This window comes from Strix aluco, chromosome 17 (genome assembly GCF_031877795.1).
Source record: "Strix aluco isolate bStrAlu1 chromosome 17, bStrAlu1.hap1, whole genome shotgun sequence".
NCBI classification, from domain to species: domain Eukaryota; kingdom Metazoa; phylum Chordata; class Aves; order Strigiformes; family Strigidae; genus Strix; species Strix aluco.
In genome coordinates, this window is record NC_133947.1 from 10,569,183 (window position 1) to 10,848,973 (window position 279,791).

At 41.0% G+C, this 279,791-nt stretch overlaps 3 protein-coding genes across 13 annotated transcripts; 1 reads left to right on the plus strand and 2 right to left on the minus strand.

Moving 5' to 3' along the window:
* The first annotated feature begins 7,427 nt into the window (after positions 1-7,427).
* ZMYND8 (zinc finger MYND-type containing 8) lies at positions 7,428-67,302 on the plus strand. 10 transcript variants are annotated; one of them, XR_012625581.1, is made up of 23 exons: positions 7,428-7,513; positions 17,364-17,434; positions 23,094-23,171; positions 30,923-31,071; positions 35,575-35,793; positions 36,675-36,788; positions 38,504-38,596; positions 39,791-39,878; positions 40,520-40,575; positions 42,292-42,369; positions 43,263-43,378; positions 44,441-44,922; positions 46,860-47,000; positions 50,583-50,735; positions 51,564-52,067; positions 53,810-54,184; positions 56,289-56,479; positions 57,569-57,649; positions 58,716-58,794; positions 60,590-60,829; positions 60,997-61,154; positions 61,453-62,658; positions 65,865-65,920. XR_012625581.1 is itself a non-coding variant. In XM_074843564.1 (23 exons), the coding sequence occupies exons 1-23, from the start codon at positions 7,500-7,502 to the stop codon at positions 65,964-65,966; spliced, it is 3,672 nt and encodes a 1,223-aa protein (XP_074699665.1). In that variant the 5' UTR covers positions 7,428-7,499; the 3' UTR covers positions 65,967-67,302. The 10 variants fall into 10 exon arrangements, 6 of the variants coding, with proteins under 6 accessions (XP_074699665.1, XP_074699669.1, XP_074699664.1 ...); XR_012625582.1 differs by lacking the exon at positions 65,865-65,920 and having other exon boundaries at positions 61,453-61,812; positions 62,569-62,658; XR_012625583.1 differs by lacking the exon at positions 65,865-65,920 and having other exon boundaries at positions 61,453-61,685; positions 62,569-62,658.
* Positions 67,303-73,883: 6,581 nt separating this feature from the next.
* Positions 73,884-176,299, minus strand: EYA2 (EYA transcriptional coactivator and phosphatase 2). Of its 2 annotated transcripts, none has more exons than XM_074842892.1 (16): positions 176,280-176,299; positions 133,223-133,341; positions 128,178-128,226; positions 127,430-127,572; positions 124,439-124,555; positions 108,770-108,837; positions 106,664-106,841; positions 104,912-105,039; positions 104,334-104,417; positions 90,402-90,491; positions 83,746-83,804; positions 81,376-81,536; positions 80,232-80,346; positions 79,519-79,640; positions 78,595-78,695; positions 73,884-74,743 (listed from the first exon to the last, which is right to left on the minus strand). In XM_074842892.1, exons 2-16 carry the CDS (start codon positions 133,329-133,331, stop codon positions 74,663-74,665), a joined length of 1,605 nt encoding a protein of 534 aa, XP_074698993.1. In that variant the 5' UTR covers positions 133,332-133,341; positions 176,280-176,299; the 3' UTR covers positions 73,884-74,662. The 2 variants fall into 2 exon arrangements, with proteins under 2 accessions (XP_074698993.1, XP_074698992.1); XM_074842891.1 differs by lacking the exon at positions 176,280-176,299 and adding an exon at positions 175,794-175,905.
* A 92,354-nt stretch (positions 176,300-268,653) lies between these two features.
* SLC2A10 (solute carrier family 2 member 10) lies at positions 268,654-275,207 on the minus strand. Its single transcript, XM_074843054.1, has 5 exons — positions 275,116-275,207; positions 271,505-272,881; positions 270,371-270,493; positions 269,695-269,830; positions 268,654-269,036 (listed from the first exon to the last, which is right to left on the minus strand). The coding sequence occupies exons 1-5, from the start codon at positions 275,117-275,119 to the stop codon at positions 268,940-268,942; spliced, it is 1,737 nt and encodes a 578-aa protein (XP_074699155.1). The 5' UTR covers positions 275,120-275,207; the 3' UTR covers positions 268,654-268,939.
* Positions 275,208-279,791: the final 4,584 nt, after the last annotated feature.

Here is a 279,791-nt window from a genome sequence, read left to right on the forward strand (position 1 = left end):
CAACCCCACCATTGCACCCAGTTTTCTGCTGGTTGAGCAAACTGAACTGGCTCACTGCAGGGTTCTACAAATAATAAATCCAGTGCAATGGAAGTAGTGGGAGTATGCGGCTGGGATTGGTAATAATAGAACCCCTTTCAATGGCAATAAAGTTTTATATAAAACTTTACCATCTTGTTTAATTAAATTCTAAGGCCTTATTCAGGAGCTGGACCGAAAATATATGTACAGATAGTGTCTCTGGTTTGATAAATTTGCACTTTAGAAAGCAAATTCTTTATCTTTCTGAATTACTGTTTATTTCAGGTTTACAAGCATGGTACTACAATAGCGGTCAAGGAGTTGATAATCTTTATCCACTTCAGATTATTTTGTTGGGGTGAGTTGCAAGCATGTTTTTTGTCAGGCTTTATTTAGGTCATGAAAATTATTCTGATTTGCATCCTACAGTTAGAATTGTTGGTATAGTTTTAGCTTTTGTATTTTAAGTATTTTTCTGCCATTATATAAAGATGCAGAAAAGTGCACTGTAAATCAGAATTATAACACCTCACAAATTTTTTTCTTTTTCCTGAATCATGTTTTTCTGCTATGTTTAAAACGTTTGCACAGTCCAGGACTGGTTGTTTTCCAAAAACATTCTCACATCCCTTGAAAGAACAAGCAGTTATCTGAATGCACAGAACAGATTAAAAATGTGCAAATTGCAGGACTGGAATCTGAGTGATTTTAGGAGAAATACATCTGAGAGATTGAAAGACAGTAACACAAGGGTCACAGTACTAATTTTAGCCTCTGCCTATGAATGGATGTTGCATAGAGCTGTTTAAGAAATATTTGCAGAATTCTTCTTCCTCCTCTGTGAAATAGCTTGGTATTTCCTGAATTACTAATGACACTCTGAAATGCAGAGTACCATCACAACTTGGTTTCAGTACGCATTGTAATGTCTGGAATATAATATTCCAATGTACCTTTAGAAGCCAGGATTAAGCAAGGCTATTACATGAGAAGTCAGAATAATGCTCTATAGCAGGGTAAATTGACATTTGTGCTTGAGTCCTTTTTGGGCCTGTAGTAGCCTCAACAGAGAAATATTATTTCCCCTATACTTTTGTTCTGTTGCTCCATATGTGGTTGAAATGTTGCATACAACTTCACTTTTGAATCCCCAAACTTTGACATCTGTCCAGTCTAATGTTATATGAGGATATTGTGCCTTTTAAAATAAGTATTGAAGTTCATTTAATAAAAAAGCTTGCAGACTACTCACATAGTTAAGATTCATTTGTGTACCTAATTAACACACACTTGGATTTCATTATGTTATCGGCAAGTAGAATAAATACAGAATGATTTGTTCTGCCCTTTCAAAATTACATTTTTTGATGTGGGTACTGATTTCTTTACAGCAAGCCTCCCTTTTGGAAACAATTTTACAGTGGCATTAGCTCAGGAGTGTCCTCATGTCTGTCACCTGATAATGAGGGCTTAGTAAACATTGTCTGTAAATCCAACAGTGCATGAAAAATAATAATCTGTAAAAGTGCTAAAATGAATTCAACAGTTTATGCAGATGTTAATGTGAGTGAAATGTGTGCTCATTATGGGCAAGTCTTTCACCTGGCTTCAGAAGACAAAGTCACAGCTGGAAAACGTGTTGCTGCTTTTCAGAGACATGATCATATTTCAAAGGCTTTCTTTCTTTCTGTGCTTTCATAAGGTTGAAGAGACAAGGACAGATCTACAGTGTCATTTAGGCATGAAGAAAACATAGTAACACAAATCTGGTGAAAATACAGATGCAGTGCTTGATCATGTAGTTTCACAAAAATTTCCTTTAGTGGTAGTGATTGTTTAAATTACCTCAGGCTGCTTAGCCCTGCTGTCTCAGTCATGCCGCTACAATTGTTATTGCAGCAGTGTTGTGGACTATGGTGAATTGGTGCCTTTCCTGGGTTAAAGTTAACAGTAAATATTTAATTCACCGATCCTGTTCTCAGTGTAGCCGTGCAGACAGTTCTGCTAGAAGTGTGAGTGAGCTGAGTGCTGCGGCTGGAAGGAATGGGGAGATGCTTAAGCTAGTACAGCTGATTTTTAAAAAAAGTTTAAACAATGGTGAAACTATGGGTTAAGTCTTTGTGAAAGTGATGGTGCTGCACATTTGTGGTGGAAAAAGAAAGGACTTTTTCCTGGTGAGAGGCAAACCACAAAAATGAGATGAATATAGCAATTGGAAGAGCAGATAGGGATGAGAAAGGTGTGAATATGCAGACCCTTAAAGCTGAAGCCAAACTGCAAATTTAGTGTGTGGAGGGACAGGGAAGAGGTTAAAAGTCAGAGTGATATAGTCTAAATCTGCACTGAGCTGTGATAAGATATAAGCCTAGGAGAGAGATCACTGTAATAACAGTATATTCATAATTCCATCACTTTACATATTTGGTATGAGCTTTAGCTGGTGGAGGCTTCTGTGAGATAATGAGCTTTTACTAAAAAAAAAAACCCACAACAAAGAAGTCTTTTATCTCATTACTGCTAACCAAGTGATTCCTGAATGCAAAAAAAATCAGAAGAGAAAAAGAAACCACAGTAACAGGACTAGAATTTAGCATTATCCAGACCTAGTTCTAAATAATTCTTCCCTAATACTAGTGAATTTCTTCTATTTTCTTGGGAAGGACCTTTATGTCAGAATAAGTGCTATATACAGGATGTCTCACACTTGGGCATTAGAATCCCTTGGTGAAACACAGACTTCTTCCAGGATTTGTCCATAGTTCTTATGCAGGGTATCTACATTCCCATAGCCACAGACCTTGCATATGCAGCGAGTTGGACTAATTACCGTGTTATCACAGAGTAGGCATGATAAATCCACTTGCTACACAGGTGCAGTTCAACTGCATGGTGGATATGTTTTAGGTCTGTCATGCAGTATATCTGCATATGTCTCACAGCTGCTTTTTATTAAAAAAAATTCCACTGCATATGAAATATGAAATAAATTATATCTGTTAGGCTTTTTATACAGGGCATATAATTTAAATATATAATAATGAAAATCCTGTTTTATACAGGAAAGCTAACAGCCCAGCTCCCAGCTGTTAAATCCTGGAGAGACTGGTTCAAACTGGGGGTGAAAGGGATGAAATATATGGACTTATGCCTTAAGATAACATAGGCTGTAGCACCTCTTTTAAAAAGCTACAGCTGCTAAAGGGAAGGGCTCAAGGGTGCTGCTTTTTTCTTTTCCCCAGGTATTTTTGGCTGATGATTGAACATTAATGGAGATTTCCTTTAGAAGGAAATGTACATGAAGCAGTTGCACAGCATACTAAAAACAGCTGTCAAAAGAAAGTTTCCTAATGCACTAGATATTCAGTGTATATTACAAACAAAATCAACTTTTTCATCTGCAGACAATGAGTGACTGTTATGATCCAGACCAAGTAATGGAAACCAAAAGTATTCAAAGATACTGCTCAGAAGGACAAATGCATGCATGCATCTGGCCACAAAGCCTTTTAGGCTTATGGGCAAATCAGCTACCTACTTGGCATAAACATATTATCCAGTAGTTTCTGATAATTTACAAAATTATCAACCTTCTTAGGCAGATCACTAATTTTAGCATCCAGCCTACTTTTAAAAATTCAGGAACTGCCTTTATACACATTTATTGTTGGGTTCTGTATCAGAAGGCAGTCTTATCTTCTGGTCTTTAAGCAGTTACTGATACTTTGGCAGATTCGGGATAAAGAGCTAAAGGTGGAAAAACTCTTAAAAGGAAAAACACTGAATTACAATGTTTCATGTTCTTATTCTAGAAATGACAGTTGTCAGTCAATGACTTAGAAATCCAGGACCAAGCTACAGGCCCTTAATGCAACTTGTTTCCCCCGTTTTTTGGGTTTTTTTAAATTATTATTATCCTTGGAAAATATGACATTCTCCCTTTCCTTTTGTGTATGTGTTCAAAATGTTATTTTTAAAGCTCCATCTTCCATCCATCACCTACTGTTCCCTCTGTCAGTGATGATTCACCCCCTACAGGGGTACATACCAAAACCCCTGTTTCTGTCATACAAGCAAATGTCTTCCTTGCTGGTATTTGTTTAATTTTGAGGCTTTCAGTATATATTAAGTAGTATAGTCCCTTACAAAACTGTGGTGCTTGATGTACACCCTTTCTGGAGATTTTTCACAGCAGAGTTCTTCACAAAGAGATCTGAATATAGTAGGTTGCACTTCTAACACTGTTGTCTTTTAATTTCCTTTTGACTGAATTTGTGCTTTCCATCTTTACTTTGGTTTCTCTCTAGCCTTTTTTTTTTTTCCCTGCCTTCCCTGCCCTGTTTTCCCTTAACATCTCCAAAGCATTGAAAAGGACAAATACTATCTAATCTAATCTCTCCGCCCTATCTTCTGCTTTAACAAAGCTTTTAGCTTCCCCTGTCTCTCTTCTTTGTTTTCTTTACCTTTCTTTCCCTTCCCCCTCCAAAAAATTCACCACTCCTATGTAAAAGAATTGGTCAAGCTGCAGTAGGATATACAATCCTTGTGACTTAACAGACAAAATCTTCTGAATTTTCCAGATGCACCTGTGTGCTGTTATACCACATTGTACCTCCTGTTGCAAAACATGTGTATGGACAAGAAAAGAAAGATATTTCGAGCTTTTTCTTTCTGATTTCTGACAGAATTCTTTTGTCTATTTTAGCAGAGTAGCCTAGTGGCTGAATACAAATGCTATATTCTGTCTGATATTCTTTCTAGGTTTTTGTTCTTGCTAACGACTGAAGGTTTGTAAATTTTTCTTTTGCATTTGGGCCACCATTTCCTTGAATCAAAAGGATAGGACCTTAGGCCTTTTCTAAGGCTGCTTCTGCTTCTATCTATCTACTGCATGCTGATTCTCTCTGATCCGTCCAAGTGTGTCAGTTTGGCAGCGTTCCCAGTCACCATCAGCATTATTGCATTCCCAGAGTTGGGTCTCGGTTAGGACAAAGCATTAACAAATTCAGTGTATTTAGTTTTGGTCCCTTGTTGTACTTCATAGGATTTTTTTTAAAAAATAGGATAATATTAGAACAGAGCAGTCAAGCAATAAGCATAAATATTAATAGCTGACAATCCTCACATTTACTGCATGGAGGAATCAAAATTTGGATGTTTGTGTGTTGGGGGGTGATATCTCTGAGTGGCATAGGCCTTTAGGTATGCAATTAAAAAGAAACCTATCTTGAGTGGTTTGAACTGTTAAAACTGATGCAAGTATGCATTTGAATGTCATGCATTTCCAGTGTGTTCTTGCTGCTGTAGTGGGCTGTACGATTCCCTTTATAGCAGCACTCTCTCTAGTTTCTGCTACATTCCTAAAACAGAACAAACTGCCAGTGTAATCCATGAGCCTTCCTGCTCCCTGCCCTGAAAAACACTGCCAAAGCTAAAAAGGGAAAATGCTTCCAGCAGGGACTCCAGAATTACTTATGAGATGAGAATTTATACTCTGGGCTGTTAATCCACTGTTGCAGCCTAAAACGAAAGAATACAAAAAATGTAAGCACAGTGATAGGATGGTTTGGCAGTTTTCCTGTGACAATGGTATCTCAAGAAATAATCTGAATGCAGTATGGAACAATGCAGAGTAGGATTATTAATTTTACTGAGTTGCATAGTTATGAGTCATGTCGGCTCTCAAGCAAAGAGGTTTGTGTGGTGAGGTAGTTATATCATGAAAGGTGCTGGTTGGAGCTAAGAAAGGGCATTAGTTTTATTTGTGGTGATTGCTTCTGAGATCATTAGCACTTGAGTAGATGTAGAGCAAAGTGCATATTCTGTTTGCAACAGGCCTTGATTTATGGGAGAGGGTTTTCTATAATCGGTTTTGCACAATCCTAGATCTTGCATGCTCTATTGGAAGAATGTTTAATTTGCTTTGGTTATTTTAGCTTATTATTTAACAATTATTGTTTTAATATTAAACCTCTCCCTCTAGAACTCCATTTGTGGGTTTTTTGGGTTTAATAAAAAAATCCTTTGATAATATGCAATATGCTTCAGAATCACCTTTTCATCTATGGTTTACATTGTAATTTGCTGATGGCTCTAGAATGATAATGCCATGCTACCTAATGCAGATGCAAAATTTTGAACAAAAATGTAAAGGCTTCTTGGAGCCTTTCTGAAGATTTGACCTTTAAAATTTTCATCTGGAGTTAAGACTTTCTTCCTTCCTGGCATAGCGATAAATCCTCCCACTTTCACTGCATTAGGGAAGAGAACTGAATCACATTTTTGAATCAAATGCTTGGGAATTGGCTCAAGATCAAACTGGTTGCTTACATGCCATTTTCTCATTTTGTTTCATTTGCAGAATTTAGTAGAAGATAAAAGGTAAAGCAAAAAAATCTGAAAAGCTATAGTAATGTTTTAGTGAAAGCAGACAGATATCTTGCGACATAGAGAAATCTACCTTTTTTTAGGGCCTGTATTGTATCTTAAAGAGTACCAAGTCCTACAGGGTTAATAGACAGGAAACTGCAGCTGCAGCCGACTAATACGGAAGTCAGATTTTTGTGTAACAGACAGCCTGAGCAGGCCGAAAGGTGGGGGCCGGAGGGGGGGGGGGGGGGGGGGAATGGAGATTACAGTGTCTGGTGGGATACTGGTATTTTTGGTTATGCTCTGCATCGTTTTTATAAACAGGGAGGGCATGCACTGCATGGCAGCAACTCTCTGTGATAGTGCAATTTCAATTGTATAATAGCTTTTGTGGAAATGAGATGTTTTTCCTATTTAAAGCTCAGCTTATCATAGTATCTAAAGAAATCACACTGTCGGTATATGGTTGCTACGGTAGGTGTTAATATATTTAAATTCTGGAATAGGAGAATTCTGAATTTTCACTCTGAATTTTCAGTTAGTAATTTCAGTCCCTCTTGTGCATGTTCACTTTCAGTATGTTTTGCTCTCTTTCTGTGGCCTTGCTTTCTCCGTGCAACACATTGCAGAGCACCAGCAAAGTGAATTTAGCTTTTTGTTTATAAGGAACAGCTTTTGTGACCTGAGTGAACTCCTCCTCCTCCAGGTTTAAAATACCCAAATGCCTTCAGTACTGGCATGTTGAGACACATTTGCTCAGGCAGGCAGTTTGCAATCACTTCCCCCTGCTCGAAAATCTGTGTATTTTACACGGGGAGTGCACATTTAGGGTTTCTTTTCAAGTTTCTTTTGCAGAAACGGGCCTAGCTTAGCCTGTCTTCTCTATGCACAGGATGGCTCCTGCTTGCCAGAGCTGCACAAAGATAATCGCTCAGGAAGTGTTTCAGCCAATCCCCTGAAGCTTTACATTCAGATTTACCAAAGTAGCCAATCCGGGATTAGCTTTTATTAGGAAGACAGATCATCAAGCTGAAGTGCCAAGCCCTTTCTGCCTGAGTACTGAGAGCCTGTCCTCCATGTTTTATAAGTATTGACATAACACTGTGTTAACAATGCATCCACAGAGGTAAGCCTTACTTTTTACATTTTTTTTTCTCTAAGACCTATGAGTTGTGGGTTGAGAGTGTGATTCTCTGTGATTTGTTGTGCAAAACTCACACCACAGCACTTTATTAAGTTGGAACTGTTTAAATTTGCTTTCTTGGGTCACATGGTTAGTAGCCATTAGCCACAGCTTTATTTTGCAGACTGGCAAAACCTTGGCATACCTACTTCTTCACAGGAGGATGGTGTTTTTAGAGTTTATCAAGATCCTGGTATTCCAAAGAAGCTTTCTCTCTCTGAGCAGTTTGCCAGCACTATTGTCTGTTGTGTCACATGCCTGCTGAAGAGAAAATGGAAGCTAGGGAGCAGATGCATTTAACTGCCCTACAGGGAGTCAAGCAGGGATAATGGCAGACAGAAGAACAGGCAAGTTTACCTTTCTAAACAGTGAATGGAATAGCTAAGATAAGTTATCTCTCAGAAAATATAGGATTTTTAAAAACCTAGACATCAGCAAAAAGTGCTAATGGCAGATTGTAGATATTGGGCCTAGGTGGTGGTGTGCTGTTGCATCATGTTTTTTATGCAGCTTATCGTAACTTAAAATGATTATTGAACCTTTTTTCTTGCAGGAGTAATTAATACAACGTGTTTCTCTTTCTGAGGGACAATGTATGGTTAATATTTTGTTCCTTTAAAAGGCAGTTTTTATGCTGCAGATTTTGGAAATGAGTTGCTGCTCAATAAAATGCAGCAGTACATCTGTTTACAAATCTGATTCTTTATGGAAAATGTTTTTGAACTGTTAGCTTTCTTGTTTTACATAGTTCAAATAAACTAATGTATCTTTTATCTGTGCCTTTTTGTTTTACACTGTATCAGCCACAGTTCTGTGTTGTGGAGTCCAGAGGATATAAAATCATGTGTGGTTCATGACAGTAGTACATGTTGTTCGTTCTTGTTATTTTTCCTTTTTTTTTTTTTTTAAACTTTTGGTTTAATGCTACGTAATTATTTCAAGAAATTCCTTTTTGATCAATTCCCAAATCTGCCAGCCTGTTGTATCTTCTTAACTGGAAAAATGAGATGGGTGCTTGAACAGTTGGTAAGTAAGCAGCATGCTACTCCGAACATTTTTAATAGTTTTCCAAACATTTTGTTTTTACTGGGTCAGTTAGTCCAGTAGATGAAGAAATGTTAGTGGTTATATAAAAAATCAGATTTGCTTAGCGTCCATTTTAAGGGACTTGTACATGTAAACTGTTCCAATTTGAATGCACTATTTTTTTGATAATTTGCCTCTAAAGTTTGAAGCTTATACTTCCTGTTTACCTCAGGTCAGTGAAAAATATTCTACTTGTTGTTTGTTCATAGATCATTAATTACCATGTTTGTCGGGTAAAGCGCATTTTCGTTGTTCCTTAGGCTTTTGAGGTGTGATGAAAGTGCTAGTACTCAGCAATGAAGTGACCCTATGAAGTAAAGTAAATAATGTTTAATGAATATGTGTTTCTGATACTATACAAAGTATAATCTCAGACAAACCTCCTTGATTTGTAACTAATTTAGAAGATTTTAGGCCCTTTATTAAGATTTTAATTGTAGCGCTTCCATGCTTGTTTTAACAAGCTGTTTTTCAGTGATCACCAGTGTTGTTACAAAAGCAGAGGAAGGATGCTCTTCAGTGCTTTTAATATAATTTGTTTTAACAGTCCACCCATATTCATGATTTTAGGAAAGAATTTAGAGCTAAGCTAGCTTTGCAAATGACTGCACTGAGGCACGGTTACATGCTAACTTTTATAAAAGGTTGCCATATATTTGATAACATGCTGTAACATAACAATTTACCTGTGGTTACTTGTTTGCCAGTATGAGTATCTTTCTTTGAATATCACTTTGCTTAACAGCCCTCCCCCCCCCCCCCCCCCCCTGATTTGATTATAAGACTGTCTAGTTCAGTTTGCAACCTGAAACACTGCTGGGGTGTTTCACTGAGTTTCATGTGATAGCATTTTTGTATGCAATTTTAATGCATTTTTCAGCATACGTAAAAGTGCTAACACAGCTAAGAAGTTATTCTGGTTTCTGTTCTTCAGCTGCTAAAATAGAAATTACATTTGGACATAATTTTCCTAGCAGTAGTTTATACACATTAGCAGTTTACTTTCAGTCTTAAATAGTGCACAACATAATATTTGTTTAATATGAGGAAGCAGGAGTAAGTGATCTGCAATGAGAAAGCTTGTATTAAAATGGCTCCCACAGGTTTTGTTAAACTAGGATCTGTTTCAAATCTGCACCTCCAGACACACTGCTGACAGTGAAGCATATTTGTATAAGCTGCCCTTGTGTATGTAATGAAACATAGCATTGTGAGTCTGTTAAAGTTCACTATTTTTAATCACTCAAATATAATTCTTTTATAGTTCACAAAAAATAAATGTCTGCATTGCAGCAAGATGTCTGAGGCAAGGTAGAGACAGCAGTGTTGTTTTACAGATCAGCCCAATCGCGCTGCTCCATGGAGTACTTGAGCCAATAGAAGCAGAGGGTAGGTTAAAGATTGACAATTGCAGTGGCAAGACTGAGAAAGGCCTTCTGGAAATTTCTACCATCTTTGTTCCATCTAAGTAAAGCAAATTCAGCCAAGCTGAAGAATTTCATATATTTTTGGTGCTTTGTCAAGGTATGATGTTATCACTCACTTTCATAGATTGCATAATAAGAAGCACTCTGTGCTGTTTTTTCTACTGTTCAGGACAGATGGAATGTGGGGTTTTGTTTAAGAGATAGACGCGGGGAAAAAGCACGTATTCTTTCTACACAATATTTTACAGGACTGGATCTTGTTAATATCACAATTAGACAGGACATGTATGAAGCAATGTAGATGAGGTTTAAGCAATGTAGCTGAGGTTTATTCAGCTTGTAGTAAATGGCCATTATTCTAATGTAACTAGCAGTTAATCGTATAATTGCACTTTTAAGTTTTCTGGCTACTAAAGAGTAATTTAAATTGCCCAGGATGAATATGATTAGCCATTATTATTTAGTGCCAACATCCAGTTACTTTTGTAATTAACTGGACTAAGAATGCAGAGGGGGAAAAACAAAGGAGTGATCTGGATTATAAATTATGATGAAAACAGTAGCTTTTTAAAAGCTACGTGCCTCTTTCATTCTTTGCAGGCAAACTGTTTTAGTTGGAAGCTAAATAGTGCTAGGAAAAAACCGAGTGATTTCTTTAAACAAATGACACTACTTAACATACTGAGAATGAAAAAAATGCAGAGTATCAACCACTCCAAATGTGACATTTCCCCCCCTCACATCAGGCAGGAGTATTGAAGTCTAGGGGAAAACCAACATTGCTACTAAGGAAGCATGTAATAAAAGGAACTTCATGCTCAAAAAAATCATAAATAGGTAGATTACATTACACATTTAGCCCTTTATATCAGTGTCCACAAACTTCATTTGGTTTGTCTTCCTGAGCTGTCTTCCATTTTGTGATATCACTTTTGCTTGGTGGGGGTTTTTTTGTTTGTTTTGTTTTCCTTTTTGCTTTGTTTTGAAGTGTTGGCCATATGGATCCAGTAGCTGAAAAGTGACAGGTCATGGTCAGTTTTCCATACTGATGGTGCCACTCCAGCATAATTGGTTAAAGGGCAATAAATCTCAGTAAAAGCTCTCCTCTGTCTGGAATTCAGGGTATTAGTTTGAATCTCCTAAATATCTTGGAAGTTCAACATAATCTTTGCCCATGTAGAATATAGTAGACAGCAATTTTCAAATTTTGTTATTTGTGGATCCCTAATATTTTTCCCATGGGCACATGAATCCCATTATAGTGAATTTAAGCCTGTTAGACTAGGTTTCATTTACTTAGTTATTGTCTGCAAACCCCTTAGTAGTAGTAGTACACTGGCTTTGAGGGGTCTGCAAACCAGAGACTGAAAACCATCATAGTAGGCCATCAAGCTTGGCCCTTTAAATTGTATTTAGAAAGTATTTAAAATATATTTATTAATAAACGTGTCTTGTATTCATGGGTTAAAGTCTAATTTAGAAATAGCTACATAGAAACTGAGTTTTATTTATTTGATAGAAGCTGTCTGTCATTCTTATGTTAACCCTTTATTGCCAATTGTCATAGCATCTGTGTTTCATACTGTGAGATTAAAACCATGGTGTAGCAGGATGTTAACATCCTTAATCTAGCCAGCATAAACCTTTACTTTCAAACATGATTACTCTCAAATTATGTTTTTAGCATCTGAAATCCGTAGCTATTCTGGTTGCCTTGCTTGGGCCTCAGCTCTGTAGTTTATAGTCTTAAAGAAGACAGTATGACACCAAGGATCTCCCTCCCTCCCCTGATTTTCTGTTTCGTGGAGCTGTTTTGAATGCACACATAATAAGAATAAGGTTTTGAAAAGAACCTGAATGTTCTTTAAATTAAAATATATATATATTTACTTTGCTTGTTATCAGAGGTAACTAGCTTAAACATTGCTGTATGTAGATATCTGAACAATCTTTTTTTTTTATGTTAATTGCTTAATACAAATTGAGCATTTTGCAGGGAATTCTGCGAAAGGAAACATAAAATATGATGCGCTCAAACTGGAGAGTGAATCTAAAACTGAGTGATTTCCTTAGTAACCTGTAACTTCACAAAACTCCCCGTCCTGTACCTTTTTAGTTAAACATTTGGATGTCAGGTGTCCTTTTGTCATACTTTACCATTTCTGATATTTAGATGCTTGCTTTGAATATAGCACTGCTGTTTAAACAAGAGATACTGTTATTGAATAAACTGCTACCATTTTAGCTACAGTACAGGAATGAGGCAGTGCAGTGCTGTCAGACGCCATTTTAAGAATCCTGCATAAATAGCATAGCTACCGATGAGTAAGAGACTGTTATAGGTGAGTGCTTATACAAAGCTGCTATTTATTCAGCAATGGCATGCAAATATTTTTTTCAATTTTTTATTGAATGCAGTTTTTTGAAATCATTATTTAGAATTGCTACTCACAAATGTGATATAGGAGAGGCAGGAATTATCTAAGGATGAAATTCAGTTTTAGTGCTTATAGTCTTAAATCAGTGGGTTTTTGTTTTGTTTTCTATTAACTAAAAGGAAAAATGAATTCCATAACTATATAGTTCTTGATTTTAAATTAATGTGTTTATTCCCTAATGCAGATCTAGATTGTGTATGTGGACATTAGCTGTTTCGAGTGGTTTTCCATATCTGTCAGCTTTTCTTGGTTAAATGTCAAGGTGCAGTGGTTCATCTGCAACTTTTAATTGCTCTTTGTAGTTAATATATGTTAGAGCAGCTTTAAATATTTTTGTATATGTACATTTTTCAGGTAAGTACTACTAATAGTACAGGAATGATCCTCCTAAACAGAAAAGTCAGTATTTTATTTACTGGTCTGAAATTTGAAAACCTGAATTTCAAAATAAAAAACCCACCCTCTCTTCAGTTTAATAGAGAACATATTTAAAAATTGGGCAGCTAAATTCTTTTTGCATTTTTACCTAAGTATCAATAAATCTTGTATGTTTGCAATCCTTATTATTTATTATTTTTTTTCTTTCTGTCCCCAACTATCCCCAAGGGAATAACCTCCACCCCTTCTCCCCTCATTCAGACATGTTAAAATAATTTATATGAAACAAATTAATTTAACATTTGAGAAAACATCTTTTTTTTGTAAGTTTTGTGAATACAAGTAGGGAAGTTTTAAATGATTAATTGGTGTTCTTGTCAATTGACAGTGAAACTGGCAAAGCTTAAATTTCAGTTGTGTTCTTAAAATATGTTCCTCTGTGTTCATTCATCTTAATGAGGAAACAAGAGTAGCTTTCAGAATGGCATAAGGTATTTATCGTATTCATCTAGGTACTTAATTGTGTATATACCAGTATCATTTCTGATCTGCAACCTCAGAACATCACATTCATAGTACACATGCATGATAGTAATGCATGCTATCTGAAATAACAGGTCTAAGCCCTTCAAAAACGAGTTCTCACAATAAAACTCTCTAGAATAGTCCACTTGATCATACAGTTCTTGTTTCCATAGAACTTGTTTATTATTATTTTGCTGCTGGTTTTAAATTTCTTTTTATTTTGTGTGGGTAATAGTAAGGTACCTGTCATTAAGGACCTGTTTTTTCTTGAATTATTTCATTGGAAATCTTTTGCTAATGAAATTTCTATGTTTGGAAGTTTGTTCTTTATGAAGCATTTTCAGAATATTGCTTATATTGATGCAAGGTGCAAAGGTGAAAAGATCTGTCAGCTTTAGAAAAGTTACTATAAACTTGCTGTGAGTTGCTACCATGCATTTACAAATTTGAGTCTTAAAGATTACCACTACAATCATCACTGCCACCATTCAAACAGCGTCATGTTGTGCAAGTCATAATACATTACGGCAAATAAAACAATAGGACATGCTTCTGAAGAGCTGTGAATTTTAAGTATCTCTTATAGCGATGTCTACTATGCTTATTTAACTGTTCCCCCCCCCAACATTTTCATTTTTTTCAGAACAATCTCAGTGATTTTCTTACATATTTAAATGTTTGTGCCCTTGAAAGATTGCATGAGATTAATTATAGTAGAGAATGTGGAGATGCAATCTGTTCCTCTAAGATTCAGTTTTCCTAGTGCAGCAGATAGTTGCTGAATTTTGTTTTAGTCGTGGGTGACGTACAGTGTGCATATGTGTGTGATATATGCACCTCCATCACTAAGAAAAATTAAGAACCTTTGTGTCAAGTAGTGAATGCATTTTCTGACTGTTCATTTATACTTCAAATCTTTGGGAAAGCTGTCTTCAGGCATCTTTTATGTAATGTATCAGAGATGTGTCAAGGCAAGATACTTTGTTCATCTTGGAACTGCTTATGAAGAATGATTTTCTTGTCTCTATAGATCTATTGAAAGAATATTCAAAAAGGTGATGGAAGAAACTGGCTGAATTTCCTAAATTAAGCTCATTAGATGGGATGAGACAGGTTTAGAGCTGAAGAAATCTCATATGCTGTAACTAAACGTAGGAGTCCTGGCCTGTTACACCCCCGCAGTGCTAGGTTTGGGCCCATAGGTGCAGAACGTCTTCAGTCAGCTCTGTAACTTCCTCTGCTGCTTTGGCTCAGGGATGTAGGAACAGTTCCTGCTACTGTATTGCTGCACTGATCTGTCACCCCCATTTCTCAGCCAGGACTCGGGCACAACTCCGTGTCTTTTAATACTGACTTGTAGCAACTACTCTATCTTTTTTGTATCATGTTCCCCTGAGGCTGTGATTTGAGCAAAATACACCCCATAGATTTGGATGAGTCAGGAGTGTTAAGACTGCTTTAATGTAACTTAAATGTGGGCTGCTGCTAAAAGGATATTCCCCTTTTCCCCCCTTCCCTACACGTGGTACACTCCCATTTCCTCTTTTCTGCACATCCAGCTACAGTGAGCTAGATCACAGAACTGATTCAGTTAAAATGAACGTGATTTCTGGAACATGAAGTTAGGGATTGGGGAAACCACTCCTTTTAGTAGCAATCTGTGTAAAATGATCTTAAGACTTCAACCAGAGTCTCATGAGGACTTGTATGTCCTAGTCTGTGGCTGAAACTGCATCTGTATTTTAAAACCAGGTAATGTGTATTGCCAGATTACTTCACTCTTGACAGAATTAGTGTGTTTTATTACGTATTTACCTATGTGCATTATTAATCATATATACATGATGTTTTAAAAATGTGGGTTTTGTTACAATTTGGTGATATTGAAGTAGGATTTTGTAAGGGGGAGGGGAAGAAAAAAACAATAAAACATTGGAAGAGAACAATGAACCCATCCCGTGAGCCCATCCCTTCATATTGCTTAGGAAAGAGAATGGGCAGAGGCAAGTGGTGCATGAAATGTTTTGGTGTCTGCAACACACTGCCAGCTCCTCGTTGCTGAAGGCCCTCTGGGAAAGGGTGTAACGAATGTGCAGTATAATTGATCTGCCCATGCATAGTAAATTGGTGAGCATTGTAGTATGGTCAGCTATGTTATGCATTTAATCTGCCAATGCAAAATAAATCTGAGAAGCATTGTGCTAAGGTCAACTGTGCTGCACATATACCATAATTCTGGTCGTATGGGTGCCTTTTCCTTGCTACTGAAATTAACAGCATAGTCCACGAACTGGGAGATTGGATGCTGGTAGAATATAACTTCTCTTAAGTGTTTTATGACTTTAAAGAACTTAATTTGTAAATTATTGCTATATAAAATGACAAGTAGAGCAGATGATTTTTGGAGCTCATGGATCTTCTGAGCTTTGGGTCTTCCATACATTGAGCTTGGTTAATTTGTATTTAAAATTTTTGCTGACGTAACTGTCCTGTTTAGAAGTGTGAAAGAAATTGCAACCCAACCCCTGGTAGCTGATAGTTGATTAAAAGTAGTTTTGGCAAATAACAGACTAAAAAGTCCTTGTGCTTGTAAGTTTTACTTCATTTAGGAAGCTGTTTTAACTTATACTAGTAACAAAACTCCTGCTAATATAAACTGTTTGTCAGGTTGAAGAGTTTCTCTGATATAAATGTAACCAAGTCCTCAGTGCTGTTTCTGAGCTCTGTTTAGCTGTCTCAGGCAGATTCAGCCACAGTGGCTAAAGCAAAGATCTCTAGCTGTCCTCTTGGCCTCTCTGGGAGCAATAACTTCCTGGAGCTGGGGTGGCTGAATGGAATCTCAGTCCATTCCATAGCAGCAGTAGTTCACAGTCTGCCATATCAATGTAAACTGGTATCAGCAGCAACTTACATTAACAGACTGGACAGTAAATTGTCACTACAGAGGAAAAGATCTACATCCTGCTTGGCTGTTTTGCTCTGGTGGTGTTAATGGACAACTGTGATACCTGCTTCAAGCACCATAACCTCATTTGTTTATAATTTTGAGTTTGGGCTTGCTTCAACATCATATGTTTTCTTTTATCTTTCATCTACGAAAGTCAGATCTCCAAAACTGGTGTGTAACTCACTATTTGTTCTAGTTCTTTTTCCCTCTTCCATCTACCTTCCCTCCCCAAACTGACTTAACTAGCTGAATTCATTGAGTTATTTTCTTGAATAGCATCTCTATAAGAATGTAGAATTATCAGCAAGTCAGATATAGTTTGTCATTACTTAATCATTTAATTCTGCCTGGAATAAGTTAAAACTCTGTATGTAAGATTGAATGGCTGAATAATAGTAACAACTCTGTTCTGTTTACTCTTTATTATAGTTAATAATCAGTGGAATTGTATTGCCAATAAATTATAAATACTCAGGGTTTTGTTATATAGTCTAGTTTCAAAATCCTTGAAATTATTTGTTTAATAGTTTTTAAAATTGCATTTTACCTTTGAATTTAGAAAGCTGTTCCGTGTTGCTAAATCTGTTACTTCAGCTAATCTGTTCACTGATGCTGGTGAGTGTTTAAATGTTAGCAGGCATCTGTCCACACAGTTCATAGAGGCCTTGGATTAGGAGCGACGAGGAACAGAATTCCTGTTTGTCTGTCACATAAAATTTATACATACAGTGACATAATCTTTGGTACATGTTACAAGACTGCCATTAGTATAAAAATGTTACCTTTGTAATAGGTAACATTCAGCATACATGTGTACCTGAAATATTTCTCTACATGTTTTAGTGTATATGCTGGCAAACATCATATGTCATTTCATCAGAAATTTTAATATGGTTGTGTTTGACAGTGTTATGTTGAACTTCTATACATGAAGTTAGACATGAGAATAATACAAACTATAACTGTTCTATTCTCCTTTTTGAATCCTGCAGCTTGGCTGAAGAGGAAATAAAGGCAGAGCAGGAGGTGGTGGAGGGGATGGATATCTCCACTCGATCCAAAGGTGGGTAAGAAGAAGTATTTCATCTATGTTGTACAACATATGAGTATTTGTAAACCAGAATAGTGAAACTGCATAATCTGCCATGAAGCTGCTCTTGAGTCAAGACTCAAGACTCATATTTTTTACAATGACTATTTTATGTTAGTGTTTTAATTTTTGCTTGGTTTTCATTATATGTCAGACATCCCCCCCCCCGCTCCCCTGCTGCCATTGTTATTTCTGGTTTATGAATAACTAAGGTTAAATTACAGAAAACATAAGTCTTTTGTACCATCTCACTTATCATGACTTCCTTTAAAGTACTTTTAGTTTTTCAATATAGGAGAAAATAGTAGTAATAATAATAAGGTAGTATTTCTACAGTAATGAATCCTAATTTTCCTAAGAATAAAGAACAGTAACATTTCTGTTTCCACAAAAATTGATCCCCTGAGCAGTATGTATTTCATGGACATTTAGGTATTCATTCCTGGCATTAATTAAACTTGGTGGAGGAATTGCAGGTGACTGAGCATTTCCATCCATCCGGTTTCTGGAGTTTTCCCTATGAATGAGTTAATACAGGCAAATAATGTTATCTCTTAGTGTAAAGAAAGCCAAATATGTAACCACCTATATCAGTGTAAATATTCCCACTGTCATTTGGAGTGGGGGGACAGAAATGCCCTTCAATCAGAATACTTGCAGGTAATTGTTTACTCCAGTTATTTGTAATTGACTGCCAGCTGCCTGTCCATCTCCTTTTGTACTTGCAGCTGACTTTGCAGCTCAGTTTACTTGAAAGCCATTTCTGTAAAATGGCAGCAGTGGTTACTACAGTCCTTAAATTCTGGCACATACCCACTTACTCTCTACATTTCTACTACAGGGGTCATAAGTCTAGTTTGAATGTGAAGATGTGATTGTCTTGAAAGTATGACACAGATCACTGGCATTCCTTCATTCTTTAATGAGGGAGCTTGGGTAGATAACATAGTTATAAAACTGCATTTAGGTCTTATTTGTACTAACAGACAGTAAATTTCTTGTTTCACTTCTCATGGTATGGTTAGATGAGGTATTACATATGGTCTGACAGCTCAGAAGAGATTCTCTTGCTCTTTTTGCTCCTTCTACCTGTCCTTTTCTTCCTTCTCTGCTTCTGGTCTTGCATGTCAGTCTCCATCACTGGACTGCTTTTGATGTTTGCTTATCTCTGTATTTCAGTCTTCTAAGCCAGGAGAAAGTAAAATATTTTTTGTTGCTTTAATTATTGCTGCTGAATGGGGGTAAGCTCCCAGCTCTGTAGTCCCACTGCTTGCTTACTTTGTGGTGCTTGTCAGATCCCAGCCACTTGAACTTTCTAACCCACTTAAAAACTGAAACGTTTTTCTGCTGTGGTGGTGACCAGTTTGTTCGTGAAACAGTTTGGTATGAGAACTCAATGTAAGAGACAGTTGGCATTAGTAGATGCGTTTAGCTGCCCATGAAATCTCACCTTCATTTCTCCCTAGAAAGGCTTAGGCTCACGTATTAGTACTAGTAAGAATTTCACATGCATCAAGTGAGGTAAACTATTACTTATGTTACTCTGACATAATCAATGTCTCAGTCATTTATGAGTCTGATACCTATTCATGTAGAGTCTGCATTTTAGTTCTGTTGCTTTACTTGGCCCAGAAACAGGTGTATGGTCCATATAAAAAGTTGCAATTCCCTTACATTAGTTATAGTGTTGGTCTGACCTTGAGGTGTATTGTTTCAATGAATTAAGCCCCCAGAAAACTTTTTACTATTTTTTTGTAGGGTTGAGATGAAGTTTCCCAGGGCAGTGAGCTTATTTAATACCTTGTGATTATTGAAAGGGTCAGTCTTTCATCTCCCAACCTTCTCAGCCACATGATCTTGCAGCTCCCCTTGCTTTGTGGGCTCTGATCAATTCAAATTGATCGTTTCTGAGGGAGTTAACCTGTCAGAAAAATACTCATGTTTTTATACTGAGTGAGTTTACTATTGATACAACTCCCTGAAACGCTCTGATAGTGATTGAAAGGAGAGTGGTTTGGAAGACAAAGACAGGATCACCACAGTGCTAGTTTATATTGGCCCAAGCTGTCATTGTGTGCGAGTCACTGGTTTGTACACAGTAGGACTCTCAGTGTTTTAAACACCAGTGAGAGTGATCCCAACAGCCTTTGTACATCACCGTAGTGAAGATAAAACTTAACAGTGGTTGAATTAATTGAATAATAATAATGGGATTGATATTTATTTAAATAGATACTGATTTGCTTTAATTGGTTTGTTAAATTTGACATGTATGTTGATGAAACCCATGCCAGCACCATTCTAAGGGCAAGAATAACAACTACCACCCCCCAAGCCCTTAAAGTATGTATTTTTTTCCATGAAGAAGTAATGTGGGTTCTAAAGAAATCTTGAAACTTGCCTGTAAGCCATCTTGCTCTGTCGTATTCCCAACCTAATCCATGAATTAGTGGTACAGCTTTATAATAGTTGAATATGTAGTTTTGCATAGAAAACAAAAGGATCATAAATTTCATCTGCCAAGAGCTGGCCTACTAAAATTAATGTTTCTGGACTTCTGTTATTTGGATTGAGACAAGTTTCTCTGTTAGTTCAGTGCAGTGTTTCTGCAGCAGAAATGTCTAGAGTTTTAGAACTGTTGTTAAACTTTGTATAAGGCAGAAAAATTACATCAAGGTTCTAGAATGGTGGGCTAGTGGTAACATTTCTTCTTGTAACATTAATCTTGTTCAGAATTTTGCTTTGTGTATTTGGAAAGGATGTGGATGAGGAAATTGACCCCATATAGGCAAACCCTTAAGGGAAGCATACAGCTCTTCTTGGTTTGTTTGGGTTTTTTGATGGTCTGAGAAGTCTGCAGGAGATCAATCAGTGGTATTGTGTAACTTTACACTTATCCTGGAGAAGCTGATATGCTCCAAATTTGTAAGCTAACTTGCTCTGCTACAGTTTGTACAGCTCATGTGAGGCCATGTCTACAGAAAGTTGTAGGAAAATAAAATTGCTGTAAACCCAATTAGCCTGATGCAGATCTCTTCATGAGCATTTTTGTTTTGGCATAAGCAGTTTAATTTTAATTGCTATAAATCAATGCTAGTTCAGTTTAAGCTAAGATGAAACATGCGTTGTTTAATTTGTAACAACGGTGCTAATGTAGCCCTTGAATTTGGTTTAAGGTGGTGGTTTCAAAGCAGCTTAAGCTGGTCAGACTGCTCAACGCAGCAGTTTTATCCACTTCCTTCCATACCTAAGCTGGCAAAAAACTAACTGAACCATAAAACATGAATAGTTTTCTACTAGTTTAGTATGCTGAAATGGCTTGGTAGACTGCCAGAACTGGTGTAGGAGAGAGGGCAGGAATATACCAGTTGAGTGCAGGAAGTATAGAGCTTTGTTAGCAAGCATTTATAGATAGGGTAAGGCTGTAATGAAACTAGAGCTTAAAACCATAGCTGACACTTCTTACTTAGGCTTTATACTGTGATATGTAAGAGTGAGTCTGTAGCTGTGGTCAGAGCCATGTATGCAGCCCTAAGTGCTCATCTTCAGCTGCATTTTTCTACCTTTCTCCTTAAGCTGGCACTGATGCTTATGCTGTTGCATAGTAAGCTGTATCAAGCAACTGACCTAGCAGAAAATTCATCATTTTTTGTAGTATTGTTTTTTGCCTGAATCATGAAATGATTAACCCTGCTATTACACGCAAGTGCCTGTCTGCAAGAAGTTGTGGGGACAGACATCTGGTGAGGTGGGGAAGGGAAGAGGAGTGGAGTTACTGTACCAGTTATAATTTAGATCTGCTTGTAAGCTGTGCATGTGCAGCTTTATTAAAGACAACGCTTTAAAATACACTACTCTTTATCAGAACAAGAAGGCACAAGGCATCTGAGAACTGGAAATGGGAAGTGACAGCTTAAAGAGACTACAAAGAGTCCAAAACCATAAGATGGAGTCAACAGAGGATGCTATTTAGCAAAGGAGAGGGGCCACAAGTTAAATTATTATAATATTTTGTCCTCTGCATATGATACAGTAACATGTCTGACAGAAACATCTTGTTATATTTCTGTTCCAGCCTTATGGCCTGCTTTTTAACCTTGTTTATTAAATATTTCAAGATGGGACTTGCAAGCCTTTCTGAAGAATTTTCAGAGTATTTCCAGGTTTTGTGGTTCCAGAGCAGCATAACAAACTTAATTGTTTGGTGCCATTCTGTCTTCGCTTGCAGTTGTTCTCTTTGGACAGCAGTGAACTCTCCATGGGGCTTTTTCATCCTATTAACCTGGAAGAATTTTTTTTTTTTATTTTATTGTTGGGTTAGTTTTCTGATAGTTTATCTTACTAACTTGCCAACAGTGGTTAGCTCTGGTGGCAGATGAACTTCCACGTAGGTTTCATATGTTTCAGCTAGTACTGTAACCGTTGCCTATTTAGTGACTAGTCTAAAGGAGTTCTTTAACTCTCTTCTTCCCATCATCAAATATACATCCCTTATATTGTCTTTACATCTGTGCTGGCTCTTTGCCAGTCCTGTACTGAGTCACTTAAGGACTTGGGCATACAAGTAGTTTTCTACCTGCTTACCTCCCTGCACCAGATTAGTAGGGAGTTGGGCAGATGTCATTGCCAGCAGCAGACTTGCCCCATCAGTGACAGCTAGTCATTAGATGGTCTTGGCTTGTCATAAAATCACATACCGAGACACTACTGCTTAATGGTGAGAATTCTCACTTTTACAGTTTTTGCATTGCTGCAGGTTTTTGTTGAAGGCTTTGGTCTTAGGGGCTTCTCTCAGTGGTAAAAGATTGGGATATTATGAACATAAATGCAAAAGGACTAGTACAATGGAATTTCTAGAATACATTATATATTTTGTAACAGTTTCATAATAGTATATCGTGTATCAACTTTCTTTGCAGTGATACCAAGTATTTAATCACATGAAGATGAGATTCTCACTCCAGTGTCAAATGTAATTTAAGAGTCCTCCAGTGAATGGTAGTGCAGCCCTTGGTACCTAGTGATCAACAGGGGGTCTTCAGGAGTGTCTTGGGGCACCAAGTCCTACAGCCAGGCTCTAGCTTATAAACAGCTTACATCTCTTATATTGCAGGTTGTTGCAAGTGTTTCTTTTTCTTTATCTTCCAGAGTCCTACAATAAAGAAACAACAGTGTCTTTTTCTACTTGTGTAAAATTGTAATATAGTAGGAGTTTATCTGGATTTACACAACCATGGCTAACCTCTGTTATTTATTACATTAAGCAACTGGATTGGGTTAATTGCATCAGTTGAAGTTTCTGGAATGTAAACAGGGCTTTAGTGGTTGCTTGCAACTGCATCATGTTTCAAAATTCTGGCATAAGATTAAAATGCCTCAGAGTTGAGCATAAGTTCTAACAGATTTATCCATGATTTTGTGAAGTGTTTTGACGATAATTGAGCTTTCTATGGTATTACAGGTAATGGATTTGAAAAGTCATGAATCTATTAGCAACCATTCAGGATAATAAATATAACTGGGAGACTTCACAGTTCTGGAATCCATATAAATTATTAATTGAAGCCTGTTCTATCAAATTGGACTGTAATGATGCTGACAATGGAGTTAATGTTGCTCCTTTTTCTCTCAGAATTCTTCATTGATTTCCCTGAACACCATTTAAAGTGCATGTATTCAGAGCTTTTGAGGAGGAGAAAAGAAGAGACAAGTGAGTGTCTAGGTGGAAATCAGTTTTCTGTTTTCGTTCTTGTTCCTTCTAAAGGTATAGGTACGCATTTCTGTGGGGTAATGACAGCTTAAGCAGTCTTCAATCACCTTTGTATTCTGGTACCCTCTCTTATGCTGCCCTCTTTTTTTAAGCTAGCCTAGCTGTTTCTTACAGCCACGAGATGAATTCTTCATGAAACTGCTTTCATGAGATTTTTGTTCTTTTGTCCTGTTACATTCCATCTAATTTAATTCCTTGATTTGGTTCACCAAATGTTGGCAGAACTATTTGTGTCATAATAAATGGAATAGCATGAGATTGAGAATTAATGTTAACAGAAGTAGCCTTGGGCTGGCTCTGTTTAAGTAACAGTTCTGCTCAGTGTCTAACTTACATAGAACAATTGAGTAGGTTTCTAATTGGAAACATTATTCAGAATTTTGCATGTCTGGTCCACTTGCATTAAGATATCAAAAAACCGCTTACGTCACAGAAGACTTTTATTTGGGTAACTAACTCTCAGTTTACTGATATCTAATACCGTTCCTAGAAGACTAAAATAATGCTTTCACTGAAAAAATACATTGCTGTTTCTGGTTCCTGGAAAACCAGAATGACTGCTAATTTTACCATCTTTATTACAACTCATGTTGAAAAGCTTTTTTGATTAATTTTTTTGTTACTGTTTAATCAAACATGTTGCTGAGTTTCCCTCTTCTCACTTTCTGAAAATTTCCAGAACAGAAAAGTTTTGTTCTACAAGCAGTAGATATTACCACTTTATAACAGCTCATTTTTCATAGAACATGTATTTAAAATATAAGAAAACTAGGTACAGAATTTGTTAACTAATACTCTTCCTGAAAGTATAGTAAACTTGATGTAGTTAAGATAAAGATACATTTTTTGATTGTCTGAGCTTTATTTTGAAGTGCAAAACTTTTCTTCCCTTCCACACCAGCTCATAAAAAGGGTAGTTCTTTGCTACAGTAAAAAGTTTTTATCCTGCAATTTCCACTTTTTGGGAAGGCTTTTGTTTTGTTTGCCAAACCTTTTTGTGAGACTGAATTTGACACTAAGTCTGGTTTACTCAGGTTTTTCTTAATTGGCTTGCTATCCATTGCACTGAGGGTGCAACACTGAGGCAGTATGTGCTGATCTAAGTCAGACCTGCCACGCTGGCATGCTCCTTCATGTCAGCCACATTTCCATCCTTTATACTGGCACTGGCAACTTTAGGACTTGTTTGTATGCCAGCTCAGCTGAAATAAATTTTTGAGGTTTTTGTTGGTTTTGGCCATATCTGTTATCTAAAGCACCTTGCTTCCTGGGTGAGCAAATAACAGTGCTGGAGAAAGGAAAAGTGAAGAAAGTGTATCTGTGGAGGAGTACTAAGAAGCTTTAATTTAGGTCTGTGTAACTTCTGTGGATTTCAGCTCTCATTAAGGCCTTATTGGTAGAAAAACTAATGCAAGTGTAATAAATGTTTAGAAATGCATACGTAGACACCATTTCATTTTGGCTACTTTGATTGCATTTAGCTTAAGCAAGTTTTTAAATTAACAAAAAAAAAGGTATATGGAAAGGAGCACATAAGGGGTTGTCACTATCGATAAATCTTTGGTATGGAGCAGTTTATGCTGTGTTCTTATAGTAAGGCAAGTTGATGTTACTTGTTTTCAGGAAGAATTACATTTTGGTATCATGGTAAAAGCAAGGAAAACAACCTTTTGCTTTTACACCTTTTCTAAGTCAGTGCTTGCTTCCATTGAGAAAAACGAGACTTCTCAATTAGTTGTCAGGGATCGTTGCTATTGAATGCTTACAGTACAGCACTTGGCAATGTACAGAACATAGAAGATATGGTTGTGGTCTATGCTCCATATACTGCAGAAAAATAAGATCCTGATATACAATAAAAACATGTTTCTGTTTTTATAGTTTTTTCTACGCTAGACTGTATTAAGTCACTATCACAGTTTATCTGCTTAAATACTGCATTATCATCACATAAAATTGGACTTCTAAAATAGTCATAAAGTGTGAAATTAAGTTGCTTTAGCGTTTAAGTATGCTCTAGTCTGTCTCCTAGGAGCAGTAGTTACTAATCCTTTAGTCACATGATGGCATACTGAAACAAAGATTTTAAACTTTAGGTGCAGATGAGGTTAGCTTGTTCCCCAATGGATGGTTTGCAAGAGCATTCATAGGTGCGTATGTCAACTTTGGCAACATTACAGAGCAATTCATAATAACCTAGTGATGTAAAAACAGGTGATGTTTGATGAGAATTAAAAAAGTTATTTCAGGTGTCTTTTTTCACTTGTGCTGGAAACACAATTTTGAAATATTGCTAAGAAAGCAAAACCACACATTCAAAAATCAAGAAATAAGTGAAGTAAGGTTGCTTGACAAATTAATTAGTACAATTGGTTTATCAATTAAATGTTCATTATTTTACTGTAATGCCCTTCATTTAGTACACAGCACATCTAATTTCTTATTAACCTTCTGAGTGTTGAGTAACTGTGAGTGATCTTAGCCTTTTCAGTTAGAAAAGGTGTGTGCACAAATTGATGTCTATCTGAAAAGTTTGGTTTGATTTGATTTGCTCAATGTATGATAGGAGTTTTGTAGAAGAAGCAGGGAGATTGCAGGAATATGTGCTAACTGGTGACAAACTGGTGATGAACTGGCATGGTGAGATACTCTCCAAAGTGAGACCATTCTTGCTCATTAAACACCTTTTTAAAAATACTTGCTTGACATAGAAGCGATCATGCAAATTCTTGTTCCTTTTTGGAGCAGAAACTTGACTCCAACTCTTAAGTAACTGTTCTAGTCACCAAGTTATTGCATCGTTTAAATTTAGTCTTTTTTGTTCTTTCCTCTTGGATTTGTTTCACTTTGTTCAAGTAATAAATATTGTTAAACTACATTGGGGAAGTGATCTGGGTTAAAAATTAACTTTCCTCCTGACAGGTTATTTTAACAAGGATCAATTTCTTGATCTGGTTCACAGCTCAGCTACACAAACTGCTAACACAGCTGGAAGAGCCCAGGAGAAAGAGGCAGTGTGTGCTAAACGGGGCACTGCTGTTGAAAGAAATTCACACAAAATGCAACTTGACCATTTTTTATCTTAATTAGAATTGGAAACTATAACTAAATTTAAGTAGGTGCTACGATTCATGTTTTACTTGAACTGAATTAAAAGATTGTTCATATTATTAGATCCCTCACAGATTGGTAAATTGGCAACGTACAGTGATACTTAAATTCATTAGCATATTCCAGTAGCACGACTAAATCTGATAGAAAATGCCTTTGCGTTGCTGTTTTCATATCTATTCCTTACTTTTTCCAGTTACATCTTACATTGCCTCAAGAAAATCTCTGTGCATTTCAATAACTTGACAGTTGGGGGTAAAAAAAAAAAGGTGTATTTCAGGTCAGTTTTTGTATGTTGCCTATGAGTCACCGCTAGTTTATTTGAAAATCCCTGGTATGCTCAGGCTTGAACCATAGAAGAAAATTACACTAGTTGAAGTAGTTTTTGAAATCACTTAACCAAGCATATATGTCTGGGTGATCGTTTGGTTTATTCAGTATGGAATCGGTACCTTTTCTGTTGAAGTGTAGTTTGGATTTGGCTGTGATTGAATTGTATTTCAGTTCTGGTTTAGGTAGTTACAGTTTAACTCTTTCCCTGACCCTGGATCAGTTAGTTTAGGAAAAGACAACACTGATACTACAGTGTTTCTTCCAGGATAGCTGTGTTAGCTCAGCTCTCTTGGGATCCATGAAGCATATGCCAGCCAAAGGAGTTCTTCTGCCACCTTCTGTGCATAATTAGCTAAACTCAAAAAATAGCCCCTAGTCTTCTGTCAGCATCGTTGTACCTGTGTTAGGACTTTTAGTGTCATAATTGCTTAACGAGGGTAGGAGGCAGACTTTCTCTTTTTTCACACATTTAGGTGACACACCTTACCTGGCAATTCTTTATATTGTCAAATCAATCTAAATTTTGGCCTAAATGAAGTGGGAGGCATATTCGCTTGAATTGAAACAAGTCAAGTAACAATAATGGTCTCAGACACATTGTATTGGTTTAATTCAGCCTAGGCATGTCAGAATATAACTAAATGCTGCCTACAAGTATGAAAGAGAACGGGGTGGAAAGGAAAGAAAAAAATCACATTTCTTAGTGTCAAAGAAAACTCAAAACATGAAAAGTTTTTGTTTGTTTATTTAAACCACCTTAACTACATTTTGCCAAAATTTTATAACTTATGTCAACAGAAAAATTTCTCTGAGAGCCAACACTACATTTCTGCTAGGCGGCACTGTTGAAATAGCTGTGCCTACATATCTCTAGTGGCAGACACTTTTCCTAGGATTGGTGAAAAGCCTGGTGCAGCTATTCTAGATGAATAAAACTCAGGATGGGCAAATGCTCCTACATTTCTCTTTCCCCCTTTAGTTATATTTTCTTCCATCTATCTTTTCATATGTTTTTCATATTTATTTATAGTTTTCTTAATCATTATCTTGACATGTTACCAAGCTTTTGGTCAATCAGAAGGCACCGTATAGCATCACATTTGCCATAGATTTGTGTAGAAAGACTTTAAAACCACTGGTTTTTTTTCTGTGCAATGATATATTTGGGGAAATTTTTTTTAAAAGCTTCAGGAACTGAAAAAATTATAATGTTCACAGCTGGTAGCAATTACGTCTTTCATGTGTCTGGACCAACCTGAAAAAGTGTGATGATAATTATCATAGGTAAGATTGGTATTTTCACAAATTAATGTAGACCAGTACAACTTTTCTTGCACAGGAGAACTTCTTCCACTACACCTTTTCCATCTTCATTTATATTTTCTTCCATACATCTAAATAGCGTAAGTTCTTGAATTGAGTCTAGAAATTCGTCTTAAATTTAGTCTAGAAATATCTTTTCAGATCACTTCTTGAGCTTGCATCATGAGTAAGTTTTAGTGGCATCACTTTTTTTTGAGGATTTTTTTTCAAAATGTTTTTGCTATGTTAATAATTGTGTGGGTTCTTGCCATCTTTCCACTCTTTTCACTAAATACTGTATTATTTTCAATAAATTTAAGCATATATGCAAGCATTCTAATGTTAACATCAAGATTACATTGTATGTATCACTTCTATTTTTACATCAGTATTGTTTGCTCTTTTTCACAGTGGAAAAAAAGTAATTTGATCATAGTCAATTCATGCTCAACTATTGTTCCAAATAACTTTTTTTCTATTTAGAGAAAAGTGCATAGGTTGTTAATCTTATGTCCATTTGTGCAAATTATTATTGCAACCAATTTTTATTTCTCCTTATTAACTCTTTCCTCTCTACATTTGCACAAAATACCGAAATCATGTAGTAATCTAATACAGTCTTTGTTGTGCCATAGACCCTCTAAAATTTGTGATAAAATATCTTACTTTTGAATGCAATACAGTGTAACTTTTCAATTTGACGGACATTATTCTGAATACAGTTTAAGCTAAACTGTGTTTTACTAGCTCACTTGGAAGACTGTCTAATAAGAAAGTGTCAGTGGCCATATTGTGTGCAAGACTCCTTAAATGTGTTAAAATCATCCCTCGAGAGGAATGTTGTAGCTCAACAAAATCGTCTCATTCAATAAATAGTTAAAAGTCAGATTGGGAGGCATTTGTGGAGAAAGGTGTTTGTCGACTGCCTATGTGAAAGTCTAGTGCTGTGGTTTTCGGTATTTTTCTATTTGGGGAACTTTCTGTATTTTAGGTGGACCTTTTTATAGTTAATTTAAACCTGTTGACAATAGATGTGCTCTGATAAGTTCATCCAGTTACTGGTTGTTGTTCTGGTACCTCTGATGTTCATTGGAGACTTTAGGTGAAGTGTTTCAGTGAGGTTTTGGCTCAGCCCCATCACCCAGTGAGGCCTGGAAGGCAAGAACACAAATCCAGGAGGGAAGGGATGTAGGATCATGACATCCAGGAGTTTGCCTCTGGCAAAGAGCTGCCAAAAACTGTTGTTTGACAGAAGAAAACTTTAAGGTGGCATTAATACCAAAAGCAGCATTTCTCTTTCTCACTATGTGTTCCCATCCAGTATAACTGCTTTGCTGGATGATTACAAGTGTTTGTGTGGCTGTGCAGTGAATGGGGTCATAGCAAAAATTACTCAGAAGAAAATTATTTTTAGACAGGTTTTATTCCTCAATTGTTTAGTGTGTGGCCACAAAACATTTGTACTAGCGCATGTGAGTAGGGGACTGAAAATAAGGGAATGGCTTAGTTCAGTTGTTTCTCTGTGATATTGATGACTTCTCATCTCCATGGTTTTATCTATCATTTTGTTTTGTTGCATGCATTGAAAGCTTAAGGAAAAATTAAACATGTTAAACCAACTCTGTTGAACTGTCACTTGTATTTCACTGTTCTATGAATGTCTATTACAGCTGATTGCATGCTTGTTTCTTTTGAAAAAAGTAAGTTCTTTGTAATTGAGCTGGCATTCCATATTCATTAGGAATTATTTAAATTTTGTTCTAAGAAAATGAAGGTGCAGATGCTCTTATTTTTACCAAGGATATTTCTGATGAGCTTGTCAGTAATTTTTTTTTTTTAGTGTATTAGCTCTTTTAAGGCTGTAAATAATTCCTTCTAAATATTCTAATGAACACAAAACAGTGACCAAGTAAAAAAAAAAAAAAGTGAATTAAAAATCTTTGAAGAATTCAAATAATTTGGCATAATTGGAGGAGTGAAGCAGACATGAAGATCGTCATAATAGATATTCATTTGATAGAGTTATGTCTCAATTTGCTTCTAATTTTTTAAAGAATTTTGCACATGTTTCATAAAATGCGGTTCAGAGACACCAGGGCTACTTAAGTTGCTGGTGTGATGAGTTTACACTAAGATGACAGTCCATAACTTAGAGCAACTGAGATACAGGCACATGCTCCCTTCTGCCAGCTTTGCTGCTTGGGATAGTAAATTCAGGCATAGATGGAAGCTGTGACTTACTAAACTGCTCTAGTAATTTGCTTGGTTGAATGTGGGAACCACTGAAAAGTTGTGTCACTTCCTGTTTGTTGCTCTGTCTTGTTGCCAGTGGTTACTACCTGACTGGGAGTCCTGTCTTAATTTTATCTTTTTACAATCCAGTTTAGCAGGTATTACAAATGACTAAGTATTTGAGGTAGCATATTTCTTTTCAGGCTATACAACAATTTAATTTTTTCTTTTGATACATTTCAATAAGTTTATTTAAATATGAGAAACAAATGATGAAGACTGACTTTTCCTCTTGCCATGTTTTAACTTTTGTTGTTTGTGTTCCTAAATTACATCAGTGAAGCTGTCAGGAACTGTTAATGTTGTTTCTCTGCTTTTAAAGTGTATGACATAAATTAGCATAGCACTCTGCTAAACTACAGAAATAATTGTTCTTATACTTTAAAAGATACTAAAATTTGAGAAAAGATGAATGGCCAGAATGCTGTGGGAAAAGAAAAAAATATTTAATGTTAATCTGAGTTACTACACTGAGAATTCACTTAACGGTGGCATTACTTAGCAAGTCTGTCCTTCTAGTTTAGTCAGTGACTGGGTGAAAGATGATTGAGAATTCTTACTCTGTTTGATGAAGGAGTGTGAATGACAACCCATAACCTCATTTGAATTTTTTCATCGATACATGCTCTTCATATTGTTTGTATCTGTTACAGATCCTGGCTCTGCTGAACGCACAGCACAAAAAAGGAAATTTCCCAGCCCTCCACATTCCTCTAATGGCCACTCACCACAAGATGCATCGACAAGTCCTATAAAAAAGAAAAAGAAACCTGGTCTGTTGAACAGTAATAATAAAGAGCAGGTAAGAGAAGTCATGGTCTTGTTATGCTAGAATATGAAACAATCAAGGATGTAGAGACAGCTGATCAGGAGCTCTTTCCTCTTTAGGAAGCTCCATTTTTGTACTTGAAGAAGTGGATATTAATTTTTGGATGCAGTGGGTGTAGGAGCTGGCACTATAAGTTGGATTTGGATGTTCTTTATTTTTGTTTTACATCTGTATGAGAGAGACCACCTGTGTCCTGGCTTTTGATTTCATAAAGCTTTTAAGATGTATAACCAATGAATGCAATTTTGAACAAAAGGATTATGAAGAAATATAACAACAACAATAGCTGTTATTAATTAAAACCATTAAAAGGAAATGTTCAGTGGCATGATATCCTAAATTAAGAAAGATCTCATAATATCAGTGGAAGTCCCTCATCTGCTTTCAGTCCAACTGCCAATTATTAACAAAAGTCCAGTTCGTTCCTTGGTACTCTGCAGATTCCCTCCCACTCCTTTAAATTGCTGGGCAGTGTACACTCCTACCAAACGAGTTACATCAAAGGGTCACACTGACAGTACTTTTCAGTCTTCATGCTTGAAACCTTATTTTCAGTGTCTTCTGAATATTCCATTTTATATCATTTCTTGTAGTTCTTAGAAGAACTTGACTCCAGAAGACTTTGACAATTTCTGATTCATTGTATGATGCAAATGAAAGAATTATATTAAGTGTATTGAATAGCAAATGCTGTAAAGCACCTGCATCATCTTGGAGGAGATTACGTGAAAGCAGTCTTTAGCCTTACTGAAACCATTTCTCATCTAATTTAATAATGACATGCCTGTGTATTTTTCAAAGTGCTTTTGTTTGTCAGTGGTTTTTGTCAGGATCATATAAACACAGGATTAAGTTCTGAGGGTTTAAAGCACTGGTGTAACAGCATCCACATTAAATATTATCCTGGTGCAATTTCACTGGTTAAGACAGACAATGAAATTCCTAATCACTGCAGTTGTCCTGGAACAAAGACTGTGAATAAATCAGGCCTGCTGGAGAACAGTCTCACACTGTCAAGCGTATTTTATTTAAGGGTAATTGGGAAGTCTAATAATAGCATCTGTAGGTGTGCTTGCACTAGTTTAATGTGGTCAGTTTTGACTTCTACTGAGCTTCACTGCAGGCTGTATAAAGTCGTCCACATCTGAGGACATGTTACCTCACTAAAATCTGAGCTTCTAACTGTACAGTGTAGAGATAATTTTACAAACAGTGGAATTGAATCTTAGGGTATTGATTTCTACTTTTTAGTCATGCATTTAAAAATATATGTGAAAACACAATTGCAGTTGTTGAACTTGATACGTTCCCCTCAGTAAATCCTTTTCTGTTTTCCAGGTATCTCAGACCTGAAATATTACAGGATAGAATAAAGTTGTATATCTAATGAAGAAAAGCAATCAGACTTGCTCATTTTGCTGTATTTCTAACAAGTTAGCAAGAAAATACCATGTTTCATTTTGTTTAGCTTTTACAAGTTGTTTTTAATTTCATATTGTCTTGCATGTCAAATTTGAAATGGGCATGCCTGAAAATTATTGTTTCTCAAGTAGGTGCAAAACTCTGCTCTAAATGATAGCAGGGGTTGTTAAAGATTCTTTTACTGCTGAAGAGATGTGAGCTAAGCATACAGCTACTTGGTTTGCTCTCAGGTTAAGTTTCAGGTATAATGTAGCTGATAGCTGTGGTTCTGATTGGCTGATAAATCCATTTTGAGGTATGACATCATCACTAGAAACCTCTAACTTAATATTCTACATTACAAAGTGTTTTGTAATACTTGAGTATTTCAAGATACCGTTACTGAAGTTATAGTTGCGTGAAACTTCGTATTACATGTTGTGGATGCAGTAACAGATCTTCAGAATGGTGTCAACAGGTATTTAAAGCATTGAAATACAAGCAAAGAATTATGGAATTGTAGAACGTAGCTAAAACAGGTTAAAAATCAGGAACTTCTGACATTTACTTGGTCAGTTATAATGTAATTGAAGTTGTCAGCTTGTTTTACTACTAGCTTCAGCATTAATTTAAACTGAATATAAGTAGCAATCTTTTTCTCCCCAAAACACCACTACAATACTGTTGGTTTTTCTTCAGTTTTCTATGTCATTCTACAGGTCTTAATAACATTAATAAAGACTTTATAACAAGCTGCCCCTATTTGAGCTTGAATGGGCTAGTTGTGAAACAGTTGAGAAAACAAAGCTTTTCTTTCATAACTGTTAAAATTTAAATTCTTAAAACATTTTGCAAGTGAAAAGTTCCTTGAATCATTAATTTTCAGTCCTTTAGTTTTGTTGTTTGGGTCTTTTTGAGCCTTGGAACTTTTTTTTCCTAAAACTTGGCTTAGTGAAATAAGATAAGATGTCCAAAAGATCTAAGCATCCTTGAACAGAAAATTAATTCCTCTCATGCTCTAGCAAAAATGGATCCTCTTCAGTTTGGATGTTGTGAGCTGATTTCTGTGGAATAGTTCCACAGGTTTTATATTTGTCTTAAAGCAGTATCTCTGATTCTTAGGAAGTTAGTATGGATATACTGCTTATACCCACTTCAAAGTCAGAATATGTATTGAAGTCTTTTGTTAATGTCCTTTATCTGCAGTTGAGGAAATGCCCCATAGCTGCATCTCCACATATACACTATTAAGATTTTGGTCTCACAGCTGTGGTGCATATAGCTGCAAACAAAACATGGTCTGCACTGTAAACTGCAACTTTCCTTTCTTCACTCTGAGTTTCCATATGCCTTTGTATCTGTTTGATTGTAGTAGAAATACATTCGAAATGTAGTTAAAGCTGTATGCTGTCCATTTTATTCCACAGGATCTCACAGAACCTTCCTTCTCAAAGTCTTGTCATGTTATATGATTAAATATATACACAGACAAAGTACAGAAAATAACACTTTGCCCATTTCTGTAGTGGGAACGAAGTGTCTTTTTAGTAGCTGAATCATCTGTAGAATAGAAAATGAAAAATGCCAAAACTGATAGAAATTGGAGTGAAATTTTAGGTAGCAGAATGCTTTAGGAATGTTTGTGGGTAACATCCTTTCTTTGCCTAAAATATTATACAGTGTTAGGTAATTGTAGATAATATCTCTTCTGCTGTATCTTTTGAGATATAACGTCTTCAGCTGGGTTGTCACTTCTGTGTCATCTAATTTGACCTTGAAGCTCCCTTATTCATGCAAATAATTAGGCCTTGTCCTTTGTAACTTTAGAAATCTAGAAATATCACAGTCCACGCTGGCATGCTGGTGGTTTCTGATGACATTAATTTGTGCCCTGTGTGACTTAATTTTATAGAGGATGCTGCAGAGGTTCGGAACAATGCATATGGTTGCACTGTTCTATGAGTCACTGGGACATGTGGCAACTCAAGGGTCTAAGAACTTGCAGATGTGTAAATGGTGTAGGACGATGTGAAATTACTTGAGAACCAAACAAAATGGTTCTGCAAACTACAAGTGTTTGGATAGTTACAAGTAATGTCATGACCAAATGACTTTACATCACAAAAAAAATCACAGTAAATAACTGCCTAAAACTCAATATTGTTTTCCTCCATGCCCTCCTCCACAAACTACCCCTATAATCAATACCAAGCAGAAAACTTAAGTTCCCTTGTCATTAATAAATAGAATGTAGTATTCCAATAAATGTTAGCAGCTCTGGGTATCTGGGGACCCATTTTACCCATCCCAGGCTCTTCGCTTCTTGTGTTTTGACATCAGCTGTGTCATCTTTGAGCAGTCTGGGGCTCAAGTGGATGACTTGTTCATGCAGTTTACAAAGTTAACACTGTTTTCCAGTGCAGGCAAACCAGTGGAGATTGTGAGTCTTAAATTCTGATGCGATTTAAATGGTGGATTAAATCTCTCCTAGTGTTCCTGCTCCTGTAGCAGAGGTGGCTGTTCAGGATGTGAATTTGCTCCTTTGTCATCCTAATCTACAGTTTGCCTTATTAATCAAAATCAGCACTGGCTTGCTTCCTTGGACAGGGTTGTGAACTGCTGCAATTTAGGACAGATTTGCATGGTGTTCAACTTCTTGTTTCAGGACTAACTTCTTCAGCTGTCCCAGGTTTAGCCACCACTAAATATCTCAGTGTTTAGCTTGCACAGCCCCATGGAATTCTGAGTTTAGAGGACCTAATAGCTTCTGTGGCAATACATTGTTCTTGAAGATAAAAGTGTTTACTGTCTTTTGTTGGACTGCATGTCTTGCACTCGATGCCCTCATTGCCACAAAAAATTATTTTCAGTCTTGAGTGCAAACTGGCATCTGATATCTGAATAAGAAGTAAACTTCTTTATGAATGAATTTGTGCAATGAATAAGATACTGTGCTTGCATAACTGTTAATCAAATTCTGTAAACTGCTGTTTGCTTATATATTATGAATACTATTATTTGAAAAAATGCAAATTTGTTTTGAAACCAAACCTGTTTTTCTTGCCTACATTTCAGTCAGAACTAAGACATGGTCCGTTTTACTATATGAAGCAGCCACTCACCACAGACCCTGTTGATGTTGTACCACAGGATGGACGGAATGATTTCTATTGCTGGGTTTGTCATCGGGAAGGCCAAGTCCTCTGCTGTGAACTCTGTCCTCGGGTTTATCATGCTAAGTGTCTGAAACTGACAGCGGAACCAGAGGGGGATTGGTTTTGCCCAGAATGTGAGGTTAGTTTGATATAAGGAGTGGATTTCTTTCTTGTTTGTGAGATATAAGCAGCTTTTTTGAGTTCTGAATTGTTTCTGGTTTATTCCTGTATTACCTCTTGGTAAAGGTACCAGAAAAATTTGTACAGAAGAGGGGGCATCTGTTGCTGCTTCACCACTTCTTCTGTGTGTGTACCTGGATTGTGTTTGCCTTCTTACCATGGGTCTTCAACTTCCTTTGTTTCCATCTCTAGAGAAGTAACCATTTCAAAGAGTGATCTCTTCATCAGGCACCTCTAATTCTGAAAACTTTCTGCACTTTTGACTAGTTTAACTTGTTCTTCTTCTAGTGGGCTGATCAGCTCTACAGCAGTGTAGAAAAAAATTGCACTGTAGGGTCTACATAAATAAGTGGGTATTTTATTACTATTTTTTTCTGCAGGACTGAGGAAGAATTTAATGATTCCTCTCCAGTGATATCTGGGGAGAGGATACTTAACATTAAAGTATCTTTAGTGAAAGCAAATTGGTTTATTGCATGTTTTTCTTTGATCACTTACTGTACTAGAGCCCAGGTGACCTTCTCACTCGTTCACGCTGCTGTGAACCCGCACTGTATTTGGGAATTTTATGTATTCACACATTTACTTTGCATGACCTTGAAGGTGATGGATAATTGTCTGGTTTTTCCTTTTATTTTTTTTGTCTGTTTTGTTTTGTTTTGTTAGTAACATACCCGGAACAAAAACAGAGTAAAGCAAGCATCTGTACTGCATCATCAGAAATGTTTTGTTTCTTACAAGATACTTATTATCTTCCATGTGAATGCTAGAATGTTTCAGTGGAGAAGAATTTACCTAGAAATACTTGCTGACAAAATATGTTTTAATCTTAACTTTTAGAAAATCACAGTCGCAGAATGCATAGAAACACAGAGTAAAGCTATGACAATGCTCACCATTGAACAGCTATCATATTTACTGAAGTTTGCACTACAGAAAATGAAACAGCCAGGGGTAAGGAAGATTTTTATTTTTTGTTAATGCTTGGATCGTATGTTTGTCATAACCCTGGGTTTTGCTTCCTTTTATGGGTTATGAACTGAGTTTATTTTATCAGATAGTATGTGACAGCTTCGTGCTGTCTATCACCTGTCTAGTACAGACAGATTCGTTTAGGCTGTATAGACTGTTTTGGAGTGCATTTAAAATGTAGTTTCTTGATGTAACTTCTGGATGTAATTCCAGTAGGTGTAGTGAAAAAAGAATGTGGCTTTCCAGTGGGACATGATGGTTTCTCACTCTCGGAAAGTGGACAGTGCTGTCTCTGAGATACAAGAGGAATGAGGAGACATGATCTCTTACCAATAGTTACATGGGCAGGAATCCTAGGCACAGACACTGTTATATTATTGATTATTCCTGTTGAAAACCTAGCTTCTATCTGTTAGTAGAAATTGTTCTTAGCACAAAAGTTAGTTATATCATATACTTCTAAAACGCTGAAGAAATTTTCTTCATTGTGGTGAAAACCTGTGCCATTAACTGTCACGCAATATAAGGCTGCTGTCCTATGAATTACTATCATGAAGTAAAATTGGTTTCCCTCCAACTTGTACCTATCTCCATGTATTTCTCTTAGACTCACTTCTCAAAATCACCATGCCTCAAAATTTTGGCTATTCCAGTCACTTATTCTTGCTTCTAAGTTTCAACAATTGTGGTCTCTTGTTCTTAACTATGCAGGCTTTGTGTAGTTTTCACATGTGTGAAGATAACAGTAAATCAAAATATGTGATGAATTACCAAGAGTTGTCTTAACTCCTGTTGCCTTCTTGATCCTGTACATAAGTTAGAGGAGCAGGGAGGGTGTTTCTGTGCCTGCAGTGTTCTAGTAAAATATGTGGGAAAACCAGATATGCAGAATCATGGGCTCTCTGCAACTCTGATCTCTGTGATATTTTAGCAGAACAGTAGTGACAATTTCAGGCAGGTTACTCTTAAGTACTGACAGATTTTGGCTCTTGGAATCCTTTTCCTCTGCAGTGCTAAACAATATCCTATTAGATGGAGCCATTAGAAGCTTTGAGTGCTGCTTTCCAGTAGCAAAGTGTCAGTGTTTGTTTATATTGAATTCACAAAATGTTTTGAAAATGTGGTTAGAAAGCTAATGTTTAATGAATGCTATGGAGATATTTTGCCCTTTAGGCATTTTACTAATAACCTGTTGTTTTGGTACCCGAGTATTTTGGTTGTGTTCCAAGAACTGCAGTTAGCGGATACAGCGTGTAGAGCCCCACTGATAAAAGTTTGAATGCGTTTGCATTACCAAGCCACCATTGTTCTGAAAGTTAAGATTCTAATCGAAGTCTGAAAAAGAAGTATTTGTGAGTCTAGTGAATCAGAAATTTAGTAAGTGTCTTTATTCTGCTAGATGTTGAGCCTCATCTGATACTCCTCACAAAAAAAGCCTACTGTAAATAATAGTAGTATATTTTACAAAACCCCTAACTTTTGCAATTAATTTCTTCCAGCATATGAAAAATCAGTTAAATGAGACCTTTTAGTTCCTCTTCTGTCAGTACTTTATTCACAAAATTTTATGTTTACCTTTAAGGAATTTTCACTGACATCATAGTTGGAAGTGGTATTAGAAAGTGAATGAGTATTGTGTCATTGATGAAACTGGTATTAATAAGCAATGTGATTTTTATCTTCTTTTTTCCTAACAGACAGAGCCATTTCAAAAGCCAGTTTCACTGGATCAACACCCAGATTATGCAGAATATATCTTTCATCCAATGGACCTTTGTACATTAGAGAAGGTTTGTATGAAGCGAAGTGAGGAAGGTTCCTTGAGTTTGATTGCTATCAATAAGATTTTTGGAGTGTTTGATGGGAGCAGGAGAGAGGTTGCTTGAAATTATTTTGATGCTTTTTTTTGGTGATTATAAATGCCGGTTCAGTTACAGTTTGAAAACAATCACATGCCAGCTGAGCAAGTCCACTATTTTGTCTGAACCAGTAACAGATGCTCAGGAAAAACACGCTTACACTGATGGCTTCCTCTTGTATAAATTCATCTAATTCCAGGAATGATCCTGTGGGGAGACTTCCTTAACCAGAGTTTGTGTTTGGTCATGTTTGTAAACTATTAATGGATCAGTGGTCCATTAATTTGGAACCATTTGAGTGTATATCCAGGGATCATTCCAGACTAATTTTACTGATCCATTCAACAAATATTATAATCTCCACTGCACCTGAGGTGTAGAAGAAAAAAAAAAAAAAAAACCCACCAGTCAAGAGGTGGATAATGGGACTTTCATTCTCAGTTCAGTAATAACCTAGAAAGTTTCAAGTCATGAAAAAAGTTCTCCATTCTCCACTGCTTAATGAAGAGTGAAGCACTGCAGAGCTTTGTTCTGCTAGGGCCTGGTGAAGAGACAGCAAGTTTTCATTCTCCATGACCTTACAGTGGAGGTTGATGTCTTCATGGTATAAAGGTGTAAATAAAACCATGCAACTCATTTTATCTAACTAGATTACTTTACCCAGTGGGTAGACTGGAATATCAAACATACTGTCTTACGTACTATGACCAATATTTTTTTCTGGGTCTTGTAAAAATTAAAAAATAAAAATGCTGTGGAGCGATAATACATCAGTAGAAGAAATCAAGGACTCAGTTTTCTGCAGAGACATTGAATGGAACACTGTTTCATGAATTCAACACTTTTTTTTTTAAATGTTGAAGATGCTGATCAAGGTAATTCATTATTTAGAGTTAATTTAGACAGTTCATACATTTTCAGGGCAGTTTAAAGAGATCCTGAATTTGACAGATTCTTAAGTATTTAGAATCATAAATCTTACAGTAAATAAGTTTTATTTACAGTTTTAAGTTTTATTTGATAGTTTTATTAATTTTATGACTGATAGGAAACAATGTTCAGGAAGAAGCTGTCTCTTTTTACTAATTTCTGTTTCCTGATACACTCTTAATTTTTTCTTTACAGAATGTTAAAAAGAAAATGTACGGTTGCACTGAAGCATTTTTGGCTGATGCCAAATGGATTTTGCACAACTGCATTATTTACAATGGGGGTAAGTATTAATATGTATTTATGTCCTCAGATATAAAACTTTGAAATAGGTAAAGTCCTAGAGCAATTTGCAGGCTTCTGGTTGGCAAATGCTGAAAGTATCTTCCTGTTAATGACCATAGTGTGTAACACAACAGATTTTTTTTTTTAACAACTGGCATGCATAAAACTGTAGGACTAAACACAGCCCATGCTGTCACTTGCTCATTCCAACTTGAAAAAATTTCAAATAAGTTAGAATGGTTCAGGTTGGAAGGGAGTTTAAAAATCATCCGGTTCCAACCCCATCATCTGGTTCCAAGCCCCAGGTTGCTTTAGCATTTTGCATTACACACCACTTTATAGGAGACCTAATTGAGGAGATCATACAGCATGTCCCTCACTGAAAGATGTATCAGCGGTGGGCAGACGGGCAGACTGCAGTAGGCTCCAGAAAGGAACATTTAAAGATTGTTACGATATTAAGAACAGTGCCTACCTTCAGCTTTTGCAAGCATGTAGTTTATACATACATGTTTTACATGGTCTCTTTAGATGTTCTCTTTTGTCTTTAATGTTAACTTCTAAATCTAAAACCTGTTGATTTTATCATAATTCTAGCATAACAATTTTCTTGGTTAAAGCATTTTATTGTTTCTTCAGGAAATCACAAATTGACACAAACAGCAAAAGTCATCATCAAAATCTGTGAGCATGAGGTATGAGTGCCCCAATTAATTGTTCTGTATTTTTAAAGTGTTCTGTTTCATGTATTTGTGAGTGAAATAATGTGTTTTCTAATGTGTGTATCGCATAACTAGTTTTTGTAGGCTTTCTTATGTTTAGATATGTATAACCATGGCCTACAGAACGATTTTTGGCAAAGGCATTGCTAATGTGTCTTCCATTAGGTTATTCACTATCTATAATTAAGCCTTGCGGTGCAGGGGAGGGTGAGGAAAGAGAAGAAACTGGACATACAGATTCTGCACAGACACCTGTCTTCTAATTGAATATTTGGAGTTGGAAAGAGAGACCCACATCTTCTGATTCATAGATGCATTTTTTGGTGGTCCTTTTGCTGTGACAATATAAAATTCCTCTGAATAAGTGCAAAAATGACTGCATGCATTCTTAACTGATCATTTGCACTGATTTTATTTCAGTGGCAATTCATAATGTTTAGTATTACAAAAATTTGCTATTCTAAATGTAATATCAATGAAATACTGTTCAAATATATACATTTTCTGATGATCTGACCTGTTATATTTATGGAAGTGCTTTCTCCATCCCTGGGTTGACACAGCGATATCCATGATTTACATAAATTCTGAGAATTTATCAGTTCTTAAAAGAACAAAATACATGTATAATCTAAGCCTGATAGCTTAACTAGTTTGTATAATACAAGCATAAGGAGTAAAATACTTTATTTTTGGTTCTGCATAAATTACAAAATTAAATGCCAAACTGAGGTTATATTTTTGCCACTAGAAGAAATTATGATAAATAATTCTTGATCACTGGAATGAATACAACGTCAAATAAAGGATGTATTTTTTTGACTGGAGTAAATGACAGTAGCATACAATTTGAAGAGGGATATAAAAATGTGACTTATTTATTAACTGGAATGCATACGTTACAGGGGTAGAAAAAGGTGGAGGTCCAAACAGTGTTGATTTCACAGCAAGTAAATCATAGAATCATTCCTTAAGATCATTGAGTCCAACTGTTAACCCAGCACTGCCAAGTCCACCACTAAACCATGTCCTTGAGCACCACATCTACACGGCTTTTAAATACCTCCAGGGATGGTGACTCAACTGCTTCCCTGGGCAGCCTGTTCCTGTGCTTGACAACCCTTTCTGTGAAGAAATTTTTCCTAATATCCAATCTAAACCTCCCTGGACACAACTTGAGGCCATTTCCTCTTGTCCTATGACTTATTACTTGGGAGAAGAGACTGACCCGCATGTTGCTACAACCTCCTTTCAGGTAGTTGTAGACTGCAGTAAGGTCTCCCCTGAGCCTCCTTTTCTCCAGGCTAAACACCCCCAGTTCCCTCAGACACTCTTCATAAGACTTCTGCTCTAGACCCCTTACCTGCTTCGTACCCTTCTCTGGACAAGCTCCATCACCTCAATGTCTTTCTTGTAGTGAGGGACCCAAAACTGAACACAGCATTCGAGGTGCAGCCCCACCAGTGCCCAGTACAGGGGGACAGTCACTGCCCTAGTCCTGCTGGCCACGCTATTTCTGATACAAGCCAGGATGCTGTTGGCCTTCTTGGCCACCTGGGAAATGTTGATTTATGACCTCAAATTTGAGGAAAAGTTGTGCTAGCAAACTAGACAGGCTAACATAATAATACTGATCACACTTTGGACTCTGTTTAAGCTGTCCAATAACTGTTTACTTTTTCTTTTCAGATGAATGAAATTGAAGTATGTCCGGAATGTTATTTAGCTGCTTGCCAAAAACGAGAAAATTGGTTTTGTGAGCCTTGTGTAAGTTAAGGATTATGGTAGTCTAGCTAATACATTAAACTAGCAGTTCTCATTCGACTGTTGCTTGTTATCCCCCCATTGTTTTAAAGCTGTGGTGGTTACCGAGTCAAGGAAAGCTGCTGTAGTTTACCAAGTAGCTTGTGCTTGTGCATTGTGCTCTTTGTGGAGTCAGACTATCTCAAGATGTTTAGTTCTAAGATGGCATGTTTTCACAAAAGGATTGGATCAGTCAGAAATAAGTGTAAAGGGTATCAGCAACCAGTTTGCAAGTTCTCTATCCTCAAATATAAGATACCTGCTCCTGGGTCGTCTGTGCTTGCATGTGGTACTTGCACTCAGGGTTAAGATTTCTGAAATGTGAATATCTCTTTCTGCAGGTGTGCATCTGAGAATTTAGACTTGTTTTTTCTATCATGACCTATTAATAGGTTGTCTGTTTTCTGTTTTTGTTTAATACTGCACCAAACTTGAGAAGACTCCTTAAGATTCTTAAGTAGAAGTGCATAATCCATTAAGTTCTCTCTTTGTCTTAAGTGAAAATCAGAGAATTTGAAAGATTGGCCACAGCCTAACTTATATTATGCTACATGTTTGGAGGGGACTAATAATAATTTTTTTAAAAGAATAAAAAAGTACAATTATGTGTTTATTTGATATACTTAAGGTTTTATGGTTTGGGTTTTTTTAATAATTTGATTATTTTGTCCTCTCAGGATTTATTATGTATATATCAAGTATATAGTAAAATGGAATCTTGTATTTGGCAAGTGCCTTGTGGATGTTGGATCTTTATTGAATCTAAGTAATAGACACAAAAAAAGTCTTGTTGTTTATCAGATTTGAAGGTAATACTGCTTGTATTTTCTTATTGTGTATTTTGCCTCTTCCTCTAGAGCAATCCCCACCCTTTGGTCTGGGCTAAACTCAAAGGCTTTCCATTCTGGCCTGCTAAAGCACTGAGGGATAAAGACGGGCAAGTTGATGCCCGTTTCTTTGGCCAACACGACAGGTGGGAATTTAACCAAAGGATGTCTTTGGCTGTACTTACAAATTCTTGTAATTTTGTGCTCTTAGAGTTTTTGGATCCTGTCTTTTAAACCTTGACCCTAATAAACTATATAATACTGTAGCATGTACAGTTTTAGTTTCTTACATGATGTCTGTAGAATTTAAGTCTTGTGTTTGTGAGATTAATACATATATAATATCAGTGACTATGCAAGTTAATTCCTGTGTCTGGTTAGTTCTGTAGAACACTGTAGTTCTTAAAGGTGGAAGAGGCCAATGAAGTTCTTTACGTTGTCTAAACGCTATGGGAATAAACATGATTGTAGATTTTAAAAATATAGAAAATACGAGTTGAAAATGCCAGTTTTGTTCTGAAAGGACTTAAGTTTTCTGTACTTGTGAACCCTCTGCTTAGATGGAGAAAGCCATGATGAATATGAGTTGGTTTGTCATTAATTAAAAAAATAAATCTATACAGTTATAAAAACGTGTACTGTAAAAAACCAAAAACTGTATAGGGTCATGAAATAATTAAGTCACGGTTCCTGGTAGTTTAGAATCTTGGAAGGCACAGTTTTAGTCTGCTTCATTTCATGATAAATAAAACCTGTCCAGTACTTGTTGATAGAACTTTTCCTGGCATTGAGGAGTTTGATCTCCCTGACATGGGGTGTAAAATCTTTTTAAGACTCTGCTTGTGAAGTCTTTTTTCCTGACTGGCTGCTTATGTTTTTCTGCTAACTATGACAGCAGTGGTTGTCTTACAGTTACATAGACTATTCTAATTAGGAACATTTCATCATATTTGACCAGTGTTTATTCATGGTTTATGTGTTACTGGGTAGAGTAAAATAAGCTAGTGATAATCTAAGATATGCAATTTACTTACCAAAACTAAGCACTCAACTATTAAAAGAAGGTGGTAGACATGGTCATTTGAAATGATCTGAGGTGTACATATCTTTATGATTAGGCTAAAATAAATTAATATGTGCACAAAAGTTGCCAATGTCAATCCACAGTGTGAAATGTAGTTATATTGTCTTTTCTGTTTTATATGTAGGGCCTGGGTTCCAATAAATAATTGCTACCTCATGTCTAAAGAAATTCCTTTTTCTGTGAAAAAGACTAAGAGCATCTTCAATAGTGCAATGCAAGAAATGGAGGTTTATGTTGATAACATTCGTAGAAAATTTGGAGTATTTAATTACGCACCTTTCCGGACACCATATACTCCCAACAATCAATACCAAATGTTACTAGACCCTGCAAACCCAACTGCTGGAACTGCAAAGACAGACAAACAAGAGAAAATCAAACTGAACTTTGATATGACAGCATCGCCCAAGATTCTAATGAGCAAGTCTATGCTGAGTAGTAGTACTGGTCGTAGGATTTCATTGACAGATATGCCACGGTCACCAATGAGTACAAACTCATCAGTTCACACTGGATCTGATGTTGAACAGGACGCAGAGAAAAAAGCAACTTCCAGTCATTTTAGTGCCAGTGAAGAATCCATGGACTTTATTGAGAAAAATACAGGTAAAAAAAAAAAAATGAGGGGGGGAGGGTACAGGACTTTGCATTTGCTTAATGCACTAGTTTTATTCCATGTATTTTTTTAAAGACAGACTGTATTAATACTCATTTTATGATGAAATTTTAGAAAAAAATGGGTTTAACTTTCAGTATCACAGATAATAAATAACAGTCCTTTCTGTCACATTGGGAAGGAAAAAATAATCTTGAAGAATGACCAAAACCCTTCAATTAAAATAGCAAGAAATAGCTTTAACCATCAAAGTGAATGGAGAGTGGAAGTAAATACAAAGAGTTAGAATTGTCATGATTAGGATGTATTCTGTTTAAAATTTGATAGCTCTTTTCCAAGGCAGTGAGCTTCATTTATAGTGTTTCCAACTGAATAGCTAAAATATGATAAAACTACAGTTCCATAGGCAGAGTGGATAAAGAGAAAAAGGAGTGTAGAATACAGAATTTGGACTTCTCAGACTTATAATGTAGTCAAATGCTAGCTAACTTTGTGGCAGTCAGGCAAACTATCATCCACAAAAGATGCTATCTGAAAAAAATGATGCATATTAATTAATGTGTTTTAAAACTTTGGGTTTGGTGAAAGGATTTCTTTGTGTAGAAAACTAAATCAGTATGTTCTGTTGCAGTTTTTAGATAAAATGCCATTTATTTATTTATTATATTCTTATTCTTTCTAGCCAATAAAGGCTAGGTTGTGACATGTCAAAAGGAATGATTAAGTTTATACATTAATTATCATGTTTATATGTGTATACAGCTTCTATACATAAGGTGTAGCTAACAGGTGCTGGTTTGTGTCTTAAAATATAGAGCTTTTGTTATACCACATTATTGTTTCTTTATAGTAGTGGAGATAGCAATGGAAAGTGACATTGAAGTTATTTTGTCAGATAAAGATAAAAGATGATGACAGATGTTATTCTATTACTTTGGTTTCTTGATTTTTATAGCAATTCTGGGGAATTTTTCTAACTTCAAGCCGTTTACTGTCCTCTATCCTAGTGCATAGAAGTGCTAGATTGGACTTAACAGCATTTAAACTAGAATATTCAGTTTCCCATCTCGCATTTCTACCTGTATGTTGTTATAAATGCTAACTTTTGTAATATTTACTTTATGCATAAATGTAGCTGTTATATTACTGGAATCTGTGTGTTTCAATTCAAATGTAAGTGAAATTACTTGTTTGCTGTAAAAAATAATTCAGGTAGTATGGCTGCACTATCCTTGGACAAGAATGTTTTTATTTGGATGCCTCTGTTGTGCATTTTGAGTGATGTGTAGAAAATAACTTGGAAACAGTTACTGAAACAGCAGATACTGCTACCATTTAGGAATCTGAAAATATATAGAGAATCTTTGATGTACTGGGGAAGAAAAAGTGTCCAGTAGTGAGTTTAGGATGACATTTTCAGAGCATTAAGCAGAGATTTAACAGACAGAAATTAGTCCCTTGATGACAAAAAATGAGTCCTTTTCTTTTTTCATGTAGTGACCTGCAGATGCTTCCCTTTCTGGACTGGCTGTTTCCAGAAGTTTCTTTTTGAAACATTATGTCACAGAGATTTTAAAGGCTCAGAGCACAGGATTTTGCTTAAACTCTGTACAAATTGGAATATTTTGTTACCTTATCAGAGACATTTGGTCACTGATCTCCAGCTGTACTGATTAAACTTACTGTGATTTGTACTTCTAATTCTCTGTTAATGCAGCTAGAAAATGGGGTAGGTGGGGCTTTCTGTGTTTCTGTTAAACTAAAATTAAAGGGATAGTCATAACTTAAAATGACGGTGTAGCAGAGAAATTATTAAACAAAAATCCTTTCCCTGCTTGTATATGTTTAGAAGCTGTTTTGTCCCAGTGGATATGGCTTCATTGTGATGATTTTTAAATCTGTCTTTATTAATTTTGTACTTTTTCAGCTTCTCCAGCACCAACAAGAACGGGTCAAGCAGGGAGCTTGTCAGGCAGCCCCAAACCTTTCTCTCCTCAAGCATCAACACCAATTTCTGCTAAGCAAGAAAGAACTTCCACTCCAGGAAGCATTCTGAATCTTAATCTTGGTTAGTCCTGACCTTTGAAAACCTAATAGTGTTACAGCTGAATAAATAACAGTGGTGTCAGTGCAACATAATATGAACAAACTTGCTTGTCTGTGGCTTTAAATGAACAAAAGGCTTTAAATGAGGCACATTTGTAATTATTGTTTCATCAAATATGCTTTGTTTTATAAATGAAGGTTCCTGTTATTGTTTCTTCTTGTTGATAAAAGGAAGTAGTTAAAGGATAAATTTTTTTAGCTGAACTGTACAAACTGATGTTTCTAAACAGTAGGTAAGTTTCTAAAGGTTGTAATTACATGAACATTGCTGGTTTTCACCCCTCAAACTCTCAAGCGAATTGCTGGCAAGGTTTTCTTGTGGTATTTAGGATGTATTAGGGCTTCTTCTCTCTTGCTGCCTTCACATCAACTCCTCACTGACCATCCCTCTGTAGGGAGATAGATGGAAGGAATTAGCAGATGTCTTGAAACTCTCTAGAAGTAAATTTTGGGATTGTGGAATTTAAAGATGGAGTAGGTGAGTACTAAGTTCGTAAAACAATTCTGAAAGTCAAATGGATGTGAATCCGTTTCCTCAGTCGTGCTTTGTTCCTGTGAGTATTCTTGATTCAATTCTGGCTACTTTGTACCTCGACATGACATTACATGGAGAAGCAGGATTCTGCCCCTTGGTGGTGTTAGCCAAATACTTCAGGAAGGCTTGAGCTCAGATGCTGAATTCATGCTTTCAGTGAGTTACAGATATTCCAATTCTGGATACAAGCTCACACGTATATTTTTCAGAGTGTTAATCTATCTGTGTGGACGTAACCATAGAATTAGTTTCTTCTGCTGCACTGCAGCTGTTTGTTGTCTTATCTGAGGTGACAATGCATTTGGAAAAACATTAAGTTTCTAGTGCTGCAGTTGTTTGAGCCACAGATGGGAGACATCAGCTGGAGCATAGAATATTTTGAATGAATACTGTGGATCAGAAAATACGATGTTATGGTCCATGAGCAATACCATAAAAGAACAGCTAGTATGCTTTCAAGTAGAATATCCATTATTTTGTCAGTTTTAGGGGAGTTTCCTTTGCAAATGTACTCTTTGGTGATAGGAATGAAAATGGCCACCCTTCTTCATTTAATAGTGTCAGCTGTGCCATAGATTCATCTGTGAATCTGATGGTTTTCAGATATGACTTACTGTGTCTCATTGTCATACATAATGTGAACAGGGTTTCTCTCTGAAAAAACAAACATGAAAGTCCAGAAAACAAAGACACTTACGTACCTTGAGCAGAGTACTAGGAGGACTCTATGATCATACTCCAATTCAGCAATAATGAGCCATCTGTTGTTATTGGCAGACTGGCTAAATTGAAAAATGGAGATGTGAATGACCAAGCTATACACAAATTGCTTGGAAGAAATACATATTCCTGATAGTCTAGGACCTGTCCTTGAATAACAGAGGCAGAAAGATAGACCAACAAGTTTGATCAAGTAAGGAGTGAAAATTTGCAGATCAGTAACGAGAAAAAGTAAGACTTTGGAGATGAGAACTCAAAGATTTCTTCACCATGGGCTTGTCTGGCCTTTGGCTCTGTTTTTATTTTACTAATACTTTGACATTAATGAGACAGATTGGAAATCAGTGAGACCTCCTTGTAGGTCAGATAGAGAAATCTGGATTGCAAGACTTCTTTCATATATTAGGATGTAGGGTTCCCTAGGGAGGTATTATAGTTATTACATATTATCTGTTAGTTAGTACACATTATATATATTCCTCCATTCTCTATTTTTTCTTCTGTTTATATCCTGCTGTGTAATTAACTAAATCTATGAAGGCCTTGAATCAAATTCTGTACTAAGGGTGATATAACCATTACTGCTGTGGAATTAGTGTGGATTGGGTGACATAGCATAGGAAGAAGAAACCTAATTTAGCAGACATTTCCAATGCAAGGAACAAATTTTTCAAAAGTACTTAAGTGACTTAGAACCTTCATTTCTGTTTTTGAAACTTACACTGCACTGAAAGTGATAGAGTTTGTATTATGTTTTGTCTCTTCCAGTGTGAATATGTGACATGAGGAGTGTGAAATTCAGTATTACTTTTATGACCATTTCTCTGGGACTAGAAAGGATGATTGAATGTTATTTAGACTGAATTTGTGTATGCTATAATGCATATATATTACAAACCTGTAATATATAGCCTGTGTATTTGGCTTGTGGGATTGTACCACACAAGTTACTGCCTTGCTCTAGGAAAAGATGAGGAACTGCCGTTAGCAGTAAACAAAAACTGCATGGAATACTTGAATGGTTACTTCCATACCTGCTCTATCTGTAATACAGATTCTGTTTGTAACCTGATAGGAGATAGAATGGCCAGACAACTGTAGTGCTGAAGTTGAGTCATTATGTACTATTGCTCTTAAACTTTAAATGTGGAATGTACCTTGATACTAAGTTCAAACTTGTAAAGAATGTCTGGTCAGAGGAATCATTGGCTCAGCCCTTTGTATTTATTTCGCTTTTCTGAGTTGTACATCAACAAAAAACATCTTGTAAATATGTGTTTGGGTTGTTTTGGTTGGTTTTTTTAAAGTAAAATAAGGCAATACTGTGACATCCTTTATCTGCTGTTGAATGAAACTTTAAATGAAGCACTAATGCACATTGTGCCAGTGTTGCCTTTTGTCTTCTCCATGGCCTCTGTCCTTTTCCAGCAATATGGCACTGGCTCTTTTGATCCTACCATTAACCAGTTCAGGGAGTGAAACTGGCCAAACCTAATTCTTCTCTCCATTCTTTCCCCTTTCTTCATGTCCCCTTCCTCCTCCCCCAAACAAGCAACTAACTCTGGACTGGTTTAGTGCCCTGACCACTAATGGAGTGTCAGCACTGTTGGCAAAGAGTAAAGGATAGGACTGTGCTACAGAAATAGAACTCTGAAATTGAGCAATTTGAAGTAAAAATGTGAAACTTAGTTGCTAAGACAGTTTTAGCTTTAGCACTATAGTCTGTACTCTCTGTAGCCAGATCTGTATGTTTCAGAGTGAAAATTCTCTACATGTATAGGAGAACTCGAGAAGATTTTGCTGACATACATTGAAAAATTTATTATTTTATCTTAAATTTATTTATCTAGTGTAGAAATCCACATTTTTATTTCTATTCTCATGACTTAACCTTTTGAATTTTAGATGGTGACTATAGGGATTTTTACTCCTATTTCATTTTCTCTGTGAAAGTATTACTACTAGTAATAAATAACAGCAGTAGCTTACTAGAAGTGCTGTCCGAAAGTTTACAGACCTTAATGATTTCCTGATAATTTCACATCGATAGAGAAAACGTCCACATAACTGATGCATGCATTTTGCATGTGAAAAATGTAGTATCAGAGAGGAAGAATCCCTTGTTTGTAGTAAAGTCATTTTAGAACTATTATTTAGTCCATAATTATAAAAGAAGTGAAATATGTTTCAGATTGTCTGCATTGTTACTCAGTAAAATTTGTCTTAGCTGGATAGTGATCTCTCTTATTTTTGTAAAATGTTTTTCTTGGTTCTTTTTTCTTTTTCTAGATCGTAGCAAAGCTGAGATGGATCTGAAAGAGTTGAGTGAGTCAGTCCAACAGCAGACCACTCCTGTGCAACTCATTTCACCAAAGCGACAGATACGTAGTAGGTTCCAGCTTAATCTTGACAAGACAATAGAGAGTTGTAAAGCACAACTTGGTAAGTATAACTCAAGAATACAATGGACATCTGAAGGATACACTTGAAGAAATTTTGAATTGGAATTTAAAAGAAATTTTTGAATAGTAAAACCTTAAATGTTTTATGCCTTAAAACAAGAGTAAGAGGATATCTGAACTCTTTGAGGCAAGTAGAAGGCACTGAACTGGTTTAATTTAAAATACGGTGAGACTTTATGTTTCAAATTTTTGTCGAAAAACTTTCATCTTTTAATCTGGTTTTGTACTATTCTGATCTAGATAGTATAACAAAATTACAGTCTTACTATTTGCTTTGTAAATTGAAAAATTCAAGAATTGTACCTAACTTATGTCAGTTGCACAAATTAGTATATCCAGTCACCCAGGAGCTGCATGCTGTTAAAAACATCAGTGTTGTTTAGCACTTTAATTAAAGATATTCTAGACACTAAAAAAATTAGATTCTCCTCACAAAACTTAGGCAGTTTAAAATTGATTCTTCAAACATGCATATAAGTAATCAGGTGACTAGTGTTACTGATTTTAAGGTGGTTTCTTGTGGATAAAAATAATTCCTCTTTGCATTTGCCAGCATTGGATCCAGAGTTGAACAAAACGGCTTGCAGGTAGTGGAAAAAAGCATTGAAGGGAGGGCCATTGAATGAAATAAAATATTAATTGTAATTTTTTATACAATCTGGCACTAAGGGAAGTGTTTATAGCTTAAGGACTGACCGTTAAGATTATGGTATGTATACACTTTGTTCCAGTATATAAAGTATTTTTTTTTTTGTAATGTCAGTCAGTCTGATGTCAGCATGGAATGTACTTTCCTCCCCACAATTAGGAATAAATGAAATATCTGAAGCTGTTTATACTGCAGTAGAACACAGTGACTCTGAAGATTCTGAAAAATCCGACACCAGTGACAGTGAATATAGTGATGAGGATCAGAAATCAAAGAACGATCAAGAAGATGGAGAAGACAAGGAAGGTACAAGAAGTGACAAAGAATCATTGAGCTTGAAAAAAAAACCTAAGCCCCCAGCACAGAATGAAGACAAGGAGGAACTTAAAAGCACAAGTCCAGAAGTGGAGAAGACAGATGACCCAGTCAAAGAAAAGGCAATTATAGACACTGAAAAAGAATTTTCTGAAAAGGGAAAAAGTTTACAGCATCCTGCAAAAGAAAAACTGAAAGGTAAAGATGAAACAGACTCGCCAACTGTGCATCTAGGACTGGACTCTGATTCTGAGAGTGAACTTGTCATCGATCTAGGAGATGATCATTGTGGACGTGAAGGAAGGAAAACCAAGAAAGAATCTAAAGAACCTCCTCCTAAACAAGATGGTAGGATGAAATTCTTTCCTTCATTTTTTTCTTCTGTTCTGTAGGGCTGTTATCAAAGTCAGACTTGTTAACTTTGTTTTTACATTAAGATAAAAATATCTGTACTAAAACAATCTCTAGGAATGATTTTTCATTCTTTGTGACTATGGAAAAAGGTTTCCGTCCCCATTATAGTTTCTGGTTTAAATAAAATATGTTTCATTGAGTTTTCTGTCAGCAGCGTAGAACTATGAATATCCGTAGTGTTTGTTCTGTGACAAATGTAGAATTTATTTTGCAGTTGCTATGACTTTCAGTTGAATCTTTGTTTCTGTAGACCTCCCAAAATTGCACGTATAGAAGAAGTTGGAACTTGCAAAACATACAAATTGCATAAGGTCCCATTGAAATCAGTGTAAATGCCCTCAGTAATAATCAAAAGAACAGCTAAATCACATGTACTATCCCTGAGATATTGTCCCTTGTTTCTGCATGTTGCTAAAAGAGGAAAGCAATCTCAGTGACTAAAGTGCTTTTGCTAAGGTTGTTCTGTGTGCTAGTCTTCTGTCAAAATGAAACAGAAAACTAGATTTATATGGTTAGATTAAAAATTATTTTATTCTTCATACAACTTTCTTTTCTTGTCTATATTTCATAGCATGTTGGCTCAATCATTTAAAACAATGTTTTCAATCAGTTAACTAAGCATTCTTCAGAAGACAATGCTTCTGAATTTTGAACCTTAAAATAGAATTTAAGGGATAAATGTTATAAGCTAATCAAGAAAATAGGCTTATAAATTAAAACCAGAATTGTCATTTTGGGGAGTTTATATTGACTGATCCTTGTTTTATTTAAAAAATTTATTAAGCAAGGCAGCTTTATGAATTTCAGAACCACTTATTCATGCATTGCTAGTGGCCTAAACTAGTGATGGTTGAAATAATAATCCTAAAATTTTATTTTGATATAGAGGCAAAAGATTAATACATATTCTGAGTGAAATTTGAAAGTGAATTTAAATATTTTTATAATATGAATATATTCTAGACATAATTTGTGTCCTGTCCATGATTCCAAGGCCCCTACCTTTACTTGTGTCTATGAGATTAAAATGGTCCAGAAAAGAGATCTGATGCATGCAAATCTGGAGGTCTTTTCCCCCTTTCCAGAAACTTGCCAATGCAGCAGCCTTTTCTTTCAGACATGTTTTTCTGGCCACAGCTTTGGAAGAACCATCCAGTTCCTAAATTGATCTGATATGTGGAACAGTCAACTATAAACTCTGTAAGATTTTAGAGTAAACATAGGTATCTTAAATAGACTGTATATTTTATTTGGTTGTCAGTGCCAGTTCACCTTTATGTAGAAAGTTTTTTGTATGCTATCCTTTCAGTTACTGTTCAGTCATTGTTCCTTTTGAATGTATTTTTTTCCTGAAAGAATTTGGGATGACAGGTATAAGTGGTAACTCAGAAACATCCTAACAAATGCTAACCTATCACCTGTCTTCCGAAGGAGGTCAGGCTGTTTTTTCTGGGTTTTGTACTTTTTATTTTGTTTTGCTTAATGACTGGAGCTTCTGAGTTGCCACCAACTTCAACGAGACTGAAATGAGTTTACTTGTAGAGTATCAACTACTTTTTGAGGAAAATAATTCAAAGTAGACTGGAAGGTGCATATGGCTCTTCCAAAAATTAGATGGAAAATTATGAAACAGATGTGTTGGTAAAAAGCTGGCATGACGTTTTGTGTTTATTTAGTTGTAGGTAAAACTCCACCTTCCTCCAGTGCAAGCACCCAGCCTCTGCCAGAAACTCCAGTACTTACCCGCTCTGCAGCCCAGACTCCTCCAGCTGGTGTGACAGCAACTACTAGTGCTTCTTCTACTGTTAGTGCTCCATCTGCAGCCACTGGAAGCCCTGTGAAAAAGCAGAGGCCTCTGCTGCCTAAGGAAACTGCCCCTGCTGTGCAGCGTGTAGTGTGGAATTCTTCCAATAAATTTCAGACATCTTCTCAGAAATGGCACATGCAGAAGGTGCAGAGACAGCAGCAACAGCAGCAGAGCCAGCAGTCTCAGTCACAGCAACCTCAGTCCTCTCAAGGGACAAGATATCAGACAAGACAAGCAGTTAAAGGTATACACTTTCTAACTCAATGTGCCTGTGATGCCATAATTCCCCAGTAGTGATCTCAGTGCTCCAAGGCTGCCCAACCAGGAGTTCTTCCATATAAACAAAATCTCAAAGTGTGGTTCTACTCTGATAAGTGACTTTAAAATACAACAACTTACTCACCATACCTGCTCTTTCTGGTGTGTATTTAGAGTCATGTCTCCTTATTTTAATGACAAAAAGTTTGTGTGTGTATCTGTATAAATATTTTTGCCATTCTTAGCCGTCACAGATTTGGGAGAGTGAACTGGATTATTTTCTGTATTATTTGATAAAACCATTAACTATTCCACTTGCATGATTACTACTATCACCTCAATATCTACAAACTGGATCAAGTTTTATCTGACAAGAAGCTGATCTATACAGGTTTTCATAGAGTATAATTTGACAGCAATGAAATTACCCAGGCTGCATTTGTCTTTGAAATCCCTGTTGCTTAACTCTTAACAAGACTTGGATGCTAGTTTACTGAGCAAACAGCCACAGCATTTTAGAATGTTTTCACAACTGTTGTCTTACCAGCTCTTTGCCAGAGGTTTTGCTAGTAGTAGGCACATGGTAATATAACCCCATGCTTCTGTTGCTTCACGTCACAGAACAGTAACTTTCTGTAAATCTAGCTTCATTTGTAATTTCAAGTTAATAAACTGAACTGGTTACTGATACACTTCATGAATAGGTATTCTCCATTCTGCTAACACTGCTGGCAAGCCAAGGAATTGCATACAGAAGAGAGGTTTAAGTAATGGGTCACATACAAATGTTTACCAGAGGCAGTTTTTTCTGGTCCAAAACTGCTTTTGTGACTGTCATTTAAGAAGTGTTGAAGAAGCGGTATCTTTCTACTTGTAGACTTGCACACATTTGATACAGAAATATTCAGTAAGAAAAATAAACATGAAACTTGGTGAAGTCTTACTTTTAATAGAATCATACTTTATAAGAGTTAATAATATGGGCTGAACTTTAAATGTTCAGCCTATGTTTTATCAGTATGTTTACTTTTGAGCACATTATAGCAATATTCCATCTTAAATATTATATGCTAGAAATATTTCAAATGCAAACTATAAAGTCTGTAGATTTCTTATGCTGAATTGGCATAAACAAAAATATAGTACATATATGTATAACCTTTATTTCAGTAATTCCCGTTTTGAGGATATTGTCAATGAAGACATCTTTTATAATATGAATCATTAAAAATAGATTTAAAAGTATTGTCCTAAAACAAAAATACATTTTTTAAATATTTAAGGCAGATAAGTCATTAGGGATGAAAAAAGTGAGGGTCTTTGCATTTTGATTTGTACTCTCATTTTTTAATTACCCACTTTAAGATTATTTGAAATATTAACTGAAGATGAGAAAACTTTTCTTGCCCTGTTTGAGTTAATACTATGAATAACTTCTTTGCTTTAGTGAGTTGATGTAATGTTGCATTCCTTGCTTTGCAGCCAACCGGAGGCTAATGTTGATCTGGGGATATATATATATATATATATATATTAAATGTGGCCACACTACTAAGAATTAGTAGTATTAATGACAAAGGAATGAGAGTAACACCAGGAAGTATTACTAAAGTAGGCTTTCTTCAACAGTGGCTCACTAAACCTTGTTTCAAAGCAAAAAGAAAAGAAATTCAGTAATATGTTCCAAAATTATGGCAAAAGAAATTGTCAAAGTCTAACTTAGGCTCATACCTATGACATTAGTTTGGAGTTCTCCAAATTGAGAGGTTAGGAAGTGAATTCCTAGGAAGTGGATGGAAAAGTCCCCAAATGAGAGGAATACACATTTGAGGGAGACTTTTGCATTGGCCAGTCTAAAATAATAAGTTTTAAAGATGTATTTGCTTCACTACCTTTAAACCTTACAATTATGTACAAGTTCAGTGGCTGGGCACTGTATAATTTATTGATTAAATGGCACCATCGTATAAATAATGTAAGTCTTTGAAATGGTTAGGTGCACCCATTTAAGTTAGACAGAGTTAGAAGTTTGCTTCTTTATTTTCATAATTGTTTATGTGATTGATTTGCTGTATGTTCTCTTTTCTTAGCTGTGCAGCAAAAAGAGATCACCCAGAGCACTTCCACATCCACTATAACCTTGGTTACAAGTACTCAACCTATTTCTATGGTTACCAGTTCTGGATCTGCAAGTACACTTTCTTCCTCAGTTAATACAGACTTGCCAATTGCAACAGCTTCCGCTGATGTGGCTGCAGATATTGCTAAATACACTAGCAAAGTAAGTTCTTGAGCAAGGTTTTCTTGAAATTTTATTTTGAAGTGAACTTTCACATTTTTGACATTGCTGATTCTGAAATAACTTTATTTTCAGGTTGTCATATGTTGCAAATTCATTCCACTAGGTAGGAACAGGTAGATTTTGACGAGAGTGCTGAACCATCTTTTTAGAGCTGGCTGAATGCTGCCATTCCAAACCAGAGCATCTGTATGAAAAGCTTCAGCTGCTCAGACACTTGAGACCCTTTCCTTCTCATGTTCCCCCATTGCTGCTTCTTATTTACGTTGCGCTGTGGTTTGGACCATTTTCTGTGTTTTCTCCTAAAGGTGTAGATATCCCCTCAGCATCATATTTACAGTAAACATTAATATTTCTTCTTCTGTGTCCAGTAATACATATACCAAAATGTACTTTTGTTGTAAAACACTGTATAGCTTCATCAGATGGTAACTTGTCATAGGTGTGTATTCATGTATTAAAACAGAACCTAAGTTGTTAAAGAGAAGATGTGGTGTAATACTGGTATCGTAATAGTGACAGTGAGGGATGGGACATTAGCTTTTCATATACTTTCTTAGATCTTCAAATCAAAAAATCAACATGAGTACCCTATAAGGAAATAGAGTGCCCAGGCATTAAAAGCATCAGAATTAATCTTGCCTGTCAACTTGCAGTGTTCTCACTCAACCCTATGGTCTTGGTGGGATTGTCAGTGGTCAGCAATGTCAGTAAATGTCTTCTTTTTTTTTTTTTTTTTTTTTTTTTTTTTGTGTATGTGTGTGTGCTTCTTCCTCAAACTCATGGTGTCGGGGTTTGGGTTTTTTTTTTTGTAATTTATATCAGTGGCAGTTTCTTGGAAAAATAGAAGGCCAAGCAGTTCACCAGTTTAGGACGCTTAAAAATCAGAGTCCTGATCAAAAGTGTTGTGTTCTGCCTTCTAAATAGTCCTCTAAAAGTAAACCCAGATAAACAGAGAGATATGGGGCATTGTTGATAGTAATATATGTTCACATTAGAGTGACTGAAAGGAAGTGAAAGTGTCGGTATCTATTAAAAAAATACAATTTTTTAATTTATTTTGTCTTTCAGATGATGGATGCCATCAAAGGAACAATGACCGAAATATATAATGATCTTTCAAAAAATACTACTGGAAGTACAATAGCTGAGGTTAGTGTAAGATTAAAATAAATAATACTGCTTGTATTTTAACTTTGAAAGTTGCAAAAAAGTATTTTTATATATAAAAGTACCATATAACTATACTTACAAAGTAGTATATATTGAGACTGTCTAGAGATCCTAATTTCTATGCTGTTTTAGAAGTAATGATTAGAGTGGTGGAGAAAAACACTGAAAAAATATCAGATGGGCTCTAGCCCAGATCCTTAAAGCTTATCTTGAGGATTTAGTTTTATGTCACCTTGTTTAAAATCAGAAATGGAGTAGTTTTTTTGAAAATGTGATTTTTTTTAAACCATGTATTTGTCCACCAGAGGAAGATGATTTAATTTACTTCCAGTGCAGTAGCTTATTCCAGTTATGTGATTATGACCAATTTTTTAATACTTTAAAAAAAAACAGTTTAACAGGCTTTGCATTTTTTATGAAATGTTATACATTGCTTTTAATTGTCTTCAAAGTTATCTTTTAAGTATCTTTTAGTATATTTTAAGTGTTTTCTTTAAGCTTGGAAAAAGCAGATTAAACAGTGTAAGCTAAGTATAAATGTGAACAAATAAAGCTCAGAGTTAAAAGTGTGATGGTTTGCTTCTTTTAACCAAAATAAGGAAGTCACAATTTTGAGTAAGGGTATTTGCAGTCCCAATCCACAGTGAACGAATAACTTGCTTTCCTAAGCCTCATCTAGTTAAAAAGAAAAGAAAATAAATGAAATGTCATACTAATAACTGAGGAATAGGTTTTTGATTCCAGTCAGAGGAATTTGAGACTCAGCTAATTTCAGAGGAAGCAAGAGCAAATTTAATAGAAGTGCTTTTTGTTTTCAAACAATCCTGTATATTTTATGGTAAGCAAATCTAGCAAACAAATATTTAGAATAATTCAGACTTTGGTTTGGGGTTTACTCTGGTCTTGTCCTCATGTTAATATGAAGGAACCTTGATGTCAGTGATGATCAGGCTCTTTGCTTTGGGCATGTTTTTCTGTATTGTAATTATGTATTCTACACTGCACCCTGTTTATTATTACTGACTATTAAATTTTTAAAATTTAGATTCGGCGTTTGAGGATTGAGATAGAAAAACTTCAATGGTTACATCAACAGGAACTCTCAGAAATGAAGCATAATCTAGGTATGAATATGGCAGTCCAAAATAATGTGTCAGGTTTCGTCCTAAATAGAAAATCCGAGTGCTTGTAGTATGTATTACCTTCATCGTATGATACTACAAATTGTCCAAGTGAGGGATGGAAAACCTTCTGTAATGTGCTGTGCTGATGTTAGCAGACACCTTTTGAGTATGCACAAAGTCACTTCATCTGTGCATATTAAACAACAGCTGTTCAGCCCTCTGAGACAAATTTAGGCTAAAGAGGACTTTTGATAGGACAGAATAACTATTCTATGCATCATTAGATAATTCCTCTTCATGAGATATTTTATGCTGATTATTTCATACTAGTTCTCACATGAACCAGATTCTGTTACTATAGCCACTGGGAGAACCTGCTTCCTCTGGTATCTTTGTAGATTGTAGCTGACATTTCGGTTCAGATCAGCTGTTGGTGTATATACTTGTTTGTTTATTTAAAGTGAACAGACAACCTTGACAATCTTGGTGCCAGACTGGCAGTGAAATAAAGTCAAAATACTACCTTAAACAGATAAAAAAATACTCCTCCTAGGAGGGGGATTTTCATCTCTACATTCACTCAACCCTATGGGCAGGAAATGAAACCATGATTAAAATGAAATCCCTCTTAAATTATCTTCTTTTAATGCACTGACTGTGGGAAGAAGGTTGCAATTGCGTGATGAAGTCTCCTTTAAGCTGTATGCAGTCCAAACAACCTTAGGACTGTGTAATAGAGTGTCCTTGTCCACTTTTTGACTCTCTTTGCAGACCTCATCTGGAACCGAAGTGAATTAAGGGCTGAATAACCTCATATTAAGACTCATGTCTTTGGTTTATTAGTAACATCTTGCTCTTTCAAATCAGGGTAGACCAGTTTTTCGACTGCTGCAGTCTAGTTATAGCATTCTTCAAAATTACTTGGGTATGGCAACAACTCGTCTGCAACTCACAGAACTGAATGTCTAGGTGTGCTCAGAAATAAAAGAAAAATCCTTCAAACCCTTTGTCACCAGTCTTAAGCTACTGATTTAAATAAACACCTTTAATGGTGTTTTGAAAGTATGTCCACTTCAGTGTTTTTCACAAGACTCAAAGATTCATCCTGAGTCAGGTGGCTAGAATTGGAATGCTTTATTTGTGTTTGCCCACTTCCCTGAAGATTCTGTCAAGCTCTCTTTCACTTGTAGTCACTCATAGTGACTGAGGTATCAGTTTGTAACTGCATTAATAGTGGGTGGCTCTCAGAGCAATCCTGAAGTAAAGCTCAAATTCACAGCTTTATTCACGTAGTGATGAGTTTTTACAACTTTGTCAGTGTCCCTCTTGGAACTTGCACATTTTTCTTTGTAAAGAAACCAAGACACAATGAACAATTGATTTGCTGTTACTTATTTATTAGACAAGAAGAAATACAGTTCTGTGTATTTTCTGAATATTGGAGCAGAACAAAAATTTGGGCTTGTAAAGACAAAGTATGTTAGCAGCAGCTGCATACCGTCTTTTTGTGTTTATGCTGCACCTAGTACACGTGGATTCTGATCCTCTGTGGGACACCTAGAACTAAAGTGTTAAACAAATTGTAATGGTTAAGGGTAAAAATCATGGTGCCAGAATAAGAAAAGAAGATGGAAGACTTTCATTTGTTGAGTAGGTATGAAACAGAGATGCCCAAACTCAGGCAATAGTTGATTGTTAATTTCATGTTGTCCTTAAACTCATGAAATTACTCTTCTGCACCTTGCTCTTGGGGGACGGAAAATGCAAAACTCATCTTTCTTTGCATTTTGAGTAGAACTGACAATGGCTGAAATGCGTCAGAGTCTAGAACAGGAACGAGATCGTTTGATTGCTGAGGTGAAGAAGCAGCTGGAATTGGAAAAACAGCAAGCAGTGGATGAAACTAAAAAGAAGCAGTGGTGTGCTAACTGCAAGAAAGAGGCCATTTTTTATTGTTGTTGGAATACTAGCTACTGTGACTATCCCTGCCAACAAGCTCACTGGCCTGAGCATATGAAATCTTGCACACAGTCAGGTAATCTTGCTCTGGGTTGTCTGTTTCACGCTGAGGGGTTCAGGTGGGTGGAATACGCAATGACTGAACATTTCTTTATTTGCATGGGTGCAGATGTGCCTCTGAAGAGTGACCGTGGACTGATACGCATGAGTAGTGGCTACTTTCTCTTTTTTCCTTTATTTTAGCTACTGCAACACAGCAAGAAACAGATACAGAAATCAGCACAGAAACATTAAATAAATCATCCCAGCCCAGTTCAAGTGTGCAGCCTACACCCACAGAAACAGCCAGCACCCCTAAGGAAAAGGAAGGTTCAACTGATAAAAACAAAGAGAGTGTTACAGTGAGTATCATTGTGGTCACTCCAAACAAGAATCATATGTAAGATGTCTCTGAAACATACCCCTAAAGGCCTCCCTGGATTAGCCAGGAATTTATGACCATTTGCATATTTCAAAGAGTGTGATTTGGGGAGTGAGATAGGGAGTTGTGGTTTTTTTTCTTCATCTTGGCAAAAAAATCTCCTTCTGTCCTCTGGGATAAACCCTTTCCCCTTCACTCATTCCCAGTAAAACCTTGTGTTGGCTTGACTCATCCTTCCAGCCAAAGGGGACTGGACCTCTTTCTCTCTCTCTCTCCAGGACCCATCAGTGTAGCTTCTGGTCTGGATCTTTCGATACAAGTTGCCTTCTGATAAGCAATACTGACTGCAGCACTTCCAAGCCCTTCTTGCCTGGGGGTTCAGAGGCCAAGCTCAAGACCTGCATTCAGATCAACTTACTTTATCACAACAGACTGCCACTAGGGTACCACAATGTTCCATAACACTGATACAACAATTCACCTGGATCTACAGTTAACGGAGCAGTGTGCAGTTACGAAATCCTCCATAGCATCTACTCTGATAGTATTCAGTAGGCAAGGATGAGCAAATGCTCTAATAAAAGGGACTTAACATTGCATATATAGAAAATGTTTATAGAGAAGATTCTGCTTTATAGGTAGGGCTTGACTATTAGCAATTTCAGCATCGTTTTTCTTCTGCCCTTGCAAGATTTATTAAATGAAAAATTTTATGGGGGGGCTGATCCTTCAAACCCTTAACACATGATCCCCCACATCAGTAGGAGCCTTGTTGTATTTTAAGATATTAAAAGCAAACTAATTTTGTAGTATTGTGATTCCAGCATGATGTCTCATTGAGATAGTCCTATAGAATTGGGAAGCATAGTAAACTAGAGAGCTGTGTTCATTTCTTGACACTTTTGCTACTGTCTGGTGTTAGACCTCTGGGCTTGACATGTCATCTAAGGGAGTAACTTGGGAAACAGATCTGAAGAGGGAAAAAGGATGTGCTGTTCCACCTGAATGCTTTGGTGAAGTTAGTTAAACTCTGGCTCAGTCAATGTTCATGTGCATTGTTTGTGGCAGCACAACCATTGTATTACTGGGGAAAGAGGGATGGGAGAAAATCAGTTACCTAAAACTTTTGCCAGGGAATATTCCAGTTATACAAACCTGGAATTGCTTTCACATAGATGTTCTACCTGAAACATCATGCTGTATACATTGATCATGTTCATAATTTGAATTTTGTTTTATTAACAAAAAAGTAACCTGTGAATTCATTAAGATGCAAATTTTTAACACAAACAAAACATCCAACATAAATTTCATATTATAATAATAATAACAACTAGGTGGAATTTATGTAAAAGCTGAGACTTCTACTGAGGTTGCCTGTGCTGTCTCTGCAGATAGCAACAGGTGTGACAAGCAACCAGCCTATAAAACTGGTCCAGGTACCGCAGACCACCACCTATATTCCAACTACTCAACCCACAATTGTAAGTACAATATCATCATTTAAAGTCTGCAGTAGTACTGTTCCTGGCATTAAAATTGCTCAGTTATTTCTGGGGGGTTGTCTCCGTCTGCTGTTCTATCAAGATATGAATTCACTGGTATAGTCTCAACTTGCAGCGCAAAATGACCTATTTTGCTGTGCAACATTCCACCCTTTCATTTCGACATCCATTATTACAGGGATTCAGAAATTGTCATTAAGTATAACAAAGACACTGAGGACAGTCAGACTTCCATTTTACATTATTGTTAGTTATTTGTCTGTTTCATGTATATACTTGACCACAAGATCAATGTAAATATATAGAATTAATTTTAAATATCTTTTAAATATCTTTTGTCTATGGTATCCTAAAGAGTTTTAATTAATTCTGAGCTATGCTTGATATTCCTGTGACATCTCAGTAACTATGAAAGAAAATATGCATTCATCAGTGGTGTATATCCCATGCAGTCTTGCACATTAGTGTTATGAAATTATGAGAAATAGCATTGGAATCAGACCTGGGTTTTTCCATCAAAGACTTAACCAAGGACACTTGAATTCCCTAGTGTCAGTCACAGGAGATGGGACAGAAGCGAGTTAGATTTTTTTTTTTTCTTTTTGTATTTTATGCATCACAATATCCCACTATTTCCACTGGTCATGTTCTGCAGTGCTTACTTCAGAGTCAGCATGGCGTCTGCGCTGAGCTGCTTCTTACCAAAAGGAAATTCGCTGATACTGCGCTGGCAGCGGAACGGCACGCTCTGTCTCAGTGCGGGGTTCGACAGAGAAGCCCGTGTCTGGATAACTTCAGTTAATTTTCTGGCTGAAGTTAGATAATTTATAATAGTAACTATGTACTAATGTAACAGTGTACCTTCATCTCACTGTGCTCGTGAGGCCTAATTTGCTATAGAAGTTGCTCTGTCTTTCTCTCTCCCTGTGTACGCACACCCACGTGTGTGCGTGCACACGCCCTGCCCCAGCTGCGGGATACACACCTGTGTGTATGTCTGTGACCACACGCACACATACAGACAGTATTTCATAGCCATTATATTCCACACAAATGTTACTGCTCTTCGTGGGGATCATGACTTTTCACATTCCTAGGCAGCGTTTTAACTCATTTTGTCTCAACTGAGAGCACTGTGCACCTTTGCAGCATTGGCCCTAAGTTGCTTGGACTGAATTACCATAACAATAAGGTTTTATATGTGTTTTAAAATCAAATAGCAACCATCAAAGACGTTAGGCTCTTTTGTGAATAGCTGAGAGGTTGTAAGATCACAAGGTGGTTTTGTGTAATACTCAGAAAAATGGCAGTTACCTTCATTGGTTTTCTGTAATACGAAGTGTACTGAGTTATGTAAAGCATAATTGGAACGTCTGAAAGGTTTCAACCTTTATTTGTGCATGTTTAAAACTTTGTACACATTTGCATTAGTCTTGCACAGCTACAGACACCTCTGTATTCTAATGACTGCACGTGCAATTTAAATAATTTTAAACCTTAGTGCATGTTTAATGTGTATGCAAAATGTACATATGTGTAAAACTGGCAGAGGTGGAAAATTTACCTCTCAGGGAATGATCTTAACACATTTAAGGAGTCTCGCACATTCCATATCCCGATCGCTGTAAGAACTGAAACTTTTTTTTTTCATTTGTGTAAGTGTGTATATTTGAAAGGCGACTGTGGCAACCTTAATTTCCCCACCTGTAGTACTAACAGTGACTTACATAATGGCTTCTTTAGGGTTCAGTTTGCACTTTGTGTCCGACTAGGAATTTCTTCCTCTGAACAACTTCCAGTGTATCTTCTGGGTACCATTTCCAATGAACCCTCTACACATCTGAAATCATTACAAAATGGCAGTAATCTTGCATTTATTTAGCAGATTGGTTCCATGTTTGTTTTTTATTCTTTCTGCAGTTAAAATAATGTACAAATACGAATTCATCGTCTTTGCATTCCAGGGAATGGAAAGAGTAGGCTTCTGGAAGGCACAGACTTTGTCACAAAGGAGCCGATAAACGCTCTAGGCTGTAATCCATCTCAGTAGGGATACTCACAATCTTTGTTGAATACCATTAAGACACTAATGTGGTTTCTTAAAACAGTGTGGGGAAACATTGGGCTGCAGTGAACTTGTATTTCTTCTTCCGTGTTCTCTCTGGAATGTCACACTGCCATCAGGGGGAAGATCTCTGCATCCCTTTCAGAGTCCTCAGAATCTCACTTCCTGTTTCTTCCACAAAATATTGTGAACTGAAATGGATGCATTTGTTTGATCAGCAGTTGTGCATCACTGGAATTGTATCAAAACATACTTGCAGTTTGTATGGTACAGACATTTCTAGACTTTCTCACATTTTTGGAGGAAGGTTAAGATACAGACTTAAGATTCAATAAATCCTTTTCCAGATCTTCCAGAGTGATGTGACCTTGACCAGATTGTTTAACATTCTTGTGCCTTTGTCTCTGCATCTGTAGAATCAATTCCCACCTATAGAGATGTCCTGAAACTTCATTTGTCGAGATTTATAAATCACAATCTGTATGATGGAAGTGAAAAGTTTATTCTATATTAATATTTTTACAGGGTGTATAAGACAGTTCCCAGTAATGCTGATGTTTTTGTTATTGATTTGTGCAAAAGTTAACTTAAGTACTTTTTTGTTCAAATGGATGTTCTTTGTTCTCTTCTGTGTAGACTGAATGCATGGGGGAGTTCCTTTTGGGGAAAAAGATTTAAGTAATGTGTAACAAGAATATACTTATAAGCAAGGGTATTTTTGTACTCCAGTTTGTTTTGTCAAAACTTTTTCAAATTACAAAGGATTTTCTTAGCCCTATTTCCTCTTCTCATGTGTTAGTTTGGGGAAAATACATAACTGGATGTAACTATGAAAACCTAACTCTCCAAGCACAGACAGAGTGTGTACAGTACCTATAGGACCACCTGTCCCTGTAATTATATAGTAGTAATAATAATACAGAAAAACTCTTGGCTATAGAAAAGTAATACACTACCTTCTACCCTGGAATGAGGTAATATTGCGGTAATAAAGGTATTAATTCTTGCACAAAATTGGAACTTGTTCTGGATTTTCCCTGGAAAATAAATCTCTATTTCTGTGGTCATGTTTATGTGACCTTTAACATAACAATATGTTTCTCTTGGTTTTAATCCACAGACCATTCCTGTAGTGGTAAGTCCTTCTGCTGGGACAGTGGCAATGAGAACTGGAGTTCAGTATGTTCAGACCACAATGCCAGTCCAAGTACGAAGAGTCTAACTGCTAACAAGAAGTCCATACAATTGTTGGAATAAATAAATCTAATAGAAATGTGAAAAATAAACACAGTTCTTTGGATTAACCTCAAAGGTTCAGACTTTAGCTTTGTATATGTGTACAAAGCATTAACTACACTACATTAATGTAAAGCATTAGCGCTGGCTTAGAAAAGCTGAGGACAGGTAAGATCCATATTAAATCTATGCTTCTTTTGTAAATAATGTACAATTTGTGGATGTCATTAAAGTTAGAGTACCATCTCCTTTTTATATTTGTATTGACTTTAACTTATAAAGAGTGTTTGAAGTTGGAAAAGGAAGGTTTAAAACAGCCTTATCACAAGCTAACACTGAAAACTGGTCTTGGGAAACTGCAGTTACGCATCAAACAATGTAATCATGAGAATCTGAACAACTTCACTTGCATTTGGATTGAAAAAAATTTCTGCACTTTGAAACTCTTGTAGAATTTCCTTGAGCAACCAAGTGATGAAGGGTATCTTTTTTCAGTTAATTGTATTAGGCAAATTAGAACATTTCCAATCTCTGAACCTGAAGTACATAAAGATTTACATTGTTTTTACAATGACCAGACTGTTAAAATTTATGTTGTTTACAGATTAAAATTAAGTTAAAATTTCATACAGTCTAATATCGGAAAAGTTGGAAAGTGTAATACCAGCTGGTTGTAGCATGATTTCTGATCACTGATATCAAAGTTTGAGAAAAGCAAAGTTTGTTCTGGTGCTTCACAGTTCAGTTTTCTTTTTTAAAAAAATCCTCCAAAAGGACTTTGAACAAGAACTAGGTGTGGAGAAAAACGTGGATTGGGAAACATGGGCAAAGGACTTTTGATGCTGGGCCAGAGCATGTATTATTTATATGATGGAATTTATGTTTTTATGTAAGCATGAAACAGTACAGTATGAGAGAAAGTAACCCATGAAAATGCTGTCTGTTACACTTATACTGTAGTACCATTTTGTATGTTGTGTAAAACGAAAGCATTGAACAAAGCAAAGGTGATGTATGTATATGAGAAAATTAATTGTATGATATCATTCCAGTACATTCTGTTGTACATTTTAGTCATGTTGATTTCTCCCATTGTTTATAAAATAATGCGGTTTGTACAGTCTCCAGCTAGTACCCATATTAGAGGGAAAAAAGTATTAGAAGAAAAAAAGCGAGAACAGAATATTCGTGAATTGCAGTTGTGTCAAAAATAGCCTAGCTGGCCTTATTTGTGAAGCATAATTGCTTTTAGCATATGGAAGTATTTTTTCACATTTTCTTTGTATAAAATTTGTATTAAACTTAAATATCTTTTTTGACAATTGTGTTTCTTTGTGACTAAGACAGGTGACACACACGATATGCTTTGGGTTTCTCCAATTTTTCAAGAAACTTCACAATTTTTTTATTAAACTGTTTTAGAAGAATGTTCTGTGTTCCTGGATTTCCAGTTTCATTTCAATCTGGATGAATGTTCATTTCTGCACAGTCTCCAGATCATAGATAATTTCACTTATGTTGGGATCTTCTGTCTCAGATCTTTGGTGGGACTTTTGAATCCAAGCCTGTCAAATTTGAGAAAAAGCAGCGTTGGCAGTCTGGCAATAAGCCATTTATGTATAAAACTCAACAGCATCCATTTTCTCTCAGTTTTCACAGCAGCAAAGGTCCATTGCTTGTTGGGTAACATTTATGCATTGGTTGGATTGGGGTTGACCAATATGCAGTCTTGTTAGGTGTATTTGTGGGTTAGAAATGGGAACGTCCATCATGAGTACGGTTGTAGCCCTCAGAGAGGGCATGAATTGGGCAAGACTGCTGTGTGTGTCTTAATTATCTGTTAGAAGAAACAGGGAGTTAATGAAATAGCTCTCGGTAAAGTCTTACTATGAATATTGTCTTAAAGTTCCTACTCCTGCATTTGTAAAACAACTGAAGTTAATGTTCCCAGTGCTGCTGTTTAAAGAAAAGCACAAATCTTGAAAGCTTGAAATGATGTTGTGGCCTTCCCCATGTAATTTGAATGCTGGTATCGCTGGAACAAGCTCTTGTGTTAGGAGAGAAAAGGAAAGAGATGAACAAGTAAAAAATCGTTCTAGGAAACGACATGGCTTTCTAAAGCCTGTTTCAACCTGTGTTTTTTTTCTTTTAATGGGCATTTTTTTTTTCTATAAGAGTTGTTTTCTTTCCTCATGTGAAATAATAGGTGACCAAATGCTAGTAAAGGTTTATATAAATATAAAATAGTAACTCAATGAGAGTTATCAGGTCAAGATCCAAGATACCATCTTGGATGTTCTGGTGACTATTTTTTCCACATTTTAGTTAGTTGTGGTATGAAGTTCATTGTTTTTCTGAAGATTGTTTTGTGGTAACTAAAGTGAAGGAAGAACACATCTCTGGCTTGGACGTTATGAGAGGATATGACACTGATGTGATATGAATTTAAAAGACAGGCTGCAACTTTATTTAATATATGATCGAATACCACGACTAGGCATGACGCCTGTGTCAAGAGTATCCCTCCACGCTGTGTAGTGTGTCCCTTGTTTATCTCAGAACCAAATTTGGGAAAAATTACTGTGCTGGGTCTGGAATTTTTAGCTCTTTCCAATGGTGAAGGTTCATCGGTTGCGGTACCTGACTCAGTCCTGGCTTGAAGTCAGAGTCTGAATGGCTGTCCTTTCGTCGTCCAGCTGCAATGGGTGATGCCAGTGATCAGCTGTTGTGTTGATGGGGGCTGGGGGTAGTACCCTGTAAATAATGAAAAGCCTCTTTGGCCGTATACCATCCTGTGAAAACTTGTTTTCACCTTTCAGCTACAGGCACTGCGTGTCCCTCGGATTTGCCATCCTCTCTTATAACCTACTGAAAGATATGTGGGCATATTACTGCTGATTCCTCCGCTTTGGGGACAAAATTAACTTGTCTTGGAGTTTGAACTTTGAAATCTCTGCATTATTGTTATCTCCCATTATCACCTGGGCCTTCAGTTAGGAGATTGATGCTGGTGTTCCTTATCAGGGTGAGTTGACTCCAGAGCTTTACCAAGCTGTGGCAGTGTTTTCCGAGTTGTAGTGTCACTTCAGGTGGGTAGGTTTTGTTTTAGCCCCCCAGATGGTATCATCTGGATGGAGTTGCCATAGCAGGTTTCATCACAGGAGCCTGATGTTGGCGCAGGGGTGTGAGGACCAGACATAGGCGTTGCACTTAAGTGCTCCAGTAGCCACAGCCTGGCTGCTGGTTCTGGCTGCAGAGAGGCCGTTACGGTCAAACTGGAGCTTTGTGGGCTGGCTACGAATGCAGGGTTAAAGGTTTGTCATCAGCTGTGCTGTCACCTTCTCGTGCTGGTGCTTGCCAAATTAGCTTTTCAGGGCTTAAGTCACAGATGTGGTTAAATTGCAGAGGAACACACCATGAGGAGTGCCGTCCATGCGGAGCCGTTGGGCTCCTACGTTTTTCATCCTCCTCAGTGCAGATGTGTCAGCTCGGGGGGGTGCTGCAGGTTCTGCTATCCATGCGCTGTCGAGGCTCGTCTGCAGCCCGCTGAATGCTGGCATTCCATCCCTTAGAGGTAGAACCATGGGACTGAAATCCCCTCTGAAAAGTTAGCCTTCCTTTGTGAATCAGAGAGGCTAGTTTTTAAAACGATTGTATAGCTACACCTTAATTGAAGGCATTCTAGAAACAATGAGATTTCTATTTTTCTTCTCTTTTAAAAAAACATTTTTATACAACATACCACTCAAGTACTTGCCCAGTGTTAGCCCTGCTATGCTTTATCTCTCCAGTTGTGTACCTCGTAGGAAAATGGCTAAATGCTGAGAATTTGGGTTTCTTTACCTAACGCTTATCAGGTAAGACGGCTGTGACTCCAGAATTCTGAAATGGACCTCACAAACCAAGATTTTGTCAGGCCACTGTCTGGGGGAGGAATGAGGTGTCCGGCATATTCCTGCTTTGTGGGGTTTACTGTGAAGCCCAGCTGCCCTCGGGTGGTCACACGGGAGAACTGCATGAAAAAAATCAGTACAGGAAATGGGTAAACGCAATTGCAGTGTGCCCTTCCATCCCCAATGATAACATGTATTTTTGCAATTATATTCTTTGCAGTTTTCTGGTTATTTGACAAAATTCTGTATTCTGTTGTTGCATCTGAACTCTTCAAAGCTGGGCAAGGGCAAAATGTAATTTCTGTCAGAGCAGTTTTCAGAAATGGTTCAGATCCAGGTTCTGGTTTACCAGAATGACTAGAAGTTTGAAGACAAAAGACCCAAGAAGATACTATCTTCTGGTGCGTGTCATCTCAATGGCTTTTTTGGTTGTGAAGAGCTACATTTACTTTGTGTTGCACTCCTTGACTTACCAGAAGTGGCAGCTGATGGCAGACAGGTGGAAAGACCCCAAGGATAAGGCTAATGGGGCAGGCAGGGGCGGTGGGGGGGGGTGCTGGTGGGGAAGAAGTATTTTGTTCAGCCTTTCACCTGAAAAGGATGTAGGGAAAAGCAGGTGGGTGGTGTGGATCAGTCCCTGCAAAACTCAGAGTCAGGCTTTTGCAAAAGGAGCATGTTATGTGGGTGCAGTGTGGCAGCTCACTCTGTATAGGCTCCAAGGATGTCTATATACATGCATACTGCGCATCAAGGCACGCTGAGCTAGGAAATGTACCTGAGCTGTTATTTGACAATATGAAAACTGCAGTGTTTCAAGTAACGTCAGGGGACTGTCGGTACTCGTGGTGCTCTTACAGCAATAAATCCCTCTGCATACTTGCAGTAAATCAGCATTTGATACTCCGTCCTTTCTAAAAAGCATGTAACAAGTGAATTACTGCCCTTAATTTCATAATAATAATGCAAGGATAAACTAGGTCAGATTTTTCTCCTGTCTCAGAAATTTCTGGCCCAAATAGGAAACCTGCCTTGTTCAAATTTTTCATTCATTTTTCTGGGAAATTACTGAAAATGCAAACACTGAACATGCTGTGAGTCTGCAGTAGGCTGGAAAGTACCTTTAAAGTGCTGTAAAATATTTTATAAACAGTTTGCAGTGTGTGCCTTTGCCATTAATTTCTGTTATAGAAGACAAAATACTCGGTCTGCCTTGCACTGTTGGGAGGAAAAAACCCAAACAACCCCAAATCAGCAGCTGCTCCTGAGGAAAAAACAGAATCTGGTTTCTTTCCTTGATTGCAGCCTTGCCAGATTGATGGGGGAGGGTTTTTGCTGTTTCTGATGGGCTTTTCAGCAAGTGTACGTTGTGCTTATCTGGACAGACTAAAACGGAGGCAGCGCAGAGGCACAAGCAGAGGTAGCTTGGCACAAGGCTGCTGCTCTGATCGTCAGGTGTTACCTCAGTCCTAACTGCTTTGGTCACTCTGTCCCAAGCTGGTGGGAGGTCATACACCCCCCGCCAACCCTTTGCTTTGCTCTGGTTTATAATACCTGCTGTCTGCCTGAAAATGATTTGATTTTTCATCCTTCAGGAACAGGGTCCCATGTGGCTCTTCTGCTCTGCTACAGCTGAACACAAATTAACATTTTTAAGGGGTTTGCATGACATGATTTGAGGTACAGATTGCTACCACTTTCAGTATTAGCATTTGAAGTCCCAGATTTTTCAGAAATGCCCTGCTGCACCCAGCCTACCAGGTGAGACTCTGCTTCCTTTACAAAAGACTATGAAACCTCTTAAGATTATGGCATAGAAAGGATCTGAACATGAAATTATGGGAACATCAGCAAGCAGTAACAGGTAGTTTTAAAAACCTGTTTTCTTTTGCTCTGCAGCATTGTATTCATATTTGCTATCTATAAGGAAATGATAGAGCAAAGGATATCTTGGAAATGTGATGAAAGTCATGTCAGTGTACATGTGGTGTCAGGTTTTTTTTTCTTGTTTGGGAAAGTATTTTGGTCCTTGAAGTGTAAGATAGGAGCTGTGACAGCAGCTACTGTGCCCTCAAGCTTACAGTCCCCTTCAAGACTTCAACCCATATTATCTCGCCAGTCTTTCATGTCCCCCTTTCCATTTAAGATACAAAAGGTCTGTATTACAGAGGTCCAGACATGTACTAATGTACTAAACATTTTTTGACAGAATAGATTTTGCTATGGGCTACACATTTCAGTAATGGTACTAACATGACTTACTTGGTTTGTTCACCTTGGATTCAGCTTTACTTGTTTGGGAACCTTGTCACATCACAGCCGTACTCTAGTCTGGTTAGTGATGTGACTAAGAAAGGATTTTATCCTGTAACAATGTAGAAATGCATAAGAACACAGGTGAAAGAGCTGAGCAAGACTGGTATGTATGTCTGCGTCTGTTCCCAGTCCTTTTGTATGTTTATGAATAAAAAGTTGTTACGGATCCCTCTTCTAGCCATCACAGACTGCCTGGAACAGTAAATCCTGAGTGAGAGATGAACATGTGCCACAACAACTGTAAGGAAGTGAAGTGGTACGCAAACAAGTGTTCCTAATGCTGGTGTACACCACCCTCATCAGCTGTGTTACCTGTGGGTAAGTAAGGAGGAACATGGAGAAATCATTTATAGCAGTGGTATGTGGAGCACAAGCAGGCACTAGCAGAGAACAGGCCCAAAGCTCTGCTAAGAGCTTTGGAGACAGAAACAGAGCTTGAGAGTCTTTAAATACATTCAGAAAGCAAAATCTTCTAAGAAGCTTTAGGAAAAAAAAAAAAAATCAGTACTTGGATAATTGACTCAATTAAGGCAGGTGTTAAATTTGGAATTTCAAGGAAGAGCAATTAGCTGATTGACAGGGTGTTAAAAGCTAAAGTTGTGCTTTCTTAGGAGTCTGCCATCCCTGGCATTTGTTCCTCTTTCAAAGGTTTTATTTACCGGTGTGCTTATCTTGCGAGAAGCAGTCAATTCTCCATTGAGTTTGATGTCCTTGACTTGTGATAAAACTTCCTATTTGGGACAGTCTCCCAGCTGGAAAACCCTGAGGGCAAAATTCTGCTAGACTTGCTTCTCAGCAGGCCCGGAGACAAGCAACACCTCTGCTAGAAAAAACACATTTTGTTTTGTGTTGTACTCAGCCCAGAGAGCAGCTCTTTGCAAATGCCTCCAAAGCATGTACTTCAAGGACGTTTTTGGTCGTGCCTGCTGTTGACAAGTGTAACTAACATGTTTTACAGCTGCTGCATGGCTGCTACCTTTTGAGCCAAAGACTGAGATCAGATTATTTTGAGATCATATTTGCTGTTTTAGTTTGGCAGAAAATCCCGTCGGATCTAGCAGTGAGTCTGTTTCCCGAGGTAAATGTTTTTAGACATTATGAGTTTCACTCAGGCTTGTGTAGCACTTGTGTCACACTTGTAACTTGTGTAACTCTTACTTGTTTGATCTTGATTCACACATGATAGGTAAGGGGATTGTATTACTTGCTGCATCTCTCTCTCTAACACCTTGTTCCAGGGAGGCTCTGATCCTTCTGGGTTATTTGGTGCCACATCAAGCAAGAATGAGCAGTTTTGAAATTGAATCAGAGATTCATCCAGGCCCAGAGAACTGAAATATTTTGACAACAAGAATTAACAGGCCAGCTCAGCAGAAATCCTAAAGCTGAAGCTTACTTGTAGATGCATTTATTTACATAAAAATAAATATGCACAGCTGCAATATTTGCTTGCCCTTCATCTTCCTTTGCAGGACAAGTTAGATGTGCTGAGTGCCCACGTTCTCTCCCAGTGGACAGAGTCTCTGCCCCACTGACAGACAGAATGGCTGGCTACAGACTCCATTTTGCAGGCGAGGGGCTCTGTTCAGAGTCCTTCTAACCTAACCCCAGCTTGAAACAGGGAGTATGTATTCTACATATACCTCTAGATCCAACAGTGGCTGGAGAGAAGAGAAGGCAGGTAATCTAGTCCCCCAAAATGTAAACATGTTTTTATTTAATGCCTTTCACTCATCACAAGGTACTTTTTCCCCACCCCCAACCCCCAAAACCAAGATGGCAGCATAAGGCACCGTGTAGACACATGCACAGTCCACATACCATCTATGTAAGATTTAAAAACACAGCTATAGTTCTTATCAACAGTACCATGTGTCCTTATTATTAATGTACACAATATGATTTTTCCCCAGAGTTTGTTCTGGAGAAATGAACTATTAATTTAGAATGGTAAGACTCTCCCCACCCACCCACCCCAAAAAGCCAGATTAAAAACACAGGTACAGAGCTTAATACCAGAGTAATGAGATTAGTTCATAAATTAAAAAAATACAAAAAAAAAAAAAAATCAACAGTTTCACTCTTATTTTCAGAAGGTCCCATGTGATGTGATGTACTGTGCAGAGACTCCTTAATATGTCCTCTTCCCCTTTCAAAAGCAAGAAAACTGACAAGTAGACCCAAGACATCTAGTCTTTGTCGTTGATGGCAAAAAGGCAGTTACAGCTTAACCATATAACTGCAGGATCCCCAGCGAGTTATCTGAAGGCTTTTCCTCTGTCCAAAGGAAGAAGGACTTGATACAATGTTCTTTGGCTGCAAGTTCTTAAAGGCTTCCACTGAAAGGGTTCTCCTTCAAAAAAAAGAAAAACTGCAGTTGCTGTGGGATTTTTTTACTAAGAAAATGTTGAGGAATAGGTGGAACCGATGTAATAGTTTGAGTGAAGCCCTCACAGTGCTAAGATGTTGGGGTCTGCTACAAATATTCAAGTTCCAAGGCGTGCCGAAGAGCTTCCAGGTCAGCGTGACAAGAGATTCTCCAGAATGGCATGTTGTGCTAGAGTGAAACCAAAAGAGGGTATTTTTTGGTTTTTGTTTAATACTGAGATCAAAACAACTTTCTTAGTTTGCACCCTCAGGAACAGAGCTTTGTACTTGGACCACCAGGTTGTCACGGTGTCACAGGCAAGGAGGTTCATCTTAGAGAGGAAGGAAGGAAGGAAGGGAGTGGGAAGTGTCTATTTACTGATATGTTTCTTCTATGCAGAGAGGAAAACAGATCCTCCACAATTTAGGAGTGTTCTGCTTCAGAGATGACGGAGGATGCAGGCTGACTTCCTGAATGTACTAGCTACTAAACTTTCCTATTTTTTGTTCATGGATTAATTAGAAATGTTTCTAGCACTGCGGTATTTCTAGAAACAATTTCAGGTGAACAACACTAGTGAAAGCTGTTGTCAGTGCTGCAGAGACAAGTAAATGGTATGTATCATAAAAGGAAGTTATTTATAAAAATATAAACAAAAGAATAAAATACCACACAGAGTCAAAATGCTTTCTAACAATTTCCTTCCCTAGTTAACTGAAACAGTAGGTCACACTGCATTTTCTGGAAATGTAGGAACTGGTATCATTGCTCAGATCAATTACTCATTTAGTGTAACACTGCTGCCTCAGAGAAAGGTGTGATAGGCTTATTAGACAGCCTGTCCCAAAAAAACTTTCCTAATTCCTGTTTTTGAGAAACTTATCTTACATTCTTCTGCTGCCTCCCTGTTTTTCAATTTATATTTACTGTGATAAATCTGAAGTAACGTATACAAATGTCCAAGTTCTAACCAGCCAGTTCCACTTGAAATCTTCACATCCAGACAAAATCTGGAAAGGCCAACTACCTGCGACCTACTATATCTTCTTTGTAATATCCTGATTACTTTCTTGAAAATTGTGACTATACTCTAGGAAAACAAGACTTGCACCTGAAGGAGGAGAAAGTACCAACTTTTGAACAAGTTGCAGGGGACTTGACATGGAAATTGTCATCTGGTAAGGTACAAACAGTACCCTGAAAGCATCACTGTAACAAAACAGTTCTGCAATCATTAGCAGTAGCTATGATCCTGGTGGTTGTGTGCAACCTCAGAACAATCAGAACTTGCTTTTAGATGTAAAATACAACTTTTCTTGGTATTTTCCGGTTCCAGAACAGTTAAAGCAGTACTTTTGATCAAAGACACAGCTCATTTCTGCACTTAGATTCTGCAACAACATTTGGGATTTGAATTTTCTTAGCTTCCTCACAAAATACCAGTCTCTGTACAGTCAGTGGTATGTATGCAGTAGCAAAAGTATAGAAGGCCTTAACTGATAGAGCTAACTCCCCTTCCAGCACAGGAATAAAATTTCTGACTATTTTATCACTGTAAATAATTCAGCTGTAAACATACTGCTTCTGGCTAAATAGCTTCGACAAAGCTTTAGACAACATTCACTTCCTAGATAGATGGTTCTGATGAAGGGAGATGTTCCTTTTCCAAGTGTACCTGCCTGTGTAAGAAAAAAAACTCCAGTGGTTCCAGATGTTTATTTTACAGAGTGTCTATTTACACTCCTCTAATGTTTAAACACAACTCAAGCTCCCCTCTGCTATGTTGCCTATCAGTAAACAAATGTTTCCTTCAAGCTATTTATCAGTGTGTGTAGAGACAGCGAGCAAACACAGACAGCTGAAGTGACTGGAATCTACCGCTCTGCAATTTCACTTCAAGGGGAAAAGTTCTTTTCTTCCCCCTCCCCTGGTTGTTATTAAATCCCTTCCATTAAATTATCTATTTCTCTTTCTTAAAGCAGAAGAAGACTTGGCCTCCCAGACACTCCTGTTGTTCAGCATCTACAGATTTATCACTCATGAGACAGGTGAAGAAAAATGACCCACTAAAATGGAGATATTATCAGTGCTGCCGGCAAAACAGTGAAAGGCTCTCTGCCTGCCCCCCCCTCCCCCGCCCCTGTTTTTTTTGTATGAAGCTCAGGTGTGTAGAAGCCTTGACTAATGATTGTCATCAATCAAAGGAGGTGACAGCCCAGCAAAGAATGTGCTCTATTAATGGGAGAGCTGCTTAGGCCAGGAGACACAAGCATGAGGGCTCTTGAAATCCTGGCATAGAAGATCGTTGAACCTTTCCACTTCTTCCTAGAGCCAGAGAGCCCTTGCAGCCTTTGATGCAGTCACGTTCACTGACCCACTACCTTTGAAGTATGGCACTGGGCTGTCAAAAGCAGCAGGCTATTATCACTTCATTCCCAGTCATGCATTTGGGACTCTTCTCTGACAACTCCTTAACCCTTTGTGAGCTAGAGAACCACCTGCAGATTCAGCTAATTTTCCAAGGTGGGTATGGGTATTGTTGCTTCCATCAGCCAGGGGAAACACACTACAAAAGAGGGTTTCTGCTGCTTTGAAGATGACTTGAGATACAATTCTGGGGATAGAACATGTGCCCATCACCTTATCTGCTGGGATCTCTTTATTCCTGGGCTTGTGCACCCAATGAGTTCAAATTTGGTTGGAAAGTTGTTGCAGGATGACCTGAGCTACTACAGTCATCTGTGTGCCTATTAAAAATTAACTAGTTCGCTGAAGATGGGGTTCATGCCATCAGTTCCTGCATCTCATGTGCAATGCTCCTGAAGCAAATGCATCTCAATCATGTTTCTGCAGTCACATCAGGAGTACAGGACCCAGGGTACACAAATACATCTTGAAAATAACGCTTGCCATTAACAAATTGTATTCCTCTGCCTGTAAAGCCAAATAAATAGAGATTCCAGGCAGGTTTCTGTTCTGAAGTTTAGGAGATGAAAAATTTGGCTGTTCAACTCTCATGCTGTACGATACAGTTGGTGTACCTCACTGCTTTCCCTCAGGTCTCTTGTCATTGCTCTCCATGTTTCTAGCACTCCTCCACTGGAGTATGTGTATGGCAGGAGGTATTCCTTGCAGTATCTCTAACCGCCCCACTACTCCCCCCATCACTGCAAGCAGAATGTAGGCTTTGATCTTCTCAAATTCTTTCATCTCTTCCAAGCTCTGGGGTTCCAGTTTCTCTCCTCTTACAGTCTACCCAAAGCAAAGAGGCTTCAACTGGTCCCTAAAACTCCAGTTCTCATTTCCCAATGCATGGACTGTGGATACTAATGACTGGAGGACTCAATTGGATGCACACGTTAGTCCGTTTAATTCCTCCTAAGGCTACCTCTGCTGGTGGGCCACATCTCTGCAGTGAGCATGAAACACTACTGAGGGTTTGTTATTCCTGACCATACGGCTTTCGCAGTTCCTGTTCTACTTTGTATTCAGTACATCTTCCCAATTTCATTTTACTTGTGAAATTAATCACATCATTGATCCATAAGCAATTGATAAAGGCAGCAACTCAGTACTAGTCCCTTTGGTATTCACTCCAATGATGTTACACCCCATGATCTCAATGAGTCATAAATACATGTATGCATATATGCATATTCTAGTAAGTAATTCAAAACTAACTCCAGTGAATTTTGAATTTACAAAAGCAACATGTGTAGAGCAGAAATTCATCCTGCTTGCTCATCTGAGATCACACACTGGAGTTTTCCTTTTTACGTGTTTAAAGCCATCTTTATTAAGCAAGAATGATTTGTGGAACATGTGACACAGCGACTACCTGAAGAATTGCACTAGTTGCCAAGGTGGGGGGATTTACAGCATGGAATTTCTCACAAGGTTGTTGGGTATTTTGCATGTTAAGAAATGAGACCAATTGTAAACTGTTTCAAATGGAGGGAGCTTCATTAAATGCTTAAGTAAAGAAAGGGTCACTGAAATGAAAACTTAGAAGAATCCAGCGTGGCATCCACAAACTGTACCTTTTTTGCTCCCTGTTCCTCTTCAACACCATCTCCTATTACAATGTACACGGCTTTCCTTCCAAACCTTTGCATTATTCTTTCAAAACAGCTCTCTTTCCCTAAGCAACAGAAGAGAAGACACATTTTTTTTAATCTGGACACATACAGCAGGTAGGGCTAACATTCAGGTACTGGAGCCAGAGTTGGGACCTAACTGAACATGCTGCTACATTCCTTGTTTTCTTTTGAAATTAGAATCTAATTGAATCTTAATCTGAGATGGATTCTCTCCATCTCATGACAGTTACTAGCATTTTCTTTATCAGCCAAGGACTTCCAAGTGTTGCCGGTTTTCCGTAAGCTTTGTGACTTTGATGCACTGCTTAGACCAGCAGCTGGTAGACTGATGTGACACTTGTGGTATTCAGTTTCAAGAGCCCTCTTCTATTCATTTTGGTTGCAGTAAAAACATGAAAATACAAATCTCAGATGTTCAAACACTTATACCAGAAAGAACAGAACATTAAAAAAGCTCCAAGCCAACCCAACCAGTATTTATTACTCACACAGCTTCATAAAGCTCATCCAGCACACTTGACCCCTCTGCAAGAATAAGAGGATTCAGTGTTTCTGTATGGAACAGGTCCAACCAGACTGTCTTCTTCCTCACTGGGTGCAGCTTAACATCCCACACGCTCCATAGGGTGGATATTTTTCAGGCTCACTCCCCCATGGAGACACTTGGGAAGACTTAGATTTTTTTTTTTTTTTGCCATCTGTACTAGCTTAAGTGTGGGCAGTCAGGATGTGAATTAGAGATGTGTAAACATGGACCTAAAAATGAAGCTTATACATTGCTTGTTGTGATCAGGTTTGATGGATATTCCTGACTTAGGGACGAAACTTCAGTCTTTGGTGAGGCCTACGTTAGTTTGCTCTTACCTGTTTTTGTTGCACTGTAAATATTTTCAATAGGAAAGACAGTGCCCAGTCCATAGAGAAGCACTTTAGCGAGAGCTGGTATGAGCTGAGTTGTGGTGACCAACACATTCACACAGTTAGGCCTAGAAAACAAAAGTTAGTAAAATGGCAATCCGTGTTTCTTTCTTTTACTCTAGACCGAAAGTAGGAAGCAAACATTTCTTGCAACTGGAAGTTCCCAAGCCACTGGGAGATTATGCAGCTAGAGGCAGATAACGTGAGTACTGGTAATGTCTTTTTATCAGCTTAGTAGAATGAAAGAAAACATAAACTAGCAGCAGTGATGCAGCCTTACTGCATGCGTGCCAGGATCTATTTTGTGGGAATTTAAACACCACATAGTAATGTCCATGCTGGGTTCTTGGAGTGAGCAGGTTCAGGGATGGGCCCTTTTCCTACTCTTGTAAATCTGCTCATATGAAAAGTGTGCCACCGATGAGGTAGCCACAGAAAGGCAAGGAAAAGGACTGGTTTTTGTTTTGCTCGGTTCATCATCTCAATCTCACCCCAACCCTTGATAATTCAAGTCTGGCAAACATGTGCAGACTGGCCTCCCACAGGTTTGGCCAGCAAAGTCCTATAAATGTGTCTCGATTTGTTTAGAGGGGAGAAAAAAAGGGAAGCAAAGAAGATCCTGGATCAAGTCTGTAGGCAATTCTTTAAGCTGTTCTTACCGGGAATGTATCAAATTCAGCGCCTTCAGAGCATGTGTGAGCCAAAGATCAGTCAGCGCTTCAAGTTCTGCTCTTAACTGCAGCCAGGTTTCCCTCTTAGGAGCTCCTATTAAACCTGTAAGCAGGGAAAGCATCTTTGCAGAAGCACAGGAAAGGCAGTTGCATGGTTTTGGCTGTAGAATGCCAAAGGGCGCCTGCCTGTGTTCTGAACCCTCTCTCTCCCACCGCCCTTCTCTTAGCCCTGGTGCAGGCTGCTTCCCTTTGCCACGTCACTCCAAGGCTCTGCCCTGAGGTACGTGAGGCCCGACCGCAACACTCCTGTGCTGCTGCAGCTCAGCCCCCTTCCTACTGCAACACTCCTGTGCTGCTGCAGCTCAGCTCCCTTCCTCTCCGGCAGAATGGTATCAGTCACCCGCACGCTGTGGGACCTCGTTAAAACACCCTGAAGGATGAAAGAGCTGTGTATAGTGGGTAGTGGCCTGAGCTGAGAGACATCTGAAGCCAGGATGGTTTGTTTCTCATGAAAAGTTACGCACCATTTCCAGTACATGCGGGCAGGCTATTTCTCCAACCAACACAAAGGTTGTGGTGATACTCTTGAGTTTTGCTTCTTTCTCTTTCTAGTCAGAGACCTGGCACTGATGTTCTAACAGAGAAGCAGAGCAGTGTACTGGAAGAACTGTCTGGAACTAGCTGACATGAAGAAACCCAGGGCATCCTGATAACTGGTGGTATTCTTTTGGGGGAGTTAAAACCAAGTCGTTATGATACAAGAATGCCTTCAGACAGAGATCAGCCATGTGTTCTGTGGGAAAAAAAAGCGTATTTCATTTTCAACTGCTTGCTTGCTTACTAAACATTTCGGAAAACTGGAGAAGGTTGCTTTCCTGCCAAAGAAATTGCAGGATAAAGCCCCACACTCATATTTCAGTCCTTCTCAAACCACTAAACCAGGTATTTTAGCATATCTCTGCAAATCCTGTACAGAACCTTATTTAAGGATGACTGTTGAAATACTTGCTCAGCTCACTGTGAAGTATTCTTATCACAATGCTCTCTACACCTCCTCTGCAGATGTCCCTAGCAGGGTCAGAGTATCTGGGAAGATGAAAGGCACGCTTGTTGCCTGGCCATAGACACTTACCCCCTACGTTGTTTTTGTAGGTGTTGTACATCTCTTTCACCCGACGGTAGCGGAATGCTAATTTCCTCATCCAGTCAACTCCCCCATGAACACCCGAGCCCAGACACAGATTTGCACTGGCAGTTGAACTGTGAAAACCATCCGCAGAGAAGTTGTATGTACTGGGAAAGGGAGGAGGGAAGGGGAGAGGTCAGTATAATTACAGTCTATACAGTGCCAGCAGGGAGTGGAAACAATTGAAAAGAAATGTGGAGATAAGTGGCAGCAGAGGTATATGCAGGACATGCTGTACAGAACTGGAGTTCATCTCTAGCATGGTTACTAGCACAGATTTAAAAAATGTTCTACTGTAAACACAATGCAGGTTACTTAGCACTCCCTGCCAATTCTGAGGTTCTCTGGACTACAAAATATCTGACTGTCCTCAGGACACTGAAATTCATCACCTGCCTCTCATCCAGGCTGCTATGGTAACTGCAGAAGTATTCAAATTCTAAAGGAGAAAATTCTGGTGTTAGCTTTCTGACTGCTCGGCTATATTGCTAAACAGGCTCCGAACACACTTCTGATCAAGACAAAAAATGAAGAAATTAACTAAAGGAGCCTTAACTGCCTGCAACATGCAAGTTTTGTGGGTTTTTTTGAACTGAGTTAATACTTCAAAGCAACTCTGGGGTAATTACCACAATGAACTGGGGGCAAGTGACAGTTCCACAAACACCTGAACAGGCAGTTTCTGTGAAGGAGGCAATCCTGCCTTCTACCAGGCATTTGTTCCTGTCTTCAGCCCTTCTTGATGTCCCTTTCTTTGTACCAGCACAAACATTTCTTCATCACTGAGGTGAGTCACATCAGGGAACTATTCCAGTTAGAAGATAACACAGCTTTAAAAAACAGAAGTTGCTTTTCAGCTGGATCAGTTCCCTGGTTTGGGGGATGGGGGGTACACAAAGAGACAATACCAGCTCATGTCATCTTAAAATGTTTGCCGGATGACGGCAGCAGGATGGGTTTCACGGTTTGAGCAGATCTCAGCCCAAGCCGCGATGGAAGAGGTCAGCCACAGCTCAGGGGGCACAGTTGGCTGGATCAGGTCACAGGCCCAGTGGATTCGGACAAACTCACCTTGAACCAGAGCAAGGGAAGGGACAGGAAAGCTCAGTGACACAGACCTACCCTTCTCAGCTGCACCCTGAAGCTAGCTCAGCTTATACTGCTGCTGACACCTCACTGGGGGAGTAGCCAGTGCTTGTATATTCACATCCGGGTTCACTGCACAGTAATTTCCCCTTCTAGAAAGTCCTGATGCCACTTTACTTCTGTATTAGAGCGTCCAGATAGGAGTTTAACATGCTCAACATACTTCAGTCCGCTCAGCTTCATCTCCCACACAGACAAGTCATGAGCAGCTGAGAAGTATTTTTGAAACAAACGAAACCACTCCGGCAGGGGCTTTTCACAGGATTCAAGATATGCTGCTAGCATACAGATTTTTTCGTTCACTCAAAGTAAGTGCACTGATTGAGATAAAACCTGAATTAATGTTTTAATCAATGCCTGAACAAGTATTCAGACTCACCTGCTTACAGGCCACTAGAGCCAAAGGACCTAAATAGACATTTGCCATTTCAGTGCGTCGCAAAGCACAAACTAGAGTTGCAGTTACAGCGAAAAATCATTCAATTGCTCTCTGCAGAAGGAAAAGTCTCTTCCTTAAAACACTTCATTGTTTTCTGTGCTGTTTCTGCACCCATTTCTCATAATAACCAGCCATAAAAACACAAATTATAAAGCTCCGTATGAGCTCTGCACATTTAATTCTTGTGCCAATTACCATAACTCTGCAGGCAACACTTTGGGAAAGGTAGATGCAATTGTACAGAAGTTGTTTTTATGTACGTGATAATCTAACATACAGATAAGAATTTTTGGTGCAGTTTTGATACAAGTGACAAGGCTCTGGCATGGCAAGGTCCACAATCCTCACTACTAAGCCCATTCATTACAGATTGGGCAGTGGGAAACCTTCCAATCTAGTTTTGAAGGATTTTGGCCACACCTGTGCCAACTGGCTGGCCAAATCATATCAGAAACCAGTGTAGTCTGACTGCAGTTCAACCTAATTTTAGATGTATTTCCCAGAATGGTTCAAAGCTCAGTACAGTCAGGGCTTGACAGTAGGCACAGGCATATTAATGTGAGAAAGGGGACTCTGCTTCTGTGTGCTTAATAAATGCAGACAGCATGGAGCCAGGGAGGTGAGAGGGCACATGGCTGAGAATGTTATTTTACATCACTGACCAGCCCCCTGCTATTTTCAAACAGCTGGGGACTACCTGACCTACAGCTTCCAGCCTGGAGATCCCGTACCTTAGATCTTGACCATTATCATCTGATGATACATCATCTATGTGGATCTGGTCACAGTCCTAAAAGTGTATGAAAAAGAATACAGCAGTAAGTAAATGCTTTGAAAAAAATTTGAAAGAATGTATTAAGGGTAGTATTAAGGAGATAAGATCTTACATATTGCTAGTATTGTCTGGCATAGTCTAGCCAGTTAATTGTTAGGAACAAGTATCACATAGCACTTGCACAAAATATGAATAGACAGTGCGTGTGTGAGAGATCTGCTGTTATTTAAGGGCACAACAGCTCTTGAATAATACAGTAAGTGAAAATCCTTCCTATGCAGACAGGAGGGAGAGAGATGCTTGTGTTTTAGCCAGGAAAACTGTGGGTTTTAAACTCTGTATGCATGATAAGACAGAGATTTGGCAGTCTTGCCCCCTGTGAGAATACTGCTTTGGACAGGAGGTGTATGCCCACATAATTACAAGGGGAGAACATCTGTCCCAAAGAAATTTCCAGAGATGTCTGTCCTGCCGGTGTTTTTCCAGTTTGTTCTGAAGGGGCTGAGCTTCCTTTGATGTGCAGGGAAGCTGGGCGGAAGCACTGAAGGCGGCACCCTTTCATACCCCAGCCACAGACAGAGTTAAGGAATTATGTGTGTCAGTAATGAGGAAATCTGTGCACAGGAAATTTAACCAGAATCTATACTTGGAACTCAGCCTGCATGAAGTATGCACTCTAGATCTTATCTTTCAAAATTCTTCATTGTTTGAATGGTGGAGGCCCTGCCTCAAAAATGTGAGAAATGTTATTTCTTTGGTTTCTTTCCTAGTCTTAGCATTAAGATTAGAAAGAGAAAAATCAGGAAGCTTCTCCCACCACCTTAAAACTCTTTTCTCCATGACCCTTGCAGGTAAGAACAAAACAGAAAGCCTTCAAGCTGATGAACTATTTCTTTTGTTCAGGTCAATTTTTCAACAGTGGTAAAAGCACTTGGTACAACAAGACTCCAAAGTCAGAACAACTGCAGCTAACCAAGGTACAGTTATTCTTCACCACTTCAGTATTCTGTAAACCATGGAGTTCGTCTTACCTTCCTTACACAATTAAGAGTTTCATCAATTACTTTAAACTAGCCTCTTTCAAAAAAAGAAAAAAAATCCCCAAACAAATAATCAAACTTGCTATCAATGGCAAAATGTCACAGATAGTTCTTGTCTATAATCATGAGATTTTCTTCAGCATTTATTTAGATAATTCTCAAGAAGACACAATTTTATCTTGTTCTCATCTCATCAGTCCTCTTATCAACCTATTGCTGGTGTGTATATTTCTGTATATAACTGGAGCCAAGTGGCTAAATAGCAGATCTCTGCTGGCACCTCTCTCTCTCTCTCCTCCACCCCCATCATTTTTTAAGCCCCGCTCCCAGTAGCTGTTGTGAGCCATGCTGGGAGAATATTGATGCAGCCCACTCCAGTTGTATGATGCAGGGCATTAAGTCAGGGGAAAGGTATTTGTGGAGGGATCTGTTTTTCTCATTTGTGAATGAATTGTTCTGTACACTGAAGTGTGACAACAGTAGCTATCGCATTTCTAACTTAATAAAATACCATGACACTTGGTGAGACGCTACCTCATAGTCCGCCGGCTGAGCCTATCGTGTTACTGGGTGAAACACAAGGAAGCTGGTTAAAGCAAGAATGTGGACGATGTTTTACTACTTGGTTATGAGACTAATTTTTCATTCTTACAGAATTTCCTTGAGATCTCAGTGAGTAGGGAATCAAGGCAGGATATCTGGGCTGCTGAAAAGAAGGTCCAGATTGTTCAAATGGGAGTCTGCAATGTGGACATATCCCAGTTTTCACATCTGCTGACTTTTCAAAATGATACTCTAGAATCTCAGAGGTATATGATGTGTGGCACGTACAGCCTGTGAGTCAAACGTGTAAGACCTCAGTCAACCCTCGCAACTCTGGGAACTGAACTGTTTCTACTGTTGTGGTATCTCTAGGTCAGTCTGTGCTACGCAACCTGCCTCCAGGTGGGACCAGACCCTTGTACCCACATGTAAAGAAGCCTGAGCTAATGCAGCTTTGGAACAGTACTGCAGGCTTGGAGAAAGCCTCTGCTGCCTCCTTGTGAAAATACAAGCTGTTCCTGAGGATGCATGGAGAAGCTCCTTCTGTTATCACTTAAGCTCCCTCTGAATACTCTCAAGGTATGAAAACAACTTAGGAACATGCAGGTTGTCTGTTTTCAGGATTGTGTTAAGAGATTTTTAAACATCTCATGGATTCATTGATCAGTCAAGCTTGTGTCCCTCATTAGGCAGGGGGTTAACAGTTCCCAGAACACAAAACCTCCAGGGATGGCTCTGAAAGGCAGTAACTTGTAAACACACTAATCCCCTTGTTTGTTAATTCCTCATGCCCTAGTCAGTCCTCCTGTCCTTAATACCTGTTTTCCAGAGTGCTAGACAATAATATCTCCAGAGGGACTGGGGGTGGAAGGTACTATTCTTTAGCCAGCACTGCACTGTGAACAAAAGGCATCTGGGAGAAAAAGCACAACCCTGGAAAGACCAGAGTTCGTATTTTAACTTCACTGTGACCAGTAGCCTTGCACAACTCCTTTTCTCCCCCATTTCCCAAAAGGGGAACAGAAAGTGATAATACCTCCTTCCAAGCAAATATTTGCTGATACATTCTGCAGTGTGATCAGAGCCCTTTGTACACAACACCTTGTATGGCCTATATTCGCAGACTGTAGGGATTAAATCTGTCTGTACTGTTCCAACTGCAAGCAGAGATGATGTGGTCGACAGGCATGTGCTACACGAGTGGATGAATCAGTGTAGCAAAACCACACTTGTGTGATTTCAACGTGGGGCTCAGCAAATGCAGTCCTTGCTTACCTGTGTTCTGTTGCTAACAACCTCCAGAACTGGGCAATGCTTGTGTCCCTGCATGCCCTGGAAGTGCAACACACTGGCTGCCCTTGTCAAGGTTTGGCACCTTGCTTCTTTGCTACAGGGCAGGCACACCACTAAGCTGTGCTTCAACAAGCATCGACCTCCCCCTGGCCCTGAATCAGCTGGAATAAAAGTCCAGCTTCTAAGTTTTCCAACTTAAGAGTTACCTTGCTGACAGAGAATCCCCTTCTGTAAAAAAATGGAAAGAGTTTGGTAGGAGTCTGCATCTAAGGCTTCTCCAGTCACCCACCTGCCCTGGGGACCAGTGATCAGTCTCCTTCCATTCAACTAGCTGGGGGTTTGGGGTGAATTGAATGGGAAATTGGCCTAAGAGGATAGTTGAAGCAGGTTATCTGAATGGATCTGCTGGTTCGCCTTTTCACACATCCAAGATTCCCACTCCCGGGCACAGCAGGAAGAATGCATCCAGACAATGCATCCAGGAAACAGTGGCCTGAATCCCTTCTGGGCAAACCCTGAAAACAGATAAAGCCCTGGCTAACAACAGAGCCTCAGAATCATTTTTTGATAGAAAAAAGGGCGTATTCCAGTTCAGGCTCCTCACTCAGACTTTGAAACCAGTTTTTTGCTAGGATGTGAAATCACATCCTCACCAGACTAAGGAAGATCCCACAAATGCTACCAAGAGCTGTGCAAACCTTGCTGTATCTATGGACAAATGTTTCATTCTCATCAGGCACTTTCTGGGAATGCTTCAAAAGGAATTTACACCCTGGCAGCACCTTCTGCTTTGCACAGCACTGAAAACTGAAGCCAGCAAAATAAACCATTCCCCTGTGCTAAAGCAAGGAAATAACTGATCTCCTTGTCCAACCTGCCTCTCCAGTGAGGATGGGCAACATTTCCTCCACTTTCCCCCTGCCTCTGCTCTCAGGACCGAGGCCAGCCATGCTCTGGTTGGTTCAGTCTGCTGGGCCCCCCAGAATGCCTGAACTTGGCTATGGATTTGTGCCAGAGAAAAGTTTTGCTATGTTTAGCATTATCTAGTAAGAGTACTCTTGCTTTGGTCTCGAATGGGGCAACTATCCTACTGCTTTCTCACAGCTTCTTTCATGATGCCCCAACACAGAAGAGGGTCAGAAATGGTTTCAGCCCAGTGCAGTTTTAGCTTACTTTTGTCTTGTACAGGCCAGTGTTATACCACATGATGGTGCTAACGTATACGGTAACGTCTGTAGGTCTAGAACTGAATCAGCTTCTGTGCTTGCTTTTTACCAATTTATTTGTTTTTTTTTAAGAATGTAATTCACTGCATTTTTTAAAGTATAGCACTCGGTGATGTATGATCCTAAAACATCACTTTGTGAATACTCAAACCTGACTTTTATTTATCATCCTAAATGAAGGAGTAGGGTGGTTAACAGAGATGGATGACTTGTTGCAAATTGTTCAAACTGAAATGGCTTTTTTTGGAAAGTGAAATTTTGTAAAGAACATTTACTTCTCTTGAACTCTCCCTCATTCTTTTTTTTTTTTTCATTGAAAAGGCTCAGTTAAAAAACCTTTGGTTTGTTTCACTTATCAAGCATGTATGAAAAGGGAAAACTGAAATTTTTTCAGTAGAAAATGCTCTTCTCTTTCCAGCTACCTGGGCCATTACAACGCTTAGCATTTTTATCTTAGTGCTGGACCTAAGATAAAATTGTCTCACAATGCTAACACTTATTTCTGCTCTGGCTAGGTGGAACACTACTTGTTTTCAAAAGTTTTTAATGTTTTTCATAGCTTTGAGTTATTCAGGTCCAGCAGCAAGCTGTTCTCACCTTTAGGTGCCTATGTCCCTTTACACCCTCTGGCTGTCCATTAAAGCTATGTTGACTCATTCAGCTGCCAACTTCATGTTTCTCAATTTTTTAGTAAAAGCAGGTAAGCTAATAAGGTAGCCTAGGAAACCAGAAAAAATTGCTTCTCTTCTCTTACACAGCAACAAAATAGCACTAGTAACATAGATGTTTTTCTCATCTTTGTAGCCCAAACTATTTAGAGAGAACCTCCCTTAATATTTTGCTGAATGGACGAGTCCTGTAGCACCTGGCTCTCTTCCTGTGTTGGAGATGAAGCCCAGGTATTTGGTAGAAGGTTTTGATTTCTATTTGGAGACACAGTGTTAAACTTTAGAGCTCTTCACTGGACTAGTTCTTACTCAGTTACATAGTCCTCCTGGAATGAGGAGTCCCCAGATCTGAGGGATTTTTGTTTAGTTTTTGCTTTAGTTTTTGCTCATCTAGAAACCACAAAAGAAAAGAAACACAACATAATAACTTTTTATAATTAAAAACTTTGCTCTACCATAGCGGCTGAAGAAGAATTTGAGAGGTCATACGAGACAAAACTGACCTCAGAACTCTGTTTCTAGCAGACAAAGCTCTTACTGACAGAGAAATGTGCAGAATTTGACTGAGGCCAGACAATTCAGTACTTCATTTAATGTTTCAGAGCAGCAAGTGAAGCAAGGAGAAAACTTGTTTTAAAATGATTTGTCAATTTGTATTCTCGCAAAAGACTAGAGAAGTAGAGGGTTTCTGGAGGGCGGCTTCGTGCAGGACATGAAGCTTTGTTGCATCACATGTTTAGATGATGGGTGGGAAATGCTGGTTGTGTGTTAAGTATTATCACTACTTATATAGTGCCCTGGACCCTCAAACAGCAGCGCTTTTTTTTTTCCTAAGAGAAGGATTTTTTCACTTTGCACTTTCTGTACCCTCATCACCAACTCCTTCTTTGAAAAAAGCTGAAAGAGGAAAAATCTGTCAGTTCAGGTGCTTCTCACTACTTGTCTTCAAAAGGAAATGAAAATTCTCAGCAAGTGAAACCTCAGATTGTAAGGAGACAGGTGGCAGGAAAGGTTGTGCCTTCTGTAATGCAGAGGACCACAGTGCAATTAAGCAGTGAAGGAAACAGGAGTCCACGTTGAACTCATCAGGCACAGAAAAAGTTCTCTCATTTCATCTGGCACAGAAACAAATTCTTCCTTTTTCAAGTGAAGAAAGACCACGGAGGTTTGCCCAGAGATGCCAGATATTTTTCCTCCAAACACCTCCAAGCAGTGTTCTGATTCCAAGGTGCGCACAGTGCAAACCCCACCTTACCCACTATTTCTACTGATTGCAAATGCAAACAAATTTTCATCATCACTGTACAGCTGTTTCTCAGCTGGTGACAGAATTCTGCTAGCACCACTTTGCTTGAACGTTAGTGTATATTCAGAAGGATTTTTGCTTTGTGTAAGGCAGTGTCAGATCTAACCATGCCACAAACAGGAAAGATACTTCCTCTTGGTTTTTGATGTTGAACTCCCATAGTTTGATCCTGCAGTGTGCCTGAGCTTGAGCAGACCTCTGCTCTGTCTGCGTGAGCTTCCTCCCCATAGGATCTATGCTAATTTACCTTAATAAAATTATTAAATAGCAAATTTCAGGAGAAGCAGCAGCAATGTCCTCATTAATAGGTTTAGCAAAACTGGCAAAAGCCATCCTTGTTACTGTGTATTTAGAAAAAAATTCCTTAAGAGAATGAAGATGTCAAAGGGACACAGTAAAGTATGCTTCCAATAAGCCATCTAAGGCCCATTTCTTTGGGGTCAAAAATGAAAGTTTCTTGGCCAGAAAAACAAGTTTGTAGACCAGATGCAAATGATTAGAGAAAGAGATGTTAAATAAAATAAGCAGCTACATACCTCCAGGTCATTAAAGAACAGATGTGTATCTGCAAGGTTGAAGATCATTTCTTCCATCATAAGACCTATTCGCACAGACGTTGTAGTGTCCTGTTAGGGGAAAATCATTTTTTTTCCATTCACTTTGATTTCTTTTTCTTTTTTGGGGGGTCGGGGGGTGGGAGATCTTAGAACAAACATAGGATCTACACATTGCTGTTTCTGAAGATACGTTCATTAAAGTAATTTTACTTCCCAAGTGTATCTTAACATGATTTTCTCATCCTTTCTTTTGCTCTGCTAGATAATCAAATTCTGTTCTCTGAATGATGTCTATGGCTTGCCTTGACCAGTAATAGCCCACACACTTCAGATGATATTACAAGAACCTTTAAACACCTGAGACTATGTAAGAATTGCTTCAGTAGGTTAGACCAAGAACTGATATCCAACAGCATCATTAGTGAATGGTTAGGGGATAGTTATGAGCAACATCCTTTCCTGACTTCATCACTCAAACCAGCCACAGAAGGTCAGTATTACTCTCTCTTAATGTCAAACAGCAACTTCATGAGCAAAATCTGAAAACAGAACCCAGGAGCTCAAACATAAATTGAGTTTCTTTCTCTTAAAGGGTGCAATCCATGCCTCTCACCGCACTTGTCTTAGGTCTTTACAGCCACGGTACCTCAGGTGATCAGCACAGAACAGCACAGAAAGGCAGATGTGTTGTTGTGCTGAGCAGATGTGCTCAGCACATGATACAGTATCTGCTGTCCTCGGCAGCACACATGCACCCAGGCAGGAGATGCAAGAGCTATTGCAAAGCTCTTCCGTCCCCACTGAAGCTGCCTACTTATTTAAAGCAACAGCAGAGTTAAAACAATCCCATCCTACCATGCAAACCCAATTATAGCACAATAAAATGCTTGTCCAAGTATGACCATTCCTGATCAGGACAGAGTGTGCTCTGCAGTGGTACAAAGCATGCTTGCAGGGCCAGAACTGTAGCCATAATGGCAGTTACACCCAAATAACTGTATCGATTTAAAAAAAAAAAAAAAAAAAGAAAAAAAGGAAAAAAAGAAAAAGACAAAACAAGAGAAAACACAGCACATCAAAATGCTGGATGGGTTCATATGTCATTCTAGCTGGTGTCAGAAATGGCAACATGCACCCAACACTCCTGTCTCTGTGGGCTGGCTGACTGTGGCTCATCCTGCCATTTTCTTGCATGGGCAGTCCCCTGCCTAGCTGGGTGTGGGTCTAACCTGGCCCTTCCCCAGAAGGGTCCCAAACTGCTTCCTAAAAGGGAAGGACATGATGCAAAAGGTCTGGCTGCCTACAGCATTTTTAAAATGCACTTTTTTAATGATTAAGAGAATGTGAAAATGCACATGCCAGCAGCTCTAAAACAGCTTCTACACATTCTTAAGCATATGTGAACTTTCTCAGATCTAGATCCTGCTCCTACCAACATCAGTGGCAAAACCTTAAGTAAATTCCCCTGGAGGACCACACTACCTGCAGCTCTACTTTAGAGCATGCAGTTGATTTGTTTCAGATAATTAATGTTTTTCCCTGCCCCTTGCTACCCAGCTGAGACACCACAACTGCTTGTGAGAGGGCTGTCACTTCATTTCCTCACCAAGTCAGCAAGCACAAGCTTGAATCAGCCTGATGGAGTCAACTCTTCCTGGCCAGAGAAGCCACCCACAGACAATCCTGCGTGGCAGAAGTGACTGATGCTTTTGGCTGGGCCATTCCCCTTTCTTTTGGCTTGGAGGGCTACATTAACAGCTGACTGCATGTGCACAGCAGATCTACTTGGTCCTCCAAGATGCCCCTTGGATGCAGGATGGCAGCCGCAGGGCTCCTACAGCTCTTGGCTTACTGCTTCAAAGCTGCCCCATGGGCACTGGATACAGCCTCTGCAGATCTGTTCCTCTGAAACACAATCAAGTGATCTGCAGTACCCATCCTGGTGCACTCCAGGATTCCATGTGTCTCAGTCACTCTTCCATGTCTCTCATGCATAAAGGGTCAACCACCCCTCCCACCCCAAACACCTGACCTTGCTCCTAAACCCACAGCAAAAGCACAGGAACACACTGATGCAAACAAGGTTGCCAGCAGAACATTTTCTTATTCATTAAATACCTCAAAAACAGAAGCAAAAATAATCTGTTGTTAATTTGATAAACTCAATTTGATAGCTCAAAAGCATTGTGCCTGTTCAAACTAAACAACAGATAACTTGTAAAAAAAAAAAAAGAGCATTCCCACAACAGGCTTTTTTTGATAATTCATCTTCATCAGGACAAGGATCTCTCATCTTTATGTTTATGTGAGTGGTTTTCCTCCACTAAAGATACAAGCCATGCTAAACCAGGGCAGATTTATATGTAGTCTTTGCTCTAATTTTCTGCAGATTTCTGTGGAGTCATGTTATTGTATGACAGGCCAGTAATGAATTAGTTGAGGAGCTCTAACGGGGAGCACAGTGTTTGGAGGATGAGTACATTTCAATCAACCTTTGCGGCAGATGCTGTTGACATGGATGGTGTATTACACACTAACCTAATTATTACGCATTCTTGGTGTAGTTCTCTTTAATTAGAGCAGAATGGCTGTGGTTTCAGCCATGTGTCTGACTCACAAGCATTGTGCCCATCTAAAGAAAATCTCTGTCACTCATGTTTAAACATGTTTGTTGCTGTCCCAGAAAAAAAGGGCGCTTTCTCCTCTGGGCAAAAAGTAAACGTCAACAGACTTGCCTTGAACATGTCTCTACTGTTAAACCCCAAACCTGCTCCCCTGACAAGGCACTGGGACACAGGAGTAATCAGGGCATCTGACTGTGGCCCCATGCAAGCAGCACTGAATCAAATTTTACTACCCAGGTGTAGTTACACTGGGGAACTGTTTTGAAGAAAATATGCTGCTAGGAAGAAAATATTTTGTAAAATAGTTTTTAATGAAGCAATTTATTTTTATACATTTCAAGGATCATTAGCCTTTAAAACTCTTTCAGGAAATCTCATTGGTTGGTATCTGTCATTTATCCTCTAAGTTTTGTCTTTAGCTTTATTGGTATTAATCACTAATGGGGAGTAGGAAACATTTCCACAGTGTATGAAGTTACCTTCTCTTAAACTAAACAATATGGAAATTAAACTGTAGATGAGAGGAAAAAAATCCTTCTCTTGAGATAGAGAATATGATGAAATGAAAATAAAACAGAAAAATGCACTTTACCACCCAGAGGGGAAGTCGTTTGGGGAAATGATTTGGCATCACTGCTTTCACAGTATGGACATTTCCTCTATAGCAAGGCATGCTTCCAAGTCTTAAAGAGGCTGATAAAGTTAAAAGGCAAATCAGCACTCCCAGTATGATATAGGTGTCTAGAGGCACTAGGCCAAGGTTCCACTGGCAGTTATTTATTTCCATTACTGTAGCATCTAGAAGCACTAGTTTCAGACTTGAACCCCACTGTGCAGAGGTTGTGCCCACACAGAGGAAAGACACAGTTGCTACACCTTTCAAGTATGAATAAACAGGAAAATCAGACTGATGGGAAAGCACCAAAATGAGATAGGTATATCAATTAATGTGTTGTCCAAATTCTCTGTACAGTGTGTAAATAATCTGATAATTATTAACTATCTGAAGATGTCAATGGAGAGTTCTTCCTAGGCACAGAAATCCTGTACCACTAAAGGATATCTCTGTGCTGCAGCGGATGCCCAGGTGGACTGCTAATGCTTATGTTAGAGTAGTCTGAGTTTAGCAGAGTGACATAAAGTTGCCACATTCATACTGATGATCCCTGCTAACATGTCCTTCCATAGGAAAAGTGCACCCTGGAGCGCTGGGAACAAGCTTCCTGGGTCACAGATCTAGACAATGTTTTCTGATGCATATGAAGCCCAAGGAAGAATGGATCACAGACAGCTTGAAAACAAATCTTCTCCAGGAACCACTTTTTACAGTCAAAACAGATTAATTTAAAAACTCAAACCTGAGTGCTTGTTTAGTAACTAGAAGAGCAAGGTCCTACCCCTCTGCTACGAATCATGCTTTCACAAACAAGGACAATGAGAGGCAGGGATAGAAAACAGGTGATACAACTCCTTTCTTAAATAAAACCTCCAGCACTACAGTGTATCCCTATACGCCTCACCTCTGCCACACACCATTGTTGGAGCTTCCTTCAGGGTCAAAATTAAACAGCCCCACAAACTACTTTTGGTGCTAAGTGGTGCCCAGACACGACAGACCAGGCACTCCTGACCCTCCAACACACAGCTTTAAGAAGCTTCTTCCCACTGGCTGGGGGAAACAAGCACCAGGGGAGCAGTAGGCATTTTGAAGTATTCATTCTTGAAGAGATTAATATTTCCCCTCTTCAATACACCCTTCACTTCCATTTTTAACAATCAGGAGGAGTAGTTTCACAGCTGCCCATTTCTGCTTAAAGCACATCTTGAGGGAATTGAGAGGTAAAAAGCCCCCATTCCCTAGTACTCCTTCATAAACAATAAAGGATCAAACCATACAAAGAGTAAGCCCTTTTTTAACATTCTGGATCAAAATATTTGCCCTAAAGAGCATCCTTGGACATGTGTCTCTGCTGTTTCTGTCACAGCTGTGACTTTCAGCTAAGGGCTGATGGACTATTGCCTACTGCTGACAGTGGCCAGACCAAGCAAGATAACTTCCACTGTAAGTGAGGCACTGCCAACTCCCAGCTCTGTATCTGCTTGTTTTGGGGTAATTTTGCTGCCTGTTCAGCAGGTAGACCTACTAGAGGAAAACATGGGCAACAGAAGCCTATGGAACATGCTGCAGATGAAGACAAAAGTGTCCACTCACCAACAGGAACGTTTTCTTTTATATCCCAATGGCATCAGCTGACACATTTGCTTCGAATGTTGCTTTTATGTTGGTTAGTTGCACGTGCCGTTCCTAATCCTTGAACTAGTTCTGTGCATCTGAAGTGAACTGCACTTTAAAAATCACAATTTGAGTTCAATTTTGTCCTCCAAGCTAATAATGCCTTGCCTAAAATTAATTTCTGTTTCTGCCTTCATTTTGTCCCCTCACTTTGAGTAACAGGACAACAGAAGATGGCTAAAACGAGCTTGTTGAACGGCCTTCAGTCTGTCTTTGCTTAAAGATGATTCCCACAAAAACTGGAGATGAGGGAAGAACAAATATTTCCCTATTACAAGCAGTGGGTTAAAGTGGGAAGTTGGTCTGCTCTCTCCATGTGGAACTCCAGCTAGCCTGTATTTTAGCAAAGCAAAGGGAATGCAGAATGTGTAGGCATACCCAAATTAGCTTTAAGCTACCAAACGCGGGTACAAATGCTGCCAGTATGTTGCAGCACACACTATCTAGGTCCCTAGACTCTTTTTCAGGAGCTAACCTACACAGAAGCCTGCACTGCTCTACCTTCACTACTAAAGATACTGGCATTACCTACACAAAAACCCATGTGCATAGCAGCCACACTTCAAACTGCACCGTCAGCATCCTCACAAATGGCTCTGTATTAAAACCTTCTTACCACTGCTCTCCTGAAACACTGAGATTGATTTTTCATAAACTGCTTATACTTGCCCTAGAGTATGCATTAAAAAGACATGTATTTGTTAACACCTGCAGCTACTACTAATCCAGTTGGCTGGATGTCCACAGCCAGCTCTCCCCTCTTGTACACTGTAATTTTGAAAGGAAGCGAGAAGCAGACTTATCTCTGGCAATCTCTCAAGTGCAAGTCACTCTTGCCTCCGATCCTGGCTCCAAAGCCCATTCCAAGCCTCTGCCTTACAGGTACCCTGTTCAGACTTGCAGGCCATTAGCAAAGGGGCAAAGCTGGCTCCTTTCAGACGGGTAACAAATCAGCTTGTTGTCTGACTCTGCTTCTATTTAGCAATGTGCCAATTAACCCGACATTCAAAATGTTAGGACAAAGTCATTCTGAGCGTGGATCTTGGATTCAGACCTCTCCCCCTGCTTTAAAAAAAACAAAATAAAGCCCTAGTATTTAAAACTAATCAGTCTCTTTAAATCCCTGCCAAATACCTGTTTATGCCATGAGCAAATAATTACTTTTCTACAAGGAAGAAAGTATTAATTAAGAGTATTCATCAGACTCCTATTCTATAGGGTTTATCTGCCACAGGTGTCAGCCAGAGGTGAGACACGGATTAGTATACAATCAAGGGCTTTCTAAGTTAAATCTCCTCCTTGTGGTTAGCTGTTAATAATGAAGTTGTCACCAAAAGAAAGAATTTAATAGTTTTAATTGGATTTAATTACTTGGAAACTCCTGGAAAATGGACCAGCTTGATTGTAGTATAAAAATAATAATAATAGTAATAAAAAAACCAAAGATACAAATGCCTGGGCCACATGTTTGAACAAAAAGAGTCTGTGAGAATAATAATTCTTTGGTTGTAATGTTTTATACCTTGATCAGAATTTAAGACATGAACAAGGCTTTCCTGTAATAATGGGAAATAAACCATGTGCATCAGTTCTAGTTCAAGTAGGTCCACGTCTTTTTGAGGAGGAGAACACATTTAGCTCTTACTACACTTAAGCAGCTTAGCTTGCAATTTAATCTTAACAGACACAGGCTACAGGTAGACCCAGCTTCTCAGAGCTTTTCAAGTGAGAGAGTGGGTATTTGTGAGAAAAGTTGTTTTAAGTAATCACTGTAGCTCCGGAGCTGAAACCCATTTTCAGAAGTGACTTACTTAAGTGTCTTACACTTCATACTTTTTAAAAAAGGATTATCCTTTTCCAAATGGAATCATTCAGCTTTTCAGACTCTAAACTTCTTTTCCCCAAAAATGAAGACATATTGTTTTACTTAAACATTGATATATCCAGCTTTAGTGGACAATCTACCGAATTTAAATGAATAATGTCTACAGTCATCACAGTGTGACCTTGTGAAAAGTCCATGCTAGATGGAGAGCAAATATAATTTAATCCCTTTTCTTCAGGTACCTTTTCATATTAACCCTTACTGTGACTTGAGAGGTACTTTCAAAGTATTGCTTTTTACTAGCTATTTACTATTATTAGCTATTTACTGAAGGACTCTCTTTTTACTGGTATGTATCTGTTCAGAAATGGTTGGGGACTACACATTGGAAATTATTCCAATAAGCAACGGGCATGTCAGTCACTAAATCCTCACATTCAAGAGCACACAGAGGTTGAAAATGTTCTCCTCCATCTCTAAATGCATTATGATTAGGGACAAGCAGTAATGACGACACTAATTTATCCAGTGTCTGAACCCGTGAGTTCTGAAATGGATTCCAGTCCTGTGGGAATACTGTACTTAAATACAGGTTAAAAACTGGGCCATGATGCTTGAGAACAAATGGAAGTTACTTTTATTAATACAAAAGGCTCATGACCAAAAATCTACAAATAATTTCTTTTTACTATACAGGGCATAAATGTCAAAAGAGGGAGTGGAATTTAAACCAAATATGTCTTTATTCCCTTCCCCTCAACACAGGAAAATTATTGGTTTTCTATATGTAAGCCCTTGATAGCTCTGTGAAAAATACAAAACTCCTGGAAAGCTTGGTGGAAAACACATCACCGTGTGTAATCCTCAGCACAACTGCATAGTTTGCACTTGCAACTTCCTAACACAAGCTGTGTCACTTAATTTTTTTTAAACTATTCTTTCATTAAAATCAAGTCACGATTCAGTGATATTGAAAAGCAGGTTCCCTTTACTCATACTGGTTTGACAATCCAGCATTGTTTCTGATATATATTTTATGTCAAAAATAATCCTTTAATACTTCCAAATGCCACATGTGCACTTTGCTTAGAAAACCCTCTGCTCACCTAAGCTCTAGTACAAGAGGTTACATCTACACAAGCTCAGAGCATCTCCCATACCCAACATCTAAGCTGCTGTGGATCTGGTTTTGCTGTTTCTCCTGCTGCTTCTCATCAACCAGTACAGATGATAAACACAGATGTTTGCTCCCGAAATACACATTTGAAATAATCAAATGGCTGGAATTATTTACTCCCTTCTCTCCAATAATGAACTAATAATTGATATAGCAGCATGTCTAAAGTAACAGACTTCTTTATTACCTGCAGTGATTGAACGCTTTTTTAATTTAACTTAAAAAGGCATTAAATACAAGGTTTAGCCTCCAGTGGGTAAAAAAATCTCCAACTTCCTCAGAAAATCCTTTCCAAATTGTATTCATCTTGACTTAATCCATGATCTACTGAGTGAATTAGGCTCTATTTGTTTTGAAAATCTATTTTATGGAGTTCCAAGGACTGTGTTTTCCTTAGGAAGGGCTTATTCTGCCTTTCTGACCAGGATGCCTGCTAGCAGCCCTCAGCATAGGCCTCTGCAGGTTTTTAACGTCCCAAGGTGCCCCACACATATGACTAACAAAATGTAAATAAACACAGCTGAGCCAGTAAGAAATTGGAAGGTTTTCTCATTAAAGAAATAAAATAAACAGATGTCCTTAAGCACTTTGGCTCATGTTTGTCAAAGGAATGGAAAACTCTCAGATGTTTGAACAGCAGTAGTGATATAAGGCCACATCTCAAGTGAGAGAAGAAGAAAAAAAGCAACGCCATGGCACTTAGAATTAACTAATAGTTCTCAAGGGAGGGCGCTTTTGATTTGAACCTTAGCAACTTCTACAAATAGTTTTTAACAACCAAGCAATAAAATGGGGTTTTATCCCTTCTCAGTTTGTAAAGTAGTAAAGGACAGATTCGGCCATTAGAAGCATGAATCACCATCAGATTTGATTAAATCCCTATGGTGTTTCAATCAGGTCCTGGCTTTAGGTTCCTGTGAGAGAACAAAGCAGGGAAAGCACAAGCTACTTGAAGCATTCAATGAAAGCAGGAAAAAAAAGAAAAAAAAAAATCAACCCTGGGGTTTTACAAGGATCTCAAGTACAGCCAAGCAGGAACTTTTCAATGACTTTTTTTTTTAATTGGAAATTATCATTCACTTAAAGGAAAATTTTTTGTAAGAACATATAACTGCCAGTGAAACTTTTGAGGAATCAGGTTTCTTAGATCCACAACATCAATTCTGGTGAGATCAAGACAGTCCAGTTCACAGATAGCCAACATATGGCAGCTATGACATTTGCTTGAAATGCTGGAAAAATCACGTGTACGTACCATCCTCAACTGGGCCAAACAGCAACTTTAGCTATTCTGTCCAAAAGGTCTTGAGGTCCCACTATCATTGGAGGACCCTCTCCTAGTCCTTCACATACCTGGCCACTGCAAGTCCCTCATCAGAGAGGCAAAGCCCAAGTTCGTACAGGCTGGAAACTTGAGTGCATGCCTGTGTCTCTCTCACTGATACCTGTCTGCTTACAACTTGGATAAATCTCATGTTGCCACCTCTGAAATGCAAAAGCAATAAAAAAAATATATGGTAGAAAAACAGCCTCTACATGAATCAAGCAACTACAAGGCAAACTGCAAGTCCCCACTGAAAGTAGCCAGAGGGGCCGCTCCAGGAAAGCGACCACACAGTCCAGGCTCACACGGATACAGTCTAACACAGGCAATCTAAACACCTTTCCGTTAAGGTTAACTAAAATCTAGAACGTGACTTTGCATGACTCTGATTTAAAAGTGGGCCATCATGTGCTTTATTATTTTTTGCACTATGTTTTTCTTAATTCAAGCCAATTCAAGATGCTGAACAATCTCAGAAATTGCTATTTTTACAGAGAATTTTATAGATTGTAACTCCCAGGTATCAGCAGACATTGTCGAAGTACTGATGAAGTTCCAACACAGTTCAAGAATTGAGACTGTCCTATGTATTCAGTTCTTTAAGTCAGTGCTAAAATAAAATCCTTTCCATTCGGTTCCAGGATTTCAGACTAACTTGTACATAAAGATGAATTTTAACTCCAGATTTTACTTTACTCACAATTCTTTCTGACACTAAAATCCCAAGGAGTGTACAAACACAGAACAAGAATTGTTCCCACATTCTGGGAACACTACAAAATACTGAGAACAGGTATTAGCTTCACATATACCCCTCAGGTAGGGAAAACAATGCACCCAGTGCCCCCTTTTCCCCTTTTTTCTTGATACTAATCCTTCAAAAAGCATGAGAATGAATCTGCAATATAATACTTAAAATTTCTCAGGCTGAAAGAGATGCAGAATTTTTTTTTTTCAATGCTTTGACAACACCAATTATGGAACAAGCTTGCAAATATCTCAGTCAGGGAAAGGGGAATGATTTGTTTTGGCATGGGAGTGCATGCAATCTTTTTTTATTGTGTCTGAATTAATACCACCAAAAGAGTCTTTCTGTGTTGCACCTAGCTGCTTCAAACAAATGGCCAAAGCCCCTTGACTTTTACCCAACTCATGTGAAACCCCAGCAGCACTGTTACGGATTTTGACCCATTTTTCCCATTATGTTTAGTCAGTGATTTGGCAGGCAGATCTTTGCAGACATAGTAAAGAGTGCAGCCATCTTCCTGTTGAATGGGAGCTCTATTATACATGCCTGAAGGGATTAAAAGGGCTGGGTGGACAGTATATTAAGCTATAATAATGGTCTACATCTGTTGGGGTCTCTAGGCACATGGTAAGTATTCTGCACCCATACAGTGATCAGAAGCCTGCAGAACAGGTTTCTAAACCCCCCTGAATATAATATCCAGGGTTAACTGCCTATGGAACTTTTTTTCTTTTTCTTGTCAGAGGGCCTCCTGCTGAGAAACGAAAGGGTGGAGAGATTTCCTTGGGTTTGACAGCTTTGCTGCCCCCATCACTTAGACCGTGACTCAGTATGTTTGTGCAGGTATGCATCCATTCAACCGTGGGCAAGAAAGCAAAAGGAGATGTGAATTTGCAGGCCACTCTGACTGCCACTATAAAGGTTACAATTGCAGTGACCGTATGGGAAAGACATTAAGACCAAATGTCTGATGACTCTGTAATCCATGGGATAGAGCAAAGACTTTGGGCAGAGAGGACAAAAAAGGAACAACCTAGGCTGGGCTATTCATTCATGCTTCAATCTTGAGTAAATTTTGTGCTTTAATTTCTATTAATGCTGTGAGCAAATTATTTTTTAAACACCTCAGATGAACTCTCCATTTTCTGAGGAGCCTATATCTACAGCAAGGACCACAGAGGTTTCCCTCAGAAACCGAAGAGAATTTTTACATGAAATCAGGTCAGAAAACATACACTGAAACCTTAATGATTAATAATACGTACTACAACTACAACTGATAATCCTCTTTGCGAATTCTTCCCCCTCTTTTTTTCTTGTGGTTTTTATTTCCCCCAATATCAGATTTTTTTGGACAGCTCCCTATTGCTGCCATCACCAAGCACAAGCTAAAGGACACAAGAGTTTAGACCCCAATATCTGAAGCTATGGTTGATGTTCCTTCTCCCCTTGCCCCAGAAAGGGATGTTATTCTTCAGCTTGATCAACTTTATGGACTAATTCTTGAAGTGGCTGCACAGCAGCTCTACCAGTGCAACAGACAGGATGATACTGGAACGTTAATGTTGGTCAGGGGAATGGTGAAGATCATATAAACTGACACTTTTTCTGGAGGAAGACATACAGAACCAAGACCTCCATGTGTGAGATTTAACACAAAGCATGTGCATGTCTAATTACAGGCACATGAATCTTTTATGATCAATTATGGACAAAAATAAGAATTTTAAGCCTTGATACTTAATTTACTTTGAGATTAACACTTCCTACATTATTCAAGTAAGAGATTCTGAAACTCTATTAACCTCTGGCTCACTGCTTCACTTGTACTTGATAGTTCAGCTCACTTAAACATTTCTGAATTGTGTTACTATTTAATGGTTCCCAGGACAGCCTGTCTGAGTGTGCTATATTTCCCTCTTGGTTTAAGGTTTGTTCCAAAGCCCACCAAAGCCTCTGGTTGTCTTTGGATCAAGCCGTTAGCCTATAATACTTTTATAACACAACCATTTCCCTTATAGGAAAGCCCTGAGGAATTTAATACTGATGAAACAAACGAAGAACTACGAAAAAAATCCTTGTACAGAAGTTTCTCAAGCAGCCTGTTGTAACTTAATAGAAAAGGCAATTCATTCATTAAAAAAAAATATTCCTGTTTGTATCATTCTTTACATTTGTATGAAAGAAACAGCCAACAGAATTTTGTCATATTACACCTTTAAAGGCCCTCCAAAGCAGACAATCCCCCGAGTTTCCGTTTTCCTGTTTTCCTCTCTCCCTAGTCCCTTTTGCAGGTTGCTGCTCAAAAGTGCCCTGTCTTGGCCTAACTGCTCTCATAGCCAACAGGAACAGCTCAGCCAGTGATGAGTGCTTTTGACGAACCCTTTCTCGCTCCACTCCCTGACCCCACTTCATCCCCACACCAGCTGCTCTAGAGATGGCAGCTTCTGCCTTTGTGGTAGTCCATCAGCAAGAGCTCACAGGTACTGTGGTCACAGGGCTTCTCACCTCCACAGGTCCATCACAACTCTTGCTCCATCACCATCTGCCCCCACGCAGCAGATCCCAACCCCACACCCTCTGAACTTGTGCAGGAGGCAGCAGATGAAGGCATCTGCTTCAGAGGTTTTGTGCTAGGATAAAGTCAGCCCATTAGGGGAATTCTCCATGCGCATACTGCAGCCCCTACCCAGCACGAAGCATGACCACATAGCAGATCTACACAGCCTAAGTTTATGTTTCCTGATCCTGCCTAATTCTAATTTTTGCAGGTAGTAGGTTTGAGCCTACACACATATACCTCAGACTGCCTCATTCGTTACGTTCCCTGGGAAAAGTAACCACTTCAATTACCTTGTACAACATGGGTCTGAATAAATCCCTGCTTGGAAACACGTGCTTGGTTTTCAGAGGGTGCTGTTAGAAGTGTTAGCAGCATTCCAAGTGCTGCAGTAGACTTCCACACCACAAACACCATTTTATATCCTTTACAACTGCGCACATCTAACAGCGAACAATAAATCTATCTTACTAATTACACATTCAGCTTGTTATAACCATCGTAAAACAAGTACAGCTGGTAAAGCCATGAAATGATGTCAAATCATATTTCTGCTTTCTAGAGAGAAGCAGGGTTATTTTCCAGTCTCCTGATGAAGCTGACTGTTCAAAGCCATGTGTGGAAACAGCTGCCAACTAGGTCATCCACCTTTAATTAGGTAATGATATTGTCTTTTTTCCTACCCATTTAAAAGTGTTTGACATTCTGTAATTCAAAGTGACTTAAGTGTTTATCATAAAAAGCTGCCTTAGGAAGAAATTGAAGCATATGGTACTAAATCCAAAAGCCAGCGTTTTCTCCTTAGTAACCAAGTTCAGTCTGTTCAGCCACAGAATTACCTAAAAAAATGGAATTGCCTGCATTTCAAAGGGGGTATCTGAAGTATGGATAGCTAAAGATACAGTTCCTAAAACCCCTTAAAAATGTGAGCTTCAGCAGCCATGTGGAAAGCAGAGCCAGTATTCTTCATGGCAACCCAGACTGATCAACACAAAATCTCTCTTAAAAAGTTGTCTGAGATTCATAAGAAAACAGTGGTCTAACAAAAAATGTGTCTCATTCAGGCTGCCTGATAGGGTCTTTCTTGCAGAAGACAGACACTGAAAGAACATCCTGATGTCCTATCTAACATGCGGCTGAACAATACAAGCTTTTGAAAAACAAGGGGCTACTTGCAACATGAAAGGGAGGTAAATTAAATTTTCACATGTTAGAAGGAAATACCACAGGACATATTTATACAAATATGTCTGAATATAATCGGCAGCATCTGTTTGAAAAGCTGTCTCATTAGCTGCCCCCACAGTTCCCGATGCAATTTGGCTGGACAAGCAGTAATGCTAAAAAAATTAAATTTTACCTTCCCATATCTGGATGCAAAGGTTCCCGTGAGTAAGGAGTGAAAAATAATTATCGTCTCATCCAAATCCCACACAAACACACGCTGTGATGACAGATGGGGTGGAAAAAAGAAATATAGTTACATATTAAGCAATTGAAAGAATTCGTTCAGTCAGGAAATATGTCCTGTTGGACTAGAGCTTTTTAAGATCTCAGAGCCGTTTGGAGCACTGACTGTAGATGCTTTGTGAAAGAAGGCAAAATGAAACATCAGAAATTTTGGAACTATGCGTGTGCTGGTTGTCCTGAGAGTCTGCTTTCCTAAAAACCACAGAAATCCCCTGGTGCATGTCAAGTCAAGAACAAAACAGAAGACTTATAAAAACACAAAAGGAAAAAAAAATGTACATATGAAGAATGGTTTGAGATGCTGATAATATAGAAATTGAACAATTATTTCATGTTTGTAGGCTCCAGTTATATTACTAATTTTATTCTGGCTCTTACAACTCATTAATCTGATGGTGGAATTTGCTAATAGATGCAACTGTTCATCTTTGCTGGATTTACTAAGGGGATATAAATTAAAGTTATTACCTCAATCTCACTGTCAGCAGTCGGGGAAGGATCGTTGCTTCTTTTTGACCGGGCTCGTACCTTGCCATCTGACCCTCTGTGATGTCTGTCTGTTTCTATATCTTTTGCTGGTGTTGTTGAATATTCCCCTATTATGAAAAAAGAAATTCCATCGTACAATTAAGTTTTGCACCGTACCATTGTAATTAAGGCACGAAACCTTTTAATGGAGAGCATCAGAAACATTGTGAAAACACCATCAGAAAATCTTACTCTTTTCATGTCAATAGCTGACATTGTTAGAGAAATAACTTTTAACTCCTAAGAGCTGTTAAAACAATTTCAACAATCACCAAGACTGTATATATAACATTTTAAAATGGGTGTGTCACTAAAACCTTACCACATTTTTAATTGAAAAGAATAGCTTTTTGAATTTTACTCCCTCCGTGCTTTTCAAGAGAGAAATTAGAAAGGCAATGGAAAAGGAAACCAAGACCAACTCAACTTCTGAATTTTTTTTTAAAATTTGATGAATGCTCACGATCAAAAATATACTTTCAACATCAACTTTTATTTAAAAATACAGAACTAGCCTGTTTAGCCATATTCCATTTCACAGAGGACAGTATTTTAGAAATAACTGAGAAAAGACAGTCAAAGGTGAACTTCTCTTGTATAAAGTATCTGTTTTGATTGGCTTGAGTTTCATAAACCTGTCTGGATTTCACTTACCTTACATTACAAATCCTTTCCAAACATATTTTTCTTTTCACCTTGCTAAGTTGTGGCCTCTCCAGCTTCCTAGAATAACCATATTCTTCTTCAGAGAAGCTTGGATTGTGCCTAACAAGCCTTTTTGAAATCACTCTTTCACAAAAAAGGCTGAGATAAGATCTAAGGAACAGAAAATCCTCCAACTGCTTTTAGAGCAATCTGTGATCACTTTTTAAAAACCAATATTAGTTTATTTTTCTTTTAGAGCAACCACAGATGTTCAGATTTGTTTCATAAGTCAGCAGACCTATAATGGGCGTATACTGTGATCATCCACAAATTATGTGGCATTTTATATAAATGTTATTGCATGCCAATGAAAACTTTAGTAGGCAAATGATACCTGAAGATTGTTCTTGAACAGTACATTGGAGGATCATAACCTGTCAGTAATTCCATAAACCATTTAAGATTTGAGACTTTAAAAATTAACCACTCAAAGAGAGACCACAAATTTTGAAGCCTTTTTGCATGGAAATCGTCTTGAACTTTCAACTTACACAAACAGTTTGTGTTGATTTTTTAAAGAGGGACTTTCTCTTGATGTACTTATTCATGAATGCATGTATTACATGTTGTTGTAAGAGGTGAATATAAACTTTGGTAGAGACGTGGGCTAGAAAGCCATCAGACAATCAGGAAACTCTGGAGCTTTTTCAGAGCATGGCTGTTTGTTTTGAACTCACTGCTACTCATGTTAGCCCTCAGTACTGATCTGGGTTTTGTGTGTAATTGTTTTATCTTTTTGTACTACCTTTAGAGGAGATCAAACCTTGCATACTCATGAAAACGACACAGAATGGTTTTAGAGAGCTTGGATGTTCTTATCTCTTCCCAAAACCCTGTGTTGCACCGTGTTAGCAGAACTGTTAAGTGCTAAGAAGTCTGATTTATCCATGTAAATATATGTATTTATAAAAATTCCCACAAGGTCATAGTGTTTATGTCTACAGGTGGCTGAGACTGCCAAACTGAAAACGGAAGAGATGCACCTACCAGACAGTGATTCTGTGCTCTGACTGGTGATATTGTGAGAAGACTCCTGCAGAGAGTAAGTGGAGGTTGGGATGGCTGAGGGGCTGATGCTGTTTGCAGACACGTACGGAGAGTTGTAGGACGAGCTGTAATACTGTGAGTACTGGCTTTGAGGAAAGCTTGGATATGACGAATATTCCTTTGAGGAAAAACAGAAACATCTAACTTCTGTGTATCTGGTTTTATCTTATAAATGAATAAGGCACCACAAGGGCAGTGCTATCTACACATGCAGTAAGTCATGGTTCAGGAATATTTCACTAAAGAACCATGTTTCATTCACTTACAAAATGACATTTCTGCTTCTCCCAAATATACTCCTGTATTATTTTGATCAACTAATCAACAAGAGGTCAGAAATCAGGCAAGTTCTGCTTTTTCTATAGGATTTTAGTTATCAGTGCTAACACATTTTGTATTACAAAGTTCAACAATTTTATGTAACAGTGAAGTAGGGTGGCTTTTTGAAGAGGGCTGTGATGAAACACATAAGTCTCTGTAAACAACAAAATACCTAAGAAATTAGAACAGAATGAATAACTGGGTGAAGGAAGGAGCTGCATTTTTCCATGATCAGCAACATTTTCTGATCAGCTGTTAGAATAGGTTACAAAAATTAAGAAAAAAAGTAGCAATTGTTTTGCAGAAATGTTCACAGTTGAGATTGTCCATTTCAGCAATAACTAAATGCCTGAGTGATCTTCCCTACATACAGAAAAATGAACTAAAAATACGAGGTGCAAGTGATCTTGGGGAGCTGAGTATCACAAACCCCTTTGTTTTGATTTTAAGGCTCCCAAACAAACTTCATACCATTATCCTCATGTTCCCAGAAGCAGGACACCTGAATAGATTAGAAAACTTCTCTCTGGACAATTAAAACATAAAAGGTTTAATTTGTTTCTTTTTGTTTTAAGTGCAACTCCTGCTCTTGTCCACCTATTTGCTTTTTCACATAGAGAACTGTATTCATGCTCTGGGGATTGTCTTTCAGCAAAAGGTTTTTATTTCCTCAGAAATGCTAATTAGTCTCTGGTATTAAATAAAATTAAATAATAAATAGTCTTTAGAAAGACTAAAAGCTCTTTCCTCCTTAACAGCTTACATCTCTGTGACACAGCCTATTTCATTAACTTTCAGTCACCAGGGAACTCTCAAGAACAGACTCAAGTTGTCATAATAACAATTAAACTGAAAAATAAATGAATTTCATTGTTTTCTCTTAAAGAATATCACAAAATAATGAAAACAGCCCAATTATTTTTCCCCTTTTAATGTAATCTCCATAGTTCAACCAAATGCACTTTTATCAGCAAATACTGATGTTTTCAGCCAAAACTGAAGTGATAAAGAAATTAACCACTGCTGTCAAAATATATAAGTCAACAATCACCTTACAAACAAGGAATTGAAATTACTGGCCAACCAAAACACATTTTTTGGGACACTATACTCATTTGTTTGGTCCAATCAAGAAGAGCCATTTGCTACCGAAAACATCTGTCTTGTGTACATATGCATGCTGTTTATTTATACACACACATTTATCAAGGTATCTGAAGCATGAAGCCCACAGACAGGTGTATTCTCAAAGAAGGAAGCACACAGACAGCTCAGATGGCTCAATATTCATCAGGGCCTGCCAACGCCTCTTTCAAATTGTTCATATTTATTACACAGTGCCAAGACAGCAGATGACAGGATCACAGAAGTGGAGCTCTCTGTAGAGGATGGAAAACATATCTGAAAGTTGTAAGATAGCAGAGGAATGATGAAACTCTTGGCACTGCTACAGCAACATGGCACAGACTGCCAGGGCATGCTCCTCCTGCAAGGACTGCACTCTGCGCAAAGTGTATGTATTGATACACACATCTTAAAATTAATCAAGACACCTAGAAGTCCAGCAGATGGATAGGCCACAGGAGTAGAGCAGAACGGTGTTCAGCAAAACACATAGCAGTACCTTCCTTAAATACATGTAAACAGCAGAATAATCTCTCTGATCTACCAATCTTCCAAATGTTTAAAGTGACAAGACTGCCAATCATAAATGCTGAACCATACCTGATGCACAGCACTGAATCCTGCAGAATTTGTCAGGCCATTGGCTCCCTGGTAAATCCCTGTTGTGCCTAAGGGAAAGAATATCACGGTCATAAAACACACCAGCAATCAAAGCAACAGGATATAATTTCCAACAGGAATTAAAGTACCAGCTCACTAGAGGTATATCACAAATCTTGACAAATATAGGCTGTAAAGACTTAGGGCTATTACTGAGGTCTGCTTACTGAAAGGCATTCAAAGACAACCATTGCATACCCTAAAACAAACGCTTATGGAGAATGGATTCAACCTAAATTTAAAATTCAGTTACTTCTTTTTCCAATAAACAATGGAAGAGTATTTTTTATCATCTTCTCCTGTAGGAAAACTCCTCAGATTACATATACCACACACACACTCTTTCATGCATAGGTATGTCCTGGAATCTGTCCTTGCGGACCACCTGGGAATTTTTGGAAGACTCTGAAAATTTATTCCCTGGTATTGATATCCCAAACATAAGAACAATATTGCAAAAACACTGCTTCATCCTGGGATATTAGGAAGACAAAGGATGGATAGGTGAGTTTTACATGGCTCTGTCCCAAATGAAGCAGCTGATGTCCAGCCAGGTCTCCATAGCTGGAGGAAGCATTACCGCAAAGATTTTATGAGTGAAGAAGTAAAGGTTCTGAAAAGATCTACCAGAACACTCCTCCTTTGCCTCCCATCAAGGAAGTGGTAGGAGAGCTGCAAGCTTCTCACTCCCTGGATCCTGCACCCCTTGCAATTTCTAGCCTTAACTCTAATCTATGCTGTTTTCTATTTCAAAATCTTCCATTTCACATGAGTGGAGAATTTCCTCTTGAGTTTGTGTGGTTTGATGAGAATCTATATCAAAAGTCTGCTTCCAGTGTCTTGCAACAGTGCTTGCTCCAAGGGCTGGCTGCTGATATACACGAGGCAAAAGTTGGACTATGCCATATTCCATCCTAATAGAAGGCGAGGGGCTCCTAAGAGCACTCAGACCCACTGCTTCCACAGTGAAAGATGTATGATTTTGGTGCTGTGTGGCCACACTGAGCTCTTGTCTGGGCTTCACTTTGTCACCTTGATGTACCATCAGATCGAGCCCTAATGAGGCACTCAGCCTTTTTTTCTTATCTGGTTTCTTACCACTTTGAGCAGTGCTGTTTTAACCATATGACTCTCTGCACGTCTTCATGAGGCAACCTTTCTCCAAAGATCCACTTGCTTATTTTCATTTTAAGGCGCCAGATTAGCTAGGGAATGGACAGCTGAACAAACTCCACTCTGCCAAGTGCAGCTACAAAGTACATGCACTGAGAAATAAATCTCAAGCCAAAAAGAAACAAGAGGGAGGACTCTGCCCTCCAGAACTAATTTGCTGCCACATGTAGTCTTTAAAAAGAAAAGGGCAGAGAGGTACCTTGAGGCCTGGGTCTCCCCAAGCCCCCTGCATACGCTGGCTGGGGAGCTGAGCCAGCGCAGGTGGGTTCAGGTGATGCCTCCTCCTGGCATTCACCCCTCAGAGGCAACGAGTGGATCAGTATCCAACGCCTCCTCCTCACAACCCATATGGGGAGACTGCCCAGAGCAGCATCCCGAAGATGGCAGCTCATTCAGCTATTGGCATTTCCCCACCTCCCGCCCACACTAGGCTTTGCTTTTCTGCAGTTTTTCAAAAAGTCACGAGTATGCAGCAGGATGAATATATTCCTGTGGTAACTAAGCATTTCTCACCACTGTGAAGGGGAGTAATAGAGCCCCAGCGCTTACAGGCAAAAACAACTTTCACAGAACACAAAACAGCTCTTGTACACCAGAGCTCAAAACAATACAGGGGGGAATTTTTGATCTTCCTAAACTGTCATTTAGAAACAATCCATCATCCTTTATTAAAGCTGTCAAGAGGGGGATGAGTTACCTCGAGGGACTCACACTTTATGTGTAAATCTTGATGAGAACATGTTTATTGCTGTGCTATCTGCACATGATACCATAGCTTCCTGGTTTCCAAACAGTCAGAGAGAATTATAAAAAGAAGGAGAGATCTGCACAACTGGAATGAAGTTACTCTGAACTTTGTACCCAGCTGTGCAAAGCAAGCGTGTCCATGCACACACAGGGCAGGTATGTCAGCAGGGAGAAGAGGGTAGAAACGTAGGGGTGAGAGGATGAGGAATGCTGCGTGCTTCATAGCTTCCCACAGTATGTTGTGATTCGACTCTATGTGGTGGATTTTACACTGTGGTTTGGTAGAATGTATTTTTGCCATTTTAACTGAGCTACCCCAAGTCCAAGTTTAGGTGTCCCTATAGGCTGCTGCAGTCTGTCTTCCCTCTGCCCAGGGGATTTTCAAAAGGAAGGACTTTGGTGCAGAGACAGAAACTAAATTTCCTTATTTTTTACCTGCATATACAAGTACTTGTGAAAGTGCTTAAGACTGGTATTTCCTACAATCTGAAGTTCAACAGCCCGGGAACAGATTTTGGCAACTCAGGTCTTTCACTTATTCTGGACGCTGTCATTGTATCCTGACCAAGCAGGAGTATCACTTGAGCACAGTTTGTCTAAACCGAGATCAAACACAACTCTTTATTTCTGTGCCTACAGCATCGCATTCAGAGAATGCAACCCCACCCCAGGGTTTACCTCGAGAGCTGCTAAACTCAGTATATCTTGGCAGCTCAGTATTGTTATAGCAGAATAGTTACAGATAAGGACACTTGAGACAACCAAACAAGCAAAACTAGTAAAAACTTGGAATTTCTTCCCAGCTGAACAAGGATGAAAAGCTGGGAGGAAAAAAAAATCAGTCATCTGCATGGAAAAGAACGTTCTTGAAGATTCGGGCTCAGAAAAATATTTCAACATCAACTTTTGTCCTGGGAACTAGAGCTGTCTCATCGGGACTACAGCTCAGTCCCTGTTCCACTTTACAGGTTAGACTGGATAGACCATGTTTTCAATGATGCACAATTAGTTCAAATGGAAAGAAAACAAACAAGCACCACAGGCAATGAAGAGGATAAACCCTCTCTCTTCATGAGCAGAGAATGAGGCCTGCTAGTTACAGTTTCTGAGCAGCCTTGTAGAATTCAGCAGTTCAAAACATGTATCAGAACCAGCCCCAAATGCTTTCTTTTCTTCCCTAAATTGTTGATAAGAAATAAACATTTCCGTAATAAAATAAATTCTGCTACATACAATTTCAGTTTTGCATCCGTGAATTTTACACTCAAGAAATGCTGGAAAATTATCAACAGACCTTGCATACTGGCATTATCAATTTGGCCCTATTCCTCACGTAACCAATTTTTTCAAATGCTTTCCCAGGTAACAGCACTTCTGTAATATTCAGAGATAAACTGGAATGACATTAGTAAGCAGTGCCTATGTGGACCAAGGCACACCTAGGAAGGCTCTTGGTAAGCAATGTACACTAATGCCTGGCCCCCTCCCATTTCTGACTGGATATTACCCATTTCCACATGACTTTTGCTTTCACACAGATTGGCTTTTTTTCCCTGACCTCTGAAGACAGTGCATGATCTCAAACTGCAACTGATTTTACATTTGCAGTACTGTAGATGTGCAAGCAAGCGATTTGTTTCTATCTTGGTAGCTCAGTGTCAAGTAATTGCATTCAAACTCCTACTTGCAAATCAGAAACAAGCTTAGGATCTCTCCCTTTGGATCTTCTCCATATGGAATATGGTTCACATCTGCGTTCAATCAAACCACTTGCTAAATGTCACAATGCCCTCATTCACAGGTAGCTTAAAGAACATTTAGCTGGTAATAAAACAATCTGGACTCTAGAGTAGAATAGCTCTTCAGATGTATGGTACTGTAAATGTTCCTGTAAAATATGTATATCACAAACACACTTCCATGAAAATACACCGCATAAAAGACGTGCATATGCTGTATATATTCAGTGCCACGACTTCTCCTTGATAAGTAGACGTGGCCCTTCTCTATATGAGTGTCCAAGGGCAACATGTATAGAGAAACTCTTTGGGAGCTGATTGATAGTATATTCCTGTTCCCATACAGATGGATTTCATTTGCTGTTTTCCCCTCCTTCCTTTTTTAATTCAAGTATTTTAAAATCTATGCCACGGTCAATGATAATTTCAGTGGTGTGTGATCTGGACCGTGTTCCTGCAAAAACTTTCATGCCAGCTCCTCCTTCCTCTCAGTTTCTCTATTTCTGTCTTTCACTCACTGCAATAACAGGCTGTATTTCTTCCCCTCCTTTCCAGGCAAGAGAATGTAAAGAAAATTCATGGTTATTTTCAGTATATTCAGAACTAAGCTGTGGCATCGCTAAAAAAAGTTTTCTTTCAGCTTATGAATACACAGTACAACGTGAATACTGGTGTCTTGGGGACTTGTGATTACAGAGACAGGATGGGCCTGGGGTATAGTTCAGATCAACACCACAGCAAGCTCTGAAAATCAGGTTTGTGTCCTTGCATTTCACAGATCAGAGAGGCCCTGACATCAGGGATGTGTTCCCCAAGTCTCCTGTACCACTCAAAAGAGAACGAGCTGCTACATTTAGAACAACAGATGGGTTGCACTTCCAGTATTCAATGAAATACTCAACAATCAGAGGAGGAGATAGTCAGGTTCAAGACAGGTGGACAGCAGGGCATTTATCACAGTTCTCTGGGTAGCCAGCAGCAATTGTGAATCCATGAACACTCAAAAGATGGAACGCTGGCCTGACATGAGGATGTTCAGAAGGTGGCTACCATGGGCACTTCTGAATATGCTTGAAACAGCACAACAAAGCTTAGATCCAAGCGCTTCCTCTTAACCTGTAGATGAATCGCACAGTGGTTCCAGGGAGAGTTCTCTCAAAGGATTATTTGATCACTTAGCACTAATAAAATAAATGCCTACAGGGTTCAGCTGAATTGCATGGTATTTTACAAGCTTGCATATAATGGCTTGTGTATTCTTACATCAGCAAGCTGTTTTCCTACAGGAAACAATGCTGACTGTGAGTGATGCAAGGAAAGGCCTTGGTCTAACTCCCAGCAGAGTGTGCATTACTCTATGCTATGAAGAACATCTGGCTGAAGACTTGCATGGTCATTCAGAACAGTTCTTTGCAGTGCTTTAGCTCTCTGACAAGCTAATGTTTCCTGCAGTAAATACTGCCTTCTACAAGCTGCTACTTTTTTAGTGAGAGGTTAAGCACTCATCAAAATTTACCTCCCACCAGCTATACTCCAGTGCCTTGTAAGGTTCCAAATCCTACAACATCTGCCTGCATTTACTGGGCAAGAAAACTCATAAAATGTTGCATGGCTGTCAGCTGTGGAGGTATTTCAAGACTATCTAACCTGTTAAAGGAGAAGAAAAACTCAACCCATATGTACTTTGCAGCATATTGCTCAACTGTTTGCCATTAGGCATAATGAACCCTTCTCCAAAACCAGTCTTGTATTTCTGTCTGGAAGGGCTCAGACAGTATAGGGAAGAGCACACTGTATTAACCTAGATGAAAAACATGATTCTACAATGTTATAGCACTTGACATCAGCAGTGTCTATTAAAGGACATTGCTCCCAGAAGCATATGAACACCTCCTGCAGATAATACTCTCAGATATGCAACCCATTTAAAATATGTCCATTTGTCTCCCACTACAATCCCATTCAGTCCTGCTAGCCTGACCAGGTGTTTGAGGGCACTCTGAATGGTGATATAAAACACATTTCAGAGTACAGTTTTTCTGAGTCAAAGCTCTTCCCCTGCTGCCTGCTTCTGGGAGTACTCAACCCACAGAGCCTCAAAGAGCTTTAATAAGTGATGACCGGAGCAGTTTTAAGGGCCTGGCTTTTACCATCCTTTTGAGCCTGGTCACCTGTATAGCTCAATCCAGCTAAACAACAGTGTTGAAAGTGCTGGGATGGTTTATATTTACTCTCAGGATTTGAACCATGGGAAAGCAATTTTATTACATTTTGAGAAAGTGTTCCTTTTAACCATTTCTATCAAATGATGCTGCAGCTACAGAAGGAAATCACACTGGACTGTCTTCAAAAACACATCACAAGGAAACGTTTTGGGCCAGAAAGTGAACATCCTTACGACAACGATGTAGACTGTTCCTGTGCAATCCTCCTTTGAAAAAACAACCAGCAAAACTGACTTTATTTGGGTGTCTCCATGGACACCAAAGCTTAGAGATTCCTCCAGCTGCAGTTTCATCCTGGACACAATCCTCCACTGACAGATAACAAGACATGATAAAGGAAAGCTGGATTTGCCTCCTCCTGGGCTGTTTAGTGGCTATGAGATTCCAGTTCCCAGGTCAGCATTAAAATCTAACTAGCCCTGTAACATCTGTTGCCATGCAAGCAGGGATAAAACTCTGGCCTGTGAGCACAGTGACATATTTAGCAATTCCCTTTCCCTGGAGCAAGGTGAATCTCTAAATACCAATGGAAAAGAAAAGAGCAAGCTGGGCAGCTGTCTCCACTCTTTGACCTGTTACTTAGGATCATGGTAACTCTCAACTGAACACTCTAGAGCCAGTCATTTGCCCCAGGGCTTTTCCAGCCCCTCTATGCACTGCTTTAGTACTGCAGTGCCTCCAGGAAAAAAACCACAACAGTGGCCAACAGTGGCTGCTTACAGAAAAGTGGAAAAACAGGACAAAAGCAGAGTGATCTTTGCCCTGGTATTGCCTTGTCAGCTTCAATTAATCTGCCAGTTACAGACTTTCTAAGAGAAGCTTATATCCTCCTCTTTTTATCTTTAATAACTGTCAATTGAATCTTCTTCAGATAGTGCAGGTATTCTCACAGAGGTCTCTAGAGGTCACAGTATTGTAGTGCAGAAGTTTCAGTGTTTAAACTCTGCCAATATAAATAGAAAGTGCATCCAAATTACATATTAAAAAGCCCATGCAAGAGCGTTATCCAATGCCAGCACAGCAGTTAAGAAACTCCTGAGTTGCACAGCCTGTGCTAAATGAAGCCGGGTCAGACCTTATTTGTCCACAAACGTCATCAGAGTCTTTGACTGTATGACTGAATTCTATTTTTTCCACCAGAGCATTACCTCACACAGTGCCTGGAAATAAGATACAACAGAAAGCAGTACCAATACTGTACCGGCATCATGAATCTGATGCTGCCTAACCTTCAAGTGCTTGCCTATGTAGGTATGATGTTTCCTGATATAGACTTTTGTACGTAATTTTACACCAGCTCTTCTATTGCTTCTAGACATTTTCAAAAAAACATTATTAGCTATAGTGAATCAATTATTCAGCAAAGCTTCTGTAACATTTTAGCATATTCTATGCCGACTGCACTATAAGCTGAATAATTAAGGCCAACTTCGTAATTTCCCAGCTGTTAACATCTTTTTTTTTTTCATCCTACAAAAAGTTATGAAAATAAAATCCACAAACAGAAGTCTCTGTGACATCCAAACATCTCTGTGACTGTTTTCTATGTTGATTTTGCTCATGAACCCATGTTTCAAGTATTCTATCTGACTTCCACAAATGCTCCCAAGATAGCCAAGCAGCAGGTTAGGGAAATGTTACTCCTTTCTTCCCTGTTGGCTCCCACTTCCTCATCATACCACACACACAAACTGTATTTTCTATATCCAGTCCCTTTACTGTTGTCCCTCTACCTTATTGCTTCTCTCTCATCCATGACTCTCATGCCTGCTTCCATCCCTCTGATGCCGACCTCCGCAATACTGATGACAGACAAACGAAACTCTCAAGCTTCCTCCTACACTGAGGAAAGAGTTCCCTCCTAAGTGTTTGCAAAACTAATGTTTCAAAATACTAATTTTCTGCAATTCCTCCAAAACTTCTGACACTGGGTAGGAGGCCAACATGTGCAAGTTACTGCTTCTAATGCAGATTAGTATTATTATTCTTCCTTTAGACTTTCCTAACTCTTTTATCTACCCTAATCCATGAGCAAGGCTCATAGTTGCAGTGATGATGTACAAACGGCATCACCACCACCACATTTTGTTTCAGTGTGAACACCCAGCCAGCCAGCTAGACTTCATGGATATCAAGTGTGATCTTTTGTACAGGACAACCACAGAATTGTATTCAACACTTCCTGCAGAGAACCAGTGACTTGCCTTACACTCAAACATATCCTTCTGAAACTACCTGTAGTAGTTCCTAAGCACAGAGATTTGGACAGACACTCTGAAATGTAGGAAACAAGCTAGAAGAATGAAGCCTCATGGACTGCGAGCCAGCTCTTCACAGCAGGCAGCTGGGTGTGGGCAGAGCTCTCCTCCAGACATCCTTCTGGTGAAACCTCCTCTTGAGCACCTCAGCAGACAGTAGATGCAAGATACCTCCAAGGTAAATCTGTCAGAGAAGATTCCTGGTTTTGGATGTGCCACCATCATCTCTACAGTTAGTATCATTTTGCCGTTACTTCCCCACATGAGCTTTAAGCCTTACCACAAACCCTGGTGTTCCTCAGGGAGAAAGACACTGACCATAAACCCCTAATGAGCCCAGACAGAGCAGAAGTTACAGATGATATGTCAGCCCATTTCTCTCTTACAAACACACATTTGTTCCCCCAGCTTCAGGAACATCCACCCTGGTGTCTACTGCTTCCAGTAGCATATCCTCTTCTCAAGTTGCTCCCTGTTTAATAATGACTAAGGAGTGAGTTCCGAATGGAACATCAAAAAAGTAGTAAATGGGAAAAGTTAGAGCAGGGCTTTCTCCTTGGGTAGCAGTAGCACAGATCCTTGCAGCTTACAGTGCATCACTGTCAACACCTTTGCCTCTCTCCCCTTGACTTCCCTCTCCTGTAAGATAGCTCGTTTTAGAACAAAGTAAATGTAGCATGGTCAGCCCCTGGTGTTTAAAAATCTTTGAAAGGGAGACGCTGCTGTTATTCTGAGGAACCTTGTATTTACACTGTAAAAAGTGAGGTCTGACCCCTCCTGAAGAGAGGCCTCTCCCTGCTGAACTCACCACGGAGTGGAGCACAGCTTTACTGTCACACTTTTAGACTGCAACTAATGCAAACCAGCTGTGAAGCAGGAGCTTTTGAAAGAGACTACTCATTTTCTACCGAGGTTTTAATTTTATGAATCTGAGGCATCTGAGTGACAGTTTGCTGAGAACATGCTCTCGCTCTCCTTTATGTTCTGGGACTTCAGATGGATTCACTATCCGTATGCCGAAGTGTGATCCACATTTCTCAAGTGTAGATTGAAATTTCCCCTTCTCACACATTTCATCACTAAGTACTTAAAGAATCAAGCTTAAAATTAAACATGCCACTTCCTATGCAAAATTCACGCATGCAAAGCTAACTATTCATGCCATATAGATATTTATGGCCTCATATTAAATATGTAACACACAAACTGGCACACAATCACAAGAAATTCAGGCAGTTCTTGGAAAAAAAATTGTCTAGATTATCCAGATATTAACAAGATTCAATGTTTCCAGCAAAAGAAAACATTTCAATTGATTAAATATTCAGATTTTACTTGGTGTTAGGCCAGGAGAACAATTCATAAGCAATTCATTCCACAAACATAAGCAACATATATAATTAGTATATTTCAAATCAACATTGCACAAAAGAAATACTGCTTTCTATTCATTCATTATTTGACAGCTGATCAGAATGGACTCTACAAAGAAAACAAATGCTCAGCAGTAGCAAAGAATTTCACTGCGTAGGTCTTTGGCCCCAAATTTATGTCTGTACTGAACTCAATACTGCTTTGCAATTCCCTGGCAAAGGAAAGTTATCCCAGTTACATAACTCAATTTTCCTTTGTAATGTAAAAAGTATTTTGTGGGTAGATAGATATGGATATTAAAAAAACAAAAAAAAAAAAAGTAGTCAAATCTTTTCCTGCCCAACGACAGTATCCACAGTGGTCTTTGGCCACAGTTTTAACTGTTGTGCAACTTCAGAGTTTCATACCAGCTGTCATTTTAGCAGTAATAACTGAAGAGCAAAGCATTGTCTAGGAATTAATGACAAGCTGAGAAGAGATGGCCTGATGTGCAATAAAGGAGTAACACATGCTCATGCAACCACAGGAAATGCTCTATAAGCTGGCTGCTATTGCACTTTCTGCATAGCTGATGGTTTTCGATGTTAGCTAATGTGCTGGCACAGTTTTCTCTTTGTATTTTACATAGCTCATTAAAGGGTAAGTTTCTTATATTCCAAAGATTTCTCCCCCACCCTCAGCAACAACAAGCACTTTCCTCAATTGCCAGTTAAGACAGTAAGCTCTTTGGGTCAGAAATTGAATAACCTTTGTGTCTTATGATCAATTTCTATCATTAAATAATAGTTTTACCAAAAGTCTGAGCAAGTCGCTGAACTGCTAAATTGTCAGAAAATGTCAACTTAGAAAACTGTGTGCTAAAAATCACAATAGATTTCCAATATCTAGCCTAGGGTGTTGTTTGGGGATTTGGTGCTCTAATTGTACGTGAGCTGTACATGAGGACTGATTAAGAAATGGCATAGACCTTGAGGGAGCATTACAAATTTATCATTTTAAAGACAAAAATCTCATGTAAGCTGTTACCTGCTCTTCCGATTCATGACTCTAAAAATGAGTGGCATCCCCAGATTTGCTATATGCATACTTCACACATCTTCATTATGAAATAAAACTAACTTTGTAAATATAATAATGACATGAAACAACACTGTATACAGCACTTGTTAAAAAAAAAAAAAAGTAATTCCTTCAGAATAAATAAGATACCAGATTTCAATCTATTTGAATGTCACTCAAAGTCTGCCGATATACTATCATATCCACTGTTACATGGCAATTAAAATCATTATTTCAATCTATAGTACCTTTGTGATATAGTTTCATGTCACTTATGAGCTGCAGAACTTGCCAATCTCATCTGTAATATTTATATATGTGTGTGACATATTGCATTAGTTATTTGGCTTATAAACCCTTCCACTTTTAATTTATTTTCATGCTAGGGAAGCATGAAAATAGATTTCCCCTTCTGGCTGGCTGTAAAATAGCTTTTTTTCTTTACTATTTAATGACCAGAAGAATGTTATATCCTCATTCTTGCTTTTTAGTGGATTCTGTTCTTGCTCAAGAACCAGGATACAGTTGATAATTGACGTTAAAGATGAAAAGCTGAATGCTACCCCATTACACCTGCATCATCTGTGTTTGTAATGGAAACGAACTGACTTAAAGAGAGCAGAATTTGGCTTCTGAAGTACCATGTTACTGACAACAGCCATCAGGGAGGTGAGGCTGCAATCTGACACATGTATCCCAGCCAGAGTTAGTGCTGGTACCAAAGAAACACGAGAGGAAACAAACCAGCACCAACTATGTTGGCACTTACTGAAGGAGAACATTTGTCCTAGAGCCCTGTGAGACAAAGTATTTGTCACCCAAGAGGTCATTTATTCCTTGGTGATTGGCATAACACACCTACGATAGGTGCCTATGTAACTGAGAAATGAGGGGACAGTGAGGAGGAGTCACGTAGGCTGCACAGTCTGCTCAAGATTCACAGTCTGACCACCCACGCCCACCTGCAGATGACTTCACTAGGTTGCTCTGGGAGCTGCTTCTCAATAAAGGCAAACAATACCAAAGTTATTACACTTATGTACTTGAGCTATTACCACCTTACAATACTTGCAGAGATTAGCTTAAGAAAATAATTTTTTCCTCACACTTTAAAATACAAAACTGAGCAGCAGACACTCATGGAGATATCTTTCCTTGCTGATCCCCTGCACATCACCCTCTTCATTATCGCTTTTTCAGCACGATGCAATAAACATTTTGTTCTTGAAGTCGGGGTTAAGGGCTTGATTCTTAAAGTCCCCCTGAAATTTGATTTTCTAAAAATAGGTAAATTAAAATTTGTCCTTTTCAGCTGGTTTAGCCCATCACCCAGAGTCCCTGCCTGGGTCAGCAACAGAGAGACCAAAAGGACTGATGTGAACTTGGCAAAAGGCTCAACAGTCCTGGAATTGGGTGACAGGGAGAGTGGCTTGCTTGCTTGCATTAGGGAGACAGAGCAATCACCTCCCCACCCCCAAGTGCTGGGGCGTGGGAAAGCACTGAGCACACATTCCTTGGTAGCACTCAGCACAGGAAGGCTCCTGGCTTCTTACTCAAACCTTTCACTAGCACTCAGCAAGGTAAATAAACCATACAGTCAGGGAGCTTCAGACTGTTCCTCTCATGAGCAAGGAGAAGGGTGGAAATAATTGTTTACAACAGGAAGACACATTTACTCCTGCTCCCTTTGCCTTGGAGTAAGCACCTGCCATTTGCAGAAACTGTTTTTCTCTGTTTTCTTTTGCATTAAAGGCTTAGCGAGCTGGCTGAAATGATCTTTCTGGCATAAAATCCCGAAAAGAAGTGATTTCACCTAATACCACAGCATTGCCCTAGGGAACATTATCTGAAAGCACTCTGGGCACATTCATGCTCATACACATACACATGAAGTTCCTCCCAGCCTGTTTTCAGTACAGCACATGGTTGTGTCACTATTGTTTGCAAGTGTAGCATTTTCAAGTGCTGATGCAAAAAGTTTGCTTGTCTACACCTCTTGATTGAACAAAGGGGCCATCTTAAAAACTTCAGTCCCAAGTAAGTCAAGAGTTTGCCTTCTCAAATAGGTCAGATTCTTCTAAGCTAACACAAAGCACATGTGGAAGCTGTGTTCTGGGGAAACAAAAAACAACAGGAACCTAGACAGGAATACACCCATCTTCCAAGGCAGCAAAAGAAAACACCAGTACTTTGTCAGTAGTGGTGTTAATCATATTGCAGTTAGTCAGGAGGCAGCACGGCTGCTATTGCTCCGGGAGAGCACTTCAGCCTATCAATGAAGCTGTGACGCTCCAGTACCTACAACTGCTGGTAACTGCAAGCCACAGTTTTGCTAAAAAGAGAGGACTTACACTGCTGACAGGGTAACACAATTTCAAGACAAGATCGTCATACTGAAGGAGCAAAATGGAAGCCAAAAACTGAACTCCTGTTAGGAGTAGGAGAAGTGAAGCTTGTAGGAATCAAGGTGACAAAAAAAAAAAAAAACCCACCCCATAGGCTACTTTTCTTCTTTTGTACCACATTCCAGCTGGGTGTCTCCAGCATGTCCCATGAGGCTTTCAAGCCACAAAATCCACCTTAGTGTTAGACATATGTGCTCTGACAAAACTAGCACATGAAGTCTCAGCAGAGTGTCACCTCTCAGTCTTCAGCTTTCTTAAATAATTTCTAGAATAAAATGGAATTTACCTTGTTTCCCAGTTTCCATAACTGTTTAGGATTTTATTTGCTCTCAGACTTAAAATTGAAGTGGGTATGTCTGTCCACCTTTCACATTCAGGGTTGAGATGAACCGAGAGAACTGACAGACAGTTTTGCAAGGGGGGGACAGCTAAGTGTAGTGACACAAAAGGACTTTTTGCTTACAGGTTTTAAAAAAGACCCCCAACAATATCAAAAAGTGAGGGGCTTGATATCTCTCCCCTTCCACGGCTTCTACAAGAGCTTGGGAAAGCCAAGCAATTCCTCTTTGGTTTTTCAACCCTTGGAAAATCTCTGAGGGAAGGACAAAGCCAAGGCAGAGCTTTATCCTCGTGTGCATTTACCTTCTCTCCAAAGTCACTTCCCTCAAACAGCCTCTCAAAGACCTCATGCACATGTGGTACAGACAGACGAGCACTGCTGCCAGGGAGCTGCTGCAGTTGTACCTGAGCTGCCTTTAAACTAGCAAGTCCGGATATGTATGGCCACAGCAGAAAAGGGTGCAGCATCTTTAGCCTGAGTGGCTGATACGCTTCCTGACTCTTCCCATTCACCAGTTACCTAAACTGGGCAATTTTAAACTACTTGAGGTATGTTCATTTGTGCTACTGTCACATCTTTGACAGTAATGATATTTGTTAAGAAACAGCAAGAATATTTGCATTCTGATCTCTTGGAAATGTTTTTTTAATGCTTGGCTCAGCTCATGCACTCATGGCAATTCATGCTTAAGGCAAGGCACTTCCAAATGCAGGTGTGCTGAGGTTTAGCAGAAGACAAAGTCCAATCTTTACTTTTTACTAGCTAAGTTCTATACGAACACCAAAGCAGACTCAGAATATGAGGCCTACAGGTGAGGAATGAAACTGCACTCCCAGGAGACTCAAGGTAGAGGCACAGAGATGGAGACATTTTAAGGACAATCTATTTTTCAGAATATACTCCTTATTCTTCATGTATGTAAAACAACTGATAAAGCTGAAATGGTTATGCCATGGTTTCTCTCATCTGCTATTGCTTCATTAGAATTTATCATCATTCTTTGCAGGATTGCCTGGACAGGTGTTTTTAAGTTCAGATTACACAGAGTACATCCAAATTTTAGTATTCCTCCTCTAATTCATGCTTAATGACTCAGAAAGTCCCAGGGAAAAAAAAAATTTTTTTAAATCAACATAATTCACAAAGATAAGGAACAGTACACACTGGGGGAAAAAGCACACGGAATACAAGCCAAATAATGAAAACCTGCCATATCCGGTTCAGGTTTCTGATCAACAGCACCAAAATGCTCAAAGAAATCAAATACCATGCTAGAAATTGGCTAAAGGGAATCACAAATGAATTTCCACTATTTTCATTTACTTTACACTTCTTGGCAATTCAGATTTTAATCCTTTCATGGACTTTCTGGAGTTGGCAAGTCAACATTCAATCTCCTGAGAGTTGGTGTTTCATACAGCTTTCAAATGGAATGACCAGAAAAGAACTTTAAGTTTTATTTTTAGAAATAAATGTGTATTTTGGCCTTCCTGGTTGTACAACCAAAGTGTTATGAAGCTACAAGCACAAGGCACTGTCTTTGAAACCTTGAGGGAACCCAACTGATTATTTTATGATCAATTATTATTCTGACACAATAAAACAGTTACTCTAAACTTACTAAATCCTAGCTCAGTAACCTTGAGGAAAAAAACAGCTGCCTTCAGCTCTGATCTTCTGAACCCTACCTCAGTAGTCTGTAGGCAATTAATGATGTTGGCACTTTAGGAGTCAAAACAGGCAGATGTATCTTAGCAGGTATCAGTTATGTCTTAACAGTAAAAAAATTTTTTTAGTATCAAGATATCAGCTTTTAAAAAAAAAATATTAGTCGAGAAAATATACAGCAGCTTAACCACAGAGCAGTTTGCTCAGGACAGCATAAGGCAGAAGCATAATACTAACAGTACTGTTTGCATGAAGCATAGAACTGCCTTTGTTTTGTTTCCACTCAGAATCTAGGAATTCACACTAGCACAATAATCCCAGACACGCAGTCACAAAATTAATTTAAAAAAAATAATAAAACATAGTTTCTGTAGAAAGGCAAAGCTTATATTGATCATACGGGAAGTTTTGCTGGGGTATATGCTAAATCCAGTACCTCAGCCAGAAATTCACGCCTTGACGAGCAAACCAGATCTATGAAGACTTACCTCCTTCCCTACCCTGACTGCCTATACCTAAGCTTTTCATTGTAATTACAAAAGAAGAAGAATTGGTCCAACATGGGGGTATCGGCTTCTGACTTCTCATAACACATCCTGCAAGGCACCAAGCTGTACTCACCATGCATCTGGTACGTGTACGGTGCTTGTCCGGCGGTCGGGGTACTGAAGCTGGATCCATAGCTAAGAAACCCACTCTGTCCTGGGGAATGGCTCAGGCTGTCCTCTGTTTTAATGCCTTTGGGGCATATAGTAAGGAACCAAGAGCAGAACATGAGTGTTTGTCTCAAAGGTGTAAAACAGCAAGTTTAGAAATTAACAATTTTTCAGCTAGATTTTAACCTAATAAACTCTTTTTTTCCCTGTATCTTTTTTTTTTTTTAATTACCTGCATTACCCAACCAGGTCTCTTAAATAATAGAGTCAAGTAAATTAATCACAAATAATATTTGAGTCAGCTACATCCTGTATCCATACCCAAATGAACTTTTGCTGAGATGGGTAAACAACCATGAATAATGTTTTCAAAAACAATTTCTGAACAAATAGTTTTGCTTTAGAATTAAACAAACTCATTGACTCATGAACTTTCTGAACGGTTATCAGATGCAAGCAATGATTAACAAAACAACAGAACCTTCAGCAAAATATCCTCAAGATTTCTGTTCTCAACAGAGTTATCTTTTACTTGCATTATATTTTCAGCTTTGGCAGCAAAATATTTATTGGCAAGTCATATAGGAGAGTTATCATCTATTCAGTTAGATATAACATACAGTTCAGGAACAATAGGTAAGCCCTGAAACCACAAAAATCTTTTCATTACGAAAATCAGGCAATTAAACTGACAATTTACAGGGGGAACAACAATAGCTGAATTAAACATTGCAAAATGAAACCTTTGCTTGTAGTGAAAGGGGCTGATATTTTATTCCGAGATGCTGCCGAGATTGTACAGCTGTATTATTAAAATAAACAGCCGAAAGGTGCGTCTTATTATGAACCCTTTGGGCGTGATCCTTCCCTCTTTGCATGCCTATTTGCACAAAACAAAAAATGGTCATTGGACACACCCTGAGTGCTGGGACTAAACAAAGACCCTGTTGATGTTCTGGCCTTAGATTTACACACTTCCCAGGCTGTTGTCATCTTTTAGCACTTGTAGCAAACTTGCCAAAAGACAACTTGAATTCACATGCCTTTCACCAAACAAGCTGTTTTCTAGCTTAATGACTCTTAAAAGCAACAACTCTGCATTTGCTCAGGTTGGGAATAAGTTCCCCCAGATAATGTTTTCTCTAATAAAAATCACTTCTTTTGGCTTTAGGTGAGAATAGCTGCAATGCAATTTGAATTCAAGTTAGCAACAAGATAACAATGCCGCATTGTGAAACGCAGGAAGTTTATTTGGACAGTGAATGAACATGTGTTGGTGCAAGTGTCCGGCTCCATTACTGTTGGGGAAGCGAAGATATTTGCAAGTGTGCACAGAGAAGACGCTTTTCATAACATCCCATGCTTTTCAATTACATCAGCACTCCACATGTGAGCATTCGGCCTACCCCAGTTACAATTAATCTTCAGCAAATAGGCCTTTTTGGAAGTCTAAAAATTGTTGTCAGACAGTGAAATAACTTAGCACCAAATTAATTTCCACACAATGTTCTGTTTTGTCTAGAAACTGGCCGAGTTTTATTTTTGTGCCTAAAAACAATACTGCTTCATTGTTCTTGGTTGTCAGCCAGGTGGAGTTTTTCATATGCTGTGTGAGTTATCTCAGAGAGGGTATATGGGCTGGGGGAGGGAAATCACTGCTCAAGGATGGTAAGAGGTCATCTGCAGGATTTATAAGCAGCATATGGGCTTGACACATGTATGCCCTAAAGACTCTAGGCAGTAGCAAATGGCTCTACTTTCACCTGCTCTAACAGGACAACTGTTCAGAGTTCTGCCTTGGAAATCAGCCAGCTGATGCAAACACACAAGTAGCTCCAGGAAAGGGTCTCAAAACATTTCTCTCATCATCCTGGTAGAGTGCTGGCTCTGCCAAGCCCATTTCCCTGGTCTTCCAGACCATTGCATTGAATTTCCCTTCAGTAAAGGCCCTGTCAATGGCTGTATAAAAGCTTCTTGTTGGAAAGAGATACTGTATTTGCCAAGCAAACAAAGGTGTTTAAGAGCACAAGAGAAAACCAGATCAGAAACAGACCTATGAAGCCATTTTAATGCAGCAAAACTCAGCACTCATAAGATCAGCTGGGAATAAGGAGCCCAAAGCTTTCTGTTAAAGAGCTGTACCTAAGCAAGAGCAGTATCTCTTTGGTCTTCAGGAGTGGAAAGAACTTCCCAGCTCCCTCAAGAGCTTGGTATTTCCATGCAGAGCTTGAGGACACTTTTAACACTTGGTTTACCAGGCATTCCTCCATCAGGAGTGCTTGTTTAATTAGTCCCCTGCCTGAATCCCCCAGCTGCTCCTGTCCAGCACCCTCTCCCCACAGCTGCTGGCAAGGCTGTGCAGGAAAGCAGGGAACAAAGCTGACTGGGGTTAGACATGTCTACTGCACCTACAGCTAACAACCATTCATTTACAAATGAACCCTCTTCCAAAACCAAAGTACTATGTATCTTTTCAGCCATGCCTTATTCTGCTCTGTGTCTTGGTTCTTCCATAATAATATACAAAAGTTTTCTTAAAGTATCTTGTATCATTGAAACTCCAGGAAGAATCAAGGAAGGCAAAGCGTAGCTTACCTAAATATCATATTTACTGCAAGAACCTTTATCTTGGCAGTGAGTCATGGGAGCACTCACCAGCTACTACTCCTAAGTAGCACATCCTACTGAACCTGAGTTTTTCATCCTGTCTCATATCCTACTACTGAATGTCTCCAAACTTACCTAGTTTGTAAGATCATAACCCAGGATATCAAAAGCTGATAGATAGTTCAAAGTAACCCTAACATTTTTAACTGAGTGAGATTTTCCTCCAAGCCTAAGAGAACATTGCCAAGACAGAAATGACCTTTCGTTCTAAAGGTTAAGACTTCAAATATATTTTTCTAGGAGCAAGAGAACAATGTCTTTAAATGTAACATGACATCAGAGTACTCACTGTAGGAGGGTATGCCATAGGGCTGCCCCGGAGGAGGATAGGCAGTGTATGCAGCAGCCTGCTGGATTCCTGTGCTGTATTGAGTCTGTCCATATGTTGCCATTGTTGGGAAAGATGGGACTGTCACTATATGGGGATAATGTCTATTCAGAACAAGAAAACAGAAAGTCTAAGGCAATAGTTACTGTACATGATCTAGAGCACATGTAGAACACCTCTACACTTTTTGATGAAATAACACCCAAAGTATGATGGTGAATATTTTGGGAACTCAGAATTGACTAGACCAGGCAAAAGTTTGTTTCAGTATATGGCTCCTTGTATGAGCTATGAGATTAATGCATGGGGACTTTAAGAGTGCAAAATATGTGCAAGTTAAAAAAAATAAAGTAAAATCAACACTCTAGTTTTTCATGTTTCATTTTCAGTTTGCCAAACACATGAGTGTCATGGGAAACCCCTGACATTTCAACATATTCCTCTGTGGTCACTCATACACAACAATATGCAAACTGATAAGGTTTGGATTCCCAGGGGTACGAAAGTACAGTGCACAATACCTCAAACCTTCTTTCACTCCATATCTAACAAGATTAAAAACCAGTTACTTCACTGGGCCAGAGACATGAGGGGAACAGGTGGATGGGCTTAAGACAAATGCTTTTATTTAAGGTGACAGAAGTCTGCACAAAATGGCTGTTCAGCAAAACTCGGTTTTTAAATTACAGCACTTGGCACAAGCACTCACTTTGTGGAATACAGATGGAGAGGACACTGCGGTGCTGCTTTGCTGCTGCCTGGAAAACAAAATTAAAGGGTCTTAGATTTTCATCATGTTCTGTTCTATGGCCAAGCTGATGCCACTGGTTTTACCACCGTTGTTTTGAGAAAAATAGACAGGAATTAGAAGACTTTGTTTTTTGTGAATCTCCACAAACTGAAGTAGGTAAGAAAGTTATTCTCCACTTAACAGCAAACATAGATTTAGTTTTTAACTGAGGGTGATACTGATTGAGCTACCAGTTTCTTCTTCTCATGGGACTGATATCAATCATGAAGCTGGGCTTTGGTAGGATGATTCATATGCTAAAGGCTCTAAAAGCAACTACTATGATCACGGAAATGATTTAAGCTCACTGCACTTTTTGCCCTTTTGTTTTTCTGGTACTCTCCTAGACCATGACTCACTTTCTTTAATGTTTATTAAAATATATCAAATCAAAATAAATATTCAAAATACAACATTGTAAATCTCCTTACTCTTGAATTTTTTGACCTGCCAGCAATCAAAATAATAAACCATTAGAAAATGTATCACACAGGTTATATGGGCAGTATGACTTCCAACGTACCAAACAGTTGTGTCCTGCAACTCTACCACAGAAAAATGTGCCACCATCTTTATTTAGAGATAACTTTAGGTTTAACTAATTAGAATTTTTAAAAAATCTAAATTAAAACCTGCAAGTTGCCTGCAAGTTGTGCTGAAAGCATCATACCTACATGCCACCATGAGCACGTTGCCTCCATAATGCCATTCAAATTTTGCATCTCAGTTCCTGTCTGGAGCTGTTAGATGTTATTACAGCACTATAAATGCCAAAACACCCTCACAATCACCAGTAAGGACTTTAAACACAACAGATTCAGCCTCTATACCTGCTGGCTGCATCAACGAACCACCAGACTAATTGCACACAGCTTCTCCATGCAGGGAGAACATCAAGCATCGTGTTGTCTGCTGATGGCAGCACCATCACCCTCAACGTTGGCTGCTGGCATCTATAGTATAATTTGGTACACGGGATTGGAAACATCACCCAGTCTCATGCAGAAGATGATCTCTCAACTGCAGGTGCACATGCTGGGTGGAAAGGGAGATTCCTGCAGTGCCCCGATGCCTGCACATTGCTACCACCAGGCAGGAAAACATCTGCAGTGCTGTCCCGTGTGTCAACAGGGACATACCCACAATGCTGTAGATGGATTATCTTCAGTACAAAGTTGTCCAAAACAGCACCACTTCATTTGTTCAGCCATTTGTAAGTTGGTGAATTAAATATTTAAACCACGTTTTATTTAATGAAATATGCAAGTACACATAAAGTCCAAATACATGCAGATAGTCCCATGGGTTTGGGTAACTTGTTATGCCATAAGCATGGAGAGAATGTCCAAAAAGATCTGACATGTTCACATATGAAATGTGCGTTCTTCCTGATTTAACTCTCTTTTGAAATTGTTCTTTCCTATACAACCTTGTCTTTATCATTTTACATTATAACATGGAGATTACACCAAACTATTTTTAAAAAACACAGCCATTTAATCTGATACCTTTTAAAATTAAACTTCATTTAAAAACGCATTTTTATCTTTGTTCATTTGTTTATGGGAGAACCCCAATGGAGGAGCATGAGTTCTAACTAAAAATATTGACTACTAGATACTATTCCTTTTTTAGAATGTTAATTTACTGTGTATAAATAACAATAATACTGAAATTCTGAATTTCCTAGGAAACAATAACATTTGATTAAAAGATGGAAACATCTAAACCGCACACTTTCTTCAAAAAGGGTCCCTTTTTTCATAAACTTGGAAATCTTCAGAGCTAACTTTATTTAAAAAAAGAAAAAGAAATCCATGTACTCCTTTCTGTCTCCTCCAGGATAATCGCAGTCATTTAATAAGAACTACACATTAGGTTAGAATAGATAAAAAATATGGAAATAAAGGTGTCTGTGCTTAGGTGCCTACTGAACTCTTTTCTGAATCTGAGAGCAAAGAGCATTTTTTTGGTAATGTACCCGATCCTTTCAGCTCTTTCCCCAGCAACCTGTGACCCAGCCAAGGACCTGCAAGCTGACTGTGACCACCTTCTTGCCCCATACTTACCTTTAAGAGTCTCCCAAATGTTTCATGTGCAGTATCAGAGCAGAGTCACTGCAGCATCGCTGCTTTAGGGAAGGTGGCTCTGGGAACAGAGGCACTGATGACTGGGAGGAACAGGTTTCAGAGTGAGCTGGCCACAACTGCTTTGACAATGCTGCTTATTATTATTATTAAGAGAAAAACCCAGCTTGAGTACATCTATCTGTGAACCAACAGACCCCAGGAGTCATCTGTCCACAAGTCTATGTGCTTTCTGAACACCAGCTGGACGCCTGTTCCACCCCCTTCCTCTCCTCCCTGCGTATGACGAGGAAACAGAACAAACACCCAAATACAGCCACTGTGATCAAATATATTTTTATCACCTGCTCTTCCTCCTCCAACGTGTTTTTCTGTGCCATGTCCCTCTCACTGAAAACTCTTCCACAACAAACGCAAGATTCGTGCCCTTCCTGATCTCTCCTCTCCTAAGCTGTCCCCCAATTCTGCCAGAGTTCTCCCTCTGGCTGAGTACACCCCAAGAACACTGTAGAAGGGCAAATACCACAGCTATGATATTTGTGTCCTCTTCCAGGGTCTGCTGCAGACACTACCTGCTCTGTGCACTGATCCGTTTGCAAAGGACAGCTCAGGCAGGAGGAGGGTGTGCAGGGGAGGAAGGTGAAACCTATACAGCCCTAATAGCTAACAAAATCACTCTAATCACTGACAGAAACAAAACCATAAGGACTCCTCCTTCACACACTTACAACTCTGAAACACCCAACACACCAGCAACCCTGCCTTAGTTCCTCTACCTATAAAATGTGGTTAACAGTAACCTATTTCCCAAGCAACAGGCAGAGAGGTTTAGTTTGGAAAAAAAAAAAAAAAAATGATGAAGGATAGTGTTATACAAACGTACCTATTCATTTACACATATAGATATAGAAAAAAAGGTTGTTTTAAAATCCAAAGCTGGGCTTACCTGACTCACCTTCAAACTCACTCTGAAAAATTTGCTTTGACTTACCTGAAATAAAAGTTTAGAAAATTAGATTAGATTTTTAGATTGCAAAAACAAAAACTATACCATTTCTGTCACACTGTTCCTCATTACTGAAAAGAATTGCATTGAAGAAATATACTTTTTAGTTTTCATTCATTTAATTCATAATGCCTTTTACATTTGAAAAACAGCAGAACAGATAGTTTGACCATAAGCTTAATTTCTTTTCTATTTGAAAAATGCTACATCTTCAAATTTTTTATTTTTGAAAGAGGTAAGTACAGAGTAAATGCGTTTGCCAAGAATGCCAAGTGGGAATTTACTGCATGTGAATATGCAATATGTTACTGTCATTGCCAAAAAAAGGCAAGATAAACCTACATGTGTTTCTACCCAGAAGTGCAGGACTAGAAGCAAAATGTGCACTTGAAAATTATATTTATATAATTGCACATCTCACGATAAGCACCCGTGAAAACAGCAGACCACACATCTACGTGGACATCTACATAAGTAAGTGATGCAACTAGACTTGCTAAAATTAAAACTGTATGTGTAATACAGAGCGTACATTTGTGTGCATTTATTGCATTAAAAGCTCTGGCAGTCTGAGACTTGACAAACACACAAGTATGCTCCTGTTCTTCAAATTAACAAGAAGTATTTTCAAGGGAAAGAGCATAATCTTGGTAGCACAGGGGATCATTCTGTAGAAAAATAACCATAATATTTCTATAACAAATGCATCAACGTGAGCCGTCACTAGCAAACTGGTGTCCAACAGTACAACTGCTATGTCGGTTCTTATTTATATCGCATAATAACAAATAGTTCCTGCACCAAGAAGTTTACAAAATGATGTATTTAAAAATCATTTCTAGCTCTAATCTTTTCTGCAAACATGTACATTTAAAAGGATGTTTCCTTTAGATTGTTATCCCTTCAACTGCTTTTGTAAATAGGCAGTCACGATGTACGTGATTTAATCACGCAATTTCTGATGCCTTAGCAAACATGCAAGCAAAACATCTACTTGGCTTCTAAAAGCCTATAAATGAAGGGTTAAACATACTACTAAAACATAATAGCCAGTGCCTTTTCCTAACTCCCCTCTAACAGGAAGGCTGACAGATCCTGACCGCAGCAAACAATAGCTGGGATTGTACTAGCAAGAACTAGTTCAGCTGCATCACTTGCCAATAATTTTTTTAGCAGATTTGACATTCTTCTGTTTCCTTCACTCGAACAGTATGATGGGGGGGAGGAATGAGGAGGAGAAGAGCAGATAAATTTCCATCAGAGCCTCAACCACTGAAAGAATTTGTCCTTGGTACCTGCCAAATGTGAAACTTCAGACCAGAGGCCAGCAGGGCTAACCGTTTGGAGATGATAGCAAGGATCTCAGGGCAATGCCAACTGGGGCTACGAGCTGCTTTGGCAAAATATTTTTTGGCTGTATGATTCATTGTTGGGCCTGGGAGCCCCCAGGCTCCCCACCACAACAACAGCAGCAGAGCCTCCAAAACCCAGGGCTCACATTCACACCTCTACTGGGGCTCTAGTACGATCCAAACAAAAACTACCAACTCTACGCAAAATACGGTTTATACCTGCAATTATTCCAGTGGAGCAAACATGCATGCATGTGTGCATATGTATGCACCTACTATACAGAGATATATATCTACATATAAAACACTTCAATTCCATTTGCATTCAAAACATTGCTGAACTAAAGGATTCAGCCACAACTGGAGCATCTACAGAAAAATACTCAAAAATTGCTCACTATACTGTAGAACTGTCAGAAGAGGCCTTGCATGTGGCCAGTTCCCTTTGGTTAAGTGTATATATATATGCACACACATTATGTTAAAGCCAGTAAATAGTAAGCAAAAGAGACAGCCTACCTTCTATGTCATCTGGAGCCGTGGCATAAATGTTAGAAAGGTTAAGCTTCAGTCTGTCAGGGCACTCTCTATTTACAGTCAGGCTGGGTGATATCACTAGATCTAGCATTTCCTTATACCTGAAGGAAAACAAAGGAAAAATATAATTTATTCATTAATTATGCATGCTTACTAATGATTCATTTTTTTTTCCCTAAGAGTATAAATATTAAAGCTGATTACCTAAACCCAGGCTTCATATAAATTCCACATAATAACATTCACTAAAGTTTTCATCAAAGGGAAATGCTGAATTAAAATGCAGCATTTGCTTCCTTGGAGATTACACCCATCTGATTAATGCTTTCCCTTTCTTCCTGGATTTTGCCATACGAAAACTATATTTCCCGATCTCTCGTATGCTGTCAGAGCGAGAATGCACCCACCAGTGTCCAGTGAGGCTCCAGAACAGACTATTAAGAGCTGAAAATGAAGTTGAGGGCAGTTAACAGCATTATCTAGTCTTACAAGGTAACACGCACCTAACTACAATGTCCTGACCATTAGGTGGCAGTGATACAAGGACAGTTCCTCTCACATAAATAACCCCATCTGATTTAACCAAAAATTTCAAATAAACAATATATAGGACTTGAGTCTCCAAAGAAAAATGTAATTGTATGTGTGTGCACATGACCTACACTATGACAACAGCTTACAAACTCTGCGTTACACAGTTCAGGAAAGAGAATGACTAAATCATTATTTCAGACCCTATGAGGAGGCAGACAACATGAATAAGTCTATTCATCTAAATACCACCATTTTCAATGCATCTAACACCAGCTATACACCTTCTCAGAAGTGGGCTCCAAAGACGCTTGAAATAGAGCTGCTTGCTTCTCTTGGAAGTGTTGGATGTTTTGAATGGGTACAAAACATGGCATTAAGTGCAGAGATCTGTATACCTATATTTGCAAGTTTGGGTAAAGACAATGGGGCAAGTACAGTACGGAAACTGTGTGTTACATTAGATATCTGCACAATGGCTTTTATGCAAGGCAGGTTTCTTGGACACCTTTACCCCCATAATGTTCTGCCCGTTTCCTGCGCAACCAATGCCCGCAGCTGGAACTGTGAAGAACCCACTGGCCAAAGAAAACCTGAAGCTAAATTTGTAAATTAATTGTACTTTTTTTTTTTTTTTTTAATACACACAATGCCACAGAAACCTATTTGAATTTTCTAAGACCACATCAATGTATTTTGTAGCTTTTGGTTCAAGTCCATAACAAATGACAAAAAGAGGAGGACTCCAAGATGCTATGCCCTTCTTCGCTTTCTGCAGCCACACAGAGTACATCCCTACTTCAGTCCCCTGGAGACTAATGGGGAATCGGGGCTACTAGGGAAAAGCGTAACTGTGCTCTTGGACAAAGCAGAGCCCAGGCAAGAGCAGATGGGAGAGAGGGTATATGGGGGTGAGCAGATCTGGGGCACCTGGCTGCAGCCTGCATGGGCTCCCCTTTCCGCTCAGCACTGAACACACTGCCTGCAAAGGCAGCTGGCACAGCCCTGCTCTCAGTCTTTGTACTCCAGAGAGGTGCCAGCCTGATGGCATGGCAGCAACAGGCCAGTAGCACACCTAAAACATCATGAGGTTAAAGACAACAGCACATAAACTTGAAATCTTGACACTGGGCTTCTGCAATACTAATCTACGCACTTCTGGGAGAAACGAAGAGGTTCGTTTTGATTTTCTGTTTAAATACCACTGTATGACTTTACCAGCTTTGAGAAACAGAGAACAATAAACCACATACTTTTTATCTGAACCACTCCAATCACTTTTACAAAGCCTGCAAATCCCTGTGGAGGGTATTGTTATGAAGAGGCACAAACCAGATGAAGTATTTTACCTGTAATTGAACAGCAAAGACCAAAGCGCAGTTCATTTTCACTTTCTCCACCTAACAGCTGGGAAGGCACTCTGCCCAGGCAGAAAAGCCATCCATCCTCCGTGAATTTGCAGAACAGCCAAAAATGGGTATGAAGAGGCATAACCATATACAAACAGTGTCCACAGCCCCAGTCCTCCTTTCTCCAATTGGGCTTCTCTTGTCTGCCCCCCTTGGAAATCCACGTAGGCATATGCACTTTCACCACCAACACAGACTCAAGTCCAGAGGTTGGTAAAGGCTTCCTGATTATGTGCCATGAAAGAGACCTTAAGTCAGCAGTGAATGACCAATGGCGTAGAAATACAATACTCTAAGAATCCAACACTTGTGAGATCCATGCTCCCTAACTGCTCTGTATTATAGATTTACTAAGAAAACAAGACTAGCATAAAAATCAGTGTTGCTTTGCAGCTGGAAGATCTTTGTTGCTAGTGGGCCTCAAAGGGCTCCACCTTCAGGTGTGTCCCCATAAGACAACCACAACTGCCTCCCCCTCCCTGCCTTACACACAGACACTGAAGCACAGCAAGACATAAGTAAAAATGCTGGTGCACAGGGGCCACCAACTGTGTCCGTAACCAGTGTTCATGCTACCAACTGCATGGAAATGCGACAAGGAGTCAGATTTGTACAAAGATACAAAAAATAGTCCCTAGCTGTAAAAATTCCACCCTAAGTGACTGAGTCTAATGGCAGAGACAAACTGGCAATCCAGGACTCCTGACCTAGCCCTAAACAAAACACAGTCCATGAGAAACTACTCAGTCCTAACAGCACTGGAGGAAGCTATGCTCCAACCCGGTACCTGCAGAGGCTGTACTGAAGCACACGTGTCCCCGCTTCACAGGCAGTCTCAGGCACCGGGAGGCAGGCAGATGTCTCGGAGCCACTAGACTGTCAGGCAGTAAGGGATGGTCATGGCCCTTCTGCACACTTTGCTTATGCCAGAGGAAAAAGAGGTTTTTCTCCTGAAATAGCTAATCTCTTTCTTTAGCTGGCACAGCTAGGCTGCCACAGAAAAAGGGGTCAGGAAGATTTTTGTGGTGCTTACTTCTCAGTGGGGAGGAACAAGATCTCTGCTACAAGCAACCATGGCTCCTAAGGCTCTCTTAGAAGCAGCAGGCTGGGCAGAGGCTCTTTTCCCAGTGGAATTACTTTATTCGAATCCATCGGCACCCAATTAAATTTTGTTTGCATGGCTGAGAAGGTAGGGTTCAGTTTTATACCAGGTTTTCCCTTCCACTGTAAGCAGCGCCCGATTTTTTTCCCCCCTTATTTCCTTAATGCTATACCTGAAGTGAGGAAAAATGCTGCTGTCCCAGACCCTGTCAAGCTGGGGATGTTCTACATTGTTTCTCAGATAACACATGCCCTTCAGCATAATCCAAAAGCCCATCATTCATGACACTGCCCAGACTGCTGCCAAGTGAACAGGAGCAGATGTTTAAAGGGAAATGATCTTTTATAATGATTAATGCACTTTAATTACATCATTGTTCAGAGATTTCATTAGCTACTCTCTGACTGATGATTTTTCTGCTGGTTTTGTTCTGTTCACTTTTGTATCCACAAAGTCAGATCACACTTCCCTGTATTTCTTCTATAACATTTTCCTGGGTTTTTTTTCAGCTTCCATTTTTCTTTAGAGTATGTATTAGTTGCATGTACAAACAGGTAACTTTTCACAGAAATGCCTGTCCGGTTGTGCATGTCACGTATGTGTTTGCATTGTTAGTGGCTTTACCTGTTTTGCACGCACCATTTACCAATTTGTTCATGTGCATTTCTCATGTATTTCTTCACAAGAGTTTCTGAAATTCCAGTTTTAACGATGGCAATCTACAGAAAATCTTCAGTAAAATAATGGAACCAGTATGGTATTTAACACAGTAAATTACATGCTGGAGTGCAACTGATGAAAATATCAGGTCTTTGTTTGCTTGCTTTTTAGAGCAAAAACATTTTCTGGCTTAAGTACTGTACAGTAAATCAGTAATAAAGTTTGTTGAATATGAGCTTTTATTAAAACCAGTGATGGCAGCATCTAGCATGTTGGGCTGACAGACATCTGGAAGAGCTTTTGGCTTCTATAATTAAGAAGAACCTTGTGTGAATTTGGTGCTCAGCTTTTCCATTAGAATCCCCTACTCAAAAACCAATATTTTGCCCTGAAAGTTGGCCCACAAAATCTCTGCCAAGAACAGAAACTTTTCTCTTTACTAATGTTTAAGAAGGAAAAAAGAAAAATAAAAGTCTTTTTCAGTCATTCTGAAGCTAAGAATGCCAAATTAAACATTTTAACGTTTCAAATTTTTGATCGAGGTATTGGGGTAACCTACAAATCACATTTTCTTTTACAATGATGTTTTGAAGGCAGTGATTCCAGACCCCATCTCAAAATACTCAAACATGTGCTGAAGATGAAACTACTGAGTGATCCCCTATCTCTCCCCAGCAAAATACTCAAAGACGGGGGTAAGTCAATGCCGAAGCAAGACCCAGCGCTGACTGAGTCAGCGAGGTGCTCTGGATACTGATGATGATGAGAACTCGATGGATAATATTTTGAAAGGATCAAACAGGAAACCACCATGGCATTGTGGGCAGATGCAACCACACCACAGCTCTGCTCAGCACAGCTGAAAGGCTGGAAGGCACCAGCAAGAGATGAAGGAGACTCCTTCCAAAGCTGGGACCTCTGCTGCTCAGACATAATTTAAAGCATCTCTCAGCCTGCTCTAACTTGCTTTTAGCATCCTCCCCACAAGACACTAAAGGCATCATCTCAGAACCATGGGTATTTCCGTCCTCACTGTGGAGGCAGAGGACTTGTTCCTGGGAAGTCTGCATATTTCACTCATCTCTACTCCATTTCTGGGGTGAAGAGATAGTATTTTGGCAGCAACACGTATATGAAATTGAACAGATATTCAAAAGGGCACTTCCAGGGCATTTTCAGTAAATACGACACCTGGGTAGTAAGTAGTACCAGGATAAACTCAATGGCCAAGCGATGAAGAGAGTTTGGAGGGAATGTGTGAAAGGAAGAGCACAGCATTTGCCCCATAATGACAGCAGTCTGTAGGACGGTATTTGAGCAAAAGGAGGTTGATGGTACAGTTCAGAAAGGACATACATACCAGGAGTAAAAGACAGTATGGGGGGAAAAAAGCTGGCACGGCTTTGGAAAATACAAATAGAATGAGCTCTGCATTTGCCATCAGTGGAAGAACTGATGAGTTACGAGCCCTGCAGAATGAAGTAGGTCAGAAATGAAAGACAGGACTCCTGCCCTTGGGAAAAACCTGCCAGATCCTACAGTGGGAAAGACAAAATACTTCAAAGGGAGTAAGAAATTGCAAAGAAAGTTTGACCATGAGGGGTGAGGCAGATCTAGAAATTACTCTCCCTGCAACAAACAACCCCATGCGATGATCTTCTCAAGAATTTTTACTGATACCTGGCTAGAGGCCAAATACAAGCTTAAACCACTAGATCTTCCTAAACATATGCATATGCCAACAGAGCCCTAGGCAGGAGTGGTACAAGCCAAGTCCTCTGCTTTCAGCTTTGTGGGAAGGGGAGGAGTAGAGACAGAGATTGAAGCCTAATTGCAAGAGTAACATTTCTGTCTTGCTTCCATTATTTTATCTGGCTTTAATTACTTGATCAACTGCTTTCACCTTAATTCTCCCCCAAAAATGGTGCAGATTACTAAGTAGAAATCTGCAACTTTATGACTCCAGTGCTACAGTCATGGAAGACAGTCTGATTCCCCACTTTGTTTCAGAAGTGAATTACTAAAAGGTAACTGCAAAAAAAAGTGAAGATAGTCTCTGATTCAAAGAAAACAAACAAACAAAACCTCCAGTCCTAAAAAGTTTGTCTTTCCTTCATTCCTGGGAGATACAAGATTTGTAATCTTTTTTTCCACATGGGTAGAATTTTCAAAAGCACCTACTATGTCTCATTAATTTTCACTGGGAATTAAGACCTCTACTGTTTTAACTCCTTGGGAAGCATGGCAGCTTAGCCATGCATTTTGCAACCAAGACTAACTGGTTGCAAAATTATGCTCCCCATTTTACTCTGCTCCTGCACAAATAAAGCAATCATTCATAAGCAGGAAAAATGCTATTATCTTGCAGCCACCTTCCAGGTGGTATAATAATAGGGAATCTCCCATACTGAAGATTTTGGCTACTTCTATCCACACATTTCAAAAGCACAGGAAAGTAATTTCATTTCCTCTGTCAGTACATTCCTCCTCGCACTGTAAGGACATTTTCTCTCCATCTATAATAGATCCTTTGTTCCTTCCATTTCAAAACTCAAAAATGCTTCAGCAGGTGAAAACCACAACACTATTTTCTCTTTTATAATGAATCTTAGCTCATCCACAAGTACATCTGATAGATGTATGCAGGAAAGGCCTGAACAGGCATAAAGTTAAACCTGAGCTGGCATAAATGCTCATGTACAAGACTGACAGTACAGCCCTGACTACAAGATATCCTTTCAAGGTGACCTGCAGGGCAGCGTGCCTCAGGCTGTTTATATTCCTGAGAGCTGCCTTTCCCTGACATAATCGGACAATAAAAGCAGCAGTACTTGTCTGGATTTATCATTGCCCAGCCTATTCCAGACACAAAAGTAAGAGGACTCATAGTAGTACAGCTTGTAGCACAGCATCTGGGGGTGGGGGTACATAGTTGCATTGTTCTCCAGCACACATCATCTCAGGCAAGTATTAAACCAAGAGGAACAGAGAAAAGTTATGTGATAGGCAAGGGACAAAGCACATTAGACTGAAATCAGAAATTGAGGTGGTAGGGAGGCTGCTCCATATGACAGGCACACAGATAAGCTTTCTTGCAACTGCTGATCAGATTGAGTCAAGTATGAGAGATGAGAAAAAATAAATAGGTGAGACAAAGAAGGAGCTGGGGGGTGTAGTGGCTGTACCGGAGCCTACAGCAAGAAAAATCTTCATTTCAATGGAAGCAGGATGCCACTCACTTTCTGAAAGAGCTGTGGAAAAAGCCCCATCTGAGCAGCACCTTTGTGGGGCTCAGAGAAAGCCGGGCAGAGGCTGCACGCAGAGTGTGCAGGGACCCCCAAGCCCACCCTGACCAGAGGACAGCGGTCGTGAGCTGTGCTTCACATCCCCTCATCACTCCCATCGTGTACATATTGTCACCCATCTGTCGGTCTTCCGAAACGTTCATCTTTTGTTTAGTCCAGCACTGGAATAGCTGGCCATAAGGTTATGTTAAAAAACCCTTCAATTCTAACAAAGTGAAACAGATACACACATAGTGCTTCAGTTTAAACAAAAAAACCCAACACAAAACCAACAACCCCAAAACTTGACACAAGCACAAGCATCCAAATAAGACCTGGATCACATTTAGGTTTGTTAATTCAGTAGTCAAATGGAAAACTTTTCACAAAGGAAAAAAAGTCCTTCCTTTTCCATATTAATTCTGTGTACATCTAAAATGATTCACTTCACACAAGAAAAAAAAATGGTTTGAGTTTACATTAGGATTTTCAAATTCCTTTCTTTTTTAAATGTGTTAATTCTAAACAATTTTAAGAAAAATAACTGAGAAAATAACAAAATAGACCATTTCTGTCACACTTCTGAAACCCCTATTGTTTAAAAATACCCAAAGTATTCCAACAGCTTTAAAATCCTTCCCCACATGGTTTTTTTTTGTTTTGTTTTTAAATGAGACAGTCTTTTTGATCAAAATTTTACTTTCACTGGAAGTTTTCTGTCTTGCTCTAACCCATAGACCAGATGGTACAAAACAGATGAAAAATCCTGTCTCATGAATTTTCTGAGCCAACTTCACCTTTTTTTTTTCTGAGGAAAGCCTGTCTTAAGACTTTTGAGTGCTTGGGACTGGCAAAAATAACTGCATGCCTTGTTTCCCTGGAAGTCCTGAGTTTCCAGATGCATTGGCTTGCTTCACCAGGTTTCATCACCTGCTATTCTAGACTGTTTTTCAATTTATTTTTTTTTCTTTTTAACACGCTGTTTCTTTCTTGTCTCAGACCTGTTGATTTAAAAAAAGCAGGCTGTCTTCATATAAATAAATGTTCTTCCTACTCCTAGCAAGGCTTCACTTCTCCCTTCTCCAGGTGCTCCTTCCCCAACCCCCACGTTGCAGACAGAGAGCGATACCAAGAAGAAAGAGGTGGGCCGGGCTGGGCTGTGATCCCCCCTGCACTTCCTGCAATTAACTCGGGAAGAGATTGAAGGAAGATAGACCAAGGGAAGCATCAGCATTTTCTGCTTGAGCAGTCCAAGGTAAAGGGGATTCAGTGCACATAAACAAACAAGCCAAGCTACCTTCGCTGTTTGTTATGAAGACACAGTCTGAAAGGTAGCTTGAAAATTCGAAGTGAGCTAATGATGGGGTTCGTGCCACAGACTTTCAATCTGGCAGCCTAACCAGGAAATATATTATATAATTGCTTTGAGTCACTGGGGGGTTTAAAATTAATTTCAACACTAGCATTTCACTTAGAATAAGTCAAAATGAGAAAGTTGGATTTTTCAGAATGCCTTTTTTTTTGTCTATTGAACCTGTTTGCTAAATGGAGCAACGTTTGCAAAAGATCTTATTATTTGCCAAAGAATAAAATTACACAGCTGTCTTACTGCGGACAAGCAAGGACCACACAGAACAGACTAAGTTGGTAAAGAAACACTACGAGCTTATAGCCTACAGTCATTTGAAAGATAAAACTGCATGTGTATGCATACATATATATACACACACACAAATGTACATATATAATACCTTTCAGTTTCCACATTTCTCTGACATTCACAAGCTTTTTAATTCCATTACACCTCTTCCTATTCAGAGCCCCCAAGCCCACCAGGGCTGCATACAACTGCAGAAAACCATGCCGGCAGCTCCAGCTGCAGAATTGTGGCCCATAATGCAAAACAATTGCCTCCCAGGATGGGGCTTCACAAAGCAGGTACTGTAAGGTCTGGCTCATAAGACTTATTTGTCACTACTGAGGCACCTCTTTCCACTTGGAAGAACTCTGCTTTTTATCCCTTCTCTTCAGAATCACAAAGGCTAATAATTAAATGTAAATCACAAAAATATGATTTAAGAAAAACAATGAGATTTCAAATGAGAAAATAACATCTGATAATTTAGTCATGCTGAAATCATCTGTGTTCTGTTACAGGAGTGTGCAAGAATGTGTTTTGTCTTGTAGCCTAGTTACTTTTATGTTAAGTCACTGATTTCACCTAGCTTTGAAATTTACTGGAAAAGGAGCTCTGAGAACCTAAGTCATCTACAATTCTTGAACAACTATCACCTCCACAGAGATAAAAAACTAAAGAGAACAAATAAAATAACTCCTTCCACAAATTCTGCAGTACTCAGAATCAGCAGAGCTGTGGGATTTGTGGGATGGGACCACAGAAAGGATGGGAGTGGGGAGCAGTGTGCTCCTCCACGCAAGAACAGATGAAAGTGGTTACTCTGCCTGCTGCTGTTGCAGGAAGTATCTAAATGCAACTGCAGAAAAAAACATAGATTTAACTGCACTAAAAGCAGCACAATTCTGACATGGAATGAGGAAAAACTTTGATGTTCTAACATACCTTTTCGTTGGGATAAATACCTATTTTGCAGGGCCTTTAGCAGGCAGGTGGCTAATTCACAGGGGGGAGCAAAACAAAAGGGAAACCCAAATAGGTCACAACCGGAATAGTCATTTCTGCCAAATCTATAAGAATATATCAGAATGTTCTCAACAATGCTGGTCAGTAAGTGGGAGAAATGCTGAAATCATCATACTTGTTTCTGAAAATGTCAAACTTTTCCAGCCATGAAGCTACCCCCTCAGACAGAAAGATGTGAAAGATTTTTTTCTGCTGCCCACAATCCTCCTCGGAGCATGCTCCCCCATGTCTGTGTCTGTGCTGGTGGCTCATCTTGTTTCCCACCATGGGACTGAGGCTAGTACTTTTATGCAGTTTCCTTTACTTTTTTTTTAATCACTTCTTGCCAGTAGAGTTTGAATCTGATTTTTGGTTTCTTGGGTTTTGGTCAGGTTTTTTTTCCCCTTCACTGAGTTTTCTGCTTTACACATGTCACAGTGAGGAAGGAGTAGCATCTATGTTTGGACATGAAACTCTGGTCTTAGCAGAAGATTCATTCTCAGGAGTAAACACTGGTGTGTGTGTTCGCAGAGCTGGGGCCTTATTTTGTAAAACTTTCATATTAATACATTGCAACATACAGCAATTACACAAGCAAAATTAAGCAGCAAGAAACTACTTCAACTCTACCAGACCAAGATGAAGTGGAGACAATAAAGCATTAAACATCACAGAAGAACATCTGCTTCAAAAAGCAATGAAAAATCACAAGTGGAAAGAAGAGCTTTCCTTTCCCACCCATGGAGCCTTGGGTACACCTGTCTAGACGCCAGTGGCCAAGTTACAGCATGACATTAAAGATCCTGTTTTTAGGTAAAAATTTGTGTAAAACTATGTTTAATGCAGCAGGTACTAACTTCTGTAAAACTATATTCAGTGCAATACGACAAGACGAAGAAGTCATCAGAAGTTGCAGAGGGCTCAAGAGGGAAAGCACCATGCAAACAGCACAGAAAAGCCATCGCCAGACAGGCCTGAAGCAACAGAGAGCTGCTACAGCAGCTGTGACTGCTGGCTGAATACATCCATGAGTTACAGGGCAACATTAATTCTCTCCCCACACACACAACCCATTTCGAGCCGTATGTGCCACTCAGGAGCCTTTCACTCTGTTTTGGTTTGAGCTGAACATTAGTAGCAACTTCATTTTTCCTTCTGCTACTCAGCAGTCAAGGGAAGGAAGAGAAGAGATGGATAGTTTCTTAACACCAAGAGAAATGAAGTCGGTTTCACGCAGTGAAAGTTGGCCATTAGCTGGAACAAGTGCCAAAGGGAAACATTTTCCAGGAAGTTTAGTGCCGGACAGCTTTACCTTGGGGAGAGGAGCGCTGGCTGCAGGGAGTGCCGGCAGCTGTCTTTCTCCGCAGATGGATGGCTTCACGTTGTTGTGGATTTAAATGTGCATGGTTACCCATAAACATTTATACCAGCCAGATCCTAAAGAAGAATTCCTGATTCAAAGGGTAGCAATGCATCATTCATGAAGTTTCCACAGAAAAATGAATGTACTAGAAAATACTTGCCCACAATGTTTCACCGATAACACTCTTAAAATCCACAGGTAATTGTGTGTGGAAAAGGGTGGTGCTCACACTGGAACAGTTCTCACAGATGACACAGTGAGAACAAATTAGTTCTGCTGCAGAGAAACATATGATCAAGCCGTGGTCTGAGACTCAGAAAGCCTGGTGTTTCCTCTCCACTCTGCCCCTGGTAACTCAGCTGATCCCTAGGCAAGGCCTTTGTGAACCACTGTGCATTCTGATCTTTGTGTGCCTTCCTTTCAGAGACCGCAGGACAAGTGCTCCTCTTCCGTGAATGTGAAGCATCAACCAGTACAATGGTGTCCTACTCTCAGTGGGACGTCCAGGTACTGCTGTACTAAATAAACAATAACAAAAGTCACAGATATATAATTTTCCTAGGTCTGCAGTTCATCTTGGAGTAACACAAAGCAGCTTCTACTGAGTTCTTCCAATATGGAAAGCACTCTGTTCTATCCCCTATGACTGGACCATGTCAGACTCAGCACTGTTACCACTACTACATCAATAGCAGGAGATTTTAGAAAAATATACTTGGGTGTCTTGAGCACATCAGTATCTACATTGTCCACAGGCAAGATACTGCTAAACACTGTTCCACAAAAGCATAATTTTATGGAAAGATAGGAGACATGGACCTGTGCTAACACTGGTATGAGCCAAGCATGCATTGACTCACAGTTTCTTCTGGCCTGGATATCTTCACCAGTCATATTTACCTTTGCAGCTACATCATGTGAGTGATCCAGGGAAAACAAGATGGACTGAATAATCCAGACTCTCTTAGAAGGCCCTGACCAAACCCTTCCTGAAGGACCCCCTGGGCAGCCTCAGCTGCCCATGTGCACTGGGGCCTTAGATGCTCAAGGGCTGGCAGCTGCCCCTACAAACAGCAATGTGGGGCAGTAAAAAAAGGTGCACGTTGTCACAAGGCTGAATCTGACACCCGCTAGGGAGAACTATGCGTAGTTGTTGAAGGAGAACTGAGAACTGCAAGTCTCGTTTTGCTCCCAAGCTCTGTCACTAACAGATTGGGCAAATTTCTCAGGACTACATTAAGGCCTGTCTAAAACTGGGAAATACAGTATAAACTGCCAATTAAGCTCTTTTTAGGGGCTGGAAAGTGCTCTGAAATCTTTAAGTGAAATCTGTTACACCATTGCAGTATCAATATCCATGCCGATGAATAATGACCATCCTGCACACGAGACGGCCAAGAAGGAGGTGAGGCACGAGAGCTGTCCTTCAGGGCATGTTCTCTCACTCATTTTTGGTCCAAAAGCTCTCCATTCCCCGACTATGAGAATTTCTTCACCCTTTTGATTTACTTCTTAAACCTGTCAGAGTCCTGCAATTGCTCCAACAACCCAGTGAGAAAGGTAAGGCTGCCCCTTTATAACAGGTCTGTGTCAGCACCTCCATTCTCAGCCTGTAAAGGAATAGCATTCAGGGAATAATAATTCAAAAAGAGCTATGGGAAAAGAACTATGAAATGTAGTTAGTAAAAGGACCTTGGATGTGAGGGGAAAATCTAGCATAACAGTACAGGTGAGGCTGGAGTGAGAATGACGTACCCTCTCCTTGGTTAAATCCCACAAGTCAGACTTTCTCTGACCAGAGAAGACAGCAGAGAGGAAGGTCTCTTGTACATGTAGAAGGTTGAAAGCATCTCTATTTGACTGAAACTCTCTTCCCCTGTCCTCCCACCCCTGGTAAGGGAAGATTATCTCATCTGTCTGCAGGAATAAACCAAGGAAGATCATTCTCAAGGATTCAGATGCAATGAATGCATGTTTTACATCTTTAGTACACTGTTTCATCTACTTGTGAAGTATCTTGATGAGGGAAAACACAAATGATGGCCTTATTGTCCTAAATACAACTGATGCCCTACATACCAGAAGCAAACGTTTTGTGGTCTCTCTAAAACTGAAGACATTTTCTCAAGAAACTGGAAGCATAATATAATTTAACAATGCTCTGAAAACCCTGTACTGCTTTGACTTGGTCTCATAGTCTGGAATTCAAGAGCATCCCAATCATCCCTCAGCTGCTCATATTTAAAAAAAAAAAAAAATCTTTGTGGTAGTCGATTACTACACATGAGGGAGAACAAAAACTCTAACTGCCTCCCCCCCCCCCAATTGCTTCTCTCCACCTGATAGATTTTTGGGTTAGGATTTTCAAGGCAGGGGGGAGGGGGATGGGTTTTTCTTTTCATTTCAGATTTTCCTTGCTATGGTCTTAATTAAAGCCTCACTAAATCAGAACTTGTGGTTCCCAAGTAATTGCTGATGGAGCATGTCTGTGGCAGCAGTGGGATCCAAGTCCTGCTATCTGGTCTGAGGGCAGTTTGCCTGTCAGGGTGATGAATTCATCCTGAGGCTCAACACTGTACGGGTGGGAAGGAGTCTCTTGTCCTGCTTCTGCAAAATTGGACAGTACATTTAATACCAAAGTCCAGAGGTCTGTGTGCGCCCACTAGGGAAAGCCACCCTTCAAGCCTCCTGCCCTGCTGTCCTTATCGATAAAACAGGAACGATGGTGATAAGACTATGTGACTTCTGAATAAAACTGCTCTATTAGTGCTAAGGTTTCTAGAAATACCAGATTCATAAAGTTTAGACCATTCTGTGATCAACAGTGAATTTCTGGCTGGATCATCTTCAAACATGTTGAGTCAAACTAGTTAAGCCTAATAATGTAAAAAGAGCTGCTTTCCTCCTTTTGATCCTGCTTAACAAACTCTTCATAAATGCTGTAGGCAAAGCTTGTACAGCACTAACGCAATTGCTATGAAGAGTACTACAAATGCAGGTGCTTGTTCATTACCAGTTAACCCTGAAGCTGCTTTCCAACTGCATGGCCTGAATGTACAGCTGATTTGTTCCTGGATTATGAAATCCAACTGTACTCTGATATACCTTCCCTGTTTTGAAGTAAATCGGGTTACCAATCTGGATTTAGTAAATAGTGTGGTTAAATAAATCAAATTTATAAACTTCTAACATTCACTTAGTCACAATCCTTTCTCTTTGTTTGAAAAGAGCAGAGGGTGGTCTTGGAAGAGAGGCTATCACTCAGCTAAACTTCAAGAAGTTATCCTTCCCTCCTCTTGTTCACTGATATAATTAAAGCCATCTTTTTCCTCCTCTTTTGACTCTTAATAGAATAAAAATCAAATGTCATGATTAACAATTATTATTGATCTCAAATAATTTATCGGAAGAAGGAAATGTTTTCTAGAGGTTACAGCCAGGAAGCCAAAGGTTTTCATTCCCAGCTCTGACACTAACTCACTGGCTACACATAACCCATCTCCTTTGCCCACTCCCTGTTATAGGACTGTTAAAGGTTTATTTAACTTCAGAGCAAGCAGTTCTGCACACCAGTAATTCTTGGTTACTGGAACTTGGGTATCTCCATGTGCAAGTGCCAGGTTTTCATCTGCCCATGCAAATGCAGAAAGGTTTGTGTTGTAATTACTAGCAAATATATATGCATACCAGATATGCATTTTTACAGCACTGAGCTCCTCCTATGCTTTTAAAACCACAAGAAAAAGTTATTGTTTAGGTTAAGGTCTTCAAGAATATGTGTGAAATGTGTAGGAGTTACTCTGCTGGTAAATATTATTTCTGTAGTGAAAGTTGGTTACTTCATCAGTAGGAATAACAAATTGTAAATTCCTGTATCTCTAACTGGAAGGTTCAAAAGGGATATTCTGAATCAGGAGACAGGTTGATGATGGCAGTTTATAAATAAATGTTGAGTGGAGAAGACTTCTATTTTAAAGAGCTACAGTACAACAGTAGTGAGCAAAGTACCACCATCTAATTGCTGCATATCTCGGGGATGTTAGGAGAAAAAAGACAACTAATCAAAAGCAGTGCTTGACCAGTAACTGCACTTTGATTTGTCACTCGTGCCAATTAATAGTGTGGAAACAGCCAAGGGGAGAAGGAGTTTACTCAGAGCAAATGTTCACATGGTGTTTTCCTTCATATTTATTCCATTAACAATTTGTTTCTGTGGATATTTTAAAGTCAGGCTAAAATAACAACACAGAAATAACAAATGGGACAGCTTGATTCACTTTGTGGGTTCAGGTGGGCAGAGTTCCGATTTCCCAAGAGTTTTGGTGTGACAATAGGGTGAAGCTTTTTCTTTAAGCCCAGGTGAAAGCTAGCCTGGACCCAAGATCTCAAAGCTGTTAGCATCAGGTTTATTTTCAAGACAGCGGGAAGGATTTTTACAGGGATGACCAAAGGATATTATCAAACAAGGAAGAGTTACAGAAAACCTTCACAGAGATCCTGCCATCCAGTCACTGATATACCACAGGGCAACATGGTGCAATGACAAATGCACCAACCCAATGCCATTCACACAAACACCCTTGTTTTCCTTCGCAAAGTCTGATCTGATAAAACACTTACTGAAAGTGCCATTTTATGATATTAAACAGGCCTCAAATGATTTACCAAAGTACAGAGGGACACTGACATTTGAACTGCAGGAGTTTTGTTTTCCGTCTTGTTTTTCCCCCCCTGTGACTACTGCATTTGAATAACTGGAATTTTTAAAATCCCTTTTCCTCCTTTCACCATGATGTAATGCAACTGTTGCACAAGACTAACAATGTAGAACTCCTGCTGCTGGAGCCAAATTTGGCACCAAGAGAGATTAGGATTGGCACCAAACACCGTGATCTTTGAAATAAATTTGGCAGACATACTGAAAAGGTTTGCCATTGCTACCATAAACAGCATACAGAGCAGTAAATGGAAAAGTGCTGAAAGAGACCATGGTTTTGTTACTGGAACAAAGATGTCGGTTAGCTAAACACTTAATCTAGCACCTACTTATATATGAAAACTAAGGAGTTTTACAATGGCATGTCAAAATTAAGGGCAGTAGCAGGGACCAAAGTGTAACATAACAGTGTCTTTCATATGTCCATCATACCAAACTGAGCCTACAAAACCCACCAGCTAGCTACCTATTAGCCAGGAGAATCCCCGTGCACAACTGCAAGTTCCACTAGATTATTCAAAGAAAAATACTTGATCCGTACAAGAACACATCTGTCTGAACAAATTTCTCTTTCCAGCACTTTTCAGTTACGCTTCCCCGAGAGGGAATTTGCTCCTACTCAATGATGCTGGAGCAGTGCTCTGGAAAGAGATGCGTATGTGTATTTTTCTTTTTTTAAATGCAGATGGAATGGAGAAGAAAAATGCAAGTTTTCCTCACTGTATCCCTCCCTCTCAGCTTGAACTGAAAGAACATGGGCTGATTTTCTCTGCTCTATATAAGGGTCTGATGATTTGTGATGTGGACATTTGCCTGCAACTGGACAGATGCCACCAGCTTATTTCACACAGACAACTAGACAGCCATGTAACAGCAGCATTTCTCAATTGCTACTAATTATTTTTTAAAAACTCATTACCTATCAGAAAATCTCTATATTCCATCCCAAATTTTAAAACTCTATTAAGCACCAACTCTCAAAAAGGCAGATAAAAGTCAGAAGCGTGTGTGGTGCCATAACAGCTTTTTGCCAATCTGGTTAACATTAAAACATGTAAGAACACTGAAAGGACAGTTCAAGCGATTTATCTGATCCTTGGTAGTAACCATTCAGTTTTATAAATGGTACTGACAAGCACTCCTAATGGGATATCCAACATGGTGTTTGTGTGTGGCGGCATATAAAAGTTACAGCCTCCTGTTGCAACTTATTTAGGCATAGATGAAAAGCAAGAATTGGTTTAAAGGTGAAGACCTGAGGTATTTTTTTTTCCCCACCCCCAAAAATCAAACAAACTGAAAAAAAAAAAGGATCTGATTACTATGATCTAACTTTTTCCTTGATGGGTTCAAATTCTTCAAACAAAATGGTCAAATCTAAAAACAGAGGACAACTTTAAATGACCACAAACCGTGGTATCTTTTACTGGAAAATGTGTACAGCTTCAATGACAAAACTAGCATCTTAAAGCCCACTTTGTTTCACTAAAGAGCAGCTTCCTCCTATCATGTTATATACCACTTACCCTTGGGATCACCAGTCCAGTTCTCAAGAAGCTACTCTGCAATACAGCTCATCACCTCTGAGACCGCCTGTCAACAGCGACTGCTCAAGCACAATGCCAAATCAGGGGACAGCTGTAAACACAAGAGTGCTGGGATTCAAAACAGCAACAGAGATGACTGCTTCAGTTACAGAACTGCAAGGCAGTTCAAAAAAATTTCTTGCAGGTACAGAAAATGGCAGCTACCTAGAGTTAATTCAAATAATCTAAGAAAAGAGTTTTATCATCTGTACAGATTAGGAAATCCAGCTGCAAGTAAAAGCAGACTTTAGCTTCTTGGATATTTGAGAACAAGCTTACGTGTGCCATTAAGAAGGTGACTGCCTTAAACTCAGATTTGATCTGCAATATCCCTAGCTTAAAGGCAAATTTCTCTCGCACGCATGGGACTTCAAAGGCCCTCACCTTTTCACAGCCCAGAAAAGTAGCCTGACAGCCTGGTTCAACAGCTGATGTGTTTCCTGACATTGGATTAACTTTAGCTCATCGCCTTCAGCACAGTTTCTCTCTGACACTTTTATGGAATAACTTCTACAACAGACAAAAGAATCAAAATAATTTCCTCCCTCCGGCTACTACAGGATGGCACAGATATGACCAAGTCACCCATAAGCAGCATGCAAAGATGCTCTTGCTGACCCCCCCCCATTGTTCACAGCAGTGAGCCACCAAAAAAAAAAAAAAAAAAAAAAAAAAAAAATCAACGGTGCGAAATATCTGAACGCAGTGCTTGGCTTCCAAAGGAAATATAGCAGCTCACCTCTTCCCCAAAAAGTAGTCCTGGTAACTCTAGTGAAAATCAAGGAAAAAGGAGAGTGTGCCTAATTTCAGGGGTTTTTTACTAGTGTATATACAGGAGTAAAACAAAAAAATGGAGTAAAGGGGTTTGAGCTCCCCTTTACTGATAAATTACAGTATTATAGTACTACATGAATTTCCCCGAACTACTAATTAGAGAATCACCATAAAATACTAACACCAATAAAACTGCAATTAGGAAAAAAAACCAACTTTTTTCTAAAGGGGAATTGTCAGAAATGGCAAATTTGATGGCATAGTCCAGTGGCTAGGGCCCTCATTAGGGAGACTTGGATTCAATTCTGTGTCAGCCACATGTTTCCTGTTACCAGAGTATTTTACAAAGCCAACTCGTATTTAATCTGCTTGCCTCTATTTCCCCTTCTCTGTAAAGTATGGATTACTGCATTTTTCCACTTCTGAGCACTCTCAAAACCATGAAGATTATGTGCACCCAGGTAAATCAGCACAAGGGCGTGAGGGAGAGACCTATACAAAACACCAAAGATAGAAAAGCAACCCTACACCTACTAAAAATGCCATGAAACCAGCATATTTCTGACTTTTCCTTGCTATTTCACAACCTTTCTCTGCTCTTCTCTCAATGCAGAGAGCAGACACTGCCTGCAGTTGTCAGAATTACAGAACAGAAGCATAAGTCTCGCATTCCTATTTTCTCCTAAACCACGTAACATCTCGTTCCTACACCCAACTTTTGCATGACTAAATTCTCCCTTTAATTCACATTTGGCTGTGTAACTCTTCTTTCCCAGTCATTCTGCTGCAGTTGGTCTGTCTCTACCCTCGAGCAATAGGTGCTAGGTATGTTGTGCATCTTCCATTAGCACATGCCCCGCCACGGTTCACATGAAGCATAACCAATCTGCTAACCCCTGGACAGCTGCTGGTTTTACAGGCTGTCATCACAAAGACTGCCTGTGTGCCTGCTTATGGGATTTTGATTCTTTAGGAGACCAGCAACTGAATTCATTCAGTTCAGCTGCAAATTTAAGCATGGAATTGAAATGCCACAATTAAGAGAAGCAGCTTTCTTAGCTTAGCTTCTCTTCACAAACTAGAGTTTGGGCTCATCTAACATCTTAAAATCCTGCATCTTTCACTTCTAACATAGTTCCTGAAGGTTAATAGGGTGCATTTTCAGAAACAGATACTGCGGAGTAAATGGGTGCAACAAAGATCCCAAACTGCAAGCTTTCACAAAAGAGGACAGCCTGTACTGGAACCTCTCCCTCTAAAACTGGTCTAGGAACTACTTCCTTAGTGTGCATGTGTCAGTATAGTGGAAGCTGAGAGAGACTAAAATCAGTGAGAAAATAACACAAAACCAGAAGAATGTGTGACATAAAAGTAAAAAAAAAGCACATGGGACATGGGCCTGAGAAAAGCCTTCTGAAAAGTTATGGAGTACTACTGAAAAAAAACAATCTCTGTTCCTTTCTGTGCACTGGATTAAAAAGAATCAAACCAAACCAAAAAACCCACAAAAACTTTTCAGTACAGTTTATAAACAAACAAAACAAGTTTCTGCTAGAATTACACTCCATCTATTTCCCTCTATCATAGGACTGTCCACAAGAACTCAAGTTTCTGGCTTGTTGGGGAAAAGGTTAACATCTAATCGAAAAAGGCAGCTTTTTCCTTGTACTGTCACATACCACTTTGCCAGGAAATGTGTGGGACAAACACTCCGAGAAGTACATACACACACCTTAAGCAAAAATCCCAAGTTTTAAGCACAATAGCCTGACACAGAGAGGTATAAGAGTTAAGATTTTTCAAAAAGCCAAGCATACATTTTTCCATACATGCAGCTGAATCATGGATATTTTTTTAAAGAGTAGTTTATTAAGCACAATACAGCAGATCTCCTACTCAGCTCTATAAAATGTGCCCAGTGCTGTACAAAGCATTAAAAAGCATTTAGATTTAGAACTTGCTGGCATCCACTGGCACAGCAGGAGAATTGAGAGAACTAAGCTAACAGCTGTCTTGAAACACAGCAGATCTATACTGCGCGTATAGTCATTTAACTGTAGTTATCTGACTTACACCAGAACACAAATGAGTAGTGGTGGTCTCTAGGCTAATGTAATGCATGACAACACCTGAAATACACTCTCCTGACTCCAGGCTGCTGCAGTTAGTTGCATTGTTTCTTAGTGGAAGTATTCAATTTTCATTAACACAAAAGCAACCCAAATAAAGGCTACATACAAGTTTATCAAATATCTAGATACAGAATGGTTCTGTTGGTCTTTTGCACTGCTATAGCACTGAATTTGCAGGCAACACCCAGCAACTGAAAACTGGCATCATTTAATAGTTCAACTTTTTTTTTTCCTGTGGTATATGTTTTTTTTTTAAAGGGAAGAAGAGATAACATCAGCAAAACAGTGGTATAACTCTTATCCTTAGCTGTATGGAAACTTAAATCTAAGTATTCATTCAAGAATGCAATGCATGGGAAATACTGCTAATTGGTTTTAGAATCCAAAGCTGAAGCTTGGTGAATTCAAGGGAAAAACTGTTACATGAGTACTGCCTGGATCTATGAATAACTGAGTGTATAAATCAAATTCTAGAAAGGCTGGCAAAATTACCCTAATTTACACCAAAACTCTGTGTTCATGCCAAGAAAAGCTCTATGGTTTTCGACAGGAGTAGCAAGGTGGGTAGAACCTCAGGTTTAGTTCTCACTCCGAAATGGTGTTTTCCTGAGGCCTATAAAAATACTGCACCTCCTACCATCTCTAATGTTCCTTACAGCCTGATGACCATTTGCACTCCGGGGATGAAGAATGGCAGAGATGTTACAGACTTGGAAAGCAACTGAGCAAACTTCTGTGGATGCTTCCTGTGAGGATGGAAACTGAAGATGTCAGAACCAGAAATCTCTCCTTCCTCATATTCTGCCAGTAGCATAAGTCAAGCTACTAAGAAGCTTTTCACTGTCATTTTGTTTAAATATTTTTCAAGACTGCTATCGAGGACAACACTGAGGTAATATGAAAGCTGAGCCTGGCTTCTCCTCTCCACCTCCATTCCCCAGGCCCCTCTCTCTGCAGTTTATTTGGCAGAAAGGCGTTGCACAGAGTCTCATCCAACATTGCTATGGGAGTGTTCCTGAACATGATTAATTTGCTAATGATACAAATCTCCAAACAGCATGTTAATACTGCTGATGATTTATGAAATGCCAGAGATCATTCTCTTACCAGCGATAAGCTCTTTCAAGATGGTGGTTTTGTATGAAACCTCTTGCAATTGCTAAGACCGCTCTCATCTCTGCATTGCTCCCAGACAGTGCAGAGGCAGAGAGCTGCAGTAAGGATTTCTTTAATGAATTGCAGGTTATGTATACACACAAATAGTATAGAAGGTCAGATTATGAATTCTTGCATACTTTCATATGCAAAAAGCCCAGAGTTTGCTTTGGAACAGAGACAAGCCTCACTGTGCAAACACTCTGCTTGGTCTGCTCTCCTCCCAGGATGCAAATGTGCACCAGCAATTGCAAAACTAGGGAACATGTTTCATTTTCTCAACTGCTCACAATATTGCCCTTGGCACCCCAATGGCCCAAGGTACGTGAGTAGAGATTCCAAAAATAGTCTCTCCCAGCATCCTCTTGACCAGAAAACACCAGTGATACCAAACTGCCCTCAGTTATGATTTGACTACTTTGATCAATGACACATAAGGATATGTTTTTCTTCTTCAAGCAACATTTGCAGTCAGCTTGTGGTTTCCTTGTGATTATTCAAATTTATGCAGACTATCAGTTACTTTTACCTATGTGGGATAATCAGAGATAGCTGAAAATATTTAAGATATTCACTATGACCAGCCAAGAATCCTACGTCTGCTTCTTCTATCCTGACAAGTTAATCCTTGCTTAAAAATATTTCAAAACTGGAATAGCAGGGATTTATAGGACAGTTTTGGAACTTTTCCTGAATCATAAGGACTGGCATTAGCTACTAATTCCTACAAAAGTGGGCTCCTGCAGGATACCTTTGCTGAATGCCATCTGAGCTTGTTTTTCAGTTGCTACCTTCCCACGAGCATACTGTGTTTCTGAAGGGTGCGGTTAGCTCTCTCCCTACTGCATTTACTTGCCTCCAATACAGTGTGCTGAGACATAGTTGGAACTCTATCCAATTTCATTGTCTATAAAATAAGGCACTAATTTTTAAGCATTAATAAACATGCCATCTATCAGAGTGTGCATGCCCAAGGTTATCCAGAGGGATTTCCCACTAGCGGTGCCTCCAAAGTCAGACATTTGAACTACCTTGTACGCCACAAGCATGGGGTCATTCTGGGCCTGCCCTGCGTGCTTTCCTGGCACAGAAACAAGTCAATCTGGTCAGACTTGTAAACAAGTGATTTTTATATTTAAAAAAAACCCCTTCTCAATCCTATCACTATTCCTCTATCCATTCTTCATGCACAGTTACTTCACTGAAATATTTCAAAGAATCCCATTCAGTAATGCCATGTATTTCTCTGCACTGTTACAAGTGTGGCATCTTCTCTAAGGTTCTCCAGATCACAACACTGCACTGAGACCATCTCAAAGTTCCTATGCCAAGCCCATGAGAAGTGTAAAACCTGAATACAAGGAGAAGTAACAGGCAGGAGACACAAGATTTGGGAACTCAGCAGGAAATCCAGCCCTTCCATTCACATCATAACTAAAAAATGACAATCCAGAACTGAACTGCAGATATACTGTCTAATAACTGTTGTGGCTTTCTTTTTACTTTAGCACAACTGATTAACGTGTATGCATTTAACACTAGGGCACTATCTGTTATAAAACAAGAGTTGTACATTTGACAGAATAGCAATTTTAAACCTGCAGTTTGTTTTGTAATGTAATTCTGGTTGCATTTAATAGGCAGGAGAAAGAGAGAACTTTACATATATTTATTTAAATGTACTTCTGTGCTCAGACAAGCCTCAGAGATTTGGTTGTTTCAACTCGACAGTTCTGTCCACAAGCTGGTAAAGCCATTATTGCCACAGAAACCTCACAGGAGCAATAAAAAACCCCAACCTAAAACCAAAACAACCTATCTTCATCTGCATGCAGACAGTCTTACTGAAAAATATGCATGCAATCAAGCCATAATCAGCTCTTAACACTAACAGCAATCTACGATGTCAGAGATCACCTGCGAGTTATGCTGTGCATTAGGCTTTTAAAACTATTAAACATTTCTTTTAACTCCAGATGGGCTCCACCTTGGTATTCTGCTTCCAGCCTGAAATGAACTGTAACTTCAGGCACAGAAGTAAGGCTCTAGGACCAACACTGCTGCACTCCTGGAAGCAGAAATGTTTGAGCAAAGGTGAGGAGGTCAGCCAAGGGCAAAGTCCAAAGTAATTTTAAGTGGTTCAACTAAGTAGGGAAGGCTAATGGGAAACCATTTTAATTTATTACAGTCATCCCCAGTGAATAAAAGGACAACGTTTTTCTTCAGCAGCTTGATTACAAAGCAGTAAATCCCTCTGTGTATATAAAAGACCTATGAACAGTATAGATCAAATGTCAAAAAAAGGTTTGCACTATATCTTGGATGCAGGAGAAAATATTAGAGTTGGGAATGGTTTTAGATATTCAATCATTCTTGTTTTAAAATATTCCCAACATATATTCTGTATATAGGAACAGATACATGTACATAATTCTGCCATTCCCATCTACAAAGTAATGACGTTTTTGCAGCACACATTTTTGGACCTTCCCTTTCAAAAAAAACCCCTAAGAAACATGCTCTTGAACATAGTAGAAACAGGTCACCTTTCCCTCTCTCCCCACACACACCACTTTCTGACTCTTGCTGGCAACAAAAATTTATGCTGTTTCAAGTACTGACTGCAATTTCTACTTTATAGACCCTAAGCAGCAGTAAACAAGAAAACAAAGCACAGCTCGAGGTGACAATATACTTCAGCAGCGTAAACATCTTCAAGTAAGAATTATACCAGAAAAGCATTTTCTCCAATTGCTGACAGGGTTTTTGTTCAGTGTATCAATTTCTTTTTCCCCAAACAGTTGCCAGTTCTGATAGACCCACAGGCCCACAGACAACCAATAACTCTATTTCATCACACTACTCTAAGATGGGGTTGAAAAACATTTAAAACTGTGAAAGTTGCAGCTACTCAGCCCCAGGTTCTTCTTTTAAAATGAGGGGGTTTTAGTCAGAAGCAGGATTTCTAGGCTTAGAAATAGAATGTTCAGTCACTAAGAATTAGTGAGCTTTCCCAAAGCTGTATAATTCAAAGGCAAAAACCAAATATTTGGTTTGTAACAAAATAATGACCTGGACAATTTGTATCTTGTGTCCATGCTGGTTTTCCACTCATTTTTCTCTGGTTATGAGAAATAAATATTCTGAGGCAAGAAGCACTTTAGTTACACCAACATACAGAGTGGGGCTGGGACCTCAACCTGCTGCTGTAATACAACCGCCACCAAATACTGTCCGAACCATAAAACACCTTTTTGTAAGTAATTTCAGTAATGCTTGGTAAATAATTTTGTTGACTCAGATTTTCAGAAACCTTTTATTGGGCTGGCCTTTTGATGAAGAACATCAGTCCTACAACTCTGGAAACCCTTGGGATATAAATCCTAACAGCCCCCAGGAACTACTTACAAGAGATGTTACACGATGTCATTGCACATGCTTGCAATAGGAAAAAGGGGCCTTTACAGAGGTCTGGGGACATGATCACATTACCAATGGCTCAGCTATAGGGCAGTAATGCTCCTTGTGAGCATTTTTCACTTTTTCCTAACTAAAGGACAAAAACGCTTCTGCTGCTGGCAACTCTACTGAGCATACCTGCTTCATCAGACACTCGTATCAACACTTCTCAACTTCACCGTCTTGAACTAATACTGTTCATTGCACCCTCAGCCAGGTTTTGGGAAGATCAGCACTGTCTTCTAGGAACTTTTCCATACAGCAGCAAAGTTGTATGCCACAGGCATAGTGTAATTTTTAAGATGTTGAATTTTTAACTTTCAATCCATTTATCATCAATAAAGAACATTATGGCAGTTTAGACAGGTTGATATCAACTCGTGGCCAAAGCAGGCTCTAATGTTTGTGTTCTGTCTGCCCACAACACTTCCTGTCATTTCTACTGGCTAAAATGTTCTTTTCTGTGGTTTTGCAAAGTGTCCCTCCCTGCTGTGGACTATACAACAACAGTTGGGTTTCATCTCATATACGGCTCTTTCGAGCTCATGGGGAGCAAGGGGAAGGAGCAAGAACAACGGGGGATGGGACCCAAAGCTAAATAAATCAATGTTTCTTTGATCCTTTGGGATCAGGATGCTGTAAAAACACATGGTTATTAGAACTGTGAATTTATTGGTAAAGGAGTTGGTTACTGGCACTGTATTTCAGCATGAACTTACATTATGGTACTAAGTACAAAGCATTCATTCTGTTTGTGGCTATGAGAATTAATCTCTTCCATGTGCAGAGAGGCTGTGTGATAATTTAACTGAGATTCCCGTTGGTAGTCCAGGCAAGCACTCATCAGCTGCAGGGCTTTCAACAATACACAAGCAACAGTTCCAAGAGCAAGTGATGTAACTAATGTCCCTCTGAGCGCTACCAAGCAGGACTAGAGCAGTCTGCTCATTTCAGGGTTTTCATCCAAGTTGCTTGTCAAAAACCCGAAACTAAAAGGTGAGTTTCTCCCAAAACACTTCAAATGCTTAACTTTGGACAGGATTCAATAACTAATGGACTTTGAATGAAATTGTATGTTTCTAATATCTTGCATTTGCCTCAGTAATAAGAAAAGGTCTGATCCTGATTATTAAAAATGAAAAAGTAATTTGAAATGTTTATGTGGATGGCAGCTTTATATGCAGGATAGAAATGCTCCAACTGCCTTTTCAATCCAGCTGGAACAAAGTTTTCATTTTTCTTTTTTCGTGAAATTTCATTTATTATGAGTACTATGTCTTAGTAAGGCAGCTGTTGGCAGCAAGCTGTGAAATTAAAGTTGAGCTGGTTAGTACTAAGAGCCAAGATATAATATGCTTTTGTCAGAGAGAATTTTTTCTTGTATATATGTAACCTACAGTCAATAATTAAAATAGTTTGTCAGTCAATCCTACCAACCCCACTTGAAGGGAGAGTTAATGCTACTTTAAAATACAATTTCCAAATCGTACAAATTGCAGCCAAAAAAACTGGGATTGCTATAGTTCATTTCAGTGAGGTCTTTAAGTAGCCAATGCACTAATGACTTTGGAAACCTGGAAATGAAGGATTTTTGATTCTCATCACTGTCCTACTAACATGGTTTTAGATTTTGGTCAAGTCACTTCTGACAAGATCCCAAATGGGAATGAAACCAGTGTTAGTACCATCCCCTGAGGATGTCACACATAGTCTGAGCCTGGAGGAAATCATCCTGGGCTTCCTATGACTGGGGTAAGCACTCTTACCATTCAATACTCAACCATGATTTTCCTCCAGCTTCTCTGGCTGTCTTAAAAGAAAGCAGCAGTAAACTTCACATCTTGCTCTGAACCTCCTCTGGAATGTGCTTAATACGCACATTTCAAAAATACCTACCCAAAAGTGCCCTTGGGAACCAGGTAAAGGAGCATGACAGGACTTGGCATATGGTGTTGGAAGTCCAAAGCAGGTAAGGGTTGGAATTTTATAAATTAAATGAATAAATTAAAGAGGGAACATGAAAAAAATGCCTAAAGTAAAGCATCAAGCTGATTAATAACTAAACTGACTACACCTTGTAAACAGACTTCTTTCCCAAATTGTTGCCTGGCAGTTCAGTTATCATGACTAATAGCAAAACTGTATCTTCATCTATCTTGGGATTTGATTAGCTTCAAATGATTGTCAAAATTCAAAGACCTTACTACTGACCAAAGATGCAACCCTGTCCTCGCCTCAGCCCAGCCACAAGCTCCTGCAGACTCCTGCAGCAACACAAGTCTGTGTACAGCCAGACCAACAACTGATTTTTTTTCTGGTTTTCTTCTCAGCTGGACCAGTGAGTTGATCCAGTTTGTAGTATGTCTGATAGCACTGACACAGAGGAGAAAGGAACATGCAGCTAGGCTGAGGAGGCCACTTCTTTTGATGTCAACACAGCTCTCTGTCAGCTTAATTCAGTCTTGAAACCATACTTGCAATCTATCAACACAACTGCTCTAAGGAGGGTCCCACTACTTGCAGGGTGCCAAGTAAGACTGCCCAGATTACTCCACTGCTTAGGTGACAGCTACCTGTACTTCCCTGTAAACACAGGATTACAATTAAATACTCCAATACAGCTGAAGTTGGCACCACTTTTGCTACTTCAATGTTAACTGACAAACAGATTAATTTAACACAGCTTTGAGGACTATGCCCACCCCACCTAATCCATAAACTACACTCGTGCAGACTTTGAGTAAGCAATTCTTATCTGACATCTGCTTTAGGTATTTGCAGCACTGTCTTATTTGCAGGGGTATCAAACTACTTTGGGGGCTTATTTCACATCATGCATGTACCTTGGCAGCCATCTACTGCAGTTAAAAACAGAGCCAAAAAGCTCTACTAGATAACTAGAAAACTAGCATTTAGGAATTGGTGGGAGACTGCTCACTGGTGTTTAGTATCAGTGAACATACTGGCTGGCTACAGGGTACTTGCAAGCATTTTTGAGCAGGAGGCAGGTTGGCAGGTCCTTTCCTCCATGCAATTCTTTTTCTGAAGAGCTTTTTAAGGGATATACATAGGGTTTTACCCTTCTGAGATTACACACATTATTAAAGACAACTAGATCATATCTCTTTTGTATCAAAAAATAAATCTGGCTTGTCAGTATCTAGAGAGTCAAAATCCTCAGATCAAAAATGCACTTAATATGTCCGTGAAAGATGAAGAGCTGGTGGCCATCACAAGCATTGCCTTGAAATACAAACTCACAGATTCACAGCGGTATAAAAATAAAAGACTGGCAAGAAATTGGAATGAGAACAAAAAACACATGAATCACGCATACAACTAATTAAACATGAAAATTGACTTTGCAGTCACTTACCTTCACCATTGTAAGTTAACATTCAGCAGAACGAACTTGAGCAGTGTATTTTGGACATTTAGAGTCTGGGAGAAATACTTCTTTTAAACTTGTGTCAGGATAACACAGCTTCCTTTCCAAGGACTGATTATTTCAGGCGTCCATAACTGAAGTGAAAAATGCTTAAGACGGAACACAAGCCTTGGTTGACAGCACTTAAATGAGCCTGGAAATCTTCAAATTTACAGTGTCAGGAATTGCTGCATAACTTCTAGGCTAAGACTTCAGAGCAAAGCATACCTACATTCAGTCAACTCACAAGTTAAAGTAGTCAAATTTTGGCAACTAGACCCTGGTTTTCTTTTGTGCATATGCAATACTCCAATTTCTGAGGACTTCGCTCTTCACTGTCAGGAGACCATCTGAAAAATGCCTCCACAAGTCACATCCCAGCTATTTCTTCTTTACTAACATTTGATTTGTGGATTGCAATCCAAACTGCACTTCCAAAGGTCACAAGGGTGTATTATCAACCATTTGAGGCACTGCAAAAAATGCCATGACAGAACTCAGGGCTTAATTTTCAGTGACCCTGAAAAAAAGCCCAGTATGCACGAACCTTTAAGAGTATATGCCAAGAATAATTACGGAATTTTAAGTTCCAGCAGCCACAAGATTGCAGGTTCCATACTACTTCTTCTGGTAATGGTATCTGTACCAACACAGAGCGCATCCATTTCAGGAAGGACAGAGAGCATCATGTTGGCAAAACAAAACCCTTTCATTAAGGAGACATCTGGGCCATTAATAGTATGTCTGCTGGTGGAGGCAGCACCTCGCTAGATTGGGTTTCAAACCAAGTTCTGCATGAGGTGTTGAGCAAAACAGAATTGGCTGCAAGCAGGACAACACAGGCCTGGTGGGTTTTGTTTACCATATAGTTAAAGGACCACTAAATGATTAATGAGAGACTGACAGTTTCTTTGTACAGTGGCAGACAGTATTTTGGGCCAAGATTTTGGCTTGTCAGGTTAAGCATAAAAATGCTTACATAGAGCTCTCGCCTGAGCTGACTGCCACTTAAATTACTTTTCTAACTTGCTTCCCAGGACAAAAATATAAGCGTAAGGCTCTCCTGAGCAGAAGAAAGAAGCCCAACAAAATGTCAGTTCGCCAACAGAGCATGTGGCACATTAATATCTGTGATAATACTAGCACCATGTAGTCATCTTCACTTACCACCTTGTTGGCAAGATCCCTCTCAAAGTAAACCTACTTCCACTGAGAATAGCAGGATCCTTTACCCTCCACAGACAAACTCTCCCCTGCACACTCCAGGCTCTTCCTAGGCACAGAGCTGCCATCACCATCAGGAATGGCAAGTGGCCGGTAAGGAACTGAACACAGATCTTCCTTTGTAGTGTAAATCAGGTAGAAGAATGATGACATACAACCTTCAGGTTAATGGCTTGAAAAGCCTGAAGCCCAATATTTAAGGAAAATTTTAAATGTAATTTAAGCCCTGAACACATGACTAAAATCAGAGGATGGCCACCATTTGATGGCAAGACCACCTCACCTGTTTCTACACTCTTGATATGAGTATTAATAGAACACATGCAAAAAACACCAAACGTATAGAAAGACTTGGCCTCTGGAGAGATGGGGAGGAGGACAGGTTCCCTACAGTAGCCCTTCCCATCTCCAGGGTAGTTACAAAATTACAAGCAACTCAAAAAAAATCAAAAAACACTCTCAAGAAAGCAGATCTAGCAAATATAAGATGCTGAACATGGAAAAAATGTATACCTAGTTCAGACAGTCATTTAAAAGACAACAACACATTTCAACACCCAGCATGTTACTATACAAGTGCGATTAGATTATTAAAAAAATAAAAATCAGTCCTTAAACATCAGTAAAGCACAAGTTCAATGTTCTGTGCAGGATCACTTGTGCCCACAAAATGCCCAAACAGCCCTTTTGCATCAACTCGGAGACTTCTGAAAAGGTGGATCTAATTTTAGCTTTCAGTGATGAGGGACCACTCCTTATTATCTTGTCTCTTACCTCAGGCAGGACACTGGATAAGCAAGACTGACCTTCTGTGTCATCCTTCCCTTTCCTTCCCTGTTGTAAAACGCTCTAAAACCGGCAGCGATTCCCACCGGATGGGATGTGCAACCATTCCAGATCACAGTCCGGTATGAATAAATTTGTCATACTGTATGGGGTGTCTGTACCCGGGCACTGGCAGGGGGGCTGCAGGGGCCTCTGTGAGGAGAGGCGAGGGGCTGCCCTGTGACGGTTCCAGCCGGCTCCACAACAGACCCGCAGCAGGGCCTGGCTGAGCCTGTCGGAGAAGCCGGTGGCGCCCCTGTAAAAGGGCAAAATTCGGCACGGCACAAAAGAAAAACATGAGAGAAACAGCCCTTGCGAGGCCTGCGCCGAGGCCTGCGAAAAGGGCGGGAAGGAGGTGCTTCAGGCGCCAGAGCAGATTCCCCGGCAGCTCCTGGAGAGACCACGCTGGAGCCGGTTCTCCTGACAGGAACTGCAGCCCACAGAGAGCCCCCACTGGAGTAGGGGAGAAATGCGAGGAGGAAGAGGAGGGAAAGGTAGAAAGGAAATGTTACATACTGACTGCAGACCCCCATTCCCCACCCCCCATGCCGCTCTGGGGGAGGTAAAGGAATCGGGAATGAAGGAGCAAAGTTGAGCCTGGGAAAGGGGGCGGGCAAAGGTGTTTCAGTTCTTGCCTTTGTTTCTCACCATCCAACACTATTTTAATTGACAACAAATTAATTTTCCCCAAGTTGAGTCTGTTTTGCCTATGATGGTAATTGTTAAGCAATCTCCCTGTCTTTATCTTGACCCACGAGCTTTTTCATCGTATCTTCTCCCCCCAACCTGTTAAGGATGGGGAGTGGGAGAGGAGCTGGGTGTGCATCTGGCCACCAGCCAAGGTCAACCCACCACACATTACAAAAATGTTTCTTATTCACCTCAGTGCTCTGACTGAAGAATACACTAAAACTGAAAGAAACCTAGCAAAACCAATACATTTCCTTTCCAATAATCTGCTTCTGACAGAACATAAAAATCTTCCTTTTCTCCAACTAACCATTGAATGGCTGAGATTAAATCGTACTCTCTAGCAAGAAACGGAGAACTGTGTTAACATGGCCTGGAGTCTGCAGGACATGCCAGGGCTTCCCCTGCTACATAAACACTTTTACCACAAAGTTGTCGCACATATTGTTTCTAACATGTATGCTGTTTGGTGCAGTACTGACTTCCCAAATCTCTAACATCACTGAAGTCCTAACACTGAACCGTTACTTCTGTCATAGATATCTACTGCTGATGCGCTTCCTGAGCGACTTTTTGGGTTGTACTAAACAGTAGGGGAAGAGTAAACCAGAAAGCCCTCAGGAAGCTAGACTGCTGCTGCTGCAGGGGCACAGAATAGTGCTATCTGCTCCACCTGAGAGCATCTGCTCCTGCAGAGGAAACCAGACCAGTTGCTGTGATTCTTGCACCAGTAGACGAGAGAGGCTGCTTCTGCCACACTTTGCTGCCATTGCCACCACCTACTTCACATTTCTAAAGCTGGTCATAAGCAGAGATGTCTTCTAATATTCACATTCACATTTTACCGTGCCCACTCACATACGACATGAGTGCAGAACTGGTTTCTTAAGGGAGGGAGACCAAAACCCTCATTCCACTCTCTCCTGGTATTGCAACGGCTCATGCTCCCCCTCTCCTCACACTGAGCTGTTATGAAACTACAGTACTGGAAGGACAGGAGTGGAGTCAAAGTTTTATTATTGCAGCAAGAGGCAAAGCGATGACACTACGCAAGTGTCTGGACACTGGAATAGTTCTCCGCTGGGAAAAATGACTTGTCAAGACACAGATGTGGCAGACACAGCATGATCTTCGTTGTCAGGTTTGAGCTGTCAGCAGCTGCAGATATTCTCTAGCAGCATTTTCACCTGAACTATAAGTCTTGGACCCAATTCATTTAACATTGTGATAAAGCATAAAAGCCATCACTAAGCAGAGTGTGACTTTTTTTTAACAATACAGCTCCTCCTCAAACAATTACCAGGATGCAGTACGTGCAGTTTGGAGGAGAACAGAGCGTCAGCCTGGGTATTACTGCATGTCAGAGCTCCTCCTCTGGAGTCGTATCGAGTGACTTTCCTCCTCGAACATGTCCTAATGAATTCCACTGAAGCCTGCAGGTAAAATCCTTCCCGAACTGTTTTGCCCTAATTGATAGCTTTAACTTCCTTCACACCGCTTCGGCTGCTTTCCAGACCTTTATTTTCCTCCTTTTTGTAAGTGCCTGCAACAGGAAGTTGCACTCTGTTTTCTCACTGTACGTTTCTCTTAAAACTGACATCTTTGCATTGTAACGAAGGAACCCCTGGGTATTAGTGACAAATTAGTCACCAGCTAAAGAATATTTTCTTTCTATTTCTATACCAGGTGGAAGATATTAAAATCTCTAGAGGAATTTTGCCTATTCTGGTACAATAAATCATCACACAATTTTCTTTTAAAGGGACTTAATTTTACTACCTTTAAAACTTCACCACAAATAAAGAATCCCACAACTGTGTTAATGTAAGATTAAAATAGTCTCATGAACTTGATCAGGGAGACATTATCATAAAGAACATGTATTTAATTTTACTTTTATATTTTAAATGTTATTTTTTAAAATAAGGAATTATTCCTTTCTGAGAACAAAAAAACAGGTACCTACCATAGGTAGAAGTATTAGCTTCAAAAAGTTAGCAGAAAAATCTTTTCCCTTGTTTGTTTAATTATCTAACTTAATAGGGAACAGTATTTTTTAAATCTACAGAAGATACCACAGAGTCTGTAAGAAAAGGTAAAGTCTTGCACTAACTTCTCTATGTTGAAGGCCTTGTAAAGCAGAAGCCAAAGTAAAGCAAAAAAGCCAAAAAAAACTTAGGTAGTTTGCTGAAGTCACAGGCCACTGAAAAACAGCAAAACATTCAGGGAAGGCAGAGCTTTGCCCTTTTTCATTTTTTTCCAGAAAGTGGTCAGTAATGTTTTAATAGTAAGATATTATCAAAAAGTTGATACTCAAAATGTTCGCTTTACAACTATGCAGACTTTGTGTCATTTTAGTAGGTTTTCCTACTTTGTAAGACAGATAAACTTCTATAGTTTATAATTAATACCAAATACTACAAAAGTGGCTTATGGCTTCCGATTAACTGGCTTCACATACAATTATGTACTCTTAATCATCAATTAAGTCAATTTTCCATGTTATAATAGGTCCATTAAATAACCCAGGCAGCGAAAGAGTTCATTTTACAACTGAAAGTAACACCAGGACTAAGCCAGAAATTTAAGAGCCCTGCCCCACCAGCAAAGGGAGGGTGTGGGGGGGGTGTCTATCAATAAAAACAGTACATGAAGTTTACATGCAATTGTTTCTTCCTCTATTTGCCAAGGAAAACGTGAGGAGCATAAGATCAATTAAAAAGCAGAAATGTAAAACTAAAGCGTTAAACACTACTAGATATTTAAGATCCCACAGTGCTGCTTACAAGCACAGTGCATCCCTCCCCTGCTTCTCCCGGGGGAGCTGCAGCTCCGATAATTGCTTTCTGTCTGCTCACAAAGTTCAAGTTCAAAACAATATTCATTTTCCACTTCCTGTCCTAAACCAGGGCACAATGCTTCTGTGCATCGTTAAAGCAACCATCCCGCTCCACCACAGATACGGTTAAACCGCTCTTGTGATTGAATAATCCTGATTTGTGGCAGGGGGGACTGAGGAAGGAGAAGCACTGGGCTTTAAGGAGGAAAGCGCCAGGCTCCACCATTAATGCATCTGACCTTTAGCAGCATCATCCTTTATTACATTCAATTCCAAATCAACCATTTGTCTCCACCCCCCACCCCTACTTTGCAGGGGGGCATAAATGATGTTTCAAAACTAATCTAGCCCGTAAGTTTTTCTGGATCTCTCTACAGAATACTCAGTGTGCTTTCCTAGTCCCCCTCCCCAACCATTTCTCTTCCCCAAATTATACTCATCTACTGCAGCAAACAGGAAGGATGGTTGCCAAACAAAATTAAATCATATGTAATAGGCAGAATACACCTTCTTTTGAACCACAATTTATAATCTGCAAGTGCAGAGATGTTGAACAGGGCAATGTCATTTTAAGAAGAGTTTTCATACAGAAGATACTTTACATTGCCTTGTACAGGGTTACACACATTTACAGCAGTGCTGAACGATTATGTATTTTAGGTCAGAGACCTAAGCTTGCCTCTTATTCATAGATAACTGAATCTTTATAAAAACAAGATTGCTCTGAAGTAGATATTTACACAACAGACTACTGAGGCTAAACAGAATAAGGATCTTGATAATTTTATTTCCATAAATAAAAAGAAAATTGATGTCTGCCTTGTCTTCCTGCTACACACCTAACTACACCAACGCACTTAAGAGTATTAGGTCAGATGAGATGGTATACCAAGTACTAAGTCATATCACTGCAAAGGTCTTTTGGTGCAGGAGGTTACATCCACTGTTACCGCAGGGGCTGCGGTACCTCCCTCTCAGGGACCTGTACTGGCTTCCCACCCCAACTAAGGGCTGCTGAAAACCTTAGCTGAGGCACAAATAAGGCCTATGAGTGTGGATAGCACAGAAAGACGGCAATTCCCACTCTCATTTTGCAAGGCTCAGGCACTGAAGATGTCAAATGGACTTTCATTAACAGCGGTTACAATGTGATTTCAAAAAAAATAATTTTTAAATGCACATGTGCAACAAGTACAGAAGATTTAAAGCTGCTCCGTCTCAGTAAGGGGTCAACCCTTATTTGAGTGAAATGACTGGGAACTGCAGTGGGAGCAGGACTGGATGGAATATATTTACCCACAGTTAAACACAAGGAGAAAATGTATCTATTTTGCTACAAGCAGTAAGGCTGACTTACTCCTAACTCTGTACCTCAGTGAAGAGGAGTAATATCAATGTAACACCAAATGTAAGCCAGCAAAAAACATGCTTTTATAAATTCAAAAGATAAAGTTAGCCTACTAAAAAAAAGGAAAATTTGGACACAGCAAATACAACATTCAAATGTTTTACTTATAGAAGTGTCATGTTTCATAAAAAATGGCACTTTTTAGTTTGTAAAAGGATGGAGAAACAATCTCTCTTTTTTCAAATAAAAAGTATTGCTCAATTCTGAACAAGATTGAGTTGTTTCAGCCACAGAAACAGGAAAAAAATAATAAATTTGCAAATAAAATTGACACACTGACAACATTCACTGAACGTATTTTGTAAATACATTTTTACTTGACTTACAAAGAATCATCAGGCAGTTACAATTAAATTCTAAAGACGGTAATTTAGCACAGAAGAGCAGTCAAAAGCGGAAAGCAAACTGGTGATACAGATCTATATTCAAAACTGATCAGAGTTATTTCAAAGTAGCTCTAGGACAATTACACATCAAAAAGCTGAATCAAACGTTGTCATCAAAAGACAGAATTTGCAATAGATGCCAAACTTGCCTTTAAGACAGCGGATGAGCCTCTCTGTGTGGTGCGCAGACTAAGTCGTAAATAACTGAGGCCCCCAGATTGCTTTGCTTACTCAACCTATTTAAAAAACAAAAAACAAAAAAATCAGATGCCTGCCCCACTTTCCCCTCACTGTTTCTTGTGGGTGCCTGAGTAATCCTAGAGGCATTTCCAGTTTTTAAGGCATTTGCTGAGTTTAAGAAATTCTCCCCACGTCCCCTTGTCTTTGTTTGGAAGTACCAGGCTTTCATACTCCAGAGGAGTTTCTCTGTGAAGTCTGCCCTTTCCAGCATAGAGAGAGATGTCAACTCTCTGTGGGTTAACTAGTTACTATCTGGGCTGACTAGTATTAAATTGTTCTTTTTATTTAGGATTATTTATTTATTTATTTAGCTGGGCTGTTTTCCTTCTCAAAAGCAAATATGATGAACAAGAATTTCCACATGAGACTGAACGTGTAGAGTTAGGCACCAAACAGCATGAAGTTAGCAATTTTCTTAGACCTTTCTACACATCTAAGAAGGGGCAATTAAATCTGGACCTTCTTTAATTACTGCAACCAAAAAGTAGGAGCCCACTGCCAGGAACGGGCAGCAGAGAGAAACCTTGTCTGAGGAGTGACTTGGCTCTGGCCAGGCTTGCAGTCTGTAGCACTGGTTTACTTAAAAACATTCCCAAAGAAGTCTACTATTGTTGAAATAATTCAAGACTTCCATTTCCCTGAATTATGAAGTGGTGCTGCAGCAAAGGCAAGTTGAGGTTCTACTGTGCATCAATTTCCTCTCCAAAAAGCAAAGGGGAGATGAATGACACGGGCATTTCATGCAGCACTCATGCAAAGACACAGACGTGAAGAAATCTCAGGTTTGTAACCAAATACTTTAAACCTTCATTTCCTTAAGAGGAAACCAGTTGGGAGTAAGTTCCAAATGGGCTATCATCAAGGAAGTTTCTAACATCTGAAAACAAACTTCAATCAATTCCTACCAGTCTCTGTCCATCAATAACAAACCCTTCACCTGTTTTTCAAATTGGTAAGGCCCAAATCATATCCAGGCTCTCCTGGCCTCAATCCCATTTTCACTCTTTGTATTCAAACCTGGCAGCAACAACAAAAAACCCCCAGCAGCCTTTCAAACAACAAAATCCCACACCCCAACAAAACACGCACTCTGCTTCTACAAAAAAAAATGTCAGTCAACAAATAGGCACAAATTTCACAATGGCTGAGGTCATTCCCTTTAAGTCATTAGGGTTTGTGGGTGAGTTTTCCTAGTGGTTTTAACATTGGTTTCTGTGATTGCAGTTATGCTTATTTATGCATTTAAGGCGTATGATCTAATACACTTAGGTTTAACTACTTCATTCTTTTCACATTCTTTCCAAATTATAAAAAGGATTCTTGGTGTTTTCACTGCCTTGGTAGAGAAACAAAATTGCTGTCCACATAATTTCTTAAAAATACAGAACAGAGTAAGTACTTGTTGAAAATAATTCAAAGAAAAAAACCCTACACCAGACATTCCCCCCCCCCAACATAACACTTATTTTTGTTCTCTCTCTAGCCTTCTGAGGGAACCTACTATTTTTTAGAAATAGCTGTTTTGCTGGCTTTCTTAAAACAATACCCAGGCCCTCAGTGTAGTTCAGTTACAACTTATAATCAACACAGAAGTTCAGTTTATTTTTTTTAAATCCCTTCTATTTTTACTGTTATGCTTTTAAAAAACTGCACATTTGTGGTATGCTTCACTCACATTGCATCTTCCACAGCCACTTTGATCGCTACAATAATGCTCATTTTATTCAATGCCTTTTGGTTATTATCTACCAGGGGTCCTTGCTTGATAAAAATCATAGAAGTCAATTTTCTATTTCTATTTTCTAATAGAAATCTAAATTACCTTCTGCCTCCAATGCAAAAAAAGCCCAAACAGCCTCCACCACCCAAATCAGGCTGGAGAAATTCACCGACTTGTCGGAAACATTCAGAAACATTTTCAAGAAGCTCAAATAAAAAATGAAATTGTGTATACACGTGTGTACATCCCTCAATATTGTGTGAAGTGCACGGCAATTAGCTTGTATACATAAATCATATTAAAACATTTTAAGTAGCCTTTTCAAACTTGAGGCTGTGGTTACTTCTATACAAGGTATTTCCAGCGTCCCTGATACAGTTTAATTCATCCAAGCACGTTTCTAAGCGGGAGAAGGAACGGACAGCACCTCGCAAGCTTTGTTGAGACAGAAGGGCCCGTTCCTGCTCTGTCCCCTGCAGACAGAGGTGCCACCTCTCATCTGGAGTCTCAGCTCAGCATCACCACTAGGTACAGTTGTTTCAAGTCTGACTGTGAACCAGCCACACCAACAAAACATTATTTAGTGGCATACAAAACGCTCTGAACTTCCTAAGCCATCTCCCCGATTCTGTAAAATACCACAGTTTACAGCCACGCACTTTGTGGGCACCACAACATGCCAGGTTCCCCTCTCCCCTGGTGCTCCTCCCTTTCCAAGCTGCTTTTTCTAATCAAACCCCAACTAAAACAATCCTCCACAAATTACAACAAACTTTCCTTAAAATTCCCCATAAACCTTACCACAACGCTGCAGCATACTTCTGGCTTTCCACTGCGCCTCTGTACATAAACGCAAGGGAAAATACTTTAGCACGGCACTAATGAAGTATTTCCCGGACACAGCAGAGGTGACAAACAGAATGAGAGCAAAGCCAAGATGCCATCTCAACTTCAGGCAAACAACCTCTTCTGACCTCTGTCAGCTCCCGTACACTATTAAACAAAAAGTATTCTCTCCATGTTAATGAACCATGTACAATCTAACAGATAACGCTGATGTTAAATAAACATGTTTATATGTGACTCCTAATGCTAGGACTTAAGCATCTGCAGACAAATAATTTTAAATGGGAAGGATTATGCCCACATAATCTTTCTCTTCTCATTTTACACAACTTTGAAATAATTCAAATATATAATTAAAACCCAAGTAGAAAGTCTGAGTGAAAAGAGGTTTGGCTATTTTTAATTAAATATTCAGTCTGTGACACACTCACTGGAACCATCTATGCAGTGACCAATATTTTTGGATCCAATTTTCCTCTCACACCTCTTGCAGCTGTAAATCAAGAGCAACTGAAGAGCTTGCCGAAGAAAGGAACTGGATGGGGTTTTGTATGCCGTGATCAAAAAATATTTTGCAAGATGACTGCAGAGCCCTAAATCCTTATTCCCGCTTTCTCCTTCCTCCTGCTTCAATACTGTGGTAGCACCAAACATACCCGCAAATGGCAACACCTCCAGGCCCCAAATGACCCAACTAGATGAGCAATTATTTGCATCCTAATTGAGGGGCTTATCCTCACCTGATTAAAACAAGGTGTTTGTTAAACATCATTACTTGAGTTAAGATCTGCAAATAAAGATGAAGTATTGTTTTAAGAATCAGACTGCCATGAACAATTGTTTTCTGATGAGACCTTTTAACAAACAGTCCCAACCAGGGTGGACTTTCTGGCTTTTCAGTAGAAAAGGAAGGGAAAGAGATTTGCGGAGTTCTACCTGTTCATATCAAAGTGAATATTATGCCAAGAGGTTTGACTAATTATACGTTTGGGGGTTTTTTAGTAGATATACAATAAAAAAAAAAACTTGTACTTTTTATTAAATTAAGCCACTGAAAAGGAGGATGTATCTAAAACCTGAATGGCTTTACTTTTCTATACGCCATTGTTTATAGTTCTGAAAACACCTTTTGTTCCTTCTCGATATAACTATTTTTCTGTCCTGTGTAGTACAATGTTAAGTTTAATGAAAAGAACCCGATTGTTAGTCCAGGAGACTATACCAAGTACTAACCAAGTTTATATTGCTACTGCTGTGAATAACACGCATCCATACAGTAACTATACACTGGAAACGGCAGTACAAGATTTTCCTACCTGATCTACCAAACGACCCCTCCACTTACGGGATATATTTAACATCTTCACATTAAAACTGCAGCGTTCCATGGTTCATGAAAAGGATTTGAATTTGCAACTTCATTCAACAGTTCATCCCTAATAAAAATTACCCCAGTCAGGCAAAATTATTTCAGAAATATTTTCTTAGCATTCTAAGAACTTCTGCTAGTTTTCACAAAATTTTAAAAGCATTTTTCACTGCACAAGTAATCTTAACAATCATTTCCACAGATTAAGTCTAACAACCTGTGAATTTATTGCAGAAGGAATTTACTGCAAGGAATAATTAGTCTTCAGCACTGTTCTTGCTTGTTCTCCAGTTGAAGACACCTTAAAACCATCTGGTTACAACAAAATTTGGCACAGAAGAAACAAATCTTACTGAGGAGAACTATAGCTGATTTCAGAATAGCTGTTTTACTACTACACATCATAAATAACAGTTGGGAAGACAGCAGAAAATTACTAACTTTAATTGTTTTCTTTGTCAGCAGTTTGTACATACACACACTGACATACAAATACAGCCACAGTGATTTCAGTACGATGCCTTACAGACTTGAAGTTAGCAACTAGTTTTTGCAGGATTAATAGTTAAATTATTACATTTTCACAAAAATCTAGCATATCAACCAGCTAAGCACAACAACACACAAGATTCTTCAAGTGATATTCTGAGATCGGGTTCTTCATATGAAACACTTGAGTTTAACTCCTTTGTATAATCAAGGTGTATCTGCACACATCGTGTAGTTGAATATGGGACTTGTTAGAGGGGGAGTTATCAGCAACATTTTTATTTCTCCCTAATGAAGCTTCTTCTAATGAAATTTAAGACTGCCAAGGTTGTGATATATTTGAAACAGGAGCCCATTTCAAACATTTCAACCAAATAACGGTGATAAGATTAGCAAGTCATGGGAATCAAGTCTATGTAGTATTTTAAAAGAAAATGAGCTGAGGGGAGCAGGCTAAGCAAAGCAAAACAAATCGATGAGCCTAAAACCAAAAGAGTACACCACTTGCTATTTAGCCAAATGTTTTGATCTGTTGGTGGGGGAACAGAAGAGGCACAGGAATTGTGTGGTCAGTTTGACTCAATAACTTCACAATCTAATTTTGCATCACACATTTTTTTGTGTTTTGTTTTTGTGTTTTGTTGCATTGTTATTTGTTTTTTACAAAGAGATGTAAGTTAGAATAATTAAATCAAGTTATCAGCTGCTGTGACATTTTAAGTGACTTTTCAAAACATGCTTAAAAAGTTTCTGGAATGTTTCCAAAGCTGCAAGCACTGATTATTTTCAAGGCATTTGTACTGCAAGTCTTTCCTACTTGCACATGTAACATCTAAGGCCACATGATGCCTAGGATTTCAAAGCTGAAATAAAAATTGAGCTGTTTAAGAATACAAATGGTTTATTCATGTAATAAAGGATGAGCAGAAAGAATTTATCCTGTATGTAGCAACAAGTAACACAAAACAATGCAACACTAAATGTATGAAACGATCAAAGAAACATTAGTTCAGACGTAGAACAACTAGTCTAAATATATGTCACCTTTTGTGGACCAGACTGCCCTAATACACACAGATGTAGACAGGCAGAAAAAACTTAAGACGTGCTTTCTCAATATACTGGGCGGGGGGGGGGGAACCCTTCTATGGATGGCATTACAGAGATAAGAAATTCTCAGTAAATTAATAAAGTCCACAAGAAAGATTAAGCAATAAACCATTCCTGCCAGTGCCTTTAACAGCGCTAAGAGATGTGTGAATTTGATACTATGCTAAGCAAAACTTCTGTTAATAAATTTGATGTAGACCAATAAACTGTTTATTGGTTAACCGTATATATTTTAACAATTACAATTTTGCACAACAGAATATATCATTATTTGAAATGTCTGAAAAAAAGTAGGTGTATACCATGAATAAATTTCCTTTAGAGGCCGTTCACTGGGCTCAAGCATAATTTAACACTAAAAAGTTTACTTAAACTGCATAAATCATAGTACAAGTTTTCCCCATATAAGCAACGGCGAAAAAGAGCATTAACTCATTTTATTTAAACTCACGCTTCAGTTTTTAAAGTAATTACTAAGCAAAGCCAGCTTGAAGGTAAAATCAAACGCTACGCTGCGCATCAATTAACTACCTCGGTTAATTCCAGACCCCAACTCCGCAGGCAGGACCCCAACGCGCTGCCGCGCTTCGCGGCACGGACAGGCACCGCACTGCGCGCAGAGCCGCTCCGCGCCCGCGGAAGGCGGCTCACCGCGCTCCCCCAACGCCGCCGTCCCCCGACGGGTTGCGGGGTGAGCGCCTCGCTCCGCGGCAGCGCCGCGCCGTGCCCCCCGCTCCGCTCCGCGCACACCCCGGGGGTGGTTTCACACTTCGGAGTAGCCGCGGACACGCAAAGCCCCGCCCGGGAGCCCGCGGGCGCTGGGACCGGGGCGCGGGGAGAAGCCGCTCCGCGGCCGCGCCGCGCCCCCCCCACCCCGCCGCCGCTCCTACTCACCGGAGGCGCAGCGCGGAGCCGCAGCGCTGCGGAGTGTGCGCGCCCGCTGCGGGCGCAGTGAGCATGTGCGAGGCAGGCGCGCATGCCCGCGGAAGGGAGCGGAGCGGGGCGGCGGCTCCGCACCCCGCGCTGAGCCCACCCCTCGTCCCCGCCGCACCTCCCGCCGCAGCCCGCGGGCTTGCGCGGGGGTGCGAAGCGGCACGGCGCAGGACGCCCCGGCTGACCCCCGCAACTCGAGGGACGGCGCGGGGACTTTTAGCCGGTTCATCTGACCTGTTGCTTCCCCGGTAGCGAAGCCGGAACACGCGGCCCCCCCGCCTGTCACCGGCGCCGCCGGGCTCTCCTGGCGCTGCCCTCCCGGCGCTGCCCGCCGTCGGGGGCGGCCGGCCCGCGCCGCACCTACCGCGCGCGTGGGGCCGCGGCGTGGGGCAGCGCGCGCCCTCGGCGGGGTCCCGCGGGGCGGGGGAGGAGCCTCCCGCGGGGCCCGCGCGCCCGGCAGCGCCGCCGCCGCTGCCCCAGAGCGGCCGGTGCCGCCGCCGGTCTGGCGGGGGGCGGGAGCGCGGGGCCGGGCGCTTCCCCCGCGGTGCCCGGCAGAAAGCCGTCAGCCCCCGCGCTGGCCGCAGGTACCTCCCGCCTAACGCGCCTCTCGGCCTTCGCAGCTGCAGTTTTATCTTTGTCCGAGCTGTCGGTGCCGGTTTAGGTGCAAGTTTTTAAAAGGGAGTCGTGGTTTGTAACTTGGATGCTTGAGCACCGCCTTACCTGTAGGCTCTGCTTCCGTGAAAATAATCATTCCCCCTCCAGTCCTTGTGTTACTGATCTCTAGTGACAATCTTTAAATAGCAACTTCACGGCCCTTGGGGACATCTGCGACAGAGCTGTAGGTCCCGCAGACCTGCAGAAATAGCTTCGCTCGCACCAGCCACCCCCCTGCGCTCACAAGCACAGAGCATCTCGCAGTCCCCAGAGGGTGAAAGCCCCCCGGGTGATCCTGCTTCCAGCTCTGGTCTCCTCAAGGGAACCAGGCTGGGTTTGTGGCCGTACAGAGGTGCTGCCCCATCTCCCACATCAGCACAAAATCAGAGGCAGTCTCGGGCATGTGCACCCTGAGGGGGACTTCTGCTCCTGCCTGATGTGAGGGGCGCCTCTATCAGGTGCATCATCCTCTTCCCAGTGCATCCAAGAGATGGGCAACGGGCACCTTCGGAGGGCTCATGCTGGGGAGATGGGGCTGGGGCCTCCCACCGCGTGCACCCTCCATGCGTCCCCTTGAGCTGTACACCGCACAGCTTCGCCTTGCCCGTGCCGGCCTCGTCCCCGCACAGGGCACAGGTAGCACACGGCTGCCCCTTCCCGCCGGCGTACCTGCTCGCTGGGGATGCGGCCCGGCCACAGCGGCATTGGGGCGTTTCGTTTCCGTACCCCCCTCTTCCTCTTTATTTCCCCCTTCTCACCAGCCCGAGGCAGACTGCTGCTCTCCAGTTCTGTCTCTCCAGCACTGGGGAGGCATCGGAGGAGACCCGCAAGCCCTCGCCCCAACGGCTTTTATTACACCTAGCCCTTTCCTCAGGAAGGAGATATCCCATGAACCGCAGTGGAAGAGCCAAAGGAGCACAAAGGGTGTTGAGTTCAGGGTTTGAACAAGCTGCAGCCCACTCATGGATTTAACTCAAAATTTTGACAATGGAACAAAAACATCATTGCAACGAGACAGCTGTTTTTACTATCAAAATCTCTCAGATCAGTTCGACTGCAAAGTGTGTTCCTACAGTCCAAAGGAGACAGAGCTCCCAGCATCAGTTCGGAGCTGGCAGGCGTCCTAGCATGAGCTACCTCCCGCCGGCCTAGAAAAACCAAAGCTCTTTCAGTTGTTATTCCCCATCAGTTCTCAGCACTAACCCCCTGATTTCCCTATGGATTATCTGCAGTTCTGAGTTTACACTACTCTCACATTAAACTCAGAAAGATCGCTGATTTGGAGGACTTCCTTGCTGCCTTTCTTGCCTGTAATCGTGGTTCTGGTGAGGAGTCTCTGAAGTACAAGAAAGCCTTTAGATCCATCTTGAAAAAAAATCTTTTCCTTTCCCCAGCTGCCCTGCCCAAAAAACAGATTGCCACATTAGCTTCTTTTGAAGCTGGTCTTAACAAGTAAGTTCATATATACTAATCATCTAAAAATGCCTTGCATGCAAAATTCACTCGACCCCCGATTTCACAACATATTTGAATATATGCTTAGTTTTATGCATGTGAATAGTCCTACAACAATCAATACAATTATTTACTTAAGTGCTTAAAGCCAGGCAGGTATTTAAGAATTAGTATTGTTTGTGGTAATGCCACAGCAAGCCAGTCAGAGACCAGGACCTCATTGTTTGTACAGCACCCTGCACACAAAAAGACACTCCTTGTCCCTTTCAATATAAGTAATTTTTGTAAATTGTGAATTGGTGCCAGAAACACCTTTCTTGAGCTGGTGGGTAAACATTATTTGTCTACTTCAATATCCTTTCTATTTACTAAAAACATTGTATGCAATATTTAGAAAAGTAGATAAGGGCACAGTGGGAAAAGAGTGCAAAGAGGAAGATAAAGGATATTTTGCAATTAGGAATTTTAACTATTTTCATCATTGTTAGTATCCTGCAAAATACCTGTAGATCTTAAAAACAATTTAGAAAGGCAGGGGAACAAAATGGCTTCTGTCCCACAGGTGAGACTATGGGTTGGGGTGCAGAGGTCATACAGCTGCATGGGGTACCAGGCTGCAAGACAAGAGAGAGTAGGAGCAAGTCCTAGTAGTTAGCTCAATAAAAGTATCCATTTCATCAAGCTGGGTCATTGTTGGCCGTAAGATGCCAGAGATTTCTCTGAGTGGTGGAATTTTTCTTTTGTCACAGATCAAGCCAGGTTTAGAAGGGAGTTTGCCTGACTTGCTACCCTGGGCTTATTCCCATGTACCATAAACTTAAAGAATAAAGGGAAACTGTGCAGAAAGCTCCACATATTCACCAAATGGAAATGTTCCCAATCACCTGGCTAGGTGACAGGTCGTGGACACATTGAGGAGCTAATGGTCCCCTGTCTTGTGCACCCCAGGGGATTGAGCAGCCAGCCCATACCCTATCCTTAGGGCACACACCTTCTACCAGAGCCTGGGGTCCAGAGAGCTCATCCTGTAGTGAAGGAAAGCCTACAGCTACACCTCAGCCTCTCCTCTGAGGAGGCAAGGAGCTAGATCCCAAACTTTAGTTACTATGGAAAGTGTATTTCCCTTGAGGAAATCTTTCCAGTTTCTGCTGTCCAACTCATAGTCACAATGAACATAGTCATATCAGTACAAACTGATTCCATTTTTAAAAACAAGAAATGAGCTGATATTTAACTTAACATCCTCTCTGACAATTAAGATGCCACACTGGTACAAACCAAGGTGAGAAGCCCTCAAACAGGGTATAGAGGATTTATTGGGATACTGAATATGGTTAACCCCGAGGATAGAAACACCCTGAATCAGACCCTGACTGTCATGAAATTGCTTTACAAAGTGTAAGATCTCAAAAGCAATGCATTTCAGGCTCTTACTAATTGTTCTCTGGCCCTTGGGTTCATGTTTTCAATTTCTCTTTGCAACCACAGCGCTGAGTAACTTGCTTGTCTTCTAAAATTAAAACAGAATCTCACATTTTCATGTTTTCACATGATGCCAGAGCTCAGGCTTTGTGGGGGAAAAAAAAAAACCAACACCCAAACCCAAAACACCCCAACACTCACATTTTAGAAAACTTTCAACAAAATTGCGAAAGTTGGCAACCATAGTATTTCCTAACACATTATTTTGTGGACTGCAGTGAAATTTCATTCTCAAGGCTAATGGTTGCTTCCTCTCTGGTAAATGCCCAGAATTGCTGCTGCTGTTATTGTTAGAACATCATTAATTTATGCAGTGCTTTAAAGACAGAGGAGAGGTACTCTATCCTCAAGTAATTAGAGGATAAATAACACAAGCTAGAGACTATTTTAAATTTCTTTGTTGTACAGCTAAACAGAAATACTTAAAAAAGATCTATTTCATGTATTAGTGCTCACTCCTGCAAGGTAGTAAAGATCTGATTCTGGAAAGACTTTAAACTTATATTTAATATTAATGCCACCAGACTGACCTCAGTGCAATAAAGCACTTAATACAGGACTGGCTACTTAACAGGAGTGCCATCTGAGGGGAATTAACGGTGCTATACTTGGTTGCACTTTTGATGCCAAAAGGCTCATCACCTTGTAGGATGGATCCTTCCAGGGATGACAAGGGCTGTGTCAGGATCCCGGTGCTAACATCTCACATTCAGCATTCAGAACCAGAGCCATCAATTTCAAGATTATTCTTATTTCTAAGAAATGCTTGTTTGCAAAGTCGCAGGCCACAATATTAAACAAGTTGTTAGTTGGGTCTTTAGTGCTGATGATAAACCAGTATGTGTTGTTTAGCCTGCTTCATCAAAATTCAGAACATTTGTAACTGATAAACAAAATGCATGTTAGCTATTAAAGCTCAAAATTAGGCAGGCAGTAAAAAGTAATCTGAGAGGAGGACTGTAGCTACTGATACTATTGAAGCTGGTCTTAAAACATATGGTTTCCAATCGTTGACACAATACACAAAAATAAAACCCTGCAACTGAGGAGTGCCTGATCTTTTCACCACTAAATGATCAAATATGCCTGTTTGTTTTTTGGTTTTATGTCCCCTTCCTCTTTCTGGTTTTTAAAAGTAGAAGCTTGCTATTTTATATTAACTGAAGATTTGGCCCTTTGTACCATCTACAGACGGGCTTCATTAATCAATTTCCACTACTGGCTTGAAATGAAAAAAAAAAACCACCATAATTTTTTTACCTTTTTTTTTTTTTAAATACCCTCCCACTATTTTGCTTGGAATTTCTCCTGTACAAACAAAAGGTCCCTCTGCTCCATCCTTCCTGTTTCCTTGCGCTTTAACAGAAAAATGATTTGTACTGTGAAGACAATGAAATTTCACAAATAATACATCCATTGAGAAAAAATATTATGATTTGTTGCAAGGTGAGATGTTGCCACTCTTCTTTGCATACAGCCATCTCTAATAATAGGAATAAAACCAATTTCACCTGTGAGCACGACTGCACAACAATTAATTTGCATGGAAAGGTATTAAAATGGAAAATAAGTTTTGTGACAATTTTGATCTTTTTTCTCCACAAGTTTTTTTAAGAGTTCTTTTAATAACATAATGGGAGAGCAAAATTCTTGTGTTGTGTTGCTTTCTTAGCTTGGAATGGAGCATTATATACAAATATACGCTTCCTGCTGACTCACTTCGGCGCATGCAGTTATGAACCGTGTTCTGAATATGGGAAATGGCCATGGCTCTGCTGGTGGAAGGAATGATGGTCTGCAGGAGAGATTTGAAAACCTGACCTGAGACAGAGGTAGAGCAATAATTTGAAGTTAAGCTTTGATATGTTATTTCAATTACCAGTAATAAAAAATCACTAGGAAGAATTTGGGCACTGATTCATTTGGAGAGGAGGTGCACAACTGTGGTTTTTTTACACTAGAGCAGAGCTGGGAAATGGACAGTTTTCAGTTCTAAACAATATGTGCCTTATAAGTCAGATTAAGAAAACTTGTATTAATTTTTCATAAAAGAACATTCCCTTTGAGAATAGGGTGTATTTGTGGTCCAAAAGGAAGACACGTTGTCCACTCATGTGGCTGTGAAGGAAAATGAAAGGTATTTATGCAGTTGTTTTCTCATGGGTTATTAGCTTTTTTTTCTTTTTTTACACTGCAGGTGAAGTATTTTGTAGATATCAGCTTCCTCCTCAGGGAAGACTTATGAATTCCATAGCCTGGCAAAACTACTCATAAATTACAACTTTTGGCTCTGTTTTGTTATGACTAGAGCAGTGTGCATGAGGCTAAATGTAATTCAGAGACATCAGTGAAGTTGCTTCTGACCCATATAATGTTGCATCTGCCTCCAGGTAGTTGATAGTAAGCCAAAAAATTTGAATTTTGGGTGGGCTCCAAATTAGGCACTGGTTAGCTTTTGATGCAAGAGCATCAAAGTCCCTCAGCTGTTGCTGTGACAGCAGCACCGCTGGTACAGTGGCTGACTAATCTTCCAGAAATATTCCATTTAACTTATCTTGTAGAATTGGCAAGTATTTGGGAAGTTCATTCACACATGAATCAAAAGCCATACTTCTTCCAACTTTACATCCAATTTTGACTGCAAGGAGTTTGATTTTAGGAATCTGAATGCAAGCACTCTGGAACTTTTTTTAGCGTGCCTGTCCCTGTGTGAATAAGTCTCATTATTATGTACATTAAAATTGATAATCAAAGACAAATGCTTCAGTGTGTTATTTTAAACCTGGAGAATGTTTACCTAAATTCTATTTACTTTCACTCAAGAAATATCATCTGGCTTTCTAAATTGTACTCTATCTTTAGCAAACTTTTCTTTAAATCACATTATACTTGATGGAAAAACTAGGGACAAATTCAGTTGTACTTTCAATGTAATTTAACTACACCATAGAAACAGGCTTTCAAACCTTTCATCGAACTGATTTACGAGCGGAACTAAGGTTTGCTTAGTACAACATTTTCACAGTAAGAGTTACATTCCCACAAAAGGGAATGCTGTCAGGTAGAATGACCATGAGTCAATTCTGCCAAACTAATTGCTCTGTTCAGATGAGTCAACTTGGCTGCCTCAAAACTTTAATTAGAACATTTAACATAATATTTTAAAAATTGCTCCAAAACATGACAGTTAAATATTTTAAAGCAAACTGAGAATACAATAGATGCATAAGAGCATTTTGCTATTTTCCCATCATTAGTAGTCATTGGACATTTGAATTTGTTTTACAAACTAATGGAAGGGCAGAACGTTATATGCTGAAGAACTGGAAAGTACCAAAGGAGATATGCTTCCAGACTGCAACTTATGCTATATTTAATGAATGCATGTGATTACAAACTGTAAAGATACACCTTAAGTTAAAAGAATAAATGCTTTTTCCTACCTGCTATGCAAATACAGTGAAATTTAAGAAACTCAGATCTAGTCAGGTAATCGCAAATAAAAAATTAGTCTAGGAAATCGCAAATAGTCTATTCCCATTGTTTTTGTCAAGAATACAGTAATTCCCTGTTTATTACAGCAAAGATCATTTGCATCTTGCTAGTCCATATTACCGGCAGGAATAAGCCACATCCTCCATCTGTGAGGCTGAGGGCTCTGTGCCCCCTTCTGATAACTCATTGGTCACCCTTTAGAAGTGTAAAGCAAGTAAATCAATATGATTTATAGTTTGGGGAGCAATTCTCCACAGATCAATTTACCTAGGATAATTCTTTTAAAAACTGACTCTGGTAAAATGTTTCCTTTTCTTTCTGTGCTCAAGATAATTAGACTAAAATGTTCCCTTATGCTCCAAAAATGTGACTTCTCATGATCTAATTTTTACTTTGTTTTTGTTTAAGCCTACATGCAGCTTCCACTACTGTGCACTAACTAGTACAGCGAGTGCTGGGGCAGGCAGCTGCACTTTGTGTCCTTCCTTAGCAGAGAGAGGGGACAGGCAAATGTCTGCTCTACATGGCACAGTCCAGCACTGACCCAGGAGAGGAGTAAATCTGCTATGCTATAAGCAGAATAATTTGGGGCTTTCAAAAAGAAGTTCTTCTGAATTGTGGGAGGTGGTATGATAAGATCTCCATCTGGCTTGCAGCAATTTGAGTAATTCTACTGCCTTGTTTATACCATTTGAAATATATAATGAATACAATATGCTGTCCCCAAAATAATATTGCATATAAGGCCTGTAAATTTGGAGTAAAAAGTTTCATAAAATAACTTAGCACATTACCTCTCTATAAACATTAACTGAGTGTTCCTTATAATGCTTTCCTGAGCTTCTATTACACCCAACAAGCAGACAGGGAAGCACAGGTAGCAGGGATGCTGAAGCAGCAGAGATCCAATCCACTGGTCGAGCTTTCTCCAATTCCATTGTATTTTGTTGCTGTTTTTCCACTCCCAACAACTTTTCACTTAAGGTTTATGGTTTTTAGGAAGCCCCAGTAGATTCCTAAGGGAAGGTGACCCAGGAACCAAGTATGACCCCAGCAGAGGCAGTGATGGATGCTGGCAATGGGGCCCACTGAGAGCCCCAGACACAGGGAGTGATGAACCAGGTCCATCCAGGGAGCCCAGTCAGGTACTGGCAGGAGGGAGCGAAGAGAAGACAAGAGATGAACTACCTACAGCACAGGGCCAAGGGTTCACCCAGGCATTAAGGCTAGGGACACAAACATCTCCAGCCCAGGCAGAGGGTAGGTACCCTGGGGCTCAACTTAAATAGAGCTCCTGAGCCATGGACAGGGGCTGAGGGTGGAGGTCCCAGGTGAGGCTGGTTAGGACAGTTAAGGCCTTTTGATAAATTCAGGGCCCTGATAATACCCGGAAATAAGTGAGGTCCAAATTTATCAGTTTGTTTGCTTGAGTTTGGTACAGGGCATGAGCAAACAAGTTGGGATAAACAGGGAGCCAACTGACAACTTAGGCTTGAGTCCAGTTTTTCAAAAGAAAGTGGTTGTGCAACTTCAGGTTCAGTGTGAGCAGACCTGGGGATCAGGCTTGTGGCAGCTGGAGACAGGCTTGGTGCAAACTGAAGGCCCGCAGTGACCCGTGCATGTATTTGTACACCACAGGTACCTGGTATCTGCTGGTCACCAGCATTTCACTGTGCCTCAATGGATTTTATTATTTAGGTGAATCTACCAACTCTTGACATAGATCAAACCATCTCTAAGGGTGAGAGAGGTTCAATCTCTAAGGCTGTGCTTATGGCTGGGGCTGCACCCAAAAGGGGCAGGAATATGGAAAGCCCAAAGGGAAGAAGTTATTCCATGAAGCTTTTGAGCCTCTTTCTGCTGCACGCCGTCTCTGAGAAGACCCAACACTTTTATGTTTCTCCAAGATAAGTTGAGGTCCCTTTACAGCAAACTCTTCCACTGAATGAGATGGCTCATTTTGCTGATAAAATATTGTGTGGAATCAGCATTGCTCTCTTAGAATATATGTTTATAGAAAATTATATAGATTTATATATATTTACAGTCACTTCTTTTTTGCCTTTACGAACTGATGGAAAATAATGTCTTGGTTTGGGAGAAAATTATTTTGCCGTCAGCCTTCATAAGCCTTTCTTCATTCATTTCAAATGTTGCCTGTTTTAACATTGACTTCCAGAGGCCCTGTATGCCAGTACAATACAGATCAGAAATATTGAGTGCATTACAAGTAGCAGGTTACACTTCAAAACACTTGGTTCACAGTGTTCAAGACCATTAATCATTTTTATTATTCTAAAGGACTGAAAGGGCTTAGAAACTTTGCCTAGGAAGCAGTATAGATTCTGAACAGCTGCACTACGATTCCTGCTCACATTAGGTTTTGGACAGACCATTGATTTTCAGTAAATGTTCTTGGCGGCCAGGAAGTGCTGAAACTGGGAAACTTTCACAAACACTTTTTTTTTGTTTCTGAAATGAAAAACATGCTGGTTATTCTGATTTAGATCATCAGTATGGCCCTGACTTACCACTACATCACACTGTCATAAAACTGGAGTATCAGGGGAATTTAGTTACAGACCAGACAAAATCACATTCACTGCAGGGAGCATATATACTATTTTTGCAAGGTTTTTTTGAGGCTGTGTTAATAGGCACTGTATGTGTAAACTTTTGCATATGTTTTTTCTTTGTTGTTATGACAATTTTTTGTAAGGAAGATACTTGATAGAATTTGTGTGTATGTGAACTCAGGTTTTCAGAACAGACTGGAGAACATTTCACTTAGAGAAGTATGCCCACAAACTAACAAACAATAGTGTTGTCACTGCCCATGCGATTTTATGTACACTAAAATTATATTTTAATGTCTGTATATATTTTGGCATGCTTCGTTTGGCAAACAAATATACCAGCCACTGTATGGAAAGATGACAGGATACTTTATCCCAGGTTTCCTTCCTGGAAGTTACACTTGATTACTTGTAAACTGGAAAATACAGCCTGCATTGTTCCCAGGCCTGTCTAACTGTTTAGGAAGAGAGGCATCTAGAGCTAGGTTACATTTTTAAGAGAAACTAGGACTGTAGTCTGGACTTGAATGTTGGACTTAAATGCATAGGAAAATCTCAATTCTATAAAAAAAAAGAAAAAGAATAATCCGTATCTGAAAATGACATTCTAATTAAATCTTTTCAAGAGAGAAAGGGGGCAAATAAACACCATTTACATCCCCTAGGCAAAGTAATACCACTTTTTTTTATATATTTTCTTTCTCTTTTCATGCTCCTTATAAGTCATATTGCTTTTTGTAGAGAGGGAGAAAGTTAAGAAATTGGAAACCCTACTGTCCTGCCAGCAGAGGTGGAAAACAAAAGTGTTCAGTTGCCAAATCCTGGAATGATGTTCTGAAAGGATGCAGTATAAAGCAGCAATATTTTGATATTTTCATTTGGACCATTTAAAATGGAAATAGAATTATATCATATTTGAAAATATTTATGGAAAACAGAAAAATGTCAGTCTTTGCAATTGGATTTTTCTTGAAAAAGTTTCTTATGAAGAATACTTATACAAAAGAATGTAGTACTACAGATTGGTTAGTGTGAAGTACTGCAGTCAGAGAAATAGAAACATTTTCTGTATTTGACATTTGCAGTCCTGTAGAAATGTTCATGTTGCAAAGCATGGGGAAAAGGAAACTAAAAGGAAACTAAATGTGATTTGTCAAATATTCAATATAAAAAAGACTCCCGTTTCCTATCTCAGTAAAAATACATTTACTGTTCGTGCGTTTTTGTTTCTGAAGACAGGCAATTACACAAAAATCTGTTTTCTTTCTTTTTTTTTTTTTTTTTTTTTGATGAGAGTGTAAGTTTCTAGTTTTCATTGCTTTCATAGGCTCAAAACCCACTCATACTGAAAGAAACAAATAAGATCTCTCAAACTTTGTAACTTTTAAAATCTCATGATTCTTACATTAATATCACCACCTTGAGTGTGGAGGCCTACACTGTTATGATTTAGTGCACACTCGCTTGGCACAGCTGCAGAAGGGTATCAGACAGAGAGCCCACTCTGTTTTATTTGTAGAGACCCACACGTTTTTCATCTCTCATTGGTATTTTTATTTCAGTAGCATTTGAGATCTCATTTTCCTGCACTTTCACATGAGAAAATAATGCCTGTCCTGAAGAGCTGAGATTTTAACAGCAGACAGACGGAAGGGGGCAGAGGGAAGAGAAGGGCTTCCCCATCCTCTCTGCTCAGCTCCAGGTTCCCAACTGGAAAGTTGGGATACAGAGTCCTGCCGATTTCAAACTGGTTTCTTTCTTTTTTTTTTTTTTTTAAGACAGTCAAGCTTTGGGATTGCACAGAAAAACAATTTGATGCACAGGGCCACTTAGAAAGTAAACTCGTGTTTTGACAATTTTCCACCAAAGCATGTCGAACTTCCCAAACTGCTTTCTTTTGTTGCTTTTGGGATGAACTTGACTTTCAACGCAGAGAGCTCTCTCCTTTGTTTTCAAAGGCTTTTTCTGCCAAGCAAAGTAACTGTGTTTCTCAAGCACAGTCCTCTGAAGGCACTGAAGCGTGTTGAATACAGAAGAGTAATTTGTTCCCTCAGGCTGTATATGTCTTGTATTAAAAATTACAAGATGAGAATCGACGGCTGTGCTGAGAGCACACACTGGATTTGTTGTATGGTGAGAAGAAAACAGGTTATGGCTAATCTTGTTCATTCATTGCAGATAAGAGAGGTGCTGCCCTTTCTGCTTTTTTGTTTTCTTGGGTTGGGATCAAATCCCCATCTGTCCATCAACGTGAACAATTGTGTCTGAGTCAAGAGTGCTTTGATTAAAAATGATATGGTTGGAAACACCCTCTTTGCTGAGAAGAAATGAATAAGGAAATGGCCCTCATGTGTGAGCTTCTGGGGAGAGACTGTCTGCTGAGCTCACAGGCCAGTCAAAATATGCTTTCTGGCAGGGAAAATAATAAATAGACCAGCTTCAATAGATGGAGATTTAAGGGCAAGAGACTAATGTTCATCTAAAATTCTTTTGGGTTGGAACTTAAATCCAATTTTAATGAGGTCATAGTAGAAAATTAATTTATTTTCTATCTTCCAAACAATATCTTCTTTGTTAAACAAGACTGGAGAGGGTTATTTTTTTAATAATTATTTTTGGTATATGCTTTAAAATGTGTAAAAGCTCTGGCCCCTTTCATTTCCTGAAGACAATCATGTGATAACCTTAAATGGACCACATAAATGTATTAATCTCATATCCCTAAGTGTTATGGAGAATTGAGAAACCTCCATACTTTGGCTTTCCTCTGTATGGGATGTCAAGAATGATATGAAAGGAATGGTTTTGTAGTGAAAATTCGAGACTGCTGAGTAACAGCAACAGGAGCATACAGGGGGCCTGTTATGGAGTAGTCTCCAGTGGAAGTGGTGGAAACTCCATCATTCAAAACATTAAAGTCTTACAACTGTTGAGGATCTCACAATACTGGGTGTTTTTCTTAAATCTCCAGCTTCTGGAATTGATGAATTTGTCAGCATTTCCACATACCTTACATAAGTAAGCACACAGATGAGCTACTAGCTTTCCTACTTGTGGAGAAAAGCTCAGAAGTGAGACTCCAAAAGATTCAAATACTAAGAAATACAAAGAAGTAACAGATCTTGATTTTGCAGATCTGACAGATCTTTATATTTTGACCCGGCAAGTTTGCCCATACCTTGGTAAATAAAAGCAGTGGCCTACGAGGTGTCCACAATAAATGTCAGTGGTAAGAGACTGTGTGGGCATCCTGGGATACTGATATCCTTCAAACATTCCCTGCTCATCCTTTGCCTCTGTCTCTTTGAAAATGCCCAGGTGTTTGGTGTGTGTTTTACAGAGCTGGTTGTGAAGCAGGGAGGAGGTACAATGTGAGTGCTTGATGAGTACAGATCTGCTGGGATCCATGTCTGGATCTTGGCTTTGGGTCCGTCATGACCAGGGTATGAATGTCACTATATATCTTAATCACTGGTTTTGTGAGGGCTTTCCATGTTCTGTTTCCCACATGAAGTGTGAAAGTCCTCCTCATCAAAATAAGTATTTATTTTATGACAATGGACTTGGCAATATACCCTCAAATGAGTGGGTGACTCTTCAGTGGCAGAGTCACTGCTGATCCAGGGGAAGAGCAAAGGTAACTGATGGAAACAGGAGCCTTCTGACGCAGATGATGTCTGATAGCTCGTCACTGTGTGCAGGCAGGTAATGCTTTCTCATGTGTATGAGTCTTATCTGGATTTTGGAAGGAAATGAATTGAAGGCAAGGCAGGTATTTCAGGTAAGAGTGACTTGATGGAAGCGATGGTAGCATAAAGATTAAATTACTGTGGTCAGGAAACAGTCTCTCTGTTCATCAGTTCTGGATAAATCTCAGTGTGTCTTGTTGCTGCAGACCCTATCGTCACTGATAACTTCCAGCAAAGGCAGAAACACAACGTAATGCAGCTCTGTTACTACAAGTGCTTTTTAAGTGGCTGCAGAGATGCCTGGAGCTCGTTTACACACACCCTTCTGCAAAATCCACCCAGATTTTGTGCCAGCGACCGCACAGCCAGGGCGCAATTAACTCTCTGGTGACTGTGCAAAGCACCAAGCACCACGTTTGCACTGAAACTGAAGGGTGGACCCTGCCAGAGTCATGCAAATTGAAATGCACTTGCAAGTAGGTTCCTAAAATTTCACCTCTCAAAGGGGCTGAGCTAGTCCTGCTGGGGTATGAAGCAGTGATTCCCAACCATGTTTCAAACTTGCTGCTTAGCTCCTTAAGCTATTGCATGGCAACTGATGCCTGCACTAAATGGAAAGGGGTATTCTTTACATGCAGGCAGAGTTTGATGTCTTTGCCAAAGTTTTTTCACCTCCTCTGCCACACTGAGCCATCACCTGCTAGTGCTTGTGGCGTGCAAATTGGAGAGTTTTCTTTATGAGTTGCACATAAAATCCACACCTCTGGTCATGCATGAGAAACTGCTGAAAGAGCCCGATACAGCCCTGAACGTGTTCCATGTTTTATGGACAAGACCTTAAGGTTGTTTGCTTTTCAGAACGGCACCATGTGTCATGCCTGACCCTGCTGGCACTCACAGATACTAAATGACACAGTCTTGGCAGGGGACCCAGCTGGCTAATTATGCATGCAGTTTACCTACATACTGGCTTTAAAAGGAGCCCAATTAAATGATCCAAGGGGTCAGAAGAAAAATGAAGGCATTACTAGAGGAGTGAAACCTTTTCTGCCTCCTGAGGCAAAACCAACTATTTTCACAGTGTTCAGGAAAAAACAAAACAGAGCAGATGTTTTCTCTTTTAAAAGAAGCATACTTTGCTCCTTATTGGTGTTGATCATCATCACCCTTGACATTAATTTTTGTTATTACAAAAAGAGGGATTCTCACGCTATGTGAATATTATTTTAATGCTGATGTTTTTCTCATTCAATAGCTGTCAGCTTCCATGGGGTTATTTTTACAGAAGTGCTAGTTTAGGTGAGCAAAGATAACAGAATCTGTCTCTTTTCTCTGCCTTGATTGTTTTTCTGGTTGGGTTGGTATAACTGTAGGGTAATTCATGGAACAGACTGGTTTTCCAAAATTAGTCTCTCTCCTAGTTAAACAGACATTTCCAAATCAAAGTTATCTGTCTAACAGAAGAACAAAAAACCTAAGAATACTTAGTACAACTTTTAACAACTTTAAGGGACCTTCTTGAGTTTTTAAGGACCAACCAAGGGGCTTTGCATGGGCTGCTGCCAGGCACACGATGCTGAAGGCAGCACCAGTGCCTCACTGCAGTGCCCCACAGTTTGCAAATGCCCAAGCACAAGCTGTGGTCTCAGGTCTGTGGGTCAGTGGTCACCAGATAGTGCAAGAGCAGTGTGGGGATGTTTCCAACCTTAAAGCATTTGCCCTCTCAGTTTTGTTCCACATCAGTGATGAGTTTTCTCCAGAGGTGTGCCCAGCCCTTTTGGGGAATATACCTCTTGCAAAATAGGGCATGAACTTGAGTTTCCTTGATTAAATCTTGTGGCATGCACACTTTGAGAGTTGCCCAGCAAATGCCTTCTGCATTTGACAGTGCAAATCCAAAGATAGCTCACACTGCTGCTGTCTGGACAAACTGTTTTTCCTTCTGGTGCCTATAAAATAGCTGGAAAAACTTCTTGGGGGGGGGGGTGTGTGTGTGTAATTTCTGGAAACTCTAAAGTGAGCTGAATTCCCCAAGTCATTACACTTGGTTAGTGTCTTTCACAACACTGCTAAGCTCTAGGTAATGGTATGCATAACCCCGAAAAGCAGAAACAGAAAGACAGGAAATTATGGCTGAACTAGTGTTTTTCTTAGGGCGTTTGCGCTCACTGTTGGAGCAGCCAGTGCCAGGTATTGTGAAACACAGTGAGAAGCCCCTTCTAAGCTAAGTTTCTGTTTAAAATTCAGCCAGATTATAGTGAGATATGAAAATCTCCAAAAGAAGTATCCTGTAAAGGCAGGAAGCTGCTTCAAGAAGTGTCACTTGCCTCTCTGGGAGTCTTGTGTACACCCAGGTCGTAGTCCTTGCAAATCTGACAGCGTGCTAATCCCACAGCACCATCCCAGGGAGATTCCCTCACTGGTATAAGAAAAGGCCTGTTGATGCTTGAAACAATCATGATGTGCTCTTTGAGCTTTTAAGAGTTTAAATTGTCCTCATACCCACGATTTTCAATATACTTCATATATTTCATATGAAGTCTTATCTCATTATCTAGTAACATGCCATTAGGGCTGTTGCTTTAAAGAGCATATCAAACACTGCAACACTTGGGCAAAAGCTCTGCATATTCCAGTGGGTGCTTCTCTGGTTATCTCTGTCTTGTGGGGGGCCCCTTTAAAACAGGCTCAATGTGCACAGCAATTCACAAAAGTGCGAGTCTAATTGACAGGTCTTGTTACCATGAGTGTGCAACCATCCTGTTTCAGGACACCCAGAAGGTCTGATGAGCTGCTTGCTCATGCTGATACCTGACACATAGTGCAGTATTTAAAACAGCCTGAAGTCAGGCCAAGTCACCTGCCATCAGTTTTTCTGAGGGATCTAAAGCACAGTAGAGCAGTATTTTCTGAAAGTCATATTAAAGGATTGATGAGTTACTGATCTTCCACTCTTCCCCAGCCTGGTTTCTCCCTACAGTCTCTCCGCACGTGAAACTTTGCAGTCTGTGCAGCTGGCCAGCCAGACCCCTGCTTTCTGCAGGTTATTCAGGGCAGGGAACAGCTATTGCTTTTGGATGACAAGGAGGAGGGAAGGATCAGCAGCAGGAGCCTTTAAACCTTCACAAGGGGTGAAAAAATCAAATGCAGTTGTTGAGCAGCCACATGAAAGAACTAGAAGCAAGGACAGCAAATTGCTCCCAAATACATATTGACAAACACAAGCCTGCAGCCTTATACAATTAAAAGTGGCTTCTTCCAAATTTTGACAGAGAACTGGTGGAGTCTGATTGTACCATTCAGCTCCAATGTTTTTTTAAGATCTTGATGTAGCAGCCAAATCTTTTTATTACAAAACAGATGAGTCTTGCGTGGCCTAAGGAGCTGCACAGACAAATACCTGACACACAATTTACCAAGTGCCATAAGGAACCGATCAAGCCTTGCTCACGCGTGTTGTTCATTTACACCTTGCATCACACATAGCCCAGTGCCTTCATCTCAGCTTTGTACTAAATCTAGACAATGAGCCTGATTCACCACTGCATTCCTTTATTTTTACCTCAGGATAATTCCATTTAAATCAGAGTATGGACTGGACTAACCCAGTGGTTTTTGTGCCAAAGAAATCAACACTACAAGCCTTTGAGCTTCCTGACCTGCTGTTTTGTTTTAGCCTTCACTTTGGGGTTTTTTATCCTGCTTGGGGATCTTGATGGGTTCATATTTGTTGGAGGCTCCTCTGTTGTCTCAAGAGAGCCAGTTAGGTGCTAGAATGAAATACTGAATGACAGATTTTTCATAGCATGGGAAGAGCAAAACAAAACAGCTGTCTGCATAAACCTGAAGGAGCAGGAACTAGACTGCTCTTTAAAAATAAACTTGGCATTGGAGATGGTGACTGAGATAACGTTATGGCCAAAAATGGTGAATATTTAGGATGCTCAGAAATATTCTTATGTTAGTGGTTTGCAAATGTGGGAACAATATATTCAAGCTTTATTTTCTTTAGCGTGTTCTTTGGCTTAAAGTGAAGTTCAACATTCAAAAAGACCATGTACTAATGGAGCCGTTTCAGTTGATCTGCTGTTTTTCTCTATTCAGTCAGATCCACTGCCTCTAGTGCCAAAAAAAAGTTTTTACTGATTTTTACTTCTGTTAGCCTGAAAGAACCAAAACAATGGAGAATCAGGAAACTAAGGATTCAGTTATACAAATCCAAATTCACTAAAATCACCTGTTTAAACTCATTAAGGCAGTGGGCTACCATGAATATTGCTGAGATTCTAATTTGACCTACAGAATAATGCGTGATGGAGGTGTAGGACTGAAAGAACTCTCACACACAAAACAGACTTTGATCTTGGTAATGTAACTCTTATTAAACAATATTTACTTGTAATATACATATATTTTTATACGGAAATCAAAGTGAGAAGCAGTAAATACTCCATGATGGTCTTTTTACAAAGATGCTCTTCAGAGACAAACTGTACTTTTGCCTCCGCTGCAGCACTGATGGGTTCTCATTTGCACATCCCACAGTAACTGAAAATGAAGTTAAAAATTCCTCTCCCCCATCAAAGTGCTTCAGCCCTGGCCCAGGCCGAGCTGCTCCATATGTGAAAGCACACTACAGTCCCTGCAGTGTGTGCCATGGGATGGCAGGAGAAGGGACATCGCACCAGGGAGATGCTTCTTCTACCAGAGCCAGGAATGAATTACAAGAAAATTATGTGCCAGTGCTGCCTTGTACTCATCAGCAAATGATAACTTTGGTCGCCATCTCCATTACCTGCTGAGCTGTTTGTGTGAAAGGGGCTGTACAGGTGTCAAAGGCCATCATCATGGATACGTGGAGCAGGAAGAATGAGTGAGAATGAAACTTCTGCAATTGTGACTTAATTTTTGCATGACCATAGCAAAAGTCAGGGCCATTTCAACAGCTTATGGGGTCTGTGTGGAGGCCCACATCCCAAATCACAGTTTGACAGTCTTTGTGCAGACACGGTTTTGACTGCACATTGGGGATGTTAGCTCCCTATCGGGGAGGATCTGGGAAGACTCAATTTACAGGTCTGATATTTCATTTCCCAGGACCTTGCAAAAATGTTTCCCAGTTTTTATGTGTGAGAGAGTGTTTACTCTGGTTATCACTCAGCTGCAGAGTACAACAAGGTCCAGATCCAGAGGCTAAGCTTAGCTTAAACTGCCATAATCAACTCATTTGTGTGTCTCAACCATATGTTCCTGTCTTTGCTCAGCTTTCAGGACAACCCAAGAATGGGTCACAGGTACACAAATCTTTCAGCAGGGAGGTACTTGGTTTGGAGGCTATGACAGAATGTGAAAAAAGATTAGTTTCACATCAGATCAAGTTTTCCTACTGGCATTTTCTATGAGTGTGTTTATCAGGGAAGCTGCAAAGAGCTAGAAAGCTGCTCAACAGGAACTTTGAAGCAGAGCTGAGGTTCCAGGTATTCCTCAAGGCCACAGTTGGTGGAAGAAATGAATGCCTGGTTGTATTTCACACGTATCTCTACTTTCTGTCATGTGCAAAATCCAGTTATAATGTGACTTAGAGAAGTGTCAGGGATACTATATACAGTCTAGTAATACCTACATGCACTTCTATTGAAATCATTAAGCTATGCACAAAGCTTGTTTATATTACATTTCACAAAATATGTTGAAATCATTAATTGAAGCACTCAAAAACTAGGATAGTCAAGAATTAATGTTGTAACTTTAATGCAACCTTTTTTTTTTTTTTTTCCTATGCTTGATTCAGTTAAATCATAATTGCATTGTCCTATACTGCTTCATCCACTGGATCCTCACTGGCTATTCAGGATTTTTATATCCCCTTTTAATATGTGGTCCCAGATGTTTTGTACTGGATTCATATTCCGGCAGCATTATTCAAATGCTGCCGGAATATGAAAGTTAATTTACTTGTGCACATTTCCGTGGTGGTATCCCCATCATATCTGAATGCTTCTCAGAATCAATTACTTCACCTTTGCATCAATGCTGCAATAGTCAATCATATTACTAGCCCCCTTTTACAACTAAGTAGAGAAGATAGCTACTCAGCTTCCACGAGACTCTGATGAGTATTTGCAGACTAGAATTTCTGAACTGCTTGGGTTAGTCAGACACAGGCAATGGTGTAGTCACACTAGTGACTGCAAAAGATCCAGACACCATGCTGATTCCCACAGCACCAAATGTCAAGCCCTTACTAAAAAAGAAGGGAGGAGGCAAGAACTTCTCAGTGAAATGTGTGTGAGATGGTTATTTTTACAGTATTGCTAAGCTTTGGAGACATCACCCAGGTGGGTCAGGATGTCAGGATCACTTTGAGCTGCCTAATGTGATGAAAACCTTACGCAGACCCTCTGCTTCTCCTCCTGTTTTGCCTCCTTGTATAGTGGGCTTGTGACCAGAAGAGCCTTAATTAGCTCTTGAACATGTCCTGAAACAGCAGGTGGAATTTATTCCCATCGTTCTTTTGTATATTCCTTTTTCTCTAAGCACAAAAGGAAATGTAACACTGTCTCGAAGGAGCCCCCAGCTGGTATTACTTGTGGATGATGCCCCATCCATTTTTGTTGCTGATGAAAACAAGCAGGTCAGTGCTGACAAACACAGCTCGTACTCTGTTTTCTGCAGTCCTAGGGAGGAGTTGGTCTGACTTTCTGGGTGAAATCTCTTCGCACTACACTGGCTGGAGTACACCACCACTTGGGTGGCAGCCAGTTACACAGCACATCTGTGAAATTGGGGGGCTGCCTGGTTTGAAGCAGTGTTGCTATTATATCACGGCCAAACTATTTGTGAATGGGAACTGATGGTGATTCTTTCAGCAAAGAAATACCTTTTCTGAAGCTCATGCAATAGCTAGATTTGTAAATGACCAGAGGCTATTTAAGAATTTCAGTTTATATATGTGCAGGAGACTCTTAATATCAGAGAGATTTCTCACTTTTCAAATAGTGATAACACTATAATATAGCATGCAACTTGTACATAAATTAACTACAATAAATTATAAAAATTAAAATGTTAAGAGGCCTGTTAGATCATCTTCTCCTGCCAGCCTCTAAATGTTTCATGTGACACTTTCTCCTGTGTGATGGCTTACTACCATTCATGAGAGCATTAGTATGCTAATCAAGCATTAGCATTAATCAAAGAGATATTCAATGCTACTCTGAACATGCCTACATGACAGAGGAGCCAAGATGCTGGCAGATATATATGCTTTACTTGTAAAAGCATCATTACTTGTAGATCTTACACAGCAATGGGGGAGAAATTACAAGAAAATAATTTTAAAACAGATGGAGTTTAATAGACCTGAGCAAAATGGACTGATAGATGTCAGACTGAGCTACATACCTCCCTTAAGCAATGGAGCTGCTTTCTGGCAACTCAGATCACTGTTTTTTTTAAAAGATCATTTTATATATGTGTTTTCCCCTCTTTTGCCTTTGTGATCTCGCATGGGTGATACAGATTTTGAGAGAGATTTGAGACTTGCTGACATTGTGATGCTGGAAATGGAGGCAGTATTTTATCAGATTTCCCTGTAAGCCCCAGACTTACCCTCCTAACTTAGAAGTTTCTCAGGCACCTACAACTTGGCTGATAGAAAAGGAACTGTATTATTTTTAACTGAACCGCTACAGATATAATAATGTCTGCAGTAAATTAAATGAGAAGGAAGGACACCTGTGTTACCCCCTTGCTCACTATAGGGCAGCGTGCGGAGGTGAGCACAGGCACGGGGGAACATTTATGGTGCTGGAACAAAGACACGGTTGACCCCTGACATCAGTTAAAGCTACTTGATGCCAAGGACTTCCTCACTTTTTACGGATATTGAAACAAATAAGTCATGGAAATGATGACTGACCCCAGCCATGTGGGAGCATAGAGATTAGCTGCTAATATGGAAAGTTACCTGGCCAGCGTTGAGATCAGTCACGAGGGAAGGGGGAGATCAGAGGGAGGGCTGCCGAAATCATGAGGTAATGTGGCTGCTGCTGAAGAGGAGCTGGAGCTCAGGACGACTGGAAGAGAAGAGGAAAAGGTTTTTTCTCTGCTGAAGCCAAAAGTGTACGTCATAATGTGGCTGACTGACAGAGCTGTGTTTTCTAGGACGTGCTTGGTATTACGGGAATAACAAACATGAGGAAGTTACTGTGAAGTGCATGGGAGGAAAAGCAGTAAATCAAGGACCAACACAAGGCTGGAAAGTCTCTGCCCAGTCCTTAGCAAAATATGAGCAAGAACAAGGAGTCGGGGAACAGGAAAAAGTTTGCAAGCTCTTCCTTGCAGGAGAGTTAGAGAGAAGAAACATGGAGCAGTATGGTGCAGGGATGCCTCTGGTGACAGTGGTACTGCTCAGATACTCTTCTGGGAGACAGCGAGTTAAAGAACATCAAGCCAATTAAAAATGGAGAGTATATAAATAAAAAAAAAATCTTTGTAGCAACTTGATTGCATGAGTTAATTAGGTGATGCCAGTCTTTATTTAAATCTACATCCTACTGAAACCCAACAGGAAAACTTCACAGTGTACTCTTGCAGCACACAGGGAGATGATACAGCCTCACTAAAGATTATTTTGGTCTGGAATTACCACTTCCCCTGATCATAACATTTAAACCCTCAGTAAAACTGCTTAAATTGATTACAAAGCTGAGGTGTGTAGAACTTAATAAACAACAAAAAGAGGACAGGTTTTAAATTATGGATGTTTTATTGCAAGGAGAGTCAGCCAGTCCATATCTGAAATATGTAGACTTTATATTTAGCAAATGACCATTGATATACATTGCCCTGGAAAAGACTGAAATACACTTGCTAGGAGGATCAAAGCTTTAGATATCTATAGAACTGAAAAGGCATTAAAAATTGAGAGAAAGAGAAAGCAAGAAGCAAGGCTAAAATCAAATTTTTACCTTTCACACTTGGGATAATCATGATGTAATCCTGACGAACCTGACCTGAGAAGAATATTCAACGTGAGAAGATGTTTCTTGCTGAAAGGGAGTGAAGGAAACATGCACATAGTGGTGAAGGGTTGTGGCACACAGACTCAAATCCAGGAAATGAGGAATTAGCGTGGAGCCATTCACATGAAAGATCAGAAAATATATTGTGTGGGATAATATACTGCAAGAGGTCATTCCTACACTTGTTATGAATTATTTTAAGACATAAAGAGACCATGTCTACATTTCTGTCTGTCTGTCTACCCGTAATAGAACTTCTGGTGAAATCAGATACTAGGTTTTTTATAGTCAGATTAAATGGAAGTTGAATTTCCTCTCCAAAATATCATGAAAATTACAATTTTTGTTAGAATGAATCTTTGCCTTGGGACTGCTTGAAAGCCACTGTGTGGATCACTGTGCAGTGAACTATTTAGGTCCCGTAAATTAGATCCACAGAGGAAACTGATAAAAAAGTGGAACTAAGGCATTAAAGCTTTACCTCTCTTATTTTTCTTGTTTGCTTGCTATTCAGTCCTGATAATTCATGGTGGTTTGGATAATTTTCTTTCTGAACACTGACTTACACAATTAGTATATAATGTATGCATTATGTTAGCTTAAGTTTTGGGCAATTATGGAAATCTATCACCCTTAGAGTTACCTTCTGCTTCCATTCTTGTCTCTGACTTTGGTGGCTGAAATTTCTTTCAGTGTCATAAAATTTAGGGTTGTAAAATTCATATTGTAACTTTAACAGCCACATCTGTTTTAAACATTTTTGTTTTAGGAACTCAATGTGAATTTAATGACAAGGCAATAAAAGTAAAAGTTGAAGGAAATTATCACAGATTTGTAAAGTCATAAGATATGTTTCTGCACTTCTGTGGGCCATCAAATTACAAAGAAACAACTCAATTGCTTTTATTGTAGCAATTCTGCTCTTAAAGCATTTCATAGTTTAATCTATTAGCAAGAATTAACATTTCATTTACATCAGTATTAATGATGACAATTATACCCAGGTGTAGGATATTGTCATTAGCATAGACACCCACACCATGTTCAGGAAAAAAATAATTCTCTGCAGAGCTGCCACTGTGTTTGACAGTAATAAATGATAAATTATCAACATATTTTCTGTGCCAGCAAATCAATCCACAGAATCAAGAATGTGACAAAAATCATTTTTGCCTTCAGTATCTTGCTACAGATCCAACCTTTCAGATAGTGTAAGTCAAAATGATATGGCTGTTTATCACTACTCGGACCCCATCTGTACAGCAGAATCTCTGAAGTGTTGAGGGTGGAAGGGATCTGTGGAGATTGTCTAGCCCAGTCCCCTGCTCCATGGTCAGCCAGATCAGATTGCTCAAGGCCGTGTCCAGCCAGGTTTTGAGTACCTCCACAACCTCTCTGGGCAACCTGGTCCAGTGTCTGACAACTCTTACAATAAAAATGGGTTTTGATATGTTTAAATGGATTCTTTGTGTTTGATGTTGTGCCCATTGCCTCTTGTCCTGCCACTGGGTACCACTGAGCCATCTTCTCATCTGCATCCCATCAGATATTTGTACATATTAATAAGGTCCCCCAGGAGGCTTCTCTTTTCCAGGTTGAACAGTCCCAGCTCTAAGCCTGCCTTCATATGTTGGATGCTCCAGTCCCTTAATCAACTTTCTTGCCCTTTGCTGGACTTGCTCCAGCATGTCCATGTCTCTGTTGTACTGGGGAGCCCAGAAACCTTTAATAACAGCCCATCAGAAATCATAAACTCAATCTGATGTTTACTACCACTGACACTATGTTTCCTGGTCCTTCTCTGCCTCTCCTTCTGGCCTTTTTCTTTCTGATCTCTGTCTCTGCTGATAAATGGAGACCAAATGGAAAGCTGTAAAAATCTGTCCTACAAATCCCTTAACGTTGCATGTAATGTTTATCAAATCAGAGTCACATAAACATTTATGTAAATCAATTAGGAGCGAGCAGCCAGGATTCAGGATTGCTTTCAGTATCACTTTCATACCTAAAACCCTTCTAGGCAGACCTGGTTAACCCAGTCAATATGTTACAAGCTGTCTCAGTGCCATCTTTTATATATGTTTGCAAAACTCATTATGGCAGAGGAAAGGAAGGGGTTTTACAGAAGAAATTCAATGACTCGAAGCATTTTAGCAATCTATCCTGCCAAATATAATTGCTACTGTGGCCTGACTCTTGGCATCTGGTTGTGGCTCAGTTGTTATGGCTGTCAGTTTGGAGAACTGTCAGTCTTCTCAGTATTTAATAAAGCCATTATAAAGAACTCTCTTAGATAAGATTTTGCAAAGAAACACAGGCTCTAGCTCACTGAAAACTATTCAGATAAAGTGATTTACTAAGTATTTACAAGCAAGTTGTTTCTCCTGGCGTTCAGAGCTCACCGCCAGTGCAATAGTTAAAGTTTGTTGAAAACAGGTCCACTCAGGACAGATTTAAAATTGCTTCATACAGTAGATCAAAGATAAGAAAAATAGTAGCACTGTAGGTTTAAAATGTAATTTGATTCTTAGAGGGGCAACACCAAGCTCAAAGGAGTTTCTGTTACACTGGTAGGTGATGCAGTAAATTACCATAATACAGGTTTAGCATGCTCAGAGCTCTGGTGTTTTCTTGCTCTATCATTTGGAGATTATAATCTTCAATTCATAGATATGCTGTGGAGCAAATACATAAGGAATGCATATTTCACCAGTTCTTTTTAATTGCTCAACATAACTTAGGTATAGACAGGATATGGCTTTCCATTGGCAAATTGATGTACGTTTGTGCAATTTGTCTGTTTTGTCTGCAAAATTACATGGATTAAGTTAAAAGCATCTGCTGCAAATTTGATCCTGGTAGATATAGAAAGGTGTTAATAACTTGCCAAAATTTATGGAGCCTAACATTGTACTCTCTGACAGACTCTCTGAAGCCTTGAGCTGATCAAAAAGCTTTCAGAATTCATTTTTTATATTATAGACTTGATTTCTATATGATAATTTGTCTCATCTGTGTAAATTCACTGATGGCACACAAAATAGGTAATTACTTTTAATGCAAGAATGCACCCAATTTGTCAGCTGTGTGCAGATTCTTATTTTGCTTGTGCGATAATAATTAAGCACATCTCACATAGGAACTTCACATACTCATAATTTACTTTGTTATTTTTGGAAGATCTGGCTTGGTAGACACTAAAAGAGCGCAAATTATAACAGAAAATATTATCGCAGTCCAACGACAACCATAGTCTTTATTTTCTATGAAATCACAGGTCAAAATTTGCACAATAGTGGGTCAGCTGAACTGCAGGAGAAAAATTTAGGACAATCAACTAAATTTGTGAACGATACAGGATCTACTCCATTTCTCAAGAAAAGTGTCCTGAGATCAGAATGGAGACAGTAATTTAGTTATAAGACTTGTAGATATACAATTTTGTCATTCATAATGCAGCAGTGTCGTATTTAATAAGATTGAGAGCACATTAAGTACTGATTAATATGTTATTCTTCAGTGTTTGCCATGAACAAAATAAAAGATGTACAGAAAACTTTCCTTTTTTTAGATTATTTTTAGTGCTATTTTCTATCCTCTGAAAGCCTGGGATGATACCTGCTGCATTTTAGCATTGAGAAAGTGAAAATATGAATGTTGCTCTTTGATTTTAATGAAGTCTGGGGCATTCAAAATCATTATTTTTGATTTATTTGGTTGTAAAAGAAATACCCCAAAGGCCACTCTTTCCTTCACTGGCACTCATATCTGCCTCCTGACTTCAATAGATTTTATTACAGTTTGAAACTGAGATTGAATTTTTTAGATTTAAAACAAAAAAATCAGTCAGAAAATTGAAGAAAGAAAATAAAAACTTTGCCATTGGTTCCATTTTTACCAGCAGCAGTAGATTTCATGCAGTATTAATGAGAGAAGAATTTGGATCTAAAAATGTAATTTGGTTTCTTATTTCTCTTTTCTGTCACTTCCACTGAAGAAACAGGCTTACAATACGTCTTCACTTGCTTAATGCTATTGCTAATTGCTCAGATGGGACTCTGAGAGACCATTAAGTGTCTATTGATTGTAATCAGCTTGCCTATGACAGATGAAGTCGGCTCTGGCAGGTTTTTTTCTTTTTTTTTTTAATCCTGTCTGGTGCTGTAAACTGAGGTCTTTATGCTCTTGCTGACTGTGACTTTCCTGCATTGACTCTCATACCTTTTTCCAACTTTCCAGGTTACTTTTTGTTATTCAGACAGCCGAATCTGTCAGATGGCATGTGTTCTCCTGAGAGATCAGTGCACCTAACCCTGTGACCATTCAACTCCTGAGCATCCAAGCTGTATGCTTGGCTAGTATTTGCTGTTGCTGAGCTTCAACTGTTGAGAAATTGGATGCATTGAAAACACTGTAAGAGTGATGACTGCCTGGGGCTCTGCACCTGTGCGTACCCACGCCACCATAATGGGATCGGGGGTCTGCTCTGATGGTCACTTTTTTCCTAGGTAAAATATGACATTTAATGTTTTTCTTGAGAGTCATTACCACTTCTATGGATGAAGGTGTGCCAGTCCAGTTTGGTTGTTAGCTAACATGGATTTGAAACTGCTCAGTGAGTCATCTTCGTTTTGCTTGAAAAGTGTGTCGCATTATCACTACCCCAGAGGAAGTGCTCAGCCTCCCTCTAGATGGAAATCTAAATCTCTGGGCAGTGCTTAGTACATTGTCCAACAGCTAAAGAAATTGCTGTGTTAAAAATAAAAGCTGTCTACAAATAAAGAGGAAGAAGGAGCTGGGGAAATGTATGGTTTCGAGAGCATAGGAGGTGGTAGGACTGAGTGGAAAAGAAAAACAAGAAACACTGTGTAGGAAGAAGAGATGCAGGGGAAAAATTTCCTCTGGAAATGAAAACAAAGGTGGTAACAAAAATGTCAGAAATAGAAAAGGAAGTCTAGAGTTATAAAATGAGTTAAACCAGGTGTGATAATGGAGGTGGGGAAAAAGGTGGTGTTTCCCAGTAGCCCTTGTGCCTCCTTTGGGCAGGCTGTGCAGGCTTCCTGCAGCTGTCACTGGTCACGATGGGACTTCGTGCAAGGGAAGGGAAGGACTGGAGCCCAACAGCACAGGTGAAAACAAGGCTCCCTGGTCTGCAACATGATAATTGTGGCATCTGCAGGAAATGCTGCCCTATAATGACAGGTCAATGAAATTGCCATAACCGGCAAATGTATCGTGCTGATCACTCATGCTCTTACCACTGTCAGTCAACTGACTGGCATCAGGTTTTTTTGCTTCCCCCTATTCACAACTGTTACTTTTCGGTTTGGTCCATTCAAATCCTAGTTTGATGATCCTGAACATGCCTTGTGTAAACTTCATCCTTTTCTGGCTATGTCCTCAAGAGAGACAACTGCTTGCCCCGTAGGCCCCTTGTTTTCAATGCAGTTGAAAAATTGTTGTAACACATTGAGCTGTGAGATCAGGTTTCATCCCAGTTCGGGGGCCTGCACAGGCTCTCGTGAGATGCCTCATTGATTCAAAGCACTTACAGTGACCTACTGGACTCTGTGTAATATAAGGTTTGCCTTGTTGAGGAAATGTTCCATCTGTGTGCACTGTCCTGCAAACGGCTTGTCCGTGCCAAGGTCAATGCCAGCAGCTCAGACTGCAAAGCTGTTGCTCATGGGTCTCATTGTATGATGCTGTCTCTGGAGTTGTACATGGAGTGGGCACAAATAGACATGTGTGAAGCACATGTTAATCTCTAGCAGCCAAAAGGCAGGGAGAACTGGAGGCAGACCTGCATTTTTACAGCTAAGTGATTCAAATTGTGCTCTTAACTCAAGGACCATCCTTATCTTCACAGTGGAATGAACTTAGGGCTGAGCTTGGCCTTAGATCCTGGAGAGTCCAGGATCTTCCTTCAAGTGTTGGGTCTGGAAATATGCTATCTAAAAATAATGGCCAATGTTCAGCAAGAATCCAGCATGGCTGGGTGAGCCCCACTTAATGCTTCAGTCAAGTCTGAGCCATGGACCTGCTGACTCCTGACAGAGGACCCATTTCCCAGTGCCAGACACAAATAGCTCCCTTAGGCTGCTCATGGACCCAGTGCAAGGTGTGGGCTCTGCCTCCTGCAGCAAGCCAGGCCCGCTGACTCCTCTCCTACATGCGGCTGCTGGGATACCCAGGTTTTGATGCAAACAGAAATTCTGTGCACTCCTCCTCTGCAATCCCCCAAAGGGAAGGAGCACATTCACCATCTGTGCAGCACAGGTGTGGGTCCCCGTGCAAACGCCCCGCACAACCTGGCAGAGCTCACACACTGCCTCGATTGTTCTGCCGGGCTGCCCGGCTCTGGCGCGCAGCTGCGGGGAGATGGCCATCTGCACCAGCAGAGCCGCTGCGGCGGGGTACGGGCAGACCTTAGGCTTAAGCAGCAGCCCTTCAAGAGCTGACATGAACTAATTTATGAGAAATTGCTTTTAGCAGGTGCTAACCTGTCTCGACCACGGATAATAGGATAGTTGCTATTGGGAATCAAACCAAAGAGCTATAAAACCTGATTATCATTATGTAGCTTGCTAGAGAGCACAGCTGTTGCACTGTCATCATTGCTCTCTGTTGAAGACACACCATTTCTTGCTGAATTCTGGCCAGTTAAATGCTAGGAATTAGAGCTGTGCAGTCACAGAGTATCAATTGCCACTTCGATATTATTCAATTCTATCTGTGTGTGCGCATGTTTGTCTGGCTGCCGTGTTGCCACATGCTCTTGACACTTACTGCAAATCTCTGTTCTTTGCTTACCCCCTCACTTCTATTTCTCTGCTAGAGCTAAAACAAGAAGTTAGTATTTTTTCCCCTTCAGTCTCACCATATACGTCACTAATAGGACTTTTCAAAACTTTGTCAGTCACCTTCCATAACAGCCTGAGGAATACTGTAGGGACATCTCTAGTAGCTGGATACAGGATATTGTATTTCTTAGTTTGTCCAGTTGAGTAATTGCTTGGAGTAGCTTTGTGGACTTGCACAACTGTTACTTGGAAGGAAGAGAAAAGCCAGTTGGGGAATCAAAATATTTCTAGGGTGACTTTCAGAAGACTCAGGTTAAAATCAACAGGTCAGGGTTTGATTTGAGATCATAAATTAGGTGCCTGCAGAGAATTTGTTGGGAGGAACAAGGTTCAGCATATTGAAATCATTTGAAAAAACACTTTATTGATGCACTATTTTTCACCATTAAAATAAAACGTTGCTCCTGCTTCTTGCATTTAATGCATTTTAGCTGCAAGATACTCTTGAAGAAAAGGGTGAGAATAAAAACTGTTAAACTGTCCCCTTGATGTCTCTCTTATTCTGGAGAACACATTCCTGGAGGTGATATTCTTTGACAGTACTATAGGGCTGGATCAGCAAGCTCAGTTCTCACCCTGGAAATCATCCATCTGCATCAGGTAGCAACAGTGAGCTGAGCCTGGAGACAAGCTCATTTGGGCAGCAGCCTGCGTGGCGAGCAACGAACTCTGCTCATCTGTCTGGCATCTTTCACTAACACCAAATTTGCTTTAAGGATTAAAAAAATGTAGCCAGAATGTGGTTGAGAGTGAACATATGTTGGAAGTTCATCTTAGGTAATATAATAAGCTCTTCAAGGGTGGATTCTCTTTCTTCTCAATGTAAATAAATACTCTTGATAGCCCCAGACATATTCATTTTCTTGTGATTCTCCCCCTTCCTTATCAGAGGTGGTGTCCTGTGCATTATTGACGTGGGCTCATTTGCGAGACTGTGCTCTTGTCCATATGTGCAAGTCATTTAATAAGATGAGAAGCAATGTGTAAAATAACAAGAGTGTTGATGTAAAGTTCTCAAATGGCCAGCACTGGGATTAATAGTTAATGGCCTATTGACACAGAATATTTATTGATGAGCAACACGAGGTTCCAGTGACACCAATACAGGGTTGTTTTGGAAGGCTGCATCCTTCTTCTTCAAAAAAAAAGATTATCATTTAATTAGTAAAATGTGTTTTATTGGTGTCTGTTACAGATTCTTTTACTATGGTTGTGGGTAAGTGTTCACTTTGAAAGAAACAATTTGAGGTAAAGAAAGACCGTCTGAAACCACAGTAGAGTTTTTGAAAGGCCTGATGAGATTGTTACAGCTAACAACTCTTTTAGAAATGCTTGATAAGATAATTAAGAGGAAAATCAAATTTTGTGCTTTGGGCTATAAATTGATCAAAAAAATCTTTCCCATGCACAGCTGTCTAGTTAAGTATTCAAAATGCAAATGCATGCACATGTGAGCAAGTGTGATTTCCTATCCTTGGAAACATTGGTAAGTGGGAGTGACAGAGTGGACCAACACCATCCCCATCCCATGTCACCAGGGATGGGAGCAACCCTGATCTAACAGAGGCAGTGGTTCAGATGGAGCAGCACCAGGCTGTGCTAAGGCTGTGCTGGTTGTTCAGAGGAGAAGGGATTACCTCTGCCCCAGGTTCCTCCTGGTCAGTCAGAGTCTGGTCATTGGGAACACGTGGTGACCCAGTGCATGTGTTGTGGGTCTCTGTTTCTTTCTTGAAATGGCTGGGAAGTGATACAAAGTCAGAATTTAACTCTAGTGAAAGGAAGCCAGCACCATGGCTTCTCTGTTCTTCTTTTCAGACTGGCTACTGTAAAGAGTGTAATTTTGGAACTGAAAAAACAGACCTGCTGCAGTTGGAGAATCCCTACCCAAAGTTGCAGGAGCCTTAAACATTGTGATAAATTGGTGGTACTTCAGTGTGCCCAAATTCAGGTATGGACTAAGCATGGCTTTGCTCAGGAAAAGAAACCAAAGAACTCTTTACCTCTACAGGACAGCGGCAGTTCAACATCTGATCTGCTCTTCTACTGCCAGTGCCACTGATCCGTGCTCCCAGTGCAGGTGTGTGGAGCCAGGGGCCTCACCTGCTCCAGACCTCTCGGCTCTCCTGGGCACCAGCACACCACGATTACTGAGGACACAGCATGAGTTAGAAACAACTGAGTTTGATTCTCCACTCCCTAACTGGAGATTAAACTAATTGTGTTTTTGTGGTAACTGAGCAAATTTGACCCAGAAACAAGCTGGAGCAAATGGCTAATGTTTTATAATAACTCTTCCAAGGTCAACAATTCTTCAGGGAAACTGTTTCCCTAGACTAGTTTTTAATAGCAGGGTACTTTACACAACTCTTCACAGAAAAAAATGCACCCAGGGTAAATACTCAGTGGAGTTACTGACTCCAAAACTACCTCTGTGTAACTAAGGGAGCTTAGTCTATATCAAGGCTTAGTGCTCTACAGACTGCAGAGGGCTGACGGTGAATGGGACAGGAAATCTCAAGGAAAAGTCAGCTCCCCCTCCCTGTATTACTCTGTGGGTGATGGTCAGGACTGCAGCAATGTGTCCTTGGTAGTCCCTTCCTGATCACTCCAGTGCATACAAACTCATTATCTTTACAGCTCATGTGTAATATTTCCTGGTTGATTCCTACAGTTTATGTGTGCTATTGTTTTAAGGAGAACAAAAATGAAAAAAGTAATGGAATAAGGCAAACTCGTTCAACTGAAGTTAGAGGAGCATGCTGGCACACTGACATGGGCAGGAATGCCAGTATTACTATATACCTGCATGGATATATAAATAAATATAACCTTATAGATGTAGCTGTGAAAGTGATAACAGAAACACCTACACATACAGAGATTTTATAAATCAACAACATATGTACAGCTATGTGACAATGCAGAATTCTGTGATAAATGCACATACTTGCTCACAGGCAGAAAGGCAGGTACCTGTGCTCTGGTACATGTGTGCACAGACATGTACACAGAAGCCACCTGTAATTTTAGATCAGCTGACACGTGCACACACACATCTGTCGGTGAGCACTGGGCAAAATAGGTATCAATGAACTGACCTCTACGTCTGGGCAAGTGAATTGAAACCTAGAAGTAGCAAGGCTGGGGCTTTTAATGAAGTGAATGAGAAATGAAGAAAGAGAGATTGAAAGTGCCTGGTGCTGTGATACATAATTGATGAGACTCCAAGCAGGGCTTCAGTGTCTAATAAATTATTAAACATTGACTCATTAGGGAAAGATTTCATTATAGGATAATTTAATTAAACGACAGGCAAAAAGAGGAAAGAGCTTTAAGGGATTGAGTCCTTCTGGTTTTTCCACTATGACAGTGATGATTTAAAGAGAGAGGAGCCAAGAAATGATCCTGGGGGTGGGGAAGTTGTTTACTGTGCATGAGAGGACTGATCCTCAGTTCCTCAATGCTTACATTTTCATTTATCTGCTGCAAAGTGGGTGAGGGCTTTCGTTGTTCTGCTTTAAAGGCGTTTTGCAGACACTTTTCCTTGGTGTCAAAGACTGCCCTCATTGCAGGGCAGCTGAGAACTGGCCCCAGCGATGCTGTCTCAACTGGTGACAGAAATGAGATTATCTGTTGTGGTTCCTGGACAGTGCAGGGCTGGAGCTGTGGCCGAGGCCAGGCTTCTCTCCCAGGGGCGCCTGTGGGGCCAGGACTGGGGTCACCCTGGCCCATGACTCACCAGTCCCTGCCAGCCACCCTGCTCCAGGGGACAGGATGGCACAAGAGGGCGTCCAATCTCAATTTTCAGTCTTGACGAGGCCAAAGCATTGAGCTGAGCCAGATCTCCATCCTGAGCAGGGCAGAGGGTCCAGGTGCCTTTGTTTTTGGCTGACCTCTGTACCTGCCCAGGGCACCTACTCGTTGTCTTTCAGAGGAAGTAAAGTCCCTCTTAATATCACTGTCCAAGTAAATATGGAAGGCAGTGTACAAGACAAGGACCACTCATGGTGTAACTCACAGGTGGATGGTGTCACCAGCTGGAGAACAAGAGCAGAAGGAAGAGCCAGGTCAACACTCCTTGGCAGGTCAGGTGTGTTTGGATCCAAGGGTCTTTTTATTTGATCTCTGTTAAATACAATGAAGATAACACTTAGATGCCTGAAGGCAGGTTGAAGGGATGGTGGGTCCTCTGGCAAATATTTGGCAGCAGTGAGAGGGTTCTCCAAGGCAGGGCCAGGGAATGCAGTCACAGCTCCCTTGGGCTCCTGAGTTGTCTGGCCTGTGCAGGGGGGGAGAGTTCCTCAAAATCACTCTACAGACACTGCGGAGAGCAGGGACAGGCAAAAGAGACTCAGTGCTTGACATCTTCCCATGATTGGAGGGGAGATATGTTTTTATTTGACAATTTCATCGTCAGCACAGAAATTTGTACAAAGAGTGACTTTTTTCTTCTCTTTCCCTACAGGGTGTTTTTTTACCCTGATGAGTTTATTGCTCCATGTTGGTTAGGTAAGGACATTGGAAGGGGCAGCTGGGAGGAAGAAGATGGGGAGCTCATGTCAGAGAGAGCCACAGGACAGCGGTAATAGTGAGCTGAGCAACCAGAGGGATTTCCTTCTGCATCTGTTCTGGTGAACCTCACTAAGTTCTTTTCCACCCTTTTTGCTTAAATAGTGCCCAAAACAAACATCTATAACTTGTTGGGTTATTTGATTGCTTTGTTCGGGACTGTGAGCGGAACAGTTGCCCAGCTGCTGTCTCTGCACAAGGAGGTTTTCAAGATGGAACAGACAAGGTCAGGTGCATCCAAACTGATAAATAAAACAACAAGAACTTGCAAGATGACAAGCATAACAGAAGCAGAAAATCCTCATTTCCAAGCAGCTACATTCAGTATCTGTTTTACTTTAGAAAGATGCATGCAGCTGTCTAACATTTGCTCAAGCCCTCAATTTTGGGCCCCATTTCAATTCCTTCAGGCTTTCCTAGATCTAGAGTATATCTGTAAAGTAGGCTAAATTAAGACTGAACTTTTCCAAAAACTGTGAGGTTACTGCAAAACCAGTAACACCTCATATTGTTAGTCTTTTCTTGCACAATGCAAAGATAAAGAGCACATGAAAACTATCTTTGATTGAAGGAATCTGTTCATCTCCTCACAGGGAAGGCAAGAAGAGGGAAGGAACAATGAATGCACAGGTTATGAAGGCATATGGGGCTGTGTTAATAAAAGCACAGCCAGCAGGTTGGAGAAAATGGTGATTCCCCTCTGCTGCACAGCTGTGTGACCTCTCCTGGAACGAAACACTGGTTCTGGGTTCTTCAGTTCAAGATACTAATAAACTGGAGGGAGTCCAGTGAAGGGCCACTAAGGTGGTCAGGAGGCTGGAGCAAGCAGCTTGGTGAGAGCTACAAAATGCTAATGGGTATCTTAATTTTTTCTAATTGCCAGGATCTTCATAAGGATTGTAACAGGTAATTTTATCCCTCCCTCAATGATATTTCTGGGTATCAGATTGTAATAAAACACTCAGCTAGAAATCATTGTTAAGTGTATAGTAAGTAAGAAAAATACCTCTGTCTTTTATGATGAGAGTTCTTCATAAATATAAAATTGTACTTAACTGCATTTGTCAGCAGACTACCCACAGCTCCTCCCTATAAATGATGATCTTTTGGGGTGCTTGTTTACTAGTTGTGACAGAAAAACAGGAAATGGCTGGGATTTTATGCTGGAATGCAACCCTGTGGTGAGTGTGGTCAGAAATTTGGGAAGTCCCCCAGAAATGCCAACTTTTTTATTATTATTCAGAAAAGAGAGAACCAAGGGAAAAAAAAAAAAAAGCCTGTCAGACAAAGGAGGAATCTAACAACATCTGTCTCTTTAAAATCACCTATAATTGCCTGAGAGAAAGGAAACCAGTCCAAAAAGTATTTATGTGCACTGCAAGAAGAGATTATTGTCTGAGACTGACTGTGTCAGCTTTGGTTCAGGGTCTCATTAGATGCTGGCACAAAGCTGTGAATACACATGAAATAAAAAGACTTAGGAAAGGTCTTTTCTGCAGAGAAAGCCAAACCCAGGCTATTTCATCTAAAAAAAATGCAAGAGATGATAGAAAGTATGAGTTCTTAGCTGTCTGGCTGAGCCTTTTCAGGTTAGCATGGAAGCTGCTGCTCTGCTGAGACAGGGAGGCTCTGGAAGACTTGTGGCAGCCAGAAAGTCTGTCAGATGTAATTTCTGGCTGGACAGGATAAATGAAGCTCTGCAATCATAACTGGACCTGTCTCAGTGATCAAAATTAAGGAACCTACTCTGGTAAGTCCCTTTGACTGGTGACCTGGGAAATGGAGCTGGGATGCTTAAATTCAACAGATAAGCAAGTGAGATACAGCTAAGCAAAAAGACAGTGGAACATATAAAACAGATCACAAAACTAACACCAATTAACATATTCCAAGTCATACTCTTGAACTGTCTTGCAGCAGCCTGATGCATGCTCATTGCTTCCATTAGTTGCGGGTGTAGTTCATTTGCAAACTTGCAGAGTTTGGCACTAGGTGGTTGACACAAGACAATTCTCCTTGGTCTCTGAATATAAAGCTCCATCTTTAGCATTGTATTTTCTTCTTAAGTTCTCCCTAAATGAATTCAAAATTCCCTTTCTGCAAATATTCCTTTACAGATCTTAATGTAGTAGAGCAGCCTCTTCCCCTTCCCTTATAAAAACTTTCACTTTGAGCATTTCTTGCTACTGTGCACAAAATGTCTGTGGTAAGAATACAGATAGATGGTGTGGTCACATCTTCCTTCCTCCAGCTGACAGTGAGCATCAACTATTTCATTTCAGAAAGGATGGCACGTGCTCACGTCCCTATTGATGTCAGAAGGATTACTTTTCTGATTACTCCTACTTACTCTCAAGGACAATTTTGGAAAGAAGACAGTCAATGAAGCTGAAGAATACTGTCTTAATAATGCAAATTTATATTTTTGCATGATTGTCCAAGTGCAGTGCTTGCTCTGTTCTAAGAATTCAGTTACAGCTATGAAGAAGAACTGAAATTTCCCAGTTTATACTGTGAGTTTTGAACTGCCAAAGATTTAGAAGCTTGGCTCAGTTTGTAGAGATGCTCAGAAGGTGATGCTCTCTTTGGTCTGCAGAGGGAGCAGATAATTTTCTAAGGAAAAGTGTTTCTAAGGAGACTTTCAAGAAAATTTGAAATCGTATGTGGATTGCCTGTCAGCTGATGGATCAGGCTTTTCCTCTGGGATGACAAAGAAAAGAGGTATGAAATGGTTAAAGGTGAGGAAAGAGGTGAAGAGAAATACTTCCCTCATGTTACTCAGGTTTTGCATACATTCACTTTTGGCTGCACATGCACAAGGCCAAGATTTTGCTCTCATTTACCTCAGAATAAGTCTGGAGTGACTCTACCAGTGTTCACACATACCTTCTTGCCTTCAAACCAGTCCCTCCCTCCCTTCTCCTCAGCTGAGGCCATCCTCGCAAGGCTTTGCACCACAGCTCAGTTACATCTTTAGCTACCACTTCTGCAACAGAAGAGCTAACAGTCATCCTGGCACTCCTTCCTACGGCTCATCACCCCAGTAATGTTGGCATCACAGCTTGCAGACTACATTTTTCCTGGCCATGCTGATGACAGGGGATTACTGCAAGTGAAGCTGGACTTGGCACAAGCCTCCAGAGCCAGGCTGGCAGGAGCACTGCAGTCACAGGCAGTCCTGGCAAGGGAGGTGTCACAGCTTCCAGGTCCACTAACCCCTCCTCCCCTGTCACTGAACTGGCACTTGCATGAAGAAGGTTGTTTGGGAACCCTGTTCCCTGAGGAGACTTCTTTTAGGTATAAATGTCCTTCTCTGCTTTCTGTTAGCTAGAGTGTTAGGATATTTCTTGATCCTTAATGGAAAAGGAGTAGAAAAGACATTTATCTAATGGAACAGGACGTTTGAAAAGCTTTAGTTATCTAGGCCTAGTTTCTGGCACTCCCACAGTTTTGTCTGGTGATCTTTAGAAACCATGTAACCTCCATTATGTTCTCCGAACATAAAATGTAGAAGTCTCCCAGATGTGCTGTGAAACTTACTGGTTGTCTAAAACTTGCCTGGGAATGAAAAGTCTATCCTTTGCACCCATGGCATCTTCTGAGTCGAAGATGTCAAACTGCTTTGCAGACATTACGTAACCCCAAAGCCTGGAAGTCAGGCAAACAAGATTGAATCAGATGGTGTGAGGGTGGGACAGAGAGACATCCATCTCAGCAGTACCAGCATCTGGGGTAAGTACTGGGGGCATGTTATTAGGATTAATGTAGCCCTGGGGAGGGAAGGGCAGTGGCCTGCTAATGCCTGTCGGTGTGCTTTGAGAACAGCCCAGAGGCTCATCCTCTGGCTCGAGCATCCTCACCAGCAAAGCTCTTCTGACCGCAGTGAGAAATGACCACACCAAGTTGTGGAGGTGTTTGTTATTGATGTTCTTCCCCAGAGCTGGCTGCCCTGCACTGAGGTTTGATAAATAGTTTCTGCAAAGTGTTCAAAAACTTTTTGGGTGGAAGTCGTGGTGGCAGAGTAGTCTTTAACATTATTATTCTTCTTTGTTATCATAATGATTGTTTTGAAAGATTTGACTTGCTGTTTTTCAAAGAGATTTTTTTACCTGATATGCAGAAAACCACCCCGAGGGGGAGGAAGAACCATCTCCAGTGAAAGGCTCCCAGTTACAGCCCAGAGCAGAGACAAGTCCCTCTTTTATTTTGCTAGTCTACCTGCTTTAAAGGCTGATGACTCAAAAGGATTTAAAACCTCTCTGTGTCTCCATTTCAGATGTAAAACATTGGGCTTGTTCTCTCACTGTGACCTCCAGGAAGTTTGGCACATTCCTTAAGTAAGATTGACCCCAAGTTCCTTTTTCTGATGTTTTTGGATTAAGCTAGACTTGGCACTCATGTGGGCTGTGATACAGCCAGCATTCCCCAACTGTGATAGTTTGTCACGGGTCAGCACAAGTGAAAGTCTGTTCAGCAGAAGGTCGCAGTGCTGCAGCAGGGCTTCCTGCAGATTAGTACTGAAATCTGTTAAAGCAAGAGGAGGGGAGCATGTCCGAGTAGGTTGAAACCCTGTGGGTACCACAAATTAGCTCCAGTGTGCTGTGATACTCAAACATACTCCGAAATGTATTAAAAGCTGGTTTACGAATAGAACACCTCTTGGGTATTTCAGGCTGCCTCACAGACTGCACAACTCCCCTGTTGTCCCACCTGGATTGTGCAGAGTGTATTTCTGTGACACAGGCTGATGTTTCCAGAGGTGTTGAGGCCAGTTAGACACATCTTCCACTACGCATCTCAGTTCTCAAAATGCCAGCCATAGCTTCATTGGTAACTGAAACAAGACAGAGCTGGAACTCTGGGAATAAATGCAGCCTGGAGTACAGCAGGAGGCACTGCTGTCTCATTGAGGGAAGATCTGAGGTCTGAGAGCTCATCTCTTTAGAGATGCACCAGGTATATGGTCTTTGAGATCCACAGGAATGTATTTGCGGCACTATACCAGAGTCAGATAGTAAGCTTTGATCTGTGGCTCTTAAAGTTTCCTTGGAGAGTGCTTGATTCTGCTTAGATATGTATATACCTAATACAGCATTGATAACTTCATAGCATCCTGCACTCCAGTTGACATTAGCTATGATTTCTACAGGTTATTGCTGAATGTAGTTGTATCTGTGGGTAGTTTTTTTTCTTTTTCCTTTTTACAGTTGATTAAGAAGTCTGCAAGAGTATTCTAGGTTTAATTTATTTTCTGTCCATTGATATTTCTAAGTTAAGAAACACAAAACAGTTGCAGGAACAGGCCTTTATAGCATGATGGTTAGATTTGGGAATAGATTATTTTTTTATTTAGAGTACTTGGAGTCCTTACATCTTATCTGAGCAGTGAGGAATACTAGATCATTAATAAATTAATTAATTAATTTATTAATTCTTTCTTCATTCATCACTGGAATTACTGCTGTTTTGCAAATACAAAATTCAAAGTTTGGAAATTCTAAGTAAAAGTCTAATTTATGATACAGTTTCATCCCCCTTCACTGTTGCCTCTTCTTCCTGATCTCTTCCAGCACCTTCCATTCCAAAAACACCTCCAAAGTAGATATACTAGTGTTGGTGACCACTGAGTTGTGTAGATCTGTTTTGGTCAGCACTGGATTGCAGAAGGTGAAGCACTGCAAGAGCTCATTTATTACAGTTTCAAGTGTGGTCACCACAGGTGGAAAATACTGAGTCTCTGGAACACATACAGCTGCCTCATCTTGTCCCTGAGCAAAATCAAAAGCTCTGAACAGAGTCTAAGGAAATGAGAACTGAGTTACGTTTCTTACAGATTTGCTGAGGAGGTGGGCACATCTGACAGTAAGTAAAGCAGAAGCTCTGCATTGATGGCTGGAAGGATTGGTGCATTTAAATGCAGGATTTGTTCATTTAAACACAGCATTAAGAGGAACCTTAAGTACCCTCTTGCTTCCCTTCCCAGAAGCCCTTCCTTCACAGGCATCATCAGTAGCTTTCTTGCTGTGGTTCACTCTGTCTTAACCATTGCAAAGTGCCTTTTGTGAGTTTCTTTAGAGTTTTGATTTAAATAAATATCCAGGATAGGCCATATTTCATATGAAAAAACAGCAAAAGGAGTGGAAGCAGTGGAGTGGAGCGAGAAGAAAGGTCTAAAACTCCAGAGACTTTTCAGTTACTCTTAACTGTCTTAAGAGGCATTATAAATAAACATCACAGGCCCAGTTTTTCACCCTTCATTACGTATTCCAATCCAGCTGAATTTATTGATGGTGATCCTCCAGCTGAGCAAAACTTCACCATTTGTAGTACTTGAGAAAGTCAGTGAAAGACTAAATGCAGAGCTGAGGTTGGTAGACAGAGTACAGACCATAGCCAAGAAAGCTGCATTTCTGGCTCCAAATAATATTTTCCACCCCCCTCCATAGTCAGAGACTTGCCAGGCCCCCATTTAACTTCTTAAATTATTGTATGTAACACCTGAAATCAAATGTAGACATGACTTTGTCTTTAAGGAGGGAGTCAGGTTTAAAATTATGGCACCTAAGAGCCAAGGGAAATTTTCTAGGTGCTAAATTTGGCTCCAGAGCTGCCATTTCCCAGCACAGTAGAATAGTTCACCCCAATCCAAGAGGTCACAGCAAAGCATGAATGAAGGTGTTAATATAAAACCCCAAATCCACAGACTTCTTGATTTATGGAGTTGACTTTGCTTTCTAGGAATAAAGAACAAGATTCATTAGAGATGAGGATGGAAAAATAGCTTTCATGCTTTTCATGTCTCAAGGCTTAGATTTGCCATTTGTTCCTGCCACTGATGCTGCAGATGAGCTGTGTTTGATGATGGTTGGTGGAGTCTCCATGGGTTGTGGCCCTGGCAGGACTGAAAGGGCTCTACCAGGCAGGGAGCAAGGAGAAAAAGGGACTAATGAGACTGCGAATATGTATGTATGCTAATAGAAGCACATGGGCCTCTATGGAGCAAAAATAAATATGGTGTAAAATCCTGTCATTGTTGGCCTCCAAGACTAAACTGCTCCTGTTCTCAGCCTCCTCCTTTGCTGCAGAGGCCCAGGAGATATGTTTTTAGCTATGGAAGGGTAGGTGTACCTGCAGTTATCAGGATTTCAGCTTGTTAAAAACCTCAGGTGTGAATTTACTGAAAGGGAGGGCCAGTGTAGGGGGAAGGAGGGACAGTTTACGTCAGCTTCTCTTCTTCCCACATTAGCATCACTCATGTGCTGGGTGCTTTATGTTACAGGATGGGAAGTTGTACCACTCCAGGGTCTCTCCCCGTCATGTCATTCCTATTAAAACCATTGCAGTCTCTACCCCTGAGGGCCTTTACCTACTGAAAGGCTCTGCTGATCCTGAAATAAGACAGAGAAGTGAGAAAACACAGAGAGGAAAGCCTGCATTTGAATTGTGGCAGGGTGGGTCAATGGGATATTTAAGGATGCCTGCTGTTGCATAGGGATGAGTCCTTCTGCATCTTCCCAGCTGGCACCATGATGCCGTGGAGCTGCTGAAACTCTGCCAGCAACTGAGGCTTTGACCTCAGCAACAATAAAAGAAAATGACCAGAAAGAGTTTTCCTCCAACAGATCCTCCTCTGCCCTTGGTATCCATAAGCTACAGTGGGTGACCGCAGTGTGAAGGTAAACCTTGCATTGACATGGAGAGTGATGAATAGTTTCTATCCTGAAATCCAATCTCTGAAATTGATTACACCATCACAGTAAATCCATTACTGGAGCAACCCATTTTACCAATACCACATTTCAATAATTTATTTTAGAATAAAAGGCTTTTTAAAGTATCAGATGAAATTAAGACCAGTTCTTTGATATCTGTAAATACTGGAAGCCCTGCTTCAGATGGACTTGTCATAGATACTTCCTGAAAGCAAAATTATATTTAATATAGATAACAGGCTAGAGAAGGGGGGAGGGCTAAGGGGAAGGTCAGAAATCTCATTAAATGGATGCACCTCCCTGTTTGGGAATGGCCAGTTCTATGGTCTTTATGTAGGCAGAACTGCTCAATGGCTTATATTTGGAAACTCTGCAGAATAGTAGGTAATGAATGTAGACACCAAATATTCTATGAGTCATGTCTTTGCACCAATGTTCAGACAGGCTAGCGTGCTTTTATTCAGAACTAATTAGGTGGCATATATGAACACCCAAATTGGATCAGGCCTTGCACCCTGTCTTTAGCAAGGGCTGGTAGTGTGTAAATGTAAGACAACAGGAGCAACCTCACGTGTCCCGTCACAGCACCTGGTGAGCTCAGCTGGAGGGACTTCCACTGAGGTGCCTGGTACTCCTTGGTAGACTTCTTTATTGCTTTTACATATAGTACTGTATGGAAATCAGAGCATTTAATAAGGGTTAAGTCACAAGAAGGACACATTGTTCGCAGTAGTTAGCAAGGGTAACTAGCATTGGTTCCTAATCCTCCTTGTTAAGGTTTTGAGTTTGTAGTTATCTATAGACCTAGTTATTTAGCTCTAATGTTATCTGTGGCTGGCTCTTAGGAGTCTGTGTATTTCTCCTAAAGCGTCGTCTACAGACCCACTAGATTTGAACAATCCAAAAGCTGCTTTCTGATACATGTGTGTGTTTCTTGACCTGGATGGCGTAACTCATCCCACAACGGTGTTGAACAGCATCGAGTGAGCTCAGTCACCAGAGACAGAAAGGCTGGATAGTCCATTTTGACTGTAAGTACAGATTGTGTCTGGTGGTGTCTTCCAGGATTTTGTTCTTAGGTGGTACATCACTGAGTTACTGAGAACTGAGAAAGGTAAAAATGAGACAGTATGCTTCATTAATGGGTCATTTTTATCTTCTTTTGACCATTTTCAGAAATAATACTCTCTCCTAATTGATGAAAGAAAGATTTGTAGAACTTTGTGCATTTTCCAATAGTACTTGCTTTACCTGAGATAAAAAAACAGTCTGAAAGGAAGAGCAGCTCTCATGCCCTGACTGTGCACAAGCCTCCTGTCTTTGGCTGCAAACACTACTACAAAATAAATTCACAGACTGCTCAAAATAAGCTCTTGCTTTTGATGAGACTGTCCTTTTTTAACAATCGGTCTCAGGTTATGACATGACACATTAACCAAATGTTGTGTTATAACCGTGGCTATTCCCCCGCACTATGGCCGGACTCTGTATTGCATCCCCCCTCCAGGCAGAGCAGCCCTGACCTGTTGCAAAGCAGACGGTGCTGGGTTTAAGGCAGTTGAAAGTTTCCGTGTTCATTGTGTGATGGTCTGCAGCTATCAGAGCACTGAGTAATGGGATCTGGGTTTAGGAAGCCGAAAGAAGGGAAAATGCAAAGCAGGGGTATATATTCCCATATTTAATAAACACGTAACATTTTATCCTCCATCTTCTGCCTGTTTACAGTACAAATAAAATGATCTGCCCTTAGTGTGACATTCCTTGCATTTTTACATCAGCTTAACCCTGGAAAAGCTTAATCCTGGTTTAATGGTCTTTTAATAGAAGTGGTCAGTAGTTCGGTAAATGTTTAAGTGACAGGTTGACAGACATGGAGTTAACACTTTAATCCTGGCTGCAGGCCAAATGGCTACCAAGCTGGTTTTCTTTAAACCTGAGAGTGGGGCACTTATTTTCAACTCAGCCTCAGGTTAGAAGTGGTGGCTTAGGCAGCAAAGTTTGCTCTGGATGTTTACAGGAGGAAAATGGCTGTGGCACTGGGTAATCAAGAGGTACCTTTGGGTGGTGTGAAGCGTTTCTATGCCAAACCTTTGACAGACAATTTCCTTTTCTGCTGCAGCATGCAATAACGTTATTACAGGTGGGTCTGAACGCTCTGTAGAAAGATTGTCTTTCTCTTAAATCCTATAGACTTTCTCTGTAAGTGATTGCTATAATATAGAATCATAGAATCATTTAGATTGGAAAAGAACCTTAAGATCATCAAGTCCAACAGTAAACCTAACACTAAGTCCACCACTAAACCATGTTCCTAAGCATCATGTCTACGCTATCAAGAATTCCAGAAGCAAAGGACTAGATGGAAATTTCTCAGAATAAGCAGGTACTTATAAATGTTGTAAATAACAGTGTCTCTATGCACAGGCATCTTGGATGAATTTCTCACAAAATCAGGCATGGGTTTAGAACTGAACTTTTGTGGCAAATCTGGACTACAGAGCTGGAGCCACTGTAATCCAGATGTGTTCACCTCCCCGGAACATGCCACCTCCTGAGCAAGCTCCTTCCCCAGCTCTGGCAGTGCACATCTGGTGCCTGTCTGTACACATCCCTCCCTGGTTGTGCCGGTGCAGGAAGAGCACAGCACTGCTCGAGTAGCTAAGGGCCAAAGTGAAACAAGAGTTAAAGGAAGAGACTGATGCCTCAGACCGCCTTTGAATCCAGTGCAGTTCTCGGAAGAGCAAACCGATGAGCTCAGGCTCCACAGAGACCCAGAGCAGCCCTTTCCCTCTGCCGCCGTGTCCAAATGCCCATGGCAATGTGGCAGTAGCCCTGCAGTAGTGCGGTTCCCAAAAAAAGAGGCAACTTCGATGGGGTTGGCACTGTCAAGGAAGGGCCGCAGCACTGCCTGAACACAGCTGGGACAGGTCACCTGCCCAACTCTCCATGCCCTTCCCTCGCACGCACTGCTCCTCCTGCAACATGCTGGGGTCCTCTAAGCCATCATCTGATTTAATACATTTCTTATGTCACTAGTTCTCTGAAAAGGACTGAAATAATTTCTTTGATGTTCCAGAGCATATTTTGCTTAGGTCAATCTGTTAAACAGTAAGTTTTAATTTTATGGGAACAGTCTTTCTTCCTTTACAGAGGAGGGGTTTAACAGATTCATTACATGCTACCAGTTTACATGTGAAGCAGCGAGTTAGTACGAACAGGCAGCTTGAATACATTTCAACTAGTAAAAGAAACTATATTTTTAAAATTTACATGCCATATTTTTAGCTATGCTTTATTTTCCCCTTCATTTTGGAATTTACTCTGCTAAGATTTTTGTTATATGTTCAGCATGTGTGTGTTGTTTGAATACATGTCTGTATGTAAAGTATATTCAGTTTGGAATGACCTATTCACAGAGGGATAGATTAGAAAAAAGTCTCTCCCAGTGATTGACAGTTGCACTCAGACCGTGGGGATTATGGGGGATCAATGAGGATTATCTCATTTACTTTCATTAACCCTTGAGTTTACTTTGCCTGTTTTCTTCCACATGCCACTCAACTGAATGTTAACAGTTTCTTTTAACAGTCAACTTTGCTGCCAAAGTCGAAGACTGGTTTTTAAAGATATGTTTTAGTGCTCTAAAGTGGTTCGTGATAGAGAAAGATATTTAATGTTAAACGTCAGTAAGCAGTGATGCTCTGCACTGGTATAAAAAACCTGTTTCAGAGTTTATCCATTTTATCTAATTAACTCATCTCAATGGAAACAGAAATTTAACTCCTATAGACGTTTTCTTCCTAACATTCCACAATTTCTTTGTAGGAACTTTTGAGATAAAACTGATCAAAAAATCAGTTTATCAGTTAATAAAGGTTTTTCCCCTATGGTGAGCAGTTCAATACATGTCTACTTAAATGTGGTACTTTCACATATTACACATTTTAAAAAATTCCTGTTGATGTTGAAGCTGCACATCTAATTCCTACTGGTGAGAGAAACCAGCCTGGGACCTTTGAGAAGTCAAAAGTTAAAAAACAGGTAGAGGAGATGGTTCTTGGCGGACCCTGCTTTGTCCTCAGCCTTTCTGAGAGGTTGCTAACAGATGCCACTTTGCACCAGCAAGGTGGAAGTTTTACTGACGTTGATACATATTCAGCAACCACAGGAGAGAAATCCTGCATTGTATCACCATTGCCAAAGCCTGGTCAGCTTCTGGCAGTTTTAAAAGCATGAAAGGAGAATTTTGGTGAAGGAGGCGGTTTTGCAGAGTCCTGTTGGCAGGAAATAGTCCTTCACTCAGACTTGAAGGAGGAAAATTGATCAAAATTTTTCTGATTCCAAATGTACAGTGTATGAATAACCTCCCACTTTTTTTTCCATCCCTTCTCTCCCAAGGTCAAGAACAAAATAAAGACAATACATGAAATGTGAAACCTTCTGGTATCTTGGAAGAAATTAGTTTCTTTGCTGACGATTGTGCAGCACAGTTGCTTATGTGACTGCGTATTACATGTGTAATACTAATAACAAAACATGGAGAGAAAGCTACTTAATCTCACTTTTGCTCCCATGTGACTTTTCTAGGGGAACATCCAGTTTTTGAATATGTGGAACTAAATGCAGAATGGATATGTATATTCACGGAGGCTGAGCTCAGACCAGAATCCCCTGGATTAAAGGCTGGATATAATTTTCATTGTTCCTGCTTTGCACAACTGTCTACTGTATTTCAAATCCTGTGTTATTCCGTTGCAGATCATGATATGGCTGGATGTGTCCAGACAGATGCTCCACTGTACAGTGCTCCACTGGAAAAATGGCTTTGACACTTGAGGGATAGATTATAGGCTTTTTTGGTTTTTTACAAGCACTAAAAATTCAGTTATATATAAGTGAGCAGAAGCTCAATATTAGATTTTGGTGTGCAGATTTGCATAGCTCTGAAATGCTCTTATGAAGTATGAAATACATGTCATTGATGCTAATGGAAATGTGCATTAAAATTCATGTTAGTATGTTATTTGATAAAATTAAAGTTAATTAAAGGTCAAATTAGTATTACTGACTAATTTAAAATGGTGAGGAATATGAATAGTAATCTCTTTTAACAGAATCTTATTAACTAACTTTCTAGGAAGGTCTTTCACAGAACTTCATTCTACGTGCTCAGGATATGACTAGGTCCCCAAGAATTAATTATGAGTAGCAGTTCTTAATGTCATGGAAGTTACTGATGCCAATGAGATGTCTTTGCTTGGAGTTAAACAACATAAGTAAATGTGCGCAGGATCATGGCACTGGGAAGTATGCTGGTAAAACAGAGGACATACTTCCAGGCACACACATCGCTTTGTAGTATTACACAGAATTGTTTCTAAAATGTGAATATAGAATATGATCCTGTCAAATATACCTAAAAAAAATAATTGGAAAATCCTGGTTAGCCATTTTGTGTGTCTCCTGCCAATGTGGAGTCTTGCAGGCAGAGGTGGAATTTCTAGGCTGCAGGAATTAGGGTACATCAGACTAATCTTATTTTTAAAATCTACTTTCTATTCCAAACTCATCTCCAGTCTTCTACTTCTATTTTTTTTTAGTTACATTTGAAAGCAGTTGCTTTCTTTGGTGTTTTCTTTGGTGTTTCAAACACTTACAGTTGGAATTTGCAACTACCTTTATCTAAGAATTTAGCTGCAATCTGCTAGGGCATGTCCTTGGGTTAAACAAATAAACCTAGAAATGTTTGGGAATGAAGGAACATCATATGTCAAAGGCAGCTTCATGATCTTGAGAAACTTTTTGCGAGGTGCCTTAAGGAGCCTGAAATAGGACTGTGTCCTGCCACTGGGAAGATGTTAGCAGAGGTCCTAATGAGCACAGGTGCCTGCAACTTCTCTGTAGTTAGGAAATTAAGAAACACAACAAAACCAAACCATTTTCTGCCTTAGCAACTCATCCCAAGTGCAAGAAGTAGAGATTTCCTTCAGGTTACACAGTTACTTACTCTCCAGTCAACCAATTAGTGCCAGACAAGGCAGTGACATCTGGATTTGGTTAGTAGAGCATTAGCTGTTCATTGGGATGTTTTGACTGGACCCTTCAATGGGATTTATTGTACTTTATAGTTGTTTATTTTCCAATCAGAGTCAGCCTTTAAGTCAAGATTGCTGCTTCAGCCCCTTCTGAGCAAAAAGAAACACAAAGAAAGAGTCTCCTCTGACTCTTAGGTAGAGAGGATTTCTCAGCAATTATACATAGGCTTAAAACACTGCAGGGCAGACAAAGTCAACAGAGAGTGCTTACCACACACTGGTGAGCAGAGCGGAGGTGGCAAGAGGGTGAGGCATGGTGACAGAAGAGCAGGTATATCTGAAAATGCATCTGGCGCTTCTTCTTGCTTTAAAAATAAGCGTTATTCATCTGAAGCTGGAAAAAAATGCAAGAATGGGATTTTCTGCCTTTTAGCCTCATCTAGCAGAAGAAAGAGGAGCAAGTGCTCATGCCATGCTCACACCTCTCTGACTTGCAGACCATGCACCTCTGAGAGCCGACAACAAGTATCTGCAAACTGTCTGTGTCTCATCTCTCAAGTCGCTTCCAAGGAAGTGTGCCTTGCTAGTGAGATGATGTTTTCATCGTGGGATTATCTCTTTGGGATTGGAATGAACTCTGAAAGGACATTTTGCTTGCTAGGGACAGTGACCATCCAGCACCTGGAAACTGTGTGTAGTGATTACAAACACAGCCCAGATTTGCTTGACCTGAAGGGAAAAGGCTCCCTCTAACTTTTTGCCTCTGCCCAGTCACATGCTGGGGCATTTGTGATAACCGTATACAAAGCCATTGCACAGAAATGCACCCAAAACTGACTCTGGAAGTACCTCTCAAAAGTGCGTGTGTAGAGAGCAGCCTGGTTATTCCTCATGTGTTGAAGCCTGAGTTTCACTGACAGATTTAGGTGTCTAACTTCAGAGCAGTTTGGGGAAAAAAGGTCATACACAGGCTCTGAGCCCAGTTAGGAGGTGGGAAGAGATGAAAGTCTGCAGCTCCTGGCCCTGGGAGACAAATTCTATGCGGAGCTGTGCCTTCCTCCTCCTCCTCACTTGCTCCCTCCACCACCACACCGAAGCATGTTGGTGGCCTTTGGCTCAGCTGGCCGGTGGGGCGAGCACTCCTGCTCTCCTGGGGACACCGATGGCAGGCGGAGGCCCACCCAGCCGGCCGGACTGCGGGGTCTGAGTGCAGGAGGCTTTCCCGACATGGAAATCGGTTTCTCCGACACACACCTGGTATTCCTCAAAATCCCAGCCATACCTCATTGCCTGGCCATAAAATAGCAATGTGCAACCGAGGCGGGATCACACAGTGTCCTCCAGCCTACACAAACAGCCGTAACTCCCGTGCTTCCCGAGAAGACGTCGGTGTGCAGGTGAAGTGTCCCACACCGCTAATGGATCGAGCAGCAGGTCCTCCACAAAACTCCCACCCGCTCACCATGGCTGGCCTGCAGACCTCCACTGATGCTTCCCCTCTTTAAGCAAACCCCAGGAGCTGCGTCAGTCTCGTTCAGCACTGTTTGGCAGACCTTCAGCCTCATTCATTAAACCTCCAGCCAAAAAACGTGCAGTTGCAGACTCACCACGGCTACCTCTTTTATTACCCGGCACTACATAATCTGTATTTTTTTTTATATTATCTGGACTGAAGTCCAGCAAAAGTGCATGTTTCTATGCTGGCCACATTTCAGTTCCTAATCCTCACTGTACAGAGAGCTAGGACAGCTTTTTTCCCCTGTCTTTTTTTTTTCTTTATCAGTGTTTCTTTTGGGTCTGCATGGACCTGCTTCAGTGATATTCAGTCAAGATTAAATATTTCGCACTTAACATCATTTTTGCTACATTTTTTCCTATTTATGCTAAGCAGAAGTGTAATTCACAGAGGCATACATCCTCAAATTATACTTCAGCAGCAGCCTAGCTGTCCTTTTTCTAAGTCTGTTCTAAAATGAAAAGGACTTTGAGCTCACTGATGGAAAAACTCAACTCCATTTGAGAGCAGGTATTAAGACTTGACACATTACCAAATATGTCAAAAAAATAACTGAGGACCAAGAGTCCTGGGGGCATCGCATTGGCATTCAAAATTGGGTAATAGATAGGACGTTTGTTTTTCACTCACCACTTCGCTGGTAATTGTTGGTTTTATACCACAAATTTGATTGTATGGAGCACACAGAATTTGACCTCTTCTTCCCTTACCTCCAACCACTTGCACATGCTGTTCCAGTGTGTTGGCATTTGGGACTGATACTGAGAGAGACCACATGGAGTGTTTTAGATTATAGGCAAGGGAGGTGATCTTAATTCATTCTGATGTGCTTGTGCTTTCTATGTGTGTCTGTAATGTCATCAAGAGCTTCTGAGGGAAACTGCTAACCTTGCAGCCTGTCGTTTTTAATGGAGGGAATAACAAGTAAAATCACCTAATTTGCTATGAACGTGAAGTGGCAAATTAAAAATGCCTGTGTCATCACATTTGTCTGGAGGTATTTCCTGACCAAACAAAGGCCCAACTAATAAAGCGTATTCCAGATTTTCACTAAAAAAATGTGGGTTGTTACATAATAAAGTCTCCATGCTCCTGGCCCTGCTAGAATCCATGGGGAAACCTCTGTAGCTCGACTGTTCGGAGAGGCAGAAAGTATCTGGGCTTATTAGACCTTCATGCATGGAGAAGGTGTACACACAGTGCAAATTTTATAGATTTGTCTTGGCCAGACTTTTGCTGTTGCTGTGTCGTGTGCATGGCTGCCAAGGTTTGGAAATCAGCACAGTGCATGCTACAAGGAAAACTTTTGTCCCCTGGATTTCCCCCACCCTGTATATATAGGCTGAAAGTCTTTATATTTGAACTAAATATTTAAATGCTTTGTTATTCAGACAAATGAGAACATGATCTTGGTCCTGAGCTGTGGAATTAATGTCAATACACTGGAATATTTTAACTGACCTAATGTGTGTTCATTGGGATTATGCCAATCATCAGGTATGTTTGCACATATGAGAAAATTCTTTGCTTTCACCAGAGTGGCTTGGAAATCTGCTATTAAGACTACTAGAGGCTTTAACTTTGAGCCTCCGGTGGACTGGGGAGCTGACTTGGGGAGACCTTGTTCTCTCTCGTTTGGACTTTGTAAAAGATGTGTGGGATTTTCTTTACCATGTCTTCCATGTTAATAATAATCAGACTAAACCCACAAAGGTTAGTGTGCTCATTGTACCATTCATTTTCATATTTTTTCATAAAAGGCTCAGATTTTATAATTTACATGAAACCTCCCCACAGTTTTCTTCATGCCGTATACCTGTGCTACCACAGTGTGTGGACTTCGCCAGACGGAGAACCAATTTACTGTAAGATAAAATAGATCTTTGCTCACAGCATGACCCCACCAGTAAAGTCTGTTTGTAAAGCCCTGATGCATGCTCAGCAGAGGCTTTTCAGTCATCTCGGGCTGTCTGTGGACAGCAGCACAGTGCAGGAGGGCAAGCGAGTCGACCTTTGAAAGCTGAAGGGAGCAATTGCAAAAGCATGTAAGTGAGGTAGGATTCTTCTTCAAAACTGACCTGAATCCACGGTGGAAATAATTACTTTTGAAAATGTGAGGTAGGCTCTGAAACCACAGAGGTGTCACAAAAATGCTACCCCAGAATGGTTTTTGCTTTTTGGCTATTTTTGCCTCTTATTTTCATTTCTGGAAAAGACCATCAGCAATCAATTTCTAGTGATATATTTAAGGAAAAAAGTATCAGAGAACATGGATACGTTTTGGATGATTTTATGTAGGATGAAATAACATACATGTCACCTGCAGACTTCAGACATCTGAACCTGGAGGTAGTATGAAGAACGAAGAGAGAAGTCAAACTGCTCCTGTGGCAGAAAGGTGCCTGGATTATCACCTAGGTCCTTCTGCTGAGGTTCAGCATGGTTTGGTAACCCTGCAGAAATCTCAGGAGGAAAGGGCGTTAAGGAATTAGATTGGTGATTGGAACACATGAAAAACATTGCAGCTCCCAGGGCATTTTGAAGCCTTGATTCACAAGGAGGTTTCCCATATAGACCCTGAAGGGGAAAAGTCTCCCTGATTTGCCCAGGTACCACCATTAACTTGGACAGGATGGCTGCAGGAACAGCCATGTGAAAATGGTGGCTTTTAAGAGGAAGACCGGGAGGCTGAAATAAAATTTCAAAAAAAGGAAAATGAGATGGTAAAATGGTAAAAGGCACAGACATTCTCACTAAAAGATGAGCTGCAGTATCTCTGTGTGTCACCAGGGACTTTGGGCCACAGGGAAGTTCATTCGAGGGCGCTCTGCACAGTGTGAGAGCTATTGCTAATGGCAGCTTCACAGTCGCTGGAGTTTATCCATTACCATCTGTCTTTATTTTGCACATCCTACTTAGGGAGACGCCACAAATCAAAATGACTTGGTGCGTCATCCCCGCTCCTCCAGCCGGGCCGTGCGGTGTGTGTGGCTGGCAGTGCTGAGCAAACCGCTCAGAGACAGGCGGAGGGCAGGAGCGGGGGCTTCCCAAAGAGGATGGAGCCGTATTGTTTGCTCAGTATCAGCTCCACCGCTCTAAAGGTCACAGTGAATTGAGAATAGGAGCCCTAGTGAGTCAAGATAGTTAGACATAATATCTGGCTGTTCTTGCCCTTTTCTGCTTTTTTCTGTGGTCTGGCACTGGGCTCCAAGTTGTGAACTTCAGAAAGTTGCTGCAGGTGCGGTGCCAGTATCTCCTCTGAGCAGCTGATAAGGAGAGTCTTTCTCATCAGCTCAGATGGAAAAATTGTCTTTCAAGTGAGTGATCTCTGATGGCCAAGGAAGTGTGGCATAAATTTTTCCCTTTGAAAAATAACTTTTGTTCTCAATGCTGCCAGCATAAATCCTCTTAGTCAGCAATTCTCCCTCTATACATTATTTTTACTGTTCTGCAACATTGCTTTTCTTAAGATAGCAAAATAGAAATGTTTAACAAGAGAAAGAAACACAGTGTAAGGAAGGTAGTAGATGGTAACTAGGACAAGCAGATGTGAAAGTAAACAAAACAAATGCCATCTTCTCTGAATAGTTTGATGATGCTTTGATGGCTGTTTGCAGATTTAAGGCAAATGATTTTAGGGAGTTCTCACTTGTCTCTCTTCCCTGCAGCCACTTTTCAGTAGTTGTTTTAGGTTGATTTTATTATAGCTGTAATTTCAATGTAGCTTTCCAATTTGTTGTAACATTTATCTGGGCAAGGGTCGTAAAGATTCATGTTTTAATAGCCAGGAGGACTGACTATTCAAGCTCAACTGGGGTTGAGCTTGAATCTCTTGTTGATGAAGGTGGGGAAATGCTGAGAATGAGGTTACTGATGGTGAGACCTTAGCTGTGAACCCAGCTGATGTACACACATTTATGCAACCAGCAGCTCTACAGAGTCTTCAGGGTCTCAGTTCACTAGCAGTGCTTTGTCTTTTCTCTAAAACACTAATTTAATGAAACACAACTTGGGGAACAAGCCCAACTGCTGTATGTCAGCCCTTGTCCCCTGTCACAAAATAACAAAAAGACCTCCCCCAAACTTAGAAGAATTCTTGTCCTCCTTCCTGGTTTCCTCTTTTATGGGCAACAGGGTGGGAAAAAAGTGCTTTTTCTTGTGTTGAAAACAACACGGAAAGAATAATTTGCAGCCAGGTCCCAACAGGGAAGAGGGAACATGATGTCGAGCTCCTGGCTGCAGTGAAATGGCAAATTCCAGTGCAGAAGCTGGGGATGCCAGGCTGGACTGGGGAAAACGCCGAACCGTGAACAATCTGTGACCACAGAGCCAGCGCGTACCCGGGGCCCCCATTACAGAGGAATTTTCTGTTGGCGGGAGAAGCTGCTGCGTGCTGGCGGGAGTAGCGCCGGTGCGAGCCGCTGGGCCAGCTGCGTGGCTCTGTGGGGAGTGGTCTGGTCCGTGGGCCACCCTGGGTGCCAACAAATGGTGTCTTGAATGACGTCTGTGCTGTGCCACTGCTAACCTGTGCGATGGGGTGCTCATGGGGAGTGTCTCCAGGTCTGTGTTTCAGTAATCATGTCTTAATACGTAGGAAATTAAGAGATAAAGCAATTGTTTTAGCAAACCTGGCAATGTGAGTGGCTTAATAAATATCTCTTTTACTTCACTCCCAGATGTCTACTAAGCCTTGTAAAATGGTTTCCTGAGTAGCCTGGATAATAATTATGGAATTTAGCATTATCACAAATCTGACAATTGCTAGCTTGAGTTTCATTTTTTCTTTTTTTTCCTTGAGCCTTCTCACCTTCTTTCTTCCCGGGAGAGCTGAGTCTAGACGGTGAACTGGGAACACCAAAGAAAGCGAGGCAGAGTACCTTCCTAGGACATCTGCTCCACCCTGTAGTCCAAGTTTTGCACATGTGCTTTATTCACAACTATTTCTAATTAGTTGTCACAATCTGAGGCCTCATAGACTGAGAATCTAGGAGAGTCTGTTGCCTGTGTAGGAACAAAAATATCGCCTTTGTCTTTGCAATCCATGTTGCTTCATTTGAATGGTGTTGGCTGCTGCTGATCTCCTGGGATAGAAGAGAGGAATCCCCCACAGAGCCGGGGGAACCTTGTCACCCTCACCTCTTCTCCTTACATCCTCAGGCTCTTTTTTCCCTCTTACTCTTACATTTTACGTAAGTAACAAGAGGGCATTTCTAGACAAGACTCCAAAATATTTGATTTACAAGAAGTGAAAGACTCAGTAAACCACCTGAACCATCTCCTGAGGATGGAGCGGAGCTGTTCCCCAGGGCACGCTCCCTGGATCAGTCCATATGTGTGCATACACGCATTGACAAAAAGCAAAGAGAAAAAAAAAAGTATGTAATGACTGGGTCCCATTTTCTACTCTTGATTAAAACTGTTCAGCTGGAGAAGAGCATCCAGCACTAATATAAGCGTGTGAGCGTTACAGAATGGAGTAATTCTTCCCAAAAGAAAGTTTGCAAAACTAGAGAAGTTAGGAAGTCAGTACTGAAATCCAAAGGCTTCTAAATGTGCCTAGGCAGGGAATAGTACTGCAATCCCAGCAAAACAGCCTCCAGTTTGAAGTGATGCCATTCAAACATTATGAAAGTAGAGCCAGCTCAGAATAATATTTTTAACCCAGATTAAAATTGCACTGATCTCTGAAGCACAGGGGGGCTCTTGACACTGACGTCCCCCTGTCCTGAGGCTGTAATAGCACAAAGGAGGATCACATTGACTCATCTTCCTTTGGTTCTTGTGCACAGTCTAATGCAGCTTTGCTGGAGGGGGTTGTCCAGCTCTCTGGCCACATGAAACTCTACAGCAATGGTGGTTTTGTAGTACGGACAAGTACAAATTGAGAAATCAAAAGAATCTGAAAAAATGAAGAGAGGCAATGGGCCAGAAGAACGCTTTCCTTCCCAAAACCTTCCCTGTCTGAATTGCAAAGACCTTTTCCACCTGGATCAGTAACATGAAGGGACTTTGCAAAGGATTTTATAAGGGTTTTCTCTCTCCATCTCCAGTTTCATCATCTTGGGGATATCACTAGTCTCCACCACTGGCCTCTCGTGGCAGACACACGTGAACTCCGGAAGCTCTGCTCCAGGTCTCAGATAGGGAAGCTGAGTACTCGAGTCAACACTTCAAATTTATTGATGTCTTGCACAAATATTTATGGGGCCATTTCCTCCCCCAGTGGCAGGCAGAGAGCCAGCAAGCCCGCTAATTTATGGCATGGTATTTATTGACAAAAATATATAATTGTTTTATATTTAAGGAGAAAAATGGGTGTTGCAGCATGGGGAAGAGATGTGTGAGCTGAGAGCTCAGGGAGAGAGTGGGAAACTGAGGGGTTTTTGCAGAAATTTCCTAATTCAGCAAAGTGGGGGCATTGCGTGATGTGCCAGCACTGGGACCCCTGGGAGCAGCCAGGTCCCTCGGCACTGGGCTCTGCTGTTGTTCCTCTTCATCGTCCTTCCTCCAGCAAATTCTGCTGACTTTGAGAAGAGTTTGAGGAACGGTTTCAGGATCCAGCTGGTAACCCTGCAAAACTCCACCGCATGGCATAGACACATGCAACATCTCCTAAACTTGCTGTCCAGGTTATTTGACAGAAATACCGATGTGTCCTGACAGTTGTTCCATACTGAATTTCTCAGATTTTGTATTCTCAGCCAAGATCCCTCTGCAATGAAAGCTGACGGTGCTCAGCTCTGGAAATACTTATTTAAAAAACAGAGGGACCACATACTTGTAGACTCCCAGCTCTGAAGCGGTGCCAGGGGGTTATCTCCTGTTACAGCCCGCGCGGCTGCAGCCAGGCTCCTTCCTGGCTTAACCCAGCACAGCATCAAGCACAGGCTTAGCATTAGCTGGAGTCCCACAGACCCAGTCCCTGGCCTCCCCATGGGGGTCATGAGGGAGTGAGCAAAAAAATATTGCTAGACCATTTCAGACTCAGTATGTGTAAACTAGAGGAAGCAAGAAGTCTTTGCTAGACAGACGACACAAGCACGTTAAGGTTTCCTCCCGTCTTTTGCCCTGGGGTGAGAAGATGGGTTTTTTAAGCACAGTGTGGCTCTGTTTTCTCCTTGGCAAATCTTGCCATAGCACAGGCACAGGCCAGGAAGGGGAGCAGGGCAGTGGGTGAGTGAGGAACCTGGCTTGTTTTGCAGGGCTCCAGCAATGCACATTCCAGATTCGCGTGAGGAAGGTACCAGCCCAGCATCCAGGCATGGATAGAAAGATGCAAAGGTGACCAAAAGCCACCTTCATCCATCCTCCCCTTTCCCCTTCAGTGATGGATATCCCTGAAGCCCGGCACAGAGACTAATCAAAGTGTTGCCCTTTCATGTATGCCTAATCACACAGAAGAGAAAAGTCACCAAAACTATATGTCCCATAATTCTATTATAAAAAATGCAATAAAGTAAAAGCATCCTTACAATGCCACAGTTGAAGTGGATTTTTAACTAGCTTTGTCACTGGCATGTAAAAAATAAAATAAAAAAGCACAGGCATTAATTTAAAACAGAAACAATATTACAGTAAATCTGTGTATAGTGAGTTTCAATTTTAATTTTAGTTCATTATCTTTTTCCTTATTAAGAAAGGTAAATCTGTTTTGTGTTTTCATTATTTCATTAGCTCAAGAAACCTCATCAGTAACCATGAATGCTGCCAGCATAAATAGCACAATTTTCATATGTGAGATGGAATAATTTGCTTAAACACCTATTCAGCAGAGGCTGGAGCTAACAATTAGAGAAAGCAGCGTGCTTCAAAAATAAGTTACAATTGATTGTGTTTCAGTGGAAATGAAGTTTGGAATGTGCTAATTGGATTTCACGTACACATCTGAGCCACAGTAAGTTGACATGAGACTTGGGACACCTCGTGAAAGAAGACTCTTCTTAGGAAATGTACAAAAAAATTTTTAATATGATATTTAAAACACAATTAAAGCAACATGCTAATGACACCCTCACTTCTCAGAACTGACTGGTGACATCTTCTTCTAGGATTTACACCCAGATGGAAAATTTAAGACGTGCTCTGCAGGATGAGACATTGTGTGCCCTGGAAGTGCATATGAACTGATCCACTTTGGAGTGAATGTTTTAGAACATTCATAATTACAGTACTTTTTTGGCCAAAATGTCCCATTCCAACAATGATCCTTGTGGCCTAACTAACAATTAAAGCCAAGAGAGGTAGAATAATCTCTGATAGTCTATACAGTGAACTATACACTCAAATCAGTTAATTTTTACCCCATTAATTTTTATTCTTCAAAGAACTATGGAGTCAGGAAAGAAAATTGCAGGAGTTGGTCATTTCAGCTGAATTTTCAAAGGCCCTGTGAAAGGTGACATTTCTTTGTGGAAACACAGGACAATGCTGCTTGATGTATCTCTGCCCTGTCTTCTCATCACTGCTGATTCCTGTTCACATACAGAAAAGCCTGGGCTGTATCCAGGCGTGTGGTGGATTTGGAGGATGCTGTGGCCACTTGTCAGCCATGTAGCTGTGAGCATGTGTGGGTTAAAGCCTCCTCCCTCCCTCCCAGCTCTCCTCTGCAGGTGAGAGCGCTCACAGGCAGACAGCTCCACTTCCTCCAGAAGCCTGTCATCTGCTTGATTTTTTTAAGCTTTTGCTGAATATCTTTCATTATATTCTCTTTAATGTGTAATTATGGTCAGAAAAGTGATCTGTCACAGCCAGCTCCCTGGATCTGGAGATGATCGGCTCTTTATGAGTTGGCCAGAGGTGATCTATGCAAGCCATCATGCTATTAAGGAAGAGCTACAAAACAGCAGTGCTTTCTCAGCGGATTATCAGAGCTTCAGCACCATACTCTTCCTTACCCTTCGCACTGTCTAGTGATTTCTTTCTGGTGTAAATGTGTCCATACAGCAGTAACAGCAGAGCTGGCAGCGTAATGTAGGCAGTTAACCATGCAAATGCTGGTAGCGGTCTAGCTAGCACAACAAAGAGTTTAGCAGACACTAATTTATCCTGGGTTTCAGCTTATCCATCAGCCCCTGCTGAGCGCAGTGCTGATGATGGCCAGCCTGTCGCTGAAACCTGAGCTTGCTCACTGGAAGGGAGCGGGTATCCCTGCACGATCGGGCCATCTGGTGCATAGACATCGCCTTCGTGTGCCTTAGATCACATTAGCTAATCTCTCCTCAGGGTACACCTTTACAACTTAATTGGTTCCAACTCCTTCCCTGTTCCCAGGCTGTCTACCAGAAGGATCAAGGGCGAAATAATCAGTGGTAGGAGATTATTGTGCTCCTGGTTGTGGTGCTGGTTGTGCATCTGCTCCTTCTGGTGAGGCTGTGTGTATCCCCTCAGCCTTTATCACCTTAGCACCCTTTTTTCTCCTTTTTGAAGGGTGCAGTTTGGTTATTCCCACTCATAGGGCAGGGTCAGGACTTGGGGCCCCAAATTTTTACTTTTTTCTCTGACTACATTTGCTGCTGGTGAGTCTTCCATCTCAGAGCCTGGGACCAAGAGTCACAGTGGCTTCCCTTCCTTAAAACTAACAGTCTCCTATGGCTGTGGATCTTCCTTATCCTGACCTTGTCAATTAACAGCTCCCAAATGGAGAAGGGCATATCCTGCCACTTGTTAGTTTCTCCTAAAGCCTGTATTAAACTTAACGTACGCATACATCACTACTCATCCCAGTTGCCAGTTAGTATATGGGGTTCTTAAATTATTGGGCTGCTCCTGATAGTCATAACACTTGTGAGCAGGCTTTGAGTTAGCACTTTGATGAACAAGGTAGGGAAGCCAAACTTCAGATTCCCTACAGGTGTGGGAACACACAGGTACATTGGTTACCCTCAGGGCATGGTTCCATAATGCAAGTTCTGCAGGTGCAAATGTGGTTTTAAAGGTTTCTGACCTTCCTGACAGCCCTTTCCCTGTCCTGAGCCTTCATGCTTCTCTCCACTTTGATGTGCTTTATGCAGCTGTTCCTTGGGACACACTCCAAATCAAAGAGCAACGTTGTTCAGGTTAAACTGAATCTGGGAAGCTCAAGGTGATATTTCAGGGTCTTTTTGAAAGCAACCTTAGACTGAAGAGGCTCTGCACTGCATCAGTGGTCAAGGCTGGTAAGTCAAGCAGGCAACATCCAACTGGCTGTATGGGTGTCTCTATGTATCAAAGGAAAAAGTGTTTTAACTACCTTTTCCACCCTACCCTGTTCTGGTTTGGCTTCACCTGGAAGCCATAATGCCATGTGAGAGCAGAGGGTGGGTCAGTTTTTGTTTGCTGTTTTACACTGATAAACTTCCACAAGTAGCTCCATTTTGAGTGAAAGTGCCATTAGACCTATCAGACCTGCACAGGTAGGATTGCACACTCTGTGCAGCAAAGATACATGAACTGCTAACCTGTAGGCAGTGAATCCTCTGTGCACTAACTCCTCTTCATATGCAGAGGCTACTGAGACAAAAACAAGGAGGTGCTTGTTACTAATAGCTATATGTGCACTGTGGAAACCCATCTGCTAACCAGAGGACCACCCACAGATCATTGTTTTGGACACTTAAACTATAATTTTCTTTTATAGATGTCCTGCAGTACAGACTCCACCAGGATTCTGGTCTCTGGCACATACATATGTATTGAGCACACTGACAGAAACCTAATGACTTACATGGCTCAGCCATTAAGAAAATATTTCAGAGGTTTTTAAAGAAGAAGTCCTGAATTGTTTATGGAAACCTCCTTGGATCTCCTTTTCCAGGAATGCATTATTTATTGTGCTGGTACCACAAAGGGGTAGGAAAGGCATATACCCTGAGGAGGAGAGGCTAAGCTCCCTGTTGTGTTTACTGTTGTAACAAAGCGCAAGGGCCTGGTTCTGATCTTATTCATGTTGGTGTAAATCATGAGCAATGTGGGCTGTGGACACGTGTTCTCTTCTTGTCTGAGTGGTACCAGCACAGAAGTTGGCTGCTCTTTGCTGTTTTCTTGTACAGGTTCCCACTTTGCCAGTCCCAGGCCACCACCCCAATGCCCCGCTCCTGGCAATAAGATGACCTGGATAGGTGCTGTGGGCTGCAGTTTTCTTTTTCAGCCCCCCGGTGCCCATTTTCCCCAAGAGGTGCACAGAGAAGGAAGCCAGGAGCACCTAACTGTGAAATACATATTCATTTTGCCGAGCCAGGTGCAGAGGTTCACTTTAAATAGGAGATTTGGGGCTCAAGCCTCCAAAACCGCTTTGAAAATCTGTCTGTACTCAAAAATATTCATAACCTAGCCATCCAGTTGGTGTGCCCATCAGTGAATGATCCCATTGATGATCCCACCTGTGCATGCAACCACTCCAGCCAACTTTCCCCCTCGCTTCCTCTTTGCTGTCTTATTGCCCCCGTCTTTGCTGGCAGGCAGAATAGTTCTTGATCAAAAAGGTACAGCGAGCCTGACCTTTTTACAGCTGTTTGCAAAACAGGCTGGCTGGGTGTATTCACCTCCTGGGAGAGGCAGCTTAGCCTCAGGAAGGGCAAATAGTTGTAGCAGGACTGACTTGAAGGAGGCAACTCTTCTTTAGTCCATCCCTGACTTGCTGCGTGACCTGAGAAATGTCTCTTTGCCTTATTCTCACACTGGATTGCCAGACCTTTGTGTTAGGGGTGGTCTGTGATTCTGGATCTCTACTGCAAGCAGGGGTGTGTTTTAACACATTTTTATTATTGTTTATTCTTTCTAAGGTTTCTATGCAAGGTATTTGAATGGTGTCTAGCATGAAGTGGGGCATTGAAATGTCTGGATGTGAAATGAGAATGCAGAGTAATAGGAATGTTCAATGGTAAATACATGAGAGAAGGACAAGTCTCAGTCCTTATTCTTTACTGCTTGAAACAAGTAGGGTTGTGTCTTATTGGTATTATGCCCAGTAAGACCAGGTGAGCATTTAATCCTTACTGGCAAGGCGTTCCTTGGGAGGAAAGAGATAACCATTTTAGTCATAAGCTCATTAGTATTACTGGTCTGATATTACAGAGCTCTTAAGCTTCACAGAGACCTGGATGGGGATAGAGGGGAAGACGTGTGACAGATGTGTCCCCAAATGTGCTGAGTCCAGTGACAGGACAGAGGGTGCCGAATGAAGCTGTTGCCGGGGACAGAAATTTTAGCAGCGTGGTACCCTGCTCTATGGCAGCTCTCCTGAGCCCTTCCCTGCAACCAGTGGGTGACCAGATGTGCTGTCACTGGTGTCCCAGCAAAGGAGGCAGCAGTGGCAGCACCCCGTGAATATGCACAGTGGGTTTCGTCAGGTGGATGAGGAAGAAGCCATGGCCAAGAAAAGGGTTTTGTGCTCAGAGTGTGAGCCTCGGCAGGTCTGCATGCCAGGGCTGGGAACGGTGCAAAGCAGGAATGTGCACAAGGCGGTATCCCAAAACCACCCTCTGGGGCCAGAAATTGAATTTCAGTCTCAGAAGCACTGTTGAGGCTATAAACTGGCCGCTTGCTTCATTTCACTGCTTTCTGGCTGCCTGGGTTATAAATTGCCATTATTTCTGCATTAGATTTATATTAAGGGAACTGCAAGGAACTTCAGTTGAGGGGTCTAGCTCATTTCTTCTGCGTTTCTGATCCAGGGACAGGATTTAAGCAGGACAGACAGAAACATTAGCAATGTCTTGCAGTTTATGGGGTGAATTTGAGCTTGTAGGAAATCCCATCATTCTTCCAGCACGTGCATTCATTAGAACTAAGGGCGGTTATACAGATGTTGGGATGGGAGAGGTCACCTCATAATGTCTATCACAGGGCATCCTTTTTCAGTGAAGATCTAACTCAGCAGAAGGCTGAGGGTTTAATTAGACCGTGACACTGCAGAGTCATGGAGGTTAAAGGGCATTTGACTTAATTTTTTTTCGCATGGTATTTTGTTTTTAAAATGTCATTGTTAAGTTCTTTAAGGCCCTGTTTTGTCACTACATTATTTTTATTCTATGCCAGTGTCACCTCATTGATTTCTGGATGTAAGGCTGGAGGGTTCAATGCACCATGGAAATTCTGAGGTTGGCTTTGAAATGAAATCTGGGATTCAGCTCATTTGTCGTCTTGGGGAGTTTCCAGGCTGTGGTCACACTGTGTGTGTTCGCGTATGCAGAGAATGCAAATTCTGCCAGTTCGAGGTTTCTTCCTGGACTAATGACAAATATCACTGCTGAGCCAATGGTCCCGTGGCTCATCTAATGTCAGGTGCCTTCAGGATTAGCCAGGCCAGATGTGGGTTGATAGGAAAAATTACTATTTTCATTAATATTACTTTAGAAATTCTTTATGTGAAAAAGAACTGGTTTTGGCATATTCAGTAGCAAACACATTAAAATAAGAAAAGTTATTTTGAAATTACAGTTTTGCTTCTGATTTTGGTTGGTTTTGTATCCTTTCTTTCCTGCTATCTTGTTCCTTTACTTTCTCATGTTTCTGCATTGAAGAGATGAGGAAAGGGTAGAGCACTCATCACGCTCAGAGTAAAAGCTACATTTTAATTTTGAAATCTGAGATTTTTTTTAAAGAAAAATTTAGGGTCATCTAAAAAATATTAGGAAAATGGCTTTCTCAGAGAGAAAAGCTTAGAAAATTGCCAGCCAGCTCTGCTTGAAATAAATGCTTGGAAAGTTGACAATACAACATCACTAGGGTATGCTGGATTGATATTTCCAAATTATCGTTGACTGTTGTGTAGAGAACGATATATCATAGAAGTGCAGATTCCTCCTGTGGAGAAGCTTGGGCAGGCAGGGATCATCCAGACATCATGAACACAGCTTGGGGCTGCTCTCTTTTCTTCGACTGCCTCCAGCCCAAGGGATGGGGCACGTTTCTCATCCTGGGATGTGTAAGTGCTTTCCAGGCCAGCACAGCCTTACACTGCTCCTGGCTGCTCTAGCACTGTGTTACCTTCCCTCCAGCAGTAGGGCAAGGGATTAAATTATTTATTCTTATGCACTGCAAAGACTTCCTGCAACTGAAATGAGAAAAAGGAAAGCCAAGATAAACTTTATTATTATTATTACTGTCTGCTTTGTGATGTGCACAAGACCAGACCGTGAGTATCTCTTATTTAAATCTGGATGGTGTTACTCAGTGGCCCAAATGTCTTACAGCTTGGAATAAGGGACACTGCAACTGCTGCTGGGACACTAGATGTTGCCAGGACCAGCAAAGAGAAAAGGAAAATAAACCTGTTAGTTTCAAATACATAGTTTGTGGGTATGAACCACATGCATACCATATGTCCATGTGCTGTATCTAAGTGCATATATTTATGTGTAACCCATGTGCTTGCATTTATTATATCTCTGAGCACTTGTGTGCAGGGTGTGAGTGTGCAGGTGTTGTACACATGTTTCTGTCCTGGGTTTGTGCGGTTGTTTATGAGGTTATGGCTGTGTGCACTGTAAGTACATGGTGTAAGTATATGGTTGTCTTTGAGGCTGCGGTGGATACATGGGAATGGCCAATCTGCATGGCTGGGAGGACGTTAAAAATATTTGCAAAGAATTCCGATAATTCCTCAGTACAACTTTCATTCTGGCTTCAACTTCGGAATTTGATTTGGGAGATTATTCTTCATAGCATGTAAAGAAGGAAAAGATGTAGTAGCTAATCTACATATGCCTGCACATCTTAAGCAAAGACAAAATATTGTTCCTCTTCAGTTCTCCCTGTTCTTGAATGAGCATCATTTTAAAGTGAAAGATTTCACATTTTCATAAGTGATATTCTGACCTATCCTTGTGTTTTCTCTGGAGAGCCACTGAGAGGACCAGCGCTATAGGGACACTAGCAATAGAAAGTCTGGTTTGCAGCTTCTACATGGCCAGACTGCTCTTCATGTCTTTAAAGCATAGGAACAGTTTTACATACGTCTTGTGAAAATTATGTCTTGCTAAAAAAAAAATGCAAGCTGATGAACTGTTTCCCCACACCCCAGGTAGCATGAACAGCTGTCTGAAACTATCTAATAAGAAGATTAAAGATAAAGGTTCTGAATTCAATTCAAAGTGTCAATATGTAACTTTGTAACAAATGAAACATTTTTCAATTACTGGTAATATGAAACAAAATAGTGGGAAATAGAACTGGCAATCTTTTTAGGTAACCTGAAGGCCATTTCCAATAGGCACTGTGCATTAACTAAGCAGTGAAAATTTTTACATCACTATTTTCCCCTGTGCCCATAATAGCATAAAATAAAAAGATTTTAGATAAGATTTCATTCAGTGAATCAATTGCAAAACCACACAGAGCCTTAGTGGGCATTCAGTCCTCAATCTAATGGAAATTTTTACGAGGATGTCAATGCTAAGTTGATTCCTATAGTGGAAAGCACATACAAAGGATCCAATTACAGATGGAAACCTTTTGCTTTCTAAGAGACTTTATTAACCCCTAAAACACTGAATATGCAAAAGGTTGGTGAGAAGTTTGCTTATGAACTGGATGATGGTTTATATCTGATTGTTTCCCCTCCCATCAGCTCCTTTTCCTTTTTTCTTCTGTGAATAGAAAATAATACTCTGCACTTGTGGTAATTAACAGTCATACCAAAGCATGCAGTGAATGTATTAGATCCTAGAGGAAAGACACAAGCTGGTTACATTAGCTGTAGGAAGTATCTACCTAACAGATTCTAACCTTAAAAAGATACCATGACATGAAAATGGTAAGCAAGGAATAAAGTCTTTGTTAGATCTTCTGTCAGGGAGTCCTCAATGGCTGGGGAATTTGCAATACAGAAATAGGACCAAGCAGCAGCAAAAAGTCAGGGTCACAGCATCACCTCCCAAAACTGTTGCCAAAACACCACTGGGCTCTCTAGGCATCCTGTGGTCCAGGAGATGGTGCGTTAGTACTCTGAGCTCAGCATTTCACAGTGGTTCAGTGGCAGATTGGGGAGCATCCTCCAGTTCAGATTCTCCCCTCCATGGTGTCTGAGCAGCATTTTCTGCTTTACAGTAGTTTTTAAAGCAATATGCTTGGAGCTGCGATGCGCAGGCTTGGAGTTCTACTATTACAAGCCCATAGGCAGCTTTTCTTAATTTATGTTAAAATGTTTGTTATTTCATTGATAGCACAGAAGCACTTTGCCTGGTGAAATCTCAAATGTGTGACTCCCGCCTGCTCTGAGTGACAAGCAAAGCTCAGGAGCTGAATTTTCAGTGAGGAGCTCATGAGTGAGAGCATCTCGAAGTGGATGTGTGTAGGCTCGTAACAGGTAGTGGAGTCTGTGGTGTGCTTGCTGCACTGGTGCTGCTGCTGATCATTTGGCAGAGGAGGCAGATTAATTTTTACATCCATTTTTGAGCACTTTCTGGTTTTGTGCTTCTGCTGAGTCTTTGTCCTGCTTAATTTCACCTCCTCCTGCCACTGCACTGCCATGCTTTATCGCAGGACCGTGTGCACCATGCACGTAAGCAACTGTCCCTAACTGTGTATTTTACCCAGAAAGGAAAAAGCAAAAAGGTATGGCTGGTTATATGAGTAAACTGTTCTATTCCCACTTGTGGTCAGGTCTAACTTAATTTCATAGCAGTAACTCCTGATTCATGGCAGAGTACAGCAGAAAAAGGCCGTGGCAGAAGTGTTTATGAACCAAGCTCCTAACTGAAACCCTAGAGGTGGAAATCCAACCACAGGCTTCAGATCTAGATCCAGATTTCAAATGCCCCAAAGTTTCAGCGGGTTGGGATCCAGGCTTTTGTTCTGGACCCGTAAGAGCCCAGTGAAAAGTCAAGCATGGTGTTTGTTCAACACTCCTGACAGCGGTTATTCACTGCTCTGCAGAGGCTGCAGATACAAAACCAAGAACATCATGCCCTTGGCAGCCTGGCCAGGCTCCAGGGGGTAGTTTCTTTCCCCTGGAAGAGATGAAAAGAGGGCCTGAGCCAGGGTGCTGGGCAAGCGTGTGTGCCTGCGAGCAGGCATGGGGGGACTTCTGGCTGCCTCTTTTTTTTTTTTTTTTTTTCAATGAAAAGCAAGAAGAATATACGGTCAAAGTTCTTTTAATTTCCACTGATTATGTTTGTGTTTAAGCTGTGGACATTTGAGACATATGGGAATGTCAAAAATGCCTTGTGCAAGCCAAACTTTCTCACTTATCCCTTGCATATTTTGAAAGACTTTTATCTTTGTCCCTCAAGTCCAACCTTGGTCTCGGATGATGGGTAGTGAAATTGCTTAGTGTTTATCCTCGCAGGGTGAGGTCTGTAGATAACTGTTGGTACTAAGGGATCCCTCTAGTTATTAGTCAAAGATAGGGATTCTCTAAGGACAGAAGCTTTATATATTTATGTTACTGTAGCAGAAGAGAAAGGGAGGCTGCTGGGAAGGAACGTGTTGCTGAGACCCTGGTTGCCCCAGGCTGTGGGATGCTGGCAAACACCACTGTTCTTTCCCTGAAGAAAAATGGATCAATCTCCTGCTGTTGTGTTGTGACTACCCAAGCCAATAGACACCCCGAGAGTTTCTTATGAATAACAGATTTCTGTCTAAAAATAGGACAAATGCATCTCTAGGGTTGGCTTTGTCCCCATCACCCACTGCACTGGAGAGGAACAGAGGCTCATGGGGGGACTGGTTTCCTTCCATGGGGACTTGTCTAGATCTTTTTTTCCCAGCCCTGCATTTCTTTGCCTTGTCTATCTGAATCATGCATTTCAGGTCAGCTTGTGCTCTTGTGATTGAAATTAATTTAAAACAATTTTCAGTGTAGCATGTATCTACGAACCTAATTTTTCTGTTCAAAATGTCTTGATGAGATTTTATGTCGAGTCACTCATCCAGTTTTATTTGAGCCAACTTATGTGGCCGAACTTTGCTGTTTTAAGCTTAAACGGTTCAAATAATGCTGTCTTTACTTGGGTGTACGAGCAGCATCAAAGTCTCTGTCAACACTCAATAAATAAGATAGCACACAGTCTGTAACTTTTAATGTTAAATACTGGCAGTATCCTGTGATACGCTTTTTCTGGGGGAGTGATGAAGCATATTGCCATTGTATACAAGGAGAGACTATCCTGCAACTAAGAGCAGCTATATTTAGAAGACAGACAACTGCAGCAGGCAATGGGGAGTGCTGAGGTGGCTGTAACTGATACCCCAAAATGGAGGTCAGTAATTTGACCTTTCTGCTTGGCAGCCAAGCAGCTGAGCCTTGTTGTTGTCTTTTTGGACAAATTACAAGAGCAGAAGAGCTGCTGCCTATTCAGAAATGCTCTAATCAAATTGCTATAAATTACTAAAAAAAGTATTTACAACAACTTTGGAAAGTTCATCACATGCTAGGCGGACTTCAGAGTTCCTGCTGAAGGGGCAGGCACAGCTGAATTTTTTTCCCCACAACACGAAAATAAGCACAAACATTGAAAAAACTTTATTGTGGGAAAACATTAAAAATAAGCATTTCCAAGCAGATCTTGTCTTTCAAATGTTGTTTGAATGTTCTTTAAAATACCATGAAACAATCTATTTTAATCAAAACATGTTTTATGAAGTTAAACTACTTTGATTTTTCTGCCCAGCTTTAAATTGAGAGATTGGACACATTTGTTAGAATTAGTTTTCAAGCTAAACAACAGAAGTAGTTTTGGTGGTAATAATAATTAATAATAGGAAAACATCCTTCTAACGTGGCCCAATCCCAAAAGTTCTCCAAGTGACTGGAAGGATCCTTGGGCCCACAACAGACAGAGAGCAGTAATATCCTTAGCAAGCCTCTCACTGAGGATGGCCTGCAGCTGCACAGCCCAGGGATTACCAGAGCCACAGCTTATGCCAACAAAGCTAACATGGGAGAACAGTCACCCAGTGCTTGTGCCCAGTAGAGTCCACTCATCATTGAGGTGGCATGGTCATTCACTCAAGTGTGCTTGCAATAGAAAGGCAGGGATGTATCTGAAATAATTTTATTTAGCTTTTGTACACATCTGGATAAGTCTGTCACTGCAGTTTTCATCATGTAATTTTGAAAGTATTGTTGAAGACCTGTTTTTGAGGACAAGGAGTCGTCATACTTGGCTGTTCCATTCTGCACCGTTCCTAGCCTTTAACTAACATGATTCAGATACATGGATGTATTAAAGAAATCACCACTTAGTCAAACCTTTAAAAAACAAAAAAAATGACAGGTGTGCAAGGCTCATGCATAGGTTCTCAGAAGAAATATCTTCTCCGCTTCCGTTGCATGCCTAGTACATTGACTTTTCACATACACACTGCTGTTAGGTTTTTTTTCTTATTGGCCTTGTCACTCCTGTGCTTTGAATGAACTTCAGCTCTAATTTCTTACAGTGCTCCTTATGCTGCAGCTAATGCCACTTCCCTGTCATTAATTGCCTTGTTCATGAGCCCTACATGAGTGTCACTTTGTTGAGCTGCCAAGGTATGTAGGATATAACGCATCTAGTTTGCTTTCTTTTCCTACCCTCCTGGCCCTCAGCCAAAGAAATGCCATCACCTCATCACCTGCAGCTCTCCCTTCTAATATCTCTCATTTTAAATTAAATGTCACATTTTATTTCTCAGGCATGGCAAGAATTTTACAGCACTAGCACTCTAAAGAGATGGCTTTGACCATGCTAGGCAAGGACATCTCTCTATAAGTCCATGGGCTCTTTGCTTCTTTTTTTGTTGCATGTGCATAGGCGGACTCCCTGTGGATTTTGCAGGGGCAAATACTGGGATAGGAGACGCTGTACAGGGCGTTAGACTGAACTGGCTAACTGGACTGGTGTCCAGCTCCAGGGGCAAGAAACAAGTCACATTTGCTGCACAGTTTCAGTGTGTCTTAGTGTGATCTGACAAACACTGTTTAAGAGAACTTCAGGATATTTTTCTCTGATTCAAGGACTGCTGTGAACCTGGGGTGGGCAGAGTTGGTGCCACAGCTCAGCATTTCTTTTGCATATGCACACTGGCTGCATTGTGGGCATTTTACCTTACCATTTGATAATCCAAGGAAAAGATTTGCAGTGAACTGAAGAGTAGACTACTGGTGGCTGAGTTGTGTTGTTAAATTTTTAATGCAGAGATCCAGGACTGAGCTAGATTGAACTTGGGTTTGGAAAGTTTTTCTGTACCATGCTGGGCAGATATATGTTTGGATTCTCTTCTTGTTTATGTATTTTTCTTGGCCCCTGCAACTGCGTCTGCATTGTGATTAAAAAGTATTTAATTAACATACAAAAATAAAATTAAAAAGTGTAATAGTTTTTGTAAAAATAAAACTGTACCAAACCACTCAGGCAAACAGCACCCTGGGGAGTTGGTAAGCTTGGAAAAGCTGGAAAAATACAACTACAACTGTAACAACTTCTCCCAAGAGGGGTACAATAGGCTAGAAAAATAAAACCCACCATCTACTGCAGCCAACAACCACCCTGAGGGCACCAAGGCAAGGAAAATAAAACGCACACCCAAAGCTAAAGCAAGAAAAGTGCCTTTCCCCATACTTGCTCCCAAGACTGGGAGTGTGACCAGCCAGCAAAGCCAACCGGACTTTTCCTGGGATTGCAGTGTGAGGAGATGCAGAGGTAGTTATGGCCCTTTGAGCTGCGAAGCACATGCCACTTGCGAGTCAGCTGCTTGTTGTCCCTGGTTCAGTGTCTTGGCATCAGCCTTTTTTTTTTCCAGTTCCTCTGTCTTCAGGTACAGTGTAGCTGGCCCCTTTGTTGCAGCACCAAGGAGCGCTGCTGTGGCATGACAGCTCCTGCAAGCAGCAGGAATGTAGTGCCCCAGATTCTTGCAGCCTGCCAGCAAATCTTTTTGGGATGGTGGGGAGCAGCATCTGACAGTATTGTAAGAGATGTGTGACACTGGAAGGCAGTTTGAACAGTTGTGGTGTTGAACTCACACTGCAGAGAGGGGCAGCATCTCCCCCAGGTACCTGAGGGCAACATGAGGAGTCCAGATCAGGTGCCCTGAGACCCTCTAAAACTGGAGATCACAACTCTTGCACATCAGCAGATCTTCCCTCACTGTGTTCTTGTATTTTTACTAGGTTTATTTCCAGATAGTAAGTTCTTACTTTTCTGTCCTGGTAGTAGGTGGGATTAAAGTGCGTGAACAGAATCAGCAAGTGAATATGAGAAACGGAGAAGGGCTTAGAATGGGAAACCCAGGTCAGGGAGATGGGCTTTGCAATTAGTCTTGCATGCTGTGAGGCTAGGGATTGTCATTATCTCTCAAAGATCCCGTCTTATCTTGAGCCCTTTGAAAGCACTTTTCTTCCTGAGCCTCCCTATCCTGGACATTTCCGTTGGCCAAAGGCTTCTGGTCATCCCAGGGGACCACAACTGTGCTGGGCAAGGGACCTCCCTGGCACTGAGGGAGAGTGGGTGCTGCAAGGGGCTGCTCAAGGGGAGCTGGGGGATCTGAGCGTGGGTTATGAGGGGCCCTGGCTGGCAGTGTGTGCGGCTGAAGTGACATCAGGGGAGATGGGAGGGTGCTTTGAACATGAGGCATGATAAGATGGAGTCCACCATGCAGCTGAGTCAGGGACCCCTTTTGTGGGCAGAGAAAGCTTCAAAGCACTCTGCCCAGAAATGCTTCTGTCATATAATTTCTTCTGGCTTTTTGCGTTGCCTGAAGGCTCACTAATGCACTAATGCATCTTTTTAACTGAGTGATTTAAACCTCTCTCAGGCCTGAATACATAAACTCTTCTAAATTGCTATAGCCACATTTTTACTCCCTTTAAAAAACAAGTGTAAATTCCTCATGGCCAGCCACTTTTTATAGATCCCTTCAGTGCTTTTGTGAATTGCAAGGTCCTTGGGCCCCAGCCATGAATATCAGGTTTGCAGCAACTGGATTATTTTCATGATTAAAGATAGTAAAGGGTTTACAGGTTTTTTTCATAGAAATCTCTCTTGGTTGCAGTTGTCCTGAGCTCTGTTGTATTTCACAGAAAATGAGTTGGGAATTCATGCCAAAGCAAAAGGTTCATTTCAAAACCACAGTAGAATTGTGAACATAATAGCATAAGATTAGGCTTTATTTTTCTGCTGGTAGCTCTGGAAGCAGAGTCCCTATCTTCTGTGCTCAGAAACTCACCTTAACATGAACAATGAGAAAACACCTCTCCTTCTGCCAGGGAGATTAAAATTAACGTGTCTTTCCTTTAGAAAAAGGGACATCACCTGTCTATGCCCAACCCTCTTCTCTCTACCACATGCACTGGAAATTACGTTATATTTTTCATGTTCTTTCCCCACAGCCTTTGGACAGATCTTGTGCTCTTAGTTTATTTTGCAAACTTTTCTGCAGGCTGGGATGGTATTATTGAAAGGCTCAAGAAGGCACCTGCATGATGGCTGAGTATTGAACAAGTTGGGATGGGTGAATCAGCCTTGATGAAATAAGAACTATCCTGGACTGCTGACCAAAACAAATCAGTTGTTTGATGTGACAAAACCATTTGGTGGTTAATGTTGTCCCTGTTGGTATTTATCCCTGCAGCCTTGGTCATTTCCTGGTGCTGGTCCAGGCTGGAAACTGATGTACCAGGTGCTGGAAAGCTCGTGTAGAGATAGCCAAAGCCTTGTCGTCCCCTGGGGCTTGACATCACCCTGCAGGGAGTGAGCTGGTTCTGGGAAGCTCTGGAAAAGCATCCTTCAGGCAATATTGCATCCTTTCCAGACAGGTGCTAAATTTGGCCTTCCTACTATATGCTACTAGAAAGCAGAGATTTATGAGCCAACTCTATGATATATAGCATTTGATCCTAGTCCTGATGGCTTGCAAGATCTTGGACCTTGAATTGTTTCTGATCCCTTGGCCTAGCAATGCTGCGTGGGCACGGCTCCAGGGCAAAATTTAGCAAGACCTGCAGCTCAGGCCAGTAAAATTTTTTAACTACTGACAAATGTGATCTTCCTTTGCTCCTTACCCTTGATTTGCCTCCATTTATTTTCCTGTCACTGAAATCCCTCATTACTCCCAGTTCAAGCTGTTCACGAACCTTGCTGAATTTCTGCAGCCATTTTTTTTTCTTCAGGCTGAAACTTTGGTCTGGCCTTATAATTACAGTATTATTAATGTATTTTTATCATTGTTAATTATTTTTACATGCTGAAATTGATTCAATATGCCTGGAGCTGCCATGCTGGAACATGCCTTGATTCTCTTCCAAGCTGGAGCCCTTGCACACCAAACGTGGAGAGTTCCAATGGCTTTAAATCACTATAAACCTCACTGAGTGATTTAAGTTATTGGAGTGTATTCAAGTTTTTATAAGCCCTTGAATGTGAACCCTGCTCGGATTCTGGGTATGTACAGTGCAGCAGGATCTAAAATTATTTGAGTGCTCAACATATTTTCTAAGCCCCTGGTCGGCTAGGGAATAATCAGGGTTGTCGGGCAGTGCACTGTGCAGGGACTTCGTATGATGGGAACCGTCACATTTTAAAGATGCTTCTAATTCCTTCAAATTGAAACATTCCTACTTCATTTAAGGGACTTTGGGTAGAGCTTTCTGTGTGGCTTGGAGGATTGGGAGTACAATGAAGTGCGTTTCATCCCGGGGTTGATGGATTGACTCCTGCACGAGGTCAGTCTCCAGGCAAGCCATCACCACCTGATCTCTGGCCACAGCCCAGCGGAGCTGTGATCTATGCCAGGACCCAAGGTGTCGGGTGAGCAGAGGGCTGAACCCTCCTCTGATCTCCAGATCACATCCTAAGTCTGAGTCAGGCGATGCCCATTCTGATCCCTGTTTAGCGATGTCCGTGCACCAGAACAAGCAGTCCCTCAGCATATTTTCTAATCAGGAGGGCAGCAGGGACATCAGAGGCCCACAGCTGGACGTGCTGAAGCTTTTCAGCTCCTCTTTATTTTAAAAAGTCCCAGATCAGGAAAAAGTTGTAAAAATGTAGGTGAGAGGATGGCCATGCAGTGGAGAGAGAAGACCAATGTGGGTGTGAGAGAGCATGGCAGAAGGGCTCCCTCTCACCCTGGCTCTCACCAATATTGCTCAGCAGTACTTACACACCATATTAAACTTTCTTGGTATCCTATCATTTGGACCACCAAGTGCAGAGTCCTGCGGTACCCAATGGAGCTTGGATACCTACCTAAACTCTTTAAGTAGAAGCTGCAGCCCCCAACTGTGCCCGGCATGGCTTGTGATGCCCCCATCCACTGCAGGAGCATGGCCCAGGGAGGGCTGCAGGGTCAAGGGCACTCAGTTCCAGTTCCAGCAGGCACAAAAGCAACTGAAAACAGAAAATCTTCTGAAAGCTAAAAAATGGTCTTGGAGTAGAGGTATTGCTGCAGAGCAATACAAGTCACAGCTCTCAGATGCTGACTTAAAGGTTGGGTGGATTGGAGACAGCAAAGAATCTACAGTCCTGCAAAATATTTACTCAGTTCAGATTTCAGTTTTTATGGACAACTGCATAACATCTCCACTATAATTCCTTGACCTTGCAATCAAACAGCAAGCTCTTTTTTTTTTTTTTTTTTTTTATGCACAAGTGCAGCTGCTGAACACATTGCTGTAGTTTGGAGTTCTGCCTTGATGAATTGTTTAATTTGGTTTGATATCATTAGGTATGTATTGTGTGTATGTGAACCTGTGCAGTAAAACATCTAAGGCTGGTACCCATAAGACTAATTCCTGCTGCTCCTACTCAGTAAATAATGACAGCCTTGAGACCTGTGAGTGCTGAGGACCTTAGAAAATTCAGATGCTTTTGGTTATGTGCCTATATGGATTTAACAGTCTCAGTTTATTAAAAAGGTAGTTTTTTAATCCTAATGGACTAAATTCTGCCCTGAATTACCAAAATGTAAACCCAAAGTAACTTTAAATAAAATAGAGAAAACCTGAGTTTACCCACCTATGAGTGAAGGCAGAATTAGACCCGTTATATGGCTCAAATCGCATTTTAATAGCAAGAGATTATTAGTCATCTTAATGACAGTGAAAACCCCGAACTACTGTACATTCAAGGAACAGGTTCTTATATTTTAAACAACATATAATTCTCTTTAAAACCTCTTTTATTAAAAAGTTTTAAGAATAATATTAAATACATAAACAGCCATGTTAATTAGATTATATAGTTAATGTACATTGGAACTATGACTTATTGCAGAGTTACTGACCATGAAAGCACATTTTGATCATTCCAGGCTGTAATCCCCACTTAATCCATCCCCAGTCTGTCAATCAGTGGAATACAATCGGGATATTTATGATCACATCAGACCAGAGATCTGGAAGAATTTAGCAACTTTGCAGAGCTGAATCCAGAAAAGAAGGGGGAAAAATGTTTCCACTGGCAAAATGAACTGTTGCCAGGAAAAACATTATTGTTGACTTGGCCCATGTAATTGAATTTTCTACTCAGAAGTAACTTACAAACCAGCAACTAGGAGAAATTATCAATACTGGGAACTCTCATAATAACAAAGCAGAGGAGTTTTACCTGGCACAGCACTTTTTAAATCATGTTTTTCTTTTTTTAACATAGTGCTGTGGTTTTTTCCTCTCCTAGTTTTTGCCATCATGAAATAATTCAAATCACTAGAGCAGCAGGAAAAAGCATCCCTTTCCTGGGCCTCTACCTCCCGACATCCACCACAGCCCCTGTTCCAGTGATGCCAAGTGCCTCCCAGCAAGAGTTGAGTCTCTGTGAACAGAGGAGACCTGAACATTTCTGGGGCACCCAATCCCCTGCCCACATTAGGGGACACTTCAGGATCCATGCTACTTTTAAACACCTGATTCATGCCTCAGTATTTCTGTAAGGGATGTGGAATTCGATAGCAAAAGACATGGCAGTAGTGAAGATGTTCTATAGGTATGTGATACCTCTTGTAACAGAAGAGATGTGAGGATGGTCATCTTTTGGGGACTGCAATGGTTGTCACGTGGGTCCTTTCAATAACCTCCAGCTTTGAAAACATTTTCCATGGAAAGAAATGAAGAAACAGACTGTTAGGAAGAAAGATATATCAGAAAGGAGAGAGGGGACCCTGGGAAACAAGATTATGAACCAGAACTGTTCAGCTTGGGGTGGGGGAAACCTAACAGAGCTTTACATATGGGGCATCCGCACCCTCTCCGTGCTTTCCATCAAACTCAGGATAATCCTCCTGTATCCAGCCATGATCCTACCTCTCAGTGACAGGATGTAGTAAATAACTTCTAATAACTAATGGCAAATAATAAATTATGGACATGCCGTTCTCTCATTTTCCAACAGTGAGAGAAAGTGAGGTAGGAGGCTGTGCTATCACCTTCCTTGCAGCTGTTCATAGCTATACACAGGGTGTGATTTTCATGTCTGTTTAGACAACCAAATCTGGTATTTGGTTACTCAAAGCAGCATATAAGAGCTTCATCTGGCCGTTTCTGCCCTAAGTAACATGAAGCATTATTATGAAGACTTTCACCCACTAACTGATGCATAGCCCTTCTGATCAAGCTCAACCAGTAAGAGACTTTTTCCTCCCAAGCCTGAATGAATGTAAGCACATGTTTCACACTTTGTCATTTGGTTGTGATTTGGTCCTTTGCCTGGATGGCAAAGGGCTGGATTCCAGAAAATGTTTCTTCCGTGAGCTTCAGTGATTGGAGCTGTGCTGAGCTTGGATAGGCAATGCTATGACGAACTTTCCAAGTTCCACTTGGCTTTTTAACAAACTCCCCCTCTTTAAGCTCAGAAGGCCATTGGAGATCGTGCTCGAAGAATGAGCTTGCTGGGCTCTTGATGTTGACTCCTCCAAGCTGTGTTTTTCTCAGTTGCTACTTTGCACTTCTGACTTAGAACAATCTCAATAACATTCTCAATATGAGAAGTGGACAAATATTTCTTAGGGATTTTTTTTGTTATTAAAGAGAAATACAAAGCAGAAAATAGGATAATCAATAAGTCCCTATGGTTTTCCAGGATCCATCTGATAAAGAGATTCAGTCAACACTCTTTCCTTGCTCTGATAGCAATAAAGTCCTTGGAATGGAGCATTGTCAGGGGATTAGTCTTCTGCTTGTAAAAGAAATGCCTTAGCAGTTAGTTAGCAGCATGATGCCATTATCTTGTTGACAGTACTCTGTGTCATTGATACTGTCTCTGATGCAGCTTCTGTTCAGCCATGATTTGTTTCCATTAAGCTTTCATCCGAGCTCTCCCTTTTATAGGACATTTTCCTTCATTTTCTTACAGGTACTAGAGCATCTCTCGATAACTGTGTAAACTAAAACTGCACCGAAGGTGTTTAATGTTAAGTGAGCACTGAAAAGAGAAGTAGGAACCAATGGCTATGGACCCTTTGCTGCCTGTAGTGCAATATGGCTGCTTGCTTGAGAACTTGAAAAATGTCAGTTGTAGTTTGTTTCTATCAGAGTAATGTGGTAGTTGTATATATGCCACTTTCCCAGGAATGTAAATGCTTCGTTAGCTCTGTCCCTGTCCTGAAAAATCTAATATGGCACAAATAAAGTGCGGTAAATGGCTTCATGGAAAGCAGATGTGAGTGGAAGCCTAGACTCCTACCAAGGCTTTAGGGGACTTCAAAGACTGAAAAAAAGAACTGAACAAAATATTCAACTGTGCCAAATTTTCACTGTTCTTGATGAAAGAGCAAAAGTGGGGAGGGGGAAAAAAAGAAAATCTGGCTCCTTGTTTTAATTTTCTACTAGCCTAGGGCAAGACTTTTAGAAGGAATAAATTACAAGCAAACAGGGAGAGAGACTGAATGGAGCAACTGCTGAACAAAGGGCATTCTTGGAAGGGTCTGGTTTTCGAGAACCTAGAAGTTGTCAGCTCAGTTATCAGGAGGCTGTCTCCCTCCCTGCTTGCGAGCCCAGTGCTTTTGAGCAACGCCGCAGCTCCCAATGAGCTGACTGCATGCAAATACTGTCACTGCATGGCGGTGGTGAGCGCTTGGAAAGTGTCCTCTGCAGAAGTGTTTTGTAGGACAGCCAAATGGAGAATGCTTTGAAAATTTGGCAGTAGATGTGAATGCGACATAAGTGATTGCAACCTTTAAAATTGTTTTCCAGAACAAGCCATTTGGGCTGGACTTGGAAATGATGTATAATATAGATGATGGTGTTCAAGAGGCTAAAACATGCCAACTCTAAAAACTAAGATAATTTATTCCTGTTGGTTTACATATCATGTACTACTTAAAGATTAAATAAAAAAGAGCATGCACAGAAAAATCAGATTTTTTCTTTCTTCCTCAGATACTGTATGGGAGCAAAGGCTGTGATTTAACAAGAGCTGGTCAGAAAATGGAGGAGAAATATAAGAAACTGAGCCACGTCGCTTGTGGCAGTTTCACGAAATGATGCTTCATCTGTTTAAGATCTCTTCCATCTCTAATCCCTTCCAAACTGCCCAGTAGGCTCTCTTCCTGGTGAAGATTTGGCTGACACAGCCTCACTGGTGGGAGCTGTGAAGAAGCTTGACTGTCTTCACCACCAGCAAGCACCTCTGTTGTAGCTGCAACTTATGCTGCCCAGCTCTGCATTTCCCTCGCTCTGTGTGGGAGTAAGCTGCTGGGAAGTCTTTATCTATGTGGCCAAGGAGGTCTGCTTTGAGCTATGCTATCTGAGACAAATACTATTCTCCCCACTTTTCCTGCTTTCTCATACTTCCTTCTCCAGCTCCCAAAAGGGAGATACCTTTGAAGTAATATTAATCCACTCTTGCACAATTCAAAGCTTAATTCACATAGGTGCTTACTGTGACTGCACATGGCAATGAGCTAATGGTTTGCAGAAATCATTTTGTAGATGGACACATAGTTGTAAATTAGCTGCGGGCCCTCAAAGCACATTTACCAAACACAATTGTGTTGCTAGTCTGAAAATAATTACATTTGCTTGGGTTAGGGCCAGGCTGCCTAAAGATTCTCTGCACTGTAATGAGCTGTTGGTGACTTGGCCTGTGGTTTAGGTGTAACTATGGGGGTATTTTTATTTTGATGGTATTTTTTTGTAGTGGTCATGTAGCTCAGGAAAACAAAAAAAAGGAAAACAGGGCAGCTGAAGTAGATGGGCAGTGATAAAGGAGAAGAAAAACCTCGTACTTCCCAAATGCTTAGCTGATTTACCACTCATTTTTCTGCAGTAGCCCAAATACCAGGCTGTATTTGTTTGCTGCTGCCTGCTGAAGCCTTCGACCTCGGCCTGCCCTTCTCTCCCTCGGTGCTGACAGTAAGTGAAGAAATGCTAAATTCATTCATCTGCCTGAAGATCCCTTTGAAGTCCACCACTAAAAGCTCTATTGTTTTATTAGCTGTTAATGTGGCACAGGGGAATTCGACTGTGCACAGCCGAGCTGGGGTGTGGGGGGAGCCCTTCCTGGTAATTTGTCACTCTTTAGAAGTATGACACGCTCTGCTCTGCAAACACGCTGGCAAGTGGGAGAGCTCAGGGCTGAGGCTGGAGCTGCTCGGTGCGTGGAGCTCCCACCGCCGTCGGCAGGAGTCCTGGGGCTGGAGTGGCTGAAGGGTTAGGACAGGCTGAGGTCACACACCTTGATGCTATCTGTGAACCTTATGCAGGCCAAGGTCAATGCTAAATTAAGGATTGTGGGCTTCTGCAAAGAGCCAACTACGCTGGCTACAGGCTGGATCCTGCCTGTAGAGAGTATGCTTGTCAGAGCAGGCAAACTGGGGGCAGGTTCTCAGAGGACAGATGCCTGCAGATGCCTGGACTGGGGGTATGTTGCCTCTTCCCTTCCCTGGGTTAAGATGGTTTGGTAATGAATGCTTAAATGCAGCTAATCTAAATCCCTTTCTGGCCCTTTCTCTGACACACGGTTAGTGGAGATGCGAGGTGGTGTACCTGCTGGAGACTCTTCCAGCACCAGGGTGCTCAGTGCTGGCACTGCGGGACAGGGAGGGTGGCTGGTGGCTCCCAGAGGTGATCCAATGTCTGAACATCAACACGGCTTCCTAACTAAATGCAAGCACGTGCTGGGAATGCTGCTAAACTGCAAGATGAGGCTTGTTGTTTTCCACATGCACCCTGTACAGGCAAACAGTCAGTGATCCACAGGCGATTGATAAAGCACCCATTGCTTTCTCCTTTTGGCTTTCAGCTCTTTGCATCTCACCTCTCTCCCAAGATGGAGAAAGCTGCAGGAACTTGCCGATGTGTAATTGTCTGGACACACACACTTCGCAGCTGCAAGCTGGCTCCTGTGCATGATCTGAAAGCTGGGCACAGTGCGCTTATGTGTTAAGGAAATTAAGTGGATGCTGCCTCGGGCTGTTTATTGCTCAGCCCTGTTGGCAGGTACAAAGGATCTCCGCAGAAGCCATCCATCACTGGAGCTGCTGCTCCCTGCAAGCACAATACAGTTAATGGCAGGAGCTGTGTCCTGGTAAACACAAACAGGAAGGCAAGCACAGCCTCCTGGCCAGGCTGCCTGCAGGCAGCCTTCTTATTTGCTTTGCTTTGGTTTGACTGCTTCTCACGAACTCAGCTTGATCAGTCTATCACCAGCGCCTTTCTTTCCATCCGTTCTTCCCAGTGCCTTCTGTGGCACTAAAACTAAGTCAATAGAAATGCAAAACTTCTGTCTTGTTTCCTCAGCCTGATGAATCTTGAGAACTTTGCCAGGATAGCTCGGTGGTTTGCATAACTGCTTAACTACACTGCAAAGTGTAGCTTATGTGATGAAGGATACTCATTAATATAATGTGTTCCTGTGATGTAAAACTGCTGCTGTTTGTTCCTGCAAATAGGGGGAAATAAGCCTCCTGACATTTTCCCATGGCAGAAAGGTGAGGGGTCATGAGGAGCTTGTTCGCTAACATCCATAGCACGGGAGTGTGCAATCGATTTGATCCGCTGCGCCCTCACCTCTGGGCTCGGACACAGGCAGGCAGGGCCGCACAGGAGCAGAGGGGACAACAGCACGTCCATGGTGAGATCAGCATTCATTTTCAGTAGGGTCATTTAAAATTCAGCACCTTACAAAAGCGCTAGAGTGGTAGAAAATAGCTTCCACTTCAAGGTCCTGATTCAGCAAATCACCTGCGAGGCTTCTGCATGTGTTCTGCATAAAACACATCCCTCACTGCGCTGGAGCCATCGGGTTTGAAATGTATATCTGTGCTGAAGCCTTTTTACAGTTTATTGTTACTGATCGCAGTTTTGCTGAGAGGTAACCTTGCAAGGCAGTTATTATAGAACTAAACTCAATACACAGGGCACATTAAGCTGCTCTTAAGTAGTTTAAAAAACAGTGGCCTTTACAGACTTTCTCGTAACGTTGCTAGTGGGTTTGATATTCTTATCAAAATCTTTGCAACCACTTTGGTCCAATGTAAGTATTTGTAAACTGCAAAAATTCAATAATAATGAAATAATAATTACTCAATTGTTTATAATGCTTAAGAGCTTTTCTCTTTTGTAAAGAAAAAAATTAAATGGTGGTACCAATTAATCGACACAGTATGTGTGTAATTGCATTACCAACTTTTGCATGTGGTCATAGCTACTGTGTATGCAGACTGGGTAGCTGGTGCAGGCAGGGAAGGCACCTGATGAGTATGTGCAACTGCTGTGACCCCCTCTGCAAATCCCAGCCCCCTTTGGAGTGGGTAACTACACACTGGTGGTGAGGGAGACTCATTGCTGTCACTCATTTAGTAATTAGTGTTTTTGAGCTGCTGTGGGGCACCATGCACTGCTCCAGTACACATCTGTGTTTGTAAAGCACATCTGGGATATGCTGTTTTACACCAGGAGGAAAGTTGTACCCTCTACTGATCAAATTCACTGTATTTCCAAACCACAGTTCTTGGCCTGATGGTTAGATGGGAATTAGGGGTGCAGTGTGCTCCCACGCTTCCCAATTGCTTAATTAGGGAAGCTTTAGGATGACAGCTTTCCCCTCGGAGGCAAAAAGTGTCAGTCAGCTTTGGAAAGATGTTATGCTGGGACAAATCCCTGCAGGCAGCGCACATACACCTTTCGGGCGGCCATGCTGGGTTTCAGGGCTTTTATTGGAGCAAATGTGGGTGCTCTGTGGGTGATTTGCTCATGTGGGTGCTGGCTTCTGGCAGCCCCAGCTCGGCCGCTGCAGAGCAGGAACTGGAGCATCTCTGCAAAGTGCAATAGATTGCTTCCTCACCACTTGCTTTCCAGAATTTTGAGAGAGATTTGAACCCTATCCCAAATTTCTCTGCTATAATGCTTGGAAAATGCATTTAAAGGAGGCATTTACTCAAAATGCTGCTCTGCAGAAGTGGTTCTTTCATCACGTTCCCATTAACCTTAGAATGCTTTTAAGCACTTTCTCTTCCATGGGAATGAAACTGGGGAATATTTCCAGCTACTCAGAATTTTTTATTTCAACTCATGGGAATTGGTCAAACCCAAGATATCAAACAGAGTCCAAACCTGACTGGCCTTTTGTCTCCTGAAAACCCCCTCCACCCCATTGTTATGTCTCTGCACTCAGAGGCCTATTTCTGAATATAAACTAGGGATTTTGTGAAGCTCATCAGCACTTCTAGTGCCAGTGTGGTGCATAGTGCCTCACTGCTGCATTACAAAGGTAGGTTTGTGCTTACCATGTTACTTCAAAACATGATAAGACATTTTTAGAAAGTGATTTGGCACTCCATACATCTGGCTTCCAGTGAAAAAAAGGTGTCATGTCCCAGGTGACTTGTGCCTCCAGAGCTGGGTAAATGCCACTGCAGGATCTTGGCTTTCTCTCAGAAAATAACCAGTGTGTGTGCTGGGTTTTTCTCTCTCTCTTTTTTTCTATGTCTTTAATCTTACAGCTACTGTTTAGGGGTTGTGAAGTAAATTGAAGGTGAGGCCAGGGGGAAGGTTGGGTTTTCCTGTGTGTAGCTCAAGCTGTAATTACACCTGAAGGGTCCCTGTACGGTTTCTCCACAGATCTTGGCATTGGCCTGTGTGTTAAAGCAGAAGGCAAAGACTGGAACAGATTCTCTGATTTCTTTCAAAGAATTTGCAGCAAATCGAAGCATAATGTTAAAAGTGGCCCGTGGTTGTAGGGGACATGAAGAGGCGGATTTCAGAGGGGTGGTAAAAGCATGATGCCCAAGGCTGGTATTTACACCTGCTTCTCTTGAGTCAGTTTTAGACTTCAGAAATGGAGGTAAGGAGCAATGAAGTTCATGTTATCTAAATGTTGGCATCCAGCTAGGCTGCCTGACACAGGGTCCATGCTCCCTCTGTTGTCACACAGAAGAGAGCAGCTCCTTCCACGGGTGCTTTGCAGTGCTGCTGAGAGCCAGCTCGCTCTGTAGGGGATTGACAGCCTGGACCCACGAGCAGCCCTTCAGTGACAAGTCCCAGGGGGTTGCTGGGGCTTTATACCCACAAAATTCTTCTGTTTCAGTGGGAGGTTTGACAAGTATGAGCCAAGCAGAGACTTTTCCATCCTTAAGCCTTGAAGCTGTTGCAGTTGCAGCCAGCTATATTTCCAGATGGATAGAATTCCAGAGAAATGATGATGGATTTGATGCATCTCAAATGATGACAGCGGAGGTACTGACTCCCCCTTTAATTCCTTCCCTTAACAGACAAGGTCCTTGAACCTGGCCCACTTCACCGGAATGTGCAGTGCTTGTTTCTCTCTCGCTGCATGTCTAGTTGGCTTTGCCTTCCTCCCCCAACTTGTAACTCCCAGCTCCTTTCCTGCGGGAAAGATTAGGAAGGATAGGAAGTCGTCTGTGCAAAAAGCATCCTGGGCCAAAGTAAATACAGGTCACAAGATTAGACTTCATCAGAACTTTAAGCCTGGCCCAAGCTAAACAAATGAGCTGTCATGCTTTAGTAAAAGCTCCAGTATGAGTGAACTGGCATGACTGCAAAAACGGTAAAGCGGCTAATAGCTTTTGCAATATGGAAGCTTTAAGTTTTGTTTTTAATGCTGCATTCCTGACAGTCAAGACTCGCAGTGAACTTCAAACGCCATTCATTTTGTGTGTTGGCCTCGCTTGCTACTATGCAAACACACTTCCCAAAGCACAATGATAGCAGCAAAACAGCACCATGAGGCTGGTCTGCCCCAGAGAGCTCTTACAGCACAGAGGAACAACTTGGGATGGTAAGAGACACCCTGTCACAGCTTGAACCCTGGGTTTCTTGGCTGTTGACAATCTGAGACTGAACTTTGAATGAATTAAAGATCTGCTTTGAAAAAACTTCTAGCTGTTCAAATATCTATCTTTCCGGTATCCAAATACCTACATAAAAACCACCAACGGACCCATGGTGATGGACACCATAGTCCAGGCATAGTTTATAGCCATTGGCTAGTTGTTCACAAAAAAGGTTAATTGAACCAGTAAATGGATGCAATCTCTCAAGTTTCCCTGTAAAGTGTAAGAGAGTAATTTGCACTAAGAGAGGACCATGAATATTTTCTCTTGCCATGAGCAGAGTCCATGGACATGGGATTCAGGCATTGCCCTCTAGCTCTGGCACTGCCCTCTTATGCATCTCTGGAGATACTAATACCTGAGCACTTTGGTTCCCACACCTGCGCAGTGGGGACAGCAGCAATGGGACAGCTGGCATGCTGGGAGAAATAATGATGCTGTAAACTCCACAGAGCTGCAGAGATCCACAGCGCTCTGATATGTTCAATAATTACTGGTCGTAACCATTACAAAAAAAAAAAAGCAAAACCAACAAGCATTAAAAGTCTTTATGGAACAAAAGCCAGGCTTTTAATATTGTTTTAATGCACTTGACAAAGCTTTAGTTTAGAGCTAAGGCCAGCCTCTTGTAAGTGTGCAAGGGTTGAGACAATTTAAAAACCAAAATATTTCTCCCAGTAGAGACCTTGCAGCTTATCAGGTAACTGCAGGCTGTATTTCAGCCATTTTTAACTGGGCATTAAAAGTCTTTTTGACACTTGCTTTATTCCCCTGCAATAGACCCTAACAGCCCCTCCGAGGCCTTCTACAGCCCAATGTGTAAAATGTAATGGGGACTGGTTTAAAGAGTGGAATTTGACCTGAGAGAGATGTGAGTATTCAGGGACTACTTAGTCCTCAGTAGCACTTGGGGGCTCTTTAGTTTGTGGGGCACTTTATTACTCATTAGAGCCCGGGGATGCTGCGCTGTATTTGTTAGCATGCTGTCCAGTGGCTTTCTCTGTTTAGGCATTGCTGTGCTGTGGCAGAGCATAATAGACCCTTCCTCCTCCTCCTCCTCTTCTTCATCCTGCTCATGGAAGGAGCAGATGGGCCTGTGGCTGCTTGGGGAGATCAGGGTGTCCCCGAGGGTATTTGTCGGCAGAGAAGGACTGGGCTCCTACTGGCCACAAACATCACACTCATGGGTGTGGGGGAGCCTCTGGTGTTCACACAACCATAAATATACGGACAAGAGACCAAAGCATGCCCACAGGGAAGCCGTTCATTCCGGTGGGACTCTTGCATAATTCCAGTTCAAACCTACTTATCAATGCAGGCAAGAGAGGTCCTCACTTCAGCCTTGTCCTCCTGCTTCTCCTCATCCTTGCAGGAAAACCAGGAAAAAAGAGCAAGGTGCCTGCCCAAGCCAAGCCCCTCCACTCCCTGCTGCTGGCTGAGTTCCTGAGAGAGCCCAGCCCTACAGCAGCCACCACCAAGAGCAGAGGGGGATGCCATGTTGCTGGCAGACTCTCCGTTACTTTCTGCTTCTGTGAAACAAACCTGGGTGAAACTGCCAAAAGTCTTGCCCTGTCCTATGCTGCTGCTTTCTTGCTTTACAGTATTGGCCAGTTGTGGAGGTGTGGTTGTTCATCTTGTATGATCACAGATGTCCTCCCAGGCAGGGCTGCATGGTGAAGGGAATGAGATGGGCTCAAGGATGGTGGTAGTCTTTGTCACTTTTACTTCTCCCCTTAGCTTAAATTATTCCCAGACGTGTGAACTCAGCAAACAAGGATCAAGTTTTCTCCACAAGGCAAGGAGTGCCTGAGCTTCCCAGCGGTCAGGAAAAAGCTTGCAGGGAGCAGATGAGCGATTCCTTTTGTATTTTCCATCCATGAGGAAAAGCTGCATCTGAAAAAATAATAGCTGAACTGGAAAATAAAATTAGACAAGTCTGAACAAATATGGAAACCATCCCTGACCTGGTATTGGAAAAGAGTCTCAAATGCTAGAAAAGAGAGAAGCAGAGAGAGGGAATGGATAAGTTTTGGCCTCTGTCAGGAATATGGAAGGAATTATTTCATTCTTTTTCCCCATCTATTTATTCTCTATATGGCACTCTATGTGGTTAACCCTCTGTCTTTGTCATAAATATATGTGGCAGACAAGTTTTTTCAGAGGTCCCAACCAAACCATCTGTTTTGCATCTGTGGTTTTGCATATGTAAATATTATTATTAATAGTAGCAAAAGCAATCATAATGGCAGCAGGAATAGAAACACTATTAATAGTCATAGTACTGACATTTTTATTTGTATTGCTGCAGGAGGTCACATCATGCACCAGGACTCAGCTGTGAGTTTGAGTGAGAACAAAAGGATGGTTGTTACCCCCAAGAGCTGTCGGTGAGCACAGACAGAGCCATGGGTGTGGTGTCAGGATTGTCACGATGGGACTGGGGTGCCTGAGCACGATGATTTCCCCCAGACTCTTGCGGAGGACCTTTCCGAGAGGAACTGGCTCTTGACAACTGCCAGCTCCTTGCAGGTCCTGCCATTGTGGCAGAGAGAAAACAACTCCCAGTGGGGATAGCTCAGCTCAGCAGCTCAAAAGTACCTGAGACAACTGGAAAAACTCCTCAGTAAAGGTAGTTATCTGATTCCTATTTATTCAGAGACTGAATTTGTCCTGGTAGGTCCAGGGGCAGAGTGGTGGTTTCTGCGTTGCCCAGTACTGCACCTGAGGTCTCACTCCCAGCCCAGCCCAAGGTATCTTGTCTCCACATGGACAACAGGATTTTCTGGGTGGGTGACCTGTCAGAGCAACTCATTCTGAAAACCATCAGCATTCTGGTGGTTGGAGGAGACCTCATCTTTCTGTCCCTGCTTTACTCCTATGATTAAAAGTGACAACAACTCTCCTTCTACTAATTCAATAAGCAGAGGGAAGACCTCAGGGCCGGGGGAGCTGAGGCCAGAGGCAGTAGCAAGAAGGCCAGGTAGAGCAGGAAGGACAAGGGCACAGGCCATAGACACCAAACATGGGGAGCTTGGAGGTGCTCGTGCTGGAAGGAGCACTTTGGAGAGGATGGGGAGATGCAGTGAAAGGAGGAAGCCCCCACCACATTCTAGACTTGGGTCTGATCCACGCAGTGCCTGGAGACACGCAAGCTAACAAAACATATCTCAACACACCCTTCTCCTTCCAGGTTCTCCCTGGCTTGAGCCAGTACAAGGAATGTTTTTTGTTTGGCTCTGGTTGTTTTGCTGGATCTGTAGCGCATTAAACAGCCCATCTTCTGGTTTGTATTTTTTCCAGTTATCGTATTTCATGTATCCTGGTTTCTTTTATCCATCCCTGTATCCCCCCGAGCAGAGACTAAGCGAGATTCAGTCCTTGAGCTTGCTGCCTTCATAAGCACAAGAGGGACATGGATCTTCATCCCACATTTCTCTGCTGAGTTGTGGGATTATTTGCAGCAGGGACTGACACCTTCCTCTGTTTTCAGTCTGTCACCTAGATCATGTTACCACGGGTGGAGCTCAAGGACTCGGTGATGGTACGTGCTGTCCTTCAAACGTTACATCGCCTGTGTACAAGCTGGTTTCTGAAGTCAGTCTGGACCAGCAATAACAAGCAAAGGTTTGTACTGATTTCTTACATCATTCAGATTTTGACTATGGCACACTACAGGAACACATGTAAGGGCGGGTTGGGGGGGGATTGTCAGTGCTTTTTAAAAGTCCACTGTGACAGTGCACCATAACTTCACCTAAAAACCTTCTCCAATTCAGCACTGAGTGCCCCTGACTCTGCCACCTCCCAGCCTGTTCCTGTGCAGGTCTGCAGACCCTGGGACAGATAAAATGCTGTTGTATCTCTCTTGGAAATCTTTGCAGGCAGGCATTTAAAACACAAGAAAAAAAATCCTAATCAGATAAAAAAGGGATAAACATCTAGTTTGCTTCCCTCTCTGGCTGTGGCATAGTATTGACCCATAGTACAGACCCCAGGGCTTTTGCAGCTATTTCCTTTGCAGCAGGGAGGAGATGGGGACCTGGGGGAGCACTGGGAGGGGTGCGGGGCTGCCAGGGCTCCTCCTGCCAATGCCAGCATCCGACAGGCACCCTGCGGGGAAGGGGCAGCAGAGAACCTAGGCAGGTCTGCAGAAGTCACTAAATTGGGCACCCAGCCCCCTCTGGGGATCTCTCTGTGAGCTGGCGGATAAACAGGGCTAGCCTCTCACTGTCCTGCCTATCCTCTGACCAAAAGAAGAGCTGGACAACAGAGATAACAGGATAAGGATCCTCTACGGACTTGAGTTGTGCATTGCCCCGCTTGCTATAGCCAACGACAAAGTCTTCCTGGGCACAAACACAATTTAGAGGAAATTCAAGCTTTAAGTCTCTCCAGGATTAGCTTCGGGTTGTGTCCCAGGTGCCTTCAGATCTGGTAGCTGCTCAGAAGTGTCGTTCTCCTTTTGTTGGCAAGGCCTGAGAGCAGGTTTCCATTTGAGCAGGTTGATTTACACAGTCTGCAGGGCCAAGCCCTGTTTCACAATTTCATGCAAGTCTTTGACCATACGACCACCATACGACTCTCGCTGTGTGTGCCTGAGGAAGGGGGCACAGCCCAGAGCTGCTCTGTTCAATCCCGTGCAATCCCCCCAATGCTGGCTGTGCTCCTCTTACCCACAGCCCCCTCCCCTGGGACACTGGGCTTTGCAGTGTCCTTGTCCCCAGTTCAAATCCTCCTGAAGACTCTCCGCTTCCATTTTTCCAAGAGATGCTCAGCTAATCTTTTCCTGCCCTCTTAGAGGAGCAAGTGGTGTCTGTGGGTGGGCTGGGACTGCTGGGGCTCTCCCAACCGGCAGTGATTATCCAGCAGCTCCTGGGGGGGGGCAGGGGAGCCACTGCCTAATCCGTCCCCGAGCTGGATGGGTGCCTGGATCATTTCAGCACGGCTTGGCGCGTTCAGACGATGCTCACGCTCTGCAGCTCAACCCGCCTCCTCGGAAAGCTCATGGCACAGGCATCTGTCACCGAAACCTGTCTGCATGAAAGGCTGTCTGCACAACCGGGGGGGAAAAAGAAAGGCATGACAGCACAATTAGTGAGAGCAAATGAAAGGCTGTTTGAAGAGGAGGAGGGAGGAAAGGGGAGAGCTGCATAAATCCCTGGTGGGGTTTTGGGCTTGACATCAAAACCCCTTAACAGTGTATTACTTCAGCCCCCAATGTGGACAGATGTTGAGCTGTGGCTCAAAGGAAGTCAGAAATCTTTCCTTAGAAAAAATTTGGCTAGGAAACTAAAGAAAATATTGTGAAAGTAAAGGAAATAAAAGCCCACTAAAGAAGATTTATCACTGCCTCAAGCATTTCTGTATCCTCTAGTCTTATGAGGTCTCAGCCTCAGGGGAGAGAAAGAGAGAAACAGCCTGTTGCTACGCTAATGGGTCACAAATTTAGAGTGGGGACACGTTTGTCCAGTTAGACGATGATGGAACTAACTCACCTGGCTGAGGACTTCTCCAATCCACCCTAACCCCAGATGGCTTCCAGTGGCCTCTGGCACCAGCCTGCAGCCTTTCCTGGCACATCCATCCCAGCTGCCCTTTTTACCCACTCACTCACTTTTGCAAGGTTCTTCTGGAGACCTTTGTCAGTGGCAAAACATTTTATTTCCCAAAAGAACTTAGCATCGTCCATAAACCTGGAGATTTTGTTGTTCGTTCCATTCCAAATGCCACAAATGAAGATGTTGAATAAAACCAGACCCAGCAGAGATTGTTGGGGAAGCCCATTGCTGAATCTCACTTGTCCTCAAAAACTGTCTGTTAAACCTTGCTCTTTGCTACCCACAAGTTAGGAATATCTTTTAACTACGTGTCAATCCGTAAAAGGACCATTGTTTCAACCCCATGGCAATGTAAATTTTTAAAAATAATTTTGCCAAAATTTTTTTGAAAATGCCCAACTGTTCTGTCTGTTGGATTCTCCTTAGCCATGTGCATACTGATATTTTTTTAGAGCCCCAGCACGCTGGAAAGGCAGGCTTTCCCTCTCCAGCAGCCACAGCTGCTAGTTCGTTGCCACCCGCCTGTCTGCCCAGGTGCTCACTGCTGGTGCAGCCCTGACCACCCCACCAGGGACAGAGGTGACACTCACCTCTGCAGCTCCCAGGGCCCCCTTCCAGGGCTTGGTTTGTAGGTGGGAGCTACTTTAGCAACCTGCCAGTCCCCTGGTACAGTAGCCATTTGTAAAATCACATTGATCTAGTTCCTCTAACTTAAGGGCTACAAAGAATGAACTGGGTGTGAGGATCTCCCAAATACCTGCAGCAGTGAAGACCAACACAAAGTCATGCTGAGCTGCCTTGTCACACCTTATCCTCCCTGGTACCCTGTTGCACCTTTGTATCAAACAATTGCTCCCTTGCCAGTTTCTTACTTCTGATATATTTAAAGAAACTTTTAAAAAAATCTTTGCAAGGAGATCTTCATGTTCTTGTTTAGCTCTTTAAATTTTCTGTCTACACTTTACTCACTATGTTTTATGTTTTTCCCTCTTCTCCTCATGTGGGAAACCTTTCCACTTTTAAAATGCTGACCTTCTCCCTGTGATACCTCCTTAACCTTATCAGTGAGTCAGGCAGGGTGATTTTTAGGACCTCTTAGTTCTTTTTGAGTTGTAGCACATGTTTTACTTGGGCTTTAATAGAGCATTTTTTAATCGCCTCCAGACTGCTTGCAGACTCCTTGCTTTCTGCCTGTTCATTTTGTTGTTATTGACTAATCACCTTATTTTTTCATAGTTCCCTTTCTTGAAATTGTAGAGCCACACGCTGGATTTATTTGGTGTGCTCTCTCCCACTACAGCATTAAATTGGTTGGTTTGTGGTCACTAGCAGAGAGCAGCTCTCCCACAAACACCTTGTGAAGCAGGTCCTGTGCGTTGCTCCCCACCAAACCCAGAGCAGCAGCCCTACTCACCGCTTCCAGCACTGCTTGGTCCAGGAGACTCATTATTGTATCCAAAACCACTTTTTTTTACTGCCTGATGGATCACTGAACTGACAAGTTTCTCTAATCTCATTTTATATTTGGTGATTATTACCTTTATCCTGATCAGGGGTTGGTAACACAGTCCTTGCTCTACGTTTTTCCTATTGGAATCAGGGATTTCCCATCTCAAGAAATCCATAGTGATACTGGGGTTTTCATTCAGGGCAATGGGAAAGCCTGGCATTATCTTCTTTTGTTAAGGTTCTAGTATAGGGACAGAAGCACCTCTAAGTTTTGCCCTTGCTTTGTTGCTTAATAATATTCCTGTGGGTCTGCCAGCACTACACGTGGTCAAACTCACCTTATTTATTGCAGCTGCACCGTTTATTTACCTGCTGCTCTTTCCCTGGATACTGGCCCCATCCTCTTCGCAAGGGGTGCAAGTCTGATTTCTACACCCACTGACTTTCCTTCAGCTTCTCATTTAAACAAGTCGCTGTGGCCTTTCCCTTTTACAGTTCCACCAGCCCAGCCCTGCTGCGATGGAGGCGCAGGACCTGGTGAGGTGACACCGGCTGGCAGGTCCAGCGCGGTTTCCCCAGCGGGAAGCCCCTCCCGGTCCGTGCACCCCCTCATCACAAGGGCTGCAAGAGCGGAGGTGGGACTCAGCTCCACAGCATCCCCCAGGCTCTCCCAGCACCCGCTCTCCCAGTGCCTCACACCCTGTACGAGCCCGGGCACCCAAACGCGGTGTGCTCTGTGTGACGAGCTGGGCAGCGCCGTGCAGATTCCTCCTGCTTCGTGGGCTGAAGCTGTTGGGTTTGGAAATTTGCATCGTGGTTTTCTGAAGCAAGCAGGAAAGACATCCCCCTTACCCTGGGCTTGTTAAGCTCCCTTACCCCAGGCTGTTACAGCTCTCTGTGCCATCACCCACAGACCCTGACAGTGTCAGTGGCCCTGCTTGCTGTCCCCAGAGCTAACTTGCCCCCCTGAACCCAACCAGCCCTGCTTGCTGCCCCAGCAGCCAGCCCCCCGACCTGGCACCGCTCCACCCGCTCAAGAGGCCCAAGGGTTCCCATCCCTCCCCTTCCCCTTGCCCCCCAGGGCAGCCCCAGCTGCCCGCCGCCCCCATGCCGGGGTGCCCCTCCATTCCTATTCCCGTTCCCATTCCCGTTCCCTTTCCCATTCCCGTTCCATCTCCCGCCCTTCCGGGCTCCATCAAGCGCAGGGGCACGGCACGGGGGGGCAGCGGCGCCCCTGCTCTGTGGAGCGGGGGGGTCCCTCTGGCTCAGACGCTGTGCTCAAGGGGTTAGGTGGGCTGAGATGTTGGTCACTGGGGGGGTGAGGGGTGTGTCTGTCTGTCTGTCCGTCTCCTCAGGGTGACACACCGGGGCCGGGGGTGCGGCGGGGGCCGGGCAGAGCTCCCAGTGGCGGAGCGGGGGGAGGCCGGTGCCGCGGTGCCGGGGTGTCCCCTCGCGGCAGACCGGGCGCGGTGCACCCCCGGCCCGCTCCTGGGGCCGGCCCGGTGTGGGGGGCTCGGTGCCCCCCGGCGATGCTGGGGAGGGCGGCAAATAGTCACAGCCCGTGAAGAGAAACTGCTCTTGAGCTCTGGTGCCCCTTCGCGGTACCCCGCGTCCAGCCAAACATACAGAGGGGTGCATGCAAGCATCCCCCCTCCGCCCCCACCACCCCGGGCAGGCACCCCCCACCCAATATACCACCCTGTTACCAGCGGCCACACTCTGCAGCCCTAATCTGGAGGCTGGCTTTAACTCCCAGGACAGCACTGATGCTTTTTTCCCAGGTAAATCAGAGTCACCCTGGTACAGCTCAGTATTGACGGGGCTTTTTCTGCAGGAAGAGAGCATCCGTTTTCTGTTTTACAGGTGTCCTTGTGTGCCCTGAGGTGACAGCACCTGCAGTGCATGAGGGACTTCAGAAACACCAAATTCCAGCCACAGCAGAGGTGTGGCGGGGAGGCCAACGCAGAGGTGGGTGAGGAAGGCTGTGGGTGATCCCCGTTGCTCAGGGGGAAGAGGAAAGCACATCCCAAAGGTGATCCAGGCAGAGACCTGACAGCCACAGCCTGAATTACACCAAGAACAGATCATTTTCCCATGCTTTTGTGGCTTCTCTTTGAGACAGGGGTTTGGGCGACATGGCCACATCCTGTGTGTTTGTCCCTGTAGTACCAACCAGATGGCCCGGTGTATCAGTCACTGGTCCCTAAGGAGCTGCATTTTCAAGGGAAAACCCCAAGCTTTGGGACTTAGTTCCTTCAGGGGTTCAAAAGAGTGTTCAGCAGGATACCTGCTCCTCCCCTCTCACAAGGTTTTGGGAGTGAGTGTGGTGTTAGTGGGTGGCTTTTTATAATGTATATGTGTCAGGGGAAAGGGGTGAATTAATCAAAGAATGTACATTTCTAAGAGGTGGAAAACTTGTTGAAGGTACCAGAATACTGCATGCATTTTTGTACATGCAAACCCTGGTCACAAATGCAAACCAGGCTCTGTGTACAAAAGAAAGAAGCCAAACATGCACACGAGATGTACTTCTACACTTGTGTAGGCCTGGGCCTTGGGCAATCAGGTGGGTGAGCTGCTGGACCTTGACCCTTTGGGAGACCGTGGGTGAGCCAGCACTCCTGCCTCCACTAAAACAGTGTTTATCTGCATTAGCTCCCACCTCAGACTGCAGGCTCCTACACAGGCATTATAGAGGGCAACAATATTAATGTATGCTGCTGAGTGTTTGACACATTCCTTCTGCAATACTGTGCTCTCTGTAAGGCATCAAGTATTTCAAAGGACTAGAAAATAATACACCTTGCTCACAAATGAACTGCACGGATGGAGAGCATTGTCAGACAAAGTTGTGCTTTAATTCCTGTGTACAAAACAATTAATCTCTTAAATGATAGGAGATACAAACCATGAAAAATAAAAGATATCAAAGAAAGGACATGTTCCCTGCCTGGGACCTACAATCCTCCAAGGACAGCTATCGGCATGTCCCAAGATCTAAGGCACTGTGGTGAGGACCCTCTCTGAGCAGAGGTCACCAGTTAAAGGCCAAGGAAAAGACCTGTGCAGATGGCACAGCCTGCTCCTCTCCTCAGGGCGATGCTGCGGGCATGTCACTGGTTTCATTTGCTGTCAGCGTGCTCCACTCTCTGGTACTGCGCGAGTTTGCAGCTCGCTCCTCTTCCACGTCTCTGCTTCAACACGTTTCCTTCCCACACCCTGCCGGGCAATGGCGAAGGTCAGCTGCAGCCGCTGCTGCTTGCGGGGAGCCAGGAGCCAGGAAGGGGGTTACAGCAGTTACCCCTCCCTGGCCACCCGCCGTGGGGTGTGTGCTCCCTCCCCGTGGCCGCGTGGCTGCACAACCTCCCTCTGCTCCAGCGATGCTTGTCCTGCCACCTCCTTCACAACCAGGACTGCACAAGTACCACTCCCTCTTCCCTAGCCCATTACAGGCTTTGCATGGAAATTACCAGGTGAGAGCCCATGGCCTGTGTTACACCAGGAGATGTCTCTGCCCCAGAGGAGAAGGATCAGTCCAGGATTATTCTAAGGCCGTCACAGTCCTGACCTGCCTGTGCCATGCTCTGGTCCTGCTCTCCTCCCCGCACCCACAAGCCCTGGTTTTTAGCCCTTTTCCTCCTGAGCATCGCTAGTGCCCTTCAGCAGCACGGCCGCAAGGCTCAGGGCAGTGACCTGCTGAAGACCCACGCTGCAGCTCGCACGCCCTGTCCCATAGGCCTGCACAAACCTGAGATATTCTCAGCTACACTGACCAGACTTTGCAACAGCCCTGAGCTGCCCGGTGCCATAGACCTTGGGGACTGCTGGTGGGAAGCACCCAAAGCCAGCACTCATGCTGGTACAACAGTCCACGTACCGTTTCCTGGAGAACTGCTGGTCTATCTCCTCTAAGGACTGTCCTTTCGTTTCCGGAACAAAAAGATAAATGAATATAACAGCCATCACTCCCATCAGTCCATAGAGAAGAAACATCCAAGAGAAACCAATAGCATCTGCAGAGAGATTGAAGTGCATGAAGGGTCTGTTGGAGGTAGGTCGCATCATGGGATACAAAGGAAGCTCATAGCTTACTGCGAGGTGGTCACTGGTGCCTGACAGGGGCATCTTATTTTGAGAAGCCTTCAAAAGGCAGGGAAGCTCCTTATCTGCAAGGCTTGGACCAGGAATCAGCAAGGGAGAAGGATGGTCCACACCAGGCTTTGCCAGAGCATCATAGTGGGAAGAAGGCAGCAGCTGAGCTGCGAGGCCCAGCAGCGCCCATTGAGTGCCTCAATCGAGAGCTCTGCTAGGAAGAAATGTCGTAAAGCTACCGGTATGGAAGCTGCAAACTCCATGGTTTCCTGATACTGCAGTACTACAGTACAGTCCAGTGGGGATAGATGATTTTTATGAAACCAGTGGCAGAGGGGCTCAGGCCAGTGTTCCTGTCAAGTCCCCAGGGCTCAAAATGCTACTTAATCTCTAAATTGCCTGCGGTGGTCACCTTCCTTAACCAGCTGTGAGAGATGGAGGGATGGGGGATGGCCACTTACCAATAAGGTCCAGGAAGGAGAGGCTGATCAGTAAATTAGCAGCCCAGTTAAAGCTATTACAGAAGGCAAAGGCTCTTCCTCTTATCCCAGCAGGGTAGATCTCACTGAGGACCAGCCAGGTCACTGCACAGATCAGAGAGATGAGAAAGACAGTTGTAGGGGTTAAGGAATTTACTTGGGAAATGGGCAAGGAAGATTTCAGCAGGGGTTTTAAACTCTGGCTTCACCCAGCACCCGCTGCTGGTGGTGTCAAACATTCATCGATCTCAGAGTCAGGTCACAGCAGAACACTTCAAAACCCCCACACTCAGCACTCCACAGAGGAATGACATACCAATGAACAAGCCCAGGGATCAAAGAAGAAAGCAAGGGAGTTGGTCATTCCGTTCAGGGGAGATGAAAAAGATCTGGCATACAAGTACATGCTCTTTGTGAAGAAATGAGAAAGGGGTAGGATTAGGGAGCTGATGTTGCGTTTGAGCTAAAACAATATATATGTTAAAGTAGTCTCCCCTATCCCAGGGTTATTTTGCTTGAAATAATTTACAGGGTCACCGTCAAACCCATGAGACTTACTCACGTTTTTTCTTGAGTCAGATTCTGTTTTCTCCCATCAAGGCATTTAAAGCAATAAATGCCAGAAAACAGTAGAGCTCACAGGGCTTCAAGAACTAATCTCTGTTTTCATCTGATGAATAAATAATGATTTCAGAAAAAGACCAACTGATATTGAAAAACTTTCAAAGAGGTTCCACTTCCAGTTCTGCACTGACTTTCTTTTTCATACAGCAGAAGCCCCTCAGCCCTCTATTTCCTCCTCGACAGGGAGCTAGGAAGATTAGGTAGTACTTGTGGGATGCTCTGATTTTCCAATAAGCTTCACAGAAAGAAAACATTACAAGGGTAGTGATACCATGGGAGAGAAAGTTATTCTAGTGCTGTACCAGCCCTATAGCTGACAGAGCTGCAACGCTAGAAAATTATTCAGTGGGCTGAAGGGGACATATTTCCAGTTCCCAGACACTGAGCTGCTTGGTAAAGCAGATATATAATGAATGTTTCAAGCAGACTATAACGATGAGCCCGAGTTTTATTCTCTGGGTTAGTGCAAGGATATATAAATATCATACTTACTTGGTCCAAATCCAACTGAGAAGGCACTCACGAAAGCCATCATGCTCAGCAGAGTAATCCAATTTAAAACGATATGTTCCGTCCAGGGAGTACCACCAAAAGGAGGCCCAGTGCTTCTCACTGTCTCTTCTCTGGCCTGACCTACCAAGTCCCTTTTCTGAGTAAGGAAAGAATCGGGAACAACCTCTCTGCTTTGAGAACTGGCAAAGGCTTTTGTAAGGCTCCTCGTAGCAGCAAACCCAGGGCCTGCCTGGCTTTTGCGAGCACCTAATGCTGGTGGGATGGGTGACACCACAGGCTGGGAGGATACAGGTATCAGGGGGTGCGGGGTGAGGCTGTGGGATGCACTGGGGACTCCAGCTGCTTTACAGTCCCTGGCCATGGCCAGCGGAGCAATGCGGCTGGTGAGGCCAATGGTGGTGACGGAGATGGCCATCACCACGCAGCCAGCCATGAGTAGCACTCTTCTGCCAGCCTTGTCTGCAAAGGCCATCGCCACGAGCGTGGCCACCACCTTTATCGCCCCCAGCCCAACAGAGGCCAGGATGGCTGAGGAGTTGCTCTGGAACCCCACTGAGTGGAAGATTTTTGAGGCATAGCCCAGCACATTGGGCTGCCCAGTGAACTGCTGGAAGAGCACCAGTCCCAGGCCCACCAGAGTCCGCCTTCTCATGTTGTCTCTGGTCCTGAAAAGGTCAAGAAATGAGTAATGCTTCTCCTTATAGGGCTCCCGCTTTGCTGCTGCTCTGTCTTCAGTGTCCTGCAATTGAATGAGGCCCTTCTGGCAGTCTGAGTCCCATGAGCTTAACTTAACAGGGTTCACTGGGAGAAAGAGGATGCTGAGGAACTGCATGGCTGTTGGGGCAATGGCCAGCCCAAACATGTACCTCCACCCCTCATCCACGTCCGCAAAGATGTAATTCAGCGCATAGGACAGTAGGATGCCTACAGTGATACCCGCTTCGTAAAGAGACACCAGCAGCCCTCGCTGATGAGCAGCCACCATTTCTGAGACATAGATGCAGCAGGCCATGGATGAGACAGAGATGGCAAAGCCCACAGTCATGCGCCCAATGACCAGCCCAATAAATGACCTCACCAGTGTGAGAATAAGGCTGCCAACCAACAGGACCACGTTGCTGACCAGGATTGCTCTCCTCCGTCCATGGCGGTCAATGAGAATCCCTCCAACCAGAGAGGCGAGGAGAGCTCCGATAAGGAGGGAGCTCACAAGAACTTCTTGCTTGAAGCAGCTGAGGTGAAAGTCTATTTGCAACTGCAGCAGTGCACCGGAGATAATCCCCAGCTCGTATCCAAATATCAGCCCGCCCAGGAGAGAGACCGTTGCAGACAAGAGGAGGACCAGCAGTGTACGACCTGGAAAACAAGCAAGCAATGCTAGGTTCACTTTTCTGGTGCTAGCAGACAAACTATCAGCATGCACAAGGTGAAAAAATCTCTCCCAGGACACCCAAAGTTTTCCATCTACAAAGCCATGATGCTGAATTTCCCCACAGGTCACTAGATCATGTGTAGAGAGGCACTTGCAGATAGTCACACAACCTACCAGGCCTGCACACCCTTCCACTAACTGCAGGGGCACTCATTTGGGGGGCAGAACTCTGAAAACAGGACTTTGTTACCAAAGTTAAGGCTTGTATTTAAGTGGCAGACAGTGATTTGTAGTGCCTGGAGTTGTAGGGGGGGATCCTCTGTGATCTCCCTTGATTCTAATTACAAAACCTGCTCTGGGCAGGAAACACAGCTTCTGCTATCTGGTTCTGAATTGTTCCGCATTACCATTTTCATGTTTCAGTGCACGTGGCACCATCAGCACTCACTGCAGGCTCTGCATTCTCACCCCCTACCTTATTGTTAAAAACACTGCTTGCAAAAGTTTATTTCTCCTACTTAATCCTGCACTCTCAGCATGACTTGGTGGGGGTGGCCCTGATTTTTTCACCTCTCCTTCTACAGCACACAGCATCCAGGATGCCCAATCCAGGCACAACCTTCTCAGGCTGGTCCAGGACTACAGGACAAACTTCTTCATGAGCCGAAAAGCTCACTGTTGCCCGCCCCAAAAACGAAAAGCAATTCTTTGACCTCGCCCTTCCCACAGAGCTGGGCATGCAAGTTCAGTAAGTACGTAAGTTCAGCTAAAGTAAGAAAAAAGACAACAGCAAAAGCAAACCAAAACCAAACCAACCCGCCCCAAACAACCCTACAAAACCAAGGTGCTTGCTGCACACGCTTCTCGCCCTGGGGAGAGGATGAAAGGGTGGCCATGTGTGAATCATTAGTCATGTTACAGCAGGGCGGACTGCACATGGTGCGAGAGCAGAGCTGATGTACCCCTGGGGAGCAGCAGTGACAGCGACCTCCCCACCGCCAGTTACAGTTTTGAAGTCACAGGTAAAGTGCGTTAGCTCAGACGTTTGTGCTGGTTTCCAGCATAGAATACTATCTGTATTCTCACATTGGCTTTGTTTAATTAGAAATACTCACAGTTTCAGTAGACTGTATGTGGAAAGAATGTGGCCACAACCACCAGACCATGGAAAACTTTCCTCACCCTTCCTAAGGGCTTTTTTTCCCCCCTCACAAGCTGTGTTTAACAGGAAGTGTCTCTATTCAGCCTTTAATTACAGCTAGCAATAAAGGTTATTTCTCAGTGATGGCTGTATTTATATTTGTATTTATTCTGTAACCCTCTGTGTCGCATTTGTGTTACTTAGGCCATCCCAGCTACATGCCAGTCCCTCCCACCATGTTTTGTGTGACTACCTGCACTGCCTTCATCACTCCTTGTACACGTTATGCAGATAATTAGAAAAAATATTTGCTCACTGAGAACAAAAGGCTTTGCATAAAGTGGGCAGGCCATTAGTTTCAAGCCACAAACTCAAATGAGGCACAGGCAGCCCCACTGTAAATACCACAGCTGATTCCATCAGATTTTGCTGTATTTCCTGTTAAACTAAATGAGCGGTAATAGTTTATGAACTCTGATTGAAATCCAGCTTTGTATATAGTCTGTTCTGATGTCGCTAGGGAACCGGAGGACTCCTCAGACCCTCCCATGAGGACAGAGAGTCTGGCGGGTCCACCGGGGAGCTGTGCCCGGTCGTCGGGCCGTGCTCCGGGCACGGGCAGTGACCTGTGCCGCTGACCTGGCTGACACCGGGCTGACTTTTTTGCTGCTGGAGTCCCTCTTTGCAGGCACCAGCGCCAAGAGGCGCCTCTGGCAAAAGCGCAGCGCTCCCCCCGCGCTCCCCGGGGCTCTGCTCCCGCCCCGCACGCTCCCGGGACGGCCCGGGGGGCTCTGCCACGGGAAGTTACTCGTCTTGCATGGTTGCTGCTGGAAGTGCTTAAAAAAATGGAAAGAAAGGGGGTTGGGGGGCGAGAGATGCAGTCCCAGCCTTTAGGAAAAGTTCAAAACTTTTTTTTTTTCTTTAAATCAACCTTTTTCCTGAGGCTGGACGTGCCCGTGGCCAGCCGGCTGCCCCGTCCCGAGCGGGGCTCGGCGCCTCCCTCCCGCCGGTGTGGGGGCGGCCGCCGCCCCGCACCCCCGGGGAGCCCCCCGTGGCCCCCCCCAGCCCCGCACTCACCCATGGCGCGGCGGGGCAGCCCCCCCCCCGGCCCTCGGCGGCGGCGGGCGCGGCTCGGGGCGGAGCGGGGTCCGGCGGCCGGAGCGGGGCCGCGCCGCGCCACGTCGTCCCGCCCTGCCTCCCGGCCGGGCAGCCTGGGGCTTGTAGTCGCCCTGCCCGCCCCTCGGGGAGCCGGGGCGGGGGCTGGGGGGGTCCCTCGCCGGGATGTGCCGCTCGGGGCGCCGGCCGGGAGACCGCCTGCCGGCGGGCACCGCCCCGGGGAGCGGCTGCGAAGGGCCGGGGGGAAGGAGCGAGGCTCCGGAGGGGTGGAGGAGCGTGGCTCCGGAGGGGTGGAGGAGCGTGGCTCCGGGGGGTGAAGGAGCGTGGCTCCGGGGTGAGGAAGGAGCGTGGCTCCGGAGGGGTGAAGGAGCGTGGCGGGACGCGCTGCCGCTCGCCACACCGTAACCCCCGGCCGGGGCTGGACGTGCGGCCGCTCGGCGCAGCCGAGGTTTGCCCGCTCGGGGTGGCTGGGGACATTTCCCCTGGGGGATAGTGCTAACTGGCCTGGAATTGAGGATGGGGCAGGGTACGGCTTTGGCTGCTGGAATGACAGCTCTGTCCCCAGCCTGTCTCACTTGAGCCGGGAAGGGGGAGCTCCTGTCCGCGCTGGCTGCAGACCCTCGCCGATGCAGAGCTTCACTCCCTTAGACTAGAAAGCCTCTAGACAGCCCACAAGAGACTGACAGCTTATTATAGTTTTTAGGTAGCTCGGCTGGAAAGGAAAGACAGCCTGCTAGGAAAGGAGTGACCATTTCAAAGCTAAAAAATAAAAGGAGCATGGCTGACTTTGCACTCTTTAACTTTCTCTGCTGTGGGAAAGAAAGGATCAGTCTCTCCAGCTTATCTCCTTCCCCCTGCACTGTGCTCCACCAGGCAAAGCATTTCAGTATTCAACTTCCCTTGCAATTAACATTCCCTTTCTCTCGGCTGGAACAGAAACCTTCCTGCTGCCATAAAAGACACTGGGACTTGCACTTGGATGCAAGATTTTTGTCTGAGTCTGAGGCTAAACTCCCAAAGTCCAGCTTGTAAAACGGGTTTTACAAAACTGGATATGCCTAGAAGTGCTTTCAAAACAGTTTAACTCAACACATGCACACTGCAGCTGCTGGGCAGGTTGCACTGTGACGAAGTACATGCGTTGTTGGGAAGTCTGCTGTAACCCGGCTGGTGTGGGGAGCAGCGCAGGGAAGATGTGCTGTCACGGGCTTGGGGGTGGGCTTGCACAGCCTTCCCAGAGCCATGCAACAGGGGCTGCTGCTGAAGGGTAAGTGCAGATGACCCTAAACCTGCATGGCCAGCTGGGATGGGACTGCAGGTAATATTTCATTTAATCACTCGGTTATAACAACACAATCATTATTCTTCCAAGTAGGGGGATACACGTCATGTCTCTGCTCTGCAGACCAGTGGTGCCAACTCTTTGCTCCAACCCATAGTTTTGGGATGCTTCAAATGTGCAATACTGGATCATGCATATCCTTTCAGCCTTAGTCTGTTGGATATCTTGACTCGCAATATGGGCAGCAGTTGATCAAATGTTTTGCTTTTGTTTCTTCTCAAAGTCATAGTGAATATTAAAAGTGTTTCAAATCACCTACGTGGTCTTTAGACTAAATAAATGCCCATTCATATGCTCTAATTTCAATGGAAATACAGTATGTAAAAATATCAGTTCTAAAACCTTGTACTTGATACAAACCAACAGCTGCACAGGGATCACACATGCAGTGAATAATGGCTTCAAACACTAACTCCAGCCAACAGAAACCAATGGTGCTCATGGAAGGGGCTTTTCAATAGGATTTGTAATTCATGTTGGAGTAGTTTAAACAGCTCTGAAATCACGACTAGCTCTCATGACACTGAAAGGGAGAAATGACTGCAATTTTCTCTCTTCCTCAAGACCCTGCATATGAGGCCAGTTCGCAGTGGGCAGCACGCGCTACAGCTCTGTGTCTGGGCTCATATTCCAAGTTTTGGGAACATGGGCATGCTGGGGATGCAGTGTGATCTTGCCCATGATCTCTGGCCTCTGCAGCTTTCCCTGGAGCTCAAGCCTAAACATTTTCTGTGCATTGTGTTATGAACTGGGGGAGATGTCACCCACATGTCGTTCCCTACCATGCCAGGCAGAGAGCCAGAGGGGAGCTACAGTCCTCAGCAGCTGCTGGGCAAACCCGCTCCTGGCTACGTGATCTGCAATTTGCATGAATAATTTCTTTCTTCTCAAATGATTTCAGTGTGAGAAGGAAGAAATTATGTTTTTCTCCATGGTCACTCACCATTCATTTATCTGCCACCCTATGATTTCTGGAGGCTTTCTGTTCTCTGGCAGGGCAATAAACATTATTAGCACAGACAGCAAGGAGGTGAGGTCCTGAGGAGTATAGGCAGAGCTTTATGGTATGTTTACAAAAGGCGGCCAAAAAGGTGACATCAGTATGTACAGAAATGCAGCTGCTGTGCTGGCGCTGCGTGTGGCTGGGGGTTATGGTCCTCTGAAAAAAAATGAGAAAACCTGCTCTGATATACAGCAGGGATAATTTTTTGGGGAAAAAAAAATCTTCATTTGTGGTTTTTAAAGTAAAGTTTCTTATCGTGCCATTTGTAGTTAATGGGTATTCTGGGTCTGCTGAAGCCAGTAGCTTTGTCCCTAAGCTCCACATGAAAAGGTCTGGAGGGGTTGAATCCACCAGGACTGGCTCACACTTCATGTCTGCCAGCATGTTTCTAACCTTGCTCCCTCCTGCGATGCTTTCCTCCTCCTCTCGAGACTGTGTGTCTTGGCAATACCATTTCCCCATCTGATCCTTATCTCGCTCTTGGCTGCTGGACTTGCGGGGCACAAGGGCGCGTTCCTGCTTTGCAGCCGAACAACACATCTCCAGGGCTGAGCCGCAGGAATGTGCTTCCTGAAGAGCTTGGCGTTTGAAACAGCAGCCTGTATTTGGTAACACAACTCTGCTGTGATTACTGAAAATGTTACTCTCTACCTCGGGACTGGAGCAGCTGAAAGAGGCTTTAAAATCACAAGTTAAAGTATAAATACAAGAGGAGAAAGAAGTCTATCCTGAAAAAATGAAGACACAGTGTTCAGCAATGTTCATCACACACTCGAGCACATTTTCTCCAATTACAGTTGACCCTTAGGAAGGGATTCAGGCTACCAAACTGACCAAACACAATTCAGTTATTGATGAAAAGTATAATCCACGAGCAGGCACCAGTGTTACAGCTGGCTGGGACAGAGCCAGCTCGCCAGGCACCTGCATTTATTGCATGCTAGTTTACAGCCTAGAGAGCTTTCTCCATATGACGCCAGGCTGCACGCATTTTCTTTTATGTTATCCTAACCCTGGGGGGGTTCACTGGCAATGCTGGTCAGTACTGGTGGCTGCGCCATGGGTCCTGTTTCCTGCATATTTTAGGGATGCCGCCAGCGTGGCAGCCTGTGGCAACCCAGGGTGCTCCCCCATGTCCCCACGCCCCTCTTTTGGGTGGCTGGTCCCTATAGCCCACCCTGTCTGTAGCATCGTCTTGCTGGGGGAATTGGCCAAGATCTGTAGTTCTGAGCTGCGATGGGAGTCAGAGCTGTGAATTCGCACTCAGGAGGGTTGATCCCCATGCCCACACTTTGCAGGTTGAGGACACCAACCTCAGAGCCATGAAGTGCCTTAGCGGGGCACAAGGAGCCACCTGAGCCCTGATGTAGACCAAATTCATCCCTTTTCCAGTCTGTCCAGCTCTGAGGATGACAGCCTCCATCCTTAAATAAGCTGCGGGGTGAGGGGAGAGCTGCCCACAGCACTGCAGCCTACCCAATGCCGAGGGATTGGCAGGACAGTGGGGAGGAGCCCACGGGATCTGCCTTGGTTTCCATTAGCTTGGTTTGCTGCGCTGCAATTTTGAACTCAATTACATTGTTTGTAAAGGGAGAGTTTATAAATGCTTGTCACCAGGAGAACGAGGTTACATAATTAAACAATTTACCAGAGTCTGTGGCTTCAGTGCAGTTCTCTGGGGTGATTCAATATTCCAATAAAAATACTGGGTGATACCATAAATATTGTAAATGGCTCTCGATGGTTTCCAAGGGCTATGTCAACTGTTTATTGCATTCAAAGAGAAAAGAATAAGTGAAATCACAGAGAAGATAAAAACTAAATAAATAAAATAATGAGGGAAATAAAGCAAAAATATTTTCTTTTGTATTTTGAAAGCTCTGGAGGATGTTTTTGGCCAGCATGAGAGAAGACCATCATATTTACCAGAATAAGGAACTGAGGACAACTGTGTGCACTTGCTCATAGGCTATATATGTATGTCTGTAGGGGCTGTGCATAGATACTTAGATAAAATCTGCCCACAACACAGAGAAAACCTCCTTGTTTTTTTGATTGTTTGTGATATTTGCAGATTCCATCCACAGAACCCAAGAACACATCTCTTTCCCTGGCCAAGCTGGCAGCTCCTGCAGCCCTGCCATAGTGAGGGCAGCTGAAGGAGGATGCCACGAGTGGGCAGAATTGCAGGATGGATTACCCATATCATTGAAAACTTGGGAAGGTTGTTTAAAAGTTGTTACTGAAGCAAGATAAATATTTGCCAGGCATGATCCCACCATGCAATGACAA

Excerpts from the sequence above, each read along its gene's own strand:
- EYA2 (XM_074842892.1), bottom strand. The coding sequence starts at position 133,331 with ATGCTAGATCTAGTGATATCACCCAGCCTGACTGTAAATAGAGAGTGC. Across the intron at positions 127,573-128,177 it reads CTCCATCTGTATTCCACAAA|ACATTATCCCCATATAGTGA; the intron begins GTGAGTGCTTGT and ends TGTTCTGAATAG. Across the intron at positions 106,842-108,769 it reads GATTCAGTGCTGTGCATCAG|GAATATTCGTCATATCCAAG; the intron begins GTATGGTTCAGC and ends TTTTCCTCAAAG.
- ZMYND8 (XM_074843563.1), top strand. Across the intron at positions 54,185-56,288 it reads GACAAGACAAGCAGTTAAAG|CTGTGCAGCAAAAAGAGATC; the intron begins GTATACACTTTC and ends CTCTTTTCTTAG. Across the intron at positions 56,480-57,568 it reads TTGCTAAATACACTAGCAAA|ATGATGGATGCCATCAAAGG; the intron begins GTAAGTTCTTGA and ends TTTGTCTTTCAG.
- SLC2A10 (XM_074843054.1), bottom strand. Across the intron at positions 270,494-271,504 it reads CTCAGTTGGATTTGGACCAA|TGACCTGGCTGGTCCTCAGT; the intron begins GTAAGTATGATA and ends TGATCTGTGCAG. Across the intron at positions 269,037-269,694 it reads CAGCAGTTCTCCAGGAAACG|GGTGTGGGAAGGAAACGTGT; the intron begins GTACGTGGACTG and ends ATTGCCCGGCAG.